Source organism: Lissotriton helveticus, chromosome 7, assembly GCF_964261635.1.
Source record: "Lissotriton helveticus chromosome 7, aLisHel1.1, whole genome shotgun sequence".
NCBI classification, from domain to species: domain Eukaryota; kingdom Metazoa; phylum Chordata; class Amphibia; order Caudata; family Salamandridae; genus Lissotriton; species Lissotriton helveticus.
In genome coordinates, this window is record NC_136068.1 from 1,676,491,694 (window position 1) to 1,676,780,051 (window position 288,358).

The following is a 288,358-nucleotide window of genomic DNA, read 5'->3' on the forward strand; positions in this document are numbered from 1 at the left end:
TTCTCTCCGGCGCCTAAGCATTTTCCAGGCAATCCTTGGGATATGCTTTGCCCAAATGAAAGATGTTATATCTCCCTGTAACTTAGAAATACCGACAGAATCAAAAAAAAGAGGAATGGCATTAAAAAGAAAAGATACCTTCGGTAAAATAGTCATTTAAACCAATTTAACCCGACCCAGTAGGGAGAGTGGAAGATGTGACCAGGACTGCATAAGCGAACGGCATTCCTTAGCAATGGCTGTGAAGTTGTTTGAGGCTAATTTATTTATATCTTTGATAATATTTAGACCCAAATGTCTCAGACTAGATGAAAGATGAAACCCCATCTCAGAACCTCCATCATTCCAGAATATTACCTCGGTCTTTGAGGCAATAACTTAGTAACCAGATATTTCGCCAAACTCTAAGGCCAGTTTAATGGCTGCTGGAAAAGCTGAACGAATATTTGTAGAGAATATCAAAATATCATCAGCATATAGTGCTACTTTCCTTTCCCACCCCTCAAAGCTAAATGGTTTAATAGATTCCTCTCCCCTCAACAGCTGGGCGAAAGGCTCTATATAGAGGTCAAACAAAAGGGGGGAAAGAGGGCAGCCCTGGCGTGTTCCCCTTGTGATGGGGAAGGGGGTCAGCTAGTTCACCATTCACTAACACCCTGGCTGATGGATTCGAGTAAAGCAGACTGATGGCTCGGCAAAAGCTATCCCCAATGTTAAACTTAGCCAAGACCCCCGACAGGTATACCCAATTTACCCTGTCGAAGACCTTGGTAGCGTCCAGCGTCAGAACTGCCAGTGGAATAAGCATGGGCGGATTTTGCGGATTGGCAATCCGCGAAATTGCGGATTTGCGAATTTGCGAATTGCGAAAATCCACAAAATCTGCGAATTCTCGCGGATTTTGCGGATTTTTTTTGGGGTGTGTGTTCGCACGGGTTTCTGCAAGTTCGCGAGGGTTTTGTACAATTTCGCAAATTGCGAACTTACTTGTCGGGTCGCCAGTTTTGCGAACTTGTTGTTTCTACGTGCCCAGCCTGTTTGCAAGGCTTTCTTCATCACTGCCACCCTCTGTCACCACTGGCACTCTCTTTGTTCACCCATGCCACCCTCTGGCTCACCCATGTCACCCTCTGTGTCATCACAGCACCCTCTGGTTCACCAGTGTACATTATTGGGGCAAAGCAAAGCACTGCCATCCTCTGTCAACACTGGCACTCTGGTTCACCCATGCCACCCTCTGGCTGGCACACCCATGCCACCCTCGGTGTCATCACAGCAACCTCTGATTGACCAGTGAGTGTACATTATTGTGGCAAAGCAAAGCACACCTGCTAAGTGCTTTAAGTTTTGCAAACAACAACACCTGCCCTGCCCCAACTGACATTAATGAAGGCTGGCACCTGCTTGTCTGCTCCCTTTCCTTTTTGTTGCAATGTAAATTTTTTTAACAGGATGCAATGGCATACTTCTAACTATTCTGTGACTGTCAGAGCAGGGTCACACAATAGTTGCAAGTAGGCAACCGGATTCTGGAGGGCCCCTTCAGGAAGCACTACAGGGAAATGGTTACAAATGATGAGCTCGAACTTTTGCACCTGCTCGTTGGTTTTGCTTTTGCAAAACTCGTTTTTCGGTAATTTCGCCCTATTCGCGAGGCGCGGCGTCGTGCGAAATCGACCGTGGAAGCCGCGAACTCGTGCGAGTTACCCCAAGGTTGAGTACGGGCGTCTCCATTTTGTTTGCGTGACGTATTTCCGTTTCCGCACGCTATGTGTAATCTCGCGGAATGAGCGCCTTGCGAATGCAAGTTCGCACGAGTTCACGAGAGAAATCGCGAGCGAACTTACTTACGCGCACGTGATCGGGCCGCCATCTTGTTTTTCATTCATTCCTATGTGTCTGGGCATGGTGTTTCTATCCTCTCTATATCTCTGCCATCCTTTGCTTGTTGTAATATTTTTTTGATCTATTTAACTTTTTTCTATCCCTCTAGTTTTCTAGGTCTATATTTTTGTGTTTTAGTCTACTTTTGTTTACTTTTCAACTACTTTTTTAAACTTTTATTTTCTTCTTCCCTAGTCTTATTATTTTTCATTTTGCCTCCTTGTTGCTAACACCTGCCCAGACCATGGTGAAGACAGCTGTGAAGCTGCCCAAGACGGGCCCCGCAGCCCGTGCCCGGCTCCCGTGTGGCCGTTTGAGGGCGGAAATGGTGGTGCCCAGGGAGATCTTCAGCCCTGAGGAGGTGGGCGCACTCGTTTTCTATGTACAGCGCCACCTCCCCAGGACCATCGCGGCAGGCGGCAGGATCGCTGGTGGCTACACCAACCGCCAGGAGCGACGGAAGCAATGGGAGCAGGTGTGCCGGGCCCTGTTTGACATCTCGGGGGTCCAGCGCACCTACAACCAGGTGACCCACCGCTGGACCGATATCCTGGACCGGGAGCGCGACCTGCTCGACCTGCTGGGAGTGGAGGTCCCCGGGCTTGGTGAGTAGTAGTAGCAATTTTTTCATCACTCACTACTCTGTTTTTTCTACTGCTCTGTGTGTTATATTGCAAATGTTTGCTTTAACTTTTTTACAAAGAGCAATAATGCTGCCGATTACATTGATAGGAGAGGTAAATTAATATTTCAAAATCTTCTGTGCATTTCAGGTGCACTGCTCTCCTTCTCTATGGCGGTGCCACTGCTTATTTGTTTTCTATTTTGTGTTCATTTAATTGGGCTGAGTAATGTATGAGTGTACTTTACAGAACTGCGTAATGCTAGAAACAAAGGGGCAGATTTACAAGCCCCTTGCGCCACGTTTACGCTGCCTTACCTGACGCACAGCGACGTAAATGTGGCGCATCCCTGCGAGTCATGTACAACGTGATGCATCTAGGGAGATGCGCCACGTTAAGGCCTGGGCCTGCGCCACAATGGGTGCGTTCCCACGCAGGGGGGGGGGGTGGCGGTCAGGCAGCTGTGCGCCTCGCAAAAGTGCCTGCGTGAAATCTACAAGATTTAACGCAGGCACTTCCGCGACGCTACTACGTCAATTCTTTATGCCTGCTTGCTTGAAGCAGGCGTAAGGACTGATGCGGTATGTTGAGTATTGGGCAGCCCTGAGCATTGCTAGAGTTGCATCGCGCCTGCGACGCGACTCTAGAGATGCGCCCCTCTTTCGTCACGAGATGCGTCACGCATCTGCCTACCCTTGCGCCAGGGTTTGCCGCATTGTAATTGCGGCGCATCTGCCGTGACGCAAGGTTAGTTTTGCGTTACGCATTTGTTCTGGTGCACCTCTGGAGGTGTGCAGCCCAGAACTCGTAAGTATGCCCCTAAGTGTCAGATTAGCAATTACCTGCGCATCCCTGCAAAGTGTGCGGCACGCCAGCACCACCCATGGTGCGCCGTATTTACAATGCGGCACACCATGGTCCCAAAACGTCACCGAAGCATTACGCATCGGTGCCGTAAAGGCGGCTCATTGATGGAGTTGCGTTGCAACGATGGCGCAGCTCCAGCAATGCTGCGTCAAGCCTTACGTCTGCTTCATGCAGGCGCAGGGTTTCAGTGATGCATCATTGTCCTAAATGTCTGATTGAAATTGTATATATTCCCCATAGCCACTTTTAGCATGCGTTCCTGTGCAGGAACGCCCTCCCTTGCGCTGGAACGCTCACTTATGGCGCAAGGCTTTAGAATGGGATGCATCTCCCATATGCGTCACGTTGTTAATATACGCCACACCATGGTGCCTCTCTTGTTGTGGCGCTGCGTCACAAAAGTGACGCAAGAACGGAGCAAAAGAGCTGCAAGGGGCTTGTAAATCTGCCCCTAGAGTAGAGGCTCAGGGGCAGTCCTTCCTTTGTAGCCCTCTTTTTGGCTGAAATAGTTGGTTCTTGTTCTTTCTAAATGTTTGATTTGGTTGACAAGGACATCGACAATCATCAATCATCAATGTTTTCTGTTCTTTCTTTCATGTTGTACGTCAGGTCCGCCCAGGGGCAAGCGGACGGAAAAGGAGGATGCTGTGGCTTCAAAGGAGGAGGATGCAGGCCAGGGCGGCGAATGCTCCTTTGCTGGCCCCAGTAAGTTTTCATTTAAATATAGAGGACCTATTGTTGTCCAAGCGTTCCTAATTTAATTTTTTCGAAATAGTGTTTAGATAGGAGCAAAATCCATAATACTACTGTTGCAGGGACAATTCTCCACAAACCGAACTATGGACACCAAAGACCAGAGTAATAATATTTCAGAGTGGCGTGTTTGGCACACTGTATAAACCTGGTAGTGTCAGCGGCACGGACTCCTCCTTGCAAAAATTGCAAAACCTTTCGCTCAGTCACTCTAGTCTGGAGGACCAAAAACCACAGAGTCTATTCAAGTTTAAAAGCTTTATTAAAAGTAAAAGTAAACACATATATTAAAATAAAGTTAGCTGGAAATGGAAAAGTGCTTGGTGCTGAGTTGATGAGTAATGGAACACATTTCTTGTGGTCGAGCCGAGCTTTCACCTGGTTTGAAGTTGATGTTGCTCTTGTCCTTAGAAGTCCAGCTTCTGTCTGTTCAGAGAAAAATGGTGTGTGTTAAAATTAAGCAAGCATTCATCAATTGTGACAAAAAAGTGCAGCAAGACAACAGCCTTCCCTGGAAGGAGGGACATTTTTACTTTAGACTAGAGTAGACAGTCAATTACTTTTTCTGTTGTTTTCACATTTCTTCATTCCTAGACCAAATATTAGTGAGTGGTGTAATCTAACATTCTTAAATCTACTTTGTAGGTGGAACATCTGGTGGCGGACCAGCTCGGATGTGGTGGTGGTGATCGACTCCGAGTCCGAGGACAACTCTGGGGAGGAGGCGGCGCAAGAGGCCCAAGAACAGACTGTGAGGAAGCAGACAGTGGTGGTGGCGGGTACAGGTAAGCTGGATCATGGTACTATCTGACTCTTAGATAGCATATGATGTGTATCTACAGAGAGTAGACGGTCACTGGATGAACTACGAAAATACTATGAAATGTTTCCAGGGAGGGGGTGCAACATCATCACCATCTCCTGAGTCCTACTCCTGACATGATTGAGCACAAGTATTAAATACATTTTTTTTAAATCTAACATGACATAGAGCTTAAATAAACAAAGAACCCCATCGGGGGAAGAGAAAAATCTTGTGCGGCACCACAGCAGACAACCTGGCAACTACATTAAAACAGAGGGAAAAACAAAAAATGCCAGAAAAAAACAATTCAATCTAAATCAGGAGGATGTCGTTATAGAGCATGGGTCCTCACAAACTTTCTCTCGGGGCCAAATTGACAGTGTGGTTTGTGGCCAAGGGCCGCACCGAAGGGGGCAGGGTCAGTGGGGGAGGGGGGTGGATCTAGAGCAACAAAAAAAACTATGACCATGAGGTTGAACTCATGCCCCTGCAGCGGATGCCTTCATCCACTGAGCCACCAGACCTGGCATACACAATACACACATCTTTCTTTCTCTCTCTCCCTCCCTCTCTCTCTGTCTCCCTCCCTCTCTCTTTGTCTCCCTCCCTCTCTCTGTTTCCCTCTCTCGTTCTCTCTCTGTCTCCCTCTTTCTGTCTCCCTGTGTCTCCCTCTACCTCGCTGTCTCTCTCTCTCTGTCTCCCTCCCTCACCCTCCCTCTGTCACCCTCTGGCTCCCTCCCTCTCTCTCTCTCCTTCTGTCTTCCTCTCTCTCTGTCTCTGCCTCTATCTGTCTGTCGGTCCCAGCCTGCTGTAATTACCATATTGTAATTTGTCACTGGGCCAGCACTGGATGGACCTGCGATCCAGGGGGGGGCAAGCGCCCCCCCTTGCCCCTCCCTGCGGACGCCCATGATACTGGCCTGAAAAGTTTTGTACTGCGCTGGCTAGTTGCTAGTTGTACTGTGACTCAACTTCCTGCTGAATCATTTTGTGTTAATCATAATCTTAAAGAGCATTGGTTACAGATTATGTCTTTCTTTCTTCATATAGTTGGTCATACTAAAACATCAAAACCAACAAGGAGTATGCAGGCTGTACTGGCCCGGCAACGGAGGCTGGATGCTACTGTTGCCCAATATCGGCGGCTGGTGGAACTGGAGGGGGACGACACGCAGTCCAGTACATCGAATGGGACATCTGCATCCTCCTCCGTGACCCCACGTTCTGCCGGTCAGCGCAGTGCTCCGGCGAAACGGAGCCGTGCTGGCAGATGCGACCGCCGAGCAGAAAAGGCTGCCCCTCACAGTACTCTAAAGACTCACTTGCGCCGTGCAATCCACAGAGTGTCCGACCTGGAGGCGGAGGTCCGGAAATTGAAAGAAAATCAAAATTTGTTGGAGGGCCTCCGCTTAGACCACGCCACCCTCCGGGAGCAGTACGATGCCCTGGCCCTAAGGCATGATGCCCTGGAGGCCAAAGTCAACACCATGCATCCCTAGAGTGTCCCTTGCCCCTTTTTTAGAGACTTTTTCGGGGTGGGAATTGGGAGTTGGGGTTTTTGGGGACTTTTGAAGGACTATTTATTTGTTGGGGTTAGGGAGGGTCTTGCGGGAGATTATTTTGTTAGGGATATAAAAATGTACTTTTTCAAACTTTATCTGAGCATACCTTTTTTTACTACTTTTGAGCCTGGTGGGTGGTGGTTTTGCAGTAAGTTCGTTTTACTGAACACTGTCATCGTGTTGGTTCACGTGTAATTGGCCAAATGTTTTCCAAAGTAAATGCCTGTCACAGAGTTTGTTAATTCAAGAGTCCTAGGACTTTACTACTAGTACCACTGTCACTCTCTCGCCTCTCCTAATACTCCATTATACTACCTCTCATCCAAACGCTTATCTTACCTGTAATTTGTGTTTGAGGGCTGGCTCCACCTGGAATTCACATTGTCCTAAAGCGTTCTGCAGCAGGGCCCCAACTGGAGTTTCCCGGCGTGGATTTTCTGCAAAACAAAAGCAATCAACATTAGAAATGTGGCAGCGGTGCTCACAGACCCCGAAAACCTAGAAGCCCCACAGACAGCACCCCTAAGACAGGCAAGCGAGCAATAATAACGCCTAAACGTTCACGTGTAATTGGCCAAATGTTTTCCAAAGTAAATGCCTAACCAATTTCATCCCTTAATAGACCTTGCCAGCAATGGCCCAGCCAAGACCCGTAAACCCAAGCGCAAACAAGTTTGACACCCCCCAAACAGCCAAAAAGCAACTTGTGGAAAAAAAGTCACACTTAGCAAAATGTATTTAAATGAGGACTCACTACTTCCAGTCCCTCTTTAGGGGACTCGTCAACGTAAGTTTCTTCATTGTGCAGAATCCAGGCATCAGCATTACGGGAAATGGATAGGGTGAGTCTGGAGGAGGAGGATAGACGACCAGGACTGAGTTCTTGTCAACTAACTGTTGTGAACCTGAGGAATGCTGCGGCATCAAAATCAAGACAGTTCTGCTGATGGGCTTGTTGTTTGATTGGGTGATTGCAGTTTTGTTGTGAATGTGATGAAGCACTTGCTAAACAAAGAAAGACAGACACACAGGAATAAAAGTGAATAAGGACGAAAAATAAAGTTAATGAATAATTGACTCATTTTCAGAATTCGCTGTCAGGGAAGCAGAGCTCGTCCTCAAACTCTGCAAATTGAGTCGGTAGTACTTCTGGTAACTGAGGAGAACTTTCCTCAGGTAGGTCGGTGTCCTCTTCTTCCTGCGTGCATTCTCGTACTTTGTAATCTGGTGGTATGAAGTGCTGGTTCATCTTTATCATGGTGAGCCGCTCCACATTTGCGGGCAAGAGGCGGGACCTTTTGCAAGTCACAATGCCACCAGCAGAACTAAAAACACGTTCTGAAGACACGCTTGCGAGTGGGCAAGACAAGTAATTGATAGCCAGGTTGGTGAGCTCTCGCCATATGTTTCTTTTCCCATGCCAATACGTCAATGGGTCCTCAGTAATATTGACCGCTGTTGAGTCATCCAGATACACCTGCACCATTGAAAGAATGTCCTCCCGGATTCCTGTACTTTGCACTTCTGTGTCCTTTCTGGGACAAGGAAACCCTAGCTCACTTAGCCAATCCGCTTCAGACATATCGCCTGGGCCTGGTGCAGATGATACGGTTGCTGGTGTGGTTAACGGCTCAGAGGAAAAGTCACTCACTTCTGCCACAGGCACAGATGCAGCAGTGGTTTTTTGGGACGCCTGATGGCCTGCTGATTCACTAGTAGTACTGTCTTCTCCTACAGTTTCCTTCCGCTCTCTTTCAAAACGAATGGCTGACTGAGCTAGCCAACCTTTGTACCCTGTAACATCTGATGTTTCAAAAGGAATTATTACTTTGCCAAACAATGGCTTTTTGTAACGTGGATCCAGAATAGTAGCACAAATGTAGTGCTGTTGTTTCTTGATATTTACAAGCCGTTTATTGCTAACTAGGCGTTGTAATAATCTCTGCGCCAACTAATATGCTTCATTCTTTCCAGCATCTTTTAATTCTGAAGACACCACTTTGACTTGGTGCTCGAGCTTCAGCAACAATGGGATAGCTTTGCTCAAAGAACAGTCCTCCCTGCTGACGTCACGCGTGAAGACCTCAAAAGGACGAAGCATGTCTGTCAGGCTTTTAACTAGCTGCCATTGCTCCACCGCTAGCATCATTTCTGTCGTATCACCACCCAGGTTGTAGAAATACTCATTGACTACTGGAAACAGCTCATGCAGACGCTCAAGCATGTAGAAGGTTGAGTTCCAACGTGTTGCCACCTCCTGGATAAGTGCTTTCACTGGCATTCTACGTACATTTTGCTGGTGCCTCAGCTCCTTCCGGGCCTTAAAAGAATGGTTGAAATGTGTGCATATTCTTCTGCAGATGGCCAGTATTTTGTCGACTGCAAGTTCTTTTTTCAAGAACTTTTGCACGACAAGGTTCATACAGCGCGCCAAACACGGCACTCTGAAATAGTAACCTTTCTCCATGGCCTTAACTACATTGCTGCCATTATCAGTAGAAACATAACCAACCTTGCAATTTCTTGGGGGCAGCCATTGCGAGACCTTTTTGTTAAAGTCATCCAAAATGTTGGCTGCAGTATGAGTTTTCTCCATGCCAAACATGGCTAATGTTGCATGTTTACGAGCACCCTTAAAAATCTCGACCAAGTCACCACCTGCATTTATCTGTTTTGCAACCCCTGAAAAAGAGACCCAGTGTGCAGTGATGCACATGTAATCAAGGGCTTGGCAACTGGTCCACATGTCTGTTGTCAGGTGTATAGTGTGAACAGCACTCTTCTGCAAAGCTGCCCCAACCAACTCAAGCACCTCTTTATGTAGTGCTGGAACAGCAACCCTGGCAAAATAGAACCGGCTAGGAACCTTCCATTTAGGGGCCAGTGTTGCCACGAGTTCAAGAAAACCCACACCTTCGACAAACGAAAAAGGGAGAAGGTCCACCGCTAGCATTTTAGCCAGCTTAGTGTTATACAGGCGTACAATTGGGTGGTTGTGTTGAAATTGCGCATCTGAGGAGAACATGTTTGTAATGGTGCGCTGGACAAATTTACTGGATAATGCTGATGCCTTCTTCGACCCACTTCTGCTCAGTGTTGACATTTTCCGCATTGGTGTGTCTCCTAGACTCTCAGTGTGCCTCCTATGTGTTCCGGAGGGTGTGGTGCTGCCAGGGGTACTGGGTGCAACCGGACAAATGTCTGACCCTTCTTCTACCTCCCCGTCATCTTCAGATGAAACACCTAGTATGGGTATATTTTGGCCACTTGCCCTTTGGGATTGCTTTCCCTTGATGTTTGCTAGGTGCGCAAACCATTCGACAGCGTGCCTTCTTTTAAGATGACCTATCTGGCCTCCGGTTCCATAGTTGGTACCAGTCTTACCACGGCTAACTCTAGTCTTACAAATGCAACAAACGGCTATGTTATCATACTTTGCATGGACACTAAAAAAATTCCAAACTGGGGACTGGAAACTTCTGGTTTTGCCGCACGAGATGATACTGCCAATGCCAGATGAAGCAGTGGTGGATGAGCCTTGCAGACATCTACTGGGTTGTGCAATTATTGAAGCAACCCTACTTGAGGGAGTCGAGCTGGATGGAGTCCTCCTCTGGGGAGAAAATATGGGAGCTGTAGGTTTTGTTGAACTTGTTGTACTACTTGACTGCGTTGGTGGTGCTACCAGTGCCACGTCGCCAGGGTCACGCTCAGCATGACGTCGGGATAGGGTATAAATGTCTGTCTGCTGCATGGCCGGTGTGGCTGGAATGACGTGTGTGATGACTAGGTCATTGCTGTCATCCTGTTCAACAACATCAGAATGCACCACTTCATCAAGTCTGACGTTCGGATCCATAAGTATGAGCTTTCCAGGGCCCTTCCTTTTAACATTTTATACCTTTCGCAGCTCATGGTGTGCCTCCCTCTCAGACGTCGGAGATGGTTGCCAATCTAGATCCAGATCATCTGATAGAGCGGGGCTTGAAGAGGAACTTCTACACACACTCCTTGATCTTTTCCTTGCTGGGGAGCTGGGAGAAAATGAATCATCAGGAGGAGTGCCTTCGTCTTCCTGACATGATACCCCGGCTCCAAAGTCAATTTCCTCCTGTGCCCCTACTTCTGGAAGAACAACCATTGTGGGCACTTGCACCGCTCCATGCGCCGCTACATGGGCCTCTTCACTGACCTCTACTTGCAACTCTCCATGGACCTCTCCTTCTCGGCCTTCTCCTTCTCGGCCTTCTCCTTCTCGGCCTTCTCCTTCTCGGCCAGCTCCTTCTCGACCAGCTCCTTCTCGACCAGCTCCTTCTCGGCCAGCTCCTTCTCGGCCAGCTCCTTCTCGGCCAGCTCCTTGCGCATGTACTTGTGCTCGTACTAGTAGCCCATGCAGTTGTTGTTGCGGCTTTGGTTGTTGAATAGTACTTGTGAGATGAGTTACAACCTGTGTTGATGGTGTGCTGCTACTTTCTTGCAATGAGCCAACATCACTGGTCGTTGGTGATTGAACCACTAAACAGGCTACCTGTGCAGCACTCATGGTGGGCCTTTGTTTTTTCCACACAAATTTAGTGGTCGAGCCACCAGTCTCCTTGGTAAGTGGTGCCACTTGCTTCTTCTTCTCCTTAGTAGAGACATCTTTCTTGCAGGAGGAGCTACGGGCACCTCTTTTTGGAGCCATCTTCTTCAGTTGTCGGAACAGCAGGCTGCAGCAGGACTTCTTCCTGGCACTGATGCTCAACGATGATGCGGAGTTATTGACTTTGTGCACCTAAAAGCAAACGAAGACAGAGGAACATCAGTAAATATATGTTGCATATGTAGCGCTTCAATAAATAGTTTGCAAGTAGGCATTTATGAATACACACGTGCATACCACACAATATGGAAATTTCAAAATTAAGAATTGCTAAATTTTTGGGAAACAGGAATTTAACATTGATCCAAGAGAGCACACACAGAGAGGGTTATAGTTTCATGTACCACTGACTCCCCCTGGGCACAATGGGTGAAAGCAAGGCAAAATGGGTGCAGGCCTATGGCACAAAGCTCACTGCCTGCCTTCAAAATGGCCGCTTGACCCCCATCCACATGGCCAGGACCATGCCTCAAAATGGCCCCCACCAACATAGCCAGCCCCCAACCCCTACTCCAAAAAGTCAAAAAACACAACACCAATCAAATCACCACAATCCAATGCCATCCATCAAGTTTCAGAAGGTTTATGCTGCCTGCTGGTGGTTTTCTGGTGCAGAATTGCAATTTTTGCAATTTCGCGAGTGCGAGATTGTTGCTTCACGACGCGAACGTGGCGAAAAACCAGCAAAATCCGCAAACAGACCGATTCTGGGCCCCCTGGGCATGATAAAATCACAGCACACTGGGTGCAGGCCTATGGCACAAAGCACACAAACTGGCTTAAAAATGGCCCCTAGACCCCCACCCACACGGGACCAGGCAATAAAATGGCCCCACCCACATAGCAAGCCCCCAACACCACCCCAAAAAGTCATAAAACACACAAAAATCACCACAATCCAATGCCAACCATGCCCTGAATCATGTTAAAATTAAAGAAAACAGTTGTATCATGCATGCACCCATAACTAAGCCTGGTAGTTTTCAATTCATGTGCAGAATTGTAATTTTTACAATTTCGTGAGAGCGAGATTGTTGCTGCGCGGGACGCGAGCAGTGCGAACACAGGCAAAAAATGTTTTTTTAAATCCGATTTTCGGGTAATCCGCGGGAGTTCTAGGCCCCCTGGGCATAATGAAGGAAATCAGAGCTTGACCCCATCCACATGGCCAGGACCTGCAGGACCATGCCTCAAAATGGCCTCCCACCAACATAGCCAGCCCCCAACCCCATCCCAAAAAGTCGAAAAACACACACAAAAATCACCACAAACAAACAACATCAACTTATCAACTTACTTGTGAAATCAAATTTCGAATCCAAAAGTAATCCAAAAGGCCTCAAAGCCAAATCTCCAGCAGCATCCACAAAAAGTAATCCTTCCCAGTCAAGATCGAATTCAAAGTGGCCAGGAAATGGACTAAGCAATGGGAGGAGCTTGCTGGACAGGAACAGGAAGTTGGAGACTGGGTCACTTCCTTCACCCCTCCCCAATTGTAATTTTTGTAATTTCGCGAATACGAGATTGTTGCTGCCCACGCTGCGGACCGCGAGCAGTGCGAACACAAGCAAAAAATCCGCAGCGCGCGGATTTGCGTATTTTCGCTACATCCGCGAGAGTTCGCGGATTGCGGATCTACCGAAAATCCGAAAAATCCGCGAGCGGAACGGATTTTACGCCCATGCTTACAGTGGAAGAGAATGTATTGTCGCTATATCTAAAGCTCCTACCAGGTCATAGGTCAGTTCATACAATTGCCGATCTTTCACAAAACCTTTCTGGTCACGATGCAAGATGTCTGGTGCCACTATACTCAGTCTCTTTGCTAGAACTGTAGCAAAAATCTTGTAATCCACATTCAAAATTGATACAGGCCTGTAAGACCCAAAGGAGGTTGCAGACTTCCCTGGTTTTAAAATTAGTGTAATGGAAGCACTATCCCACGACACAGGGGGGGATAATCCATCCTGCAATATCTGGTTAAATAACAATGTAAGAAAGGGGACGATTACTTGTTCCAGGGCCCTATGGATTTCACTTGGTAGACCATCTGGGCTAGCTGTTTTCCCCCTCTTGCCATGAAGAATGGCAGCTCTAACCTCCTCCTCTGTGATGGTTTTATCCAAGGAGGCCCGTTGCTCCTCAGATAGTTTTGGGAGAGGTATCTTACTTAACCAGCTCTCCATTTTTTCTTTGTCCAAGATTTTATCTTCCTGATAGATCGACTGGAAGAAATCTCTAAAGATTCTCCTAATGTCAGAATCTAATGTATAAGATACATTCTCATGAACCACTGAGTTTATGTTGTTGCGGACCAAGTCTGTCTTTGCCTTCCAAGCCAAGAGTTTTCCAGCTCCCTCCCCGAACTCGAAATGAGGCAACTTACTGGCTTCCCATTTCTCTTGCAGCCGTTGATTAAGCACTGATCCCATTTGACCTTTCAAAATTACAAGATTATTACTAAGAGCTTGAGTTGATGTACCAGGAGGGGCTTTGTCAATCTCGTTTTAGAATTTCAATATATCAGCCTCTATACTAGCTACTTCTTCTCTAAATTGCTTCCTACGACAGGATACTTTACTAGTGATAACTCCGCGTAAAAAGACCTTAAAGGAATCCCATACGATCGCCAAAGCTGCTGATCCCACGTTACGCTGCAGGAAATGCTGGGATTCCACATTTAGAAAAGATATATCCTCTGCTGCTGCTAAAAGCGAACGATCAAAGGTCCAAGTTCTAGAGGCCATTGGGAACCCCTCAAGATCCATAAATACTGCGGAGTGGTCTGATAGATGGGATGGAAAATAGCGAATATCTTTTACATATTCTACCAGCCTATGATTAACTAGAATAAAATCTATTATAGACTGGTGATGGTATTTGTGGTTTCATTACGAAACCCCTGGTGTCCTTCCGGCCCTATCCCTCCAAACATCGACTAAGCCGTATTGTTTCATAGTTCTAAGAAGAAACTCTTGGGTCTTAGAGAGGACTAAAGGTTGACTATTTGGGGATTTGTCTAGGACCGGATCCAAAACTATATTAAAGTCCCCCGCCAGGACTACTGGTTCTGGGAAGGACAAAAGATGTGAAAATATAGTTTTTAAGACAGAGGGATCGTCTATGTTGGGCCCATAGTACCCTAAGATCATGATTTGTAGTCCGGCAACTATTTCCGTTGCAATGACCCATCTGCCACTTGGGCCCACTTGTTTCGATATTAGTTTTACCTTAAGAGGTCTTTTAAACAAAATCGTTACGCCTCTGGTGTTAGTTGATTGCGTAGTTGAGATGGAGAGATCAATCCATCTATTCCTCTTCAACAATGATAGTATTCCAGCCTCCATTAAATGTGTCTCCTGGAGAATGATGACCTGTGCATCAGAGTCCCGTAAGTATTGCATGATCTTATCTGCCCTTGGTCTGGTGCAGAGGCCATTCACATTCCAAGACATGATCTTTACACTACTCATTAAAGATAGACCGAACCTCCCCCAACACAAATCCACCAGCCGGATGCTCCACTCTCAGACCCAGTAGTAAGACATCTTTGCTACCAATAGTAGATCTGGACCAAAAGTAACCATTTTGGTAGCGGAAAATGAGGTTTTTCTTGTTTCACCCCCCCTCACTCCTCCTTGTGCCCAACCCAACCACCCCCACGGGAAACCCTTGCCCTATCTATCCGGAACAAGTCCAGTAGATAGTGCTCCACCCCCACAGCTCCCCCCCAAAAAAAGTTTAAGCGAGGACAATTAATTTTTTTATTAAGTGAGGACAAATACAAAAGAAAAAAAGAGATTGTGTTTATTTCTTACTCATTTTTCAATTTCTCTATATTTTTTCCCCTTTTTTTCTCTTTTTTCCCCTTTTTTTCCCTTTCCCTTCTCCCTTCCCCTTTTTTTCTTTATGACCCCTTCTAATTTTATATATTTTTTTATTTTTTTCCCTCTCACGCTACTCCTAGTTCCACAAACTAGCTGTCATCCCTTTTTTTTCTCCTTTTATTCTTTATTCTTAGCCTGCCCTCTGTTTTTATCAAATTTGAATACCCCCTAGGAAAAAGGAATATTAGAACAGAGGAGAAAGAGAAAGGGGGAAGAAAAAAAACAAAAAAAAACAGGTAGGTCCTGAAGTGGCAAATATATTAGCATCAGCCCAGAGAACGTCTAGCTCCTCCCTTTGATCCTATGGTGAGTAAAAGCTCATCCGCCTCTTGTACGGACCTGATATTAAATATTTTGTTATTGTGCATAACTCTCAGTGTAGCAGGAAACTTAAGTTGGGCAGAGGCACCAGCATCTCTAAATGCCTCAAAACGCCTTCCAAGTTCCCGTTGCTTCTCAAGGGTAGCCCTTGATAAGGTCTGATCTTATTTGAAAGTTGAAACCTTTCCCTGACAAGGTTTTTTGTTTTAGGACTAGGTTGAGGATACTTTCTTTGAGAGAATAAGTATGAAAGTTCACCAATATTTTCCGGGGTTTTTCTCTCTGAGGATTTTTCCTAAAAGGGTCCCTATGAATGCGTTGGATGTCCTTGGACAGGTCTTCAGTAGACACCCCCAAACTTAATGATTACCTTAAGAGAGAAACAATACATTGTTTAATATCAGAACACTCGCGTCCCTCTGGGACATTCAGGATGCGAAGATTACTTTGCCTAGAATTGTTCTCTAATGTTTCCACACTCTCGGCCATTAAGAGGTCTTCTTTCTTCAACTTAGAGGTATCACATTTGGCCTGATCAAGATGTAAAGATAATCCTGCGACTGTCTCTTCAAGCGCTGATGTCCTGGCGTATAAACCGTCGATTTTATTGTCTAGAAACTCACAATAGTTCCGTATCTCTAGTTGGTTGGCTTTAGAGGCCTCAAACCCATTCTTTATATCCGCTGATAGAGCCAAAAACATAGACTGCAATGAGGGGGTCATAGGACCATCTGTTTCTTTCCGCAGGGAGAGTTCTTGCAAGGCGTCCAATACTTGTTGTGGCTCTAATGCCGCACCCTCCGATAAAGCACATGTGCCTTCTGATAACATAAGCTGCGGAGGAGAAGATTCAGCGGTATTAACAGACTCCATGGTAACCACTGTTTGAAAGGGCAGCCCACTCGTTACATCCGTGGAAAGAGCCTCAGCACCGACTTCAGTGGTAGAAGAAAAGGGTAACTCCCCTGCGCTATCTCCATTCGCCCCAGCCGCATCCAACTCCTGACACCCTTAAGCCTCGGATTGTGCCATGCCCCCCTCCTCAGAGAGGTGCAAAATGTGTGGTATAGCCTTGAAATAAGAGCGCAGAGATGAGGTTATTTTAGAGCTAGTACCAACCAATGAGGTATGACCCTTTGATGATTGGGTTTTGGCTCGCTTGGTTTTGATTTCAGCGCTCAGGTATGAGGAGGTCTTCTTTACTTTTGTTCCCCCAGTCTCCGGGCTGGTACATACGCTTGACTTTAGTGTAAGAGGATTAAAAAGTAAGCTGGGGAATGGTACAGGGCTTGTAATTAACTTACTAACGCAAATGTTATTCTCGGCGCTTTTAAGCTCTGTGCCCTTCTTTATACCTCTTTTACCTCTTTTTTTGCCAAAGCCGGTACTGGTGCACCTTTTAAGGGGTTTGTAATACTCACCGCACCTTCCACTTTCTCAAAGCCGGATTTAGTCACCGGGTCCCCACTCGACTCGTCTTGACTTTCCTGCTGCTTTTCCAGGCTCCCCCGGAGGTCAACACCGATCTCCGCTGTTTTCCCTAAGCCGAGGCTTCCAACAACACTGCCTGCTCCACAAGAAGCGTGCAGAAGGCTCCGGAGCCGCCGCCCCCTCCTAAGCTCCAGGGCGGCCCGGAACCAACTCAGCGATCCCGGCTGAATAAACGGCGAGCCTGCAACGACTCCGCAATCGACACCCGTAACCCAGCTGCCCTTCACGAGCCCAATGGGAGGAGGGGAGCACACTTCTCCACGCACATAGAGAGTGCAGGCAACGAAGGCACTGAAGACGCCGAGGCTCTGGAACGCCAAAACGCTGAAATGCCCAGACGTCCGCTACCACCTGGATGCCCTGGCCTCGGAAAAACGAATACCGCACTGAGACGGCAAGAAAGACAATTACCTGGCAAGACTGTTATTTCCCTCACTTTTCTCTGCTTGAGTCGAGATTAGAATGTCCTCAAAATCACTACAAATACATTAAGTCGGGAGCTCAGCTCGCTGCCACCATGTTTCCCACGCGACCGTCCCAGGCCTGTATTCCTATTGATCTTCCTTTGTTGATCATAATATTTCCTTCTGTGTCACGCACCACTCCCAGGCCCCTTTTTTTTATAAATTGATCGTCATATTTTTGAACAGTGTCACGTGCTTTGGAATCTGTTCTTTTTATTGTATGTGCATGATGAAATACTTTTCTGCGACACATGACCCTCAATGATTTTAAAGTGACCTTACATAATTGAAATGTTTCTTTATAAATCACGAGATGCTATACACCTCTAATTTTTATAAATTGTGCGTGCATACATTTTTGTGTCGTATTTCTGCACTATGCCATGTGCTTAGGCCTTTATTATTAATTGTGCGTGCATGATATTATATATTTCTGCGTCACAAGCCCGTCTCATGCCTCTACTCATATTCATCTTCCGGTCATGATCATAATATTTTTACTTCGGTGTCACGGAACACTCCCAAGTCTCTTTTTATATAAATTGAGCGTGCATGAATTTGTGTCCTGTTTTAGAAGTGTGTCACGTGCTTTCGGCACTGTTATAAATTTAACGTGCATCGTGGTATTTTTCATCTGCATAAAGTGGCCCTCCCACCCCTCAATGGTTTTAAATTGTGCATACATAATGGACATTTTTCTTTCAACGTCATGAAGTCCTCCAGGCCTCTTTTTTTTTTTATAAATTCAGCATACATGAATTTCTTTTTCGTATTTCTCTACTACGCCACGTGCTCAGGCCTCCATTATTAATTGTGCGTGCATGATAGCATTTTTTTTTTCTGCGTCATGAGGCCCTCCAAGGCCTGTATACTTATTGATCTTCGTTTGTTGATCCTAATATTTCTTCTGTGTAACGGAGCACTCCCAGGCCTCTTTTTTCATAAAGTGAGCGTGCATGAATTTCTGTGTCATATTTTTGAAGAATGTCACGTGCTATGGAATCTGTTCTTTTTATTGTAAGTACATGATGGTATAATGTTCTGCAACACGTGACCCTCCTATCCCCTCAATGGTTTTAAAGTGTGCTTACAAAATTGAAATCTTTCTTTATAAGTCACGAGGTCCTATATACCTCTAATTTTAATAAATTGTGCGTGCATACATTTCTGTGTCGTATTTCTGTTCTACACCATGTGCTTAGGCCTTTATTATTAATTGTGCATGCATGATATTATATATTTCTGCATCACGAGCCCCTCCCATACCTCTATTCATATTCATTTTCCAGTCATAATCGTAATATTTTTTTCTTCGGTGTCACAGAACACTCTCAAGCCTCTTTTTATATAAATTGAGTGTGCATGAATTTGTGTTGTATTTTTATAAGTGTGTCACGTGCTTTCGGCTCTGTTATAAATTAAACGTGCATCATGGTATTTTTTTCTGCATAACGTAGCCCTCCCACCCCTCAATGGTTTTAAATTGTGCATTCATAATGGAAATTTTTCTTTCTACGTCACAAAGTTCTCCAAGCCTCTTTTTTTATAAATTCAGCATGCATGAATTTCTTTTTCGTATTTCTCTACTACGCCACGTGCTCAGACCTCCATTAATAATTGGGCATGCATGATTGTATTTTTTTTCTGCATCACGAGGCCGTCCCAGGCCTGTATTCTTATTGATCTTCCTTTGTTCATCCTAATATTTCCTTCTGTGTCACGGAGCACTCCCAGGCCTCTTCTTTTTATAAAGTGAGCGTGCATGAATTTCTGTGTTGTATTTTTTAAGAGTGTCACGTGCTTTGGAATCTGTTCTTTTTATTGTATGTACATGATGGTATACATTTCTGCAACACGAGACCCTCCTACCCTTCAATGGTTTTAAATTGTATATACATAGTATGAATGTTTCTTTCTGCGTCACGAGGTCCTCCAGACCTCTAATTTAAAAAATTCTCCGTGCATACATTTCAGTTGCGTATTTTTAAACTGTCACGTGCTTTTGCCTATATTGATATAAATTGTGCGTTCATAATATATATTTTTTTAATCCATCACGTGACCCTCCCAGCTCTGTTTTGCTTTATTTTTGTGGAATATATACTTTCTGGTTCATCGTATTTGCCCCTCCTAATTCACCCATTAGTTTTAATATTTATTACTGCGTCACGTGACACTCCCAAACCTGTATTCTTTAAAATGATGCATACAGATAGGAGGCAGGCAGCGTTTCTGATCCTGCTAGATATGTCTGCCGCCTTTGATACGTTCAACCACAAGATCTTGTTGAATCGGTTATCTGAGGCGGGGGTGAGAGGTACTGCTTTGTTGTGGTTTCGATCATTTTTGCAGGATAGGCAGCAGGTGGTGTCTTTGCCCCCCTTTCAATCGGCCTTCACTCTGATATCTCATGGGGTCCCTCAGGGCTCAGCAATTAGTCCCATACTTTTTAATTTGTATCTCAGGCCTCTGATTTCACTCATTAAAACCTAAAACATTAGGATTGTAAATTATGCTGATGACACGCAGATGATCCTCTCCTTTGAGGGAGAGGATTCAACATCTGTGGAGGTTTTCCACAACTGTCTGCGTGACACGTCACGATGGCTAAAGGATAACTCCCTTCAGTTTAACGCTGGGAAGACGGAGGTGCTCTTTAGCGCCGGAAATAAGATCTCCCGTCCGTTTCCAGATAATTTTTGGCCTCCTGAAACATGGACCAAAGTACGGCCTGTGGACTCAGTCCGTAATTTAGGGGTTATGCTAGACCAAAGGCTCAGTATGGAGACTCTTGTAAAAAAGACGACCGCCTGTTGCTTTGCTATCCTACGCTCCCTTAGGAAAGTCTTACCACTTTTACCATCTCAAGCTCGTGCTCAAGTGGTAAGGTGTACAATCTTCAGTAGGCTGGACTATTGCAATGCCCTTTTGCTGGGGTCCCCTGAGTTTTTGTTGGACAGGCTCCAAAGGGTGCAATCAGCGGCTGCTAGGTTGGCTCTAGGGCTTCCTAGAAGAGCACATGGCCCGTCCACCCTTGGGAAGCTGCATTGGTTGCCGGTGAGGCAGAGGATACAATTTAAGGCCCTCTGCCTACTTTTTAGGGCTCTCCATGGAATCGGCCCTGCCCCCCTGCAATCGAAATTTGTTTGGTACACTCCAACTAGGCAGCTCCGATCTTCTGCGGCCAAGTTGGTGAAGGTACCTATATTCAGGAAGGTCAGAGCTGGGGGCAGATCCTTTGAGGTAGCAGCTGCCAAACTCTGGAATCTGCTCCCGCTTGAGATTAGGCAAATCACTGAACTTCTTCCGTTTAGGAGAAAGATCAAAACATGGTTGTTTCCCAAGGCAACTCCCTGAAAGGTCACGCTCCTTCTGTTACCGTCCGCTTCTTTGAACCAGTCAGCGCCAGGATGCCTGCAAGGTGACAGTGCGCTTAATAAGTGTCTTAAATAAATTAAATAAACATGGTTGTAATAGTTACTGCTACCTCATATGGCCCTCTCAGACCTCTATTTGAAATAATTTTTGAGAGTAGAATCGAGTAACGTTTGGAAGACTATGACAAATGTAAGATATTTTTTAAAGTCTTTCAATAAAACATTGTTCCTTTTGAAAATATATTCATTAATATTCACTTTGTCTAATACTTATAACTATAAACAAATGTAATTGGGTTGTAATGTAAACCTATTAATGATTGCACTTTAACTCTACAGGTACCTTTTCAGAAAATGGTCATTCTTCTTACTCCGACAAATACTGCCTGTCATTGGATACTTCTGGTAAGTGCAAGTTTTTCAACATTTGTTAGTCCGTTTTCAAAGTTATTCTTGCAAAATATAACTGGTTGTAATAGTTTAAACTATCTACATTTTTTTTATCAAATAATTTCAAGGGTAATCTTTTTAAATAATTTTGTAATGTATCTAATGTAAACATCTATGCCGTAAAATGTAAACTCTCCATACTAAAAATCATATTTCTACAATATTTTCTATACACTTCCAAACCTTTAACAAAGACAATGGGTCATGATTCACGGAGTAACAAAATTCAGACCTATCAAGAGTTTTCATTAAATTGAAGGTAACTTTTCCCCACAATAACATGTTCCTTACCTCTTTATTATTTATTAATTTATTATATTGCACAAATAAAAAATTGCCAATATAATTTCTCTTTATGAAATTAAAAAAAGCAAACTATTAAACATAACTATTTGTATCTCTTTAAAGGGTTTCCCTACAATAATTGAAGCGTCACGACTATCACCAATGGCAGTTACTCATCCTAATCGTTTACTTCTTTAAAATAATCGTAAATAGCAAAAAGGGTTTTCAAGAATAACATTTATGAACGTCTACCAAACGAATCTATAGTGCCCGTCGGAACCATATTGCTATTTGCATATCATTTTGTCTCACCACTTCTATGGTCCTAACACAGTTGCTATCAAACCTATGATTGGTTTTCAACCCCAATACGAATAATTATTGTTGTTTTGAATAGTTGCCACAGTCCCATTGCGTTGATTTCAAAACACTTGCAACATCTACAATAATTTGCAAATTAACTTTCCAATGGTTAGCATTGCTATTATGATGCGCTTATATACATCATTCACAGTCTGTTGAAAAGTCTTGTGCTATCTACAACCAAAAAGTTTGAGCAATTTCTACAGAAAACTTTATGGTAAGGATCTTTTCTAAGTTGCCTCCACTATGTTCGAAAGCTGGCTATGCACCGTCAGGGATGTGGAATTCCTATAGCCCGATGCACAGGACATATTGGTTGGGATCAACGTCAACAAGTTTTCATATGTATTATATCCTTGGAACAAGTAGGCCCAACTCCCAGCAGCACAAACCCTTTGCCTACCAGTTAGCAGTACCACATAATAGGTCAGGGAAGAGCACTGTCTGCAGTTAAGGTAATATGTTTGCCCATATGTTAATGCTTTTACAACCTGTATTTATGCTTCATTAATTGAATGCCTTTATTATTCAGCTGCAAACTCTAAGTAAATGTTGTAAGCTCTCACTGCACTACTGTCAGTGCCTACAGTATAGAAAAGCATACAGCTCTGAAACACGTCTGACCCACGTATACTTATCAGGAACTCTTGCACCTCTCAATGATCACCATGATATATTTATTGGGGCCAGGGCTATCAAAAAATCACATTTACTTTGTCCTTGGAACAAGTAGTCCCATCCCCTGCAGCTCAAATCCTTCAGCTGCCAATTTTCAATAAAACGTTCTGGAGCAGCAATGGGAACTGTCTGCTACCGAGGTAATATTTGTGTCCATATGCTAATGACCTTCGACCACATTAATCCAAACTCATTATTATTAGAGTGAGTGTTCAAAATAAATGTTGTAAGCTGAGACTACACTACTGACAGCTTTTCTAGTAAAAAAAAGTGTACACACATTTGCAAAGTTTGCTACTATGAGGCTATGTTTCCTGCTCCCAGAATGCTCTGCGATTTGATGCAAATAATTGCAGAAGCTTAAAAGCAAGATTGATGATTCTTTCCTTTCAAACTAAAATGCTCATAAAAAAGAGAAAGCAGGAAAAAAAAACATTTTGCTAAACTACTACAAAATTTCACTTACCATTTTTTTTGCAGAATCTTTTAGTTAAGTGTTGATCCGTACTATTTCTCAAAAATGTCGTTATGGAAAATCTCTGTAACTAGTTTCAAAAAGAGTATGGAAAACAAAATCAAACAAACATTAGCAAAGGTAGTAACTCTAAAATTGATGGTCAGCTTTTTAGTTTTGTTATAGCGTGACTTCTTTTGGCATCGTGTTACTAAAACGTTATTGCAGTGGAAGCTGCTGTGCCCTCACCATTAAAACAAACTTTGGCAAAACCCAAAAATATTTTTGGTTTTAAAAAGCACAAACTTCCACAGTAGTTACTGGCACTGAACAAAACTACTTTGTGTGCCTATATACAGATTATGATACCGCATATTATATGGAATATATGGAACTATGTTTACCATATAAATACTTATAAAGTTTTTATTTCAACAACCTATTCATCTTTAAACCATGCAATATTAATTACAACTTACTTTTCACTTTCATTTCAACAGGCCCAATGTTTCGAATGCAGCAGATGACCACCTTCAATCCATAAAAGGAAATGTAAATCATACTTACCTGTTACTACCTATATATGTAAAAAAAAAAAAATTGTTGAGTCTATACACACCTTTTGCATTAGGACTATTAAATAGTGGTGTAAAAATATCATTCATTCTGTTGTCAGATATCTACCTTGGTGACAGTGGAATTACCACTACTTTTTAGAGGAACATTTAAATGTATATTTCAACAGGTACACAAAATGATTGCTGAATTTCAAAAAGGAAAATTAAGTATCAATGTTACAGGAACTCTGCTCCAATGCACACATGTAGTGTAACCTATCAAACACTTTAAAATGCTATCCTCCCACTAGTTCTAAAGGCAGATGTAGAATGCAACAGTTCTTCACAAAATAAAATTCGACGTCACTAAGTACAAAGTGTTTCTGTAATATGAAAGCTTTAATGTGTCCCTTAAAGATTCCAGCAAAGTCCACACACATACTAACTGAAACACACCAACCATTAGTAACCTGTTAAATTTACCAAACAACTCTTTCAAGGTGTGATCGCTCCAAAAAATCCTCCTTTGGCACAGCAAATATAGTGCAACACTGAAACAACTTGCACCCCAACAACTTAGCTTCACTGCAACACAGAGATTGCAGAACTACCGACTTCCTGCTGCATTAAGCACATCAACTACTGCAGCAGCATCTTCAGCAAACAGTCCATACTCACATATTGATCTTCAATTTGGTAAACTTACATTTCTATGCATTTATTGCGAATAACTTTTGTGTTATGCAAAACAGTCTATCAACCTCATCAAAAACAACAAACAGAAGCGTCACTGTCCTTAACATTAGTTATTAGCCATTTAACAAACTTTTTTGTTATAAAAACGACCCCGTCCAAAGGCAGTGGAAAATTTGCACACTTGCTGACTTTCTTGGCTGGAGTTATGAATTATTCTAAAATTAATTCAAATTCAAAATGCAGACCCTTTATTCAGCCTTCATGCTAACTACAAACTGTAAATACCAGTGAGTAATTTGCACACTTGTGTCCTTTCTTCCGTCCTTTCTACTGCACAGTGACTGAACTTTCTGCACTTGCACTGTTTCCTTAGATGCAATACCCATTTCTCAGGGTCCCACTGCTGAATCTGTCTGGAATCCGTCCGAATCGACTGGAAAACCAAACACCCACTTCCTTTACAAAGCAGTGGGTAGTTTGCACGTCTGCTGCCTTTCTTAATTTTCACCTTATTCTGCATCCACTAGCACAAACACAACTACCTGCTGCCTTTCTTGACTATCTTTGCCAACTATTATTCTAATTCAAAGTAGAGACCCTGAATAGGGTTGGGTGTTCTTATTTTTAAACTCTATGGCCCACAGTGGGAACTTAGTACACTTTTTTGCTTCCTTAGATGTGGTAGTAATTTCTCAGCCTCCCACTGCGGAATACAACACCCTCTCTGTATAATAAAAAGGATATCGAAAGATCCACTTTCCTTACAAGGCAGAGAGTAGATTGCATATCTGCAGCCTATCTTATTTTTCACCTAATTCATCTTCTACTCGATCTAGACACCATCCACATGTACACACACTTACTTGCTGCCTTTTTTGGCTGGGCTTATCAATTACTCTTCAATTTCATATTCTAATTCAAACCCAAGGCCCTTTATCGAGCCTTTTTTTTACTTCCCCAACTAAACACACTAGGTAATTTGCACTTTTGCAGCCAATAACAATATTGGAAATTTTAATAAAAAATGTTGTAGCTGATCAAGTTTCAATATCAGGAAGAACTTTTGTAACTGTTGCAATTATTTTTCATAATGGACCTTCTACAACATCTGGACATTACACTGTTTAGTTAAAATCATGAAAGCTTGGATACATTGTAATGATAGGCAATTAGTTTATAAGCAACGTTTGCCTAAATAGTTACCAAAATCTTACCTAATATTTTTAAAGTCAAAATTTTAAGATCAAAATTTGGCCTTTTTAGAATTACTACTGTTATGGTAGATTATTCTGGTGTTGTAGAGTATTTTATAAGTGAGGGTGAGCAGCTTGAAGATGATCCTATTCATGGTATTAAGGCAGCGTAGGTGTATCAGGTGGTGAATGATGTGCCTGCAGCAGAGGACATTGATAATCACTCAGGTGGAGGTATTTTGGACTTGTTGTAACTGTTGTACATGTTTGACTGGAATTCCTATATACAGTGATTAGCCACTGTGTATTCTGCTGCTCATGAAGGACTGTGTCACTGTTTTTCTTTTGTTTACAATCCAATTGTAAATGTTGCAGAGCATGTGGAGGGTGTTATAGCAGTACGAGGAGACGGTGTAGACTTGCTTACACATACAAAGGGAGGAGTTGAGGATGAATCCTAGGTTGTGCACATGCTTGATAGGTGTTGGTACTGTCCAAAATGTACTCAGCTAGCGTAAGTCATCCAAGGCTGAGAGGGTGGGTCTGAGATGAGTACCTTCCTTTTGTGCGACTTCATGTTTAGAGAGCTGGTCTTTATGTACTTCGTGAGGTTGCAGTCCTTCTTATTTTTTACATTATTCATCTTCCACTCAATCAACACATTATCTACACGTACACACACACACACCTACTTTCTACCTTTCTTGCCTATGGTTAACAACCGTTTCTTACACGCCCACGGCAGAATCCGACTAACACTCTGTAATGTACTGGAAAACAAAACACCCATTTCCTTTACAAGACAGTAGGTTCTTTCCGCTTCTGCTACCTTTCTTTCTTTTCACCTTATTCTACATCCACTACCTCGAATACACCTACCTACTTCATTTCTTGCTGCCTTTGCCAAGTATTATTGTAATTCAAAATGGAGTACCTGAAATGGGCCCAGTGTTGTAATTTTTCAGCCCTACCGCCGCAGTGGTAACTTAGTACACTTACATTCCTTCATTTCATGTGGTAGTCATTTCTCAGACTCCACTACGAAATTCGACAATCTATCTGTATAATGCGGTGTGAAACCAAACATCCACTTCCCTGATAAGGCAGTGGGTACTTTGCACCTCTGCAGCCTTTCTAATTTTTCACCTTTTTTATCTTCTCAATCAACACATCATCTACACATAACACACACCAACTTGCTGCCTTTTTTTGGCTACACTTATCAATTATCCTTGAATTTTATATTCTGATTCAAACTCATGCCCTTTATCAAGCCTTTTTGTTCTAACCAAAGTGGAAGCAATACTATTTTGGAATGGGTAAGGTGAATAGACATATTCTACATTTTTAGTACTGCATTTTGCTATAACAGCCTGAGCCTTTTCCTAAAGTCATAAGGAATGACTGATTTCAAAATTTAAGAAAAAATAAGAACACAATATCCTTATAAGTAACAGCCTCATACTGAGGAGATTTTGGATATTACCTTGAGTGTAAATCAAGAACTAATCATATATATCACAGGCAATGAGAGTGAAGAGGGGAAATTAGTGCTCCAGACATGAGCTATGATTTCAAAGACGAAAGCTTTGATACACACTTTCTAGAAGCATTAAATTATGTTGAAACTTTAGAACAAATGAATTCCGACACTGGTAACAAGAAAATTGATGTGTATGAAATATCTTATGAACTGATTCAAAGTCAAGGCCCTTTATTGAGCCTTTCTGTTCTAGCTACTTCCGCGGCCGAAAGCAGCGGGAAATTTGCACACCTGCAGACTTTTTTCGCCGGGGTTATCAATTATTCTTGAAGTAATTCAAAGTTCAGGCCCTTTATTGAACCTTCTTCGTAACTACTACCCATGAATGGCAGTGGGTAATTTGTACACTTGCATCCTTTTTTGCCAACTTTCTACCGCCCAGTGTGTGCACTTTGTGCACTCGCTAAACTCCTTAGATGAGATACCCATTTCTCAGGCTCCCACTGCACAATCCGACGCACAGTCTGTGTAATGGACTTGAAAACCAAACACCCACTTTCTTTACAAAGCAATGGGTAGTTTGTGCGTCTGCTCTCTTTCTTATTTTTCACCTTTTTTATCTTCCACTTAATCAACACATCATGTACACGCACACACACCTACTTTCTACCTTTCTTTGCTATGGTTAAATAATATTCTGTTTCATATCCATATTCAAAATGCAGGCCGTTTATCGAACCTTTTCATTGTAGCTACTACCGCGGCCAATGACAGTGGGAAGTTTGCACACTTACTGCCATTCTCGCCTGGGAAAATCAATTATTCTTCAATTTCATATTCTGATTCAAAGTCCTTTTTCAAGTATTTTTGTTGTAGCTACTACCCCAGCCGAAAGCAGTGGGAAATTTTCACACTTGCTGCCTTTCTTTCCTAGGGTTATCAAATACTCTTGAATTTCATATTCTAATTCAAACTCATGTCCCTTTATCAAGCCTTTTTCATGTAGATATTGCACAGCCAGAAGGCAGTGGGAAATGTGTGCACTTGCTACCTTTCTTAAGTGGGCTTATCAATTATTCCTCTTAAAAGTCAAAGTGCAGGCCCTTTATTGAGCCTTTTTGGTAACTGTTACTCGTCAATGAGTAGGTAATTTATGCACTTCCTACCATTCATGTATAATAAAAAGCTTAACAAAAGTCTACCAATATTAAAAAAGAGCCACTATGGTCTATGTTTATCAAATCTACTGTTTCTTATCCTAATTCAAAGTACAGACCCTTTATTGACACTTCTTGGTAACTACTACTCATGAGTTGCAGTGGATAATTTCCACACTTGCAACCTTTCTTATTTTTTCACATTATTCATCTTCCACTCAATCAACACATCATCTACACATACATTCACCTACTTGCAGTCTCTCTTGGCTATGGTTATCAACTTTTCTTCTATTTCATATCCGTATTAAAAAAACAGACCCTTTATCGAACCTTATTGTTGTAGCTACTAACACAGGTGATGGCAGTGCAAAATTTGCACACTTCCTCCCTTTCTTGGCTGACATTATCAAATACTCTTCAATTTCATATTCTGATTCAAAATCATGTCCCTTTAACAAACCGTTTTCATGTAGATATTGCACGGCCGAAGGCAGTGAGAAATTTGCACATTTGCTGCCTTTCTTAGCTGGGCTTATCAATTGTTTTTCTTCAAATTAGAATTCAAAGTGCAGGCCCTTTATTGAGCCTTCTTTGTAACTATTACTCATCAATGGCAGTGGATAAGTTGCGCACTTCCTGTCGTTCATGTATAATAAAAACCTTAATAAAAGTCTACCAATATTAAAAAAAGAGCCAGTATGGTCTATGGTTATCAAATCTTCTATTTTTAATCCTAATTCAAAGTACAGACCCTTTATAGAGCCTTCTTAGTAACTGCTACTCGTGAATGGCAGTGGATAACGTCCACATTTGCGGCCTTTCTTTTTTTTTCACATTATTCATCTTCCACTCAATCAACACAACATCTACACATACACACAACTACTTGCTGCTTTTCTTACCTATGGTTCTCAACTGTTCTTCTATTTCATATTCCTATTCAAAATGCAAGCCCGTTATCAAGCCTTTTTATGGTAACAACTACCCCATCCGAAAACAATAAGAAATTTGCATACTTGCTGCCTTTCTTCTCTGGGCTTATCAATCATTCTTCAATGTCATATTCTGATTCAAAGTCAAGGTCCTTTTTCAAGCCTTTTGTTGTAGCTACTACCCCAGCCGAAGGCAGTGGGAAATTTGCACACTTGCTGCCTTTCTTGACTGCGGTTATCAATTATCCTTCTTGCAATACAAATTCAAAGTACAGTCACTTTATTTAGCCTTCTTGGTAACTACTATCTGTGAATGACAGTGGGTAATTTCCACACTTCCAACCTTTCTTGTTTTTTTACATTATGCATCTTCCACTCAATCAACACAACTTCTACACATACACACACACACCTACTTTCTACCTTTCTTGGCTATGGTTAGCAACTATTCTTCTTTTTCATATCCATATTAAAAATACAGGCCCTTTATCGAACCTTTTTAGGTCTCATCCTATTAATCACGCAAGCGATAATAGGACGAGAGTATAGAGGCTCATCCAAGCTCTGAAACCATCGCGGATTACGTCGAGTGCATGTGCACATGCACACGCTTTTTACCATTTGCTCCCCTAGCCGCCTGCCTCCGAGAGCTTCACATCAAAGGGATCCGCTCCCCCGCCCACTGCTTAACACTTTTCACGGCCACCAGGCCGTGTCTCATATTTCTCCTCCCCCCCTCCCCACAGCAATGCCAGTCTTCACCAACACCAGGCTTCTAAAAGACTCCCTCCAACTACCTGCTTGTTTTCTATTGCACTTCTCCGCCATCTGTCTTTTCTCGCGGTGTGATGCTGGCTTTAACAGCATGCCGAGCTGCTGCCTGCCTCCCTTCTACATTAACTGTCTCCTGTCTCTTCACCAACCACTTTGGCGATTGGCGTCCTGAAGAAGCAGGAAGAACAGTGTAAAACACCAATTATTACGGATAATTCGGCCCACACAGACCCTGAAGCACATGCAAGTGAAGCCACCACCCTTCCAAGAACACTCCCTGCCCCTGTGGGGTTTACTTAAGGATTTTTCCCATTTTCTGCGTGGTTGATGCTTTGCATTAACTGCAGGAGCGTGTAGTGCGCTGGCATCCTGCCTTACAGGCACCAATCATGCTGCCAGGAGATTGGGTACTTTATTAAGTAAAAATGCATCCATTTAAAGGGAGAGGCGGAAATGTGTTGTGGGAGGGGCTAGGGGCCCTCTTAGGCTGCACGGATTTCTTTTCTATGCATGAGCCCGAATGTAACATTTTGTTTCAGATTAGCGCGGTGCCTGCCTCACGGCCACCACGCTAATTTAAATCATGGCAGCTGTTTCCAGACCCTGCAAAATCGTCACTTTTACATGCCAACCCAGTCCACCTTGAAGAACAGAGACCCACTGGCTCCAGTCTGGGTACATTACCTCACCGTAACTTTTTTGTGGTGCTCCTCTGCTCAGGGAACTCCCTCTCTCGCATGTCTCGCCACAACACCTCACACCCTCTTCTCAGTCTAACTCTCTCTCACCTTAGGATCCCCCCACACTTCAGTTCAGATTATCACGCAACCTCTGGTGCTTGCCACCCCCTCCTCCCCATCTATGCAGACACCCCCATGCTGACCTCCCACCACAGACGTCTCCTCCCTCACAGTCCACACCACCTCCACTTCACACACCAACATTCAGAGCCTGGTTTCTTTTATTGGGTGGCAAAAATGCAGCTCGTCCCCTGCTGCTTTGACCATTGTCACACAGCTCTTCTCTCTTAGCACGGCGGCTCCTTAACTCAGCTCCTTGGCTGCTCCACTTTTACAGACACCCACCCTGCCTGCCATTGTACCTCTCGGCAAATGACGAGCGCTGTCAAAGGCAGTAGGGTCTTGCTTGTAAATAACCATGCCAGAAATATTAGCTCTACCAGTACTTATGTATCGTTCACATTAATCAAACGTTCACTTTTCTCCTACTCGCTGAAGTGTGACATCAGCAGCTTTTAGTTTTGATTAAAAAGTTAATGCTTCTGTCTGTTAGAACAGCGCCCTCCGTTTTAGAAGCGTACGCTGGTTAAACTGAAGGCGAGTAGAGTTGGTACCATTGTGTGAGCATGAAGACATGCGCACATCCTAATGGAGCAGTATATCTGCTTGAACTTGTGTTACTTCATGGCAGGACCAGCGTCTTGTGCAACGCCAGAGAGGCATCCGGCCTGTCTTTCAGAAACTCAGGAATCTGGACAAACCTGGTTAGAAAAAATAAAATAAAAACAGTTGCTACAAAAATGATTTTTTTGTTTGTTTAAAAAATATAAATAAAAGCATTTGCTACACCTTAGTTGCTTTTTGCTTGTCTGGTTTACTCCCTTGGTTGTTTCGTTCTACCTGATCAATGCATCACATACCAGCATTTCACTCCCTATAGTTTTCAATCCCTCAGCTTTTCCTAAGAACTGCTGTTGCCAGTTGGATTGTGCTCTCTCAGAAATGTAGAACAACTTAACCTACATTTCATTGTTTGACCTAGCAAAAAAGATTAACAGGTGTGCAAGTAAGGAAAGTAGAATGAGAGAAAGATTTTGTATGTGCATGCTTCACGTCTGTGTGCGCCTGTACTCTGGTTAAACACATTTTCTTAGCGATCACCTCAGCTGTTGACGAGACCACGGCAGTTTCCACACTTAAGAAGTTCTTAGCAATTTTAAATTAAAATGCAGACATTGACTGCATAGTGATATTGTAATGTTATTTTCTTCAGTGAGTTTCGGTGTCTGCAGCAATCTAGCATGTCTTAGCCAGTGATATGTTGTTTTCCAGTTTCTGACACCTACTTCTAACAAATAATTTATTAACCACTTTTATTCCTACTATAGAGGGTAAGAAGGGCTCACTATTCAAGTGAGCATACCACTGTGGCACGTGAGCCTGTAATGCGTGCATGAAAGCATCATTCTGTCTCTTGTTGTTTATCAAGCTCAATAGCAAACACAATCTTGTCTAAAAATAAATATGCAGCTATATAAAACCGATTATGTAGCTTCATAAGAAAAATATGTATTTATAGAACAGTCCAGTGTGCAATGCGAGGGATGGAAGGCCTTTCCTTCGCTCGTCAGAGAATAATATTATCCATATAGAGGACCGGGTGCAGTGTGAGCGTTTGCTCACCGGGGATTATTTGGTTGGCCCACAAAACGTGCTAAACGTTAATGAATATGAAGCTGAGAGTTTACACACAAACACACATGCAACACCACACACACAACACCACACACACAACCACACACAAACACACACACAACCACACATCAGTGCACGCTTTCACCGGGCACAAACACAACCAGCCGTCAGTGCACACTTTCACCAGGCAAACACACCACCAGCCATCAGTGCACGCTTTCAACGGGCACAAACAACACTAGCTGTCAGTGCACGCTTCCACCAGGCACACACCACCAGACATAAGTGCACACTTTCACCAGGCACACACACACCACCAGCCGTTAGTGCATGCTTTCACCAGGCACACACCACCAGCCGTCAGCGCACACTTACTCCAGGCACACACACCACCAGCCGCCAGTGCATGCTTCCATCAGGCACACACCACCAGCCGTCAGTGCACGCTTCCAACAGGCATACGCACCACCAGCCATCAGTGCACGCTTCCACCAGGCACACACACCACCAGCTGTCAGTGCACGCTTCCACCAGGCACACACACCACCAGCTGCCAGTGCACGCTTCCACCAGGCACACACACCACCAGCCATCAGTGCACGCTTCCGCCAGGCACACCCACCACCAGCCATCAGTGCACACTTTCTACAAGCACACACACCACCAGCCATCAGTGCACACATCAATTGTTAACGCATCCACAATTAACTATTGTAGCAATCGCAGTATGGCGCACTTTACTTAAACATATTCATCTAAAGCGCAGCATGCCTCCATTGCTACAAAAATAAATACACATTTTTTTGGCCTACAATTTATAGACTTTTGTTGCAATTGGTGTTGCAATATTTAGCAATGCCAATAACTCCAACTTAATTAATGGGAGACCTATTGCATTGAAAATGCTTGTTGTTAAAGCTACTAACCCAGCCGATGGCAGTGCGAAATTTGCACACGTCCTGCCTTTCTTGGCTGGGATTATCAAATACTCTTGAATTTTATATTCTGATTCAAACTCAAGTCCTTTTATCAAGCCTTTTTCATGTAGATACTGCACTGCCAGAAGGCAGTGTGAAATTTGCGCACTCCCTACCTTTCTTAGCTGGCCTTATCAATTATGTTTCTTAAAATTCAAAGTGCAGGCCCTTTATTGAGCCTTATTCGTAACTATTACTCATCAATGGCAGTGGGTAATTTGCGCACTTCCTGCCGTTCATGTATAATAAAAAGCTTAATAAAAGTCTACCAATATTAAAAAAGAGCCAGTATGGTCTACGGTTAACACATCATACGGTGTCCTTAGGTTCTTTTATCTGTGACTAAATAGCTTTCATCAATCTTTCTGTCATCAACTGCCTTCAATCTACACTGCAGACAGCTGGGTTCACAACTTGAAATCAGCTTTCCTTCTACATTAAGGACAACATTGTATTCAGCCTTGCTGTCCTTAAGGGAGAGAATTATACTGTGTCCCCAGGTTCTGTTATCTGTGACTAAATAGCATTCTTCAATCTTTCTGTCAACAACTGCCTTCAACCTACACTACAGACAGCTGGTTTCACAACTTGAATTCAACTTCCTTCTACATTAAGGACAGCATTGAATCTAGCCTTACTTTCCTTAAAGCAGAGACAATTATGGCATGACGTATTTGGAAAAAGAAATAGCCAACTTTATGGAGATATACTTCAACTTAACTTCTGTGAATGGACAACTAATATTTATTAGAAAACTTAATTTTAAAGACTTTGCTACCAACACATCCTGCTCCGATCATGGATAAACAACAAAATTTGCTTGCTTCACATGCCACTAACTCATTCCACCACTTATCAGTGCTGCATTCACACACACTAAATTAACAATATTGTGCAGCTGTCACACACACATGAAGTCTTGGTAACCGCTACCTCCTACCATTATCACATATCCATATTCATCCAGAATTTAACTGATTCTTCATTCAATCTACACCACGGACAGCAGTGTTCACAACTTCAATAAATCTTTCAATCTACATTTGTCTTCACTATCTGTGCCAAGAGCTGCCTCCAATATATACTGCGGTCACTAGAGTTCAAACCTTCATACCAGTAGTACCACTACTACAGAAAAAATTGAATCCAACCTTGTTTATTGAAGGTACAGACTAATGGATTCTATGTCTTCGATTTTGTAAAAGAATGTGACAAATAGCATTCATCTATAACTGTGCTCACTGGAGCCTTCAATCTACACTACGAACAGCAGGGTTCACAACTTCAATTCACCTTTCTATCTACACTAAGAACACCATTAAATCCAACTTTGTTTTTTTTATAACCGAGACAATTGTACTGTGTCCTCAGATTCACTTAACTGTAACGAAATACCATTCATCAATCTTTCTGTCAACAACTGCCTTCAATCTACACTGCGAACACCAGAGTTCACAACTTAAATTAAGCTTTGAATCCAAATTTATCTTTAGTATCTCTGCTAAGAACTTTTTTATGTAGATACTACCCCAACAGAAGACAGTTGAAAATGTTGCACTTGCTGCTTTTCTTCGCAGGGGTTATGAAATATCATTCTTATAATCCAAATTCAAAGTACAGACGCTTTATTCAGCCTTCTTCGTAACTACCCCCCCTTAAATAGCAGTGGTTAATTTCCACACTTTAATCCTTTCTTGCCACGCACAGTCTGTGTAATGAGCTGAATATCTCAAGAACAACTTCCCTGAAAAAACAGTGGGTACTTTGCACGTCTGCACCCTTTCTTATTTTCTACCTTATTCATCTTCCACTCAATCAACACATTATCCACACATACACACACCTACTTTTGCCTTTTTTCACTGGGATTATCAGTTATTCTTCAATGTCATATTCTGATTAAAAGTCTAGACCCTTTATCAAGCATATTTGTTGCAGCTACTACCCAGCCGAAGGCAGTTGGAAATTTGCACACTAGCTGCGTTTCTTAACCCCTTCGCTGCTAGGCCTTTTCCCCTCCTGTGCTAAGCCATTTTTTGGCGATTTGCATCAGTGTGCGCTTAGGCCCCTGTAACTTTTTGACCACATAACGTATCCACGCCAAATTTGCGTCCTTTTCTTCCAACATCATGGGGATTATAAAGATACCCAGGGTTTGTGGATTCCCTTGGAAGGTTCCCAGCAATTAAGCAAAATACAGTAAGATTTTAGTTTTTTTTCAGAAAAATGGGGAAAATGGGTTGCAAATGAAAGCCTCTGGGTTTTTCCCTGCAAATGTTATCAAAAAAGCGTTTCTGGGGCTGAAATCAGCATTTGCTCAGCTTTTAGGAAATGACAGTCTTTTGTCAGAGAACCAACATTTTTCACACAGTTTTGGCATTTTTCTGGGACATAGCCTATTGTTGCTATTTTTAGTGCTTTCAAACTCCTTCCAGTTAATGGTAGAAATTAGTTCAAAAGCAATAATGGATCCTGAAAAACTATACATTTTTGAAAAGTAGACAAAATTCGGAATTCAGAAAGGGGTCATTTGTCTAAAGTCAGTTCAGAGGCCGGCGTTGGAGTACCGACGGACAGAGCGGTGCTTCACTTCACTCCTGAGCCACTGCCAGGTGGGGTGAGGTCTTCACTTCTTACAAAGCTGTGAAAAACACACAAATTGTAAGAATAAGACAAGAAGTGACACCTAGGAACCTTCAGGTGATCTCTGTACCTGTCTTTTTATATATATTTCATATATATGTTTTTTCACCTTTTCATTTACTTTAGTTTTTGCAGTAGCAATATTTGTTGTTAGGTCCTGAAGAAAGCAAGGATAATTGTATCCACTATTGCTGAAACATGTCGACCTGGTACCACATCTAGACAGCTATTTTTTCCAACCTGTCTGGCAAATTTGTAAACATCGGTAGGGCAAGTTTCACCTGAATAAAATTGTTCATTACTCCCCAATCCAATTTTAATTGCACACTTTACTTTATTTATTCATATTTAGTTTCCTTTTCTTGCACTGCACACTGTCAGTCACTATTTGACTTGCTACTTACCTTTCTAAGGAGGTAAAGGACCATACTACCCTCTATTCCAGTCAAAGGAACTGTTTCACCATCTTGGTTACCTTTGTTCATGAGAATAGTACACCCACATATATGGTCTAATGAAGGAATCCCAAATGATGAAGGGCGGTTCCGAGTGGTGACTGATGGGTACCTTGGACCATCTACTATGGTGTCTTTGTTTACCATCTTTTCTTAATCAGTTGGTATTTTGATAAGCTTTCTGGTGACTTGCACGGTTGATTCACTGCACCTTTAGACCCATTGGAACCCTTTTTTTGTCATTTGTCTAAATACATGAAGGTTTCTTTATAGAAATTAACAGTTAAATATTGGAAACATTGAAAATTAGTTGAAAAAAACAGCCTTTTGTCTCAACGTTTTCACCTGTAACTTCTTGTAATTTTGTCAGCTATTTGAAAGCAATATATTGTTACATCCGATAGACCTTCCTGGTTGTGGGGATGTACAGGACTTGTAGTTTTGCCAAGAACCCGACGAACCCAGAGCCAAAAACTGAGCAGCAACTTGCAATGGTTTTTTATTATGTACCAGGTATAGAGCAAATATTCTGGGAAAATTGATACATGGAAAAATCGGTATGAAAGACACCTATGTATTTCTGAATTGGGTACAAATTATAGAGTTTAGAAACAGTATATATTTCCACATTTTTAAAATTGGGAATACTCATACTAGCATGATAATTATTGGTCATTTTTCAAAATGATTATTTTTTTACACAATGTCTTTCATTTTGAAGGGCGAAATGCATGAAAACTCAATAGGTAATAACAGTTGATTTATAAATCTGAACTACCCTACGTCTCCCGATAAAAACGGTACCTCACTTGTGTGGGTCGGCCTTGTGCCTGCAACAGGAAACGGGGCAAAACGCAACGTGGTCGCACCTCAATTTTGCAGTTAAAAATTGACCCTTTTTTGGCAAAATGCCTACCTGTAGTTTTTGCATCCTAGCTCTGCCAGCACCTGGGGAAACCTAGCAAACCTATACATTTTTGAAAAGTAGACACCCTGGGGAATCCATGATGGGGTGACTTGACTGCTTCCCACCAGGTTCTGCTACCCAGATTTCCTTGCAAACCTAAGAAAGGGTACAAAAAACCACATTTTCCCCACATTTCTGTGGTGGAAAGTTAAGGAATCTGCGTGGATCCACAAATTTCCTTCAATCCTGTATTCCCCAAAGTCTTCCAAGAAAAATGGTACCCCACTTGTGTGGGTCGGCCTAGTGCCTGCGTCAGGAAATGGCGCAAACCGCAACGTGGTCGCACCTCAATTTCGCAGGGACAAATGACCATGTTTTGGCAAAGTGACTAGCTGTAGTTTTTGAATCCTCGCTCTGCCGGCACCTAGGGAAACCTAGCAAACCTACACATCTTTGCAAACTAGACACCCAGGGGAATTCAGGATAGTGTGACTCCACTGCCTCCCACCAGGTTCTGTTACCCAGAATCCCTTGCAATCCTAAAGAATTGGAAACAAAACGCATATTCCTCATATTTTTGTGGTGGAAAGTTCTGGAATCTGCGTGGATCAACAAATTTCCACCCTCCCCGCATTTCCAAAAGTCTTTTGAGAAAAATGGTACCTCACTTGCCTGGGTCTGCCCAGTGCCTGCGACAGGAAATGGTGCAAAACGCAACATGGTCGCACCTCAATTTCGCAGTGAAAACTGGCCCTTTTTTTGGCAAAGTGCCTACCTGTAGTTTTTGAACCCTAGCTCTGCTGGCACCTAGGGAAACCTAGCAAACCTACACATTTTTGAAAACTAGACACCCAAAGAAATTCAGAATGGGGTGACTCCACTGCCTCCCACCAGGTTCTGTAACCCAGAATCCCTTGCAAACCTAAAAAAATAGAAAAAAAACACATTTTCCTCACATTTCTGTGGTGGAAAGTTCTGAAATCTGCATGGATCAACAAATTTCCACCCACCCCGCGTTCTCCAAAGTCTTATGAGAAAAATGGTACCTCACTTGCCTAGGTCTGCCTAGTGCCTGCAACAGGAAATGGTGCAAAACGCAACGTGGTCGCACCTCAATTTCGCTGGGAAAACTGGCCCTTTTTTGGCAAAGTGCCTACCTGTAGTTTTTGAACCCTAGCTCTGCCGGCACCTTGGGAAACCTAGCAAACCTATACATTTTTGAAAACAAGACACCCATGAAAACTCAGGATGGGGTGACTCCACTGCCTCCCACCAGGCTCTGTTATCCAGAATCAATTGCAAACCTAAAAAATTTGAAAAAAAAGCATTTTCCTCACATTTCTGTGGTGGAAAGTTCTGGAATCTGCGTGGATCAACAAATTTCCACCCACCCTGCGTTCCCCAAAGTCTTATGAGAAAAATGGTACCTCACTAGCCTGGGTCTGCCTAGTGCCTGTGACAGGAAATGGCGCAAAACGCAACGAGGTTGCACCTCAATTTCGCAGTGAAAACTGGCCCTTTTTTGGCAAAGTGCCTACCTGTAGCTTTTGAACCCTAGCTCTGCCGGCACCTAGGGAAACCTAGCAAACCTATACATTTTTTAAAACTAGACACCCAGGGGAATTTAGGATGGGGTGACTCCACTGCCTCCCACCAGGTTCTGTTACCCAGAATCCCTTGCAAACATAAAAACTTGGGGGAAAAAACGCATTTTCCTCACATTTCTGTGGTGGAAAGTACTGGAATCTGCGTGGATCAACAAATTTTCATGCACCCCACGTTCCCCAAAGTCTTATGAGAAAAATGGTACCTCACTTGCCTTGGTCTGCCTAGTGTCTGTGACAGGAAGCGGCGCAAAACGCAACGTGGTCGCACCTCAATTTCGCAGTGAAAACTGGCCCTTTTTTGGCAAAGTGCCTACCTGTAGCTTTTGAACCCTAGCTCTGCCGGCACCTAGGGAAAGCTAGCAAACCTATACATTTTTTAAAACTAGACACCCAGGGTAACTCAGGATGGGGTGACTGCACTGCCTCCCACCAGGTTCTGTTACCCAGAATCCGTTGCAAACCTAAAAAATTGGGAAACAAAATGCATTTTCCTCACATTTCTGTGGTGGAAAGTTCTGGAATCTGCGTTGATCCTCAAATTTCCTCTCACCCAGCGTTCCCCCAGGTCTCCCGATAAAAATGGTACCTCACTTGTGTGGGTAGGCATGGTGGCTGCAACAGGAAAAGTCCCAAATTGTACGGTGGAGACTTAAATATTACCTATAGCAAAACTACCTTATTTTGGGGGGGACCTGAGTTTTTTGCACCGTGCTCCGCGGCCATCTTTGGAAACTACCAAACCCAAACAGGTCTGAAAACTAGACACCCGGGGGAGTCCAGGGAAGTATGGCATGCGTGGGTCTCCCAACATTTTCCTACCCAGAATTACCTGCTAACCTTAAAATTAGGTTAAAAAAAACACCTTCCATACATTTTTGGGTGGGATCTCCGTGCCGGCACAAATGTCCTACCACCCAGCGTTCCCCTTGTTCTCCCGAGTAAAATGATACGTCACTTGTGTGGGTGGGCCAAAGCAGAATAGGGCAAAAATGTATTTAAAAAAATTGTAGAATTCCGTATTTACAAGAAAGCACCGAGAATTCTACTGTTTTGGGGTCATCCTAGTCACAGGCCTTTGGCCCACCCACACATGTGAGGTATCATTTTACTCAGGAGAACAAGGGGAACGCTGGGTGGTAGTACATTTGTGCCAGCACGGAGAACCCATGCAAAAATGTATGGAAAAGTGTTTTTTTAACCTAATTTTAAGGTTTGCAGTGAATTCTGGGTAGGAAAACGTTGGGTGACCCACGCATGACATACCTCGCTGGACTCCCCCGGGTGTCTAGTTTTCAGATCAGTTTGCGTTTGGTAGTTTCCCAAGTTGGCTGCCGAGGCCCGGGCCAAAAACTCAGGTGCCCCCCAAACATCAATGTAGTTTTGCTATAGGTTATTTTTAAGTCTCCACCGTACGATTTTGGCCTTTTCCTGTTGCAGCCACTATGCCTACCCACGCAAGTGAGGTACCATTTTTATTGGGAGACCTGGGGGAATGCTGAGTGGGAGGAAATTTGAGGATCTACACAGATTCCACAACTTTACCACACAAAAATGTGAGAAAAAAGCTTTTTTTTGCAAAATTTTAGCTTTGCAGTGGATTCTGAGTAGGAGAATGATGAGGGACCCACGCAAGCCATACCTCGCAGGAGTGCCCTGGGTGTCTAGTTTCCAGAAATGTATGGTTTAGGTCGGTTTCCCTACATGCCCGCCGAGCCCCGGGCCAAAAACTCATGGGAACCCCCTTGCAAAACCAGATTGCTTTGTGATAGGTAATTTTGATGTTGCCTCATTAGGTTTTGGGCCCTTGCCTGTTGCGGGTCCTTGAATAACCCACGCAAGTGAGGTACCATTTTTATCGGGAGACCTGTGGGAACGCTGGGTGGGTGTAAATTTGTGTGAGCCCAGTGATGCCACACTTTTACACACAAAAATGTTTGAAAAAACAAATTGTTTCAGCTACATTTAAAGTTTGCTAGGGATTCTGGGAAAAGGAACGTTGGAGGATCCACGCAAGCCATACCCCCTTGAAAGCCCCTGGGTGTCTACTTTCCAGAAATATGTGGGTTTGCTAGGTTTCCCTAGATGGCTGCCGAGGAAGGATTGAAAAATCCATGTGACACCCCTAGCTAAACCAATTAGTTTTGAAAAAATTAGTTGTATACTTGTGCAGCATTAAAATTTGGGCGCAATATTGCAAGGAAAATATGACAGACGTTGTGAGTTTTGCAGGATATTGTGGATGAAATTAATTGTTGGATTTCACCAGAGAGACATTGATCCAGCGGCCTATAGAAAATATATCATAAACAACGCTACCCAACTTCATAACCTATAAACTAAGTTCTACACTAACTTATGGACCCATTTATAAACATGACATATTTTGGGCCTACTGAATCAGGTGGTCAAATTAAATCTATATACACATTATCTACAAACTATATACAATTTTTATACATCTGCGGAAAGAATATTGTCATTAGAATAAATCCTAACCATTTAAACGACCACCATTGGCGATGGGATCTAGCTAATAGTAACCTGCACTTCTGAATAACCAAGACCAGCTTGTTTGTCAAAAGTAAGATTTCTTTACTAAATTATGGTATTTCAAAATGTAAATTTATAAATGCAATTTTATTAGCATCAAAGTAAGCATGTTTTAAAAGCTTCATGAGAAAAATACAGTTTAAGTAAGAAATTCAAAGTTTAAGTAAGATTTTAACAGTTTAGCATTTCTAAAGTCTAAGTCCCTAGCTAAGCTAAATAAATGAAATTAAAATAAAGTTCAATGAGGATTCTTACATGCTCCACGCAAAGTCCAGCAGCACTTCACCCTCATCGGAAAGTCAGAAAGCAGCAGCCAGCCCATCCCTAAGGGCATGACTTTTTATACCTTTCTATGCTAACTAAACTAAGCGAAGGAAAGTTTTCACAAATCCTCGAAGTCCCATTGGTTGAAAGTGACAAGTGACATGTCACCCACATTTCAAAAGTTCCATTAGGTCACGTTTCTTAAAGACCATTGTCTTTTCCGAATGCAACCAGGAGCTTCCTTGGTTTGCAACAATTGTAAATCAATGTTCTCAAAGTATTCATTTCATTTCCGCGGGTGCCAAGTTAGAGCTGACAAAATTGTCCTTTATCATATTTCCGACCTTGGCCACGTCCGACAGAATGATGACAGCACATCAGTTTTTTGCTTTGTGAATGCAGCTTTGACGAACACTTTTTTCAGAATGGGCTTCTCGTGTGGTTGTGCAGAATTAAATTTCAGCTTTAGCAAACTCGAGCAAACTAGGCCCAAAAATAGGCAACTTATGCTTTCTAGTAATAAACAAAAACAAGAAAAGTATTAATGTAAGAAGTAATGTTGATTCTGTATCCACCCTAGGTTTACTAATTAATTAACCCTCCCAATTAGTCTAATGTTACCTAGCAAATGCAAACAAATAAAGCAGCGTTTATATCTACCAGTCTTCATTAATCCATGAGACTTATGTGCACCTAGAATAGTAGAAATGACATCACATAGACAAGGAAAAGCAAAATAAGCACATGCTTCTTTTAGATTTGCAGCAGTTAGTAATGACAAAAACAAAAACGACAAATTATTTTATTATTTTGCACGAACAAAAAGATGCAACATTTATGCACGTTTATGAGCACACATGTTAGTCCCCCCATGTGTAAAGTTTAATCTAGGTTGTGTTAATACAATACATCACAAATCATTAATATTATTATTCATGTTATGGAAATGTGACTTTGCGAGTTTAAACAAAATTTTGTTTTCTATCTCGCTCCATCAACTCCCTCATCTGGTGATTAACAAATCACCACACCAACACCCAAAAATGTGTAATTTAAATTTCCAAGAAATTGATTCAAATTCATTTGTATCAGTAATCCTAAAAATCTGTTTCTGCATAATCTTTGGAATTAGCATAACGCTCTCTATGTAACTCCTGTAATTCAATCTCCCTTTCTTCTTCTTTTCTAAGTTTATAAATTCTTTTCTTTTCCTTCAACTGCTTCTTTCTCTTATGCAACAAACAACCTATTTTTGTCAAAATAAAAATGAATACTATTATAATCAACGGTGCCAAAATCTTGCCAAGAATTGAACTACCAATATCATGAAACCAATTTTTAATTGCTTGGAATCTTTTTGAAAGTTTCCCTGTAAAATCATCTTCTTCTAAAGGAATTATCTCTGAATGCATTTGTGTAATGTTTTTAATGTACATCTCTATATTCTTACTTTCATCAGGTATATATGTGCAACAATGTTGTACATGTAAAATGCCACAGACTCCTCCCTCTTTTGCTAGGATTATGTCTAAAGCAAGTCGATCTTGAATCACCATAGATCTGATTGCAACTACTTCAACATTCACTAATTGGAATCCATCAGCAGTGTCTGTTGACAATCTGTCAACAATTGTGGACAATTTTCTAATTCTCCCTGCATTTAGGGTTATACCAACAAAAGGTATCACTGCTTGAAAAATATCTCCCAGAACTTCTGTAAAAGTTTCTCTTTTGACTCTATTTACATAATTATGAATTTTGAACAATCCTTCTGAATCTCTATCAACATGAAACACTTTAGGAAAAACAATTCCCACATAACAAGTTCCATACCAATGGTCTGGAAGGTTGTAGTAGGCTTTGTCACCACAAACAAAATAAATCCCAGGGAAGATTGGATCTCTTCCACCTTTGAATCCCCAACCTCCCAAAATCTGATAAGTATCTTCACAGTTACTTGCACTTACAAAATAATTATCAAAAAGTGTATTATCTCTTCTAATGCAAAGCTTTCCACTAATTGGTTTATCTATGTGAATTGCAACATTTTCAAGCATTTTGCCATTTAATTTCTCATCCTCTTTTTGCCAGAATTTTGACTTAGTCTGCTTGACTAATTCATTTCTTTTGTAAATTGCTCTTCTCTCCTCAACCATATTCAAAAATTTCTTTCCTTCAGCACTCAATTTGCAGGTTAGATTATTCTTGTAAGCATACTCATAAGTGAGTTCGTTAGTAACAAGGAAAAATTCTCTCATTTGTTTTGCTTTCTTGTGCTTATTTAAAGCACCATCAATCTTTATATTCGCAAAAATCTCGTCAAAATCTGAATAGTAATATTCTAAGCGTCCAGTTTGATAAAATAAGCTAGTTAACACACTACATGTTACACCATATGTGAGAGGAAGCATATTGTATGTCACTCCCTCAGAAACAGAAGCAGGTAACTTGACGCAGACATAGCAGTCTTTTGCATCCATTACCTTGACATATTCACTCAAAAGCTTTGTGAATGTATTACTTGAAAAATCACTAATAGATTTATCTTGATGAAAGTTAGGTTGATGATCAATAACTTTAGCAGATGCACTATGTTTAGTTTGACTAACCAAAGCTTTGTTTGTCATGTTAACTTTGTGTAATTCTCTATTCATCTCTAATGGGATGATCACAGCTAAAACTAACCAGAGCAGTATTAAAATGAGCAGACACACCAGAGTCATCTTACAGCATCTTTTAAAAACAGAACACTTTGAAGTGCTCTCCTTAACATAAGGCATTTTTGGTTAGTTAGTTTTGCCACAAAATTAAAAACAAAATTAATTTTAAAATTTCTAAGACTTAAACTATTTATACCCCCCTTTTAAAATAATTTTATTTTTAAAACCCTAAACAAGTTTTCTTCGACCTTATGTCATACATAAGATTTCTTCAACTATACAGTTTTTTCTTCGACCTTATGTCAGCTAACAAAATTTCTTCAGCCTTTTGCCAAATTAAAATTTCTGTACTTCAATCATTGTCACTAATTTCTTCTATTTCGTTTTCTTCTTCACTACTACCATAAATGTCAATAACGGGTGGAATTACTAAATAAGTCCACTCAGGAGACTTGTATTTCTGGTTTGGTCTCACTATTCTTTTTCCTTTTCTCGACACCACTTCAATTTTCCTTCCAACTCCCACTTCCTTTCCAGGACTCTTTTGACTACTGATTTCTTCAACTTGCTCTTTAGGTTTCTTGATCAACCTGACTCTCAATCTTCCACCAGGCCAGTAGTCTGCTTTTCTCACGTATTTCTTCTTTGGTTCAGAAGCATTTGATTCTGACTTCCAAGCCCTTTTCTTTCTGTTTTCACTTGCACCATCCACGTCACTTTCTTCAGTTTCGTAGTCTGAAATTTCAATTGACTCAGGAACTTCTCTATTCGGCAGTTTTACTCCTTCAGGAACACTTCTCTGATTTCCAATACTGGTACTTGGTAATTCGTCTTCTTCTTCTTCTTCAATTACCTCCAACTTCCCAGATTTTGGATTTCTGTTCCTTACTTCAGAGCTTGTTTTCTGCTTTTCGATACTCTCCTGGTCTGAAACTTCTTTTTGTTTCGCTTCTCTGTCTTTAATAGAAACAACTGAATCCTCAGTTATCTTTCCTTTTAACAGATTCTCTTCACCTTCAGAATTGATTTCGATAATTTCCAAGTCTTTTCTTGTTGAATTTTCATTCACAGATACAGGTTCCAGATGTCGACCTTCTTGTCGATCTTCAGGATCTGGATTTATTTCACCTTCTGCTTCAGAATCATAATCATCTGTAGTATCACTTTCAACATCAGAACTTTCAGGAGTTGGTACTGGAATAGTATGACTAGGATGAATCCAACGTTTCAATCCTTTGCATTTTACAGCATTAGTAGTGATCAAAATTATTTGCCTAGGCTTCTGCCATCTAGGAGCCAGACAATTTCTTCTCCGATGTACTTTCGTTCTGACCCAGTCACCAGGTCTCAGGTCATGTGTCAAAACTTTCTCATTTGATTGTGCTTCAGTTCCCACCTGATTAGACACAGAAGTCACTATATCAGATAACCTTTTACAGTAATCCAAAATAGCACTGTCATTTATGCTCAACAGTTTACCTACAGGTACAAAAGCTTGCCTCATAAATCTTCCCATTAAAATTTCATGAGGACTCAAACCTGTCTTTTTATCTGGTGTACTTCTTAATGACATCAAAACAAGTGGAAGAGCATCTGTCCACTTTACACCTGTTTCAAGACACATTTTTCCAATTCTGTTTTTAATTGTTCCATTAATCTGTTCAACTACCCCAGATGCCTCTGGTCTGTATGCACAGTGTATTTTCTGCTCAATGCTCAAAGCTTCACAAATTAACTTCATCAGTTTGTTATCGAAATGGCTTCCTCCATCACTCTCAATAGTGACTGGAAAACCGTACCTTGGGATAATTTCTCTGAGCAGTAGTTTTGCTACTGTAATTGAATCACAATGTCTTGTAGGAAATGCTTCTACCCATCTTGAAAATAAACAAACGATTACAAGAACATATTTTAAGCAATTGTGTAAGGGCATTTCAATGAAATCCATCTGTAATCTGGTAAAAGGACCACCCTCTCGACCAATTATTCCTGTCCCCACCAATGATTTTCTATTTGGATTCATTTGTTGGCAAGACAAACACCTTTGACAAAAAGATTCTGCAATTGTTCTGAATTTAGTATTGAACCAAGTTTCTCTGAAAAGTCTAATCATAGAATCTCTTCCAAGATGTGCTGGACCATGATATAATCTGGCCATAACTGCAATTAAACAATTTGGTAAGACTATTCTGCCATCTTTGTAAACCCACACTCCATCTTCTTCACGTGGTCTACAATCTGATCTTAACCACAGATCTTTTTCCTCATCATCTGCTTCATTTTGTAATTCTTTAATTTCATTCCATGTTTCTACAACTGTTGTTAGCATTAATGAATTTGAATCAGTTTCTTTACTCCTTTCCCGATTGTATGAATAACCTTTTCTTGCACAGAATTTTGCCGTTTCATCTGCAAATGCATTGCCTTTTGAGATATAATCAACTCCTTTAGTGTGTGCTGCACACTTGACAATTGCGATTTCTTTCGGCAATTGTATTGCTTCAATTAATCTCCTAATGAAAATTGCATTTTTAATCGGAGATCCTGCTGATGTCATATAGCCTCTCTGAGACCAGAGTTGTCCGTAATCATGTACAACTCCATACCCGTACTGACTATCAGTAATGATGGTAACTCTTATATCCTTTGATACTTCACAAGCACGAATTAAAGCAATCAATTCAGCTACTTGTGCTGATCGAACTCCTTCAAGACATGATGCTTCTTCAACATCTGCAACTGTACAGACTGAATATGAGGCTTTCAAGACACCTCCTTCTGATCTCAAACAAGAGCCATCTACAAAGTAGACAAAATCTGATTCAGATAGAGGTCTATCTTTGATATCATGTCTTGGTTTCGTGCAGAATTCCATAACGTCTAAACATTCATGTTCTGTTTCGATGTTATCAATGATCTCAGAATCAGGCAGTAATGTAGAAGGATTCAGATTCAAACATCTTGAAATCGAAACATTATCTGCTCCTAGTATGATTTTCTCATACTTTGTCAATCTGCTGCTTGTCAGATGCTGAGTTTTACCTCTTGTCAGCAATATTTCAACTGAATGAGGCACAAAAACTTTCACAGGAAATCCCATAATGATTCCTTCACTCTGTTCAAGACTAACACTTGTAGCTGCAACTGCTTTCAAGCAACCTGGTAATGCTTTTGCAATGGGATCAAGTACTGCAGAGAAATATGCAATAGGTTTCTTTAGATTCCCATGTCTCTGGATCAACACAGATAATGCACATCCTTCTCTCTCACTACAGTATAGTTCAAAATCTTTCTCATAATTCGGCATACCTAAAGCAGGAGCTTGGCATAAGCTCTTTTTCAAATTCTCAAAAGATTCCATCTCAATTTCATTGAGAATAATTGGATCTTTTACATCGGACTTTGTCAGTCTTTGTAGTGGTTTTGCAATTACTGAAAATCCACTTATCCATTGTCGACAGTAACCAACCATTCCTAAGAACATTCTGACCTGTCTTTGTGTCCTTGGAGGTTGCATTGCTTGAATCATTTTAATTCTCTCAACTGTTACTTGCCTTTTTCCCTTTGCAATTCTGTGACCAAGGTATTTCACTTCTTGTTTGCAAAATTGTAATTTTGCTGGAGACACTTTATGTCCCTCTTCTGCAAGGCGATTTAACAGTATTATTGTGTCTGTCACACAATTTTCTCTTGTCTTTGCAGCTATCAACAAGTCATCAATATACTGCACTAACGTAGACCTACCTGGTAAGTCCAAGTTTTCCAAAGATCTTTTTAACAATTCGTTAAAGATTGAAGGACTTTCTGTATAGCCCTCAGGGATTCTAGACCATCCGAGGGTCTTACCTTGGAATCTGAAAGCAAAGATTTCATAACTGTCTGGATGTAAGGGAACAGTAAAGAATGCATTGCAAAGATCAATGACAGTGTACCATTCAGCATCATGTGGAATCTGGTACAGAATTACTGCTGGATTTGGAACCACAGGACAACATGGAACAACTATTTGATTAACCTTTCTCAAATCTTGTACGATTCTAAATGTTCCATTTGACTTTTTAACTCCCATAATTGGTGAATTACAAGGACTACTCTCCATTTCTTTTAATACACCTTGTTTGATTAATTTTTCAATTATAGGTGTAATACCTTCGATTGTTTCTGCTTTCATTTTATACTGTGGAATGTTAGGAAATTCTATTCCCTGTTTCAATGTAATTTTTACTGGATCTACGTTTTTCATCAGACCCATCTCGTTCCCAGTAAAATCCCATATATCAGATTTCACTGTTTCCTTGAGCTCTTCAGGCAAATCTTTCTCTTCAAATGCAGGAAACAATTTTGTTTCTTCTGCTTCCATCATCATCATTGTCATTCTGTATAAACCATCTTCCTCCATTGTTTGTAATTCAACTCCATCAGGAGAACAATATATCCTGCAATTCATTTTACACAGAATATCTCTGCCTAGTAAATTTACTGGACTACTATTACAAACCCCAAATCTGTGTTTATCTCTATAATTTCCAATTTCAACTGGAACTGGATCAGTTAAATCAGTTTTAATTTGTTGATTGCTTACTCCAACAACTTGGATGGTATCCCCAGAGAGAGGTAGGTTTTCAATTTCCACTGATCTAACAGTAGAACGGGTAGCACCAGTGTCCACTAGAAAAGTGATGTCTACATCGTTAACTTTCCCGTTTACAAATGGACCGGACTGGTCAACCTCAAGAGTGGCTCCAACAACACACTCTTCCTCCTCTCTCGGGCACCGTCAGCAATAATCATCAGAATCACTGTCTTGGCTTTCTGTTAACAAAAATTGTTGTGAAGCATTTTGCATTTGCACCCTTTGTTGCTTTTGCTGTTTTTGCGGTCTTATTACCTGTTCATTTCCCTGAAATCCCACGTTTGGATTATATTTTTGAACTCCCCCACAATTCGGAAATGGTGGTTGTGGCAATTGATCCTGACAGTTATTCACCTGTTGCTGTTGCTGTCGCTGAATGTTTAACTCGTTTAACCCCTGTTGTATTTGTAGCTGTTGCTGCAGGTCAACACCATTCTGCATCTGTGGATTTAATAAGGGATTCTTTAAGTTTCTAGGAGGTTTAGGACACTCGTCTCTCCAATGTCCAATTTCGCCACAATTAAAACAAGGTAATCTTTGTTTCATCTCCTCAATCTTTGGGCTAAATTTTCTTGGAAAAATATTACCTTTAAGCTTTCCTTGTATCTGGTTCGTATTTCCAGTTTGAACAAAATTTGTGTTCTTATTACCCATGCTGGCAATTTGTTGCTCAGCCACCTTTACCTGAGCCCACATGGCTTTCTCCTTGAGCTTCTTTTGTCTCACCTCTAATTCATCACTGCAATACTTAGCTTTTCTCAGAATATCGTCCACAGAAAGTGATTGCCATCCTACAATGCTATTCCTGATCATGTCTGCAATTTCAGGTTTTAGTCCATAAACGAATCTATAGATAAAATGACTCATGTCCTTTTCATCTAATTTTTCATAGCCACTGTATTGTTTAAAAATTAACAGTAACCTCTCATAAAAGGAATGAACTGATTCTTTTGTTTCCTGATTTGTCCTTTCTATTTTAACCCAATCAACTTCTTTGGGTGGAATTTTGTTTTTCATCCAAACGATTACTTTTTCGTAAAAATCCATTACAAGAGGATTTGGGGCACCTGTTTCTTTGATTCGTTCAGGTTCTGTTTTTGGCCAACTTATTGATATTTTACATTCTGTCCAAAGATCTGATGGTACGACAATGTCGAAAAATCCATCTAAATCAATCCACAGAACTTTTGACACTTTGATAAATCTATCCACTTGTCTATACCACTCTACCGGTTTCTCCCTCAATTTTGGAAAATCATTTGTGAATAGTAGTATGTCCTGTCTTGACCAAGGGACATGAACATATCCTCCACCTGCAATCTCTCTCATTGGAAATTGTTTTGACAATTTTTCCAATCTTTCATCTTCCTTCGTTTTCGTCCATTTTACTCTCCACTTATTGAGTTCTCCCAGCTTTTTGATGTAAACAATCAAATCTTTTATATGCACTATTCTTCCCATTGAGTTCAAACTCTCAATGTCACTTTCCGAAAAGTCTAATCTGTAATGTTTTGCAAAATTCTTTTGTTTACTCACATCGATTTCAAGTTCCGCTGCTAGATCTTCTAATTGATCATATTTATTTTTAGTTTTCCACTGTATACTTTTACAAATGAACAGTAGTTCATCATCTCGATAATAGTTTAAACTATCTGGACCAATTGTTCCAATTATTAATTCTTCGATATTTGCTTTTAATTTAGCCACATCAAGTTTTGGAGTAGTTACCCTAACTTCAGGACTCCCTACATCTGAAATAGCACCCATTGGTGTTTTTGGAGATAAATCCTCATTAAAGGTTAAATCTGGCATTCTCGATCTCGAAGAGTTTATTTCGGGTATGTCTGAGTAAAATTTTTCAGCAGCTTTTTGAATTTCTGCATTTAAAGGAATAGTTAACCCTGTTTTGTTTGATTCTCTTTGGTCAAATACAGGCTGAACAGGACCAATCGTTAGTGGAACTGTCACAGCTTCCATGCTTTTTGTCATTCGTTTAATTAATTCTTCTTTAGATTTAAAATATTCAGCAGAATCAACAGCCTCAACGTTTCTTGTTTCCCTTGCATAGTCTTTTGGACCTTCCCTTGCTCTTGGAGTCATTGCAAAATGTCTACCTTCATTTCGAACATTATCAAATTCTGGTCTTCTTGGAGTTTCAATAATTTCACAATTATTTGGATAAAGTTTTGGAGCTTCACTAATTGGAGGTGCACTCGGTGAAGTTTCAGTAGAAACCACCGGAGTAGACCATGATCTAGGAGGTCTTAAAGGTTGATTCTTTCTAGCTGTAGTGTATATTTCTTCCATAACTGCATCTTCAGATTCGCTTTCTATAGATTTCCCAGCAGGAGTACCCATGACCATTTCCTGAATTAAATACAATCCTTCACTCATGTTTCCCTGCCTCCACATTCGCAATCTGTCTTCATGAGTTTCTCTTCTCCAAGGTGGAGTTTTAGTAGGTCTTTTAATTCCACTAGCTTCTCTTTGTAATTGATACATCTCATCTTCCCACTCAACTAAAGCTTCAAATTGAGTTGGTCTCGGTTTTGGAGTAAGAGCATTCATTTTCTCTCGTAAATTTCTCAAGACTTTTACATTAAATGAACCATCATCAGGCCAAGTTAAAACACCGTCGTTCTTTGTATAGCGTTTCCAGCTATCAAACCATAAAACAGTATGATATCCATATTCACCTTCCATGTACGCTGCAGGTGTTTTATACTTATGAAGTAATTTACCACCTCGCGTTTCAATTTTCTTGTCGGGTGAAAATACATTTTTAAGTTTCTGAAATAATGTTGGCTTTTTCTCAACATGTTTAAAATGATAACTCATTTTTAAAAGTTAAATTTAATTCGTAAAATCGTTCGTAAAATATTTCCGGGATGTTCCGCAAAGCAACCAATCCGTGCGCGAAACACACCAACAAGCCAATGACAGTTGAGCTACGTCAGTTTCCTGCTCAACGAATTAAAATGGAGTTTTTCTGAAGGACCAATCAGCTTACAGGTCGTCAGAGACTCAAGAGCCAATCAGAGTATAGCTTGTGACGTAGGTCACCCAATCCCAGCGCGGCTCTGTGACGTACACAGCAGCTGCGGTTTCTCGCTTCTCACTCCTAGCGCTTACCCCTCCTTCACAAAATCTTTTCACAGCGCCATTTTAAGGACACTTTTCAGTGTAAATTAATTCTTAAACAATGACAATAAGGACTCATCTGTTCGTTTCACTATTTAGGATAGTTTACATACATTCAAGTATCCACACTTCGGAATAGTCGGCGCTATTCACACTAAGGATAATTTTCAATTGTCAGTAGAGTAACTCTTACCCCACCCTTCTAACACGTAAAATTATGAACTCGTTTTCCTCTGAACGCACCGCGAAGTGACAGTTCTAAGAGTTCCACTTGAACATAAATTACAAATCAAATTCGCACTTTCACGCGGAAAATTCCCTAATTTCGAACACACATGAAATCCGTACAGGACTCTCACCTGTTTATAGAAATCATGCACCATTAGCAAAATAACGACGTTATCCGTACAGGACTCTAACCTGTTTATAGATATAAAACATGTACCCCTACAGGACTCTAACCTGTTTATAGATAATCATGCACCGACGCTACTCTGCCCTTCATTCAAGCTCGGATATAACTAATACTTTTATCACAGTGAGTTTTATGGAAGGCGCTTTGTCCCTATTCTCATGCTGCTCTAATTTCTTAGAAAACCCTTACTTTACAAGATTCACACCTAGCCCTAACACTGTGCTGCACGGCGACAACACTATGGTACACGGCGATACCTCTTGTGATACTCGGCGATATCACTGCAAACAGAACAGATGACTTGCGTGACTAATTTCTCGCCACACAATCTATACCGGTATAGCTTACAGATAGCACGAAAAACAAACTCAACATGTGTTAAGACATCGATCCTATTTCCATACCATAACACTTTAGTAACCCTTAGTAACCAACATATTACCTTGGTTACCCTTAGCAACCATCAATTTCTGCTACCAGAGAATTGATCCAGCGGCCTATAGAAAATATATCATAAACAACGCTACCCAACTTCATAACCTATAAACTAAGTTCTACACTAACTTATGGACCCATTTATAAACATGACATATTTTGGGCCTACTGAATCAGGTGGTCAAATTAAATCTATATACACATTATCTACAAACTATATACAATTTTTATACATCTGCGGAAAGAATATTGTCATTAGAATAAATCCTAACCATTTAAACGACCACCATTGGCGATGGGATCTAGCTAATAGTAACCTGCACTTCTGAATAACCAAGACCAGCTTGTTTGTCAAAAGTAAGATTTATTTACTAAATTATGGTATTTCAAAATGTAAATTTATAAATGCAATTTTATTAGCATCAAAGTAAGCATGTTTTAAAAGCTTCATGAGAAAAATACAGTTTAAGTAAGAAATTCAAAGTTTAAGTAAGATTTTAACAGTTTAGCATTTCTAAAGTCTAAGTCCCTAGCTAAGCTAAATAAATGAAATTAAAATAAAGTTCAATGAGGATTCTTACATGCTCCACGCAAAGTCCAGCAGCACTTCACCCTCATCGGAAAGTCAGAAAGCAGCAGCCAGCCCATCCCTAAGGGCATGACTTTTTATACCTTTCTATGCTAACTAAACTAAGCGAAGGAAAGTTTTCACAAATCCTCGAAGTCCCATTGGTTGAAAGTGACAAGTGACATGTCACCCACATTTCAAAAGTTCCATTAGGTCACGTTTCTTAAAGACCATTGTCTTTTCCGAATGCAACCAGGAGCTTCCTTGGTTTGCAACAATTGTAAATCAATGTTCTCAAAGTATTCATTTCATTTCCGCGGGTGCCAAGTTAGAGCTGACAAAATTGTCCTTTATCATATTTCCGACCTTGGCCACGTCCGACAGAATGATGACAGCACATCAGTTTTTTGCTTTGTGAATGCAGCTTTGACGAACACTTTTTTCAGAATGGGCTTCTCGTGTGGTTGTGCAGAATTAAATTTCAGCTTTAGCAAACTCGAGCAAACTAGGCCCAAAAGCAGGCAACTTATGCTTTCTAGTAATAAACAAAAACAAGAAAAGTATTAATGTAAGAAGTAATGTTGATTCTGTATCCACCCTAGGTTTACTAATTAATTAACCCTCCCAATTAGTCTAATGTTACCTAGCAAATGCAAACAAATAAAGCAGCGTTTATATCTACCAGTCTTCATTAATCCATGAGACTTATGTGCACCTAGAATAGTAGAAATGACATCACATAGACAAGGAAAAGCAAAATAAGCACATGCTTCTTTTAGATTTGCAGCAGTTAGTAATGACAAAAACAAAAACGACAAATTATTTTATTATTTTGCACGAACAAAAAGATGCAACATTTATGCACGTTTATGAGCACACATGTTAGTCCCCCCATGTGTAAAGTTTAATCTAGGTTGTGTTAATACAATACATCACAAATCATTAATATTATTATTCATGTTATGGAAATGTGACTTTGCGAGTTTAAACAAAATTTTGTTTTCTATCTCGCTCCATCAACATCACCATGTAGTCCCATGGGTTTTTATCAATATCTACAATTGGTATGTTATTCGTAGGTGGAATGTACACCTTGACAGAGAGACTAAAAAAAACAAGATCCCTGCACAGCCATCTATTCCTCAAACACACACACATACTGGTTGGATTTGGCATGAGGGCGAGTGATGGTTCAGTATATATAATTTTATTACCAAGAGATTTCACAAAAATTAAATGCACTGTCAATTACATGGACAAAAAAACTGAACCAATGACTCGCAGCTCGTGAGCTGTAAAGCCACTTCAAGGTACCAACTGCTTTACAGGCCATTCACACACCTTTCATACCTGACACACAGAAGACCATTCACACCACCAGGCACAAAAGAAACACATCACAACATTTACAAAAAAGTGACAAGGTGCGTCCTGCTTCAAAAAAATAATAATAATAAAATAACTACACAGACATCAAGTTCTCAAACACTCACACATACTGGTTGGATTTGGCATGAGGGTGAGTGATGGTTCAGTATGTACCATTGTATTAGCGAGTGATTTCACAAAAAATGAAATACACTGTTAATAATGGAAAGGACGAGAAACTGAACCATTGACTCACAGCTCGTGAGCTGTAAAGCCACGACAAGGCACCAACCTCTTTACAGGCCACTCATACACCTTTTATACATGTGACACATACAAACCATTCACACCGCAGCCGCGGACCCATCACATTACTACACTTCCACCAGCAGACAACGCCAATCAAGGGCCAATCACTTTCACACGTCCACATTCCTGACACAGCAACTACACAAACTCATGGATTGAATGGAGTGGCGCTCAGCTAGCACTGTGTGTAGTAAGCAGCATTAAGTCACTTCCCACACACAGCCAGCCGAGCACCAGTCCACGCACACCACCAGCCAAGCACCAGACCACACACACCGCCAGTCAAGCACCAGACCACGCACACCGCCAGGCAAGCGCAAGACCACGCACATCGCCAACCAAACACCAGACCACGCACACCACCAGCCAAGCACCAGTCCACACACACCACCAGGCAAGCGCCACTCCACACACACCACCAGTCAAGCACCAGCCCAGGCAAACCACCAGCCAAGCACCAATCCCAACACACCACCAGGCAAGCGCAAGACCACGCACACCACCAACCAAGCACCAGTCCACACACACTGCCAGCCAAGCACCAGTCCACAGACACCGCCAGCCAGGCACCAGTCCACAGACACCGCCAGCCAAGCGCCAAACCATGCACACCGTCAGACAATCAACACTACACGCAAACCAACATCATACTTTAGTTTTTTTCAATATAATAAAAAAACAAAAACAAATTGCAAATTGATACAAATCTAGTAACACAATAACTAACAACTAAATACACTACACAAATGCCAACTTTGAAACTGAACAATAAGTTTTAAAGAATAGAGACCAGCCAGTTCACTTTACCACTCATGGATGCTCCCAAAAATTATTTTGCGTGTGGTACATTCTAAAACAAGCAGGTACACACAGCCCAGGGTTAGAAGGACAGTCAGGGCAGTACATACAAACCTCCTTCCGCAAACCTCTTCGCCAACAGACTCTACATCTCCGACTGGGAAAGTCTTTTGAGGTTGTAGGAGGAATTTGATGAGGAAAGTGGCGATCTTTCAATCTGGCAACATCCTCCACCACTCCAACTCTAGGAACACTTGCCTGTTCCACTAAAACAAGGCTGCCTATTACAGACTCCTGAAACTTTACAAAAGTCATCTTTGACTGAGAACAAGATTGCTGGAACACAACAAAAGCATTAAAGGTTGCCAAGTGGAAAAGATGGATAGCCAACTTCTTGTACCAAAAGTAAGCCTTACGAAGAGCAGCATACTGTTCCAACCTCTGATCTACTCTGTCAACACCACCCATGTGCCTATTATAGTCTCAAATGCACACACGTTTGCGCGCTTCTGCAACCTGACCCCAAACAGTCACCGGTTCAGTGCTTTCATCATGTATGGAAGTCAACATGTAGACATCTCTCCTGTCTGAAATCTTCCGAGCTAGAAGCTCCTCACAACGCAATGCACTGCCCTGTCCCCGAGCAAGCTTTTGACAAACAAGTTCTTTTGGGAAACCTTTACGGTTGGAGCGGATTGTGCCACAAGCAACAGTGTCCACTTTGGCCAATTCCCTGAACAACCGCACACCAGTGTAGAAGTTATCTACATATAAACGATGGCCTTTGTTAAAAAATCCTCTACCAAGTTCCCACACAATTTTCTCAGTCACTGAAAAAGTGGACGGACAACCAGGGTGGTTATTCCTGGATTCCTTACCGGTGTACACCCTGAAATTAGAGACATATCCAGTCCGACTGTCACACAGTATATAAAGTTTAATTCCATAGCGTGCCCTCTTGCTAGGAATGTATTGCCTAAATACCAAGCGGTGTTTGAACAACACCAAAGACTCATGCACTGCAATTTCTTTCCCAGGAGAAAAAGATCTCAGGAAATCGATCAACAAAGTGATCAATGACAGGCTGAATCTTGAAAAGACAGTCACTATCAGGGTGATCTCGTGGCAAAGCTAAACCATTATCAACAAAATGCATCATCCGAAGCAGAAGCAAATAGCTATCACGACTGATGACTGCCGGAAATATAGCTGTTGCCATCAAGGGACTAGCAGACCAATATGAAGCAATTGATGGTTTCCTAAGCAAGCCCATCAAAAAAGTTAAACCCAAAAATGTTTTCATCTCTTCCAAATTCCACCGGGTAGCTCTAGCGTGGGGCTTAAGGCTTGCACTGTTCTCCCTCAAAAACTGTTCTGCATACAAATTAGTCTGGTCAACAATCTCTGCCAGAAACACATCATCCATAAACAACTGAAAAAATGTAATCGGCAAAAAGTTTTCAGTGTTCACCCTACACCCTGGAACATCAGTAAAGTCTGGCAATGCTGGCTGCACCATGCCTGGGGCAACCCAGAGGTCAGAACTTTCAACTGGAAGACTTGCAACCCCCTGCTGCCGCCCAGCTGCCTCTTGCCTCACTATACCAACAGGAAGTCTTGCAGCCCCAGGCTGCCACCCAGCTGCCTCTTGTCTCACTAAACCAATGTGAAGTCTAGCAGCCCCAGGCTGCACCCCAGATGCCGCTTGCCGCACTATCGGCACAGCAATGTCCTCCTCTAACACAGGCACTTCATCCACACCAAAAGTAGCTTCATCAGCACTCAGAGTATCTTCATCATCAGACGATGCCATGTGGAGAGACAACTCACTATTAGAATCTTCACCTCGAGGAGGAGCTTCGCGAGCATCCAAGATGGTCGCGTGAGCACAGAGCTCCCGGGACCCTCGCCGCCCTTTCGCAATTATCCTGAAATATATCCTGATTTCGAAGATGGGCTTTTAAAGACGCGCTTTGGCTGATCTCAATACTTTTTTGAGAATTTCATTTAGACGTCGGGAGCCACTGCTACTTCGACTTCAACTTTTGCGGCCTGCCCCAGGACGTGGCCGGGGGCTCTATTAGCCAGCAAGCTGTGGAGTAGTTGAATAACATCGGCCGAAGGAGTTTCTCCCCCAGACGGCCTCATCTCAACATTCGGTTTCGCTTTCCTACTCCGGGCCTCGTTTGATTGGAGGACGGCTCAGATCTACCCTTGATTCGGCTTGGCTTCGCCCCTTTGCAACATGTTTCATCTGTGAGCATTTTGCCTTCCACTTTTCCTGCACTAGTTCCACTGTAGCTCACTTTTGCTGACTTTTGGCCTCGCCATACACGGCCATTTTCACCAGGTCTCGCGGGCCCCTTCGGGGCACCCTTTTCAATATGGCCACCCGACCCTGGGAAGCGCAAAACTAAGACGCCTCTCTGAGGGGGACAGATTCAAACCAATGTTATGGATCGTTACACCCATCCTAAGGGGTCCCCGGTGGTACCGGCCGTACTCCTGAAGATCCGAGCGCTGAATCTACCGCTTCTCCTGAACTTTCCCTACAGGATGTCATGAGTGCCATCGCCGGCATGAAGGCTTCGATGGGTCAGCAATACGAGGCCCTTGCCTCGAAGATAGATACGGTGGCCGTTGACGTCACTTTGATTAGAGCGGACCTGGCGAAAACTAATGAGAGGGTCAAGTCCTTAGATTTGAAGACCTCCAGCCTGACTACCGACGTCTCCGACATACAGAATGAAGTCGGCAACCTGCGTTCCTCGAACAACTTGATGGCACACCGGCTTGAGGATTTTGAAAATATGGCACGGCGTAATAACGTACGCATTTTTGGAGTCCCTGAGAACCATGAACATTCTTCGATCGATCTCCTGGTGGAAGATCTTGTTTTAAATCATCTTGCCCCCTCCGGGCTCAGCAAATTCTTCGCTGTTGAGCGAGCCCATCGAGTTCCGGGTGGAAAGCCAAAACTGGGTGCCCCCCCGAGACCTATCATTGCAAAACTTTTATACTTTCGTGATAGAGACGCTATCCTGCAGGCCTCGCGGGTGGGCGGCCCGGTGAAGTTTGAGAACACGTCAGTTAACTTCTACCCAGACTTTACTCAGTTGGTTCAAAGGCAGAGAATGGGTTTTCAGGGTGTGAAACGGAGGCTACGTGACTTGGGCCTTAAGTACGCCATGCTGTTCCCAACTAGACTTCGGATCGAATATGAGGATCGGACATTTTTCTTCGATTGCCCAGAGAGTGTCAGTGACTGGCTTGACTCTTTGCCTAAAAGGTATGATCGATCTGAGCACCCTGGTGGTGGCGAGGGTGGTCTGCCGGAGCAGGAGTGACACTGTGGTTCCCGATGTCTGAACTTTTCATTCGTATTTCAGCTGAGTCTAATATTTTGGTCCTCTTATGTCCTGTTCTATATTGGCCCGGGGTGGCGGGGGGGTAAATCGGGACTCTTTCCTCCTCCTGGGTTTCTTTGTTTAGATTAGTTTAATGACTGGGCGACAGGCACACTGCAAGTTGGGGTGGCTATTGAGTCTCACGCAGGGGTGCAGGGTGGGGGAAGTTGTAACGGGTTCAAGTTGGGGGGTTGTGGGGGGGTGTTTGTTTGTTTGTTCTTTTTTGCAAGGCATCGCATTGTATTCTTTATTGCTTCGATTGATGTGTTCTTTGTGGAGTGTGCTCTGCAGTCTCTTCGGGAATGGGGGGTAGTGAGTTGAGACTGCTGTCTTGGAATGTCAACGGGTTGGGGGACAGGATAAAACGAGGGGTTGTGCTGCAGTTTCTGAGACGTCATTCTCCTGATTTTGTCCTCCTACAAGAGACACACTTAATTGGTAACGCTTGTCGAGCCATGAATAGACGAGGCTATCGCTTGGTTGATCATTCCGGATTTACTTCTGGCTTTAGGGGGGTGGGTATTATGGTCCGGTCTTCCCTCCCCTTTGAGATTGATGATGTAATACTTGATGGTAGGGAGCGCTATGCCGCGCTCTTTGGTAGATGGGAGGGGAAGACGCTCTCCATACTCACGATCTATGTCCCTCCTGGCCTGCAGACTCCCACCTTTGCTGATATTGGATGGGTTGTTCTAGGGCTTCCTGAAGGTCTTTTAATCCTGGGTGGGGACTTTAACTCAGTTGTCTCTGGCACCTCGGATCGCTACCCTCCCAGGGATTTGACTGGAGCTCAGTTGTGGATGAGTGTGTTTTTGGGAACTTTCGGGCTGGTGGAAAGTTGGAGGTTGATGCATCCTTTGCAGTTACAATATACCTTCCATTCAGGTGCCCACGGGAGCCTCTCCAGGCTTGATTACCTCCTATTGCCAGCGGCTCAATCCTTCTCCATCAGGGAAATCCGACACCTTCCCAGGGGCATTTCGGATCATTCGCCCTTGTGGCTCTGTGTGGAAGCTGGGGTGTGCAGCGAGGGCAGGGTTGCTCCCATCAACCCCTGGTATCTCTGGAATCCTAAGATCCGCTCGGAGCTGATAAAATCTATTGATCATTACTTCCTCGATAATGTGGGATCTGTTTCTTCCCCTGTGTCATTGTGGGAGGCTTTCAAATATTTTATACGAGGACATTCTTTGTCGTTAATTACCGGTGCCAAGAAGGCCAAATGTGAGGAACTGGTCCGCATTGAAGCTGAAATAACTGTGATTGAGAGTGACCTTGAGGCGGGTGTCACCCGTGCTAAACTCCACTCCCTCAGCTTAAAACAATCTGATTATAAAGCCCTGGTGACCGACGCTGCTAAGGTAATGAACAGAGAGCAACAGGGTAGGCTGTATGATGTGGGTGACAAGGCTGGTAAATTGCTTGCGTGGCTTGATAAGAAGGAAAGAGCGAATCGTGTAGTTCCTGTGATTGAAAGGTCGGATGGAGTGTTTGTGACTGACCCGGCTGGGATCATTGACTGTTTTGTGAATCATTTCCGTACCGTGTATTCTTCAGTTTGTGCTAGGGACGAGACGGATTCTCAGTTGTTATTGCGGGACATTGCATTGCCCTGTCTCTCTGAAGCTGATAGAGATTTCATGGACGCACCGCTTACAAGAGATGAAATAGCATTTGCCATCCGCTCATTTCGTTCTGGTAAGGCCATGGGCCCCAATGGCTTGCCTATTGAATTGTACAAACTGCGGCCTGACAAAATGGCGCCCTATCTGAGGGAAATGTTCCTTGAGGCTCTGAAATCTGGTACCCTCCCCGCGGATCAACGGCTGGCCTCTATCGTGGTAATACACAAGGAGGGTAAGCCGCGCGACCGTTGTGCCTCTTATAGGCCCATCTCCCTTTTAAATGCCAAACCCAAAATCTTAACCAAATTGTTGGCTAACCGCTTGGTTAAGGTGATCTGTGATTTGATCCATCCGGATCAATCCTGCATCGCAATACTGCCCTTAATCTTCGGCAGCTTCATGGAGTTCTCGAGAGAGCCGAGACCCTCTCTGAGCCGGCCATTTTGGCTTCCTTGGATGCCACTATGGCCTTTGATACTGTCGAATGGCCTTATCTCTGGGCGGCTCTCGACACATTTGGTTTGGGCCCTATATTCATTGCATGGGTGAAACTTCTTTATGAGAAGCCTTTGGCGCAGGTTGTGGTTAATGGGAAGGTATCTGGCACTTTTACCCTTGGACGAGGCACTCGGCAGGGCTGCCCGTTGTCTCCCTTGCTTTTTACCCTTGCGCTCGAACCACTGGCCGCATGGCTCCGTTGGGAGCCCTCGATAAAGGGCATTAGGTGGACTCCTGACTTCGAGGATCGTATTTGGCTTTATGTGGATGATATCCTTTTGTACCTCACATCCCCCAGAAATCCCTGAATGTGCTTTTTGACGTTTTAACTTCATTTGGGAAGAACTCAGGTCTTGTTATTAATTGGACGAAATCCTGTGTCTATGTGTTAGCAGGAGGGCTTCCCACGCTGCCTCGCAGATTCCCGATCCAATTCACCGAGTCAGGGTTCAAGTATTTGGGGATTTATATCTCCCTGGATCCTGTCGTTCGCTACGAGCGCAACCTGTTTCCCCCGCTCCAGCGACTGAAACTCGATGTCTCGCGCTGGCGTCGGTTACCGCTGTCGCCGCTCGGGCGTGCTGCTCTTTTTAAGATGATGTCGCTGCCGAGATTTTTGTACGCACTCCAAAACTCCTTTGACCCTATTCCCTCCGGGTTTTTTCGTGAGGTGGAGAGCCTACAGCGTCGTTTGTTTTGGGACGGACGCGCGCACATTGCTCTCCCCAAACTTACGCTCCCTTGGTACGATGGGGGCATCGCTTTCCCAGACATCAAGCGTTATTATTGGGCCTCTCAATTGAGTGCGATTAACCATGCAACCTATGCACCGGCTTTCGAGATGGATAAATACCTTTTACCGGGCGGGAATTACAGTAGGGCGCTTTATTCCAAAGGGATTTGCAGAACGTTAACTGGGCCCACTAAACTTGCTGTGCGAGTTTGGTGAGATGCGAATGCGGCCTTGGGATGGGGTGATAGATTGACTCGTGCGGCTCCGTTGTATGCCTCTGAAAGATTGGGTTGCTTATGGAGAACGAAAGGTTTTGATAAATGGGACATGATTGGTATCAGTAGAGTGGGTGACCTCTGGACCAAGGGTACTGTTAAAACCTTTGAGGCGCTGAGGACGGAATATGAGCTCGGAGAAAAGGAGTTTTTCAGATACGTGCAGGTGCGCCATGCCTTGCTGTCGGTTTTCGCTGCAGGCACTGACATCCCCGAGTTCTCTCCTTTCGAGGACCGTATTCTGGACGGTTATGTCCCTGACAGCACGATTTCATTGATTTATAAAAAATTTATCAATAATCGGACTGATCTACTTGTGCGTCTCAGAGCGGTATGGACTGAGGATGGGTTGGAATTAGATGACGAAGACTGGCAATCCGCATTGTCGTCGCCCAAGGAGGTTGCCATTCCTGCCCATCTTCGCTTTGTCCAACTTAAGATCCTTCACCGTATACATGTTACTGGTCCGAATCTGGTGCGAATGGGCTATTCTCTGGATGGGTTGTGTAAACATGGTTGCGGCATGCCTGGAACCTTTCTTCACATTCTGTGGGAGTGTTCGGCGGTGGCGGGGTTTTGGGCCTGAGTGCATGCGGTGATGGGAAGAGTTACCGGAGTGTCGTTGTTGCCCGAGGCAAGGCGCTGCCTGTTGAACGTGTGGGAGCCGAATGATTACACTGCTGCTCAGATCCGTTGGGCGACCCTTGGTAACATGATAGCTAAGAGAGATATCGCACAGTTGTGGGGTTCGCAGAGGTCGCCCACGGTCTTGGCGTGGAAGGAGGGCATGGATTGGTGCAGGTTTAGGGAGAAAACGGTGTATCTGGCTTGGGGTAGACCTAGGAAATGGAACAGAGTCTGGTCTCAGTGGAATGCCTATCGTGGGAATATCTGTACTCCCCCGCAAGACTTATTACCTGATGTTCCCTTATCCCCCTAAATGACGTTCCATGTACTGGTTAATACTATGAGTGCTGCACTGTTTCCCCACTGCCCCCCCTCTCGACGGATTATAAGTGTATGATTTTTCCGGAATATTTGGAGTAACTCTCTATGTGGACACATGATCGCCTGTTCTGTATCTAATGCCTTGATTGTTGTTGTTATATTTAATTTTCAATAAAAGTAAAAAAAAAAAAAAAGAATCTTCACCTTCCACCTCTGCCTCAGAATCAGAGTCAGTCTCAGCACCATGGTCAGAGGAAGAATCAAAAAGAATTCCAACAACTTGCTGAGCGGTAATCCGGCGGCTAGCCATTATCCTCACTAAGGGGCCGATTATGATCGCGGACGGACTTGAGTCCGTCTGCGACCCTTGAGGAGGAGGGAACGTCCGCAAGGGCTGCGGCGTTCCCTCCGAGCAGATTAGGATGGGACCGCCAGGGTGGCGGTCACATCCTCTATCTTTAGCATTGCGTCGGGTGCAGCTTCAAGCTGCTCCTGCCGCAAGGTTTAAAATGCACGCATCGCATTTGCATGCACAAAGCGGCAGGCACCGCGCAGTGCCTGCTGCTTTGTGCACGCAAAGGCAGGGGGGTACCATGGGTACCCCCCATGTGCACCCCCCACCCCACTTCACCCAGGGGGCCCGCAACGGGCCCCCGAAGTGAAAGTCTGTATGCTTTTCCACGGCGGAAAAGCGGCTGCGGAAAAGCATGTCTTTCACACCATCCTATTATGGCTGGCGGTGTCTGATAGACACCGTTAGCCATGTTTGAGCTTTTCTGCCGCGGTCGGAAGACGACCACGGCGGAAAAGCTGCGGACGGAATTCCAGACCCACCAGTCATCCTAATATGGCGGTTGGTCTTTGGAGGCTCCGCAGCGGTTTTTCCGCATCCTCCAGGCCGGCGGTGGCTTCCCGCTGGCCCGGAGGATGCGGAAAAACCACAATCATAATCGGCCCCCTAAGAAAGGAGACTGCACAAACAACCCAACAACAAACACTGTGCAAAGTAGGTAAATGTAAGCCTTTATCACAAAGATCTATAAACTGAATAACTATACAATTCACTTACAAAATACAACCACACTCAACAGCACCTACTCTGCAAAGACACAGCAAATAGTCAACAATATCCCACTAGAAAGAAGAAAAAAAACTTTACATCTACAAAAAGCAAAATACACATCAAGCACAAATGCAAAACATGTTTCACAATCACAAAAAACAGAAACCAAACATACTCGTATTACTACACACTTTGCAAAACAAACATTTACATAAAAATTGTACAAAAAAAGGTCTCTTACCAAACACATGCAACTACACAAACAGCAGAACCAACAGTAATGAAACCGCACACTGCAAGTCTAAAGAGAAAAGAAAACATTACACATTACAACAGGCTATGTCACAGGTTATGTCACAAATGGGGTGTCTGTCCCTATGGGGGACAGAATATAAATATTTTTTAAATGTGGGCCCCCTGGAAGCAACCCTTGCCCAAGGGGTCGCTTCCATTTAAAAAAAAAGATTTTCCTGGTGTCTAGTAGGGTTTTCTGCTCCTTCCTGAGGGCAGAAAGGCAAAATGTTGGGGCAGACTATATTCAATAAAAACTATGGGCCAAGGAAGAGACCCTTGCCCAAGGGGGGGCAGAAAAATCTAAAATAATGATTTTGCCCCCAGAAAGCAACCCTTGCCCAAGGGGTCGCTTCTTTTTCAAGAAATAAACAATCCCTGGTGTCTAGTGGGCTTTTCTGCCCCCCCCCTGTGTCCAGATTCGGCGAATAAATGCCCGATCTGGCCCCAGGGGGGGGCAAAAAAGTCTGAAGAATAAAATTATCCCCCTGGAAGCGACCCTTGCCCAAGGGTCACTTCCTTTTTAAAAAAAAAACATCCCTAGTGTCTAGTGGGGGCATTCCTGGTGCAGGATCGCGACGCTGTGCGCGATCCTGCACCAGGAATGCCCTGCATTAGGACATCAGGGGAGAGGAAACAGTGTTTCCTCCCCCCGATGCCTAAAGGCACTGAGAAACGCCCCCCCCCCCCGCCCCACCGGAAAGCACAAACCTGCTTCTTCTCTCTGGACGGGCCATTTTCTCCATATTTAGATCAAATGACTTTGATTGTATATTAGACGACGGATACAATGCGACAGGATGCATAGTGTTTGCTTTGAAGTGATGCATGTCTAGAATGTATGTGTGAGTGTGTGTGGTTTTGGTTCTCTACCTGGTTTAGTAGAATGGGTTTTGTTTTTTAAAATATATGAACTTGTGTAATCAATGTATTATATGTATATTTATGGTCTGAATTTGAAAAGCTTTGTGTAATGCATATGAAATAATTTTTTGTATTTAGAAAAATGATATAAAGATATAAGAAAAAAAGATTTTCAAAAATATAATAAATGAGTAAATCCAACAAAAAGTGAAGATATGTTGTGTGTATGCCAGTGCTGTTAGAGGCATTTCCTGTGGTAAAAGTACATATAGGTCACGAGGGAGTTTCTTTTTTGCTATGGTTTATTTCTTCCCCTCTACTCCTTGACCTGAAGTGAATTTGATAGGGGGTACCTTATCTATCTTCTCTCCGGACGCGCCGGAAAGAAATGGCTTCCAGTGCGTCCAGCACTTCCTGATGACGTGAGCGCGCGCTGAGCGCGCTGACATCACCAGGAAGCGTGGGGGTGGCCCGGGGGTGGCAGCGGAAAGTCTTCCGCTGCCACCCCCGCTTAAAATACAAAGATCGATGCCCCGGGGGGAGCACCAGCCCTCCCCCCGAGGGCTGTGTCGATGACGGAGCAGTTCCATCATCAGCACAGCCCAACCGATGCTGATGACGGAACCGTTTCTCAGTGTTTGAGTAACCCCATATCCCTGAACTGTAGGTTGCCACACTGATGCATTTGGACTGATATATTTTTAGCATCTCTTCAGGCGATCTCTTGCCTAACTTTTGTGCAAAAGCCACCAGTGATATTGTGGTTCTTAAGAATGATGGCTTCCTACCTTGATCTGCCCTTACCCGGCTTGTCTTATTATCAATTAAGATCCCTAAATAGGGGTAAGAAGTAGTGGTCTCTAAATTGAGTTGTTAACAAATAATGCTTTGCTTTTAGTTGTGTTTCTTCCCTGACCAATGTGCATTGTAAATGTCTTTTTTATGTTAATGTTAAGATTCAGGGACTGCATACATTTGAAATATGTGTTTAGCGAGCGCTGTAGCTGTACAGGGGTTCTGGCCAGCGTGACAGCGTCGTCGGCATATAAAAGTGCCGGTATAGGACGGCGCCGTATTGATGGTAAATCTCGACTCTCTCTGGCCATCTCCTGCTCCAGCCCATTAGTATATAGTGTAAATAGAAAGGGGGCCAAAACACATCCCTGTTTGACCCCCCTCCCTATACTAAATGGCTTGGTCAACTCTCCATCTACCCCATATCTTACCCTTGCGGATGCATCTGAGTAAAGTTCTCTTAAGAAGTTCACCAACTGGGGATCTACCCCCATGTCTAAAATTATTGCCCACAGCTTTGAATGACTAAGACAGTCGAAGGCGGCGGTTAGGTCTACATAGACCATGTGCAGGGCTCCTCCCTTTGCTGAAACGTATTTCCCTATTAGTAAAGTTGGGTTCAACGCCTGGTCCACCGTGCCCAAAGCTTCTCGGAACCCGTACTGTAAATCTGATAGTATCTTGTGGTCGGAGGCCCAAATCTGAAGATGATCTAAAAGGATTCGTCCAACAGTTTTACCGAGGGAATCCAAAAGTGATATAGGCCGATAAAAGGCCGGGCTTTCACGATCCCCCTTTTTAAAAATTGGAACCAAAATGGACGTGGACCATGACTCAACCAATCCTATGCTAATTGCTGCCTCCAATACCCTTGTTAAAATGGGGGACCACAGGTCTAAATTATATTTAAAAAGATCTACCGGAACCCCGTCCGGACCTGGTGCCTTTCCGTTTTTTGATTTTTTAAGTGCGGTGATGACTTCTTTATGTGCGATTTTTAATTGTAGTGGATAGTTGACTTGATTCAATGACTCTTCTGAACCTAGTGGGTTGTCGTCATCATTTTTAAAGATGTTTGAAAAATGATCCACCCACTTGGCGGCGTCTATCGCCACTTCCAGCTTCGGGGAATCATAACCATCACAAAGAAAGGGAAATTTGTCTATCCTCCAAAAGGTGATGTTATCTTTCAAAAAGCAGCTCTCATGTAATTGTTTCCATAAGTTGTTCTTAATCTGTATTTTGCGTTTTTTTTGGGCTAGCTTGTATCTTTTCCTTGATTCCACTATTTCATTTCTGGACCTTGTATCTCTTGTTAGGGCTACCTTTAATTTTGTATAGGCTTTTGTACAGTCGGTATTAAACCAACCCTTCCTTTCGGACCCTTTTGATTTCTTTTTACATAGCAATTCATCTCCTATGATTTTAGTGATGGAATCATAGTTGGACAATACCAACTCAGGAGTAGTAGACAAATCTAAGCAAGCAAGGAGCATGGGCAGAGCTTTCTTTACTACATTGGTCGTTATTATGTTTTTATCAATCTTGCCCCATTTTAATGAGAAGCCATTTAGTTTGTCTAAATGGAGGGATTGCTGGTCTAGGATACTCCAATAAGCTTTCTCTGCAATGGCAGAGCAAATGCTCATTGAGAACGTATTTGGAAAGTGGTCACTAACTGCATTCACTGTTGTTTCAAACTTGCCTAATCTTGGCGTATTGATTTTTGATGTGAGTATAAAATCAATTATACTATTGGCGCCTCTTCCATTAAAGGTTCTAGAAAATGGCACCGGTGGATCAACTATTTCATTTGCAAAACCCAGATTTGTAGCTGCCATTATTTCATGCATGTGCTCTCCGACCCTCGTATGTGTAAAATGTGTCGGATTTTTTCCATCCTCTTCCTCAATACCACATTTTTTAGAGCCTCTATCTTTACACATCGTCAGATTGAAGTCACCACCCCATATTAATGTTACCGAGCTTTTAATGAGTTTCTGAATTTGATTCTGAATTAAGGATGAAATCTCATTTAAAACATCTGCTAAATCTAACATATTCAAATTATTGTAAAAATGTATAATGATAGAAAGAGGCCTATGTACTATCATTAAAGCCTGATAATTGGAGCCCAATTTTAGGACTTTGATTTTGTCAGCAACTAGGGTATTAGATACAAATATTATCAAACCCCCCTTTGCTCTTCCAGATAGTGACGGGATGGCTTTTGAAAAATAGGTTTTGTAGCCCAGCAGATGAACTGGGGTACATAGCCATGTTTCCTGCAGAGCAATGATATTATGTAGTGTTGCCTCTGTACTCCAGTTAATATTCGAAAGTTTATTCTGAAGTCTGGCGACGTTCCGAAAGATACTATCTAATGTTGGGCTCCCTTTATCAGGTTCTACTGACTTTTTAGAATTCATTGGGGAAGGTATTATCTTGGGTATACTGGCTGTGTACGTCTGTTCAGTCTCTCCCTCGCCTAATATGTCTCCCCTATCTCCAGTAATCTTTGAGCTTATTGATTCTAACAGACTTGATAAAGGTCCCTTGTGGATGTTTAGGGGAACCTTTGTATTTAATTGAGATATGGCCACGGGATGAGTGTCATTAAGTCAGTCAACCCCATCTAAGGTGGTAAGGGCAGCAAACCTATTAGAGGTCTGGATGTCAAAGACTGAACCCCCCAGGATGTTATAATTTTGGTTGATTGATCTTCGTTGGTGGGGGAGTAGTGACCTAGGATAAAAATAGCTCAGGTCATGTATCCTAATCCCTTCCCCTCCACCCTCATGGTACCAGTCATTGATGAACGATATAACCCTGTGATCTCTAAAATTAATGATTATCAGGTCACCTAGATACCAACACCGCCAGCACTACAGAAAAAATTCAATATAATCTTAATTTATTTAAAACATAGACAATTTCACAATGTCCTCACATTTCCTTACAGTTTGAAGAATAGGACATTCAGACTTCATTTATTTATTTTAGAGATGTTTCTACTGTATGTCTTCAGATTTTCTTTAAATAAGTGACAAATACCATTTGTCTATCTCTGTTAACAACTACCTTCAATATACACTGAACAGGGAACATACAAGCTCAACGCCAAACATACTACTTACTCAATGCACCATAAATCATCACAAAAAAGAGTGACAGTTTTATGTCACAGTGAGACATACTGTACCTTTTAAATGAAATTCATGCAGAATTCAATCATTACTTCAATTACTGTACCCCGCCCTATCATACATCATCACTGGGTACATTCAACCTCGGCGCCAAACATTACTAACTCAGTGCACCAAAAATCACCTCATCACCATATTGAATGAGATGACTTAATTAGAAAAAAAATATATCAAACTTTTCAGAGATATACTTCAACTTACTTCTGTAAATAAACAACCAATATTTATTAGAAAACTTGATTATAAAGACTTTGTTACCAATGCGTCCTGCTTCGACCACTCTTCATCGCAAACTTCACAGAACTTTGTTGCTTTAGATGCATACTTCCTGCCTTTCTTGCCTGGGATTATCAATGATTCAATCTACACTGCAGACAGCAGGGTTCACAACTTGCATTGACCGATCTTTCTGTCAACAACTACCTTCGATCTACACTGTGGACAGCCAAGTTCACAACTTCCTTCTACTTTAAGGACAGCATTACATTTAACCGTGCTTTCCTTAAGGCACACACAATTATACTGTATACTGAGATTCTATTATCAGTGACTAAATGGAATTCATCGGCCTTTGTTTCAACAACTGCCCTCAATATACACTACAGACAGCTCAGTTCACAACTTCAATTGAGCTTTCCTTCTACATTAAGGACAGCATTATATTCAGCCTTGCTTTCCTTAAGCCAGAGACAATTCTACTGTGACCTCAAATTCTATTATCTGCAACTAAAAAGCATTCTTCAATCTTTGTGTCAACAACTGCCTTCAATCTACATTGCAGACAGCTCAGTTAACAACTTCAATTCAGCTTTCCTTCAACATTAAGAACCGCATGACATTTAACATTGTTTTCCTTATCACAGATACAATTCTACTCAGTCCTAACATTTTGTTATCTGTAACTAAATAGCATTCTTCAATCTTTCTGTCAACAACTACCTTCAATCTACACTGCAGACAACTGGGTTCACAACTTGCATTGACCGATCTTTCTGTCAACAACTACGTTCAATCTACACTGCAGAGAGCAGGGTTCGCAACTTCACTTCACCTTTCCTTCTACATTAAGGACCGCTTTACATTCAACACTTTTCCTTATCACAGATACCATTCTACTCTGTCCTCAGATTCTGTTATATGTAACTAAATAGCAATCTTCAATCTTTGTCTCAACAACTGCCTTCAATCTACACTGCAGACAACAGTGTTCACAACTTCAATTGAGCTTTCCTTCTACATTAAGGACCGCATTACATTCAACACTGTTTTCCTTATCACAAATACAATTCTATGTCCTCAGATTCTGTTATCTGTAACTAAATAGCATTCTTCAATCTTTGTCTCAACTGCCTTCAAACTACACTGCAGACAGCAGAGTTCACAACTTCAATTGAGCTTTCCTTCTACATTAAGAACCGCATTACATTCAATACTGTTTTCCTTGTCACAAATACAATTCTATGTCCTCAGATTTTGTTATCTGTAACTAAATAGCATTCTTCAATCTTTGTCTCAACAACTGCCTTCAATCTACACTGCAGACAGCAGAGTTCACAACTTCAATTGAGCTTTCCTTCTACATTAAGTACCGCATTACATTCAAAACTGTTTTTCTTATCACAAATACAATTCAATGTACTCAGATTCTGCTATCTGTAACTAAATAGCATTCTTCAATCTTTCTGTCAACAACTACCTTTAATCTACACGCGGACACCTGAGTTGACAACTTGCATTGACCGATCTTTCTGTCAACAACTACCTTCGATCTACACTGCAGACAGCAGAGCTCACAACTTCAATTGAGCTTTCCTTCTACATTAAGGACCGCATTACATTCAACACTGTTTTCCTTATCACAGATACAATTCTATGTCCTCAGATTCTGTTATCTGTAACCAAATAGCATTCTTCAATCTTTGTCTCAACAACTGCATTCAATCTACAAAGCAGACAGCAGAGTTCACAACTTCAATTGAGCTGTCCTTCGACATTAAGAACCGAATTACAATCAACACTGTTTTTCTTCTCACAAAAACAATTGTATGTCCTCAGATTCTGTTATCTGTAACTAAATAGCATTCTTCAATCTTTGTCTCAACAACTGCCTTCAATCTACACTGCAGACAGCAGAGTTCACAATTACAATTGTTTACAACAAGGGGTGGTGATGGACAGAGTCTCTGAATTGAGCAGAGTACTCTCACCCAGTCAAGAGATCAGGGCTAGATCCAACACCGTTTTTTAGCTCATTGCACCATCCCAGTTTCAGAACCTGGCTGTATGCAAATTAGTCTGTCCCTGGCCCAGTGCATCATGGAAACAGGGCAGACCAGACTACAAAAGCCAATTCTTACACTGGGAAGGAAACAAGCTTCCGGGGACCGGTTTCTGCCATTTCAGGCGTCTTCGGCCCGGCTTGCTTGAATCCTGATGGTGCAATGAGCAAGGGACTCACATCTGAGTATACCCTTCCACGCTTAGGGTGGACAAAATTATTTACAACAAGGGGTGGTGATGGACAGAGTCTCTGAATTGAGCAGAGTACTCTCACCCAGTCAAGAGATCAGGGCTAGATCCAACACCGTTTTTTAGCTCATTGCACCATCCCAGTTTCAGAACCTGGCTGTATGCAAATTAGTCTGTCCCTGTGCAGTGAGCTAAAAAACGGTGATGGATCAAGCCCTGATCTGTTGACTGGGTAGGAGTGTTCTGATTTACTCAGATACTCTGTCCATCACCACCCCCTTTTTGAAATTATTTTGGCCACCACAAGTGTGGAAGGGTATGCTCAGACATGAGTCCCTTGCTCACTGCACCATCAGGATTCAAGCAAGCCGGGCCGAAGACGGCTGTAATGCCAGAAACCGGTCCCCGGAAGCTTGTTTCCTTTCCAGTGAAGAATTGGCTTGGTAGTTTGGTCTGCCCTGTTCCCATGATGCACTGGGCCAGGGACAGACTAATTTGCATATAGCCAGGTTCTGAACTGGGATGGTGCAGTGAGCTAAAAAACGGTGATGGATCAAGCCCTGATCTGTTGACTGGGTAGGAGTGTTCTGATTTACTCAGATACTCTGTCCATCACCACCCCCTTTTTGAAATTATTTTGGCCACCACAAGTGTGGAAGGGTATGCTCAGACATGAGTCCCTTGCTCACTGCACCATCAGGATTCAAGCAAGCCGGGCCGAAGACGGCTGTAATGCCAGAAACCGGTCCCCGGAAGCTTGTTTCCTTTCCAGTGAAGAATTGGCTTGGTAGTTTGGTCTGCCCTGTTCCCATGATGCACTGGGCCAGGGACAGACTAATTTGCATATAGCCAGGTTCTGAACTGGGATGGTGCAGTGAGCTAAAAAACGGTGATGGATCAAGCCCTGATCTGTTGACTGGGTAGGAGTGTTCTGATTTACTCAGATACTCTGTCCATCACCACCCCCTTTTTGAAATTATTTTGGCCACCACAAGTGTGGAAGGGTATGCTCAGACATGAGTCCCTTGCTCACTGCACCATCAGGATTCAAGCAAGCCGGGCCGAAGGCGGCTGTAATGCCAGAAACCGGTCCCCGGAAGCTTGTTTCCTTTCCAGTGAAGAATTGGCTTGGTAGTTTGGTCTGCCCTGTTCCCATGATGCACTGGGCCAGGGACAGACTAATTTGCATATAGCCAGGTTCTGAACTGGGATGGTGCAGTGAGCTAAAAAACGGTGATGGATCAAGCCCTGATCTGTTGACTGGGTAGGAGTGTTCTGATTTACTCAGATACTCTGTCCATCACCACCCCCTTTTTGAAATTATTTTGGCCACCACAAGTGTGGAAGGGTATGCTCAGACATGAGTCCCTTGCTCACTGCACCATCAGGATTCAAGCAAGCCGGGCCGAAGACGGCTGTAATGCCAGAAACCGGTCCCCGGAAGCTTGTTTCCTTTCCAGTGAAGAATTGGCTTGGTAGTTTGGTCTGCCCTGTTCCCATGATGCACTGGGCCAGGGACAGACTAATTTGCATATAGCCAGGTTCTGAACTGGGATGGTGCAGTGAGCTAAAAAACGGTGATGGATCAAGCCCTGATCTGTTGACTGGGTAGGAGTGTTCTGATTTACTCAGATACTCTGTCCATCACCACCCCCTTTTTGAAATTATTTTGGCCACCACAAGTGTGGAAGGGTATGCTCAGACATGAGTCCCTTGCTCACTGCACCATCAGGATTCAAGCAAGCCGGGCCGAAGACGGCTGTAATGCCAGAAACCGGTCCCCGGAAGCTTGTTTCCTTTCCAGTGAAGAATTGGCTTGGTAGTTTGGTCTGCCCTGTTCCCATGATGTACTGGGCCAGGGACAGACTAATTTGCATATAGCCAGGTTCTGAACTGGGATGGTGCAGTGAGCTAAAAAATGGTGATGGATCAAGCCCTGATCTGTTGACTGGGTAGGAGTGTTCTGATTTACTCAGATACTCTGTCCATCACCACCCCCTTTTTGACACAATTACAATTGAGCTTTCCTTCTACATTAAGGACCGCATTACATTCAACACTGTTTTCCTTATCATAAATACAATTCTATGTCCTCAGATTCTGTTATCTGTAACTAAATATCCTTCTTCAATCTTTCTGTCAACAACTACCTTTAATCTACACTGCAGACGACTGAGTTGACAACTTGCATTGACAGATCTTTCTGTCAACAACTACCTTCGATCTACACTGCAGACAGCAGAGTTCACAACTTCAATTGAGCTTTCCTTTACATTAAGGACTGCATTACATTCAACACTGTTTTCCTTATCACAAATACAATGTTATGTCCTCAGATTCTGTTATCTGTAACTAAAGAGCATTTTTCAATCTTTCTGTCAAAAACTACCTTCAATCTACACTGCAGACAACTGGGTTGACAACTTGCATTGACCGATCTTCCTGTCAACAACTACCTTCGATCTACACTGCAGACAGCAGAGTTCACAACTTCAATTGAGCTTTCCTTCTACATTAAGTCCCGCATTACATTCAAAACTGTTTTCCTTATCACAGATACAATTCTATGTCCTAAGATTCTGTTATCTGTAACCAAATAGCATTCTTCAATCTTTGTCTCAACAACTGCCTTCAAACTACACAACAGATAGCAGAGTTCACAACTTCAATTGAGCTTTCCTTCTACATTAAGAACCGCATTACATTCAACACTGTTTTCCTTGTCACAAATACAATTCTATGTCCTCAGATTCTGTTATCTGTAACCAAATAGCATTCTTTAATCTTTGTCTCAACAACTGCCTTCAATCTACACTGCAGACAGCAGAGTTCACAATTTCAATTGAGCTTTCCTTCTACATTAAGGACCGCATTACATTCACCACTGTTTTCCTTCTCACAAATTCAATTCTATGTCCTCAGATTCTGTTATCTGTAACTAAATAGCATTCTTCAATCTTTCTGTCAACAACTACCTTTAATCTACACTGCGGACGACTGAGTTGACAACTTGCATTGACCGATCTTCCTGTCAACAACTACCTTCGATCTACACTGCAGACAGCAGGGTTCACAACTTCAATTGAGCTTTCCTTCTACATTAAGGACCGCATTACATTCAACACTGTTTTCCTTATCACAGATACAATTCTACTCTCCTCAGATTCTGTTATCAGTAACTAAATAGCAATCTTCAATCTTTCTCTCAACAATTGCCTTCAATCTACACTGCAGACAGGAGAGTTCACAACTACAATTGAGCTTTCCTTCTACATTAAGGACCGCATTACATTCAACCTCAGCGCCAAAGATTTCTAACTCAGTGCACCACAAATCATCACCACATCACAATATTGAATGAGATGACCTAATTAGAAAAAAATATATCAAACTTTTCAGAGACATACTTCAACTTACTTCTGTAAATAAACAACCAATATTTATTAGAAAACTGGATTAAAAACACTTTGTTACCAATGCATCCTCCTTCGACCACTCCTCATCGCAAATTCCACAAAACTTTGTTGCTTTACATGCACACTTCCTGCCTTTCTTGCCTGGGATTATCAATTATTCAAAATACACTGCGGACAACTGGGTTCCCAACTTGCATTGACCAATCTTTCTGTCAACAATTACCTTTGATCTGTGGACAGCCGAGTTCACAACTTGAATTAAACTTTCCTTCTACATTAAGGACCGCATGACATTTAACATTGTTTTCCTTATCACAGACACAATTCTACTCTGTCCTCAGATTCTGTTATCTGTAACTAAATAGCATTCTTCAATCTTTTTCTCAACAACTAACTTCAATCTACACTGCAGATAGCAGAGTTTACATCTTCAATTGAGCTTTCCTTCTACATTAAGGACCGTATTACATTCAACACTGTTTTCCGTATCACAAATACAATTCTAAGTCCTCAGTTTCTGTTATCTGTAACTAAATAGCATTCTTCAATCTTTGTCTCAACAACTACCTTCAATCTACACTGCAGACAGCAGAGTTTACAACCTCAATTGAGCTTTCCTTCTACATTAAGAACCACATTACATTCAACACTGTTTTCCTTATCACAAATATAATTCTATGTCCTCAGATTCTGTTATCTGTAGCTAAATAGCATTCTTCAATCTTTTTCTCAACAACTGCCTTCAATCTACCTTGCAGACAGCAGAGTTCACAACTTCAATTGAGCTTTCCTTCTACATTAAGGACCGCATCACATTCAACACTATTTTCCTTATCACAAACACAATTCTATGTCCTCAGATTCTGTTATCTGTAACTAAATAGCATTCTTCAGTCTTTCTGTCAACATCTACCTTTAATCAACACTGCGGACAACTGAGTTGACAACTTGCATTGACCGATCATTCTGTCAACAACTACCTTCGATCTACACTGCAGACAGCAGAGTTCAAAACTTCAATTGAGCTTTCATTCTACATTAAGGACCGCATTACATTCAACACTGTTTTCCTTATCAGAGATACAATTCTACTCTGTCCTCAGATTCTGTTATCTGTTACTAAATAGCAATCTTCAATCTTTGTCTCAACAACTGCCTTCAATCTACACTGCAGACAACAGAGTTCACAACTTCAATTGACCTTTCCTTCTACATTAAGGACCACATTACATTCAACACTGTTTTCCTTATCACAAATACAATTCTATGTCCTCAGATTCTGTTATCTGTAACTAAATAGCATTCTTCAATCTTTCTGTGAACAACTACCTTCAATCTACACTGCGGACAACTGGGTTGACAACTTGCATTAACCGACATTTCTGTCAACAACTACCTTCGATCTTAGCCGTACGCTATATAAAAACTACATAACATAACATAACATAACATAACACTGCAGACTGCAGGGTTCACAACTTCAAATCAACTTTCCTTCTACATTAACAACGGCATTACATTCTACACTGTTTTCCTTATCACAGATACAATTCTACTCTGTCCTCAGATTCTGTTATCTGTAACTAAATAGCAATCTTCAATCTTTGTCTCAACAAATGCCTTCAATCTACACTGCAGACAGCAGAGTTCAGAACTTCAATTGAACTTTCCTTCTACATTAAGGACTGCATTACATTCAACCTCAGCGCCAAAGATTTCTAACTCAGTGCACCACAAATCATCACCACCTCACCATATTGAATGAGATGACCTAATTAGAAAAAAATATATCAAACTCTTCTGAGACATACTTCAACTTACTTCTGTAAATAAACAACCAATATTTATTAGAAAACTGGATTATAAACACTTTGTTACCAATGCATCCTACTTCGACCACTCCTCATCGCAAACTCCACAAAACTTTGTTGCTTTAGATGCACACTTCCTGCCTTTCTTGCCTGGGATTATCAATTATTCAAAATATACTGCGGACAACTGGGTTCCCAACTTGCATTGACCAATCTTTCTGTCAACAATTACCTTTGATCTACACTTTGGACAGCCGAGTTCACAACTTGAATTAAACTTTCCTTCTACATTAAGGACCGCATGACATTTAACATTGTTTTCCTTATCACAGACACAATTCTACTCTGTCCTCAGATTCTGTTATCTGTAACTAAATAGCATTCTTCAATCTTTTTCTCAACAACTAACTTCAATCTACTGCAGACAGCAGAGTTTACAACCTCAATTGAGTTTTCCTTCTACATTAAGAACCACATTACATTCAACACTGTTTTCCTCATCACAGATACAATTCTGCTCTGTCCTCAGATTCTGCTATCTGTAACTAAATAGCATTCTTCAATCTTTGTCTCAACAACTGCCTTCAATCTACACTACAGACAGCAGAGTTCACAACTTCAATTGAGCTTTCCTTCTACATTAAGGACCGCATTACATTTAAAACTATTTTCCTTATCACAAATACAATTCTATGTCCTCAGATTCTGTTATCTGTAACTAAATAGCATTCTTCAATCTTTGTCTCAACAACTACCTTCAATCTACACTGCATGCAGCATAATTCACAACTTCAATTGAGCTTTCCTTCTACATTAAGGACCGCATTACATTCAACACTATTTTCCTTATCACAAATACAATTCTATGTCCTCAGATTCTGTTATCTGTAACTAAATAGCATTCTTCAGTCTTTCTGTCAACATCTACCTTTAATCTACACTGCGGACAACTGAGTTGACAACTTGCATTGACCAATCTTTCTGTCAACAACTACCTTCGATCTACACTGCAGACAGCAGAGTTCAAAACTTCAATTGAGCTTTCATTCTACATTAAGGACCGCATTACATTCAACACTGTTTTCCTTATCAGAGATACAATTCTACTCTGTCCTCAGATTCTGTTATCTGTTACTAAATAGCAATCTTCAATCTTTGTCTCAACAACTGCCTTCAATCTACACTGCAGACAACAGATTTCACAACTTCAATTGACCTTTCCTTCTATATTAAGGACCGCATTACATTCAACACTATTTTCCTTATCACAAATACAATTCTATGTCCTCAGATTCTATTATCCTTAACTAAATATCATTCTTCAATCTTTCTGTCGACAACTACCTTTAATCTACACTGCGGACAACTGAGTTGACACCTTGCATTGACCGATCTTTCTGTCAACAACTACCTTCGATCTACACTGCAGACAGCAGAGTTCAAAACTTCAATTGAGCTTTCCTGCTACAATAAGGACCGCATTACATTCAACACTGTTTTCCTTATCAGAGATACAATTCTACTCTGTCCTCAGATTCTGTTATCTGTTACTAAATAGCAATCTTCAATCTTTGTCTCAACAACTGCCTTCAATCTACACTGCAGACAACAGAGTTCACAACTTCAATTGACCTTTCCTTCTATATTAAGGACCGCATTACATTCAACACTATTTTCCTTATCACAAATACAATTCTATGTCCTCAGATTCTATTATCTGTAACTAAATATCATTCTTCAATCTTTCTGTCGACAACTACCTTTAATCTACACTGCAGACAACTGAGTTGACAACTTGCATTGACCGATCTTTCTGCCAACAACTACCTTCGATCTACACTGCAGACAGCAGAGTTCAAAACTTCAATTGAGCTTTCCTTCTACAATAAGGACCGTATTACATTCAATACTGTTTTCCTTATCACATATACAATTCTACTCTGTCCTCAGATTCTGTTATCTGTAACTAAATAGCAATCTTCAATCTTTGTCTCAAAAACTGCCTTCAATCTACACTGCAGACAACAGAGTTCACAAATTCAATTGACCTTTCCTTCTACATTAAGGGCCGCATTACATTCAACACTGTTTTCCTTATCACAAATACAATTCTATGTCCTCAGAATCTGTTATCTGTCACTAAATAGCATTCTTCAATCTTTCTGTGAACAACTACCTTCAATCTACACTGCGGACAACTGGGTTGACAACTTGCATTAACCGACATTTCTGTCAACAACTACCTACGATCTACATTGCAGACAGCATGGTTGACAACTTCAAATCAACTTTCCTTCTACATTAACAACGGCATTACATTCAACACTGTTTTCCTTATCACAGATACAATTCTACTCTGTCCTCAGATTCTGTTATCTGTAACTAAATAGCAATCTTCAATCTTTGTCTCAACAAATGCCTTCAATCTACACTGCAGACAGCAGAGTTCACAACTTCAATTGAACTTTCCTTCTACATTGAGGACCGCATTACATTAAACCTCAGCGCCAAAGATTTCTAACTCAGTGCACCACAAATCATCACCACCTCACCATATTGAATGAGATGACCTAATTAGAAAAAAATATATATCAAACTCTTCTGAGACATACTTCAACTTACTTCTGTAAATAAAAATCCAATATTTATTAGAAAACTTGATAATAAACACTTTGTTACCAATGCGTCCTCCTTCGACCACGCTTCATTGCAAACTCCACAAATTTTGTTGCTTTAGATGCACACTTCCTGCCTTTCTTGCCTGGGATTATCAACTTTTTAATCTACACTGCGGACAACTGGGTTCCCAACTTGCATTGACCAGTCTTTCTGTCAACAACTACCTTCGATCTACACTGTGGACAGCCGAATTCACAACTTGAATTCAACTTTACTTCTACATTAAGGACCGCATGACATTTAACATTGTTTTCCTCATCACAGATACAATTCTGCTCTGTCCTCAGATTCTGTTATCTGTAACTAAATAGCATTCTTCAATCTTTGTCTCAACAACTGCCTTCAATATACACTGCAGACAGCAGAGTTCACAACTTCAATTGAGCTTTCCTTCTACATTAAGAACTGCATTACACTCAACACTGTTTTCCTTATCACAAATACAATTCTACTCTGTCCTCAGATTCTGTAACTAAATAGCAATCTTCAATTTTTGTCTCAACAACTGCCTTTGATCTACACTGCAGACAACAGTGTACCCAACTTCAATTGAGCTTTCCTTCTACATTAAGGACCGCATTACATTCAACACTATTTTCCGTATCACAAATACAATTCTATGTCCTCAGATTCTTTTATCTGCAACTAAATATCATTCTTCAATCTTCGTCTCAACAACTACCTTCAATCTACACTGCATGCAGCATAATTCACAACTTCAATTGAGCTTTCCTTCTACATTAAGGACCGCATTACATTCAACACTGTTTTCATTATCACAAATACAATTCTATGTCCTCAGATTCTGTTATCTGTAACTAAATAGCATTCTTCAATCTTTGTCTCAACAACTGCCTTCAATCTACACTGCAGACAGCAGAGTTCTCAACTTCAATTGAGCTTTCCTTCTACATTAAGGACCGCATTACATTTAAAACTATTTTCCTTATCACAAATACAATTCTATGTCCTCAGATTCTGTTATCTGTAACTAAATAGCATTCTTCAATCTTTGTCTCAACAACTGCCTTCAATATACACTGCAGACAGCAGAGTTCACAACTTCAATTGAGCTTTCCTTCTACATTAAGAACTGCATTACACTCAACACTGTTTTCCTTATCACAAATACAATTCTATGTCCTCAGATTCTGTTATCTGTAACTAAATAGCATTCTTCAATCTTTGTCTCAACAACTGCCTTCAATCTACACAGCAGACAGAAGAGTTCACAACTTCAATTGAGCTTTCCTTCTACATTAAGGACCGCATTACATTCAACACTGTTTTCCTTATCACAAATACAAGGCTATGTCCTCAGATTCTGTTATCTGTAACTAAATAGCATTCTTCAATCTTTTTGTCGACAACTACCTTTAATCTACACTGCGGACAAATGAGTTGACAACTTGCATTGACCGATAGTTCTGTCAACAACTACCTTCGATCTACACTGCAGACAGAAGAGTTCACAACTTCAATTGAGCTTTCCTTCTACATAAAGGACCGCATTACATTCAACACTATTGTCCTTATCACAAATACAATTCTATTTCCTCAGATTCTGTTATCTGTAACTAAATATCATTCTTCAATCTTTGTCTCAACAACTACCTTCAATCTACACTGCATGCAGCATAATTCACAACTTCAATTGAGCTTTCCTTCTACATTAAGGACCGCATTACATTCAACACTATTTTCCTGATCACAAATACAATTCTATGTCCTCAGATTCTGTTATCTGTAACTAAATAGCATTCTTCAATCTTTGTCTCAACAACTGCCTTCAATCTACACTGCGGAATGGAGAGTTCACAACTTCAATTGAGCTTTCCTTCTACATTAAGGACCGTATTACATTCAACACTGTTTTCCTTATCACAAACACAATTCTATGTCCTCAGATTCTGTTATCTGTAACTAAATGGCATTCTTCAATCTTTGTCTCAACAACTGCCTTCAATCTACCTTGCAGACAGCAGAGTTCACAACTTCAATTGAGCTTTCCTTCTACATTAAGGACCGCATTACATTCAACACTATTTTCCTTATCACAAATACAATGCTATGTCCTCAGATTCTGTTATCTGTAACTAAATAGCATTCTTCAATCTTTTTGTCGACAACTACCTTTAATCTACACTGCGGACAAATGAGTTGACAACTTGCATTGACCGATCTTTCTGTCAACAACTACCTTCGATCTACACTGCAGACAGCAGAGTTCAAAACTTCAATTGAGCTTTCATTCTACATTAAGGACCGCATTACATTCAACACTGTTTTCCTTATCACAGATACAATTCTACTCTGTCCTCAGATTCTGTTATCTGTTACGAAAAAGCAATCTTCAATCTTTGTCTCAACAACTGCCTTCAATCTACACTGCAGACAACAGAGTTCACAACTTCAATTGACCTTTCCTTCTACATTAAGGGCCGCATTACATTCAACACTGTTTTCTTTATCACAAATACAATTCTATGTCCTCAGATTTTGTTATCTGTAACTAAATAGCATTCTTCAATCTTTGTCTCAACAAATGCCTTCAATATACACTGCAGACAGCAGAGTTCACAACTTCAATTGAGCTTTCCTTCTACATTAAGAACTGCATTACACTCAACACTGTTTTCCTTATCACAAATACAATTCTATGTCCTCAGATTCTGATATCTGTAACTAAATAGCATTCTTCAATCTTTGTCTCAACAACTGCCTTCAATCTACACAGCAGACAAAAGAGTTCACAACTTCAATTGAGCTTTCCTTCTACATTAAGGACCGCATTACATTCAACACTATTGTCCTTATCACAAATACAATTCTACTCTGTCCTCAGATTCGGTTATCTGTAACTAAATAGCAATCTTCAATTTTTGTCTCAACAACTGCCTTCGATCTACACTGCAGACAACAGTGTCCCCAACTTCAATTGAGCTGTCCTTCTACATTAAGGACCGCATTACATTCAACACTATTTTCCGTATCACAAATACAATTCTATGTCCTCAGATTCTTTTATCTGTAACTAAATATCATTCTTCAATCTTTGTCTCAACAACTACCTTCAATCTACACTGCATGCAGCATAATTCACAACTTCAATTGAGCTTTCCTTCTACATTAAGAACCGCATTACATTCAACACTGTTTTCCTTATCACAAATACAATTCTATGTCCTCAGATTCTGTTATCTGTAACTAAATAGCATTCTTCAATCTTTGTCTCAACAAATGCCTTCAATCTACACTGCAGACAGCAGAGTTCACAACTTCAATTGAGCTTTCCTTCTACATTAAGGACCGCATTACATTCAACACTATTTTCCTGATCACAAATACAATTCTATGTCCTCAGATTCTGTTATCTGTAACTAAATAGCATTCTTCAATCTTTGTCTCAACAAATGCCTTCAATCTACACTGCAGACAGCAGAGTTCACAACTTCAATTGAGCTTTCCTTCTACATTAAGGACCGTATTACATTCAACACTGTTTTCCTTATCACAAACACAATTCTATGTCCTCAGATTCAGTTATCTGTAACTAAATAGCATTCTTTAATCTTTGTCTCAACAACTGCCTTCAATCTACCTTGCAGACAGCAGAGTTCACAACTTCAATTGAGCTTTCCTTCTACATTAAGGACCGTATTACATTCAACACTGTTTTCCTTATCACAAACACAATTCTATGTCCTCAGATTCTGTTATATATAACTAAATAGCATTCTTCAATCTTTGTCTCAACAACTGCCTTCAATCTACCTTGCAGACAGCAGAGTTCACAACTTCAATTGAGCTTTCCTTCTACATTAAGGACCGCATTACATTCAACACTATTTTCCTTATCACAAATACAATTCTATGTCCTCAGATTCTGTTATCTGTAACTAAATAGCATTCTTCAATCTTTTTGTCGACAACTACCTTTAATCTACACTGCGGACAAATGAGTTGACAACTTGCATTGACCGATCTTTCTGTCAACAACTATCTTCGATCTACACTGCAGACAGCAGAGTTCAAAACTTCAATTGAGCTTTCATTCTACATTAAGGACCGCATTACATTCAACACTGTTTTCCTTATCACAAATACAATTCTACTCTGTCCTCAGATTCTGTTATCTGTAACTAAATAGCAATCTTCAACTTTTTCTCAACAACTGCCTTCGATCTACACTGCAGACAACAGTGTTCAAAACGTCAATTGAGCTTTCCTTCTACATTAAGGACCGCATTACATTCAACACTATTTTCCGTATCACAAATACAATTCTATGTCCTCAGATTCTTTTATCTGTAGCTAAATAGCATTCTTCAATCTTTGTCTCAACAACTGCCTTCAATCTACACTGCAGACAGCAGAGTTCACAACTCCAAATCAGCTATCCTTGTACATTAAGGAACGCATTACATTCAACACTCTTTTCCTTATCACAGATACAATTCTACTCTGTCCTCACATTCTGTTATCTGTAACTAAATAGCATTCTTCAATCTTTCTGTCGACAACCACCTTTAATCTACACTGCGGACACCTGAGTTGACAACTTGCATTGACCGATCTTTCTGTCAACAACTACCTTCGATCTACACTGCAGACAGCAGAGTTCAAAACTTCAATTGAGCTTTCATTCTACATTAAGGACCGCATTATATTCAACACTGATTTCCTTATAACAGATACAATTCTACTCTGTCCTCAGATTCAGTAATCTGTAACTAAATAGCAATCTTCAATCGTTGTCTCAACAACTGCCTTCAATCTACACTGCAGACAACAGAGTTCATAACTTCAATTGACCTTTCCTTCTACATTAAGGGCTGCATTACATTCAACACTGTTTTCCTTATCACAAATATAATTCTATGTCCTCAGATTCTGTTATCTGTAACTAAATAGCATTCTTCAATCTTTCTGTCAACAACTACCTTCAATCTACACTGCGGACAACTGGGTTGACAACTTGCATTAACCGATATTTCTGTCAACAACTACCTTCGATCTATACTGCAGACAGCAGGGTTCACAACTTCAAATCAACTTTCCTTCTACATTAACAACCGCATTACATTCAACACTGTTTTCCTTATCACAGATACAATTCTACTCTGTCCTCAGATTCTGTTATCTGTAACTAAATAGCAATCTTCAATCTTTGTCTCAACAACTGCCTTCAATCTACACTGCAGACAGCAGAGTTCACAACTTCAATTGAACTTTCCTTCTACATTAAGGACCACATTACATTCAACACTATTTTCCTTATCACAAATACAATTCTATGTCCTCAGATTCTGTTATCTGTAACTAAATAGCATTCTTCAATCTTTGTCTCAACAACTGCCTTCAATCTACACTGCAGACAGCAGAGTTCACAACTTCAATTAAGCTTTCCTTCTACATTAAGGACCGCATTACATTCAACACTATTTTCCTTATCACAAATACAATTCTATGTCCTCAGATTCTGTTATCTGTAACTAAATAGCATTCTTCAATCTTTGTCTCAACAACTGCCTTTAATCTACACTGCAGACAGCAGAGTTCTCAACTTCTATTGAGCTTTCCTTCTACATTAAGGACCGCATTACATTCAACACTGTTTTCCTTATCACAAATACAATTCTACTCTGTCCTCAGATTCTGTTATCTGTAACTAAAAAGCAATCTTCAATTTTTGTCTCAACAACTGCCTTCGATCAACATTGCAGACAACAGTGTTCACAACTTCAATTGAGCTTTCCTTCTACATTAAGGACCGCATTACATTCAACACTATTTTCTGTATCACAAATACAATTCGATGTCCTCAGATTCTTTTATCTGTAACTAAATAGCATTCTTCAATCTTTGTCTCAACAACTACCTTCAATCTACACTGCAGACACCAGAGTTCACAACTTCAATTGAGCTTTCCTTCTACATTAAGAACCGCATTACATTCAACACCGTTTTCCTTATCACAAATACAATTCTATGTCCTCAGATTCTGCTACCTGTAACTAAATAGCATTCTTCAATCTTTGTCTCAACAACTGCCTTCAATCTACATTGCAGACAGGACAGTTCACATCTTCAATTGAGCTTTCCTTCTACATTAAGGACTGCATTACATTCAACACTATTTTCCTTATCACAAATAAAATTCTATGTCCTCAGATTCTGTTATCTGTAACTAAATAGCATTCTTCAATCTTTGTCTCAACAACTGCCTTCAATCTACACTGCAGACAGCAGAGTTCACAACTTCAATTCAGCTATCCTTGTACATTAAGGAACACATTACATTCAAAACTCTTTTCCTTATCACAGATACAATTCTACTCTGTCCTCACATTCTGTTATCTGTAACTATATAGCATTCTTCAATCTTTGTCTCAACAACTGCCTTCAATCTACACTGCAGACAGCAGGGTACACAACTTCAATTCAGCTTTCCTTCTACATTAAAGACAGCATTACATTCAACACTGTTTTCCTTCTCACAAATACAATTCTATGTCCTCAGATTCTGTTATCTGTAACTAAATATCATTCTTCAATCTTTCTATCAACAACTACCTTCAATCTACACTGCAGACAACTGGGTTCACAACTTGCATTGACCAATCTTTCTGTCAACAACTAACTTCGATCTACACTGTGGACAGCCCAGTTCACAACTTGAATTCAACTTTCCTTCTACATTAAGGACAGCAATGCATTTAGCCTTGCTTTCCTTAAGGCACACACAATTATACTGTATCCTGAGATTCTATTATCTGTGACTAAATGCTATTCGTCGACCTTTGTGTCAACAACTGCCTTCAATCTACACTACGGACAGCTCAGTTCATAACTTCAATTGAGCTTTCCTTCTACATTAAGGACAGCATTGTATTCAACCTTGCTTTCCTTGACTCAAACATAATTCTGCTGTGACCTCAAGTTCTGTTATCTGCAGCTAAATAGCATACTTCAATCTTTGTATCAACATCTGCCTTCAATCTAACCTGCAGACAGAAGGGTACACAACTTGCATTCAGCTTTCCTTCTACATTAAGGGCAACATTGTATTCAGCCTTACTTTCCTTAAGGCAGAGACAATTATACTATGTCCTCACATTCTGTTAACTGTACAAAATAGCATTCATCAATATTTGTATCGATTAGTACTGTACATTACGAACAGCAGAGTTCACAACTTCAATTCACTTTTGCATGTAAATTTCTCTTATGTCTACAAAGAAGAGCCTTCAATAAAGTCTGCGCTCACTAGAGTTGACAACTAGATACCAATACCGCCAGTAGTACAGAAAACATTCAATACAATCTTGATTTATTTAAAACAGACAATTTCACAATGTCATCACATTTCCTTACAGTTTGTACATTAGGAAATTCAGCCTTCATTTCTTAAAAATTATAGATGTTTCTACTGTATGTTTTCAGATTTTATATTAAAAAAGAGACAAAAAGCATTCCTCCATTTCTGTGTCAACTACTGCCTTCGACCTACACTACGGACAAGAGGATTAACAACTTCAATTCACCTTTCCATCTACACTAATGACAACATTGAATTTAGCTTTGCTTTATTTAAGACAGACAATTGTACTGTGTCCACACATTCTGTTAACTGTGACAAAATTGCATTCATCGATCCCTTTAATGAAGGCCAAAAGCAAATTGAAAAGAGAAACTAACGCATAATTTTCAGACATTTTTCTTAGAAGAATGGAACGATAGATCAAGTTCTAAACCTTTTTTTAATGACAAGTTATCTTTAGAGTAATGATTTGCATACAGATGACACTAGTATTAGTACCTATGAGGTTAGAAATGGTTGTGCTATTGTGAAACACAAAATTGTTCCTAGAAATGCAAAAGAAGTGTTACCAGAGGAACTTTTAGGGACACATTCTAAAACTCCAGTGAACACTTCCAATTGTAGTAGTATTTATACTGTAATTTAAAAATCTAATAATATTTTTAATGCACCTTTTTACCTAAGTATAATAACAAAAGTGTTAAATAAAAGATTAAGATGTGGCACGCACTAGACTCTTGCAGAGTGAGAGAAAATACTGCTTTGCAAAGTCATTCCCTGCTTTGTCTTTCTAAAAAAGTATGCCAAAGTGTTTTTCACCAATTCAGAATGTTACCAGTTCATCATACTCAAATCAGAAAATTAATCAAAACATTGTATTACACAAAAATTCCAGCACTAATGTTAAAAAAAATTTAACAGTACTCTTTTCCGTGCATCTGTATCAGATGTAACAAATGTCTCTGAAGAAATTCAGCTTAGTTACTTTGGTCCTCAGGAAAACCGTGCAGAAACTGAGATATTAATAGAAGAAAATGTGTAACAGAATGTACAATGTTGTACTGTAGATAATTGTGAGCAACATATTACAAAGTTGTAGGTGATTTCACTAACACCAAAACACCAAATTATTCTTCCATTTGTTTTTAACAAACTCGTTATAAAAATCAAACCAGTACTGTTCATCTGTATTTAAAAAGGAAAATAATAATGACGAAACATTTCGCAACTTATTTGTCACAGAATTGTTTTGAATTGTATTCTAATCAGCATATTTCTAAATATTCTTTTTTTTTGTCCTCATTTGCCACCTAGGTTTTAAATGTGCAATCTGTAGGTATACAAGCAACGTGCTGCCTCAGTTCTTTCAACTGGTGGGGATAGAAAAAGGAGCGTGGACCTCATCCCCCAGCAATAGTGCTTTAACCACCAAAGATCGCAAGAAAAAAACCTTACGGAGGTCTCAGGAGTACAGCCAAGATACTGGTGAGAGCATCTGAACACGGCTATGCCCAAAGATGGGAATGATGGCTTAATCATTGGACCTGGGGAAAAAAAAACAGTTCCTCAATGTTCCCACTTCAGGAGATGCCAGAAAGATCTTTTGTCAGGGTTCCCAGCTCTGGCCAAGTCCAACCTAGAGACCTGCAAAACCGAGGCATACCAGTCATTAATTGAAGGAGGTAGAGAGTCTTTCCATTTCCTGCATATCTCCCGCCTAGCAAGCAGGATAGAATACAAAATTAACTTCCTTGTCGACGTGGGAACCCCTTCTACAAGTCCAAAAATTACAGAGGAGAGGTCAAAAACAATATTGGATCCCACCGATATTGAAATAGTCTTACTTATGGCTTCCCAAAATAGGGATAAGTGAGGGCACTCGAAAAACATGTCAGTGTCAGAAGCGGCTAAGAGCCCACATCTCGCACATGCCACCCTATTTCCCTGAGTAAATTTAGAAAGTCGTAGGGGTGAGTAGTAAGCTCGGTGTATAGTGAAAAGATGGTTTCTACATAACCATGCCGGCTTGACGATATCCCACATCATTCTGCATGATGTTCTCTAAAGATCTTTTAAATTGCAGTTACTCACATGCGATGACCAAAGCTGATCTGGTAACAAAAATTCACCATCCACTTCTTCCAAAATTAGATTATACCAGGATGAAATCTCCTTCTTAGCAGGAGGTTTATCAACTAGAAGGGTTATAAGGTGACTATATGCACCCAAGGGAAATTTAGTTCCTCGAGAAGGTAGAGCAATGTATGAACTAGACCAGCTGGATATTTGCAGATATTTAAGTCTGGCAAAGTTTGGGCCAATTTTGTTACTTAAACACTCCCAAGATAACAGGGCGCAATCAACAAATAAGTCTCCCCACACCACAAGTCCAGCTTCTCTCATAGATAGAGCAAGTGTATCTCCCAACCAAGCTGGGCTGTTGGGAAGACCCCACAGAGGCGTCCTACTACCATAGTACCCTATTTTAATAGCTTTTGTTAGTTGGGCCCAAATTCTTGCCATACCCCGTAAGACTTTCAGTTTCATTTTTTTTTAAAACTTGGGATCCCCAAATTTACAGATGAAACCTGACTGGCTCACCCCCTCTGCCATCAGCAATATAGAATACATATAACCCACTCCATAGTCAGATGGATTCTTTAATAATATCCTAGCATGAGATAGCTGGAATGCCCAGGCATAGACCTGGAGGTCCGGGGCAGCAAGCCCCTTCTTTTCCCTACGTCTCCTGATTTTTTCCAAGAAATTCTTGGAAGGTTCCAAGAATAAAGGTGTTAATTTCGGCCTGTAATTTTTTAATAAGAGAAGGTTCAAAATATAAGGGGATAATGTTAAATAAAAAAGTAATCTTGGGCAAAATAGACATTTTAACAAGGTTGATCCTACCCAATAAGGATAAAGGGAGATGAGCCCAATTTTGGAGCAATTTACGACATTCTTTAGCCACCATCGAGAAATTATTGGTGGCGATCTAGTCAATATCCCCAACAACGTCAAGATCTAGATACCTCATCCCTTTTCCCGGCCGGATGCCAGAGCTAAAGGAGCTCTGATCGATGTTCCAGGTCATCATCTTAGTCTTTAACGTGTTAATCTCATAGCCGGACACCTCCCCAAATTCCGAAGCCAGCTTAAATATTGCAGGAAGGGCCGAATGAGGTGCAGACTTAAAGATGAGGATATCGTCTGCATAGAGGGCCATCTTTCTCTCCCAACTCCTATATACAAACTCCTTGATGTTAACACTATCCCTAAAACTCTGGGCAAATGGTTCAGCTTATAGATCAAACAGGAGTGCGGAGAGCGGGCAGCCCTGCCGTGTTCCCCTCGAGATGTTAAAGGGATCAGATAATACCCCATTGACCAGAACACAGGCACTAGGGTTCTGGTAAAGAAGACGAATTGCCCGATGAAATCTTTCTCCCACGTTGAACTTTGCCAAGGCCTCCGACAGGTACAACCAGTTGACCCTGTCGAAGGCCTTGGTGGCATACAACGTAAGAACCGCCAAAGGAAGGGATTCCAAAACAGCCAGATCTATAGCACCTATTAAATCAAAGGTTAATTCAAAAAGCTGTTGCCCCTTGACGAACCCCTTCTGATCTAGATGTAAAATTGTAGGGGCGACTAGAGCCAGTCTGTTTGCAAGAATAGAGGAAAATAGCTTGTAATCTCCATTTAGGATCGAAATTGGTCTGTACGAACCACATGCAGTTGATGGCTTCCCTGGTTTTAATATTACAGTAATGGAAGCATTGTCCCATGACACTGGCGGACACACACCATCCAATAGAATCTGATTAAACAAGATTGCCAAAAAAGGGAAAAGTTCCTGCTCCAAAGTTCTATAAATTTCCGCAGGTAGGCCATCTGGCCCTGATGCTTTCCCTTCTTGGCGTTTTGAATAGCTTTCCTCACCTCGTCTTCCGAGATTTCACTATCTAGCATCTTACTCTGGTTGACAGAAAGACATGGGAGGGTGACTTTACTGAGCCAATCTTTAATAATACCAGGGTCCAACTTTTTGTCCTCATGGTAAATAGCTTGAAAATATTCTCTAAAAGCTGATCTAATATCAACATCTATGGATAGAGGGACATCATTGACATTGATCAGGTCAATGTTGTTACGGACCTGATCCGTTTTGGCTTTCCATGCCAGTAACTTCCCGGCCCCCTTCCCATATTGAAAATATGCAATCTTGCTGGCCTCCCATCTTTCTTGTACCCTCTGATTAAGAATCAAGGCTAATTGCCCCTTTAAGGAAAGCAATCTTTCACGCAGAGATGTCAAGACGGCGTCCGTGGAGGCAGCATTAGCATCAATTTCAAGCTGGCCCTTAGCTATATTCGCCTCCACCGAGGCGACGGCCTCTCTATACTCTCTCCTTCTATAAGCCATTTTACCAGTGATAAGGCCTCTCAGAAAGGCCTTGAGAGAGTCCCAGACAACTCCTAGACCAGCAGAACCTACATTTACCTTTAAAAAAAAGGGCCACCTCAGTCTTTAGAAAAAGCACATCTTCAGGGTGGGAAAGTAACGAGCGATCAAAAGACCAAGTCCTTACCGGTGCTGCAAGAGGGGTCGTGAGTTCCAACAGTACTGCAGAATGATCTGATAAATGTAGCGGGAGGTATTTAATGACCTTGACAAGATCAACCAATCTTTGGTTAATTAATATGAAATCTATTCTGGATTGGTGATGGTACTTGTAGTTCCTGAAAGAACTGCCCTGCTGTTGGCCTGCCCTTAATCTCCAGATATCCACGTACCCATATTGCTTCATTGCATTCAAGAAAAAAGCTCTTGACTTTGACGGGACCCTGGATCGATTGTTATGAGATTTGTCCAAAAAGGGGTCTAAAACAATATTAAAGTCCCCAGCAAATATTACAGGCTCAGGGAAGGACAAGAGATGAGAAAAAATGATTTTCAGGGAAGATGAATCATCTTGATTGGGACCATAGTACCCAACCATAGTAAGTTGGGAACCCAAAATAGAGAGGGAAGCAATAACCCATCTACCATCCGGGTCCACTTTAGAATCTAAAAGCCTAACCTTAGGATGTTTCTTGAAAATCAGCGATACCCCTCTAGAAGTCAGAGACTGAGAGGTAGAAATTGCAAAGTCAATACATTTATTGACCCTAACTAACGCATCAAATTCAGCCTGGATCAAATGCGTCTCTTGGAGGATGATGACCTGTGCATCTGAGTCGCGGAGATATTGAAAAAGCGTTCTGGCCCTAGATTTAGTGCGCAAACCATTGATGTTCCATGACATTATCTTTAAACTAGTCATCACAACTGTCCCGGACTAGGCCAAACTCAATTTGAGACGAGAAACAACGTTAGGCTGCCCTGCCCCTATATAAACTGGCAACACAACGCAACGACATGTATAACCAACAGGATGAAATAAGGCACCAAATTGGCAAATGAGGAATTTTTTTGAAAATGTTTGCCCCCCCTAACCCCGTGCCCCCTCCACCCTCCACCCCCCCGTCCCGTGGAGAACCCGTGGTGTATCTAACCGGATCAAGTCCAGTAGATGGCACCCCTACCTCAGGTTACCGCTACCCCTCCCCAAACCCTGAACCAAGAAAAAAGATCCCTACCAAAATGAAAGCTTACTACATCAAAAAAAGAAAAGAAATGTGTGTATTTCATAATAGACTTTGTTTTTTGATAATTTAATATTTTGATATTTTTATACTTTTAAATTCATTTGTTTGTTGTACCTATTCGAGGTGACTATAAGTATCCATGATGACAATCAGATAATTGACCTAGGTCAATAAAAAATCCAAATCCTATTTACCCGACACCTTATTGCCCAGATCTAAAAGGAGCTCATCAGCGGCTTGGACTGGCCTGATGTTGACCATCTTATTATTATGCACCTTTAGTGAGGCCGGAAACATAAGCTGAGCAGTAGCACCCAGCTTCTTAAAGGCATCCAGCCGCCTACCAAACTCCCACTGCTTCTCCAGCATGACCTGATAAGGAAAGTAAACCCCTTGCCGGGTAGGGACTTCTGTTTTAGAGCTAGATTAAGAATCTAATCTTTAAGGGCATAAGTGTGAAAGTTAACCAAGATTTTACGCGGTTTCGACCTTTGCGGGTTCTGTCTAAATGGGTCCCTTTGGACCCTCTGGATGTCGGTGGCCAACACCTCCAAGGATTGATCCAAAGATAGTGATTCTTTCAATAAATGGACAACAAACTGCTTGACATCAGAACCTTCTGATCCCTCTGGAATGTTAAGAATGCGAATATTCCCCCTTCTAGCGTTGTTCTCCAACACCTCAATCCTGTCTAGAAGGGCCTGATCTTCTTTCTTAAGTTTACCAATGTCCTTTACAGCTTTATCCAAATGTATCCACATCGCACCCACAGTCTCTTCCAACACCCCTGTCCTTGATGCTAACCCGTCGATCTTGTTGTCAAGGGACTCACAGTAGTTCCGGATCTCCAGCTGAATAGTCGAAGACTCCTCAAATCCCCTTTTTATGTCCCGAGACAGGGTTGAAAACATTGCCAGCAAAGAGGCAGCCGTGATACCACCTTCCTCCAAGGATGGGGCGGAACCTGGAAGTTGCTGCTGGGCAAGATCAAAGGGTAAATCTGGTATTTCTACTTCAACTTCCATGCCGCTCCTACTTGCACACACGAGTTCCACTGGGGCTGGGGCAATGGGGCCGCCTGGCCTGTCTCCTACTGCCACTTGGCCATCACAGACATTGTCGATCACCACACTATCCCTAACTTCTATAGAGGTTAAAACTGCATCAATAGGAACGATTGTAGGTGAGGATAGACCTGATGATGCCAAAGTGATACAATCAGAGGAGCCGTCAAACCCACCAGAGGTTAGTGTAGAGACCTGGGCACCACCAGGAGGGGACAGGACAGCAGGGACCGGAACTAGGGTGTCGTGAACAGCCATCCCGACTCCGTAATTACAGGCATGCCCTAAGCCTCAGTGAGATGTAAAACCTGTGGGACTGCTTTGAAATACGAGCAAGAGATGGCGTAAATTTTGAACCTGCATCAAGCACGGTAGTAAGATTGCGTTTTGGCAAGACTTTTCCTCTAACTTTCACTCTATCACCTTTGGCTTTAACTTCGGTTGAGAGAAACGAAGAGGCTCCCTTACCTCCAGGGGATAATGCAATGTTGATCGCCATCATACACAAGAACACCATCCGCATCACAACCGACTCCAACGACACCTTCTCCGCCGCCGAGCACCTCCACTTCCAGATACACACCGACCCAAAGACGACCCTCAGAGGCACCCTCGTCTACAGACCCCCGGGACCACGCACACAATTCAGCAAAGACATCACGGACTTCATCAGCCCGCACGCTCTCCCCTCCGCTGACTACATCCTCCTAGGGGACCTCAACTTCCACCAGGAGAACAACAAGGACCGCAACACCGCCACCCTGCTGGACAACCTCGCAAACCTCGGACTCAAGCAACTGGTCAAAACCCCCACCCACTACACCGGCCACACGCTTGATCCCGTCTTCTCATCCAGCAAGCACATCACCTCCAGCCACTCCACCGGACTTCAGTGGACCGACCACAGCTGCGTCCACTTCAGCTTCAGAAGAACAACGACCCACCACCATCCGCAACAGGTTCCTCACAGGAGCTGGAGCAAGATCACCGCCGAGCAGCTCACCACCTCCCTTACCCAGAACCCGCCCGCCAGCACAACGGACCCCAACGAAGCAGCCCACAACTTTACACAGTGGCTGACCGCCTGCGTAGACGACCTCGCGCCACTGAAGAACCCTCCCAGCAGACCCAGAAGCAAGAAAGCCACCTGGTTCACCGACGAACTCAAGGACTCCAAGAAAAACTGCCGCACCCTCGAGAAAGCCTGGCTCCTCGACCAGACCACAGGCAACATGACCACCCTCAAACAAGCCACCCGCAAGCACCACCAGCTCATCCGCACCACCAAGAAGAAATCACTGAAGGAACGACTGGACAACAACGCCCACGACAACAAGGAACTCTTCAGCATCGTCAAGGAGTTCTCCAACCCCAGCACCGGCAACAACGACATCACTCCTTCACAAGACCTCTGCGACTCTCTCGCCTCGTTCTTCCACCGCAAGATCGCCGACATCCACAACAGCTTCGGCGCACCATCCACGCACCCAACCGCCGAACCAACACCCCCCACCGCCACCCTCCGCACATGGACCACGGTGACCACCGAAGACACAGCCCGCACGATGAACACCATCCACTCCAGATCTCCAACCGACCCCTGCCCCCACCACGTCTTCAACAAGGCCAACTCCATCATCGCACCCCAACTCCGGGACATCATCAACATCTCCTTCAACACTGCCACCTTCCCGGAGAGCTGGAAGCATGCCGAGCTCAGCGCCCTACTGAAGAAACCAACAGCGGACCCCACCGACCTCAAGAACTTCCGCCCCATCTCGCTCCTCCCTTTCCCTGAATCCTCATTTCGGTGAATTTAACATTCTATGCATTTATTTTGATGAAGTTTTGTCTTACGAGGAACAGTCTATCGACCTAATAAAATGCATGGATCAGGAGCATCACTATGCTCAACATTACTTTTTTGACATTATCTTCTAATTAGTATGAACTACCTCAGCTGAAAGCAGTGCTTAAATTGCACACTTTCTGCCTTTCTTGACTGGTATTATCAATTCTTCCACAAAATCAATATCTAACGCTTAATCTAGGAAATCACAGCTAATATCTCCAGCATTTATATATTCCTCTTCATTCTCGCTACTTGTAAAAAGTATGTTCATTACCTACTGGGTAATATATATATATATATATATGTTCTCTCAAAATGCCCCAGCTTTAGGATCGCACACTGCTGCTCTCGACCATCCGGCAATGAAATGCAGCCTCGTGATTACCTCCGTTTGTGTTACTTGCTGCCAACGCGTTTCAGGGCTTGACGCCCCTTCTTCCTGGGCTGAAAAAAGCACAATTGAGGCCAGCATGTCTTGTTAGTCAGCATTTATTTCAACAGACAACCTCCCCCAGAGGGCGTGTTTCCATCCAATCTCCACTAGTGCATTATGGGAGGTGGAGTGCTGCATGCGGCTTGAAATCTCCTTGTAGAAATCCACAACATTCTATTTGGAATAACTTTGGCACCGGTCCCGCTCTTTCCCTGAAAGTTTGGGGGTGATTTGTCAAGTGGGGGCCGAGAAAAAAGGGGGTCCCAAAACGTGTTTTCCCCATGCAATTTTCCATGAGGACCATTAGCCAGGGCTACAGCCCGAACGGCTGAACGGAATTACACCAAATTTGGCAGTGAGGTAGAGTTTGGTTCGCAGATTGTGCTTTTTGTTAAATGGTGTAAATCTGTTCAGTAGTTTCTGAGACAATTACAAGTAAAATCATAGCGATATCTAGAGACAGAGTTCTGCACGCGTACGGAAAACCGCAAAATTACGAGCACGAGCTGCATGCTGATTGGTTGTCAACTGTCTGTCAACACTTCAAACCAGGAAGTGTTGGCAGCCATCTTGTTCGTCGCTAGAACCGAGTCACAAGAAAACAGTAAAACAAAGTTGAGAAATAAGGAAAGGGGACAGGGTAGAAGCATCCTGACCCTCTACGCTTGCTCAGGGGTTCGGTTATGAATTTTTAGGCTATTTTTATTTTATTTTTTTAAATAGAAAAATTGCGGGGTACGAGTACGGAAATTCTTATAATTTCGAGCACGAGCTGCATGCTGATTGGCTGTCAACTGTCTGTCAACACTCCAAACCAGGAAGTGTTGGCAGCCGTGTTGTTGGTCGCTAGAACTGAGTCACAAGAAAACAGTAAAACAAAGTTGAGAAATAAGGAAAGGGGGCAGGGTAGAAACATCCTGATCCTCTAGGCTTGCTCAGGGGATCGTTCATGGTATTTTAGGCTATATATATACTTATTTTTTTAAAGAATGGAAAAATCGTGGCGTACGGAAATCCGTACAATCAGGAGCTGCATGCTGATTGTCTGTCAACGCTTCAAACTAGGAAGAGTTGGCAGTCATCTTTTATTTTGAAGTATGCTGGGGGCTCATGGCTCTCGTATAGGCGCCGGGGACCGCCACCTTCCTGGGGCAGTAATATTTAAAATAAGGGGGTCCGTGAAGGCACGGACCTCCCAGCCCCGGGGATTACCACTTTGCGGGGCTTTTTAATGTTGGGAGGGGGTCGGCGGCCTCCGTTCTGGAGGTCTTGATTGTTCTGGGGACCACCATGTCTCAGGGCAGACTCCTCCAGTGTCCCGGGGTGTCTACCCCAGGGACACTGCTGTTTGGTATGGTAGGGTGGGAGTGTCGCGGCTCCCACTTTAGCACAGCAAACCGGTTTCCGATTTGAGAGAGGGAGCAAGTTAAGCTGCTGTGTCTTTCAAATAGGAAAGCAGATTGCTTTTCGTTAGAGAGCAGCATATAAACTGCTCTCTCTGACAAAGCAATGCCGGCTCTCGAAGGACGCGGGGAGCCGGCTGGGACAGTGGGGGCATTGGTGTTCCCCACATGGTCCCTAATGATATTTTTTTAATCCCGGGGAATGGGTTCCTTTGCAGCTCCTTAAATATTCATACATATAATTTTTGCAAAATGCTTTAGTATTACTCCGGTGACTTTGTCATCCATTTATGTTTTTTTTTTTTTTTACTTGAATTCCGTTTTATTTACAGTATGTTTCTACCTCTCTTCAGAATGAGTTCCACACCGTAGCGTCCGTTGCAGTGTTGTTAGCTTTGTTGCTCTTTTGCCTATTTACCAGTTTGTTTTCAAGATTCAGTGTCCTATTTGTGTTGTTTTCCTTTGTGTATCTTTTGTGCAGCCTTCTTTTGTGTATGTTTTTTCAAATCTGACTTTGTTTATTCAGTGCTTCAGCCAGTGTCGTGAATATAGCAGTACATCTGTAGACATATATTTTACTACTTTTCTTTGCCTCCCTCCACCCTAATTGACAACTTAATAGGGTGAGTCAAACTAAGGCACTGCTGTCGTCACTGATTTAAGTTCGCAACACAGTAGGTAGTATAAATAAATAAAGCACTTGACACAATGCAGAGTGACACTATTTATTGTATTTAATTTTCCAATGTTTTTAAAATAGAATACACTCAAGTACAAAATATTGTATTATTTGAAAAAAAAAAATTTAATATAATTCATATGAATCACCACATATGCTGATGTTACAGTAAAGATAAAATGAAGTGTTCATGCACAAGGAGCTACAACATAAGAAATTCAGTATGGAAAATCAACAAAAAAATTTGGAAGACAGTTTCAAAATTAGTAACATTGTCAAAGAAGAGCTGAACATACTTTTTACAAGTAGCGAGAATGAATGAAGAGGAAGATATAAATGCTGCAGATATTAACTGTAAATTCCCAGACTTAAGCTTAGATGTTGATTTTCTGGAAGCATTAGATGAAATCGAGTATGATCATATGACATTTGAAATTGATAATGAGGCATATAAAATACTGAAATTATTTTAGAAGCTCTAGTAAGTTATGAGATATTATAAGAATACATTTGTTAAAATGGTTTGAGACATTCTTCTTTCAGAATTGAAATCATTCAGGTAGTATAGAAGTAGTCATGTTGCAAAGTGGGCCTTAGGGCATGGACTGCTTCAAACCCCTATAGACTATGTATGCACTCTTCCATGCACCGGCAAATTTGTCTTTTATACCTTTAATTGCCCAGTGTGTATCCTTAAAGTTCCAGGAAACACTAACACAGTTCTAAAAATGCAGCAATTGTGCACATTTCTTACTGCCTTCCACTGGGGTAGTTGTTACAACAAAAAGGATTGATAAAGGGCCTGCACTTTGAATATGAATATGAAATAGAATAGTTGATAACCATAGCCAAGAAAGGCAGCACGTAGGTGTGTGTACGTGTAGATGGTGTGCTGATTGAGTGGAAGAAGAATAATGTGAAAAATAAGAAAGGCTGCAAGTCTGTAAATTACCCACTGCTATTCACGGGTAGTAGTTACGTAGAAGGCTAAATAAAAGGTCTGTACTTTGAATTAGAATAACTAACAGAAGATTTGAAAACCATTGACTATATTGGCTCTTTTTTAATATTGGTAGACTTTTAATACGCTTTTTATTATACATGAATGGCAGGAAGTGTGCAAATTACCCACTGCCAATCATGAGTAAAAGTTACCAAGAAGGCTCAATAAAGGGCCTGTAGTTTGAATTTGTATTACAGGAAGAAGAATTGATAACCCCAGCCAAGAAAGGCAGCAAGTGTGCAATTTTTTACTGCCTTCAGCTGGGGTAGTTGTTACAACAAAAAGGCTCGATAAAGGGCCTGCACTTTGAATATTTAATAGAATAGTTCATAACCATAGCCAAGAAAGGCAGCAAGTAGGTGTGTGTATGTGTATATGATGTGTTGATTGAGTGGAAGATAAAAAAAATTGAAAAATAAGAAAGGCTGCAGATGCGCAAAGTACCCACTGCCTTGCCAGGGTAGTGGATGTTTGGATTTCCAGTCCATTTTGCTCATGTTCAGGAAAGGCCTGAAGACTTGGCTTTTTAATCTCTAGGAGCCCCTATTCTCTTTTTATTTTTTTGTTGTCTGCATCGGTGTTATGTTTTTTAGTTTGAGCTGCCTTGATAAAGCGCCGGGACACTCCCCTGGAGTAGCCGTGCGCTATAAAAATAAATATATAACATAACATAACATAACATTACACAGACTGTGTGTCGGATTCTGCAGTGGGAGGCTGAGTAATGGGTACCACATCTAAGCAAGCAATGGAAGTGCACAAAGTACAGACACTGTGAAGTAGAAAGGATGCAAGAAAGGACGCAAGTGTGCAAATTACCCACTGCTATTCATGCGTAGTACTTACCAAGAAGGCTCAATAAAGGGCCTGTAGTTTGAATTTGAATTACTTGAAGAATAATTGATAACCCCAGTGAAAAAGGCAGCAAGTAAGTGTGTGTATGTGTGGATGATGTGTTGATTGAGTGGAAGATGAAAAAGGTGTAAAATAAGAAAGCCAGCAGATGCGCAAACTATCCACTACTTTGTCAGGAAAGTGGATATTGGGATGTCTGGCTCATTACACAGACTGTGTGTCGGATTACGCAGTGGGAGGCTGAGATATGGGTATCACATCTAAGCAAAAAATGCAATCAGAATATGAAATTGAAGAATAATTGATAATCCCACGGAAGAAAGGCAGAAAGTGTGCAAATTAAGCACTGCTTTCGGCTGAGGTAGTTGATACTAATTACAAGATAATGTAAAAAAAAAGTAATGTTGAGCATAGGGGCAAGTTCTTGATATGTCACATCATAGTTGGTGTGCCAAAGGAGTATTTTCTGGATGGATGACTCCTTTAAAGAGTTGTTTAGCAAATTTTACAGGTTACTAACGGAGCATTAATCTTTTTTTGCCCTTCAGGGATAGTAAATAAGTTGCAAATTAGAGCTTTTTTCTTCTTCTTTCGAGGCTCATCTTCTACATTTTCTACACCAATTGTGTCAGTTGTTTAAAAAAAACTGCAGGCAAATATAGAACTCTTCCCTTTAATGGTGTTAGTAAATCAGAAGGAGGCAATTTTCCTGTCTTAGGCTCCATACGAACAATAGCCTGAAATGGATGCACACATGTAATAAGAATAGACTCATAGGTATTTAAATCCATCAGTTCAGAAGGAATAATTATGAACTCAAGATTATTATACAGTACAACATTGTACATTCTGTTCCACATTTTCTTCTATTAATATCTCAGTTTCTGCACTGTCTTCCTGAGGACCAAAGTAAGTAAGCTGAATTTCATCAGAGACATGTGTTACATCTGATACAGATGCTAGGAAAAGAGTACTGTTCAACATGTTTTAACATTAGTGCTGGAATTTTTGCATAATACAATGTTTCAACTATTTTCCTGTTTTGAGTATGATGAACTGGTAACATTCTGAATTGGTGAAAAACACTTTGCTATACTTTTTTTAGAAAGACAAGCCGGAGAATGACCTTGCAAAGCAGTATTTTCTCTCACTCTGCAAGAGTCTAGTCTTTGCCACATCTTAATCTTTTGTTTAACACTTTTCTTAATATAGTTATGTAAGAAATTGCATAAAAAAATTAATAGATTCTTGACTTACAGTATAAATACTACTACAATTGCAAGTGTTCACTGGAGTTTTAGGACGTCTCCCTAAAAGTTCCTCAGCTAACACTTCTTTCGCATTTCTAGGAACAATTTTGTCTTTCACAATAGCACAACCATTTCCAATTACATAGGCACGACTACTAGTGTCATCTTCATGCAACAAATCATTACTCTGAAGATAACTCTTATCATTAAAAAAAGGCTCAGAACTTGAACTATGGTTCCATTCACCCAAAAAAAACTGTGAAAAACTACTTCTGTTAATTTCTCTTTTCCACTTACTTTTGACCTTCATTAAAGGGATTAGTTTATCTAATGATCAAATTGTATTGATTACTAAAACAAATAAAAAAATATTGAATTCGAAAGCCTTCTCAAGTAGATTTTCTATAGTTTTCTTTTTCTTATAATATGCGGTTTAAAAAAAAATTTGAACAGATAGTAGAATTGTGTCTGCATTAAATAAACGAGGGCTCAATTTTCCAGTGTTCAAAGTTTAAGAAAATCTGAGGACATTGTGCAATTGTCTCTGTTTTAAGTAAATCAAGATTGTATTGAATGTTTTCTGTAGTGCTGGCAGTCTTGGTATCAAGTTGTGAACTATACTGAGTGCAGAATTGATTGAAGGCTCTTCTCAGCACACATAATGAAGTGAAATTTACATGCAAAACTGAATTGAAGTCTGGAACCCTGCTGTCCGTAATGTGCATCGAAGGTACTAATTGACACAAACATCGATGAATGCTATTTTGTACAGTTAACAGAATGTGAGGACACAGTATAATTGTCTCTGCCATAAGGAAAGCAAGGCTGAAAATGATACTGTCCTTAATGTAGAAGGAAAGCTGAATTCAAGTTGTGAACGGAGCTGTCCGCAGTGTAAATTGAAGGCAGTTGTTGACACAAAGATCGATGAATGCTATTTTGTGACAGTTAACAGAATCTGAGGACACAGTACAATTATCTCTGCCTTAAGGAATGCAAGGCTGAAAACAATACTGCCCTTAATGCAGAAGGAAAGCTGAATTCAAGTTGTGAACGGAGCTGTCCGCAGTGTAAATTGAAGGCAGTTGTTGACGCAAAGATTGATGAATACTATTAGTCACACATAACAGAATCTGAGGACACAGTATAATTGTCTCTGCCTTAACCTCTTCGATGCTGATGACGGCTCCCGGCCGTCATGAGTCACGGTGGGCATGTGCTGATGACAGCTGGGAGCCGTCATGACCACTCCCACGATTGGAATGCTCAGCATTGCGGCGGAATTCGCGCCGCAGTGATGAGGTTAACAAAAGCAAGGCTGAATACTATGCTGTCCTTAATGTAGAAGGAAAGCTAAATTGAGGTAGTGAACCGAGCTGTCCACAGTGTAGATTGAAAGCTCTAGTGAGCGGTTATAGATGAATACTATAACACAGTACAATTGTCTCTGCCTTAAGAAAAGCAAGGCTGAATACAATGCTGTCCATAATGTAGAAGGAAAGCTGAATTCAAGTTATGAACGCAGCTGTACGTAGTGTAGATTGAAGGCTCTAGTGAGCACAGGTATAGATGAATGCTATTTGTGACATTCTTTTACAAAATCGATGCTCCTGTTTCTTATTTTTGTTGAGGTTTACTATTTCCCGTAACACAAAAGTTCATCGCAATAAATGCATAGAAATTTAAGTTTACCCAAATCAAGATTAATATGTGAGTATGGACTGCTTGCCGAAGATGCTGTTGCAGCAGTTGATGTGCTTGGTGCAGCAGCAAGTGGGTTGCCCTTCAATCTTTGTGTTGCAGCTCAAGCAAAGTCGTTGGGGTGCAAATTCATGTTTCGCACTATATTTGCTGTGCTGAAGAAGTATTTTTTGTATGAATCAGCCTTTGAAAGAGTTGTTTGGCAAATTTTACATATTACTTTTGGAGTATTAACCTTCGGCTGGGGTATTAGCTATGACAAAAAGGTTCGATAAAGGGCCTTGACGTTCAATCAGAATATGAAATTGAAGAATAATTGATAATCGCAGCCAAGAAAGGCAGGAAGTGTGCATCTAAAGCGGTGGTACTCAAAGTACGGCCCGCGGGCCACTTGCGGCCCGCCAGACCTTTCCATGAGGCCCCAACAGCAGTCACGGACTCAGCCCCATTACTGCTGTTGTGGTGTCTCCTTGGGGGCCGCATTTGCCGAGAAAAGGTCATAGGGCATGTGCAGACAATTAGTGTCTCGATGCTCAACTGCGCATCCCCCTCATCTGCCCTCGTGACGTCACAGCACAACCTACTTCGGACTCACACCAACGGAAGCAGTGTGCCCAGCTGAAACCGAGCCGAGATTCACTGCAACCTGGCACCAATTGCCGCGTCTCCTCGCCTTTGAAAGCAGTAAGTGTATGCCAATGCCAGAATTGGTATTGCTGGGCATCCATACTTTGTGGTTTTCTGTTGCTAGACCTTGTTTATGCACCACACAAAAGTTAAAAATATCATTTGGAGTTTTCCAGGGCGATCACAATCTTGGGCAGAAGAGTTAAGTATGTTTTTCTTTTCAATTAAATACGAGTGGTTTTGCATATTAATTTAAGTGCATGCGACAGTAGATGGCGGTGTTGCCGTATTGTGTGACATATTGTGAGTTATTCATCGGCTGAAATGTACTTTTTATGCAAGTTTGTTCTCCCCGAGTTACCAGGCAGGGCTGTCGAGAGGTGTAACTATTGGGGCTCCATTTTTGCTTTCAGAGTGAAAAAAATATACATCAAGACGGCAGCAGAACTACTGCTCAAAAAGCCTTTGTCATTTCAAATCCACTGTTTTCATTCTTTCAGTCTCATCATTCCAGTCCTGAAGCATTATTATATACAACAAAGCCAAGGTTTTTGCTTATTTATCTTATGCAACTAACAACTACTGGCGTCTCCATTTTCGCCATTAGATAAATATTAACTCAACAGCAGCTCAAAGCCTTTGATGCAATTCCAAATAGGCCCGTTTTAATTCTTTCACAGTTTCATAATTTCAGAACTGAAGCATTTTCAATGTTATATATTATATACAACAAGCCCATAGTTGTGGATTATTTATCATATGCTACTAACAACTATTGGGGACTCCATTTTCGCCCTCAGGGTGAACCAACAATATCTCATCTCAATACCAGCTTCATAGCTCAAAGATTTTGATGTAATTCAAATAGTTCCTTCATAGACTCTTCTTTTCAGAACTGAAGCATTTTCAATATTATAATATATATACAACAAAGCCATGGTTGTTGCTTAATTATCTTATGCAACTAACAACCATTGGCAAAGCCAATAGTTCGGACTTGTTGCAGGTATAATGTCACTGGTTGTATCTGATATATCAGGATACAATGACAAACCACAAAATACCAGTAGGGTGGAAAACTATGCTAAGCACAGATTTTTTGTTTACATGAGATAGAGACTGACTGACGGAGAAAGAGAGATAGAGACTGGCTTACAGAGAGAGAGAGATAGAGAGAGAGAGACTGACAGAGAGAAAGATACTGACAGAGAGTTAAAGACTGACTGACAGAGAGAGAGCTGGACTGGGGGAGAGAAAGAGAGAGAGAGAGACTGTGATGGAATTGAGGTCAACATGTATTTGAAGCTATGCAATACCTCTTAAAATTGCTAATAAAAAAGTATTATCAAAATGTGCTCTTTGTAGTTACATATGCTTTCGAAATACAGCATTATCGCACTGTGTAATGTTTTGTAACAAGTTTGATTTTTTAAACTCTAACACCGCCCCCCCCACTGACCCCGCCCCCACTGACTCCTCCCCTACCGGTGCGGCCCTCGGCCACAAACCACACTGTAATTTTGGCCCCGACAAAAAGTTGGTGAGTACCCATGATCTAAAGCAGCAAAGTTCCGTGGAGTTTGTGATGATGTGTGGTCCAAGCAGGACGCATTGGTAGCAAAGTCTTTATAATCAAGTTTTCTAATGAATATTGGTTGTCCATTCACAGAAGTAAGTTGAAGTATATCTCCAAAAAGTATGATATATTTTTTTCTAAATAAGTCATCTCATTCAATACCGTCACGTGGTGATGATTTCTGGTGCACTGAGTTAGTAATCTTTGGTGCTGAGCTTGAACGTACCCAGTGATGAGGTGTGGTCGGGGGGGGGCAGGTACAGTAATTGAAGTAATGTCTTCTGTCGATTGAATTCTGCATCAATTACATGTAAAAGGGACAGTATGTCTCACTGTGAAATAAAACTGTTCACTCTTCTTTGTGATGATTTATGCACTGAGTAAGTAGTATCTTTGGCGCTGAGCTTGTACGTTCCCTGTGCAGTGTAGATTGAAGGCAGTTGTTAACAGACATAGACAAATGGTTGTTGTCACTTATTTAAACAAACTCTGAAGACATACAGTAGAAACATCTCTAAATTAAAGAAATGAAGGCTGCATTTCCTCCTGTTCAAACTTTAAGAAAATCTGAGGACATTGTGAAATTGTCTCTGTTTTAAATAAATCAAGATTGGATTGAATGTTTTCTGTAGTGCTGGCGCTGTTGGTATCTAGTTGTCAACCCTATTGAGAGCAGAATTGGTAACCTGAGCCAAGAAATGCAGCAAGTGTGCAAATTTTCCACTGCCTTCGGCCGGGGTAGTAGCTACAACAAAAAGGCTTGTTAAAGGGCCTTAACTTTGAATCAGATTGAAATTGAAGAATAATTGATAACCCCAGGCAAAAAAAGCAACAAGTAGGTGTGTGTATGTGTACATGATGTGTTGATTGAGTGGAAGATAAAAAAGGTGAAAAATAAGAAAGGCTGCAGACGTACTAAGTACCCACTGCCTTGTAAGGGAAGTGGGTGTTTGGTTTTCCTATTCATTATACAGACAGGGCGTCAGATTCCTCAGTGTGCACCTGAGAAACTGGTATCTCATCTAAGGAGTTAAGCAAGTGCACAAAGTACACAGAATGTGTGGTAGAAAGGACTCAAAAAGGATGCAAGTGTGTAAATTATCCACTGCCATTCAATGGGTAGTAGTTACCAAGAAGTTTCAATAAAGGGCTTGGACTTTGAAGTTGAATTACTTGAAGAATAATTGATAACTCCAGCTAAGCAAGGCTGCAAGTGTGCAACTTTCCCACTGCCTTCGGCCGGGGTAGTTGATAGAACAAAAAGGGCTTGATAAAGGGCCTGCATTTTGAATAGGAATATGAAATTGAACAATAGTTCATAACCCCGGCGAAGAAACACACTAAATGCGCAAATTTCCCACTGCCTTCTGGCAGTAAAGTACCTACATGAAAAAGGCTTGAAAAAGCGACATGAGTGAATTAGAATATGAAATTCAAGAGTAATTGATTATCATAGCGAAAAGGCAGGAAGTGTGCAAATTTACCATTGCCTTCGGCCGGGGTAGTTGCTACAACAAAAAGGCTCGATAAATGGTCTTGAGTTTGAATCAGGATATGAAATAGTTGTTATACTTAGTTTAGTTTCCACTGAGTTAGCGGTACGTGAAAGACCAAGGTTTTTGAAGCTTGCGAAGATGTGTGGTTTGGGTAGGATGTACTGATAGTAATTTTTTTTGTCTTGTGCATTCTGGCTTGGTAAGGGCAATTGGCGATTTTGTGTAGGTTTGATGGAGATTACTTTATTTGGCCCTGTACTTTATACGTAATGAATGAAGAATCAGTTAAATTGTGGGTGAATACGGACATGTGGTGAAGGTAGGAGGTAGCGGTTACCAAGAGATCATGTCTTGGTGGCATTAATTACAGCTGCACAATATTGGTAATTTAGTGTGTGTGAATGCAGTGATAAGTGGTGGAATGAGTAAGTGGCACCGGAAGGAACAAAGGGGCATATTACCAAGGGTGGCGATAGGCAATTATCACCGGTTTAGAGGCTGTTTTCGGCCGCTAAGCGGCGATAATTCTATCGCTTTATTAGCAAGCTGTCGCTAACTGATGTTAGCGACATCTTTTAGGCTGATCAATGACTAAATATCGTCGGACACAATATAGACTACCCAAAATATCGACGCCAAAATATCGACGGACAAAATATCGAATTCCTATCTACAAACAGGTAAGTACCAAAATATTGAGTCCAAAATAACGTTTATATATATATATATATACATTGTAAAAATATCGAATTTGTTAAAAATAATGTAAAATAAAAAATGTTGTAAAAATAAATAGCTAAAATATACTTAAAAATACTTAAATTACCTTAAAATTATTAAATAATTAATTTAACTTAAAAAAAGTACAATCATATCTGTTAAAACATATATATATATATATATAAACATAATATTAACAAAAATTGCACAATATTATTACCGTAGGATAGCGAAGGGGTAAAAATTACTATTCCCACTCCTGGAAGTGCAACAGTAGGGAAAGCGTGGGATAGCGTAGGGACAAAAATTACTATTCCAACTCCAGAGAGTGCAACAGTAGGGAAAGCGTTGGATAGCGTAGGGATAAAAATTACTATTCCAACTCCAGTGAGTGCAACAGTAGGGAAAGCGTTTGATAGCGTAGGGGTAAAAATTACTATTCCCACTCCAGCGAGTGCAACAGTAGGGAAAGCGTTGGATAGCGTAGGGGTAAAAATTACTATTCCCACTCCAGAGAGTGGAACAGTAGGGAAAGCGTTGGATAGCGTAGGGGTAAAAATGACTATTCCAACTCCAGTGAGTGCAACAGTAGGGAAAGCGTTGGATAGCGTAGGGGTAAAAATTACTATTCCCACTCCAGCGAGTGCAACGGCAGGGAAAGCGTTGGATAGCGTAGGGGTAAAAATTACTATTCCCACTCCAGAGAGTGCAACAGTAGGGAAAGCGTTGGATGGCGTAGGGGTAAAAATTACTATTTCAACTACAGTGAGTGCAACAGTAGGGAAAGCGTTGGATAGCGTAGGGGTAAAAATTACTATTCCCACTCCAGTGAGTGCAACAGTAGGGAAAACGTTGGATAGCGTAGGGGTAAAAATGACTATTCCCACTCCAGAGAGTGCAACAGCAGGGAAGGCGTTGGATAGCGTAGGGGTAAAAATTACTATTCCCACTCCAGTGAGTGCAACAGTAGGGAAAGCGTTGGATAGCGTAGGGGTAAAAATTACTATCCCCACTCCAGAGAGTGCAACAGTAGGGAAAGCGTTGGATAGCATAGGGGTAAATTTTAATATCCCCACTCTAGTGAAAATAAATTAATATAAATCACATAATTATAATTTAGTCAATTAATACATTTTAATTACCAATTAAGAATTAATGAATTACCAATTAAAAATTAATTGACAATGTATTCAAAATAAATACCAATTAATTAATTAACATGTTTAATTCATTATAATTAAATTACTTCCCACCCTATTCCCATATAAACCCACAACCCGCAACTAAAAATAAAATGATAATATTCACATAATTATAAAATAATCACTTAATAAAAAATAATTATCAATTAACAATTAATTAATTACCAATTAAAAATTAATTGACAATATATTCAAAATAAATACCAATTAATTAATTAATATATTTAATTAATTATAATTAAATTACTTCCCACCCTATTCCCCTATAAACCTACAACCCGCTACAGAAAATAAAATAATATTATTCACATAATTATCAATTAATCAATTAAAAAAATTCATCATTAATTAACAATTAATTAATTATCAATTAAAAAATAATTAACAATTTATTCAAAATAAATACCAATTAATTAATTAACATATTTAATTAATTATAATTAAATTACTTCCCACCCTAATCCCCTATAAACCCACAACCCGCTACAGAATTAAATTACGCAAAAGTTAAATAACATAAAATTAATTACTTACAATTAATTACAAATAAATATACACTTTTCACACATAAACTAACATATAAAACACTTAAAAAAATTAGATATTATTAAAAAGTCGATATTTTTAATCACCTATATTATGTACTTCGATATTTTGACTGTCTATATTTTTAAATTTGATATTACAGTACTTACCTTCAAAACGATATTTTGGATGCCTATATTCTGTCCAGTCGATATTTTGTCCATTCTATATTTTGGACTCGATATTTAGGTTACTCGATATTTTGGAATCGATATTTAGACCATTACCCTTTTAGGCGATAGCGAGCGGTTTGGGGCCCGCTTTGCATGTCAGCGATATTTATCGCTAATGACATGCAAAGTGGGCGTACCCAACCTGTTTGCGACTGAAAGCAGTCGCTAAAGTCGCTATCGCCTATTAGCAAGGCAGGCGTAGCAATGGAAATATTCCCGCTATCGCCAAAAACTAACGCCTGCTCAGACCAGCTCTTAATGATGAGTTGGTTGGATGGAGTTTCAAAGAAAGCAGTGCAACTAGGAGTGGAGCGTGGAATCTGCGCTCCCCATCTTTGTACGTTAAATGTAGTGCATTTGGGCATAGCACTTCCTAGTTTGCACGCAAAGCGGATAAAAGACAAATAATGGATTAACTTTGGATAAAGAAGGAGTGCATATCACCACCCCCTTGTATGATATAAATTTAAATGCCCTTTGCTGGTGTTGCACCAAAAATAAAGTGAATAAGGAGCAAGAGTCACAGAAGTTTCCACATTCTGAAGAGATCGAGGTTCTAGGCAGCAACACAAAACAAAGACATTTGAAAATGGGGAGTCCACTCAAAAAAGAATATGAAGAGCGTTTCAGGACATTGTATGATCATTTGTGAAAATATAAAGGGGTCAGATTTTGTGGACGAGTGAAGTGGCTGACTATACACTAGAGGATCATGGACATTGTAGTCCCTAGGGGCGCACAAGCAGGTGTTTTGAGTTAGTGAGGACACAGGGGGGTGGAGCTAACACATATTGATAGGGAGTCAGAATGTAGGTCACGGCGCAGGAGTAATCTTTTAGTTACCGATGGCAGACTCTGCTCAGTAAATCGTAAACAGAGCAAGGAGGTAAGCGCCATATTATGTAATTTTAGCGAAACGTCTGTGTGCAAACAGAAAGCAGGGTGTATAAAACAGCTAGGGAAGGTGGATTCTTTCCTCATTAGTGGAGAGTGGGATACATAGACGGGAGAAGTAGAGTAGAAAGAGGCAGTTAATCTTTATGCGCTTTGAACGGAACCTGAGAGAAATATCTATCAGCAATACAATGGAAAGAGGAAGAGAAAGTGATTGTGGGGCACAGCCGAGTGACATCCTGATAAAAGGAAGAACATGGGAAGTTTAAAGGGGAGGTTGTGTTTACTAAAATTGTAGTAGCTTCGAATTGGTTGTGAAAGATGGTATTTAGGGTGAACACGGGGATTTGGAATGTTAGTTTAAACATAGAAATGATTTACATAATGTATATAAAAAGTGTATACTCAGCGAAAATCATGCGAAATGAATACTGATGCTTTTTTCTGGAAACTGTTGACTTCACAGTGACCCCCGGCGAAGGGTTTAAAACCCGAAATGCATTGGGTCTAAAATAAAAGAGATGCTGCTCTGAACCACCTGTTGTTTTTGGATTATATTTTCGATGAAGTCCGGATGGGCATGCGCAAATATGAAAAGCTACCAAAATACAAGACGTTACTAATGTGGAGAAGTGGATACAAGGATTGGCATGATTCTTGAAGCGAATGGAATGAACTTTGATTAATGCTTAGTACTGATGAGTTGGTTGGATGGAGTTTCAAAGAAAGCAGTGCAACTAGGAGTGGAGCGGGGAATCTGCACTCCCCATCTTTGTACAGACCAGTTCTTAGCCATGTTATCCAATGGGAGGTGGATAACATGGCTAAGAGCATTTCGTCGCTAATGCGTGAATATCGCGGTATTCTCAGCGATATTTACGTATTTCGCCGCTATCGCTGGATATTTTAGCACAATGGAGAAAACCATTGCTAATAGCAAGTTTTCTCAGCTAACATATCCAGCGATAGGCAGCGATAAATAAATCGGCGCTGAGCCTATTTAGCGATAATTATCGCTACTTGTTGGTAATATGCCCCAAAGTTCTGTGGAGTCTGCGATTATGTGTGGTCCAAGCAGGACACATTGGTAGCAAAGTCTTTAAAATCAAGTTTTTTATTAAATATTGGTTGTCCATTCACAGAAGTTGAACTATATCTCCAAAAAGTAGGATATTATTTTTTTTAAATAAGTCATGTTATCCAATACGGTCATGCGGTGATGATTTGTGGTGCACTGAGTTAGTAATACCTTTGGCGCTGAGGTTGAACGTACCCTGTGATGATACATGATCGGGGGGGAGGAACAGTAATATGTCATACTCTGTTTTAAGAATTTGCTGCATTCTTAAATGCAGAAAGGCAAGCGTTAAGTTTGATACCGTGCTTAGGTCATCAATAATGAGAAGTTTCATTTTCGTCAAGAATCTTGAAACTTCACAACAAGCTTCTCCAGATAGTTTTTGTGGTATTCTAATTTGTTGTCATGCTCCACAGGTAGTATAAGTAAACGATGTAATCTAGGATTGGATATGTTAACATTTGGTCATATTTTGAATATAAGGAACTTATTAAAAATATGCAAGAAGCAAATGATGATAATTATTGAAATATTCTACAAGATATAAGAATTGGAGAAATGACTGAATATGGCAAAGAAGTTTTACAGAGACGATTACTTTGAAATTTGTTTCTAAATAAAAATTTTGTTTCAAAGGTTGTTGGTAATTTAAAAAAAATTGACAACCCCAGTGAAGAAAAGGAGCAAGTGTTAAAATATCCTACTGCCTTCGGCTGGGGTATTAGCTACAATAAATAGGCTCGCTAAAGGGCCTTGACTTTGAATCAGAAAATGAAATTGAACAATAATTGATAACCCCAGCCAAGAAAGGCAGAAAGTCTGCACATTTTTCACTGCCTTCGGCCAGGGTAGTAGGTACAACAAAAAGGCTCAATAAAGGGCCACAAGTTTGAATAAGAATATGAAATTCACAAATAATTGATAACCCCAGCCAAGAAATACAGTAAGTGTCCAAATTTCCCACTGCCTTCGGCCGAGGTAGTAGGTACAACACAAAAATAAAGGGCACAAGTTTGAATCAGAATATGAAATTTAAGGATCATTGATAACTCCAGCCAAAAAAAGGCAGCAAGTTGGTGTGTGTTATGTGTAGATGATGTGTTGATTGAGAAGAAGATAAAAAAGGTGAAAAATTAGAAAGGCTGCAGACATGCAAAGTACCCAGTGCCTTGTCAGGGAAGTGGATCTTTGGATTTCCACCTCATTATACAGATAGGGTGTCGAATTTCGTAGTGGGAGCCTGAGAAATGGCTACCACATCAAATGAAGAAATGTAAGTGCACTAAGTTACCACTGTGGTCGGTAGGGCTGAACAATTACTACACCGTGCCCATTTCAGGGACTCTACTTTGAATTAGAATAATACTTGGCAAAGGCAGCAAGAAAGGTAGCAGGTAGGTGTGTTTGAGGTAGTGGATGTAGAATAAAGGAAAAAGGAAGAAAGATAGCACATGCGGAAACAACCGACTGCCTTACAAAGCAAATGGGTCTTTGGTTTCCCAGTCCATTACAGACTGTTAGTCGGATTCCGCAGTGGGAGCCTGAGAAACGGGTATCTCATCTAAGGAGTTAAGCAAGTGCACAAAGTACACACACTGTGCGGTAGAAAGGACGCAAGAAAGTACGCAAGTGTGCAAATTACCCACTGCCATTCATGGGTAGTAGTTACCAAGAAGGTTCAATAAAGGGCCTGAACTTTGAATTACTTGAAGAATAATTGATAACCGCAGCCAAAAAAGGTTGCAAGTGTGCAAATTTGCCACTGCCTTGGCCGAGGTAGTAGCTAGAACAAAAAGGCTCCATAAAGGGACTTGACTTTGAATCACAATATGAAATTCAAGAATAATTGATAACCGCAGCCAAAAAAGGCAGCAAGTGTGCAAATTTCCCACTGCCTTCGGCCGGGTTAGTAGCTACAACAAAAAGGCATGATAAAGGGCCTCCTCTTTGAATACGAAATAGAAGAATAGTTGATAACAATAGCCAAGAAAGGCAGGAAGTAGGTGTGTGTATGTGTAGATGATGTGTTGATAGAGTGGAAGATGAATAATGTAAAAAATAAGAAAGGCTGCAAAGTGACCAACTACATAAAGAGCAGCTTTCTAAACATGAACTCGCACAAAATGAAGGTACTCATCCTCAGACCCACCCCCTTAGCCTCGGACGACTTCTGCTAGCTGACTACACTCTGGACAATACCAACACCTACCAACCATGTCCACAACCTAGGATTCATCCTCAACTCCTCCCTTTCCATGTGTAAGCAAGTCTACACCGTCTCCTCGAACTGCTATAACACCCTCCACATGCTCCGCAACATTTAGAAGTGGATTCTAATCAAAAAAAGAAGAACAGTGACACAGTCCCTCATCAGCAGCATACTACACTGTGGGAAACACTCTACACAGAAATTGCAGCCAAACACCTACAACAACTCCAAAAGACCTCCACCCGAGTGATTATCAATGTCCCCTGTTGCAGCCACATCACTCACCACCTGATACACCTACACTGCCTCAATATCAACAAGAGGATCACCTTCAAGCTCCTCACCCTCACTTACAAAATACTCTACAACACCAGACTAATCTACCTTAACAGCAGTAATCCTGAAAGGCCAAATGTTGATCTTATAATTTTGGCTTTAAAAATATTAGGTAAGAATTTTGTAACTCTTTAGGCAAACGTTGCTTAAAAACTAATTGACTATCATTACACTGTATCCAACCTTTCAGACATTTTAAATAAACTGTGTAATGTCCATATGTTGTAGAAGGTCCATCATGAAAAATAATTGCAACAGCTACAAAAGTTCTTCCTGATATTGAAACCTGACCAGCTACAAAAATTTTAATTAAAGTTTCCAATTTTTTTATTGGCTGCAAAAGTGTGCAAATTACCCATGCAAAAGAGCTGTGTTTAATGCAGGACTTTTTATGTAGTACAATCTTCCTACTAACTTCCGCATTTCTGAATGTTGTACTGCTAACATTCTTAAATGATGAAAAGTACTTCGACACCCTTTTCTAGAAAGACAAGACAGAGAACGACCCTGCAAGTTAGTATATTTTCTCACTTTCCAAGGATATAGTCCTTGAAACATCTTAATCTTCTGTTTAACAATTTTTTATCATAATCTCGTTAGAAAATCCCTAATATATCAATAGATTCCTATTGCATACTACAAATACTGCTACAATCCCACTTATACTTTGGTGCTTTTGTACGTCCCTCTTGAACTACTTCAGCTATAACTTCTTCCACATTTCTAGGACCCATTTTTCTTTTTCAATTGGACTGCATGAACTAATGTATTTTGTTGAAAATAGCTTTCCTCGTTAAAAAAAGATTCAGTACGAGAAGTGTGATTTTATTCACCCGAAATTCATTTTGCAAGTTTCTTCTATTAATCAGTCTATTTTTTGCTTTTCTACTTCATGAAGTGCATTGTTTTATTCAATGTTTTCATTCTCCTCAATACCAATATAAACTATTTTCTTTTCAATTCAAAAGCCATTTCAACTACAAATTCAGTCTGTTGTTTCTTCTTGTAAAATGCTGATCTTCTTTTATATTTTGTACAATCTTTCAATACATTTTGTAGTATTCTACTTTTATACATTCTCTTTCTAATGTCCTTATATTCTTTCATCCTTCTTCCAATATAGATTGTTTTCCCATAACCTGATTTTCCATTAGTTTGTCCTTTTTTCATTTCCTTCTGATTAGTTGCACAACTTTCCTTTCTCTTTTCCCCATTATGAAAATTCATTACGTTCTTTAAAACTCTTTTAACAAATTGTTTAGTTCTCTTACCAGAAGCTTTTTTCTTCAATGTCACATGTTGTATTTCATCTAATTTCTGATTTTCTGTCTTTTTGAATAGTACTGTTTTTTGTTGTCTTTTCTTTTCAACTTGTCTTGTCAAGCTGAATCTTTCTCAATACTAATGGAGAATACCTGAAAAAAAAGAAAAGTTTAAAAACTTTCTAAAAATTATTTAATATGATTAAAATAATTATATACAAATATTCTCATCTATTTCTAAAGTAATACCTTCAATTTGAAAGGTACAGACATATGCCATTATGGTTTTCGGAATATGGTGAGACTTACACCTGAGAAATGTCATAGATTTTTCCTTTACATTTGCCTAGGCCCAACACCCTGAGCATTACTAGAATGGTGAAGCAGCAGGACAAAAGTGACGTTTAAGGCATGTTAGGAGATGAATTTGTTATTACACTACTTTGTATAGGTCTGTGGAAGGGAACACTTCAAATATACTACATCATTTTCATTATCTTCTTCAAATATGACGTATAGGGATAGATGGAGGTAACTCTAATTTACCGACTCATAAATACCGAATTTTACCGATTCGGTATTTATGAATCGGTAAATTAGAGGGAGGGAGATGTAGGTAATTTTTTATTTTGAATTACCGAATCTGTAACATTCGGTATTTACCGAATCGGTAAATACCGATTCGGTATTGCCTATTGATTCCTATGGGCCTTGAAGCCCATAGGAATCAATGGGCAATACCGATTTGGTATTTACCGATTCGGTAAATACCGAATCCTGCAAGGGTGCAGGGGGTGTCACTTTGACACCCTCTAGCACCCCAAGTACAGGCATGAGTGACATGTGGCACACATACATGCCCTAAGGGCATGTCTGTGTGTCACATGGCACAGGTGTGCATGCACAGATGTGCATGCACACCTGAATTCGGTATTTTACCACCCAATAGGATTGGGTGGTAAAATACCGACTCTTAAGGGCCTGTGGCACTCTCAGGATTGTCAGCTACATATGGATTTACCGAATCGGTAAATATACCGATTCGGTATTTTACCGATTCTGTAAATTTTCCGATTCGGTAAATTTACAGAATCGGTAAAATATAGGCCCCCTACATCAGAAAACCCTAATACCGGTCGGTAACGGCCGAATTCCGCCGTTACCGACCGGTATTAGGGCTCCTACATCTGGCCCATAGTCTGTTAACTTTTAAGACCTACATGGTGTTGTGACTAAGGTATGTCTCTACTTCAACATGTATTCTGATACGTATTATGCATATGAACATGCAACACGTATAAAACAAAAGTATACATCTAATTGGATGTTTCTTTTATATATGATGTTCGTAGGAAAATGTACAGACTGAGATACATTTCTACTTTATATTTGGCTAGGCCCAACACCATAACGAGTCACAGAATGATAAAGCTCCAGCACAAAAGTGAGGTTGAACACATCTTAGGAAATGGAATAGTGATTAAGCTAATTTGTATGAGTGTGTGGAAAGGTACTCTTAAAATACATCGCATAAATGTAGTTGTATATTTAAAATGTGAAGTGCAGTCTCTCAGGATATAAGGTATCTATGGTATTCTAAATGAAGCACATCTCTGTTTACACATGTATTCTGATATGTGTTATGCATCTGAAGATGCAACATATGTAAAATACAGTTATACATCCATTTTTATACTACTTTTATATAAGAAATCACTAAAAAAGGAACAGATACATGCAAGCACAATTTCCGGAAGATGGTAAGACTTACAGCAGACACATGTGAAAGGTTGCTCCTTTTCCCTAAGCTAGGCTCAATATTTGAATAGCAGTACAATAGTAAAGCAGCAGCAGTAGAAAATTGATGTTTAAGATAAGTTTGGTGAGAAATAAGTAATTATGCTACCTTGTATGAATCTGTAGAAAAGTTCACTTGAAGTATGCCCCACAAATATAGGTGTGTGTTTGAAATGTAAAGTGAACTCTGTTAAGTTTTAAAACCTTTATACTCTTGTGATTGACGTATGTCTCTACTTGCATAGACATTTTGATAAATATCATGCATGTGAAGTTGATAGACATCAAACACAGGTATACATCTATTTGTATATTACTTTATATTCAAATTTGCTAGGAAAAGGAATAAACATATTTATACATTATTTCAGGAATGTGGTGACACCTACAGCTGGGACATTTGATAGTGTCTGGGTTATTGGAAGACTGCAAGGGTAGTGCCTTGGTTATTGTATGAGTGCATAGGTAGTTCCTGGGTGATTGAATGAGTGCAGGTGTGCTGATTGGGTGATTAGATTAGTGCATAGGTAGTGCCTGGGTGATTTTAAAAGGGCATGGGTACTGCCTAAGTGAATGAAAGAGTGCATGACTAATGCCTAGGGGATTGCATGAGTGCAGGGGTAATGTGTGGGAGACTAGAGGAGTGCATGAGTAATATATGGATGATTGCATGAGTGCAGGGAGAATGTCTTGTTGGTTGTATGAGTGTGGTGGTAGTGCCTGGATGATTGGAGGAGTGCATAGGTAGATGCCTGGCTAATAACTTATTTACATGGATACTGGTTGGGTGATTGGAAGATTACAGGCGTAGTGCCTGGGTGGTTTGAATAGTGCAAGGGTAGTACCCGGGTCATTACATAAGTGCATGGGTAGTGGCTGGATGATATAAGGAGTGTTTTGGTAATGCCTGTATGATTGCATGAGTGCAGGTACAATGCCTGTGTGATTGCTTGACTGCAGGGGTAGTGTCAGGGTTAATGCATGAGTACAGGGATAGTGCCTTTGCACTTGTATGAGAACAAGAGTAGTGCCTGGGTGATTGGAAGAGTACTAGGGTAGGGCCTGGGTGATTGCATACATGCATATATAGAGCCTGAGTGATGTTATAAGTGCATGGGCCCTGGCAGAGTGATTTGAGGAGTGCATAGATACTGACAGGATGATTGGAGGAGTGCAAGGGTAGTGCCTGGGTGATTGAACCAGTGTATTGCTAATGCATTGGTGATTGCATGAGTGCTGGGGTAATGTGTGGGGATTAGAGAAGTACATAGGTAATGTCTGGGTGGTTGCATGAGTGCAGGGGTAATGTCTGGGGATTACAGGAGTACATAGGAACTGCCTAGGTGATTTTATAAGTGCATAAGTACTGCCTGGGTGATTGCAGGACTACTGTTGTAGTGTCTGAGTGATTGCAGTAGTGAAAAGGATAGTCCTGGGTGATTTTTTAAGTGCATGGTTACTGATTGAGTGATTACGTAATGACAAGGATAGTGCATGTGTGATTGGAGGAGTGCAATGGTAGTGCCTGACTGATCATATAGGTGCATGGGTAGTGGCTTGGTGATTGAAGCAGTGTAACCGTAGTACCTGCGTGATTGCATAAGTGCTTAGGTAGTGCCTGAGTGACTTTATAAGTACATGGGTACTGGTTGAGTGATTGGAGGAGTACATAGATACTGACAGGGTGATTGGAGAAGTGCAACTGTAGTGCCTGGGTGATTGAACATGTGTATAGCTAATGAATTGGTGATTTTATGAGTACAAGGGTAATCTCTGGGGGACTTGCGGAGTACATAGATAATGCATGGGTGATTGGATGAGTGCAGGGGTAATATCTGGGGCATTACAGGAGTACATAGGAAGTGCCTGGGTGATATTAAAAGTGCATGGGTACTGCCTGGGTGATTGGGGGAGTACTGTTGTAGTGCCTGAGTGATTGAAGGAGTGCAACAGTAGTGCCTGGGTGTTTTCATAAGTGCATAGCTACTGGCTGAGTGATTACATAATTACAGGGATACTGCTTGCATGATTGGAGGAATGCAAGGGTAATGGCTGGGTGATTACATGAGTGCAGAGGTAGTGCCTGGGTTATTGGAGGAGTAATAGGGTAGTGCCTGGATGATTGCATAAGTGGATAGGTAGAGCCTGAGTGATTTCATGAGTGCATGGGTACTGTCTAAATATTTGGAGGAGTGCACAGATACTGACATAGTGATTGGAGGAGTACAAGGGTAGTGCCTGTGTGATTAAATCAGTGGATAGCTAATGCATTGGTGATTGCATGAGTGCAAGGGTAATGTCTCGGGGATTAGATGAGTACATAGGTAATGCCTGGGTGATTGTATGAGTGCAGAGGGAATTTCTGGGGGATTACAGAAGTACATAGGAAGTGCCTGTGTGATTTTATAAGTGCATGGGTACTGCCTGGTTGATAGGGGTAGTACAGTGGTAGTGCCTGGGTGATTGGAGGAGTGTAAAGGTAGTGCATGGGTGATTTTATAAGTGCCTGGGCACTGACTGAATGGTTACATAATACAGAGATAGTGCTTGCATGATTGGACGAGTTCAAGGGCAGTTCCTGGTTGATCACATGAGTGCAGAGGTAGTGCCTTGGTGTTTGCAGGAGTAGTACGGTAGTGTCTGGATGATTGAATAAGTGCATAGGTAGTGCCTGAGTGATTTTATGAGTGCCTGTGCACTGTCTAAGTGATTGCAGGATTGCATAGATACTGACGGGGTGATTGGAGGAGTGCATGGGTAAAGCCTGGGTGACTGAATCAGTGCATAGCTAATGCCTTGGTGATTGCATGAGTGCAAGGGTAGTGCCTGGGGGATTAGAGGAGTAAATAGGAAATGCCTGGATGATTGCATGAGTGCAGAAGTAATGTTAGAGGGGTTACAGAAGTACACAGGAAGAGCCTGGGTGATTTTATAAGTGCACGGGTACTGTCTGGTGATTGGAGTAGTACTGTGGTAGTGACTGCGTGATTGAAGGAGCATAAAGGTAGTGCCTGGGTGATTTTATAAGTAAATGGGCACTGGCTAAGTGGTTACATAATTACAGGAATAGTGCCTGCATGATTGGAAGAGTGCATGGGCAGTGCTTGAGTGATTACATAAGTGCATGGGCATTGCCTGGGTGATTGAAGGACTGCAGGGGTAGCTGTTGGGTGATTGAAGGAATGCAGGGGTAGTGGCCAGGTGATTGAAGGAACGCACGGGTGGTGCCTGGTGATTGCATGAGAACATGTGTTGTGCCTGGGTGATTGGGGGAGTAATAGGGGAGTGCCAAAAGTGCAATGGTAGTGCCTGAGTGACTTTATAAGTGCATGGGTACTGGCTGGGTGACTGGAGAAGTGCATAGATATTGACAGGGTGATTGGAGGAGTGCAACTGTGGTGCCTGGGTGATTTAACCAGTGTATAGCTAATGCATTGGTGATTGCATGCGTGCAGGGGTAATATCTGGGGGTTTACATTAGTACTTCGGAAATACCTGGGAGATATTATAAGTGCATGGAAACTGCCTGGGTGATTGGAGGAGTACAATTGGAGTGCCTGACTTACTGAAGGAGTGCAAAGGTAGTGCCTGGGTGACTTTATAAGTGCATAGCTACTGGCTGAGTGATTACATTATTGCACCGATAATGCTTGCGCGATTGGAGGAGAGCAGGGGTAGTGCTCGGGTGATTACATGGGTGTAGAGGTAGTGCCTTAGGTATTGTATGAGAACAAGGGTAGTGCCTGGGTGATTTGAGGAGTACTTGGGTAGTGCATGGATGATTGCATAAGTGCATAAGTAGTGCCTGACTGATTTTATGAGTGCATGGGCACTGACTAAGTGATTGGCGGAGTGCAAGGGTAGTGCCTGGGTGATTGTATGAGAATAAGGGTAGTGCCTGGGTGAGTGGAGGAGTACTAGGGTAGTGCCTGGGTGATTGCATACGTGCATAGGTAATGCCTTAGTGACTTCATAAGTGCATGGGTACTAGCTGAGTTATTTGAGGTGCGCATCGATACTGACAGGGTGATTGGAGGAGTGCAACATTAGTGCCTCTGGGATCATATAAGTGCATGGGTAGTGGCAGGGTGATTAAAGGTGTTCAGGGTTAGTGCCTAGGTGATTATATGAGTTGCAGGAGTAGTGCCTGAGTGGTTGCATAGGAACAAGTGTAGAGCCTTGGTGATTGGAAGAGTACTAGGGCATTGGCTGGGTGGTTTAAGGAGTGCACAGGTTGCCTGGGTGATTTTATAAGTGAACAGCTACTGGCTGAGTGATTACGTAATTACGGGGCAGTGCGTGCATGATTGGAGGAGTGCAAGGGTAGTGCCTGGGTGATTACATGAGTGCTGGGGTAGTGTCTAGATGATTGTATGAGAACAGGGGTAGTGCCTGGGTGAATGGAGGAATACTGGGGTAGTGCCTGGGTGATTGCATAAGTGCATAAGAAGTGCCCGAGCGATTTTATAAGTGCATGTGTACTGACTAGGTGATTAGAGGAGTGCATAGATACTGACAGGGTGATTGGAGGAGTGCAAGGGTAGTGCCTGAGTGATTGAATTGAATCAGTGTTAAGCTAATGCATTGGTGATTGAATGAGTGCAAGGGTAATGTCTGGGGGTTTGGAGGAGTACACAGGTGATGCCTGGGTGATTGCATGAGTGCAGAGGTAATATCTGGGGGACTACAGAAGTACATAGGAAGTTCCTGGGTGATTTTCTAATTGCATGGGTACTGCCTGGGTGATTGGATTAGTACTGTGGTAGTACCTGATTGGTTGTAGGAATGTAAATGTAGTGACTGGGTGATTTTAAAAGTGCATGGGGACTGGCTGAGTGGTTACATAATTAGAGGGATAGTGTCTGCGTGATTGGTAGAGTGCAAAGGTAGAACCTGAATGATTGTATAAGTGTATGAGTAGTGGCTGGGTGATTGAAGGAGTGCCTGTGTAATAACCTGGGGGATTGCTTGAGTGCATACATAGTGTCTAGGTATTGTTAAAAGCATGCATGCATTCATCTCTAGTTTTTCAAGTCATCATCATATCTAAAATAAATATACACATAGATGTATACCTGTATTTTATACATCTAGTATCTTTTTATGCCTAGCCAACATCAAAATATATGTGCAAGTACAGACATACAGCAATCATAAGACCATGCAGACCTCAAACTTGACAGACTGCAATTTACATTCCATAGAAAGACCTATATTTATGTGCTGTACTTCACATATACATTTTCCCAGACTCATAGATAGAAGCCTAATCACTAATCGGTCTCCCAACATATCTTAAAACTCACTTCTGTGCTGCAGCTTCACCATTCTACATATACTCTGAATGTTGTGCCTAGCCAAATATATCAGATATCTCTGCCTAAGTCTCACCATATTCCTAAAACCATGCATGCTTGTATCTGTACCTATTGCCAAAAGCATAACAATACATGTGGAAGTAGAGTCATGCCTCACTCACAAGACCATAAAGTCTTTAAAACTTGACACACTACACTTAAAATTTCAAACACATACCTAAAATTATGCAGCATATTTCATGTGAAGATTTACACAGACTCCAATAAATTATCACTAATTCCTCACCCACCATATCTTAAACATCACTTATCTACTACTGCTGCTTCACTGTTCTACTACTAATCAGGTATTGAGCATAGCTGAGAGCAAAGCAGGAACCCTTCACATATCTCTGTGGAAAGTCTCCTCATATTTCTAAAAGCATGCATGCCTGTGTGTGTATCTTTTCCTAGTGTCATTATATGTAAAAGAAATATACACATAGATGTATACCTGTAGTTTATAAATCTAACATGTTCAGACGTATAACAGGTACCATAATACATATACAATTACAAACATACCTTACTCACAACACCATTCACATCTTACAACTAAACAGACTCCACTTCAAATTTCAAACAGACACTGAAAATGATGTGGTATATTTCAACTATAGCTTTCCACAGACTCACAAAAATGTGTGCAATAACTAATTTCTCTACAAACATTTCTAAAACCTCACTTTTGTACTGCAGCTTTACCATTTTACAACTACTTAGAGTGTTACACCTAGCCAAAAATAAAGCAGAAACCCTGCACTTGTCTCAATTGTAAGTCTCACCATATTCCTGAAAGCATGCATGCATATGTCTGTACCTTTTGGTAACAGCATCATATATACAAGAAACATTCAAATACATACATACATGTGTTGTATATATGCACCATCTTTATATACATAACACACTTCACAATATATCTCCTAGTAAATACTTTTTTCAATCATAACACTGTTATAAACAATATATTATGCAGGACTGTGGGCTTTAACATTTCGGATGTCGCTCTAAGAGTGTCCAGCAGCAGAAGACCCTTTTTCCTCAGTTCCTTGCTAGTCACTGCCGTAATTTTAAGAGGATTTGAAAAATACTCTAAATGGCCAAGATCCTTAAAAAAAATATAAACGCATCTTTGCCAAGGAATCCTCATTACTCCTTCCAATTTCAAGATGCCTAAAATAATATCTATGTTCAGTTTAGTTTCTTCTTTCGTCCACAGCCTGTGCCACAATAGCACAGGCTCTAGTCAAATTAAGTCAGAGATAAACGAGAGACCTAGCTCTGCATGACAAATACATCCTGAAGTGCCACTTGGAACGGCTAAGATATATTTTAAAAAGGAGTTTTCTACTGTCTGAATAGGGCTAAGGTCAGCAAACCCCCAAAACTCACTCTCATAAACAGCAGCAGAGCCACACTCTGCCTTATATATTTTAATGAGTTCCTCGGGAGGGCTTTTACCCAATTTCCTGGCAAAGATAGTAAGGGCAGATGTGGTGCTTAAAAATGCCAGTTCTCTTTCTGCTGCAGCTGTTACCCAGGAATCATTTTAGGAAAAGAGGATACCCAAATAAGAGAATTTTTTAGTAGCCTCAATCTTTTGTCCTGCAATAAACATATCTCTGTTTTTCTTAAAACCCCTGCCACAGCACATAATAAAAGTTTTTGAAGAGTTTACGCTTAATCCCAGATCTTTCATAAAGAGGGAAAAACTATCCAGAGGTGTGGCGCCGCGGCCAGGGCGACTGACGCTGGAATCTGGGGACCACGGTTCGATCCCCGGCTCCGGCGGTAGGTTAGCCCAGCACCATGTGACTCTGGGCAATAGCTCGCTTAATCTTCCCGACGGCCCCCAGCGCCTAGAGACCCTTACGGGTGATTGTGCGCTTTACAAATGTGGACTTTACTTTACTTTATCCAAAACGCACTGAAGGCCCACCTGTGTGCGTGACATCAGCACGGCATCGTCCACATACAAGAGGGCTGGGATTAGGCGGACGGCTACTTGAGGAAAATCTTGATTATCTTTACACAAGGCTTCCTCAAGCCCATTTATATACAAATTAAAAAGGAATGGAGCCAGTACACAGCCCTGTCTGACTCCACTCCTGATCAGAAAAGCGCCCTTCAGACCGTAGCGCACAGTGCCTTAGCGTCACTATAAAAACGCTTAAGAAAATAAATAATATTCTCATCAACCCCAGATCTCCCCACAGCCACTTACAAAGCAACAACATCTCTTTGTTTTACATCATGCATCTTCATGCATCTTCAAATGTACAACACATATCAAAATATATATACAACTATAGACAAACTTCAAACTTCAGATACAACTCCATGCACACCTTAAAACTTGACAGACTGCACATCCAATTTGAAAGCGACAGAAAAAATGATGTGGGATAGTTCAATTCTAGATTTCCAAACACTAATACAAACTTCCATAATCACTAATGCATCTTCAAATATTGACATATTACTATACACAATCTATTTCAAACAACATTCATCTACAATGAAACAAACTACAATACACCTTTCAATATTTAATAAAATATTAAAAACAGCACAGTTTTTTTTATTATTTTTAAAGTTTGGAAATAAGACTAATGTATAATACAACTCACTAATATATTACTCACATTCCAAATAGTTTTGTAGAATATGCAATATCAGAAACTCATAAAAGATTTTCTTATGCACACAATCAATGTAATGCACCACTCTCAATAAAGTAAAACCAGTAATGGCAACGTTTTCCTCTCATTCTCCACTGAAATAAATGTAAGAAGCAAATCACATTGCGTCATACATTATTTCAAATTTTACATCACATTTCTATTAGTTATTCATATTAACCCATTACCAACCGACTCCTAAAAGTGCCCAAACTGATTCTGCAAGTGTTTTTGAGTCGCAACTCCACCGTGCACCATGGCGATGGATCCGCAAATCCACACGGGAGTTCAAAAATATATTACTAATAATAATAACACTACTTCTGAACACAATGCTGACTTGGAAAATCTTACTTTAATACCATATTACTTATATATAAAGTAGAATTCCATATATTAAAATCACAGTTAAGATACAACAGTTCCCCATACTGCTTAATCCCAGTTTCGATATTAACAGTGTTTGCAACATTCAACTACTAAGCAGGTTACACGTGTTTTAAGTATGTAGAACACCAACACACATTCACAGATGTAGATATTTGGCTTAAAGTTATTGAGGGTTGATCTGTAGAACTGGTGACAATGCATTATATGCAAACATTTAATTGGGCAGTGACACCATATTTTCAAGTTCAGCACACAAGGATACAAATGCAAACAGCAGATGTGGTTGACGTTTGCAAAATATTACGCTATCCTATATAGTGTACCTTTAAAAAATGTTCAAATAACCAATAGGAAACATGATTTTTAAAGAAAGTAACATGCATTCTGTTTTTTGAGTATACAACGTTCAAAAACAGCCAATGAATTCTCTACTTTTTAGATGAGGAGCATCTTGTCCACCATTTTAGATACCTCTCTTTCTACCACTGACTACCTCAGCTAAAGACATATTTTCATTACTTCCAGACATCCCTTCAAGATGCTTACAGTATGGATTGTTGGACACAGCTATGTTTTCTGGTGCAAAAGGTATGCTGAACACGGAGGTATTGACAAAGACTTACCTTTACAAAATGTGGATATTAAATGGATTGCACAGAGAGGATTAAAGTTCCACCAATTGATGCCTTTGGTTAAAACGTTTTTGCATCTCCAATCCCCTGACCTCATGATTGTTTACTGTGATGGCAATGACCTATAGGTTTGTAGAATATGCAATATCAGAAACTCATACAAGATTTTCTTATGCACACAATCAATGTATTGCACCACTCACAATAAAGTAAAACCAGTAATGGCAACGTTTTCCTCTCATTCTCCACTGAAATAAATGTAAGAAGCAAATCACATTGCGTCATACATTATTTCAAATTTTACATCACATTTCTATTAGTTAGACATATTAACCCATTACCAACCGACTCCTAAAAGTGCCCAAACTGTTTCTGCAAGTGTTTTAGAGTCGCAACTCCACCGTGCACCATGGTGATTGATCCGCAAATCCACACGGGAGTTCAAAAATATATTACTAATAATAATAACACTACTTCTGAAAACAATACTGACTTGGAAAATCTTACTTTAATAACATATTACTTATATATAAAGTAGAATTCCATATATTAAAACCACAGTTAAGATACAACAGTTCCCCATACTGCTTAATCCCAGTTTCCATATTAACAGTTTTTGCAACATTCAACTGATAAAGCAGGTTACACGTTCACCATATTAGTTCCGCACACAAGGATACAAATGCAAACAGCAGATGTGGTTGACGTTTGCAAAATATTACCCTGTCCTATATAGTGTACCTTTGAAAAATGTTCAAATAACCAATAAGAAACATGATTTTTAAAGAAAGTAACATGCATCCTGTTTTTTGAGTATACAACGTCAAAGTCAAAGTCAAAAAGTACTTTATTCGGTTAAAAGATACAATAACCATAAAAGCGACAAGATAAGAATTCATTTACAGTGAATATTACAGCAAATTTCATCTGAGGCGGAGGACGCACAATTTTTACTAAAAACATTTAAAAATCATCCAAACCTATCGATTTTCGCAATTTAAAAACGTGTTTAAAAAATTCTGATAATGATACAACAATAAAAACAGTGTCCATTCTTTGTAATTCTAAAAACGCTGAGCGGCATCTATTTAAATTCATATCTTTAAGTGCAGGGACAATGAATTTTCTACGAGGCAAAGTATAAAATTTACAAAAAAATAAAACATGGATATCCGATTGCAGAGACAATTCTTCACATGGGCACATACACAATTAATTTGACCAAGAGTTCATTTCTGGGAATGTCAATAACCTAAAAAGTATATTAAGTCTAAAACGTGTTAAAAGGAATCTATCATGGTTCGACATAGAGAGGCTTAAGTATGGCTGTAATTTATCTGCAGTTAAAATCAGCTGATGTGCACAGACCGTCTTTTTCTTTATTTCTTTTGACAGTCTTTTTTCCCTTAGGTATTCCATACACACTTTTTCAATGATTTTCTCGATATGTATACCATTGTCAGTGGATCCTCATAATATTGTAAACAGTCAATTTCTGTCAGGAAGGTCTTAACATAATTTAACCACTTAAAATCACTCACATGATCAAGTTTTAACACATCCTGAAGTATGGCACGGTTTACAACACACTCATTTACAGTCCATACCCTATGCCACAGGAGGATGGGCTGTGTTCTAATTATATCAGAGATATATGGCTGCCCCAACTCCACGTGGCAAATAATGGTTGCAATACTTTCGGGTATGGACAAAACATGCCGCATAAACTTGTTTTCCACGAACTGAATCGATTTCATGTTGGAAAACCCCCACAATCCTGATCCATACAAGGCCACAGATAGACACATTGCGTTATAAATACTTAAAATCTCTCTTATTGGTTTCTTTCCCAGTTTTTTGATAAAACTCTTTAAGGCCATTATTGTCTTTGAGAACAGAAGAGTTCTCGCTTTTATTGCACTTGCCCAGGAACCACTCTCATGAACCAGGATGCCTAAATAAGGAAAAGTGGACATATTTTCTAAGGGAGCATTATTTATAAACATCGTTTTCATTTGTTTCTTTGTTCGTGGTCCACAATTCATAGAGAAAGTTTTGCTGCAGTTAATAATTAAATCCAGGCTGAGCATAAAGTTGTTGAAGGAAGTTAACAGTTTTTGCAGGGCCATGGGGGTAAGGGCCATTAAAACAGCATCGTCTGCATACAAGAGCGCAGGGATAGATCTTCTACCCACCATGGGCATGTCCCTGCACTCTTGCAGGAGACGAGCCTCTAAACCATTTATGTAGATCAAGAATAAGAAAGGTGCCAGGACGCACCCCTGGCGTACATCACGCCCTATTCCAAATGATCTACTGCATTCCCCCCTTTTCCGTAGCGAACAGTAGCAGTTGCCCCTGAATACAACTCCCTCAAAAACCGAATAATTGGTTCTTCCACCCCCAGCCTTTGCAGCAAATCCCATAGTTTATTGTGGGATACACAATCAAAAGCCGATGTAAGGTCGACAAACGCAAAATATAGACGCTCCCTTTTTATCGTTATGTATTTCTGCTGAACGATAAATAAATTTAGGCCCTGCTCAATGGTTCCTATACCCTTTTGGAATCCAAATTGAAGATCACTTATTACCCCGTTGTCCTCTGCCCAATATTGTAATTTTTCTAAAATAACTCTACCAAGGATCTTTATCGATGAGTCAAGTAGGGATATTGGCCTATAACATGCACAGTTTTGTCTATCTCCCTTCTTGTAAATAGGGACAATGATCAATGAATACCATGACAGACTCAAACCCCTTGCCAAGGCTGCATTAAAAAGCTGTACCAGAATAGGACCCCAGATGTCACTGTTTGCTTTATACAGGTCCGCTGGGATCCCATCTAGACCTGCAGCCTTTCCACCCTTTGTGGCTTTTATACTCCTTAAAACTTCGGGGAGAGTTACCACCAAATTTTGTACATCATCCCCTTTCTCGTACACTCTATTTGATCCTATTTCGGGAGTTTCCTCTAAAGTCATATAAAGAGTGGAAAAATGTGCGACCTACTCATCTTCATTTATCGCAATTTCAATGCGAGCTTTAGTATTATCACAAAGTAGGGGGGCATTTACCACCCTCCAAAAAGCGGATATATCTTTAGATTCTGAGGCTGCACATAACTCTTCCCAGGCCATTTTCTTTATGGCATTCTTCCTATTGGTCAATGCCAAGTTATAGCATTTTCTTAAATCTCTTATTAGAGAGAGATCCCGGGGCACTCGATGTATCGCGTGTTTGAGCTCAGTCAGGGCCTTGGTACATTCCGTATTAAACCATCTTCTGTTATTCTGGCGTCCATTCCTTAACCTCACCCTTAGACTCTCCTTAATAGTAGAAGCTATGATGTAGAAATGTTCTATTATGTGTTCACTCATGGAATCTTCATCCAAGCAAACTCTAAAGCTATCTGTGCAGGCATTCACCAATTTAGCTAGAAATTCCTCCGGGACCACCTTACTCCACTTGAGTGTGTACCCATTTTGCCTACCCAGCATCACGTCCTGGGCTTCATGGGTAGGGGGCAGATCTTTTTACCATACCACAAATGGAGTATCCATCTCAAGGATTTGTGGGAGATGATCGCTCATTGGTGAATCCAAAATCTTATATCCACTTAATTTAAGGCCATAGCTATTTGAACAGATAGTAAAATCAATGGTGGTTGATGCTCCCCTACGAATAAAGGTCGGGGCAAATGGTGTTGGTTGATGGGCCACTTCATTTGCATATCCCAAATCATAATTAAATAATATCTCATTTAGCAGATCCCCAATCAGAGTATGATCAAAATGTGTGAGATTAATGTCTTGCTCTAACATTAAACCACAAATGCCTTTTTTGCCCTTTTTGCAGAGTGGACAATTAAAATCCTCCCCCCCCACAATATCATTACTTCCTTCCCCTTGCTATCTATTTCACACTGTAAATTATTACTTAACATTTTCAATATGTCCTGTATCGTACTACTTGGAATGTTATTGTAAAAATTTATGATAATTACACTAGCTCCCCTCCTAGTGTCAATTACCATTTTGTGATAAAAATTACATTTAGGGAAAAATCGTACCCTCTCATATGACAAACGATTTGAGAGGAACTTAATTAAGCCACCCTTAGGTCTCCCGTAAGCTCCCCCCACTGCCGGCGTACAATAAGTTCTTATAGCCGTTCATATGTATGGGATCAACGGTCCAAGTTTCCTGTAAGGCCACAACATCATGATTATCTATAATGGTTTCCCAAGAAGCATTAGTCATTTTCTGTCTTAGGCCTGCGACATTCCAAAACATCAGGCTACAGGTTTCTTTATTTTCATTTACTGCTACCAAATCAGTGACGGCGTATCCCATTTCCTTCCCATTTTCTTCTAGATTACTTTTACCATAGGCTTTTTTAAATAGAGGGAAATTGACCACCCTGACTCTTATGTCCTACTCCCTTTTTACATATATTAGTCTCCTTCTCCAGGTTTAAACTTCTTACAGTCATATCGGGCACATCCTGTCGGGGACTACTGTCAAAAGAGTTTGGGGAGTACATAAAAAAGGGATGCACTGGGGGACCATTTCACACTCTGGGCGTCAGTCGACAGCCTCTAAGTTACTGAAACGGTTGCAACAAGGGATCAAAGGGGAAACAAACTGTGGACCCATCCATTCTGCCCTATGCTGCTGTCCAGAATGAAGGGTTCTCCCAGCCCTTCGTTGCACTAAGGTCCATCCATCGTCTCCCCCCCCTCCCCAGCTATTCGGGTTGGAATTCCTATATATTTCATGCCCCCTCCCTCCCCATAGGTAGTTTGAGTCCCTAGTCCAGCTCCATCTATTATCTGTTTGCTCTACTGGGATATAGAAATAGGACAGGGGTCTGGCCACAATTGATGAATCATAATTTCTTAGTTCCCGTGAACAAATATAATCCACCGTATCAGGGTCTTCAAAGATTACAACCACACAGTCCCCATGAGATCTTTTTCTATTGTGCCCCACCCAGGGAACCCTCCGAACCATTAGGATGTTACTTCTTATTGCTGGTGGTAAAGGGTGGTTAGAATTTAACCAATGTGACACCTTATTTCTCAGTGCCCAGTAGGGTTCTGTAACTTGGGTAGCCAGTTCTGGAACCCCAGTCAGGACCACCACGTAGGGGCATGCTTCTGGTGGTAAATTGATGCTTCTACGTTTTTCGGCCCTGTCTGGCTGAGATTTATCGGAATTATGAACGGGTACAACAGGATCAACCGGTTTATCTGTGGTTGTTATGATTGCAGGAGTAGGTGTTGCACAAGCTATACTTGTTTCTGAAGAAATTGGTTTTAATAAGGGGGTTTTAGGTGCTGCTTTTTTCCCTCCCTCTTCACTTTTTTTGAATGTTTGCGGTTTATTAGCCGGCAAAATTGCTGGTGTTACTCTTTTTGCCTGACCAATAGACAGTGCTTTTATATCTTTCTGCAATTCATTAAGTTGGGTTTCTATCCCATGGAGACTTTCTTCTAGAGGAGTAAGTAAGGATTTAATTAGGGTCGTAAGGGTACATATTAATAAATCTTCCCTTTCTCCTGTTATACCTACACTATTAGGTGTGGAACTATTAGAAAATATATCAGATAGTGTATCGTCTAGGGTAGTATCCTCAATAATAGTCATGGCCGTGGTTTTACACCCAGCCTCTTCTTTCCCAGACACCTCCCCACTAGTTCTCATCGCTTTCTCTTTACTACAGGCCTCACTAGTCCCGTCTACATTTGGTACTTTTGCCTTCTTGGAAGTACGAATATTCTTATCAATGTGCTTATTTTTTGGGATTGCCCCCTCCCTTTTCCCTCTTATTTGAGTATTACTACTATCATCCTGGGTGTCTAATAGTGATGTGATCACAACATTCCCTGAGGGTGCCAAGGCCTGAGAATCTTGAGAGATTAAGTCTTGGAGAGCAGGCTGGGTACAGGCAATATCATGAACCTCCACACGTGTCTGGATGGCAGTAGATTTATTTGAGATATTTTCAGGGCTTCATGCTGAGGCAATGTGACCCATAGACGACCTCTTAGCAAATGCCAGATCTTGTGATACCCTTCTCTCCATAAGCACAATTCCTTGATCTATCAAGGTATTTGTGCGTACTATGAAGTCATCTAGTGTTCCCGTCAACTTTTTTCCTCGCGCCGCAGCCTTACTTCTTGTTTCACGTGTCATATTTAAAAGCTAGGGATATCAAGGTTTACAGTGTATGACAGAGCTATTCTGTTCAGTCACTATGATATATTCCCAATACAATTAATCAGAAAGGATCCTCAAAACGGACCCACAGATCAGACGTAGCAAGTAATTATTCAATCAGTATCAATGAGTCCCAATTATGGATAGACAGTAAAAGATAAAATACTAGCTTACAGTTTCATAATCCTCAAATATACTAACAGCTAGGGTATATGGCCCAGCCCAGTCTCCTCAGGCCTCTGAGGGCCACAGAGGGCCCGCCCTTTGCCCGGGCTTAGCCCGCGCGCGGTCCCGCGACGCGGGAGGAGCAGCTTTCTTTTAAGCGCCTCCGGGCGCGGAAGTGGCTGCTAATAGGCGTCGTCAAAATCCGGCAAGGGACGCTGGGTAATGTAGTTTACCGCTCTCCCCACTCGGCGGCCACGATGACGCCTGCGGCGGCGGGGGAGAACAGCGGTATCGGCCTTTGTGTCCGCGGGACCTCAGGACATAGGTAGAGGCTGCTGCTTGTCCCCAAAAGAGTTATTATGACAACGTTCAAAAACAGCCAATGAATTCTCTACTTCTTAGATGAGGAGCATCTTGTCCACTATTTTAGATACCTCTCTTTCTACCACTGACTACCTCAGCTAAAGACCTCTTTTCATTACTTCCAGATATCCCTTCAAGATGCTTACAGTATGGATTGTTGGACACAGCTATGTTTTCTGGTGCAAAAGGTATGCTGAACACGGAGGTATTGACAAAGACCTACCTTTACAAAATGTGGATATAAAATAGATTGCACCGAGCGGATTAAAGTTCCACCAATTGATGCCTTTGGTTAAAACGTTTTTGCATCTCCAATCCCCTGATCTCATGATTGTGTACTGTGAAAGCAATGACCTAGGCACATTGACTGAGGTTGGGCTGGAAATGCTAATCAATCAGGGTTTTTTTGAAGCACGATAACTCACCCGTAAGGGTCTCAAGGAGCTAGGGATAGGAGGTGCAGGTTACATTCCATCAAGGAGGGGCTCTGTCAAAGAGCCAGGTCTTGAGGTTTCTTGTGAAGATGGGGAGCAATGTTGTCTGTCTGAAGTGGAGCGGAAGGGCATTCCATGCCTTGGCCACGAGGAAGGAGAAGGAGCGGCCTCCCGATCTGGTCTTTCTGGTGCGGGGGACCACAGCATAGGAGAGCTGGGCTGATCGTAGGTTCCTTTGGGGTGTGTGGAATTTGAGGCACCTGTTCAGGTATGCTTGTCCGGTGCTGTGGAGGATCTTGTGTGCGTGGGTGAGTCTCTTGAAAGTAATTTTTGCCTCTAATGTGAAATGTGGTAGTGTTTTGGCTGGTTGAGGACTAGTCTTGCGGAAGCGTTCTGCATATTCTGTAACTTGCGGGTGAGATTTTTGCTTATTCTGACGTAGAGTGCATTGTGGTAGTCGAGTGTGCTAGTAACCAGGGCGTGATTGACGGTCTTTCGGTGTTTCGAGGGGGATCCATTTGAAAGGTCTTACAAAGGAGGCAGAGGGTGTGGAAGCAGGAAGACAAGGCAAAGGTTATTTGGCAGTCCATTTTGAGCTCAGATTCTAGGATAAATCCCAGGTTGTGAATGTGGTCTGCGGGGGTTGGCAGGTTTCTGAGGGCGGGGGCACCAGGTGTCACTACAGGCATCTGAGTTCGGGGCCATGATGAGTACTTTTGTTTTGTTTGTGTTTAGTTGTAGACAGCTGTTTGTTTTTTATCCATTTGGCGACAGCTTCCATGCCTTCTCGAACATTGTGTCTGGTGATGTTGGGCTCGTTTGATAGGTAGAGGATGAGTTGGGTGTCATCTGTATATGACACGATGTTGAGTCCATAGGTTCTGACGATGTGGGCGAGTGGAGCCATGTAGACTTTAAAAAGTGTTGGCCTGAGGGATGAGCCCTGGGAGACTCTGCATGTGGTAGGTGTAGGGTCCAAGAGGAAAGGGGGAGTCTGACCCCATGCATGCTTGTTGTAGAGGAAGGAGCGGATCTAGTTGAGGGCCTTGTCCCGGATTCCTGCATCGTAGAGTATGTGTATTAGGGTGTGGTAGGAGACTGTGTTGAATGCCGCTGAGAAGTTGAGGAGGATGAGGGCTATTGTCTCTCCTTTGTCCAGTAGGGTGCAGATGTCATCTGTTATGGTGAGGAGGGTGGTTTCCGTGCTCTGTTTTTTTCTGAAGCCAGACAGGGAGGAGTCGAGGATGTTGTGTTCTTCAATCAATGTGGCGAGTTGACTTTCGCTGGAAATGGGAGCCGGGAGATGAGTCTGTACTTTTTGAGGTTGGTGGGGTCCGCTGAGGGTTTCTTCAGGAGGGGGGTTGACCTCAGCTTGTTTCCAATCATTGGGGTACAAGGCAGTCGCCAGGGAGCGGTTGATGGTATGGCGAAGCAGGTATTGTTATTTTTCTTGAGGGGGGCTAGGGTGTTGGCGCAGTTCGAGATCCATCTATGCAGGGTTTGGGATGGTAGGGGTGGAATAGTTGAATGAGGAGGTGAGCTGGTTGTCAGTGATGTTAGTCCAGTTTCTTCTTGGGAGCAGGTGTTGGTGTCTGTGGATGGTGGGTGTTCTGAAGGTGAAGTGGATGCAGCGATGGTTGGTCCATGGGAGTTCGTGGTGTGGCTGAAGGTGATGAGTTTCCAGTAGTGCGGAGGAGGTCGAGGTTGTGTCCTGCTGAGTCTGTGGGCTCGGTCACGATCTGGTGCAGTCCAATGTTGTGGTTTTTGTCCAGGAGGGATGTGGTGTTAGGGTCCAGTTGGTTGTCGAGGTGGAGGTTGAGATCTCCCAGCACGATAGAATTGTTGGATGCAATGGCCTGTGGGAGATGATGTCCGTGATGGAGTTGGTGAAAGGTCCGTGGGGGGTCAACAGATGAGGGTTCCATAGAGGGTGGTGGTGGGGCTGGCCAGTAACTTGAAGTTAAGGTGTTCCATCATTTCTGTGGGCTCGTCGGGGAGTGTGCTCAGGCAGAGGCTAGATTTGTGGATGATGGTGATTCCTCTTCTCGGGCAAGTGGGGCGCTCCTTCCTGGAGATCTTGTATCATTGAGGGATGGTGATGGCGATGTCCAGTCCCGAGGTGGTGTTGGTCCAGGCTTTGGTGAAGAACGCTACGTCCAAGGTGGTGCTGTTGAGGAAGTCCCAGATTTTGGTGGCATGTTTGTGGAGGGATCCCACGTTGAGGAGGATGCATTGCAGGGTCTTCGGTTCTTGCGGGCAGGTGGCGCTGGGTCCTTGTTCTAGGCAGTGTTGCAGGAATGCCGGCAGTGGGGACATCTGAAGGGTGTGTGGGTGGCAGCTGGTGATACTAGCTTGCAGTTGATGTTTGGGGCCTGGGTTGAGTGCATGGAGTGCGGCTGGGTCATAGCGTTGGTGTGGCGGAGGTCCAGGGGTAACAGCGGTGAGGAAATAAGGGATAAAGGAGATACAGAAAAGGGGGAAAATAAGCAGAATTAAGGCTCAAAAGAGCAGAGATACAGAAAAGCGCAGAAAGGTGAAAAAAAGAGGGCAGAAAATGAGTGAAAGAGCAGAGCGAGAGAAAGGAGACAGAGGTCCACTGGACTATCAGGGATGAGGTGCAGAGAAACCTGCGGGTGGAGGAGGGCCTCAAACTCCAACACTCAAGAGTGCAGGGGCAGGCCACACTTAATGGTGGAGCTGTGAGGGTGGGAGAGCAATTTTACTAACAATGAGTCAGTGGTCTTGCTTGCCTGTCCCCGCAGCGGCCGCCATTAAGTAGAGGTCAGGGAGGGCTGGACAACTATGAGGTGGGAGTGGGGAGTTGAGCAGGATTGGGCCGGTCGTGCTGGGGGGAGGGGTCATGGGCAGCAGCAGTTGGAAAAAAGGGATAAAGGAGATAAAGGAAAGGGGGAAATAAGCTGAAAAAAAACAAAAAAGAGTAGAGATGCAGAAAAGTGCAGAAAGGTGAAAAATACAAGAGGGCAAAAAAACGAGTGAAAATGAGTGAAACTACAACTGTTAGACAGAATGCAAAGTATAATGCGTACAGCGAGAATAGTATTATAAATAAAACTGTAATAGCATTGTATGGTTTCTAAGCCATATAAAAATGCATACATAAACAACATAGACTAAAATACTCAACTGGTGCTTCTAAAATACGCCTACCCCAATGTACATAACCTAGGTCTAGTACGAGGGAAGAAGTAAGTATGGTCTTTAGCATAGGTTTAGTTTTTGCCAAGAATCTACCAATGGTTTCTCTAGGTTCTAATCAGCTGCATACCTTAAATGAAGGAGGTCTGGTATCTCTGTCTTGGGACTTGATTTCCCAACACCCCGCAAGGGGAGTCAGAAACACTGGAGCTGGAATTCTCAGCAGAGGAGGTCAGCTTCCTGATCAGTGTGTCAGCTGGAGAGTCGGCTTCCTTTGGCACTTGCTGTAGCGAGCTTGGTCGGGCAACTAGGTCGTCAAACTGCTCTAAACCACCGTGCTCTGCCACAGCAAGTGAAAGTATATTTATACCTTGAAGGTGTTTAGCAATGCCATGTTTGACATAAAGTCGGGCATATGAATGTCATGAATTAACTCCTGAGGAATAGTTGTTCATTGTAAAACTAACTGAGCTCTTGGAGAAATCAATATTCAAGCAAGGGGAAGTCCCTGCTGGCTTAAGCTGGTTTTCCAACAAATTGTTGTGAAGTTTGGTGAGTAGATGGAAGTAGCCATGCCTGTATTTGGTTAGCATGAGCTATGCCTAAATAAGGGCTTGATTTCTATTCCTATATAAGGGCAACGTGAATTGTACCGATATAAGGGCATAAATCGGGAAAATCCATTCGGAATCTAAAACGCAATACAACACCCACTCCACTTTCTTATGAATGGCATTACTATGTGCTTAACACGTTAAACATATCTAAACATGATGTGTTAAAGCCTACCCAAAACACATGAAAATGCAATGGTACTGGTTGTACACAAAAACGCATTGGTGCTGTACGCATTTAAAGCAATGTTTCATTCTAAGCATAAAGTTGACATTTGAAAATGCTGTCTGAATGAAATACGAAAATAGATTTATGAAATGGCTCGTAAATACAGAAGAAAAAAGTGCCGAAACCATGTCATGTTACAATACATAAAACTGTTTGTTATGTGGACATGGTCAAATATTGTCTCTGAAAGTTTTTTTCAAAGACTTCTAGTTCTCTATGAATAGTTCTACTTTAAGCAGGTTACTTTGTGCCAAATAAATTAAAAATACAAATTTGTAAATTTGGAAGACATGGCTTGGCAGTTCAGGTTGGGCTGTTCCCATGAGGCACAGGGTCAGACTGATTTGCATATGGCCACGTCTGATTTGGGGTGGTGGAGTGAGCTAAAGAATGGTGAATAAACTCAGATCAGTTGACTGGGGGTGAGTGTTTGATTTGCTCAAACGCTCCGTCCATCATCCCCTTTGGTATCGCTTTGTTCGCCCTAACTTGGCAGGGTATGCCCAGACGTGGGTCCCTTGCTCACTGTACCACTGGATTCAAGATAGCCTGGCTTATGAGGATTATGAATTCGAAACCGGTCCCAGGATGCTTGTTTCCAGTCCAGGGAAGACATGGCTTGGCAGTTCAGGCTGGACTCTTCCCGTGAGGCACAGGGTCGGACTGATTTGCATATGGCCATGTCTGCCCTGGGGTGGTGGAGTGAGCTAAAGAATGGTTATGGTTTAAAACCAGATCAGTTGACTGGGGTGAGTGTTGGATTTGCTCAAACGCTCCGTCCATAATCCCCTTTGGTATCACATTTCATATTAGCTAATATTATTGTTGACACCTGTTTGAAATCATTCAGTACTTTCACAGGTAGATTTAAAGAAGGCTCTGCCCCATATTCATTTTGAATTTGTTTCAGGACATCTGGTATTACCGCCAAAGACAGAACACCACGTGTTTTAGTGTAAATTGCAGCGAAGACTGTACCCCAAGTATCGCAGTCATCCAGAAGTGGTGCGATCCTCATTGGTAAACAGATTGTTAAAATTCTGTGTTTCTCATGAGGGGTAGTATTAGGAAATACTGCCCCGATTTGAGTAATTGTTTGAGCTATCCAGAATGGAATTTGTTCCCATTTTGTGGGTAATTTACCAATGACCGACTGTAAAGTCTGTGGTGTAATTTTATTTCTGTTCCCCTGATGGGGGGGATGCTGTAGAATCATTATTGCTGGTTGGACTGTAAGAGTATGCATGACATATTGAACCAATAGTCTATAGATTTTGATTAGCTCTTTGAGTTGAGCTCGTAGTTCCACATCAGTCATTTCATTAATTTCAGGATGTGGAGTATAGCTGTCTAAAACCGGCCATGTTGCTCCTGGTCTACCTAGTGGACCGAGCCTGATAATGTGATTTATATGTTTTAGGGTGCTTTTAAACCAGAGCGCATGCTCCTGGTAAGTTAGTGGAATTTCTACATCCACGAAAGGAATGTTTTCCACTAGTGGTCCATCTTCTTTGTAGAAGTGAAACACATGTGTTCTTGGATCTGCTTCAGGGAATAATATATCCTATAGATATGACGTAGGACTTAGGTCCGTAGGTCTCTATCAAATATACTAAACTTAATTGTGAGTGCCAGCTAGCTGAGAGGTCACTAGAAACGTTCGCGATTTCACAAGAAGGGATTAGTCTCTGACAACCGCATAAACATGACAACTTGTATGCTAATGTAATTGTGATTTTCCATAATTTGATGATGAAGATTTTCAAGAAAACATGACATTCACAATTACATTAGCATACAAGTTGATACCTGAACTATTTTCTAACTGGTATCCTACAATATCAAAAACAGTGTCCATTTTCATTTTCGTTGCAACCTCAACATTTTCTTGAATTGTTTTCTTCTTTCCAACCTCACTAGAGTGTTTCTCATATTTTCGTTTTCAACATATTACACGTTTTTCATATATATAGGATATTCACCTACGTTAGGAGCATACCCTCTTCTTAGCCGATTATACTCTCTCAAACAATCTGCATCAGCACTAACCTTTTTCTCATCAAATCAATCAAATACAGATAAAGATCATGGGCCCGATTCACAGAACTAATTTAAGACAAAATCCTAAACTTACTACCATTTTCGTATTCACAGAAGGCACTTACTCATTTTGGTATTCACAGAAGACACTTACTCTTTTCGGTATTCACAGAAGTTAGGAGTCCTAACTTTAGGACTCCTAAATGCCTTCTGTGAATACGGAAAGTCTTAAAATTAGGATTTTTCTCAGTTTAGTAGTAGTAAAGTTAGGACTCCTACCTTTCGAACTCCTAAATGCCTTCTGTGAATACCGAAAGTCTTAAAAATAGGATTTTTCTCAATTTAGTAGTAGTAAAGTTAGGACTCCTAACTTTCGGGCTCTTAAATGCCTTCTGTGAATACCGAAAGTCTTAAAATTAGGATTTTTCTCAGTTCTCGGTATTCACAGAAGGCATTTAGGAGTTCTAAAGTTAGGAGTCCTAACTTTACTACAACTAAACTGAGAAAAATCCTAATTTTAAGACTTTCGGTATTCACAGAAGGCATTTAAGAGTCGGAAAGTTAGTAGTCCTAACTTTACTAGTACTAAATTGAGAAAAATCCTATTTTTAAGACTTTCGGTATTCACAGAAGGCATTTAGGAGTTCTAAAGTTAGGAGTCCTAACTTTACTACAACTAAACTGAGAAAAATCCTAATTTTAAGACTTTCCGTATTCACAGAAGGCATTTAGGAGTCCCAAAGTTAGGACTCCTAACTTCTGTGAATACCGAAAAGAGTAAGTGTCTTCTGTGAATACCAAAATGAGTAAGTGCCTTCTGTGAATACGAAAATGGTAGTAAGTTTAGGATTTTGTCTTAAGTTAGTTCTGTGAATCGGGCCCAATCTTCTTACTCGAGACAATGCAACATACCCTCTTTAAAAACTGTACTTCCAATGTTTAGGAAAGCACTGTCTACACCTAAACCTTGAGATTTATAAACAGTGACTGCATATGTCTTTAACAAGGAAAAAACGAACAGTACAACATCCAATCAGTTTTACCTCTTCAATCTGATGAAATGTAATCTTCAAGAATTAAATTCCATCTCTGTTCGGATAATTAACAAAATCAACAACTTTTCCCATTGCTCCATTTACTAAACCTTACTAAACTCCTTAACTGCTTCAAATGATGTTATGTGATCCCCAACTAACAGATCCCCTATCCTGTATAAACCACTCTTTCCCCATATTGCCAGACATGGGAGGGGAGAGGCAGGGCAACCCTGTCTCCTTCCCCAGCCGATGTAAAGAGGAGCCATCTCTTCCTCCATAATTCGTAATGTTGCTACAGGGTAGACATACAAGACCTCTATTGGTTTTACAAATGAATTCCATTGGCCATGAGCTTTGATGGTCTGCCACAAGAAATGCCATGACAGCCTGTCAAAGGCCTTCTCCTGTCAAAGGCCTTCTCGGCGTCTAAAAAAGCTACCCCCATAGGTTTAGCAGCAAACTCGGTAGCATCAAACAGGGTAATTAATCTCCTAATGTGATCTACAGTCCCTGTTCCGTGTATAAAACTGTGATTCCATACTGAAACAATATGGTGCATCACGGAGTTCAAACGTGAGGCAAAGATCTTAGAATAAAGCTTTGCATCGCTGTTTAGCAGCGTTATAGGCCTATATGAGCCAAAATTAGTTGGATCTTTACCCTTTTTTAAAAATATGACAATATTTGCGATAACCCAAGAACCCATTGGTGTTGCATCTTCCTTGATCTCCTGAAATAAACTAAGCATAGGACAATAAATCTCACTAATAAAGACTTTATAGAACTCTATAGGGATGCAGTCAGCTCCCGATGCCTTGAAGGGCTTGAAGCGCACTAAACAGCTCCTCCTGTGTAATCTCTGCCCCTAGCCAGCTCTGTCACAACTTTGCCCTGCATATTTCTAATCCTATCTATGTATCCTGCGGCCACCTGCTGTCTGGTACTGATTGCCAGTAATCTGCCCACAGTCTAGCTATATTCATAGCAATCCTGCTTCTTACCTAAGTATTTTCCGGCAAGTCTCTCGGCGTTAAAATCATTCAGGCAGGCTTTAATAATGTTAATAGAGCTCAGGATTCTAACCACCTCCCCACCATTAGAAACAGTATTGATCAGTTCTGTTTCCAATCGGTCATCTTTTGATAAAACTGTTTAATCTGTTCTGCCTCTCTTTTTCGCTCACTCAGACGGTATTGCAGGATCTCACCTCTCTCTGTCTCGCTGCCGCTTAAAAGCATCCCACACCATACCGTGGGGGGGGGGCACTACCACTATTATTATCAAAGAATTCCCTGATCCACTCCTTCATATATTCAATTCAATTCAATACATTTTTGATCTGAAAGCAGCAGAGCCCTCGCAAAAGTCAATCTAGCATTCTCCTTTCGTATGCCTTTTTTCTGAAAACTAAAGGACTACTGGGTTATGGTCCGACATAACTCTGGGGAAGAGCTCTATTTGTGCCCCCTGCAGTATAGATGGCGAATTTAAAAAGTAGTCCAATCTAGCAAACGTGCCTTGTGGAGCTGAAAAAAAAATTGTGTGTCACTTGAATTTGTTATATTTTTAATATTACTCACTCGATTTCCTGGCATCTCTCAGGGCACTGCCCCTCAAACTCACCGCGCAGCGGACCTAGCGCTGCTGCGGACTTGGCAACTACAAACAATTCCTGCCGCCATTGACGGCGTGCTGCGAGGCCATGCCCACTTCGAGGCCACGCCCCCCACCCATTTCTCTCCCTTGATAACATGTGTATCCACCGGACGCGCAGAGGGCGGGCGCGGCGGGCGCAGCGGGCGCGCCTATCATCGCCAAGACATCGCCTCTCGCCAGTCCCCCTGGTCGGACTCCACAGGAACCCCATCAGTACGATAGAGAACACCTCATTGCCCTGAACCCTGGACGGAGTTGTGTCGACACCACAGGTATTCTTGGTCACACCCACCTCCTGCCACTTTATCACAGCTAGGCCCCGCCCTATCCGACAGAAACGAGACTCGTCTACACTTACCCCACTTACGATCCTCCAACTTAATGTCAGGTCTCTCAACAAACATCATCATGAGGTTAACACCCTCATACTCGATGAGAACCCTGATATCCTCTTCCTCTGTGAAACCTGGCTACGTGACGGCGCGTCGGCTATACCTAACCTCACGCTTCCAGACGACTACCTTATGTCGACCCTAAATAGAGATGCGAGAGGTGGAGGCATCACTGTAATCTACAAAAAGCAATTCTCTTGCTCATTCACCAAGGAAGAACTTCCCGGCTGTGAATGTGCCCGCTTCAAAATAACAACCAGCCCTCACTTTGCCCTGTCAGGCCTCTACATCTATCGTCCACCTGGACCCGCCCCTAAATTTATTGAAGCTCTTCTTGAGGTAGCAAACTCCTTAGTGACAAAATCTGCCAATTTCACCATACTAGGTGACCTCAATCTTCATTTCGATCTGCCCAATGACTCCACTATCAAAAATCTTCTTGCCGACTTCTCTGCCTTACAACTTAACTCCCTAATCCAAGCTCCAACGCACTCAGCTGGGCACACTCTTGATCCGGTTTTTACAAACAACCAGGAGGTTAAGACAGAGGTGCCCATCCCGATGGGATGGACAGACCACTATCTCATTAAACTGACTATACTAGTTAATGAAATAGCGCACAAAACCGAACCAACTCGCCGTCTAAAAAGACCATGGCACAAACTATCCACCAGTGACTTTCACGTCACCCTTGGTGAATTGCATCGCGAGGCCAACCAGGTTGAGGGGGTTGAGGGGGTGACCCGGCCTCTCACCAGGCCGGGTCACCCCCTTGCTCCTCCTGCCGCCTCCTGCTCCTGACAAGCCAGCCCTTTGCCACATTTTTCCGCCGCCGACGCCCCCCTGCCCCCCCGAGCGGCCCAGCCACAGCAGAGCCGCCTGCTCGTCAGTTTTTCCCGCCGCAGCTCCACACAGGCCCCGCCCACCTCCGGCCCATTGGCCGAACCGCGACCGACGCCCAGCTGTCCCGCCCTCCCGTCCCCCTTCTTAAGGGGACAGCAAGGAGTGCTCGGGAGTGACCGCTGCGCCTCTCACCAGGCCGGGTCACCCCTTTGCTCCTCCTGCCGCCTCCTGCTCCTGACAAGCCAGCCTTTTGCCGCATTTTTCCACCGCCGACGCCCCCCTGCCCCCCCGAGTGGCCCAGCCACAGCAGAGCCGCCCGCTCGCCAGTTTTTCCCGCTGCAGCTCAACACAGGCCCCGTCCACCTCCGGCCCATTGGCCGAACCGCGACCGACGCCCAGCTGACCCGCCCTCCCATCCCCCTTCTTATGACACCCCCAGAGCGACCGCGCCAAAGGTGCGCCAAAGGTAAGCCCGTCTGCGCCCGTCCGCGTCTGGACCGCGCCCAGCGCCAGGACCCCTGGTCCCCGCAGAAACCAGCCAACCCGCCGGACCTACGACGCCACCGAACTCTACGCACTCAACGCCGGCAGATTCCCGGGCTGCTACCGAGCCACCCCGAGACGCACCCACGGACCCTTCTGCTGCCACTCCTGCAAGTTCACCTGCATCCGGACCTGCACCTCTCCAGCACCGACCAAGACCAAGACGAGCAACAGCAGCAGCCACCTGAAATGCATCCTGCTCAACACCCTCTCCATCCACAGACACGCCGTCGAGCTCTGGAACCTGCTCGACACAACTTCACCAGACGTCGCCTTCCTCACGGAAACCTGGATGAACGCCTCTTCAGCGCCCGACATCGCCATCGTCATCCCAGACGGCTACAAGATCATCCGTAGGGACCGTATCAACCAGACCGGAGGAGGCATCGCCATCATTCACAAGAACACGATCCGCATCACGACCAACACCGACGACTCCCTCGCACCCGCCGAGCACCTGCACTTCCAGGTCCACCTCAACCCCAAGACCACCCTCAGAGGCACCCTCATCTACAGACCCCCGGGACCACGCACATAATTCAGCGAGGACATCGCCGACTTCATCAGCCCACACGCCCTCCTCTCTGCTGACTACATCCTCCTCGGGGACCTCAACTTCCACCTGGAGAACAACAACGACCGCAACACCACCACCCTGCTGGACAACCTCGCCAACCTGGGACTCAAGCAACTGGTGACCACCCCCACCCACTACGCCGGACACACACTCGACCCCGTCTTCTCATCCAACAAGGACATCACCTTCAGCCACGCCACCCGACTCCACTGGACGGACCACAGCTGCGTCCACTTCAGCTTCAGAAGGACCACGATCCACCACCACCAGCAACAGGTTACACGCAGAAACTGGAACAGGATCTCAGCCGACCAGCTCGCGACGTCCCTGAGCAAGAACCGACCCACCAGCGCAACGAACCCCAGCCAAGCGGCCAACAGCCTCACGCAGTGGATCAGCGACTGCGCAGACGACCGCGCCCCCCTGAGGACCCCGCCCAGCAGACCCGGCAGCAAGAAAGCCCCATGGTTCACCGACGAACTCAAGAGCTCCAAGAAGAACTGCCGAGACCTCGAGAGAACCTGGCGCAGAGACCCAACACCGGACAACATGACTGCCCTGAAGCTCGCCACCCGAAAACACCACCAACTCATCCGCGCCACCAAGAAAACTGCTTTCAAGGAACGACTGGACTACAACGCACACAGCAGCAAGGAACTCTTCAACATCGTTAAAGAGCTCTCCAACCCCAACGCCGGAAACAACGACATCACCCCTTCGCAAGACCTCTGCAACTCCCTCGCCTCCTACTACCACAACAAGATCGCGGACATACACAACAGCTTCAGCACTCAACTGACGCACGCCACGTCCGAACCACCGCCCCCCACCACCACCCTCTGCGCCTGGACCCCGATCAGCACCGAAGACACCGTCCGCACGATGAACTCCATCCACTCTGGATCTCCGACCGACCCCTGCCCCCACCACGTCTTCAACAAGGCCGACGCTGTCATCGCACCCCACCTGCGGGACATCATCAACACCTCCTTCGACACCGCTACCTTCCCGGTGAGCTGGAAGCACGCCGAACTCAGCGCTCTTCTCAAGAAGCCATCAGCTGACCCCACCGACCTCAAGAACTACCGCCCCATCTCGCTGCTCCCGTTCCCTGCAAAAGTCATCGAGAAGACCGTCAACAAGCAGCTGGCCGCCTTCCTCGAGACAAACGGATCCCTCGACCTCTCCCAGTCTGGATTCTGGGCCAACCACAGCACCGAGACCGCCCTGATCGCAGCCACCGATGACATCCGAGCACTGCTTGACAACGGAGAAACAGCAGCCCTCATCCTCCTAGACCTCTCCGCGGCCTTCGACACTGTCTGCCACCGTACACTAGTACAGCGTCTCAGCAACGTCGGAATCCAGGAGAAGGCACTGGAGTGGATCACCTCCTTCCTCGCCGGAAGGACAGAGAGTCCGCCTCCCCCCGTTCAGATCGGAAGCCACCGAAGTCATCTGCGGCGTTCCCCAAGGCTCCTCGCTCAGCCCAACCCTCTTCAACGTCTACATGAGCCCCCTCGCAGCCATCGCACGCCAGCACAACCTCAACATCATCTCCTACGCCGATGACACCCAGCTGATCCTCTCCCTCACCAACGACCCCGCCACCGCCAGAGACAACCTTCACGAAGGGATGAAAGAGGTAGCCGAATGGATGAAGAACATCCGCCTGAAACTGAACTCGGACAAGGCGGAAGTCCTTATCCTGGGATCCTCACCCTCCGCTTTGGACGACTCCTGGTGGCCCCCCACCCTAGGCAGCGCACCCAAACCAACAGACCACGCACGCAACCTGGGATTCATCCTGGACTCCTCCCTCTCCATGACCAGACAAGTCAACGCCGTCTCCTCGTCGTGCTTCAACATCCTGCGCATGCTGCGTAAGATCTTCCGGTGGATCCCCACCGAGACCAGGAAGACGGTCACCCAGGCCCTCGTCACCAGCCGCCTGGACTACGGCAACTCCCTCTATGCCGGAACCACCGCCAAACTCCAGAAGAGACTCCAGCGGATCCAGAACGCCTCAGCATGACTCATCCTGGACATCCCCCGTCGCAGCCACATCTCCGGACACCTGAGAGACCTGCACTGGCTCCCGGTCAACAAGAGAATCACCTTCCGTCTCCTCACCCAGGCACACAAAGCCCTACACAACCAAGGCCCAGGGTACCTCAACAGTCGCCTCAACTTCTACGCTCCCAAACGCCAGCTCCGATCGACCGGCCACGCCCTCGCCGCCGTCCCCCGCATCTGAAGAGCCACCACAGGGGGACGGTCCTTCTCCTACCTCGCGGCCAAGACATGGAACTCCCTCCCGACCCACCTCCGCCTGACCCAGGACCACCTTGCCTTCAGGAAGCAACTCAAGACCTGGCTGTCCGAGCAGTAGCGGACCCCCCTCCCCTAGCGCCTTGAGACCCTCTGGGTGAGTAGTGCGCTATATAAATGCTTTGATTGATTGATTGATTGATTGACATTAATATGACCTATGGCGCCTTCCACAATTGGATTACTGGAGGACTCGACGCTCTCATCCCAGCCAAATGGACCAAAGGGCGCAGCTCACCCTCTAATCCATGGTACAACGACACCCTTAAAACCTTGCGTAAAGACTGTAAAAAAGCCGAACGTCTCTGGAGAAGGGAATACAACAATGGAGATAAAATCATCTATCTATCCAAACAAAAACTTTATCATAAAGCCATCTGCGCCGCACGCGCCACCTTCTACGCAGACAAAATCATCTCGAGCCCTAACCCCGCCAAAACTGTCTTCAAACTGGTTCAAGAACTGCAGAGCAGCAGATCTCCTTCCCCCAGCGTTTCCTCCGCACAACAGTGTGAGGACCTCGCTACTTTTTTTGTAGAGAAAGTCCAAAGTATCTACAGATCCTTCCCTCAGTTCCCCCCCAATTCTATCAGTCCCACCGATTCCACCTCTAATTGTTCCATTTTTACTCACATACCAGAAATCTCTTATAACAATCTCACCAAACTTTGCAGGAAAGTTACATCTGGCTCCCCTGCAGACCCCATGAGTCCTACTCAGTTCTTGGACTCACTCAACTTTGTCCTGCCTTCCCTGGCCTCCATACTGAATCTCTCCTTTTCCTCAGCGTGTGTCCCGACAGCCTGGAAACAAGCATGGGTTTCACCTATCATCAAGAAACCCACCCTAGATCCATCGAAACCGGAAAATTTCCGACCCATCTCACTGCTTCCATGGCTGTCCAAACTTGCAGAGGCCCACGCTAATAACGTCCTATCCCAACACATGGAACAAAATAACATCCTGGACCCTTCTCAAAATGGGTTCAGAGCAGGTCATAGCACGGAGTCTGCTCTCCTGGCCACAACCGAACACCTTCGGACGATTTTAGATTCCGGTCAGAGTGCTGCGCTGATTCTTCTCGACCTCAGCGCAGCCTTTGATACGGTGTCCCACAACATCCTTCTCACTCGTCTCGAGACAGTAGGGGTCTCCGGCCATGCTCTAAAATGGTTTTGTTCCTTCCTCAACAACAGATCCTTCCGGGTGTCTGCCCCCCCATTCCTATCTAAACCCCATCCCATTGCACAGGGAGTTCCGCAGGGCTCTGCACTGAGCCCATCCCTTTTTAATCTGTACGTGCAGCCACTTGAAGCAGTGGCCAGAGAGTGGGACTTGACGCTGGTGTCGTATGCTGACGACACACAGCTGGCCATCACTCTCACGGAAGGCCCTTCCATCTCGGCCTCAAAATTCCGAGACGGTCTTGCTGCTGTTGCACAATGGATGACGGACAACTGCCTGCAGCTTAACGCGGGAAAAACGGAAGTGCTGCTCCTGTAGTGTAGCTCCTATTTTCCCAATAGGCTCTGCGCATTGGAATAGTGCCTACAGCAGTAAAGGCCTAGGCCAGACGTTAACTAGGTCTACTACTGTCGATACTAGACTTAATTTTTGGGTTTGCCAGCTAAGCTCAGAGTTCGCTAGAAACTTTCTCGAATGTTCAAGGAAGGATTAACTCCCCTGATTAGACAAGAAGGGATTTAGTTTCTGACAACCATAGAACATGACAACTTTGCTCTCCCCTAATCAAGAGTCAATCTCGAGAGTCGTGTGAGCACAAGGCAATTATTTTACTCAGTCAGTACGTGCATTCTTAGTCTCATCAGAATGTAGAGAAAAGGAAGAGACGGGCGTGTTCAATAAAAGATGTTATTTATTGATCAGTCTCTTTTCTCGTACAAGAGAAATGGATCGATATTATTGCAATACTTATAGTTAAGTAAAGTGCATACATTAGAAGTAATAGTATAAAATAATACTGTAAAAACATTGATATGGTTTCTGAGCCATATGATGTTTAAAATGATTAAAATATATTTACATACACATATACATTTGACTAAACGTACTCAACTGGTGTTTCTAAATACGCCTACCCCGTGTACCTGACCTAAGTCTAATGCGTGGGCGGGAATAGAAAGTTACAGTTTAGTTTAAGTTTGTTTTTGCCAAGTGAATAACTAAAGAATTCTCTAGGAGGGGTTATTCAGTTCTGTACCTGGAATTTAGGATGAATGAGGAATGGTATCTCTTTCTCTGCTCTCGATATTCCAGGCTGCCTGCGAGGGCTGCCCAGAAGCGCCGGTGCTGGGTCTCTCGGCTTGAGATAGCAGCGCGTCTCTCAGCGCGTCAGGAAGGCGGGGCTGCTGCCTGCGGGGTCTGCTTCTGCTCTCGGCTTCGGCAAGTATGGCTGCTCCGTCTTGTCACCACGCGTGTGTTTGCATAGGGCAAGGTCGGCAATATTTATACCTTAAAGGTGCCGAGATTGACGTAAGGATGGACATAGGTACGTCAATAAAGATGTCATACGACTTGCTCGTTAGCACATTCTTTACTAAAGTTCTCTGTGAAATCAAAACAATGGCCGCACGGATTATCCAGGTTGTCATAGGTTTGATTTGTTATGAGAACGTCGTATGCCTTATCAGGGGCTGGAGGAATGTCGCTTGTCTAATTAGATCTCAAGCGTTATGACCTAATCAGATAACACGTTCCTGTGCCGTAGTGTGACTGCGTCAGATAACGGTATCTGCATCATGGGGGATTTCTTGCCTCATGGGCTGACTGTTAGTTAACTAGCTAGTAAGTTTAACCAGAATAGGGTCAGGAATAGGGGGATCGAATCAGAACCTATAGAAATACACGACACCCACTCCACGCTAACTATGGTCATATCTACTAATCTATGCATAGTATAACATAGTACAACATACTATAGAGTATAGTGTATACCTTACCACCCCAAAATACATAAATGCATTTCGAAATTTTCAAATATACTGAAAAATTGCAGTCATATATATTGTATGCACTTAAGCTATGAATTAGATGCAAAAGTGAACACGCATTGTTATGCATTATTGATTGTTGGTATATGAGAAATACACATGAAATGGCTCTTAATATGGCTATACAGAAAAAAAGTCGAAACCATTTCATCACATAAAATCTATTGCGAACATACCAGCGGGCAGCTAAAGTCTATAAAGTCTATAAAGTATCTAAAATAGAAATCTTAGTTCTCTAGGAATAGTCTCTTACTTTAAGCAGAAAATCAGTGTCCCGGGAAAAAATATATAGAAAAATATTTTAGGGGCTTGCTGAAAAAAGTTGCTGTCCGTGAACTGGATTGTAATTGTTCATGTGACTTTATTTTTAAGTTGAAGGCCGAATTCAGGGAACGCCGTGTGCGAGTTTACTCAAAAGTCTCTATTTCTGTTCCGGAGAGAACATCATATCATTCAGGCTTTCGAAAAAACTGTCAACAGCTTCATGGGAAAGTTCCTCTAAGTCGGAAATAGGGGTAACCATGCATTCATGCGCATGATTGTCTCCATTGACATTCTGATTTGCATTGCTGACAGAAGGTCGTACCTGTTCGATGCTGCTTTCATCTTGAACTTCACTACTCTTCAATCGCAGTGGTGAAGATTCCAGGAATGCCGTCATCAGAATTGGCAGCCTTTGAGGGCAGCACAGTGCGTGAACCTTGGTAGGAACCAACAGTGTATCTGCATCCACCGGCGCATCCGATTGTAGCGTCAGACAGGTGTCTAACACGCATTCTTCTCCGCATAGCAGACACCTTAGTACAGGTAAAACACACCTTTGCCACATTGGTCGAAATGATAGAAACCAAGTCATGTTTAGGTCTCTAAGCCGGGATAGTCCCAGGATTTTTGATATCCGGTCCCGGTATCCAATGGCTAGGATCGTATCTTCCATTGTCGCGAGAGTTTGATCTGTGACATGGGTTGCCATAACGAAAAATAAGGACTAGGAATAGGATTCCTGCAATTAGTCCTAGGATCAGGGGAAGTCCGCCAAAAATCGAATGGACGAAGTCTGGAAAAATACCCAGTATGGCTTTGAATGGTGTTAATGCCATCGAAAATACTGTCTTAAATACCTTTGAGACCCCTGTGGTATCAGAAATATTTAAGATTTCGCTCAGGATTTCCGCGAAATGTACGGGGGAATTAGTTGATAATAATGTATGTATCTCTGCAGTCGTCCTTGCGACTTGTAGATCATACGTTTCTTTAGATGACGTGAGCCTTGTAGGCGTCTGAAGAAGCACTGTTTTCATTCTGCTTAAAGTGTCTATTCGAATAGAAGTAATTTTCAGACCGGGCCATGCCCTTGCCTCCCTGTCTGGAAAGGAGCTGGGAAACAAAGAACGTCCACAGCACTTGACCTTCGCCGTCGTAGTGACGAGATAAGGAGTCCCGGGCATAAGACTACAGCATCTGCGGTCTACAATAAGAATGTAACTCCCATTATAGAGTCTTTGAAAGAATGGTTCTATTTCAGTTGCAGGTGCGCCTTGCTGGTGACATGAAAGGTTGTATGAATTCCCTTCACAGGCTCCGTGCAAACTAATACCGTTACACAGAAGCGTGCCGCTTAGTGACATAGCACAATTGTTGCCACTAAGAAACACTTTCTGTCCTTTGTTACTGACACATGCATGTGAATAGGGCAGGTTCCATGTTGTTTTAAGGTACCCCTTTCCCAATTTCTCGTACATGCCAGCCTGTATATATTTTTGGCAGTATTGAAACCTGAAGGTTGAGATTGGAATATTTATGATTCCGTGGATTATCCATTCACTGACAGGTCGTTCTGACATTGTCATTGGTAATCTTTCTAGTTTTTCAATGCTCAAGATTGTATAATCAGCACCCTTCTGAGCCATACCGATTTGTCTATCAGTAAGGTTAAAGATTTGGAATAGTGACGTTGTGTTGATTAAACGCCAAGGCACATAGCCTGAACGCAGATTTTGTAACGTCCAGCCAAGCTGTACAATAGAACGCAATTGTGACTGACCATGTTGTAATAACAGTAAGTCTTGCGATAATATATCGATTGCTGAAGACACAATGCTGTCCAATGAAAAAATTCTGGAGGACAGAGTCATTAACCCATTGTCCACTACAGAAAGTGATTTTTCCAAATTAATACGGTCAATTTCCCGTATTCTTTCTGCTGTTTCAATTTGAGTAACCTTCCAGGCCTCATTGTATGCTGCATATACAGAGGCTGCTATGAAACGCTTTTGACGCTGTTTGCGTGGTCCCATTATGAAATCACGCAAGTCAGCACCATCAGTAAGTAAAGTTAGGTGTTGCTTAATTTCAGGCAGTGTGGAAGTTTGTAGCCATTGAAGGCATAATTTGCCCACACTGTAGGTTGTTATTATCCCTGGGTGATGTCTTTGGGGATATCTAGGGTCTGGCCTGGTCATTTTGAAACCCTGTGTTTTATTCAGGAATCTATCTTGACAGTTATTTGTATCTGTGGGCCAGATCAACCATTGTTTCCAATCAGGATGTGTTCTGTTTTGGTTAAGTATATGGTTTATGTCTATTTCTTCATCTGTATCAGAGTTATTGCTAAACATTGTTGGCTTTGGAATAGACAGGTTATTTAAATCTTTGATTTTGGCTAAGCCAAGACAGGTGGTTTGTTGAACGGTGTCATTTAAAAATATCATTTGTTCTGGGATCATGCAGGCTCTAAACAAAGCTTCTATACCCTGTACTTGCCATTCTTTTGTGCCCCAAACATTTTTCAAATCAACATGTTTGTCCCAATAATCAAATCCAAAAGTATTCATTTTTTCAAAGAAAGAATCTGAATATATCAATTTTGTGTTGGTTATCATGGTTTTCATCCCTGTCTTGTTTGACAATTTGTAATAAAATGTTTCAGCATTAGTTATGTTAAAACCTGAAAAATATGAATATTTGCCATACACGGTTCTAGAGCTCCCTTTTGGAGGTGTAGCACAATGTTCCCATTGATTAAAATTTAAAACATTTCTAGGTTGTGCAGATTTATGCAAGAAATGGTTACCATAATGGTTATAGCAGTACATGCTGTCATAATTTGTAGAACCCTGCAAATAATCATGTTTTGTAAATTTAGCAGACATTACTAAGTCAGACATCATATTGTTTATACTTTCAAAGTCCCAATCATCAGCAAATGAGTTTGGTTTTGCAAAGTCACTCAAGGAGATCTTGATTTGGTGTGGATATTTCAGGATCTCGACCGGACCATAAATTTCATAGTCAGTGTTGTCCCAGGCTACCCCACCAGATATTGGAATTGCTGTGAAGTTGGCTGAAGAAAGTTCTGAAGAAAGTTCTCTTTTCTCGACGTGTGAAGATGTGTGTGGTTTGAGGACCAAGTTGATGTTCTGACTTGCTGTGTCCATTTTAGCATATTTTCCCTCAATGAAGCGTCCCAAGGTAAATACCATGATGAGCCAAAGTATGAGGATAAATGCACCAAAACCCACCCAAAATTAAATCCATGGAGAAACTAGATATGTTTCTTTCAGTTGTTTCAAAAGTTCCTTAGCTTTGTCTTTAAAGGATTTTGATGATGGCTGTGTCTTTTGTTCGCTGAAGCCGTCAGAGGAATCATCGAAGTTGATGAAGTAACCGGATGCAGTTCTGTCAATTGTTCCAATTGGTTCAGGATTTTTGTTTCTCGCATTTTCACTTGGTACTTCTGTATAGATTGGTGTGTCTCTGCTAAATGTCTTTATTTGGGTTTTCAGAGGTCTAAGTTCTATTGCATTGTTGCATAGTCCTTGTTGTTCTTCCGTAGGCGTTTCGAATGTGATGAGCCTCTTTGATAGGACCTCTGTACTGGTAGCAAACCTTGGTGTTCTGCTACTTATTGGGAGTCCACTTGGCCTACTGTTTGTTATCGGCCACATGTTGTGGTTTTACCAGGTCGATGGATACAACTCGGTTCTCCTTTTTTCCAGCAAGTGGCGGTAGTACAACTGATCTTGTCCCGTTGACAGACAAGACAGGAACTGCTTTTCTGTAAGAAGGCCCAAATTCCTTCTTTACCGCGATCTTCTCCCTGACTAGATCCCCGACTTTTGGAATCCAGACAGGTCTTGCTGGGACAGGTGGTGATTCTTCAGTGGTCGTTGGCTGTTCTTTCAACTGTATGTTGCTCAGGTCTTTTCTTGTTTTGTTTAAGTCCTGCAAAATAGCCAAACGGTCTTTGACATCAAAGCTTTTTTCTGTTACCACTGAAGTCTGACTATCAAGGTCAGAGATCAACATCCTAGTTCCGAATAATAATTCGTACGGACTGAATCCCTTCAGAGAATTTCTTGGCAAGTTATTTAGACTACGTTGGACACTTATTAGATGTTTGACCCACCCAGCTCCCGAACCTAATATCCTTTCTATTATAGATTGCTTTCTGTCTTGGTTTTTTCTTTACACCATCCCATACCCTCAGGAAGGAAGTGAGAAGATTCCCGCTGGGCTGTGCTCATTTGGCCATTCTTTCCCCCCCCAGGCTGGATTGCCTGAGAAAAGGAAAAAAATTGGTCGAACGTAGCATGCTCTTAGCGTATATGCCATTTAGACTCGCAAATCTTGTATAACAGTCCGGACGTCAGCCGAGTGCTGTGGATCTACATTATAAGTGGGAACTAGCCTGTATATGTTAATCGCAAGCCATTCTTTTTAGTGGTGATGTTATCTGCCTTGATACGACGAGGTATTAAACTGCTTCTCTCCCCACTGCGATCTCTGTTGCAGTTTGGGCAGTTTTTTACAAACATGGTGTAGTGCAGGCTCATGCCTGGCCACCAGTACCGTGATTGTAATTCTTCCAGAGAATCTTTTAATTTAAGGTGTCTGAGACCCTCGCCCATGTGTGCGTCTGCGATTAACAAGTTTCTCCTGTCCATGTTTGGAATCACTCTATCCCCCACTCCAGGGATTCGAGCAAAAGGAATGGAGTTTGCATCTATGATGTATGTGTAATTGAGTGGATAGTTGATCGGTAACGCCGAGCAGTCGCCTTTTGATGACGTTTTTACTGCCAGCAATGTTTCGCCGTCAATGTATTTTAATGTACGCTTTTTTCGATCTACGGGAGCCGGTTTACTGGCTGCCGCTGCGGCTGTTTCAGCCAATGAATTCCCTACAACGTGAACGCCATCACGCTGGTGACTCAGTGAGTGTGTCACGTGAGTCTTTGGTAGTTCTTTTTTCAAAAGAGCTACCTGTTCCCAGAGCAGTCTCTGCTTTATTGGTGCATCCGTGTCATCTTTGTAATCGTTCTGAATCCAGGTCTGCAAATCCTTGTTATATGCTTTGACGCAGAAATATGAATCTGACACTATAAGTGTCGGGAATTCGCGATCCGCATTATCTAGCGCCATTTTCAAAGCTAATATTTCAGTTTGTAGTTCTGAATTAGTTTCTACTGAGTGTGATTTTGTTAATAGAGGTCTTAGTTTACCTCCGTGCCACACTTCTTTTGTAATCTCACATGTGGGATTGTATGCATGTTCTCCCCAAACGGAGGGTTGAGCATGTCCGTCTGTATAGATTACACAGGCGTAATGTCGTAGAGGCAGAATGTCGATTGGCAGAGGATACGTTTTTTCATATTTTAGATTTTTTAATTCTTCTAGTTCTTAAAAGACTGTTAACCAGGCAATACTTGATAATTCATATCCTCCGTACTGGATTTTCAGATGGGCAATTTTGGACTTTTTGAAGTTGAATTTGTAACCCTCTGCAGCGAAACCAAGTATTATGGTGTTCACTCTTTTCAAGTGAGTTTCCAAGTCATCATCTGTTAAGTAAATGTCATCGACATAAGATAATGCTTCATCATCATATAGTTGTAGTAATTCTGTTACTCTCGCTGAGAATACCCCCGGGCTGTTCTTGTACCCCTGGGCTAACCGACAGAATTGTTTTTGAGTGCCATTTACTGAGAATGCAGTTAAATATCTGCTCTCTGGTGCTATGTTTTGACAAAAGAATCCGTTGGAGATGTCCAGGGTTGTTTTGTATTTTTTGCGCACTATGTTATTCATTAGTGCAGCACTGTGTGAGTTTTGCACTGCAAAAGTTTTGCAACATGTGTTAAGGTGTCGGTAATCCAAAACTAGACGGTACGAATTGTCTGGTTTGGAGACCGGAAATAAAGGATTGTTCATTTGTGAGGTGCAAGTTTCAATCACCCCTTGGTATTCTAGCTGATCTAGTATTTCATTTACTTGTTTTTTAGCTTCTTGCTTAATTGGGTACTGCCTTTGTGCAGTAGGTTGTGATTTTAACTGGACTTTGTGAGGAGGAGAATCCTCATCCCATCCTACATGATTTTTATATAAAGCAGGTGCTAAGGCCACTGCCCACTTTCTAGCAAGTGTATATTTTTTATGAATCGGTATTTGATTCGAGAAGGCAGGCATAATTACTTCTTCGCCATGAGGGCACTCCCTGACAAACTCTGGTGGCCAGTCTTTTTCAGCTAGAAGGATGTCATAGCCCTTGGATAGGTTATCCCAAAATAGTCCCCTTATTTTCCTAGTCTTATCTCCCTCTATACGTAATGTTATCTCGTATATTTTGTGGGGCTTGCTAACTCTGGTATCTGCAGTTTCCACTTGAAGGTATTCATTCGTGTCCACTGTCTCCAGATGATTCATAAGGACTTTGCGAGCTATGCTCACCTCTGCTGCGCTGTCTAGCATTGTCTGAGCCCATTCTCCGTTTTTCAGTTGTGTCCTCAGTATTCTCGGCATTGTTAACTACCTTGATACTGGCTACCTTCTTTTTTGGAAATTGTGATTTCTTTTTCAGTTGAGCAGGTTCCTTGTCTTTGGACTTGGCGTGCTCTTCTGATCGTCCTCTTCTTTCCGATTTCTGCGAGGAATTCTGAAAAGATTGAGAGGGACGTGTATCAATGTCTTGATATCTATCAGGTTTTTTAATATTATCCCTATTTCTAAGGTTATATCTATTCCCAGAGGGTTCACTCTGAGGTGACCTTTGTCTCGGGTTCGGAGATTTCTCTCTTCGCCTAGGAGACCTTCCTCTGGACTGGAATTTCTTTTCTTTAGGATTGGATTGTTTATTTCCATCCCAGTTCTTTTTTGGTGAATTATTATTAAAAAATATTTTTTCTGGACTTGTAGTCAGTTGCGGTTTTACTGGTATTCCACCTAGACTATCTCTGCCTAGTTCTTCATAGGATTTTTCTATGATTCTGGCAATTTCAGCTGGTTGGTCTGCTATATCTGTCTCTTTTAACCTCTGGCGGATCGCCACGTTTGCTGCTTCACCCTTTATGTTGGCTAGTAATATAGCCGAGACCTGCTTGAAGTCTTTCAGTAATTTCATACCAAGAGTTAAAGCAGGTTCTGGACCGTATTCATCTTGAATTTGTTTTAGCACATCTGGTATCACCGAAATGGATGGAACACCGTGCGTTTTTGTATAGATGGAAGCAAAGACTGTACCCCAAGTGTCACAGTCCTCAATGTGTGGTGCGATTCCCATTGGGAGACATATAGTCAGAATCCTGTGTTTTTCTAATGGGGTGGTGTCAGGAAACACCGCCTCTATTTGGGTAATTTTCTGTGCCAACCAGAATGGTATTTGTTCCCGTTTAGCTGGAACTTTACCTAGGCAGGATTGGATGTTCTGTGGTGTGATTTTATTTGTGTTCCCCTGGTGAGGGGTCAGCTGTGGAATTTTAATCGCTGGCTGAATTGTTGAAGTCCGCATTACATACTGAACTAATTGTCTATGAATTTTTAGTAGTTGTTTTAGCTGTATTAATAGCTCTGCTGCAGGCATTCTTTCGATGTCTGGATGTGGTGTGTATCCGGCTAGGACCGGCCACGTTGCTCCTGGTCTTCCTAAAGGACCGAGCCTTGTAATGTGATTGTTATGTATTAGGGCGCCATCAAATAAGAGCAAATGCTCTTGGAATTTGAGTGGTACTTCCACCTCCTCGAAAGGAGTGTACGTTTCAGGAGGTTCCTCTACTTTGTAATAGTGGAAGTACTTTGTTACAGCATTTGCTGCTGGAAAATGTATCCATGTATAGTATACCTCTGTCTGCCGATATTCGTGTGCCTCAATTACGAATATGACTGTGCCACCTCTAGGTGTCAGTCCATTTTCTATAAGTTTTAAGGTTATAGATCTCCTTTTAATGACCGGAATAAGTATTATATCCGCGTCTGCTGCTTGCATGGTAGCATCAGCATCTGCTATTTCAGTAGCTAATCTAATTGCCTCTCTTTCTCCATCGCTGTCTCCCATTTTACTGACAGGATGGTATTATTTTTGTTTGCAGATCAGGTTTCTTTATGGAAACAGAGATTAGATGCACAATATTTTGGAACTGTTTTATCCTTCAACGTTGACTAGACCAAGAACCATACATAGGAGTTCCCTCCTGCGAGGTTTTGGAGGATATAATAACCTTTCACCCACTCCAGACGTCTTTGGAGTATTTGGGAAAAGGGGTCTGAGTGAGAAAGCACGACTGAGTTACTCTAAATGTCTTACGTTAGTTTTATCGCCCTTTCCAAACGCGTTGGGCGCCATGTAGTGTAGCTCCTATTTTCCCAATAGGCTCTGCGCATTGGAATAGTGCCTACAGCAGTAAAGGCCTAGGCCAGACGTTAACTAGGTCTACTACTGTCGATACTAGACTTAATTTTTGGGTTTGCCAGCTAAGCTCAGAGTTCGCTAGAAACTTTCTCGAATGTTCAAGGAAGGATTAACTCCCCTGATTAGACAAGAAGGGATTTAGTTTCTGACAACCATAGAACATGACAACTTTGCTCTCCCCTAATCAAGAGTCAATCTCGAGAGTCGTGTGAGCACAAGGCAATTATTTTACTCAGTCAGTACGTGCATTCTTAGTCTCATCAGAATGTAGAGAAAAGGAAGAGACGGGCGTGTTCAATAAAAGATGTTATTTATTGATCAGTCTCTTTTCTCGTACAAGAGAAATGGATCGATATTATTGCAATACTTATAGTTAAGTAAAGTGCATACATTAGAAGTAATAGTATAAAATAATACTGTAAAAACATTGATATGGTTTCTGAGCCATATGATGTTTAAAATGATTAAAATATATTTACATACACATATACATTTGACTAAACGTACTCAACTGGTGTTTCTAAATACGCCTACCCCGTGTACCTGACCTAAGTCTAATGCGTGGGCGGGAATAGAAAGTTACAGTTTAGTTTAAGTTTGTTTTTGCCAAGTGAATAACTAAAGAATTCTCTAGGAGGGGTTATTCAGTTCTGTACCTGGAATTTAGGATGAATGAGGAATGGTATCTCTTTCTCTGCTCTCGATATTCCAGGCTGCCTGCGAGGGCTGCCCAGAAGCGCCGGTGCTGGGTCTCTCGGCTTGAGATAGCAGCGCGTCTCTCAGCGCGTCAGGAAGGCGGGGCTGCTGCCTGCGGGGTCTGCTTCTGCTCTCGGCTTCGGCAAGTATGGCTGCTCCGTCTTGTCACCACGCGTGTGTTTGCATAGGGCAAGGTCGGCAATATTTATACCTTAAAGGTGCCGAGATTGACGTAAGGATGGACATAGGTACGTCAATAAAGATGTCATACGACTTGCTCGTTAGCACATTCTTTACTAAAGTTCTCTGTGAAATCAAAACAATGGCCGCACGGATTATCCAGGTTGTCATAGGTTTGATTTGTTATGAGAACGTCGTATGCCTTATCAGGGGCTGGAGGAATGTCGCTTGTCTAATTAGATCTCAAGCGTTATGACCTAATCAGATAACACGTTCCTGTGCCGTAGTGTGACTGCGTCAGATAACGGTATCTGCATCATGGGGGATTTCTTGCCTCATGGGCTGACTGTTAGTTAACTAGCTAGTAAGTTTAACCAGAATAGGGTCAGGAATAGGGGGATCGAATCAGAACCTATAGAAATACACGACACTCCTTGGTAAAAACACCAGCCACTGGAACGAGCACTGGTGGCCTGCGTCTCTAGGGACCATTCCACCTCCCAAATCCCTAGTCAAAAATCTAGGAGTCTAGATGGATGCCTCACTCAGCTATCAGACCCACACCAAAAAAGTGGCTGCCACCTGTGTTGGCTTGCTGAGGAGCCTTAGCCCCATACTTGGCTTTTTTGATGCTAAGGTCCGCCAAATCATTATCCAAGCGACAATCCTCTCTCGCTTGGACTACGCAAATGTTCTCCTCCTGGGCGCCAATAAAGGAGAGATAGCACGATTGCAACGCGTGCAAAACTCTGCGGCAAGAGCCGTAGTCGGCCTTCCCCGCAGATGCTCGGCCAGAGCTACTATTCGCAAATTGCAATGGCTATCCGTCGACTTCAGAATTCAGTTCAAAGCCCTCATTATGACCTTCAAAATCCTTAAACTCGGAAGCCGAACACTGTTACGACCTCTCCTCTTTCCTTATGTACCACGACATAACTTGCGATCCTCAAACCAACACCTACTGAGCGTTCCCCGAACAAAGCTCTGCCGCATTGGCGGTCGTTCCTTTAGGGTTCTGGGAGCCAAGCTTTGGAACGCCCTGCCACAAAATATCCGTTCCTTAGAAAGCCTACCCACCTTCCGAAAGGCCATTAAGACTCACCTGTTCCCCTCTCTCTAGGTCTCCTTTTCTCCCCTTTCTTCTTATTCTTAGGCTAGGGTCTGTGGTTTTGTTCTCCAGCGCCGGGACGCCTCTACGCTGGGGCAGCTGTTTTGCGCTTTACCAAAATCTATAACATAACATATAACATAACCGGGCAACAGAGCTCTAAGTTTAGGCCAAGCATCTACCAATCCAATATCAATTACAAGATTTTTAAGCGCCCTCACTGGAAGTACCTACTGTTCCCAGAGTATCTATGGACCCATTAAGATTCAGGTCCCCACACACCACAAATGGAGCTGGCCAATATGGTAATACATTGGCCAAGAAGGGGGCGTGGCCAACAGCCGAGCATGTAAGACGTGAGCCGACCTAGCTCCGTCCACAAACCCCAGTTTTTGCATTTAATCCTGACATCTTGGCACAAAATCACCCTCTCCCTAAGTGCACAGAGTGAGACCTAGCTACCGATCGAGAGAGAAAGAGATTCCATGCCCCGGGAGCTGCCTGACTTCGACCTAGATCCGGAGCGTCGGTGAGGCCTGCGAGCGGAGAGGCAGCCCCGACCCACAGTGAGGATTCGAGCGGACCGGAAGTGCCCTGGGGCCGGGAGGTGAGCGACCGCCCCCCCCCCCTTCCGCATAAAATCCAATGGCCACCACTGTTGTGTGACTGCGGGGGCTTTGGCGTCCCCCCCCCCGCGCTCCCATGGATACGCTGGCTTGAGGGTGCCGGGGGCAATACCACGTGGATTATCGGCGTGAGGCCGGCGGCGACCGGAAGGACGAGACCCGGCAGCGAGAGGGAATCGAGGCCTGCCCTCTTGCTCTCCCCCGTCCTCCTCCGCTCCGGACAGTCAAATATCGGGGGACTGGTCAACAGCACGACCAACGGGACCTGACAGCGCTGTGTAGAGGGAGCGAGAAATAGTGGCTGAGGCAGAGCGGAGGTGAGACGCCGCAAGGGGGCTCGCCCAGGATTGGAGACGGCGGCCATTGCACTGAGACGCTGTTACACACTGGCTAACTGCTGCTGCCCGTGAGCTGACGAGGTGACCCGGAAGGCGCCGTATGTTTGCAAAGTCCCCACACGTGATACCCTTGCTGGCTCAATTGATGCCCCCATGCACGAACTACTGGCATAAACGAAGCGCTGCTCACCTCTCCCTTCGCATTCTACGACAACAGATTTAACACGAGAGGCACTGCGTTGCTGCAAGCCCATTGAGGGTGTGGGGGACAATCATCTAAACACTGTTGTCCCTTGAGTGGTAAGCACATCAGAGTCGGCTGTGTGGTCCTGAGAGCGCCGGACGGAGCAGTGGCGGATCGACTGTAGAGAGTGGTGGGGCTGCCCTACCCTGAGCCTGGCGGGGAAGTGCGCTTGCCTGGGGCACTAACGGGGGATCTGTGGTTTCCACGTGGAGCGGAGTTCTTACATAGAGGTAGGGGACAAGCGACGCAATGGCGAGAAACGGATTCCGCCGGACCGACCCGGCGCCACGCACGATGGTATCCTCCTCTGGCTCAGAGGACCCCCTGGCGTCATCCAGTGAGGACATCGTTCCTCCAACGGATCTAGGAGCGCAAGAAGCTAAACTGGACCTTATCCTTACGGAAATCAGGGCATCCAGAGAAGCGCTTGAAACGAGAATGGACACAATGTCAACGGGACTCTCCCTACTAATAGATGACCACAAAAAACTGTCCGAAAAAGTGGCTGAACATAAACTCGCATTGGCTGACCTGATCCCCCAACAGACCGCGAACTCTGCGCGGCTTGAGGAACTGGAGAAGCAAATAAAGGGACTGCGTGAGAGGGCGGATGATGCGGAAGGGCCCTCCCGCCGTAACAATATACGCATTTTAGGGGTGCCGGAACGCAGCGAGGGAACTAATCCGACTAGATTTGTGGAAGACTGGCTGAAGACGATTATGAAACCCAAGAAGCTGACCCTGATGTACAGCGTGGAGAGAGCCCACAGAGTGCCACCTAGACCACCGAAACCAGGAGCCCCCCCACGCCCGTTGATAGCAAGACTACTACACTACGGAGACCGGGATGCAATACTGAAGACTGCGAGAGAAAAGAACCCGATAAAATATGAAAACAAAACAATTTCAATTTACCCGGATTTCACTCAAGCAGTGCAGAAAGCCTGGTCATCCTTCTGGGAAGTGAAACGGACACTGCGAGAACGTAACATGAAATATTCACTCTTCTTCCCGGCACGACTCAAGGTCATCCATGACCATAAGACCTTCTTCTTCGAGAATCCCTGAGGAAGCTTCAGAATGGATGGAGGTGTCACTCACACCGCCCCGCTCGCAGGGGGGCAGTCAGGAGGGGCGGAGTGGGCGAACACGGAGAGCCTCGGGACGACGCTCGGACCAACCACTGGAGGCGGAGATGGAGGATTCACACCCTCGCAACCGATAACAGGCGGACACGGAGGACTCTATACAGGTTGCGGTTCTGACGACCGATGCCCTGGCAGCTCATGATGCGAACAATGATGGGACCACGAACAGTCAGGCCAGCTCCCGCACGGCTGCATCGGAAATGGATACTAGTGTGCAGCTATTCCCACGCATCACGGCGCAGATGGCGGAGGACTTATGAACAGTGATACTGCTGGTGCAGATTGGTAACGTAGCCACGCCACAGCATGCATGTTAAAAGGGAGGAAGCAGGTGCCAAGTCACATATTGTTACTGGGGTAGCTAGGAAGAGAGACTTTGAGTAGATTCCTACTTACGGTTACCGGCTGGGCGCATCCCCCCAGGTGTAGGCACCATTGCTTTTAGTTTACACCCCAGTTGGGTACCATGGTTTGGTCCTTCACAGTTAGAAAGAGGGACCTCCTAGTTGGGAAGTTCAACACATATGAAGCACTTACACTATATTACACAATGTTAGCTATATGGAGAATCAGGGTAATGTCTGTGGTGAATGATGCTCTTTACTATGTCGACTCCTAATAATTATAAAATCTGCACCTGGAATGTGAGAGGGTTGGGCTCAATACACAAAAGACACAGAGTTCTAGCGCAACTGAATAGGCGTCAAGTGGCTATAGCATACCTGCAAGAAACACACTTAAATAGAGATGAGGGAGTTAAACTTTTGAGGAAGTGGAAAGGCCAATTAATCGCCACAGAATATTCACCATTCTCCCGAGGAGCGGCCATTTGGATTAGGAATAACACCCCCTTCAGAGTCCTAGAGCAAAAGGTAGACAAAGAAGGGAGATTTGTGTTCCTACGAGGAATACTGGACGGTAGATGCGTAGTTCTGGGTTGTATTTATGCACCTAACTCAGAGAAATCGAAGTTCTTTCAGGATCTCAGTGGAGTGTTGTCAGGCTGGGTGGCACAAGACTGGGTGGTAGGAGGAGACTGCAATGCAGTGTTGGATATCACACTCGACAGGCCGCAGCCCCCACTACATGCCACAGACAGTAGAAGACAAGCTGAGGCACTGGCATCCTGGGCAGACGGATGGGACCTTGTGGACACATGGAGGGTCATGAACAGGACTGAAAGAGAGTACACATTTTATTCCCCGCCTTACAAACTACACACTAGGATTGACCGTATTTTCTGCTCACGACCACTAACCGGGTCCATAACGACAGTGCTACACATGGGCAAGACGTTGTCAGACCACAACCCTGTAGAGCTAACATTGCGATGGGGGAGGATCCCTACCCCGATACCAACGTGGTGTTGACCGCCCAATCTGTTAGAGGACCTGGTCTTCCGCTCCGCGTTACTGGAGGCTACCACCAAATACTTTACCGAAAATGAGAACACGGCCAGCTCCAGACAGATCGAATGGGACGCGTTTAAGGTAACGCTACGAGGAGTGGCGATGGGCACGAAAGTGGGTGTCAAACGTATTATACTAGACAAACTAAAGACGGTAGAAGGCGGACTGGCACTGCTAGAGAACGAGGCTGTGGGCACAGATGGTAACCTCACGCAGCTCCAAGAGGCACATATCCAACATGTGGAACTGTTAGAGGAACTGCGGGTGATAGATTACAGGGAATATACATATAGACAGCACACACAGGCAGACAGGGCGGGCCCTCTGCTGGCACGCTCAACATGTAACGCTACAGAGAGCACCCCCATCATGGAAGTGACAGATAAGCATGGGAGGACAATACGGCCTCAAATAGATATAAATAACACGTTCAAGGCTTATTACGCGGAATTATACGGCCCACATGCCCCACTCGAAGACCAGAATTTAGATTGCTTCCTTTCAGACATACAAATCCCACAACTTACACCGGCACAACAAACTGAACTTTCAAAACCCATAACACTGACAGAAGTTAGGCAGGCCATTAAGGCAATGCCACGAAACAAAGCCCCTGGATCAGACGGTCTGCTGGCTGAATTTTATCTAACCTATATTGATATCCTGGCCCGAGACTTCACAAGTTATACGGGGAAGCCCTGGCAGATGGCACGTTACCAGATTCAACGCTATAGGCACTGATAGTCTCCTTGCCGAAGCCGGGCAGAGACGCTCTGCAACCGGAGAGCTACAGGCCACTATCCTTATTAAACACGGATTACAACATTCTCAGTAAACTACTAGCAATCAGACTATCTCACTGTGTTGAGGACATAATACACCCAGACCAATGTGGTTTTCTTCCAGGGAGGAGCACCGCACTGAATCTGCGGAGGCTGAGTCAGCTGATGACACCGAATGGTAGAGATGGAGGAAATGAGGGGTGTATCTCCTTAGACCTTAGACAGGCCTTTGACTCCCTGAGATGGGACTACATGTTCGCAGTGCTGGCCAATTTCTGCGTTCCTTCTGAATACATAGCATGGGTGAGATTGCTTTATCACGGCCCCACTGTGCGCGTCAGGACCAATGCTTGTTTTTCTGAACACTTTGAAATAGCGAAAGGTACTAGGCAGGGCTGCCCACTGTCGCCCCTGCTCTTCATCATCACCTTAGAGCCCCTCTTAATAAAGATACGGACTATGGCGGTTCATAGAGGAATAACCAGTCTTCATACCCATCATATCATCTCCGCTTATGCGGATGACATATTATTGTTTCTTAAGGATGTGACGGGCCCTCTAACGCCACTGCCAGAAATATTTAGAGATTTCCGGGACCTCTCAGGCCTTACGATCAATGAAAACAAATCATATGGCTAATACTTCCACAGGCCCTTAATGAATGCCCATTTACAGTTTATGCCGTACAGCTTCAAGGTTGCACCTGAGACTTTTAAATACCTGGGTATTCAGATTTATAGGCGACCGCAGGACCTACTAGAGGGTAATCTGGGGAAGGCCCTTAGTACCCTGAGGACACAAGTCCGCTTCTGGACCACGTTACCGCTCTCAGTGGCGGGTAGAGTTACGATCTCAAAAATGGTGGTACTGCCCAGGCTGATCTATTATTTCACAAATATACCGATATTGATACCCATGCCTTTCTTTAGGGCTCTAAACACGGTGTTGACGGAACTGGTGTGGGGCACGGGCCGGAGGCGAATCAGTCTAGCGAAATTACAACTGCCGACGGACTGGGGCGGGTTGGGAGTCCCAGACCTGATTGCGTATGGTTATGCATGTCAACTACAATGGCTGGCCTATTGGCTAGCGGGACGCAACCTACACGAACTTAATATGACTGATTCCGATAGAGCTTGAGGGACCATTCACCGGTTACTGCTCCCACGTGCCAAGATACCGAACACTGCCCCACCTCTACTCAGGCTAGCACTACAACACTGGAAGGCGGCGGTAAAATACTCTAATAAAACTTCCACGTACGCGCCCACGATACCACTGCTGTGAATACCTCTGGGGTCAGGACACTCACGGAACGCAGGCTAAAAGCATGGCACGATGCGGGAGTACTACAAGTCGGTGTTTTTTCTCGGACAGGACTCTACTGACATATGCAGACTTCACCAGCTTACACCACACCCCGAGAAAATTATTCCTCACACATGCACAGTTGGTACATTACATCACCACGCACTGGGCTAGAGAAGGACAGGAACCAGTCACAACCGCATTGCTCACAATGCAATACCTGATGGGGACGGGCAGTCACTTCACGAAATGGCTGAAAAACGGAATACGGGTGGGCAGAGCGGTGTCATTGCAGCTCCTCCGTTCCCGATGGGAAGTTGACGCAGGTAGAGCTCTCAGAGACAAAGAGTGGGAAAGGGTGCTACAATATCCAAAGGGAGTAGCGCGGAGCCCAAAGCTTAAGTACATTCAATTGATGATAGTCCATAGAGTATACTTAACCCCGCACACATTACACGCAATGTTCCCTGAGGCGGCAAATAACTGCCCTCGTGCGGTCTGGATGACGCAGGTCTTTTACATATGTTCTGGGACTGCCCCAAGCTTGGACATTACTGGTTAACTGTCCATGAGACTCTGACAGCGGTGGCACCGGGTAGACCATATACCTCCTTGTTATATGGAATTTTGGGTCTGGGAAACACCGAAACGAAGAGGAGTGTTGCCTCTAGGTTTGCGGACTTGGCACTGCTACTGGCGAAACGAGCAATAGTGATGAGGGCTTAGAAGGACACACATTTCCCTGGACTGGAACGCAATACTATTGGAGTTTGAAACTCACGCCTCAACATACATTGAGTGAGTATCCAAGATGCTTACTGATATTTGACTCCATACACATGAGCCTGCCGCCATAAGACGCTGTTGCAAGGGTAGCGCAGACTGCATTCCCGACCCGAGTACAAGACGGGTTGCAGAGACTATTAATATAAGACGTTCCATATGCAATGTAAGAGAAGAGGAGCTGACAGTCACACTAATAATGCTAATATGTAAACATGAGACATTACCTATAAGAACTGAGAAGGTGTACTCTGTAAGTGATAGGGGGGTGGGGGGCAAAGAGTTGTTCTAAGTGTTCGAAGGGTTTAGAAATGGAGATAAAATGAAAATTGCAGTATACTACTTATTATATACAGTATGTAATATCACATCGGGAAAGATATTGGCGTTTTGATTATGTGTATATCATTGAAGTGTTACTGCACCAATAAAAACATTTTCAAAAAAAATTTCATTGGCCAAGAAACAGAATAGCCCTGGGTCATCTAGAACAGGGGCACAGACTATACATAATGTGAAAGAACTGGTTGTGTGCCTACATTCCAATAATACCCATCTACCATTCCTATTGACAGCTTTCCTACCAGGATTGACAATACTGCCATATATAGGAATTGCAATGTAGTGTAGTTCCTATCTTCCCAATAGGCTCTGCGCATTGGAATAATACCTACAGCAGTAAAGGCCTAGGCCAGACGTTAACTAGGTCTACTACTGTCGATACTAGACTTAAGTTTTGGGTTTGCCAGCGTAGCTCAGAGTTCGCTAGAAACTTTCTCGAATGTTCAAGGAGGAATTAACTTCCCTGATTAGACAAGAAGGGATTTAGTTTCTGACAACCATAGAACATGACAACTTTGCTCTCCCCTAATCAAGAGTCAATCTCGAGAGTCGTGTGAACAAAAGGCAAATTATTTTACTCAGTCAGTACGTGCATTCTTAGTCTCATCAGATTGTAGAGAAAAGGAAGAGACGGGCGTGTTCAATAAAAAGGTGTTATTTATTGATCAGTCTCTTTTCTCATACAAGAGAAATGGATCGATATTATTGCAATACTTATAGCTAAGTAAAGTGCATACATTAAAAGCAATAGTATAAAGTAATACTGTAAAAACATTGATATGGTTTCTAAGCCATAAGATGTTTTAAAATGAATAAAATATATTACATACACATATACATTTGACTAAACGTACTCAACTGGTGTTTCTAGATACGCCTACCCCGTGTACCTGACCTAAGCCTAATACGTGGGCGGGAATAGAAAGTTACAGTTTAAGTTAAGTTTGTTTTTGCCAAGTGAATAACTAAAGAATTCTCTGTGAGGGGTTATTCAGTTCTGTACCTGGAAGTTTAGGATGAATGAGGAATGGTATCTCTTTCTCTGGTCTCGATATTCCAGGCTGCCTGCGAGGGCTGCCCAGAAACGCCGGGGCTAGATTCTCGGCAGGAGAAAGCAGCGCGTCTCTCAGCGCGCCAGGAAGGCGGGGCTGCTGCCAGCGGGGTCTGCTCTGCTCTGGGCTTCGGCAAGTATGGCTGCTCCGTCTCGTCACCACGCGTGTGTTTGCATATGGCAAGATCGGTAATATTTATACCTTTAAGGTGCCGAGATTGACGTAAGGATGGACATAGATACGTCAATAAAGATGTCATACGACTTGCTCGTTAGCACATTCTTTTACTAAAGTTCTCGGTGAAATCAAAACAATGGCCGCAGGGTTTTGCCCAGGTTGTCATAGGTTTGATTTGTTATGAGAACTCCGTATGCCTTATCAGGGACTGGAGGAATATCGCTTGTCTAATTAGATCGCAAGCGTTATGACCTAATCAGATAACACGTTCCTGTGCCGTAGTGTGACTGCGTCAGATAACGGTATCTGCATCATGGGGGTTTTCTGCCTCATGGGCTGACTGCTAGTTAACTTGTTGGTTTGTTTAACTAGAATAGGGTCAGGAATAGGGGGATCAATTCAGGACCTATAGGAATACATGACACCCACTCCACGCTAACTATGGACATATTTACTAATCTAGGCATAGTATAACATAGTACAACATACTATAGAGTAGTGTGTATACCTTACCACCCCAAAATACATAAATGCATTTCGAAATTTTTCAAATATACTGAAAAGTTGCAGACATATATATTGTATGCACTCAAGCTGTTGAATAATGCCAAAGTAATCGCTTTTGTATACATTATTGCTTATTTGGTATATGAGAATTACACATGAAATGGTTTCTGACAGAAAAAAGTTTCGAGACCATTCCATCACAGAATAAAATTTCTTTATGAACATGCCAGCGGGCAGCTAATGTCTATAAGCTATCTAAAATTTAGAAACCTTAGTTCTCTAAGAATAGTTCTTACTTTAAGCAGAAGATAGTGTCCCGGAAAATATGCAAAAATATTTGGGGGCTGCTGAAAAAACTGCTGTCCGTGAACTGGAGCGAAAATGTTCATGTGACTTTATTTTTAAAGTTGAAGGCCGAATTCAGGGAACGCCGTGTGCGAGCTTGCTCAAAAGTCTCTATTTCTGTTCGGGTGAGAAGATCATATCATTTAGGCTTTCGAAAAAACTGTCAACAGCTTCCTGGGAAAGTTCCACTAACTCGGAAATAGGTGTAATCATGCATTCTTGCGCATGATTGTCTCCATTGACATTCTGATTTGCATTACTGACAGAAGGTCGTACCTGTTCGATGCTGCTTTCATCTTGAACTTCACTACCCATCAATCGTAGTGGTGAAGCTTCCACGAATGCCGTCATCAGGATTGGTAGCCTTTGAGGGCAGCACAAAGCATGAACCTTGATCGGGCTCAACAATGTTTCTGCATCCATCGGCGCATCCGATTGTAGCGTCAGACAGGTGTCTAACACGCATTCTTCTCCGCATAGCAGACACCTCAACACAGGTAAAACACATCTTTGCCACATTGGTCGAAATGATAAAAACCAAGTCATGTTCAGGTCTCTAAGCCGGGAGAGTCCCAGGATTTTTGATATCCGGTCCCGGTATCCAATGGCTAGGATTGTTTCTTCCCTTGTCGCAAGAGTTTTGTCTGTGACATGGGTTGCCATAACGAAAAATAAGGACTAAGAATAGGATTCCTGCAATTAGTCCCAGGATCAGGGGAAGTCCGCCAAAAATAGAATGGACGAAGTCTGGAAAAATACCCAGTATGGCTTTGAATGGTGTTAATGCCATCAAAAATACTGTCTTAAATACCTTTGAGACCCCATTGGTATCAGAAATATTTAAGATTTCGTTCAGGATTTCCGCGAAATGTACGGGGGAATTAGTTGATAATAATGTATGTATCTCTGCAGTCGTCCTTGCGACTTGTAGATCATACGTTTCTTTTGATGACGAGAGCCTGGTAGGCGTCTGAAGAAGGACTGTTTTCATTCTGCTTAAAGTATCTATTCGAATAGAAGTAATTTTCAAATCGGGCCATGCCCTTGCCTCCCTGTCTGGGAAGGAGCTGGGGAACATTGAGCGTCCACAGCACTTGACCTTCGCAGTCGTAGTAACTAGATAAGGAGTCCGGGGCATAAGACTACAACATCTGCGGTCTACAATAAGAATGTAACTCCCATTATAGAGTCTTTGAAAGAATGGTTCTATTTCAGTTGCAGGTGCGCCTTGCTGGTGACATGAAAGGTTGTATGAATTCTCTTCACAGGCTCCATGCAAACTAATTCCGTTACACAGAAGCGTGCCGCTTAGTGACATCGCACAATTGTTGCCACTAAGAAACACTTTCTGGCCTTTATTACTGACACATGCATGTGAATAGGGCAGGTTCCATGTTGTTTTAAGGTACCCCTTTCCCAATTTCTCGTACATGCCAGCCTGTATATATTTTTGGCAGTATTGAAACCTGAAGGTTGAGATTGGAATATTTATGATTCCGTGTATTATCCATTCACTGACAGGTCGTTCTGACATTGTCATTGGTAATCTTTCTAGTTTTTCAATGCTCAAGATTGTATAATCAGCACCCTTTTGCGCCATACCGATTTGTCTATCAGTAAGGTTAAAGATTTGGAATAGTGACGTTGTGTTGATTAAACGCCAAGGCACATAGCCTGAACGCAGATTTTGTAACGTCCAGCCAAGCTGTACAATAGAACGCAATTGTGACTGACCATGTTGTAATAACAGTAAGTCTTGCGATAATATATCGATTGCTGAAGACACAATGCTGTTCAATGAAAAAATTCTGGAGGACAGAGTCATTAACCCATTGTCCACTACAGAAAGTGATTTTTCCAAATTGATACGGTCAATTTCCCGTATTCTCTCTGCTGTTTCAATTTGAGTAACCTTCCAGGCCTCATTGTATGCTGCATATACAGAGGCTGCTATGAAACGCTTTTGACGCTGTTTGCGTGGTCCCATTATGAAATCACGCAAGTCAGCACCATCAGTAAGTAAAGTTAGGTGTTGCTTAATTTCTGCCAGTGTGGAAGTTTGTAGCCATTGAAGGCTTAATTTGCCCACACTGTAGGTGGTTATTATCCCTGGGTGATGTCTTTGAGGATATCTAGGGTCTGGCCTGGTCATTTTGAACCCCTGTGTTTTGTTCAGGAATCTGTCTTGACAGTTATTAGTATCTGTGGGCCAGATCAACCACTGTTTCCAATCAGGATGTGTTCTGTTTTGGTTTAATATATGGTTTACGTCTATCTCTTCATCTGTATCAGAATTATTGCTAAACATTGTTGGCTTTGGAATAGACGGTTTATTTAAATCTTTGATTTTGGCTAGGCCAAGACAGGTGGTTTGTTGAACAGTGTCATTTAAAAATATCATTTGTTCTGGGATCATGCAGGCTCTAAACAAAGCTTCTATACCCTGTACTTGCCATTCTTTTGTACCCCAAACACTTTTCAATTCAACATTTTTGTCCCAATAATCAAATCCGAAAGTATTCATTTTTTCAAAGAATGAGTCTGAATATAACAATTTTGTGTTGGTTATCATGGTCTTGGTTCCTGTCTTGTTCGACAATTTAAAATAAAATGTTTCAGCATTATTTGTGTTAAAACCAGAAAAGTATGAATATTTGTCATAAACGGTTCTTGAGCTCCCTTTTGGAGGGGTTGCACAATGTTCCCATTGATTATAATTTAAAACATTTCTAGGTTGTGCAGATCTATGTATAAAATGGTTACCATAGTGGTTATAACAGTACATACTATCATAATTTGTAGAACCCTGCAAATAATCATGTTTGGTAAATTTAGCAGACATTACTAAGTCAGACATCATATTATTAATGCTTTCGAAGTCCCAATCATCAGTAAATGAGCTTGGTTTTGCAAAGTCACTCAATGAGATCTTAATTTGGTGTGGATATTTCAGGATCTCGACCGGACCATAAATTTCATAGTCAGTGTTGTCCCAGGCTACCCCACCAGGTATCGGATTGGCTGTGAAGTTGGCTGAAGAAAGTTCTCTTTTCTCGACGTGTGAAGATGTGTGTGGTTTGAGGATCAAGTTGATGTTCTGACTTGCTGGGTCCATTTTAGCATATTTTCCCTCAATGAAGCGTCCCAAAGTAAGTACCATGATGAGCCAAAGTATGAGGATAAATGCACCAAAACCCACCCAAAATTCAATCCATGGAGAAATCAGATATGTTTCTTTCAGTTGTTTCAAAAGTTCTTTAGCTTTTTCTTTAAAGGTTTTTGATGATGGCTGTGTCTTTGATTCACTGAGGTTTTCAGAGGAATCATCGAAGTTTATGAAGTAGCCAGATGCAGTTCTGTCAATTGTTCCAATTGGTTCAGGATTTTTGTTTCTTGCATTTTCACTTGGTACTTCAGTATAGATTGGTGTGTCTCTGCTAAATGTTTTTATTTGGGTTTTCAGAGGTCTGAGTTCTATTGCATTGTTGCATAGTCCTTGTTGTTCTTCTGTAGGCGTTTCGAATGTGATGAGCCTCTTCATTAGGACCTCTGTACTGGTAGCAAACCTTGGTGTTCTGCTACTTATTGGGAGTCCACTTGGCCTACTGTTTGTTATCGGCCACATGTTGTGGTTTTACCAGGTCGATGGATACAACTCGGTTCTCCTTTTTACCAGCAAGTGGCGGTAGTACAACTGATCTTGTCCCGTTGACAGACAAGACAGGAACTGCTTTTCTGTAAGAAGGCCCAAATTCCTTCTTTACCGCGATCTTTTCCCTGACTAGATCCCCGACTTTTGGAATCCAGACAGGTGTTGCTGGGACAGGTGGTGGTTCTTCAGTGGTTGTTGGCTGTTGTTTCAACTTTATGTTGCTCAGGTCTTCTCTTGTTTTGTTTAAGTCCTGCAAAATAGCCAAACGGTCTTTGATATCAAAGCTTTTTTCTTTCACCACTGAAGTCTGACTGTCAAGGTCAGAGATAATCATCCTAGTTCCGAATAATAATTCGTACGGACTGAATCCCTTCAGAGAATTTCTTGGCAAGTTATTTAGACTACGTTGGACACTTATTAGATGTTTGACCCACCCAGCTCCCGAACCTAATATCCTTTCCGTTATAGATTGCTTTCTGCCTTGGTTTTTTCTTTACACCATCCCGTACCCTCAGGAAGGAAGTGAGAAGATTCCCGCTGGGCTGTGCTCATTTGGTCATTTTTTCCCCTCAGGCTGGTGGGCTAGAGTGAAAAAAATGGTCAAACGTAGCATGCTCTTAGCGTATATGCCATTTAGACTCGCAAATCTTTGTATAACAGTCCGGACGTCAGCCGAGTGCTGGTGATCTACATTATAAGTGGTAACTAGCCTGTATATGTTAATCGCAAGCCTTGCTCTTTACTGGTGATATTATCTGCAGTCAGATTCCACCGTATTATATTTTTTCTCTCCCCACTGCGATTTCTGTTGCAGTTTGGGCAGTTTTTTACAAACATGGTGTGACGCAGGCTCATGCCTGGCCACCAGTACCGTGATTGTAATTCTTCCAGAGAATCTTTTAGTTTGAGGTGTCTGAGACCCTCGCCCATATGTGCGTCTGCGATTAACAAGTTTCTCCTGTCCATGTTTGGAATCACTCTATCCCCCACTCCAGGGATTCGAGCAAAAGGGACGGAGTTTGCATCGATTATGTATGTGTAATTGAGTGGATAGTTGATCGGTAATGCTGAGCAGTCGCCTTTTGATGACGTTTTCACCGCCAGCATTGTTTCACCGTCAATGTATTTTAATGTACGCTTTTTTCGAACTAAGGGAGCCGATTTAGTGGCTGCCGCTGCGGCTGTTTCAGCCAATGAATTCCCTGCAACGTGAACGCCATCACGCAGATGACTCAGTGAGTGTGTCACGTGAGTCTTTGGTAGTTCTTTTTTCAAAAGAGCTATTTGTTCCCAGAGCAGTTTCTGCTTTATTGGTGCATCTGTGTCATCTTTGTAACCGTTTTGAATCCATGTCTGCAAATCCTTGTTATATGATTTGACGCAGTAATATGAATCTGACACTATAAGTGTCGGGAATTCGCGATCCGCATTATCTAGCGCCATTTTCAATGCCATTATCTCAGTTTGTTGTTCCGAATTAGTTTCTACTGAGTGTGTTTTTGTTAATAGAGGTCTTAGTTTACCTCCGCGCCACACTTCTTTTGTAATCTCACATGTGGGGTTGTATGCTTGTTCTCCCCAAACGGAGGGTTGAGCATGTCCGTCTGTATAGATTACACAGGCGTAATGTCGTAAAGGCAGAATGTCGATTGGTAGAGGGTATGTTTTTTCATATTATAGATTTTTTAATTCTTCTAGCTCTGGATCAAAGTAGTAGTATACTTTGTCCGTTGTGATTGAATTCACCCATTGTAACCATTCCGGATTCAATGCTGTTGTTGGCAAATTACATGGTGTTGTTAATGCCTCAAAGGCTGGTTCAGCTGTTCTGACTGTGATGTGTCTACCGTCTGCTTGATCTTTTTCTCTAGCTATTGCGGTTTGAACTGCATGAACAATTTTTTCTTTGTTGCTGAATTTCTGTTCAGCTTCTGTGTACAAGTGTGATTTGAATGCAATTGGTACCTTTTCTCCCTCATTAGAGGTCAGGTATGTGAATCCGCATCTCCCTGGGATGACTCGAATCACAAGATTGCGTGTGTTATCACGTGTTTCTAATTTTGTTTTAATTAGCATGTCTGTTTGTAGGGATCTCAAAATTTCTGTGTGTATTTGAGTCCAATTGGATCTTTTAAAATCTGGTTTTATCAGATCATAAAGGGGTTGCGTAATTTGCAATGTATGTTCTTCCGAAATTTAGGAAGCCTAGAATTGACTGTAAGTTTTTTAGTGTTCTAGGTGCTTGGAGTACGGCACATTTCTCTAGGAAATTGTCAGCCAGGCTTTTGCCTTCACTTGATAATTCATATCCTAAGAACAGGACTGTCAGATGGGCAATTCTGGATTTTTTAAAGTTGAATTTGTAACCCTCTGCTGCGAACCCAAGAATTATGGTGTTCACTCTTTTCAAGTGAGTCTCCAAGTCATCATCTGTTAAGTAAATGTCATCGACATAAGATAATGCTTCATCATCATATATTTGTAGTAATTCTGTTACTCTTGCTGAGAATACCCCCGGGCTGTTCTTGTACCCCTGGGCTAACCGACAGAATTGTTTTTGAGTGCCATTTACTGAGAATGCAGTTAAATATCTGCTCTCTGGTGCTATGTTTTGACAAAAGAATCCATTAGAGATGTCTAAGGTTGTTTTGTATTTTTTGCGCACTATGTTATTCATTAGTGCAGCACTGTGTGAGTTTTGCACTGCAAAAGTTTTGCAACATGTGTTAAGGTGTCGGTAATCCAAAACTAGACGATATGAGTTGTCTGGTTTGGAGACCGGAAACAAAGGGTTGTTCATTTGTGAGGTGCAAGTTTCAATCACCCCCTGGTATTCTAGCTGATCTAGTATCTCATTTACCTGTTTTTTAGCTTCTTGCTTAATTGGGTACTGCCTTTGTGCAGTAGGTTGTGATTTTAACTGGATTTTGTGAGGAGGAGAGTCCTCATCCCATCCCACGTAATTTTTATATAAGGCAGGAGCTAGAGCCACTGCCCACTTTCTAGCAAGTATGTATTTTTTATGAATTGGAATTTGATTTGAGAAGGCAGGCATAATTACTTCTTCGCCATGAGGGCACTCCCTGACAAACTCTCTTGGCCAGTCTTTTTCAGCTAGAAGGATATCATAGCCCTTGGAGAGATTATCCCAAAATAGTCCCCTTATTTTTCTAGTCTTATCTCCCTCTATACGTAATGTTATTTCGTATATTTTGTGGGGTTTGCTAACCCTGGTGTCTGCAGTTTCCACTTGAAGATATTCATTCGTGTCCACTGTCTCCAGATGATTCATAAGGACTTTGCGAGCTATGCTCACTTCTGCTGCGCTGTCTAGCATTGTCTGAGCCCACTCTCCGTTTTTCAGTTGTGTCCTCAGTATTCTCGGCATTGTTAACTACCTTGATACTGGCTACCTTCTTTTTTGGAAATTGTAATTTCTTTTTTAGCTGAGCAGGTTCCTTGTCTTTGGACTTGGCGTGCTCTTCTCTTTGTTCTGATCGTCCTCTTCTTTCCGATTTCTGCGAGGAAGTCTGAAAAGATTGAGAGGGACATGTATCAATGTCTTGATATCTATCAGGTTTTTTTATATTATCCCTATTTCTAAGGTTATATCTATTCCCAGAGGGGTCACTCTGGGGTGACCTGTGTCTCTGGTTCGGAGATTTCTCCCTTCGCCTAGGAGACCTTCCTCGGGACTGGAATTTCTTTTCTTTTGGATTGGATTGTTTGTTTCCATCCCAGTTCTTTTTTGGTGATGTATTATTAAAAAATATTTTTTCTGGACTTTCAGTCAGTTGCGGTTTTACTGGTATTCCACCTAAACTATCTCTACCTAGTTCCTCATAGGATTTTTCTATGATTCTGGCAATTTCAGCTGGTTGGTCTGCTATATCTGTCTCCTTTAACCTCTGGCGGATCGCCACGTTCGCTGCTTCACCTTTTATGTTGGCTAATAGTATAGCCGAGACCTGCTTGAAGTCTTTTAGTAATTTCATACCAAGAGTTAAAGCAGGTTCTGGACCGTATTCGTCTTGAATTTGTTTTAGCACATCTGGTATCACCGAAATGGATGGAACACCGTGCGTTTTTGTGTAGATGGAAGCAAAGACTGTACCCCAAGTGTCACAGTCCTCAATGTGTGGTGCGATTCCCATTGGAAGACAGATAGTCAGAATCCTGTGTTTTTCTAATGGGGTGGTGTCAGGAAACACCGCCTCTATTTGGGTAATTTTCTGTGCCAACCAGAATGGTATTTGTTCCCGTTTAGCCGGTACTTTACCTAGGCAAGACTGGATGTTCTGTGGTGTAATTTTATTTGTGTTCCCCTGGTGAGGGGTCAACTGTGGAAGTTTAATCGCTGGCTGAATTGTTGAAGTCCGCATCACATACTGGACTAATTGTCTATGAATTTTTATTAATTGTTTTAGTTGTACTAAAAGATCTGCTGCAGGCATTCTTTCGAAGTCTGGATGTGGTGTGTATCCGGCTAGTACCGGCCACGTTGCTCCTGGTCTACCTAAAGGACCGAGCCTGGTGATGTGATTATTATGTTTTAGGGCGCCATCAAATAAGAGCAAATGCTCTTGGAATTTGAGTGGTACTTCCACCTCCTCGAAAGGAGTGTATATTTCAGGAGGTTCCTCTATTTTGTAATAGTGGAAGTACTTTGTTACAGCATTTGCTGCTGGAAAATGTATCCATGAATAGTATACCTCTGTCTGCCGATATTCGTGTGCCTCAATTACGAATATGACTGTGCCACCTCTAGGTGTCAGTCCATTTTCTATAAGTTTTAGAGTTATAGATCTCCTTTTGATGACCGGAATGAGTATTATATCCGCGTCTGCTGCTTGCATGGTAGCATCAGCATCTGCGAGTTCAGTTGCTAATCTAACTGCCTCTCTTTCATCATCACTGTCTCCCATTTTACCGACAGGATGGTATTATGTTTGTTTGCAGATCAGGTTTCTTATGGAACAAAGATTAGATGCACAATATTTTGGAACTGTTTATCCTTCAACGTTGACTTAACCAAGAACCATACATAGGAGTTCCCTCCTGCGAGGTTTTGGAGGATATAACCTTTCACCCACTCCAGACGTCTTTGGAGTATTGTGGAAAAAGGGGTCTGAGTGAGAAAGCACGACTGAGTTACTCTAAATGTCTTACGTTAGTTTTATCGCCCTTTCCAAACGCGTTGGGCGCCATGTAGTGTAGTTCCTATCTTCCCAATAGGCTCTGCGCATTGGAATAATACCTACAGCAGTAAAGGCCTAGGCCAGACGTTAACTAGGTCTACTACTGTCGATACTAGACTTAAGTTTTGGGTTTGCCAGCGTAGCTCAGAGTTCGCTAGAAACTTTCTCGAATGTTCAAGGAGGAATTAACTTCCCTGATTAGACAAGAAGGGATTTAGTTTCTGACAACCATAGAACATGACAACTTTGCTCTCCCCTAATCAAGAGTCAATCTCGAGAGTCGTGTGAACAAAAGGCAAATTATTTTACTCAGTCAGTATGTGCATTCTTAGTCTCATCAGATTGTAGAGAAAAGGAAGAGACGGGCGTGTTCAATAAAAAGGTGTTATTTATTGATCAGTCTCTTTTCTCATACAAGAGAAATGGATCGATATTATTGCAATACTTATAGCTAAGTAAAGTGCATACATTAAAAGCAATAGTATAAAGTAATACTGTAAAAACATTGATATGGTTTCTAAGCCATAAGATGTTTTAAAATGAATAAAATATATTACATACACATATACATTTGACTAAACGTACTCAACTGGTGTTTCTAGATACGCCTACCCCGTGTACCTGACCTAAGCCTAATACGTGGGCGGGAATAGAAAGTTACAGTTTAAGTTAAGTTTGTTTTTGCCAAGTGAATAACTAAAGAATTCTCTGTGAGGGGTTATTCAGTTCTGTACCTGGAAGTTTAGGATGAATGAGGAATGGTATCTCTTTCTCTGGTCTCGATATTCCAGGCTGCCTGCGAGGGCTGCCCAGAAACGCCGGGGCTGGATTCTCGGCAGGAGAAAGCAGCGCGTCTCTCAGCGTGTCAGGAAGGCGGGGCTGCTGCCAGCGGGGTCTGCTCTGCTCTGGGCTTCGGCAAGTATGGCTGCTCCGTCTCGTCACCACGCGTGTGTTTGCATATGGCAAGATCGGTAATATTTATACCTTTAAGGTGCCGAGATTGACGTAAGGATGGACATAGATACGTCAATAAAGATGTCATACGACTTGCTCGTTAGCACATTCTTTTACTAAAGTTCTCGGTGAAATCAAAACAATGGCCGCAGGGTTTTGCCCAGGTTGTCATAGGTTTGATTTGTTATGAGAACTCCGTATGCCTTATCAGGGACTGGAGGAATATCGCTTGTCTAATTAGATCGCAAGCGTTATGACCTAATCAGATAACACGTTCCTGTGCCGTAGTGTGACTGCGTCAGATAACGGTATCTGCATCATGGGGGTTTTCTGCCTCATGGGCTGACTGCTAGTTAACTTGTTGGTTTGTTTAACTAGAATAGGGTCAGGAATAGGGGGATCGATTCAGGACCTATAGGAATACATGACAGCAACTCCCTTATTCTTCAAATCTTGTCTAGTATAAGCTGCTACCTTCAGCCCCAGGGAATTAAGTAGGCTGCTATCATTCCTATCAATGTGGGTCTTCTGTAGATATTGCCTTTAATACCTTAAGATCTTCCTGGATCCTCCTCCTCTTAGCCAAATCATTGAGCCCACATATATTAATAGACGCAATACGAACTTTAGCCATAATTCCCCAAAAAATATTATTTCCAGTTGTTTTACCATATCTGAGTTAATACAAATACTGTACTAACCATGCAGACCCATTGCGTACAGTCTTCCTTCCTAACTGCTCTCTAACCATTAGTGACCACATAAAATAACACCCATAATAAGCTTCATGCGTATGCTGCAATTTACACTTCACATTACCGCTGTGCCCCTGCCCCATCCCCCCGCCACCCTTGCTCCAGCCCCCCTCCCTCCCCTACCCTTAGAAGCAGCCAGACCAAGGAAGGTCTGAGTGATGGAGACAGGAAAGAACCTCACAACACCCCTCCCCCAAGACTCCCTCCGCGATTTATCAAGCCAAAGCATCATATAGAAATAAAGAAAGAAAAAAGGGGAGAGAAAAGCAACACATAATAGGAGAAACCCCACTGCACATATGCATATATGACCTTTGACTTATGACCAAAAAATCTTATTTAAATTAACCCCACAGATACATTGATAGCTCAGACATTTCTTTTATCCGACTGGGTTTGATCTAGATACTCTCTAGCCTGGATTTCTGAGGTGAAAAACGTGATCGCCCCTCTTGTAATCATCTTCAGCCTGGCAGGGGCAAGTAAAAAGGCCTCAAACCCAGCATCCTGAAAGTGCTTGATCAGTTGTCGAAGTCGCCATCTATGCTCTACAGTAACATGACAAAAATCTGGGCGTACAAAAAAAGTCTCTTTGGTCCCGTCTGGCCGCTAGTTGGGCTTTTTCAAAAATAGCTTGCCTAAGCATGTAATTACCAAAGAAGACTAAAATGGCCATTATTTGGTTTAAGTCTCTACCAGATTTTATATTTTTAGTGTATATTTTAGTGAAAAAATGTCCTCCCCTTCCAAGCCTTCTTTTATTCCTAAGAAGCGGAGGTTATTCCTCCTCATATGGTTCTCCCTGTCCTCAAGGTTCCACATAGCATCAGTGCGCTGAGCATCATAGGTTTTAGTATCTTCTTTAACATCAGACAGATCCTTTTCAACCACTGTTGTTCTTTCTTCCAGAGAATTCATCCGTTCCCCGATCTCTGCACAGGTTTTGTCAAGTTTTTTAGAAGCCTGCCTTTTCTTCTTACCATCTGCCCAAGTCTCAGCATGATGTTCATTAATGGTATCCAATATCATACTCAATGCAGAGTTCATATCTGTTATTCCCTTTGCCTTAGGTGCACCAGGGGGAGATACCGTCTTTTCGGTTGTCGATACCATTGGGCTAATTATCCTTGTATGTGAATAGTCTTACTTCAAACCGGGGCCACCTGAGCGCCTTCCTTTATTTTTCTGAATCTCGCTATGGCCTTTGGCCTCCTTAGGATTCGTCTGAGATTTCTGTTGCTTCAGTGCTGTCTCCGGTGCTTCCAGACTGTTGGAGCCTGACAAAGACATGCTATCATCAAGCTCACTGTGGTCTGAATTAGATACATCTGATAGTGACTCCTCAGTAAGTGAGTAAAACTTATCTGTTCCATCAGAGATAATATCTCCTACTACCAGAGGCAGTTCTGCAGGACATATGACATCTCCCACCTCCCCGGAAGCCCCGTCAATTATTGGCCCACTGGTTTGAAGTTCAAACATAGTTCCCTTTTCATCCTCCCTGTTATCACCAAGTTCTGTTTCTTTTTCTGTTTCTTTTTCAGTTTCTTTTTCAGTTTCTTTTTCTTTCCAGACAACTTTACTATTCCTGGCAGTCTCATCCTGAGCTTCCGTATTTACAAGATTTTCCCCCATAACATCCACCGGATCTGTGCTCAGGTTATGAACAACCATCTCTGGATCTGGATTGCCAAGGGGTTCTGTTACATGTTCCAGAGTACCATCTCCAGTCTTTTTAAAAAATTCAGTTATAGTAGGTTAAGGTGGTATAGAGAGTGTGTTTGACTTATTCCCTGCAGAGGCAGCCCCCACTTCTTCCAAAGCTTTTATATTCATCCCTTTCTGCCCGGCGGGTGAGCTCAGTTTGAATCCTCCGTCTCCCTACTCCTCCACTCCCTGCTTGCTTTTTAACGTTGCAAGGCTCATTGGGTTTACCTGCCAAAGCACTGATACTAAAGGGAAAGTCCACACTGTTGCCTTGAAACAGATGTGTTTGTGGTGAATTTCTATTTACTTCTTTCATTTGCTTTTTCAATTTGGGTGGCATCCTCCCAAACACCAGATTGTAGCTTGTTGTAATGTGGATATTCTGTAAAGACAACCTATGTCCCACTTTAGCTGCAATTCTCACCAACAACCACCAGTTGGAGCACAATGATCTCGCTGCTCTCACCAGCGCATCTACCGGCTTCCCACCGCCGCCCTTGCAGCTTCTCTGTACGGAAAAGTCTGATGTCTCAGCCAGCGTTATGATCTCAGATCGCCTGCTCAGACCCAGCCAGGTCATCCACGTACATTTTGGGCGTCGAGGGGGCAGACCCAAACGAAACACTGGGCGAAATCTGTGAGTCTGCGAGCCACAGGTGAGTGTACTCCGTTATGCTCACCGAAACGCGAAGCACAGAACGGGGGTGAGGAGCTGCTGTAGTGATCACACTGCTGCCATCTTTCTTCCCACACAAAAGTTCTTCATTGAATGGAGAACAATCTTACAGTGTTGGCATTAGGCAAATTATAGACTTCTTTTCTGCAATGTATTTGTACATCATTTCAGAAACAATATTTTCATTTGGAAACAAGTTTGTAAGTAGTCAACTTTGTAAAGCTTCTTTACCATGTTTTATCAAACACAAATTCTTATATCTTGGAGAATGTTTCCATAATGTTTATCGCTTGCTTATCGCATATTCTTAATAAGTTCTTTATATTCAAAATGAGACCAAATGTTGACATTTCCAATACTTCCCAAAGATTTCCTAGTGTCTTCATGGACCAGTGTTTTAATAAATGGTTGCCCTTTTACAGGAGTAAGTTGTAGTAGGTCACCGAATACAATTACATGTTTTTCTCCAAATAAAACATCATAATCTGTTTTTAAAATCAGCTGCACTTTTAAATGTACAAAGGCAAGCATTAAGCTTGAGACCATGCTAACCTGATCAATTCTCTGAAGTTTTATTTTCTTTGGTACTCATTTTCATGTTCAACTGGTAGCATCAGTAAACAATGTAATGTAATCCCTTTAATGTTGTGTACTGCTAACCCAGTTCAAGCGGTTACAACACAAGATAAATGTGATTTGTGGTTATCCGTAGATAACTGGTCAAAACTTTAATTAAGAAACGTTTTCATGTAGCAGCTTGACCACTGATATACATTCAAATAGGCTTAAATAATGTGCAGTTGCATTCTTTTTTTTCATGTAGTAAACCATACTCTATCTGTTGTATAACTTTCTAATATATTTTTTTCTGTTTAAAATTTAGTTGTTCTTCCAAGGTTCCTAACTCTATAATATCCTGTTGTGCTTGTTGCATTGCCAATTCCACTTCACTCATGGCTATTAATGCTTCATTTTCAATAATAGGTTGTCCTATTGGATCTTGACTTAGTGGGGCAGAACTTTGACTATCTTGACAACTGTCTCTAATTATTTCAGCTGCACTCGTAGTTTCTTGTTCAATCTCTTCATTTAACCTTCATAGATAATTTGGAAAAGCTGTGCCTTCAATGCTATCTTTACATGCATTAAAAGAATCTTCATAGCAGTCAAAATCCCCCCAAAAAATCAATTTCAGTACACCACGGCTTGAGGAGTTGCAGAAGTGCTAAATAGAAAAATTCCATTTAATCTGCAGTATCACAACTGAGTTCCATGTGATTAATAAGACTTCCTGTGGCATGTTTTACTCAACATCCATCACATCCAATTACTGCGTATTTTTCTTTAATTATATTTACTATAACATTTCTCTTAATGCTGTAATATTGCAGTACTTCGTAGAGACATATGTTTTCCAGATGTGGACTTCTATTAGGATAGTACATATCCAACATCTTTGTTTGAACAATATCTGTACTTTCCGGATCATTTAATGCTAATTATTCAATTTCTTGTACAGATTTCAATACTCGATTTCGTGTTGCTGCAAGACCTAGACTTACCCAAATGATTCCTCTTGATTTTGAATATAAACTTGCAGATGTCAACTGATCCGAACATTCGTAAGATCCAATCTCTCAATGGGAAAGCATCTTCAAAATAAAGCTGTACAGTTTGTTACTAAGAGTCTTCTCTTGTGAAATTTCTTCCCACATTTCTTTCAACTCTGTTTATTCAGATTTTGTTATGTATGATGTAACATAGCGAGCAACAGCAATTTAATTATCTGCAACATACTGGATATATATATTTGCATTCCACATTGTCAAAATCACTGGATTGTAATCATTAATATTCTTTGAATCTTCACTTCTTTTTATATTGTAAGTATTCTTTGGAGATTTTCGAGTAATAGTATGCCTTACTGCGGACATGAAACTGTTGACTCTTCCTTTGGAAAATACTGGACGTGGGAATCCAAAATTACATTTTGTATAAAAATTTTAGAACTTGCACGTCCATCTGAGCACTTAGCAGTCAATTAATCAAAGTACATGTAAAGAAATATCCGTCTCCAGTTGTAGGTTCGTTCCACACAGATTCCAGGATTTATTAGTTCCAATATTTGAAAGAAAATTCAGTTCCACATCCAATGAAATATTAGTTCCAATTCAAAAGCAATAAGCAAAGCCAACACGTGTTTCATCTTGCCAGTACAAGGCAGTAGACTTCTTCAGGGCTTGTCAATGTTTTGTCACATTATAGGTTCAAATCAGTCGATCATGCATGTCCAAATCAAACAAAATCTCTAATATAAATTTTCCAGCAGTAATCCGATAGATCAGAGTAATTCTTTCGTAATCCGCAAAATAACCATCAGTCGTCCACTCTACACTGTATTTAATCCTCTCGATCGGCACCAGGCTACTCGCAATTTCATGTGTACGTGATCTCAGCTATGTAGTAGCATCCCATTATTAAATCAGGACACCGGATGTGCCGAAGGAACCTACAACTGGAGACGGACATTTCTTTATAGGTACTTTGATGAATTGACTGCTGAGTGCTCGGAAGGACGTACAAATTCTATTTTGTTATTCCTATTGGGTGGATAAGTTTGGAGTTGTGGTAACCAACCCCTAATCTTTCTGGAGCACCACCCATGATCATTGCATTTTATTACTTTCCCTTAATTGCTGTGCACCCGTTTTTTGCTTAACTGGTTACCAGTCTTTTTATATTGTATAAAAATGTTCCTTTGATTTGTATTTCCGTCAACAATTATTTCCACATCGAGGACTTTGAAACTGTAAAACATGCTGTCTTTAGGTATTTTCGCCTCCTGATTTTGAAATAGCACAGGTGACATAGTCTTCAATGAAAGATAAAAAAGTCTCATCAGAATAGGTTCCAAATTTAGGCGCATCCTTGAACCATAATGGCATATGTATATGAGGAGCACCTCTGGCTTTGTTACTCCTTTCTCCAAAAGAAAACGATAACTTCTCCAAGAGGAGGGTTATTTTTATTGCAGATAAAAGACATCATAGCTTCAAACCTATGATTAAAATATCTGCACACATTTATAGGATCCAATGAACACAGTTCTCCAGCTGTCATGAATTCAAGGTTTTTAATATTGGAATATGCTTCTCATAGAAATTCAAGTAAATCGTGCCATACGTATTTAGCACAGCTTAGCGTAACAAACCACATAGGGGTTCCTAAGTTCTCAGTGATGACGATACCAATACTCATTAGTACCATCTTGACACACCATCAAATTAATGAACTGAGATTCTAGAAGATCGTCACTTTGTTGTACTTTGTCCATGAATTTATTTGCAGAAACATGTGTTAGATAAACTCCTGTTTTTAATATGTATATGAAAGTCCAGACAAGTCACTTCCAAACAGAAGATGAAATATATATGGAATACATTTTTTAAATGTTCTGAGTACAGTCTAGCTGTACAATATTCTGAACCTGGAATCTGCACAGGTCATTCATCATATTGTCCACCTTTTCCAGTGGGAAAGAGCTGTAGAAAAAACGGGCTTCTAAACTTCTTTCTCAAACACTCATAGGAGTGCCCTTCACTTTCTTCAATTGGAATAATTCAATAGTATTTCCAATCACTTCTTTTGAATGTAGAAGATGTATACAATAATGTTCATAAATGTGTTCACTCCCGGAGATGTCCACTTTTTCAATTTGGCCGGTTGAAATGTATCTATCATCTCCTACAAAAAGTTCTTGTTCTTCCAGATATACTATCATTTATAACAAATATTGTTTTCCATGAAATATAACGTAGACTTTTGAACTTTGGTGACATCTACTAACTCTAGCCATATTTTCTGACTCTTTGTTGGAACACCATTAAGTAGAATAACACAGGTTCAGTTTCCTCTCTCTCTACACCAATAGTTTTAATATGTTTAATTAAATCTAATGGTAAATACACAACTCTTCCTTTTAATCCTCATTATAAATCTGAGGGAGGCAACTTACCTGTTTTAGGCCCCACAGGAACTATAGCCAGAAATGGGTGTACAGATTGAATAAGAATATACTCATATGTATTTAAATCCACCAGTTCCGATGAAATGGCTACCAACTCTAGGTTATTATGTACAGCTCTAGCTGGCATGTTGTTCTCTACTAATTTGCTCTAACAATATTTACAAATACGTTGATCAGTACCTAAATCAAAACAACCTTCCACCAACAAATATGCACCAAATTCCTCCCACTTATCATTGGTTTCCTTTTCACTTTTTAAATATACATCAACATTCCTAGTTTGATTTCTATAGTGAGTAAGTTGACAACAAATACAGACATAGTTTGGTTTTTCAGAACAAATTACCTTAAACTTTGTAATTTCTTCTACAAAATTCTCAGTAGTACTATTGTCCACCTCTTCTTCAACACCTACACTTATCAAACTCTCACTTTCGCTACACTCTTCTTCAGTACTAAAGAAAGAAAACTCTATATCATCACAAACTTTTTTTACATCCGAAACTGTACCATGCAAAAGAGCAGTGTTCATTTCAATTAAAAATAATGCAGCACTTTTTATATAGTACATTTTTCTTACTAACTTTCGCAGTACAGTGTGATGTACTGCTAACATTCGCAAATGATGAAAAGTACTTTGACATACTTTTCTAGAAAGACAAGCCAGAGAATGACCCTGCAAGCTAGTATTTGTCCTTACTTTACAAGGATCTCTACTCCTTGCAACATCTTAATCTTTTATTGAATACTTTTTTTAGTATGCTGTCGTAAGAAATGTCATAAAGTATAAAGAGATTCCTATCATATGCTACAAATACTACTACAAACCCACGTATACACTTCTTCCACATTTTTAGGAACCATCTTTTGTTTTTCAATTGCACAACCATTCTTAACCTCATAAGCACGACAACTGGTATCAACTGCATGAACTGTCTTGTTTTGAAAATAGCTCTCTTAATTAAAAAAAGGTTCTGAACTAGAAGTGTGCTTTCTTTCACCCAATTCTTTTTTAACAAAAGTTAGTTCTATTAACCTGTCTTTTCCTTTTATTTTTGTCCTTCATAGAATGTATTGGTTTTTCCAATGTTAACATTCTTTCGAAATTGCTATAAACAATCTTCTTGTAAAATGCAGATTTTGTTTTATATTTTTTGCAAACTTTCAATAAATATTGTAGTACTCTACTTTTATACATTTGTTTTTTAATATTGTGACATGGTGTCATCCTTCTTTCAATATAGAATATTATCTCTGAATCTGATTTTCCAATAATTTTTCCATTTTTGTATTTCATTCTTCTTTGTTCTACAACTATTGTTTCTTTTTTCTGCATTTTCACATTTTCATAATTCTTTCCAGTTCTTAAAGGTCTTTTTACAAATTCTTTAGTTTTCTTACCAGAATACTTTTTCTTCAATGTCACATGTTGTACTTCATCTAATTTCTGCTTTCTTTCTCCTTTAAATAGTACTGTTTTTTCTTTCTTTACTTTTTACATTTTCTTGCCATAGTAAATATTTCTTAATAATAATGGAGACTATCTAAAAAACAAAAATAAAGTAATATAATATTAAAATAATTATATACACATATTCTTATCTATTACTAAATAAACACCTTCTATTTAAAAGGTACAAACAAATGCATAAATGCTTTTCGAAATATGGTCAGACTTACATCTGAGACATGTTATAGACTTTTTTATATTTGCCTAGGACCAACACTTTTAGCTTTACTTGAATAGTAAAGGAGAAGGACAAAAGTGACGTTTAAGTCATATTAGATAGTGGACTTCAACAGAGGTGCAAAAAAAAGCAAGAACACTGCAGTAAGAAACAACAGAGGTACAGAAGAAGGGAAGAGATATGTAGAAAGAGGCAACAGAAGTACAGAAAGAACCAATACATGTGTAGGAAAATGGAAAAAGGATGGAGAAAGAGGCAAAAGGGATACAGTACACAGAAAAGGAATTGCAGAAAGAAGAAACAGAGGTTATGAAAGAGGTACAAAGTATGCAGGAAGAGGTTATAGAAATGCAGGAAAAAGCAACAGAGGTGTAGAAAGAAGCAAGAGAAGTGCAGTAAGAGACACGTTAGCTACTGAAAGAAGACAGAGCAGTGCAGAAAGAACCACCAGAGGTGCAAAAAGAGGCACAAGGGGTGCATAAAAAGGTAGGAGGGGTGCACAACTCTCTTACATGAGATCTGTGTTGGTGAGGGGTGGGGGATTGGTCCCTTCTATTCAAGCCTGGAGCTGAAAGTGGACACATACCTCCCGGTGGTGTGCAAGGGTAGTTCCTCTGCGAGTTAGAGTGTGGGGAGTTTGCAATCTGGGGGTTGAAATGGTGGCTTCTCTCTGACGTAGAGAATGGGTAAGCAGCTCCCTGGGGTGTGAGAGGGTGGTTCCCCTGTGACTTAGAGTGTGGGTATGCAGGCCTCTTAGGTGTTAGAGGGTGGTTCCTCCATGACTTAGTGTGAGGGTAGGTTACTCCATGGATGTGAGAGGGTGGTTCATCTGTGTATTAAAGTGTGGGTAAGCAGCACTTTTGGGTGTACGAAGTCAGTTTCTCATGACAGAGTGTGAGTAAGTAGCTCCTAGGGGTGTATAAGGGTGTTCCTCTATGATTTAGTGTATGGGTAGGCAGCTCCCTCAGGTGTGGGAGGGTGGCTCCCCTGTGACATAAATTGTGGGTAGGGTGCTTCCTGAGCTGCAAGATTATGGGTCCCCCGTAACTCAAGGTGTGGGTTCCTCTGTGACAGAAAGTGTGGGTAGACAGCTCCTAATGGTGTCAGAGAGTGACTAGGTGATTTTATAAGTCCATGGGTACTTTTTAAGAGATTGCAAGACTACCAAGGTAGTGCCTGAGTGATTACAGGAGTGCAAAGGTAGTGCCTGCCTAATTCCTTCACAGTATGACTACTGGCTTAGTGATTATATAATTACAAGGGTAGTAGCTCCATGATTGAAATAGTGCAATGGTAGTAGGTGGGTGATTATATAACTGCATGAGTAGTGGTTACATGGTTGTAAGAGTGTATGGGTAATATCTTGGCGATTGCATGAGTGCATAGGTAGTGCCTAGATGATTGCATGAGTGCAGCAGTAATGCCTAACTGATTACAGCAGTGCATATGTAGTACCTGCATCATTGGACGACTGCATGGGTAGTCCTTGGATATTTTTATAACTGCATGAGTGTTGTGCCTAGCCAAATCTAAAGCAGCACACTATTACATGATTCACCCTTAAGTCTTGTTATTGTTAAAAGTGTGCACCCATATATCTCTACTTTTTAAAATCGTCATAAAATCTAAAAGAAATATGTACACAATATTTATGGAATTTTGAGACACCTAGAAACTGACATATGTAATAACTCTGCGTCAGTGATTACACAACTCCATGGGTAGCGCTTAGCTTATTCTATAAGTGCAAGGGAAGTCACTGAGTAACTTTACAAGAAGAGGGATAGTGACTAGCTCATTACATGAGTGCACACATAAACATTAGGTGTATGGATAAGTCTAAAAATAACACCTGAAGGCACAGATGAGTCAAGGAATAGTGCCTACGTGAATAGATGATTGCAACAGTAAGACATGAATGATTCAATGTCTGCAAGGGTAGAGTGTGGGTTATTACATGACTACATAGGTACAGACTACATCATTGCATGACTGTAGGGGTAGTACATAACTAGTGCCTGGATGATTGCTTGATTGCAAGTGTAACTGGAATACATAAATAGTGATTGCGAGACTTTGAAAGTGCAAGAGCACTGACTGGGTGATTACAGGACTACTGAGGTACAACCTGAGTGGATAAAAGAGAGCAAAAGTAGTGCCTCTTTGATTTCATAACCCATTGACTACAGGCTGAGTGATTACATAAGTACAAGGGTAGTGCCTCTGTGATTAAAGGACTGCAACAATAGTGCCTGGGTGATTATATAAGTGCATGCGTAGTAGCTACATGATTGAAAGAGTGCATGGGTAATACCTTGCTGATTGCTTGACTCCATAGATAAGACCTAGATGATTGCAGCACTGATGCCTGAGTGCTGCATCAAGTCTATTCCTCTACCTCTAGTGTAAGGAGTGTGTCCCTCCCAACCCTGAGCATATACCCCCATAAAGCACTGCCCCAGACCTCCTCTAGGATCTAGTACACTAGTGCACTATTTGAGCCACTTCACAGGCTGAAAACCATTTGCTTACATCATCCCCCACCACATAACTGGGCACCAAATGCTTTGGGATCCTGACTCCAGACTCACCAGCGGACATTGCAGGTATGCTGCCTCCATTGCGGGAAACATCCTTTACAACGCAGCTTTTACCACGCAGTGCCTTTACGACGCAACTTTTACAACGCAAACCATTACAAAGCATTGCGCTGGGGGGCGCTCTAGGATAGGGAATAGGTTTAATTTACTATCCAACACCTTCCCAACTATCGACGGGGACTGGAGTTGGAATAGTAAATTGAACTATTCACTATCCAGCGCCCCAAAGCACTATGCGTTGTAAAGGCATGCGTTGTAAAAACGGGCGTTGTAAAGGCATGCGATGTAAAAGCACGCGTTGTAATGTCATACATCCCACCATTGCTGTTGCTGGACCCCACCGGACCCTACTTGTAGGGCTTTTATTTCCAGCTCTTGGGCTGAGTCAATGGGTCACTTTTCTCTCTTCCATTGCCAGTCTCCTTCGTTCTTGAGCTTACTCCAACTAAGCAAGCTCCAAATTTAATTTCCTTCCTACCTCATGTCTGCCAGCTCCACTGGGAGAGGTTCGTGAAGGAAACACTGCTCCCTGCTCTGCGAACCACTCCTCGTTCTGGAAGTTGTTGGCCCCTTCTACAGGCAGTCACAAACCCACATTGGAATCCAGAATTAGGTCATCCTCCTCAGCAGGAATTTCCTGTCCCTTTTCCTCTGGATGGTCATCCCCTGCTTACTGGGTCTCTGCCTAGGATCTCAAAGTCTTCTGTCACTCCACCTTCCTGGTGAAACCCCTGGGTGACACTTGAAAGTCCTTACAGAAATGTTCTTTTGGAGCATGGTGTAAGATTCTAACCTGGCCAGTTCAGCAGGAGCAGCTGCTGCTTTTCTAGAGTGAGACATGATTTTAACAGAAAAATCAAAAAGCCAATCAGGAAGAATAGAAAACGGCTTGAATTGGTCTTGTAGTGAACAATGAATTACGCCCTGTCCAAGTAGGGACCACAATCCTGCTCAGGGTATCCTAGATACACACTAAAAGATAACATGTGTGCACCCTCGGGTAGCTTGGCACAGAGCAGTCAGGTTTATCTAAAGAGGTAATGTGTAAAGTATTTTTTCAAGTCACACACCTAGTAACACAATAAAAACACCACAAAGATACTCTAGACAGATTAAGAATTATAGGGATGATGCAGAACCGGAGTTAATAATATTTAAAGACTAAACCAAAAATACTGCTTGGAAGTCAGTGGCTTTAGGGGTTACTTGAAGTCACGCTAGACCAGGAAAAACCTAAAGTTTAGGCCGACTGCATTGAAGGGCAGACTGGATACAGGATTCACACAGCTACTGCTGAGAAAGTACCTTGGAAGGAGCAAACCGTGAACCCTTATATGCTCTATTCCTATCATGGGCAGTAAGCTCAGGCACACAAGTGGGGCAGAGTTTTTATGGGACTAGTAGGGGAATACTGGGTGGTACGAAGTTTGTGGATTCTTAAACATTCCTGTCATTTATGTCACAGAAATTCGAGGACAATTGGTGTTTTCATTCAAAGCTAGACAGCTGCAGGGTATTCTGGGTAACAACCCATTAGGGGATCCATACATGAGACACCTCACTGGACTCCCCTTGATATCTCATTTACAGGAATGTCTGGGTTTGAGAGGTTTCCTACATGATTGCTGGCCCCAGGGCTAACTAGTACACCCACCATAGCTATTGAGGTAGCATTTTATCAGGTGACCTGGGGGAATACTAGGGGTGGCCTGAAATTGCATAGTTGCATTATGCAAAGTCCCACGAAACAGTAAAAATTCTCAGCGAGCCACACAAAAATCCGCGAGCACAGTGAATAGCTTGTTCTGCCCATTTGCTATGCTTTTTTCCTGTTCGGGACGCTGATTACGTGCTCCGGGAGAAATATCTTGCGAACTTGGCCTTGAGGTCACTATTTGATGCGGTCATCTTGTTTCACTTGTCCCGCCCACCAGTGATGCGTGTTTCCTGTTTGCGAACATTTATGAATGTATGATGTGTTTGCGATCGCACTCTCTTGCTGGATCGCTGCCAGCTACCAAAATCTTGTGGCGCACGCAAACGGATAGGAAAACTCATCGGCGAATACAGGGATCCTGGTAAGTCACTCCCGCGTGCGCAAACACGCATTTTGAAAGTGTGAACAAGAAAACAATTCTGCGATGTCGTGGATCACGGAATTTTTGGCAATCCCGCGTTCTCCGCAGAACACAGAATTGCCAAAGTTCCGCGAATTCCTTGAGCGGAGCGGAGTGGAATTTACCACGCAGGCCTAGGGAATACTGGGTGGTAGGAAATGTGTATTTGCCCGGTGATCCCACAACCTTCCCACAGACATTGGAGAAACATTTGACTTTTTAACTAAATGTGAGGTTTGCAGGGGGTTCTGGGTAAGAAGACATTGGCGAATTCATGCAAGCTACATCTCCTTGGACTCCCCTTGGTGTCTAGTTTTCAGAAATATCTAGGTTGGTAGGCTTCTCCAGATGGTTTTATGATAGATAGTTTTAGTGTTTCCCCAGTATGTTTTGGACCCTTCCCTGTTGTGAACACATAGCCCACCCACACAAGTGAGGTAGCAGACCAGGGGTACACTGGGAGGTGGGATATTTGAACTGGCCAGGTCACAGAAATGTGAGGAAAATGTGACGTTTTAATTAAATTTGAGGTTTGCAGGGGAATCTGGGTATGATGATATTGAGGGATCCATGCAAGCCACATGGGACTCCCCTGGGACTCAGGTTTTCAGAAATGTCTGAGTTTGGTAGGTTTCCCCATATGTCTGCTGAGCCTGGGACCAAAAAAGGCGGTGTTTTGTGATAGATAAAAAACTAGGTTGTTTTGTGATAGATACTTTTTATGTCTTCACAATGCATTTTAGTCCCTTCCTGTCGCAGGCACTTGGCAAGCCTTCACAAGTGTGTCACCGTATTTCTCAGGAGACTTGGGGGGAATGCTGAGTGGTAGGAAATGTGTAGTTGTCTGCCTATTTCAGGACTTTTACTCACAGAAATTAAATGAATTTTTTTTTTTTGTTTTTTTTTTGGCAGTTTCAATTTGGAGGGGATTCTAGTTAAAACAACCTGTTGAGAGTCATGCAAGTCACCTCACCCGGAACTCCTTCAGGTGTCTGGTTTTCCTAAATGTGCTGGTTTGGTAGGTTTCTCTAGGCGGCGGCTAAACTGGGCTCAAAATCCACAGCTACCCACAATGCAAAAAAAGACATTGATTTCACTGGAAAAATGTGTTGAGTCTATAATGCATTTGGTGCCCTTTGATGTTGCAGCCACTTAACCTACCCACACAAGTGAGGCGCCGTTTTTCTTGGAAGGCTTGCAGGAACGCAGGGTGGTAGGAAATTTGTGGTTGCATGAAGATTGCTTTACTTTTTCTCACAGAAATGCAAGGTAAAATATGATTTGCCAAACAAAGCAAAGTTTTAGTTTTGCAAGGGATTCTGGTAGAAAAACACGTGGTGAGAGCTATGCAAGTCACCACACCCTGGCCTACAATGTAACAGATCCCACATTTGTGAGATTTAGAGCTATTGTTTTTCCAAAAGACAATGTGTTTTTATTTGCAGTGGAGTGGAAGCATTTAAAAAAACAAACCATGGAAGTGACCTAGCCCAGGAAGGTTTGCAGAGCGGGGCTGGTGGACTGGAGAGTGAAACAAGCAAAGCAATCTTCTGAGGGAGGAATAAAACCAAGATATATTTTTATGCAGGTGCCTTGTTGAAACATGAAGTATGGAGCCCGTGCACATAAAAGTTATGCGCACTGCCGGCACTGAGATGATAAAATAAATGGCGCACAGCACTAGAAACAGGCCAACACAGTGTTTCAGGAGCAGGAAATAAAGTCCCAAAGGAACACAAACACCTACAGTGTAAGGAAGCTGTAGTTGGCTCTTGCGCCTGAGTGAAAAACAGAAGTGATTTATCGAGAGCGCCAACCAATTATGCGATGGCAAAGAAGAACAACGCAAGAGTGAACCAGTGCCACCTGCAGGCTGGATTACACTTCATATAGTGACTACAGCAGGGCGTCTAGACAACGTATGAACTCTGCCTAGGCTTGACCTAAAAATTGAACCTCTAGTGCAAAATTAAACACACCAAAAATCTGTTCGATATTTGTTGCAAAAACATATTAGAATCTGGTCAATACAACTCAGTTTTTTTAAAGGTGCAGTAGCTTGTAATGTTTAGAACATACAGAAAGAGTCTAACATATATAATTATCTAAGTAGGGCAAAAAATAAATATGTTAATAATGCCTATCACTATCCAGCTCGAAAAACGGATCAACAGAAAGAAAAGCAACTTTTTGTTTTTGTTGCTTTAAACAGATGGTAATTATGCTGTGAGACCCGAACTGTCTTTACCTTCAGGTACTGGCTCAGACAACAGGCACGTTACTGTCAGAACACAGCTGAAATTGTAATTGACTTCTGAAGTAATTTCCTTATATTATGTGACTAGGCGCATTATAAGTAGCTGATTATAAAGAAATTAGCTGTTTATTTAAGAATTGCAGAATCCCATCTATTGTGAAGCACATTACTCATTTGAAAGGGATGTTGCAGGTACCCTATTATATTGGAGGGGTAGGCAAGTGTCACCTCATTTAGAGTCACTGCGATTTACGACACAGTCTGCCAGACAGTAATATGCTGACCAAAATGATGTCAACAATGAAAGAAGAAGGTATCTGTGAGATTTATTTAGCAGTTAGCTGAAGATACAATTTTAATGGGAAAAGCACAGCCGCCTCCTTAATTTCAAATCAAAAGTTGTAGAAAAGATTTGCTCAATGCACATATAAATTAATAAAAATGCAGGCCTAGAGAACGGTACCTCTTTTCCGATGGAACTTGACCTGGTACCTTGCACTTGACAACTTTCATAAACCCATGTAAAGGAGAAAACCATGTATGAGTTTCAAGCAACAACTACAAAAGGTGCTCCAAACACTATTGTGCAAGACTCAAACTGACAATCTTCAATTTAGAAGTTTTCCAGCACATCAAGTCCCTAGAGAAACCCATATAACAAATAGTATGTGCACCAAGAACATAAACTTAAAATATTGCTGGTTACTTGCGTTAAGCGAAAATTGAGAATGCATTGGAGGGCCCACCACACAGATAAACAGTGTTCATACAACCTATGCCTGTAGGAGAGTATCAATTTATAGAATACTACAAACATCAGCTGTCTACTCTTCTGATAATGACAATCCTACAATTGGTTCACGTCACACACCTATTTAATGCGACTGACAGATAATATAATGTAAACCGATTAAACAAGGGTCTGACGCCAACAATTAGCTACTAATCTTGCTAAACATGTGGAGAGCACGGCAAAAACAACCACTGAGAAGAGGTACCATTGAAACAAGATAACTCTACTGATTTATTTTTGTGTTCGACAATACAAGCCTTCAATGCCACCAAAAAATAGCAAGCAAGCCTTCAATGACACAAAAAAATAGCAAGCACAAATGAGATTTGCACGGCCCAATGTGAAGTGGTTAACCCGGCCCAAGCAGTCAACAAAATCACTGGTCAATTGGGGAGGTTTACCGATTGTACTCTGTAAAAACATGTATAATCAGCGGTGTGAAAGGAGTGCATTTTTAGTAGCTTGTTTTTTCAGCGAGGTGGTGGTGGGCAGTTTTGCAAGTATTTGCTGTATGTGTGTGTGCTTTGCAGTGATGCAAATTCCTTGTTCCATCTAGCACAGGATGTTTATACTCGTTTTGTATTAACCGGATACATCTGCTACATCGCGGTCTTCACACCGCAATACGGTTACAATGCAGGTGTTACAACGCAAGTCGTAACAATGACTTGCGCATGATGGCACTATACACTAAGGAATTTACTATTCCAACACCTGCCCTACTGTTAAGTAGGCTGGAGTTGGAATAGTCAATCATACTATTAGTAAGTCAAGCGCCCTCCAGTGCACGTTGTTGTAATGACTTGCGTTGTAATGCCTGCATTGTAAACGTATCACAGTTATGAAGACTGTGATGTAATATATTCTTATTAACCACATTAACATTTTGTGTGTACTACATGTTCAATTTGAGTGCATTATAATGGTTTAACATCGCCTCTGCCACTTGTAGGAGGATATGAATTGCAGCCGCTGGGTGTGACATTTTGTAATTCTCTTCACTTCTCTGAGTGGAGTCATCTAATGTGTAGAAAACTGTATCTGCCATAATCCGTTGTGAAGCTGTGTAAGCCAGTGTAACACCATGTGAAAAACTAATATCCCTATTTTTTAAATTTCATTTGGTGTTTGGGCCATTTACATCGTGTCATTTTTTGTGATAATGCCAAGTTCCACATGCTTGGTCAAAGATTTTGAGACCACGCATGTTCATGGACCACAACAACGCAAATGCATACTTAACAAAGCAAAGCTATTGCAGGATCGATTGCAAGGCTAACTGTCCAAACCCACAGTGAAACAGTCCTGTGCTGGTTACCACCCATTGCCTAGAAAAGCAGGCAGAGTTTCAAGGACTCAGGGACGATAATTATGTGTGCGATAGCACACAGGTAAAATAGAAAGTCTAGGAACTTCATCCAAATCAAACAAGTGTTACCCTTTCTAAACACTCGAGGTTCAAACGAAAGCCCATTAGAAGACCATGTCATGTCATACTACAGGTCTCCGGCAGTAGTGCAGGTTATTGCTTATGAAAGGGTGTGCATAGTTATATTGTGGCCCATGAAGCACCTTGATAAAATAAACGTCTTACTGTACCAGAAACATGCACACACAGAGTAACACTATCAGTAAATAAAAAAAGTATTCCATTAAGTAATAGACAGCAGAATCAAGTAGAAGTAGAATAGCTGTTTATTATCTCCAGTCCTCAAGCACCAGCTGTGAACTCCCTGTCACCAACATTCCAGGGTGAGCTTCACACACAACATTCTATGCGGGGGAAACCATGACATTGGAGAAAGGTGGGATACCAACTATGTGTAATATTACATATGAAAATCTGAGATTACAACATATTCCCCAAACTAACACATACACACTCAAAGCGTAAGGAAATTGGTGTTGGCTGGTGCTCCTGAGCAAGAAACAGAAGTGATGTATCAGGAGTGCCAATCAATAAGGAGCCAGCAATGAAGAGCGATGCAAAAATAAACCAATGGCAAGCTGCATGCAGCATTACACTCCCTATAGGTATTACAGCAGTTCTATACAGCGCATGTGCACTGCCTAGGCTCGACCTAAAACATACAATCTTCTGGGTGAAATATGATGGCTCTATGGTCATGTTTTGGAGTGTTTTGTGTCAAAGGCGCAAGGACCAGCTACACAAGTGGTGTACCAATATTATTGTATGATATTTTGAAATACAAAATAATAGGCAATATGGTATTACCAATTGAATATCTCCAAGTTTTTGGCATTCAAATGAAAACATTGTGTAAGACAGAAGACATTTTACTAAATGACCAGTGAAACACATTCATGCATGGGCACCCATAAATTCAGAGAAGTACAAACAATCACTGCTCCTACATGCAGTATCTGGTGTACATTTCAGAAATATATACCCTTTTTCCCATTCTTTATGTTTTCCCATATGAATTGCTGCATAGTCAGTACACTATGAAACAGCATTTTATGGTGCAGATGTATTTTAGGCTCTGGGTACCTTGTGTTCCTAGGGGACATACAAGCCATATATATATACCCACAACCTGAAGGGTCCAGCAAATGTAACAATATATTGCTTTTGAAAATCTGTCATAGTAAGAAGAATTTACAGATGGAAATTAAGAAAAAAAATGTACGTTTTTTTCAAATCAATGTCAATTACGTTTTTTAATGAAAAACGTGAAGGATCTACACGAAATACCCCTTGCTGAATTTAGAATTGTGTGTAGTTTTCAGAAATGTATATTTTTCTGCAATCCAACATGGGTTTCAAAACTGTTTCTACAATTAAATAGTAGGAGGTTGCAAGCTAAAAATAGGAAAAGCAGGCTATCTCTCTGTAAAACTCCAAAACTGTGTTTAAAAATGTGCTTTTCTGAATGTTCCAGAAAGCTAGAAATTTGATCGTTTTAGCACCACAAACCCTTTGCTGATGCCAGCTGCCCTAAAAAAGAGATGCTTTCTTCTGTAGCAAATTTTCTTCCAATTTGTGGCTATATTTTGGCTAATTTCTCAGTTTCCTCAGGAGTAATCCACAAATCGTGGGTATGTTTAGACTCCTCAGGATGCTGGAACAAAAGGACACAAAATGGGTGAGGATAATCCTAAGAGCAAAATTACCCCAGATAGCCAAAAAAGGCTTAGCACTCAGAGGTGGGCAGGGCAAGCCCCGGACGGGTTAAACCTTGTTACATGGTGAACCCATTTTATGCACACTTTTCCTCCTGTACACAAGTGTTCATAGACAGCCCAATTACTCCATCTCCAGGCATAAAAGCCGGAATAAGAGGCCAAGCTTGTTGAAAATGCGTACAGTCATTAGCAGTAGATGAAACTTAGAAAATTTCGTTCAATCAAGAGGCCTCCTCCTTGCTATGATCATTAGCCTCCCTCTTCTTGCCTAGAATACCTCTCAGATCACCCTCTGCTCACTTGCTAAAGGTCTCTAGGACTCAGAGATCGTGATGGGGTTTTCGCTCCATAACTTTCTTGCCATCCAAACTGTGGAATTCCTAGGCTCTCGCACTATGGGGCATATTACCAAGCAATAGCGATAATTATCGCTATTGCTTGGTTAGAGACAAAAATTTACCGCTGAGCTGCGGAGATTTTTATCGCAAATAAACCTTGGTATTACCAAGGTTTATCGCAAATGCGATAAAAATCGGCCGCAATGCAGGAATATCGCTGAAAAGTCAGCGATATTCATGCATTACCGAGCTAATGCTCTTAGCCATGTTATCCACCTCCCATTGGATAACATGGCTAAGAACTCCTCAGGGCAGGTGTTAGCTTTTGGAGATATTCGCGCTTTGCGCGAATATCTCCATAAGTTGGTAATAGGAGATAGCGATGTTAGCGACTGTTTCCAGTCGCTAACATCTTGGCACGCCCACTTTACATGTCATTAGTGATAAATATCACTGACATGCAAAGTGGGGCCCAAGATGGTCACTATCTCCTACTAACTGGTGTTAGCGACAGCTAGGTAATAGGGAGATAATTTTATCTCTGCTTTCTTGGCTTTTAAAGCCAAAAAAGCGGAGATAAACCCCCTTGATAATATGCCCCTATGTCTTTAGGAGCAAAAACTCCCCTATCCCAAAGCCTGGTAGACCTTGCTGTTAAGGAAATCATTTTATTCCCTGATGTTTTGCAGTATGTACATTAGAATAAAATAGAATGTGATAAACATATAGCAAACGGTCACACTTACTGAATGATGTGACTACAGACATCTCAAATTACATATTTGATGACACAACTGACGATGTCAGAAAATAAGTGTGGCAGTTTACTATACGCTTCCTACACTGAAAGAAATTCCATGAGGTACATCTAGATGACATATAGCTGCTGCAGTGCTAATGAGTGTAAGTTTTCGCTCAGTAATTCACCTCCTAAGTTAGCCTGAATGTGTGAAGGGTGAGTGCTTTCTGTGAAGAGTTGTCCACTGGACAAAGACTGTGAGAAGCAGATCATTCACCACTTTAAAGTGTTTGTGAGTGTATAGAGAGTGGTTCTTAGTGAAGTGTTATAGACGGGCTGACAGATGTGCATTCTAGGAACGTATTGTACATGGATGCGTGCAGAGCTCTGCTCAGGGTGAAGGCTATGCGTAGTAGGAGTTTGACTATCTAATGCATCTAGGGTGTCCGGGGGAAGTGTGCTGTCTATAAAGAGTTTTGCACAGGAAGAAGACGCTGTAATAGAGGCTTGCACCCCTAACAGGACTTGGTTGTCCAGAGGTAGTAGAACCTCTGTGCAAATGTGTGCACATTATGAAGGATGGGCTTAGCTACAGTCAAATTCTTTTATATTAGTGCATAAGTTCATTTAATTATAATTCATTAATATTGTTCATTTATTTTATGTAAATGTGTGCCATTTAGTACTTTGATTGCATCTTTCAAAGACTGTACTGGTTTGTAGAGTGAAGGGAACATCGGTATGGTTTATGATGTCATCAATGTCATTTGTAATGTCATCCAAGATAAGCAGTTCATTTCAGGGTCGCAACTTTGAGATAGCTCTGTAAATTATAAGTGTTGAATATTAATGTTTTTGAGGTTAAAGTGGCATTTTATAACTGACATTTTTACCTAACCATATCTTCAATTTAACCTTTGTTTTTTTCAGTGAATTTCTAAGTTTAAAAAAAAATAAAGTAGGACATTTTACCACCTCTATCAACAACGTCACTTTAACCTTTTTTTCCCCCGGAATTTCATGTTTTTTTAAGAACATAAAGTAAAAAATCACTAACATACCAAACCGTATATAGCTGGAACCTAGCTACATAAGGAGACTTGAGTATATAGAGTGAGATCTCCTTGAAGAGCTACTCAGAGTATGTGGCCTCTGCGTAGTCATGGCTCACATATAGGGCATGGATGTCTGGAAGGGATGTGCCTCCATGAAGAGCAGCGCAAAGAGTGCAGGCTGTGCATAGTAGCAACTCAATCACCTATTGGGGGTTGCGTGTATGGAGAGAGAGCATTGACTTCAGAAATGTTGCACTGAATGCAGAATTTGCGTAGTAGTGGACTAGCCAGCTAATAAAGTTTGGGTCTCTAAAGAGAGGGGGTTCTACACACAGTCTGCACTGAGCACAGGCTGTGCATAGTAGGAGCATGTCCATGTCTGTGTAGTAAGAAAATGCACCAAACCTTTTATTTGTTTCCAAAAAGGTCTAGGGTATCAAGGTATCCATACCATAACCCCTTTAATGTTTTTGTTTAATTTTAGACATCCCAGGACCAAGTCCGAATTAAAAAATGGCTGTGAAACACCTCTTTTGATTTTCATGGCAGCTAATTTGATCTCATCTTATGATTTGCCTGTCCCACAGGAGTCGTCTGGAAACAAATATTTGTAAACTCGAACCCTATTTCCTCAAAAAACTACTGGAATGATCACACAATGTTAAGGTTAAAAAAGACATGTTTATGTCTCAATGGTTGGATGTGAGGAACTCTCACAGGAGACTGGTGAGAACAACTTAAAAAAATATAGGGCTCTGATTGGCGAAGGGAACTTTTCTTCCCTTGGGTCACCTCACTCATTTATTTGGGACGAAAGATGAGCAGGGGAGGAGTGGTTTGCACATGACTGTTTGGCCGACCCTCTCGGGTTTCACTTCTACTGCATGCAGGCTGCTTTACAGCCTGCATGGAGAATATGCCCAGGCCCCCATTTCACAGCACTCAGATCAATCCCCACACTGCATTGCAGCATTGTGATTGCAGATTGGTAGGCTGAGAGCCAAGTGCTTTTGGCTGCTTCCAGCATTGTGCTGCAGGACCTGAGTCAGGAAGAAGAGGACGGAGGGGAGAGGGTAGCCGGCCAGCCATCACATATGTTCTTTTTAAGCTTTTTTTGTAAAAAAAAACTGTAATGTGAATTAGAGCAGAAAGATGAGGAACAAAAAAAAATAAGAAGGGAAGGATTGGGTGCCTACCCCCCTTCCAGGCTTGTTTTAGCTCATGTTAAAGTTTGGCGATAGCCGGGCTTGTGATTATAGGAGTATCCCCAATGTTGTTCGGATCTACTGGTCAGGGGTTTTAAAAGACCCTAATAAGTCTGCTGCAAAATATATAAAATGTTTAAAAAGATTATTTGATAATAATTAAGGGAGAGAAAACCAAAATATTTCCTCTCCCCTTGCCTTCTTTGAGATTGTAAAAGGTTTATGGCAAGTAAATTGTGTATATGAAAAACAGAGGGAAAAGGAGGTAATCAAAAGCAGGCCGTCCTCCTCGAGCAACGTATGAAAAATGAGCCCAGTGTCTGGGTTCTTGGACCTGTCTTGTTTTTGACCGGATACAAAATAATATTTGGTGTAGTCAGTAAAGAAAGAAAAAATGTCTTTCTTGAGTCCCCTCACTCACCGGAGTTTCCTCACGGTGACATGCTTCATCATTGGGGCCATCCCAGTTCTCTACGAAAAGGGGCGTGCTGCGACTTGCGAGTTACGTAGGAGCACTGTAAATGTGAAGGACTATGTGTGGTGCAAAAAAAGTGTTGTGGGGTGGAGTGGGTGAGTAAGTGAATTAAAAATACCGTGCTAGTGGGCCTTAATGTTTTATTCTGCTCCTAGACTGGTATGTTAAAAATGGGGTGATACTGTGGACCGACCATTTATGGAGGAGGGTTCAGTATGTGGTCAACATGTTTCACGCTACCCCGAGCGTTTCGTCAGGACCATACAGGGACCAGCCCTGTATTTTCCACTCCTAAAAACCTAAAATGAGGTTAAGGATGATTAACAGATAAAGGTGGTGTTAATCGCTGTTCACTAGGAAAACATGCGAGGTTCAAATAACATTCATACGTGGTAGACTTACTGACGTATTAGTTGTTCACTGAAGAACATCTCAGGGTGCTAATTGGCACTTCATGGTCTCAGAGAGGGCGGCACGGCGTTGCTGATCAGGAACATTGCTTCCACCGAAGCGACGTGAAACATGTTGATCACATACTGAACCCTCCTCCATAAATGGTCGGTTAAATATTGTATGTGAAACAGCTGTTTTATTCATATGTATTGTTTTAAAAATGGATAAAGGGTAGTTTTCAGGAAGTATGCAGTACCTAAAAACACAGAAATATAAAAGTTGTATATGAACTTAGGGCATTGCACCTAAAATAAAATTGTTCTTGAAAGAGCCTTTATTTGTTTTAGCAAGCTAACCAATATGAATATGGCTTTGCCGCCAACTTTTTAGATTTTTTGGAACAGATGGTTTCCATAAGTAGTAAAATGGTCTCTATCAGGATGATACATTGATGCTTTTAATTATTTGATAAACAAATTCATTATTGAAGACATCCCATCATCCCTAAGATTTGCTGAAACTGTCATGTTCACATGTATTTGAGTCTGTTCTCATTTTAGAGCATTACCACTCAAATTCTTCCACTTTTGACTCTGGCAAAGAAGACAAAATGTAAGTTTGAAAGAGAGTCAGTAAGATGGAAAATGTCTCCTTTCTGTGAATTTCTAGTCTTACTCCATTTAAGTGACATATATTACTGCCATCACAGTGGATAACCATGAAGTGGGTATGGTCACATGCGCTAAGAGACGAAAGTAGGGTGAGTATCTGGTGCTATTTAAAACCTCTTTTTTTAGTCTTTGCTAAGTCTACTCGTTCCAAGCATAAAACAGCTTTAAAATATTTTTTCTTGATATGATCTGTGGTCCTAAACATGAAACGGTGCCCAACAGGCCAAACACAATCCATCTTGCACTTATGCTTACTGTACAAGATTGAGACAAAAAGAGCCAGTTAAATATACACAGATGGAAGATTGCCTAATAGAAAACTACATATGAGATCAATTATTGGATTTAATACAATTTGCTCTATTAATGTAGCACAATACTAACAACAACAGCCACATGCAGGAAAAAAATAAACTGGATGGCAACAATGCTTTTCCTAAAGTATTACAATTAAATGTGGAAATACCATTCATGGTCAGTATTGATGTGAATCAATAGATACAATTTTTTATAAATACATTTCCTTGGTTAATAGCACTAAATTGGCTATAAACACCGCCCAGTATTACTAGCAACACAATTATTAATGCCAGAATATAAAAAAATAGAAAACTGTATAACACACACAATTGAAAAGTTAATCATGATATCATTCCATCATAGGTGAAAATGGGCAATAATAACATCACAATTGTATTAAAAACCACCAATAATCACTGACACGCTGATGACTGTTCTAAATCAATTAAGCTACATTTCTTCTTTACCACATGTTAGAGCAATTAAAAAAAAACATTCACATGCATCTATACATTTGTATACAAACTACAGGTATAGTTATTTGTGGAAAAAATGAAGAAAAAAAGAAAAATTTCAGATTAAAACAATCGCTACTCTAATCATTTCTTTCCTATCTCATTCCTACAAGAGATCCCCCAGATTAAAAAAGTGCCTACAAAACAATACCCAGAAAAGAAAAAAAAACAAATACTAGAGAGAGGAGAAACACATTGATTGAGCAAACTTAAAGAGGAGAGAAACAGAAAACTAACACTGCTGGTAAGACTACTTACAATGTTTCTAATGTTTGTACACTCTGTAACCTTAGTTCCTAAAACGTTCATAGGAAAAGATTGACTAAAAGATGTGTATTAACAGTTATCAACAACAAAAAACAAGACATTCATGATTATGCAAACAATGTATCTACTTTTACAGGAAAGACAAGGTTAGGAATATTACTGCAAAATATTATAAGATGTGTGTCCTCTCCATACACCTATTTTCATAAATAAAAGAGAGACAAACTCATAATGAAACAATATGTAGTTAAAACAGCATTTAATGCAAAAACAAAACTGTTCATTTTAATTTCTGAATTATTTAATCAGATGTGTATATGTTGCTGAAGAACACATTGTGAGAAGCAAGTAAAAAGATTGATTTGGTTGAGAAACCTGCACATAAGGGTGAAATGCAATGAATACATCTGAAACAATTCCTACTTGCAGGGGAAAAATATGATCTTGTGGAATACCATTGTCATCTGCAATTCTTGGGTTGGAAAACTCAACCATGACATTATGCCTTCGTGTGCACTTCGTAACAATTTTAAAATTCATTCAATTCCATCAGAACTATAGCAACTGAATGTATATGAAAGCTTTCTAATTCAAACTGCTCATTATTTTCAAACCATTATTAGATAGAAACCAATATCAGTAAAAGTTCTGCTACATGAATTAGTAAATCTAAAAGGAAAACCTGTTTCCCAGCCATTAGATTTTTAGAAAACCATATCCGCTATTGGAATTAAATGCAAAATAAAGGAACCTTCAGTGGTTTGTTTAATGTAGCACCTAAGGATTGACAAAGTTCAGAGAAAAATACATTACCTTCAGGAAAACGCCATGTGTTACTAAAATTTTGGACATGGCTAACTTCATTTCCTTTACATAATCTTCATTTGAAAAAGAACATCCAACTGGACGATTTCAAAGGATTACTGAGGAAGTAGCTGAACAAATATATGAACATTACAGTATACAACCACTACTCTCCAGAGACATGATGGGTGATGTTATAGAATGCTAGAGAACATTCTACAAACTGTTTGCAGAACACATTTGTATGCTTTCCAACCTCTACTCTTTTTTTTATACACAAGTACTTATTTGTATTTAATTTTTAACATTTCAAGCTATGTTCATTAGTAAACACAGCCTCTTCATAGTAAACTGCCACTAAGTGGCAGACAAGCCTTTTTTTCTTCAAATTCAGTGAAGTTATCTGTGGAGAAATAAAGTTGCATCTAGTGTCCCAGACTGTTGCACTCCCGAGCGGGGAGCAGTCTCCTTAGCTTAAAACAAAGGGAGGACTGCCCTGGCCCGGGCTCAGACGGCACCCCGGCAGTGCATTGAAAGAACCTGAAGCCAAATGTGTGGCTACGCTTTCATGAAAGAAGTTGCCAAGTGACGCAACCATTACCTGGACAATGTGGGGAGATTTCGATCGGCTTTTCCAGATCTATTTTACCCTTCTTTTTGGCAGGGATTATATATCAAAAAAATTCAAAGTAATGTTAGGTCATGATGTTAGTGCTCATTGCTAGTCAATGGTGTATTGTTTGCGATAAGCTGGGCTTGTGTGAATTACAATAATATTGTTAAATGACCTTCGCTACTTTAAACCAATAAACAAAAGTCTTTAATTATGGAAACATTAACCCTTACCTGACCCAACAGTAAATTGGATGGGTATATATATATATATATATATATAAAACCTTTAAAACAATTGGTGTTACAAGCTTTTGTCTCTAATAATACAAATAATATTCCATAGTAGACATCTGTAATAATAAAATAATTAAGTAAATTTATTAGATAAAAAAGTAACCGGGAACTATTTACTTATCTTGTTGAGGGGCAGCTAATTAAAGAGGAGGATGTCCTTGTGCAATGGTCCTTCATGAACATTCAAATGTTATGTATTAATGTTCTTTGAAGGTCTGCAAGTAGGGGCCTCTGGTCTTGCAATGAAATCAATTAGTGTGTGGGGTAAAATACTGGAAGCAAGATGTTATTCCCCACTGGGAAAGGTGGATGATATGAACATCATATAGTCAACATTTCTGAATCAGAGAACAGAGCAACAAGATTATGTTCAGAAGATCCAAGCTTTCATCAAGCCATTCCTGACATTTTCACACTTTCTTATACTGTTGAACATGGGATGTGAACTGGAACTGACTTTACTAATACAATAGCATAGGATTTTCTTGGAAAGGTTCACAACAACAATGAGAATTTGTATTATAACTTGATTGCATGCCAGTGAGTGAAAAAGGAATATTAGTTTGGAAGACATAGAGAATTGAAATGGAAGATCAGACATTTTAGACTACCTACTTTGTTACAATAAGCTATGCTGAGCATCCATGGAATGCCATATCATTTTCTGGTTGACATGAATGTCAGTATTGCTGTCATTTACTGCCTCTGAATTATGTTTTTTGGATCCAACCAATATTTGCTGATATTTTAGCCAATAATCTCAAATGATGCTTTATCACTTAACCAACAAAAAGAAAAATCCAATTGGAGAGGTACTTGAATTCTTTTTTTTGGAGAAAAGAATATCAAGCAAGAGTGTGCTTTTATGGATCGAGTATACTCCTACATTTGGAAACAATTCTGATGAATCCATTCTAAATTTGATTGATTGATACATAACTTGAGAGATCCCCAAAAAACAACAAAATATAAACTTGGGTAACCCAGTTTTACGCTATCAAATATATAGGTGTGGCAAATACTGTTTAGGAAAATATCAGAACAAATCTATACATCACTCAAAATGTCGCTTTGGACTTCCAAGACCAACTCTACACCTCTTTCATCTGTAAGACATGTGGTTACTGGCAAATCATAAAGAGCAGACCCATGCACCAGCTTCTTCTCACTGCTCTACAGCTCAGTTACCTTTTCTGGCTTTCTCACTGTGTTCTTTCTATCCCTTCCTCTCTGTTGCAAACTTATTCCATTGTCACCATTTCATTTGCTCAGTTGCCTACCTATTGTCCTGCGTTCTCGAATCTTGTGCCAATGAGTTTTTGAAATTTGTGTCTTACATTTTGTCCTCTTTAATCTATAAAGTGTGCAATTCATTAGTCCTTATTATTCTTTAAATGTATCATTACATTTTCCATGTTTTTCTGAAATTGTGCCTTTCTTTTTTCTGTCCTGCTTGTGCCGCCCACTTCCCACTGCTCCTATTCCTGCTACCCTCATCCCACCTCCCACTTCCTGCCTCCCAGCGACCGTGTCAGGACCTACTTGAAGGAGGATGCAGTGCAGCTGTGACAAAATGAGGGGCTTCATTTTGCCATAGCAATTATGATTAGTGCTGCTGGAAGAAAAATTAGGGCACATTTTGACTTCTCAAATCCTATTTCATTAAAAAATTCTAACATGCGACATTTGTCGCAGGGGAAGGAAGATGGCGTCCGACTGACACTCCCTGGCGGAGCTCCGCCGAGCTTTTCCCCGAAAAATGGCATTTTCTTAAGTAAAGGCATGTAAAAATCATTGGAGGCACAAGAGAGAAAGAGCAGATTCTAAAAGCAGATAAAGTCTGGGAGAAGACGGTATGCCTGACATTCAGCGGAAGAAACCATTATCTTTTACACTAACCTGCACCTGCACACGCTGGTCAAGCTGTCGGGGTTATTCTCTGCAAGCGTTCGTCGGAGAGCTCTTTCTCGCTCTGGCATCCTGGATCGCGCTTGACCTGGACAAGCCCTCGGAGCAGCCGAGCACCGGATCACTACACAGACACACATTGAAGGCGGCCACGAGGGGAGCACTGCACAGCCACCACGTGAAGAGTGAGCCGAGCAGGGTGAAGAGGAGCTCCACGCGAATTGCCGTCTACACTGCAGGAAAGGAGGAAAACATGTCGGGTAAGGGGGCCCGCGTCTTTAAACCTAAGGGCAATAATAATACAAACATTAGCGCGCAGCAGGGCTCTGTCTTGCCCTCGGCATCCACCCGACAGAAGGCGCCCAGACCTGAAGTTGTACAGACAACTAAAAACAAAGCTACTGAAAAAGCAATGGGGAGAAAAGACGGATTATCAAGAACTATAACAGACTCTAACACTGGGAATAGTTATAGTGGCAAAAGAGGCCCTGGCCTGGGCCGTACTGAAAAGGAAGCTGATAGAAAAAAAGACACAGATGTATGTCAGCCTTTGATAACAGCCAGTTTTGGGGCACTGACTGATCCGCTGAAAACTAATAATGCAGGTCAGATGGCATTTACTGAGGAGGAGGAGGGGGCTTTACCCGAAGTATCAGCAAATGCGCAGGATCTGCCACCCCTTTTCGATCCCGAAGGTCCCGAAAGTAATATCTCTGGTCCCTCTCGTCCATCATCACCAGACCGCTTGCCGAGCACTGCTGAGATAGATCCTATACAAGGGCTGCCGACTAAAGGACCGCCGGAGGGCATACCTTACACCCCAGACAATACAGATCTGTATTACTCTCTCACAGATGAATCAGTAATTTCCAATGTTAGCATTTCTCTGTCTAACGAAGAAGGAGGGAGGCAATTGGTATAATAGCTCCAACCCTGACTCACAGAAACAACTACCTCTTTCCAAAAAACTGCGGAAAAGGAAAAACAGAGATCTTCACAGAAACGAGCATGTATCATCTGATAAAGAGAGCATCCCTGAGTTAAAATGGGATTATCATGGGACACCCCCACTTTTGTTTCGCTCCGACTCAACAAATGCATCTGGGGGAAATCAAACTATCGTAAGTGCGGATGTTGAGACCAAAGAGCCACCTGAGGAAAGAGCTAAGGAGCCCAATCTGGTTGACATCCTACAATCTATCAAAAACTTTCAAGCAGAGGCCAAATCCGATAGCCGCAGATCCCGCCTGGCTGCCAAAAAACTTGAAGGGGCAGTCAGGAAAGTTGGTAAGACCTGTGTGGAGATCGCTGACAGAATGACAGCAGTTGAGGACAGAACAGAACAGCTGGAGAAAGATGTGACTGCTCTTCAAACTAAAACTGAGGAACATGAAGCCATAACTAAGGACATCATGTGGAAGCTAGAGGAGCAGGAAAATCGTCAGCGACGAAACAATCTTCGCTTCCTAGGAATACCAGAGGGCATCGAGAAGGAGGACCCGAGGAAATTCATGATCACTTTCCTGCAAAAAGCTTTCCCCGAACTATAAGCCTGGGATCTGGACAGAGAAATCCAAAGAGCCCATCAATTTCCTCTGATGATTAAAAATCGTAATGTAGCTGCTCAACAACATCCAAGAGCAATGCTAATTTTTTTGGGGAATTTCCTGCTCCGACAGGCTTTCTATGACCTGGCCAGACGTACCAGCAAAAGGACCGTGGATGGAATATCAGTTTTCACCAGGCCTGACTTCGCACACGCAACCGTAGAGCGGAGATGGCGCCCCCGACAACTTTTCGATCCGTTCCAAAAGCTGGGCGCAACAGTTTACCTTCAAAACCCTGCAAGATTGAAAACCGTAAACAGAGGACATACCCGTAGCTTTGTGTCTGAGATACAGGCTAAAACTTACTTAGATGAAATCTCTGGACAAAATTAATAGCAACTCAGAGGCTTAGAGACTCTTCTATAGATCTCTACTCTTCAATATGTAAAACATATTTAAACTTTACAGAAACACACAGTCACTGGATGATGTCATCAGTGATGTCATCAGTGATGTCATTTGAGATGTCATCAGTGATGTCATCAGTGATGTCACTGACCATGTCATGAATGATGTAATATGTGACATCATCAGCAGTGGATTGCGGGTGCGCGATATATAGTTAGTGCAACTAACTATATATGGAATTTCAATGGTTTTGTGTGAGTAAAATAAGGTTTTTTAAATGCTAATTCCTAACTATATATGGTCTATAACCTATGGTTTTTTCAGTGAATTTTCAAGGTTTTGTAAATGCTAATTCCTAACTATATATGGTCTATAACCTATGGTTTTTTCAGTGAATTGTATTGGTTTTTTAAAAGCTAATATCTGTAGCTGTAAAATGTATTCTTCTTTAAATCCAAAAATATATTTTATATGTTTATTAATAATTTTTTTTTTTATATATTTTTTTGTTCGCTCCCGGTTCGCGAACCGGGAAGCTTCCCGCTAGCTCAATTTGATGCCGCGACCCAGTCCGCAAACCGGTAAACGTTCCGTTTGCGCAACTGCCGCGGTAGAAATCAACATCGTGACGCGTCGCGGAAGCGCGACGTATCACGTTGCCGCGTAATGCGTCTTATGACGCGCCGCGTTAGCGCACCCGGAAGTGCTCCGGAGCGCGAACCGAGGCGTGAAGCGCTGCGACCCGGAAGCGATCCGGGGCGCGTTCCGCAGCGCGTAACATAAGCGTAACAGGTCATGTGACTTGTTAATAAAACTTTTCATTGGTTCATTTCACTTTTGGTTTCCTAATGATGTAAGGCTAGGTCAGGTGACCTAAAAATAACACTTTTCATTGGTTTAGAACTATTGTTTTTCCCAAATGATGAAAACCCCTCCTTCTTTCCTCACTCTGACTTTCATCTTTGTGAGAGGAAGACCTTTTTTGATATTTGAGCAATGGCTTCATTGGTAGCTTCAGCTGGTGGACCCCCACCACCACCACCACCTCCTCATGGGTAGAGAGGACCACCTCCACAGTTCATCAGCAACACAGAGGAGGAAGAGGATGAACAAGAGGAAGAGGAGACAGAAGGACCACAATTTTTACAAGAGGAGCCCCGGGTTTCTCATCGTAAAACCAGTTTTATTTGGCAGTTTTTTTCAATCCCTGAAGGGCAGAAGAAAGTTAATGCTAGATATGTGACGTGCCTCATATGTAAAGAGGAGTTATCTAGAGGCACCTTAAAAAAGTATAGCTTCGGTAACTACACCATGCATCGTCACATGAGCAGGTGGCATCCATTGAACTACAGCCGGGCAGAGATCCGTGACCTGCAGGACAATCCTCCAACTCCTGTGGCCAGGTCATCAACACAGGTATCTTTGTCACGGCCAGAGGCACGGGAAAACGTGCCAAACATTCAGGACAACTTTGTCCATATGAAGATTACCTTTTTGTATTGCGGTGCATTACTGTCATGTGCCAATATGAGCATTAACCTAATCAACAGAGCATTTGAAAACCACAATTGCCCTAAACGCCCCAGAGAGTAAATTTTTTTTTTGCTCCTGTTGAGCCCTTTCCAATGCCTGCTTTTTGTTGCTTCCCCTCCAAAAAAACAAAAAAAACATAAAACTGTTCAAAAAATACAAAAAAACAAAAAATGTTCGGAAAAATAAAAAAAAATATAAAACAACAAAAACATTAAAAAAAAAGTTCTTTTCAGAACTACCTCCCCTTTCAAAAAAAATTGCTAGAATGTTTAGCACTCTGGCAAGCTGTATTTCTTTTGGTTCGCTTCCTGTTTAGCTCACCGGTACGCGAACCGGGAGCGAACCAAAAAATTGTTTTTTAAAAAAAAGAAGAGTAAGTATAAGGGAAGTAAACAGAGAGTAATGTTAAAACAAAGACAGCTATAGGGTCTAAACCAGAGATACTGTTTAATAGATTTATTTACCGAAGAAAAGAGGGAAGAGGATATAATTGTGAAAAACAAAATAGATAAGGAAGTGAAAGAAAAAAAGGACAGTAGAAGAATAACAAAGAAGAGTTTCTTAGAGAATATGAGTGAATGTTCAAAATAATATTAAAACATGTGGAATAACAGAGAGAAAAAACAGAAAGCAGAAAAGAAGAAGTAACAGAAAAAGAATAATTGAAACAGCAAAGAAATGTAAATAACATAGGGCCATATTATCAACATAGGCAATAAAAGTTTTGCAGCTTTTATCGGCAGAAATGTGTCGCTTAAGCCGCTTTTGCGGCAGAAAACTGCAGCTAAAACCACTTTTGCAGCAGTTTTCTGCCGATAAAAACAGCATTAATTTTATTGGCTGTGTTCATAATATGCCCCTTAGTGTGCTTCAACTACACAGAAAAAAGCATAATGAACAAGCAGTGAAAGAGTGATCAGTCAAAGACACTAAGAGTAATAGAGACGGAGTGAGTGAACAAGAGTGAGGAACTATGAGAAGAGAGGGACTGAGAAAAGGAGTGGAAGGAGTAGAGTAAGTAGGTAATAGAGAAAGGAATGAGGGAAGTAGCAAAGGCAGGAAACTGAGGGTTAAAGAAATGAAGCTGTGGAACTAATAGTAGGTGAATGTGATAGAAATGTAACGAAAAGACTACAAAACATTTACCTTATAATTGTCGTTAAATTACTCACTTTTTATTTTTATACTTTCAATCTGTGAAAGAGAGAACAAACATTTGAGAAATATTAAAACATGTATTTAAAAATTAGAAAAGACAAGGGAAAAGATTGAAGGAGAAACAGTTTTTCAACAACTTTGACACTTACAGAAGCTTCTGCTTCTCCAGGCCCCCTACGCAGTCCTAAAGATATACATTTTAAACTAACAGTATTTTGATGCAGATGAAGTGAGGCCTATCTTAAAACATGGTGCATTTTTTGCACTGCTGTTGTCTCACAAAAGTGTCGCAAGACACTAACATTTTAAATGATTGTTTAAAGATGCCAATAAGATGTGTCCTATCCAGAGGTTTGTTTGAGGTGAGGCCTACTCAGGGTTCCAAATGAAATTTCGAGTTGTTGAAGAGAACAGAGGACATAATACATGTGAAGGTCTACCAATGAAGTAAATCATGTCCACTTCACTCTTGAACAAACGCCAGACCTCTTCTGTGTCCGTGGACAGACCTAAAGTTCATCTGCACAATGTCATTCGTAAACTTAGGAAACACAGGTGATGTAATTGAAAATTGTGGAGTTTCTTTTCCTCATTTCACAATCACATCACCTGTGTTTCCTTTGCTTAGGTATCTCATAGTGCAGATGGAGTCTAGCATATCAAAGAGTACACAAAAGTTGAGCAGTGTATACAACAATTTTGACATTTACAGAAGACTCAGCTTCTTATCTTGTTGGAGATGAAGTGAGGCCTGTCTTGCAAGATGCTGCATCTTTTGCATCACTGCTGCATCGGTTTCATGTGGCACAGGTTTTTACAGCATGACACATCTGCCTAGATGCATCAATTTGTAATTTTGTCGCCTCATAGCAAATCTTTTCCACCGCCAATGCGTCACAAAAGTGACGCACAGTGGCGCAAAAGAGGCATACACCTATCATAAATCTGTCCCTAACATTTTAAATGATTAATTCAGGATGACGATAAGGTGTGGCCTCTCCAGAGGTTTGTTTAAGGTGAGGCCTACTCAGGGTTGCAGATCAAATTTACGCTTGTTGAAGAATACAAAGGAGATAATACATGTGAAAGCCTACCAATGAAGTAAGTCATGTCCACTTCACTCTTGAACAAAGGCCAGACCTCTTCTGTGTCCGTGGACAGACCTAAACTTCATCTGCACAATGTCATTCGTAAACTTAGGAAACACAGGTGATGTAATTGAAAAACGTGCAATTTCTTTTGCTCATTTCACAATCACATCACTTGTGTTTCCTTTGCTTAGGTATCTCATTGTGCAGATGTAGTCCAGCATATGAAACAGTACCTAGAAGTGCAGCACTGCATGCAACAACTTTGACACTTACAAAAGCTTCAGCTTCTGCATGCCCCCTACACAGTGCTAATTATATACATTTTAAACTGATGGTATCTTGCTGGAGATGAACTGAAACCTATCTTGCAACATGGTGCATCTTTTACACAAAAGTGACCCACAGCGGCGCAAAAGAGGCGCACAGCCATCATAAATCTGACCCTAACATTTTAAATGATTGTTTCAAGATGCCGATAAGGTGTAACCTATCCACAGATTTGTTTCAGGTAAGTCCTACTCAGGGTTGCAGATGAAATTTAGGTTTGTTGAAGAATACAGTGGAGATAATACATGTGCAGGCCTACCAACGAAGTGAGTCATGCCCACTTTTTTATTTTTTTTTATTTTAAAGGTTTTGTAAAGCGCGTAGTAACTCGAGGAGCATCCCAGCGCTGACCTGTTCTCCAAGGGGTTCAGCCGTCTGATGAAATTATGTCTGCGGGAAGAGGAGGGTCTTTAGGGTTTTTCTAAACTGGAGGTAGTTTGGTTCTGACCTGAGTTTACGTGGCAGATGGTTCCACTGTTTTGCCGTGTGAACCGAGAAGCGACGGCCACCGGTCTTGGCTTTTCTGACTCTCGGGACTGCGATAAGATTTTCTGCATCGGACCGGAGGTCTCTTTTCGCTTTGTATGGGACTAGGAGTTCTTTGAGAAGGGGGGGGCCGTTATTGTTGAGGGTTTTATGGGCCAGGCACAGGGCCTTAAAAGCGACCCTTTCTCTGACTGGAAGCCAGTGGAGAGATCTAAGAGCCGGCCTGGCGGAGGATCTTCCTGGTGTGCCCGTGAGTAGGCGGGCGGCGGCGTTTTGAACTTTTTGCAATGAGTTCAGGGTGGCTTCAGGGGCTCCTAGGTAGATGGCGTTACAGTAATCTAATCTTGCCAAGATTAGACCCTGAATGAGGAGCCTCCTTGCGGTCTCAGGGAGTAAGGGGAAGATCTTCCTGCAGGCTCTGAGTAGCCCAAAACATGTCCCTGCCGTTCTTTTAGCCTGGGTTTTAAAGCTCATGTCCCTCTCAATCCACACACCCAGGCTCTTGACCTCTTCCTTGGGTGTGGGAGGGTCACCTAGGCAACTAGGCCAAAGGTGAGATGGTAAAGAGAGCCCCTTGTGGCCCATCAGGAGGATCTCAGTCTTGGACCAATTCAGTTTGAGTGAGGAGAGGTTCATCCATCGGTGGACTTCGGAGAGGCAGCCGTGGAGATCCGATGGGGCGTGGTGGGGATGTGAGAGGGTTACGACCAGCTGAGTGTCGTCGGCGTAGTTGATAATTGACACGCCAAACGAGCTGACCCTCTTCTCCAGTGGGGCCATGTACACGTTAAACAACGAGGGGCTCAGGGATGAGCCCTGTGGCACTCCACACCGGAGGGGGAAGGTGGAAGAGCAACTGTCATTTTCCCGTACCTGAATGGTGCGTCCTGATAAGAAGGACTCTAGCCATTTCAGGGCCATACCCTTTAGTCCGATCTCTCCCAGACGATGGATTAGGGTTGGGTGGTCTACAGTGTCGAAGGCCGCACTGAGATCCAGGAGGATCACTGCCACTGAACCTCCTGTGTCCAGAATGCTTCTGGCCTTCTCTACTGCTGCCAGGAGGGCGATGTCCGTGCCCTGGCCTGGACGGAACCCTGTCTGGGAGACCGCTAAGAGGTTGTTGCTTTCTAGGTAAGACGATAGTTGTTTGTTTACCAACTTCTCTGCGATCTTGCTGTTTCCAGGAAGAAGGGATATGGGCCTGTAGTTGGTGAGGTCCTGTGGGTCTAGGGAGGGTTTTTTTAGTAGACCTTTGACAGCTGCCGCTTTCCAGCTGGGGGGGACTATGCCCTCCGCGAAAGAGGAGTTGATCAGAGCCGTGAGGGGAGGGATGATGGTGCTCGACACTTTTTTTAGGAGGCGGAGGGGTGCGGGGTCGAGGGGGGAGCCACTTTTAATTGAGGCAAGCGTTGCTCCTACTTCTTCCGTAGTTACGGGTCCGAAAGCATCCAGGGAGGGTTGGGGGTGAACTTGCAACGGGGGGGTGGGTGGAGGTGAAGGTGGGATCCTGCTCCGTGTCGGCCTGATCGGGGGGAGGTATGTTGAGAAGAATCTTTTGAATCTTCTAGTCAAAGAAGGTGGCTAAGTTGTTACACTTAGTTTCAGCTTCTTTGGGGTCGAGGGGTTTGAGAGGGGGGTCAGGGGCGTGGAGGAGTTCTTTAAGAACTGAATAGGTTTCATGGGCCGAGCAGGCAGCGTTTTTAATTCTGTTCTCGTAGAAGCTAGTTTTGGTGTTACGGAGCTCTTTTTTGTAAGTTTTAAGAGAGATACGGAATGATTCTTTTTGTTCCAAGGTTTTTTCCTTCCTCCAGATACGCTCGTTCTTTTTGCAAATCTTGCGAAGAAGGTTGAGTTCCGGGGTGTACCAGGGTAAGGGGTTAACTCTCTTGATGTGTTTCAGAGAGTGGGTTTTTGGCAGAATGGCGTCGAGCGATTGAGTAATCCAGGAACTCAGTTCTTTGTCCCCTGCTAGGGTGTCGTGGGGGGGAGGCGGGGCGTTTTCCCTGAGTTTGGCTGTCCACACGTCTGGGTTCGGTTTCTGCCAACGTCTGCTATACGTTCTAGTTTTGGAAGATGGGGGGGGTGGAGTGATGATATCCCATACTAGGGAGACCAAAAAGTGGTCCGTCCAGGGAAGGGGGATATGGTCGATGGTTCTTAGATTGGTGATATTAGAGAGGATAGGGTCAAGCAGTTGTCCTCTGTCATGGGTGGCCCGTGGGTTTTTGAGATCAAGGCCCATTGAGGTGAAATCCTGGAGTAGTTCACTGGCCTGCTTGTCATCTGGGTCCAATAAATGTACATTCAGGTCTCCTAGTAGTAGGTAATTAGTGGTGGAGGTACATTTGATGGACGTCTGATCAATAATTTTGTTTGAGAAGTCTCCTAGATTGCCTGGTGGGCGGTATATCAGTGTCCCTGACAGCGAGGTAACTGGGGATATTTGTATTGTGTAGTGGCAGCTTTCGTATCCCTTGATGTTGCCATCAGATGTTCTACAGGTGAGGGTGTCCTTAAGAATTATCGCCAGTCCACCTCCCCTCCCTTTCGGTCTGTTCTGTGAGCACATAACGTACCCGGGGGGGAGAGCCAGGACGATATCTGGGCCGCTGCTGGGGGTAAGCCAGGTTTCTGTTAGAAACAGAATGTCTAGGGCGTTATTTGTGATTAAAAGGTTCACCTCGTGTGAGTGTTTAACGAGCGACCTGCAGTTAAGTAGGCCTAGGTGTAAACCCTTAGGTGCCGAGTGTTGGTTGGCAGGGTCGCAGATGTCACAGCCAGAAAAATAGGTTTCTCCATTCAGGATGCGCGCGCAGGCGGGCTGTTTGTTGGGTTTTAAGGACAATAAATCCGCGCGAGTGTAGGTCCGGTCGTTGCGGGCCGATAGGGACAGAGTAACTGGGCCTAGGGCCGGCTGGGCCCGGACGGGCCCAGACGGGCTTGCCTTTGGCGCGCCTTCGGCGCGCTGACGGCGCGCCCGCTGCGCCCGTCCGCTGCGCGTACGGTGAAGGCACATCTTATCGAGGGAACGTACGGGGGGGGCGTGGCCTCTAGTGGGCGTGGCCTCTCGTCTCGCGGCTGATGGCGGTGCGAGTAGTGAGGGCAAATGGTTTTGACCGACAGCGCTTCAATCGGCTGTGCGGTGAGTATCAATCTCAGCAAGGTGCTAGTGCCAGGGCGGCGTGCTTTAAAAGGTACAAGAGAATTTAGTGACACAATATTTTAAAAACACTGAGAAAAACAACTCCCGGCTGCTTTGCCTCAGGAGGATCAGGTACTGCCTCGAAGCGCTCGTGATCAGCGCTTTAAGTACGGGGGGGGCGTGGCCTCTAGTGGGCGTGGCATCTCGTCTCGCGGCTGATGGCGGCGCGAGTAGTGAGGGCAAATGGTTTTGACCGACAGCGCTTCAATCGGCTGTGCGGTGAGTATCAATCTCAGCAAGGTGCTAGTGCCAGGGCGGGGTGCTTTAAAAGGTACAAGAGAATTTAGTGACACAATATTTTAAAAACACAGAGAAAAACAACTCCCGGCTGCTTTGCCTCAGGAGGATCAGGTACTGCCTCGAAGCGCTCATGATCAGCGCTTTAAGTACGGGGGGGGCGTGGCCTCTAGTGGGCGTGGCCTCTCGTCTCGCGGCTGATGGCGGCGCGAGTAGTGAGGGCAAATGGTTTTGACCGACAGCGCTTCAATCGGCTGTGCGGTGAGTATCAATCTCAGCAAGGTGCTAGTGCCAGGGCGGCGTGCTTTAAAAGGTACAAGAGAATTTAGTGACACAATATTTTAAAAACACAGAGAAAAACAACTCCCGGCTGCTTTGCCTCAGGAGGATCAGGTACTGCCTCGAAGCTCTCGTGATCAGCGCTTTAAGTACGGGGGGCGTGGCCTCAAGTGGGCGTGGCCTCTCGTCTCGCGGCTGATGGCGGCGCGAGTAGTGAGGGCAAATGGTTTTGACCGACAGCGCTTCAATCGGCTGTGCGGTGAGTATCAATCTCAGCAAGGTGCTAGTGCCAGGGCGGCGTGCTTTAAAAGGTACAAGAGAATTTAGTGACACAATATTTTAAAAACACAGAGAAAAACAACTCCCGGCTGCTTTGCCTCAGGAGGATCAGGTACTGCCTCGAAGCGCTCGTGATCAGCGCTTTAAGTACGGGGGGGGGCGTGGCCTCTAGTGGGCGTGGCCTCTTGTCTCGCGGCTGACTGCACACTAGAACAAATGTCAGACCTCCTCTGTCTCCGGGAACAGGCCTAAACCTCATCTACACAATGTGATGTGTAATGTTAGGAAACACAGGTAATATAATAGGAAAACGTGCAATTTTTTTTGCTCATTCCACAATCATATCACCTGTGTTTCCTTTACTTAGGTATCTCATTGTGGAAATGTAGTCTATCATATGAAAGACTACGTAGAAGGTGAGCACTGTATGCAACAACTTTGACACTTACAGAAGCCTCTCCTTCTCCATGCCTCCTACACAGTTCTAAATGTACATCATAAATGCAAACAGTACAGAATTAATTATACATGTTAAATGGTTTATTTTTGCTGTTCTCAAAATGTATCAAATTTCACTAAAAACAGTGACTTGAAGGTATTCATCATATAACAGCGGCGAAAAAAAAAACACAATCAAAATGATTGTGTTTAAAAAACCCATACAACATAACAAATCAGAATTCAGAACTCCTTAAAATTAACTTACTTTCCATGACGTCGAAGGATGTCCTATGAACAGCTTACACTCTGTTGTGCTATTATTACTTTCAGCCCGCCAAGTTCTGAAAGAAAACCTCCATCGTTTTGAAAAATATGTTACATACAATAAATGACTTCTCGCTCTCTACCACACGTTTCCACAAGGCCAAATCATGTAAGAGCCATTTATAACTCTTGGAATTCTTGTAAGCCAATCCCGTCATTTTGTATTTCCGCAACTTTCAAAATTAAAATGTTGAAGATCATTTTCACAATCCTGGACTAGTAATATCTTACCCTTCTTGCTCACTCATGTTCTACATTTCCTATGACACTGATACTGCTTACTATGAAGCAGACTTACACTACCTCTATGACTACTACAATTATTTAATTCTCTACATCACTTTTAATCACAAAGCAATATCAAACAGTAGACAGCATTGCAGACTTACATTCCCTCTACTCCATGTTTTGATTGGCTGCTTCAATTAGCTTATAAAAAGAAACAGTTTTTCTGAACTCATTCAAAGTGCATTTATTTTTCCATGACGTCAAGTGTTATGGTAAGAAGTTATGTCTCTGTACTACACTTATCCTCAAGGCCAAATCGTGTAGGAGCCATTAGAACCTCTTGAAATTCCTCAGAGCACATCCCGAGATTCTTTCCCTAAAATTTTGGTTTTAAAAAAACCAGGTAAGAATTTTTAAGGTCATACGGCAATTTTTTTTTTTAATTAAAACAGAATCGTTGCAGAATGACCAGCCATTTCTAGACTTTAAATAAGCTGTGTAATGTCCTGATGTTATTGAAGGACCGTCATGATATATAATTGCTGCAGTTACAAAAGTCCTTCCTGATATTGACAACTGTGAAGCCACAAATTTTTTAATTAAAGTTGTCAATTTTGTTTCATCAGGCCTACATCGTTGGAACATTAAAATGACATACTGGCCATATGTTCGTATAAACAATGTTGACATCATTTCAGATTTACATTGGCTACACTCCATGTTGTGATCAGCTGCTTTTACTAGCTTATTAAAAGAGACTGATTTACTGTCTGGCAAAGTTAAATATATAAATCTTTCTGAGTCTACACTAGTAGTACTTGATACCCTACAGTTCTCGCAGTCATGCTGCCATTGATAAGAAAGCCCAAACAGGTGATCTACATCTACACCTTCAGCATGCAATACATCAAGCATATACATTAAAAACTCCTGACAATCTTGCTGAATATTTTGAGAGAATTGTGTTTGACCTGAACATCTGTCTAACAGATTTCGAATTTCAGACACACTTTCTATTTTTGTTCTATTAGTGCTACATTTCTCTAACACAGAATTTAACAAACTGCAAAATCTTTGATCAGAATTGACCACAATCTCTTCTTTTACATTTTCTAGAGAAAACAAAACATTAACCACTACATTAGCATAGCAGTTGACACCAGAACTGTTTTCAAATTGAAAACCAACAACATCTTCAACAGAATCCTTTTTGTTTCTGCTTATAATTTCAGGTTCATCGACTTTTCGTCTTTTTGCTACAACCTCCCTAGTATTGGTCACATTTCTTCGTTTCCGGCCTACCACACGTTTCTCAAACAAAGGATATTGAGGCAAATGTGGCGCATACTCTCTTCTTAACCTATTGTATTCCTTAACACAATCTAGATCCGCACAAATGTTTGTGACATCACACTCAATCAAGTACAATCCCGATAAAGTTCTAACTCGTGACACTGCCACATATGCCATACCCTCCTTGAACACAGAACTGCCAATATTCACCAATGCACTGTCTACACTTAAACCTTGCGATTTATGGATTGTCACCGCATATGCCAAGCAAACAGGAAACTGCTTACGGCGAACATATAAGTCTTTTACAAGCAAAAATCTAGCAGAACAACGACCAATTAGCTGTACTTCCTCAATGCCATCAAATTTAATTTTTAAAAATTCAATTCCATCTCTATTTCTGTATTTCACAAAATCAACAACATTACCCATTGATCCATTTACCAGACCTCTTTCAACATGTAAATTCCATCTTAAAATTATACGGCAGTTTAAGCACACATTCAGAGTCTTTTCAAAACCTGCAGTTTTAGATATAGTCTTCTCTAATGAATCCAATTTTGTTTTCAAATTCTCAGACAAAATAATTGTTGATCCCATATGCTCTACTCTGTCAATAGCTTCCAGTTTCACAATCTCTTGGTTTTCTAAATGCAACATTTTGTTGTTGAAGATGGCACATTCTGCAAGAGTTGGCATCAAACATATTCCAGATTTCTTCTCAGTAATTTTCTGAAAAATATTCTCAGGCACAACATCTTGTTCTGGATATAAATTTGACAGTAATCGTGCATGTAAAGCTTCTTTCCCATGCTCGGTCACTTTTCCAATTCTAACATCTTGTAGAATATTCTTGTAAACTTCATCCTTCGCCTGACGCATATTTTCATGCAGTTCAGCATAATTGAAGTTTAACCATATATTGACGTTGCCAATGCTCCCTAGGCACTTCCTGGTATCTTCATGCGTGAGCATTTTGAACACAGGTTGTCCTTTCACTGGTGTCAGCTGCAGAAGATCTCCGAAAACAAAGATGTGTTTGCCACCAAATAACACATCATACTCTGTTTTGAGAACTTCTTGCATTCTCAAATGCACAAAGGCAAGCATGACATTGGAAACCATGCTTACTTCGTCAATGATAAGAAGTTTCATTTTCCTCAAGATTCTTGAAACTTCACAACAAGCATCTCCAGATAGCTTGTGATATTGTAATTTGTTGTCATGCTCCACTGGCAGCATCAGTAAACGATGTAAAGTAATCCCTTTAATGTTATGTGCTGCCAGTCCAGTTGGAGCGGTGACAACACAAGACAGCGATGACTCAGTCCTTTCCTGCAGATAACATGAAATTGCTTTAATGAGGAAACTTTTTCCAGTTCCCGCTTCTCCACTCACGTACAGTCGGACAGGCTTCAACGACGTACATGAGCACTCTTTCTTCTCATGACTTAATACATGATCAATTTGCTTGGTAACTTCGTCATATATTTTCCTCTGCTCAAAGTTGAGTTGTCTTTCGAAGTCTTCTAAGTTAACTGCATCCTCCTGAGCATGTGCCATGGCTCTTTCCACTTCATTCATGGCAGTGGCAGCTTCATTTTCGATAACAGGTCCTCCTAGTGGATCCTGACTCAATGAAGCGGAACTCTGACTGTCCTGAGAACTGTCTCTGGCAATCTCGGCTGCAATCGTTGCTTCCTGCTCGATTTCCGCATTCAACATTTCTACATATTTAGGAAAAGCAGGACATTCTATGGTCTCCTTGGCGGCAGTGAAAGAGTCTTCGTAACAGAGGAAATCTCCAAGCAGTTCCTCTTCTGCACGCCAAGGCTTGAAAAGTTGCAAAAGTGCTAAATAGAAAAACTCATTTTTTTCAGGAGATTCGCCACTCAATTTTCGATGGTTTACCAAGTGGCATTTTCTTTGCTTGACCAGACATCCCTCACTTCCAATTACAGCATACACTCCTTTCTCAGTATCTTCTTTAATGTTCCTCTTGAATATGTAATTTTGTAGAACCTCATACAGACAAACATTCTCGAGGTGACTGCTTCGATTTGGATAATATGTATCCAACATGTTGGTCTTCAAAATGTCGGTACTGTTTGGCTCCTTTTCCGCCAAATACTCAATTTCCCGCACTGGTTTCAGAACTTGATTACGCGTTGCAGCAAGAATAAGACTCGCCCAAACGATACTCCTAGATTTGGCATAGAGACTTGCTGAAGACAACCGGTCAGAACATTCGTAAGCTCCGATTTCTCGATGCGACAACATCTTCAGACTGAAACTGTACAACTTCTTACTGAGGCTCTTTTCATGGGAAATGTCCTCCCACATATCCTTCAATTCTGTCTTTTCTTATTTGGAGATGTAAGATGTCACATACCGAGCCACAGCCATACAGTTATCAGCCACAAACTGTATATCCATGTTAGCATTCCACATGGACAAAATCACTGGGTTGTAGTCGTTGATGTACTTGGACTCTTCGTTCCTCTTCAAATTGTATGTGTTTTTCGGTGATTTCTTCATCACATTATGTCGCAGCGAAGACATCAAACTGTTTACTCTTCCTTTAGAAATCACCGGTCGTGGAAAGCCGAAACGACATTTGGTGTAGAACTTGTCCTTGTTTCGGAATTTACGACGACAGTACTTTCCACAACGATGGCTTTGGAAACGTAGAACTTTTTCTCTTAGGCTTTTCTTCTCCTTTGCGTTTGGAACAGCACACGTAGAATACTGTTGTATGAAACTCATCACTGAGTCTTCTGGATCCGTTCCAAATTTAGGTGCATCCTTGATCCACAGCAGCATATGTATATGAGGATCACCTCTTGCTTGGTACTCCTTTCTCCAGAAGAAATCCAACACCTCTCCAAGAGGTGGATTCTTCTTATTCATGATGAAAGACATCATAGCTTCAAATCTATGATTGAAGTACCTGCATACATTGACTGGATCCAAAGAGCACAGTTCTCCGGGTGTCTTGAATTCGATGTTTTCAATGTTTCCATTTGCCTCTCGTAGAAATTCAAGTAAGTCTTCCCAGCCATACTCGGCACAGCTCAGAGTGAGGAACCATGTGGGAGTTCCTAAGTTCCTCAGCATACATTTTAAATCTCCATGACGACGGTACCAGTACTCATTAGTACCACGCTGACACGCCATGAGATTAATAAGGTGACAATCCAAAATACTGTCTTGGACATTGACTTTATCCATAAAGTCACTTGCCGAGATGTTTTGCATGTGTATACCACTTTTCAAGATGTGGTTCACTGCATATGACAGTCCAGACAGATCGCTTTCAAACAGGAGATGAAACAAATAGGGAATACATTGTCGAAACCTAGCATCTCCTGCATACAATCGCAAAGTCCGGTATTCAGAAGCAGGAATTTGATGAGGTCGCTCATCATATCTTCCTCCCTGACCTGTTGGAAAAAGCTGTGGGAAACACCGAGCTTCCAAACTTTCCTCCCAAACACTAATGGGACTCCCTTTGGCTTGTTTTATTTGAAACAACTCAATAGCATTCCCCATGACTTCCTTGGAATGCTAAGGATGAACACTATAATGTTCATATATTTCTTCACTAGTAGAGGGTTCTACTTTCTCAATTTGACCAGCACACAAATCGCTATCCTCTTCCTCACTTACTTCCTCTTCTGCAACATATACATTCTTATAGTACTTATTATTTTTTTTCAAATACAATGTTGCCTTTTTGACTTTCCTAACATCCACTAAATCTTGCAATATTTTCTTATTCTTTGTCGGAACCCCATTAACTAAGATAACCAGAGGTTCCTCTTCCACTTTCTCTACTCCAATTGTGTTAATGTTTTTCTTCAAATCTAGAGGCAAATAAACAACTCTTCCCTTTAATCCTCTCTGTAAATCTGATGGAGGCAATTTCCCTGTCTTTGGCTCCATTCTTACAATACCCTGAAAGGGATGGATACTTTGAATCAAAATAGATTCATAAGTATTTAAATCCTTCAATTCAGAAGGAATCTCAACCAATTCCAGATTATTATGAACTGCTCTAGCAGGCATCTGGTTTTGATTTAATTTGGTACAACAATAAGTACACACACGTTGATCCGATCCCAAATCAAAACAATTTTCTACCATCAAGTATGTTGTGAAATCCTTCCATTCACTATTATTTTCCCTTTCACTTTTTGCATATAAATCCACTAACTTAGTCTGATTCTTATAATAAGTGCGTCGACAACACACTCAAGTGAAATTAGGCCTCTCACTTGATTTCACCTGAAACGTCGCAATTTCCCTCTGAAAATTATCTGTACTGGAAACCTGTACACTATCTTCCACATTACCCTCTTCTTCTTGGTCAATTTCAACATTCTCCTCTTTACTTCCAAAGTAACAATACTCAATTTCTTCACAAATATTCTTCACATCTATTTCAGAACCATGCAAAAGAGCAGCGCATAATTGTTTAAGCATAATTGCTGGACTCTTAGCATAATACAACATTCTAACTAATTTCCTCACTTTATTATGATGCACTGCTAGCATCCTGAAATGATGAAAAACACTCTGGCATACTCTCCTGGAAAGACAAGCCAGTGAATGTCCATGCAAACCTGTCACTTCTCTCACTCTGCAAGGATCTAATTCTTGCAACAACTTCATTTTCTGCTTCAAACTTTTCTTATTAAATGTCCGTACAAAATCACAAACCAAATTGATGGAATCCTGTCGCACACTGCAAATACTACTACACTTCCAGGTGTACACAGGACCCTTAGGACATCTTCCTAAAACCTCATTACCTAACTCCTCTTCTGTCTCTGTTGTCACAAGTTTTTCTTTTTCAACTGGACAACCATCTTTCACTTCATAAGCTCGACCACTGGTGTCAACTGCATGCACCAAATCATTATCCTGGAAATAACTCTCCTCATTAAAAAATGCCTCACAACTTGAACTATGCATCCATTCTCCGGAAAAAACTTCACAAAAATTACTACGTTTAACTATTATCTTCCATCTACTATTTCTTTTGAAATCATAAATTGCCTTGTTTAGCTTCCTAATTCTAATGATTATCAAAATAAATAACTTACGTTTAATTTCAAATGCCTGATCAATAACTTTCTCAACTTTTTTTTTCTCTTATAAAAAACCACTTTCTGTTGACCTTTCTTAATATTTTTTAACAAATTGCCAATTATCCCGTTGCGGAACATTCGTTTACGAATGTCCCTAAACTGTTGTTTCCTTCTACTATCATGCACAGAGTTATCTCTTGCTCTAGCAGTAACATTTTTGATTGGCCTTTCCTTTCCGTTTAAATTGCTTCTCTTTTTCTGGACTGAAACATTTTCTGTAGTAATACATTTTTTTACTACAAATATTTCTTATGAATGTTTTCGTGGTCTTACCCGGTGCTTTCTTGGTGACTTGACAAGTTTTTTTGGTAGAGGACTGCTGCATTATTTCATGGACCTGCTGTCTTTGACGTTTTGCAGCCTTTCTAAGTCTATCCTTGGTTGGCATGCTGAAATCTTGAAATGATCTGCAGTTGAATCTGTGGTAAAATATAATAAAAAATGTTATTAACCACTATTACCAAACAGTAAATCAATAACAGTCATCAAAAACTTAACACACTACTTGACATTTTTACATAGAATATTTTTTAGTGCTTGGCAAATTTAGAATACAGAAATAGCAGAAAAGAAATGGAATTCATATTCATTTTACTTGTGCTGTTTTATATGTGAATCTGATCTAATTTTATGAGCATATTTTAATATTTTATTGAAGACACTACACATAACCTGTTTTTGAAGGTGTCTTTATTTTTAAATGAAACGGTTTACATTTTTACTTTTCATTTATTATACATTTTTAAAAATAAATGTTTATAGTTCCATAGGCTCAAGCACGTCAGCTTCCCACCCTATGTCATACAATTCTGACAAATCTGCATCCTAATCATGTTCTTCTTCATCCTCAGGATTTAAATCATCCAAGGGATCTACTTCCACTGATGTTTCAATTACGAGTTCAATGATGAGGTCGAAATCAACTGATTGCTGATTGTCGCTCATGTTGATGTTGTCGTCATCTTTAAAGAAAGATAACAACAATGAGATGTTGCAGAGTAAGAGACAAATCTCAGAGATTATAATAGTAAAATTGTTTAACAAGAGTAACATTTTGCAGCTATTATTTAGCCATGTCCAGCGATGCTGAGGAGGTGAAGCCTATGTCCAAGTTTTCAGTCAACAGGACTCATCTCTTCTTAACCTTGGATAAGCCTCACCGACTCTGTATCCTCTGCTCATACTTAAATGTACAGGGGCAGATTTATGGTAAATGGCGCATCCCCACGGATGCACCAGTTAATGTGCACCGCTGCTCTGCCAGCCATAGTGTGCCGAATTTACAATGTGGAGCACCATTGAGCAAAAACAGCACAGATGCGTCACACATCTGTGCCACAAAAGCAGCACATTGCAGGAATCACGTCATAAGCGCAACATGTCTACTGCAATGCACAGGAGGAACCCTCACATTGCATGGTGCATCACTTCTTATGCCTGTTTCAAACAGGCATAAGGATTTGATTCAGCAATGCTATAAAGCTGACTCAGTGAAATCTTCTAAATTTCACTGTGTTAGTTTTACAGGGCTTTCTTGCAAATTAATGCATACCTTGCAACAAAACACCTATATGAAAACTGACGCAGGTTTCATGTGGCACAGGACTTTACAGCATGACACATCTGCCTAGATGCATCAATTTTTAAATATGTAGCCACATAGCAAATCTTTTGCACCACCGCTGCGTCACAAAAGTGACGCACAGCAGCGCAAAAGAGGCACACGGCTATCATAAATATGTCCCTAACATGTTAAATGATTGATTCAGGATGACGATAAGGTGTGGCCTATCCAGAGGTTTGTTTAAGGTGAGGCCTACTCAGGGTTGCAGATCAAATTTACGCTTGTTGAAGAATACAGAGGAGATAATACATGTGAAGGCCTACTAATGAAGTAAGTCATGTGCACTTCACTCTTGAACAAAGGCCAGACCTCTTTTGTGTCCGTGGACAGACCTTAACTTCATCTGCACAATGTCATTCGTAAACTTAAGAAACACAGGTGATGTAATTGAAAAATGTGGAGTTTCTTTTCCTCATTTTACAATTACATCACCTGTGTTTCCTTTGCTTAGGTACCTCATAGTGCAGATGGAGTCTAGCATATCAAAGAGTACACAGAAGTTGAGCAGTGTATACAACAATTTTCACATTTACAGAAGACTCAGCTTCTTATCTTGTTGGAGATGAAGTGAGGCCTGTCTTGCAACATGGTGCATCTTTTGCATCACTGCTCCATCGGTTTCATGTGGCACAGGTTTTTTACAGCATGACACATCTGCCTAGATGCATCAATTTGTAATTTTGTCGCCACATAGCAAATCTTTTGCACCGCCACTGCGTCACAAAAGTGACGCACAGTGGCGCAAAAGAGGCATACACCTATCATAAATCTGTCCCTAGCATTTTAAATGATTAATTCAGGATGACGATAAGGTGTAGCCTATCCAGAGGTTTGTTTAAGGTGCATGAAGCTCTAGCAGTGCATATCCAGAAATGTAATTGATTTCAAAAAACGTTTTTAAACACAACATATAAATCAATTGCATACCTACATTCACGGAGAAATGACTTAAAATGAAATTAAAATCGTTTGTGAGGAAAAGGAATGCTTTTAAAATTTATGACAAGGAAATAATGGTGTCTGCTTCTTCATTTCATTTCTCTTAAGCATTTTTGGGTCACTTTTAACATGGCTATGTAACTCAGAGAATCAAAATCTAAATTTGCTAAGCACAGGTGCGAGCATATTTACAAGGAATTTGCACCACGGGGAAAGGTCTTAAATGAAAATGGGAAAAATAACATCAGAGACACTCAAATGCCTTATAAAGAAGCAGACACCATTATTTCCTTGCCATACATTTTAAAAGCATTCCTTTTCTTCAAAAACGATTTTCAAGTCATAATTTGAAAACACTGCACATGGGGAAATGACTTAAAATGTCCTTAAGACACATGAAAGCGTTTTTTGATTGCCTTTGCAGCATTTTTGGGTCACTTTTAACATGGCTATGTAACTCAAAGACTCAAAATTTAAATTTGCCAAGCACAGGTGCGAGCATATTTACAAGGAATTTGCACCACGGGGAAAGGTCTTAAATTAAAATGGGAAAAATAACATCAGAGACACTCAAATGCCCTATAAAGAAGCAGACACCATTATTTCCTTGTCATAAATTTTAAAAGCATTCCTTTTCCTCAAAAACGATTTTCAAGTCATAATTTGAAACCACTGCACATGGGGAAATGACTTAAAATGTCCTAAAGACACATGAAAGCGTTTTTTGATTGCCTTTGCAGCATTTTTGGGTCACTTTTAACATGGCTATGTAACTCAAAGACTCAAAATCTAAATTTGCCAAGCACAGGTGCGAGCATATTTACAAGGAATTTGCACCACGGGGAAAGGTCTTAAATTAAAATGGGCAAAATAACATCACAGACACTCAAATGCCTTATAAAGAAGCAGACACCATTATTTCCTTGTCATAAATTTTAAAAGCATTCCTTTTCCTCAAAAACGATTTTCAAGTCATAATTTGAAAACACTGCACATGGGGAAATGACTTAAAATGTTCTTAAGACACATGAAAGCGTTTTTTGATTGCCTTTGCAGCATTTTTGGGTCACTTTTAACATGGCTATGTAACTCAAAGACTCAAAATCTAAATTTGCCAAGCACAGGTGGGAGCATATTTCCAAGGAACTTGCCCCACGGAGAAAGGTCTTAAATTAAAATGGGAAAAATAACATCAGAGACACTCAAATGCCTTATAAAGAAGCAGCCACCATTATTTCCTTGTCATAAATTTTAAAAGCATTCCTTTTCCTTAAAAACGATTTTCAAGTCATAATTTGAAAACACTGCACATGGGGAAATGACTGAAAATGTCCTTAAGACACATGAAAGCATTTTTTGATTGCCTTTGCAGCATTTTTGGGTCACTTTTAACATGGCTATGTAACTCAAAGACTCAAAATCTAAATTTGCCAAGCACAGGTGCGAGCATATTTACAAGGAATTTGCACCACGGGGAAAGGTCTTAAATTAAAATGGGAAAAATAACATCAGAGACACTCAAATGCCTTATAAAGAAGCAGACACCATTATTTCCTTGTCATAAATTTTAAAAGCATTCCTTTTCCTTAAAAATGATTTTCAAGTCATAATTTGAAAACACTGCACAGCTCCTATGCACAAAAACACCCTGTCAGTACTAATACTTCACATTTTCTCCAATTACAATTTCTCAAAGAAACATAATCTATTTGTAAAACACTTGAGACAAAGCAACATTTTAAAAACACAACTTTCTTCATAATTTTCTCCTTAAAACACACTATTCTCTATCTAAATTAAATAAATCTTTTCTCACCTTAGCAAATACTTTATGAGTTTCAAAACAGTCTCAGAAATACACCAATTTGTCTTCAGCAGAACAAAGGGTATGCACTCCAGAGGCTGCAGCTATAGAAAGCACAGAAATGCTGTAATTCATCACACATATCTCTCATGTCACCCAATCAAAACTCTTTCCTCACTTTTTTCAAATCAAAACCCTTCCCCCCTCTGCCCTCTCTGCCTTTTTTGCATAGCAACCACCTCCTGGAAGACCTCTGGTGTTTGCAAGTTCACACAACAATGTTTCAATTGAACTCTGAACTCTCAGTGCACCTGCATATCCAGTGCAATCTTTCATTTAATGATTTTTTATTGCCATTCAAAATACATCTTTCAAAGAACTTATCCATGCACCCTAACTTTCTGTTTTCAGCAATCGAAATCCACCAATCACTGTTACTGCTTCATTAACACAGGAACTCCACAGTTTTTTTCATTTTAAACTCTTATTTTTTCAACTGCCATTTCATTGCCACACTTCATCTGACTGCAGCAGAACCTTCTCTCACCATGTTTTCTGTCTGGATTGTTGGACATAGTTACATCTATTGGGCTCAGAGGTATGCTGAGAACAGAACTGTACCTAACCTCAATTTACAAGATGTGGAAATTAAGTGGTTTGGCCACAGAGGATTGAAATGTCACCAATTGATACCATTGGTGAAAACCTTTATGCATTTGCCAAAACCTGACCTGTTAATTGTGCACTGTGGAGGTAATGATTTGGGCACTTTGACTGGGGTAGGTCTGGAAATGCTTTTAAAGGACACCTTTGAACAATTAATGGCACTTTTTCCTCAAACTGCCTTGGTATATTCAAATATATGCCACAGACAGAAATGGAGGTGGTCGAACCAATTTTGTCCACAAATTGAGAAGTCGAGGAAGCATGTAAACAAATCTGTTTCAGCTTACATGAGAGACCATGGAATGGGCTCCGTGTACAACAATAACTTGCGTTACTACATGCAAGATATCTACAGAGGAGATGGAGTTCACTTCTCAGATGAGGGCAACAGAATTTTCATTTTGAATTTAAGACTGTGCATTGGTACATACGTATAAGTACCTAAATGTACCATAAACCCAAAAGCTCTTCTCAGAGCTACCCTACATCTGATCACTCACAATTATTTTTTTACTCTAACTTTTTTCACTAATTTTCAACAAAGTACGCTCCCTGGAGCGCTACCCGGTACGCGAACCGGAAGCTAACCGCGTGAAATATTTAAAAAAAAAATGTTTTTTTCCCGCACATATGGGCCTCCTCAACCACCCTCAGAAAACCTAGGGGGTCAAGTTACGTCTACCGTACCCCCTTCTACCCATTCTGAACATTATTTGCCCTCCATCTTGCATCTTAATTCGACCGAAACACAAAATGGTGGACTCCCGTAACGCTTCAGGTTCGCGTACCGGGGCGCTCGCCAGTTCGCGTACTGGGGCGCTCCCCGGGAAGCGCTCCATCAAAAAAGGTGGGAAAGTAATTTACAGAAAAACGACTGGAGACACTTTCACCAAATATACATTAGCTCATACTACATAACAATCCCTACCATTTTCACAAATTTGATTTAAATTCCATTTAGCCATTTAGCCTGTAGACCTTTCTAAATACCGTGAGGTAAATTACTTCACAGAACACATCTGAAGTGTTGGAATTGACAACCAATGAAAATGTTACTTTCATTTTCTACTTTTTTTACCTGACATTTGATTCGTTATATACCTGAATATATTTAAAGGAAGAGAAGGGAACACAGCCATTTTGACTACTACTTCCTGGTGTACATTTCAATTGGATTTTCACTAATCACTTCAACTTCTTTGTAAAGGTAAGTTGTTATTTTAAAAACTGAAGTATATTGTGCACCATAAGTTAATATGGTAAACTTGTTCTGATAGTTATATACTATCCCTCTGTAGTAGTTATAGATTTAGATAGACTTCTCTGTTATAGTTATGGATGGAGTTAGGTTTCTCTTGTATAATTATGAATTTACTTACGTTAAATCACATACACTTTTTTATATTCCTACTTCCACTCTAATACTATACACTGCCCAAAGATAAATTCACTGATAAAAACTGCCTAACTAAAATTAATCCCAACAGTGCCCTATCTGTACTAATATATTTTTTTTATCCAAATTTCAGGCAAAATGGAAGGCGAACAGAAAGTTTCATTTCAAATTGTCCTGCAAGAGAGCAACCAAGAAATAATTGATCCAAATTATATAGAATTTATGGATGAAACTTGGGACCAAGAACTACTGCAATGTGTGCAAGCAGTAGATGTCCTCCTTGAAAATGAGGACATTTTACACACTCAAACATTACAAGCTATGTTCAATGAAAATAACGACATTTCAGACAGTGAAATGTTAGACATTTTATTACATTTTGAAACACAATCACAATAATAAATAATTGCTTAAAAAATAAAGAAATTAAAAAATAATCAACAAAACAAACAATCAATTAACATACAATATTAGAAAAGTCTATCATTCTTTTTTCCTTTTAGTACGCTTCCCAGAACGCTTCCCGGTTCGCGGACCGGGCGCTCCCCACGCGGGGCCCTTTTAAAGCCTCTACATCAAACCTAGGGGGTCAGGGAGGATCTACTATGCCCCCTTATGGTCATTTGCCCCTTCGCTTTGGCCTCCTCTTGTCTCTCGATCCTACCGAGAGACAAGATGGCGGCCGCTCCGGACTGTTTAGAATGTTGACAGACACCGGAGAGCCAATCAGCTTCGCTACGCAAAGTTCCGTTACGCGTCAGGTACGCGAACCGGAGCGCTGCCCAGAGCGCGCTTACAGATATATATCTTTTTTTGAACGTTAATTTCTCAAAATCCACTGGATCACATATATTGAGACCTAGCAAAGGCACATCGGGCTACCAGTCCCTACAATTTTGCCAAGTTTCGTGCAAATCCATTCAGCCGTTTGGGCTAAAAGTGAGGCCAACCGCCCTATGGAAATTAACATGGGAAAAACATGTTTTGGGACCCCCCTTTTTTCTCAGCCCCCCCTTGACAAACCCCCCCCAAATTTTCAGTATCTGCTCAGAAACAAAATGTTCCATTTTCCTGAAAATTTCAGCCAATTCCGTCCACAAACGCTAAAGTTATTAGACATAGAATTTTCAAAAATCCCATAGAGAAAAAATCCTAACTATATATACCTACTGGCGACCGCCAGTAGGTAATATATATACACACATACATACATATAAATACATATATATGCAAATACATTTGTGCATATGTGTGCATGTAGAGATAGGCAGAGAGAGGTAGAAAGGCTAGAGGTGTAGAGGTAGAGGTGTAGATGTAGAGAGGTAGAGGTGTAGATGTAGAGAGGTAGAGGTAGAGAGGTAGAGAGTAATAGAGAGAGAGACAGAGATAGGTAGAGAGGTAGAGAGTAGAGAGTGAGTAATAGAGAGTAGAGAGTAGAGAGTGTGTGGTAGAGAGTAGTAGAGAGAGTAGTAGAGAGTGAGTAGCAGAGAGTAGTAGAGAGTGAGTAGTAGAGAGTAGTAGAGAGTGAGTAGTAGAGAGTAGTAGACAGTGAGTAGTAGAGTGAGTAATAGAGAGTAGTAGAGCGTGAGTAGTAGAGAGTGATTAGTAGAGAGTAGTAGAGAATGAGTAGTAGAGAGTGAGTAGCAGAGAGAGAGTAGTAGAGAGAGTAGTAGAGAGTGAGTAGTAGAGAGTAGTATAGAGTGAGTAGTAGAGAGTAAATAGTAAAGAGAGTATTAGAATGAGTAGTAGAGAGTGAGTAGTAGAGAGTAGTAGAGAATGTGTAGTAGAGAGTGAGTAGCAGTGAGAGAGTAGTGGAGAGTGAGTAATAGAAAGAGTAGTAGAGAGTGAGTAGTAGAGAGTAGTAGAGAGTGAGTAGTAGAGAGTGAATAGTAGAGTGAGTATTAGAGTGAGTAGTAGAGAGTGAGTAGTAGAGAGTAGTAGAGAGAGAGTAGTAGAGAGTGAGTAGTAGAGAGTGAGTAGTAACGTGTGAGTAGTAGAGAGAGAGAGTAGTAGAGTGAGTAGTAGAGAGTTGCAGAGTGTGAGTAGTAGAGCAAGTAGTAGAGAGTGTGTAGTAGAGAGTGAGTAGTAGAGAGTAGTAGAGAGGGAGTGGTAGAGAGAGTAGTAGAGAGTGAATAGTAGAGAGAGTAGCGGAGAATAGTAGGGTAGTAGAGAGTGAGTAGTAGAGTGAGTAGTAGAGAGAGAGTAGTAATGTGAGTAGTGGAGAGTGAGTAGTAGATAGAGAGAGTAGTAGAAAGTGAGTCATAGAGAGTAGTACAGGGTGAGTAGTAGAGAGAGAGTAGTAGAGGGTGAATAGTAGAGAGTAGTAGAGTGAGTAGTAGAGAGTGAGCAGTCAGTGTCAGTCAATCAGTGTCAGTCAGTGTCAATCAGTCAGTGTCAGTCAGTGTCAGTCAGTCAGTGTCAGTTAGAGTACCTCTGCTGACCTGGTTCTCTGGCTCTAAAGCAGCACTGCTGACCTGGTTCTCTCCCTCTAAAGCAGCTCTGCTCATCTGGTTCTCGGCCTCTAGAGCATCTCCGCAGCTCTGCTGACCTGGGTCTCTGGCTCTAGAGCAGCTCTGCAGCTCTGCTGACCTGGGTCTCTGGTTCTAGAGCAGCACTGCTGACCTGCTTATTAGGCTCTAGAGCAACTCTGCTGCCCTGGTTCCTCTGGCTTTACAGCAGCTCCCATGACCAGGTTCTATGGCTCTAAAGCTGCTCTGCTGACCAGGTTCTCTGGCTCTAGAGCAGCTCTGCTGACCAGGGTCTCTGGCTCTACAACAGCCCTGCTGACCTTGTTCTCTGTCTCTAAAGCAGCTCTGCTGACCTGTCATATGGCTCTAAAGCAGCTCTGTCCACTCCTCCAATCATCCTAACAGAAGCATGTCCTTATATAATCACTCTGCTGAAACATTAGTGCTTATAAACGTATCCTCCTGTCAACTACTAGCACTCTAGGAACCCAGTCACTGTCTATGCACTTGCAGAATGTCTCAGGCATTTAGACAAGCAGTGGTACAGTCAAATGTGCACAATATATGCGGTCCATTTACCCCTTGCAGACCACTGAGTCAGTCCTGCAAAAGCCCAGGTAATAGTCGTATGTGTTTGGAATCATACTGTGAGTCTGTGTCCACTCCTACAATCATCTTGACAGAAGTATGTCCATACCTAATCCCTCTGCTTAAACACAAGCCCTTATAAACTTATCCTGCTGTCACTAATAGCACTCTAGGAACCTATTCACTGCCTACGTACTTGCAGAATGACTCAGGCATTGATAGAAATAGTGTTACAGTCAGATGTGCACAATGTATGTGTCCCTTAGCCCCTTGCAGACTACTGAGTCAGTCCTGCAAAAGTCCAGGTAATAGACATGCTTGTCTGGAATCACACTGTGAGCCTGTGTCCACTCCTCCAATCATCCTGACAGAAGCATGTCCTTATCTAATCACTCTTCTGAAACATAAGCGCTTATAAACTTATCCTGCTGTCAACTGCTAGCACTCTAGGAACTCAGTCACTATCTATGCACTTGCAGAATGACTCATGCATTGAGACAAGCAGTGGTACAGTCAAAAGTGCACAATGTATGCAGTCTGTTAACGCCTTGCAGACTAGTGAGTAAGTCCTGCAAAAGTTCAGGTAATAGTCATGCATGTCTGGAATCACACTGTGAGTCTGTGTCCACTCCTACAATCATCCTGACAGAAGCATATCCTCATCTAATCACTGCTGAAACATAAGGGCTTATAAACTTATCCTGCTGTCAACTACTTTCACTCTAGGTACCCATTCACTGTCTATGCACTTGCAGAATGACTCACGCATTGAGACAAGCAGTGGTACAGTCAAATGTGAACAATGTATGCGCCCCCTTAACCCCTTGCAGACTACTGAGTCAGTCCTGCAAAAGTCAAGGTAATAGTCATGGTTGTCTGGAATCACACTGTGAGTCTGTGTCCACTCCTACAATCATCCCGACAGAAGCATGTTCTTATCTGATCACTCTGCTGAAACATAAGCACTTATAAACTTATCATGCTTTAAACTACTAGCACTCTAGGAACCCAGTCACTGTCTATGCACTTGCAGAATGACTCAGGCATTGAGACAAGCGCGGTACAGTGAAATGTGCACGATGTATGCGGTACCTTAACCCCTTGCAGACTACTGAGTCAGTCCTGCAAAAGTCCGCGTATTAGTCATGCTTGTCTGGAATCACACTGTGAGTCCGTGTCCAGTCCTGCAACCATCCTGACAGAAGCATGTTCTTATCTAATCACTTTGCTAAAACATATTCGCTTATAACCTTATTGTGCTGTGAACTACAAGCTCTCTAGGAACCCAGTCACTGTCTATGCACTTGTAGATTGACTCAGGCATTGAGACAAGCAGTGGTACAGTGAATTGTGCACAATGTATGCAGTCCCTTAACCCGTTGCAGACTACTGAGTCAGTCCTGCAAAAGTCCAGGTAATAGTCATGCTTGTCTGGAATCACACTTTGAGTCTGTGTCCACTCCTACAATCATCCTGACTGAAGCATGCCCTTATCTAATCTCTCTGTTGAAACATAAGTGCTTATAATCTTATCTTGCTGTCAACTAATAGCACTCTAGGAACCTAGCCACAGCCTATGCAGTTGCAGAATGACTAAGGCATTGAGACAATCAGTGGTACAGTCAAATGTGCACAATGTATGAGGTCCCTTAACGCATTGCAGGCTACTGAGTCAGTTCTGCAAAAATCCAGGTGATAGTCATGCTTGTCTGGAATCACACCGTGAGTCTATGTCCACTCCTACAATCATCCTGAAAGAAGCATGTCCTTATCTAATCACTCTGCTGAAACATAAGCTCATATAAACGTATCCTACTGTCACCTACTAGCACTCTAGGAACATAGTCACTGTCTATGCACTTGCAGAATGAATCAGGCATTAAGACAAGCAGTGGTGCAGTCAAATGTGCACAATATATGCGGTCCCTTAATTACTTGCAGACTACTGAGTCAGTCCTGCAAAAGTCCAGGTAATAGTCATGCTTGTCTGGAATCACACTGTAAGTCTGTGTCCACTCCTACAATCATCCTGACAGAAGTATGTCCTTATCTAATCACTCTGCTGAAACATAGGTGCTTATAAACGTATCCTGCTGTCAATTACTAGCACTATAGGAACCCAGTCACTGTCTATGCACTTGCAGAATGACTCAGGCATTGAGACAAGCAGTGGTACAGTCAAATGTGCATAATATATGCGGTGCCTTAATCCCTTGCAGACTACTGAGTCAGTCCTGCAAGAGTCCAGGTAATAGACATGATAGTCTGGAATCACACTGTGAGTCTATGTCCACTCCTACAGTCATCCCGACAGAAGCATGTCCTTATCTAATCACTCTGCTGAAACATAAGTGCTTATAAACTTATCGTGCTGTCAACTACTAGCACTCTAGGAATCCAGTCACTATCTATGCACTTGCAGAATGACTCAGACATTGAGACAATACCTAAGCACTTATAAATTAACTGAGTACTCTGTTTGCAGTACTGTCATCATTCATCCTGACTGAAGCATGCCCGTATCTAATCTCTCTGTTGAAACGTAAGTGCTTATAATCTTATCTTGCTGTCAACTACTAGCACTCTAGGAACCTAGCCACAGCCTATGCAGTTGCAGAATGACTAAGGCATTGAGACAAGCAGTGGTACAGTCAAGTGTGCATAATATATACAGTCCCTTAATTCCTTGCAGACTACTGAGTCAGTCCTGCAAAAGTCCAGGTAATAGTCATGCTTGTCTGGAATCACACTGTAAGTCTGTGTCCACTCCTGCAATCATCTTGACAGAAGCATGTCCTTATCTAATCACTCTGCTGAAACATAAGTGCTTATTATAAACTTATCATGCGGTCAACTACTAGCACTCTAGGAACCTAGTCACTGTCAATGCACTTGCAGAATGAATCAGGCAATGAGACAAGCAGTGTAACAGTCAAATATGCACAATGTATGCCGTCCCTTAAACCCTTGCAAACTACCGAGTTAGTCCTGCACAAGTTCAGGTAATAGTCATGCTTATCTGGAATCACACTGTGAGTCTGTGTCTACTCCTACAATCATCCCAACAGAAGCATGTCCTTATCTAATCAATCTGCTGAAACATAAGTGCTTATAAACTTATCGTGCTGTCAACTACTAGCACTCTGGGAATCCAGTCACTGTCTATGCACTTGCAGAATGACTCAGACATTGAGACAATACCTAAGCACTTATAAATTAACTGAGCACTCTGTTTGCAGTACTGTCATCATTCTAGTTACTAGTGATGTTTTTATAGAAGGACCTAGGCACCAACAAAAGTACACGTACAGTATTCTGTCCTCAATCACTACAAACCTCTAAGCAGATACATACTATTGGGAAACATCCTTTACCACGCAACTTTTACCACGCAGTGCTTTTACAACGCAGGTTTTACAACGAAAACTATTACAATGCATTGCACTGGGGGCGCTCTAGGATAGGGAATAGTTTTAATTTACTATCCAACACCTTCCCTATTATCCACAGGGACTGGAGTTGGAATAGTAAATGAAACTATTCACTATCCAGCACCCCAAAGCGATATGCTTTGTAACAGCATGCGTTGTAAAAACTGCGTTGTAACAGCATGTGTGGTAAAAGCATGCGTTGTAATGTCATACATCCCATACTATTGGTACACTCCACTAAATACTGAAGTAGTATTCATGCAGTCTAGGATACCTCCTGTCAGTCCCATGCAGTTTGTCAATTAGCCATCCAGCACTAGGATGTCGATTACGATGTAGGACGGAAACGGGTCCGACCGCCATGGTCGCGGATAATAAACTCCCGACCGCACCACGGATAAACTGCGGGTGCGATTAGGATATTTCTGCCATCACACACCGACCGCGGCGGACGGATCACATCAAAGACCGCCGCACGTGGACAGAAACACCGTCCGCCGCGGATGCAATGACCGTGAAAACAGGCCCAACTGCCGCCAGACCTGTGGAGGGTCCGTGTGCACGATTAGGATAACCCTGCCGTCCCAACGGAACTCACCACCGTCCTTGACCGCCGGGGAAAAAAAGCATCGACAAACGGAGCGTGACTGCGGAAGGACCAAACAAACATCACCCCTGCCATCAAACCGATTCAAAAATGGCGGACGGAAGTAAATAGAAAACCAAAAAAACTGGACACACACCCACCTGGAACACCCACCCCCAACAACTACATTCCCCAATGACACCCCCCCAGCACAAACAAGAGCACCCAAGTCACCACACCCACAAAACACCTGACTGCTAAACACCATTGGGACACAAGCACCACCCAGAGTATAAAAGGAATCCCTCCCATAACCACAATCCTTTGCAACATAGCACAGCTGGAAGAAAGAGGCAGAACATCACACACAACAGACACACACAAACACACATTCAACCTGCACACCTACGCACACACCACACAAACCCCCACAACACCATTCCTACATACCACACACCTGCACACCCACACCCCACACCACCATCACCTTGCACATCACACACCATGGCACCCAAGAAAAACCCCAAGTTCACAGAGAGTGAGTTGAAGGTCATGGTGGATGAAATCATCCGTGTCGAACCACATTTGTTTGGTACCCTAGTGCATCAGACCACCTTGGCAACTAAAACCACTATGTGGGACAGGATAGTGACCAGAGTCAATGCGTCAGGGACCGTGCCACACACCAAACACGACATCCAGAGGCGGTGGCACGACCTCAAGGCAAGGGTGAAAGACATCAGGTCCAAGAACCACCTGCGGGCACACGACAGTGGCGGTGGCGGTCCCGCGGAGCAAATACCATACGCCGAATGGGAGGAGAAGGTGCTAGGCATACTGCACCCTGAGAGTCTGGAAGGAATAGAAGAGGGAGTTGAGGCTGGTAAGTACAAACCAATGACCACTATCAAACTGTAATGTTCTGCCTTGCACACCTGCTAAGACACATCTCCCGGGCTCCAATCCATGCATGTGGACCACACAATCACCCAAATGTGAAGGCTAGGGCTCAAATTCACCCACCATGATCAACCACAAATGTAGCCACCTACGTTTCCAGGCTTGCATGTGGCCAAGCAGCTAACACTACAACTCCCTACAGGTCCCCATGTTTACAGGGAGGGTGAGTGTGGGTCCAGCACTACAACTCCCAACAGGCCCCCATGTCTACAGGGAGGGTGAGGGCGGGACCAGCACTACAACTCCCGACAGGCCCCCATGTCTGGAGGGTGAGGGTGGGTGGGGGTGTGGGTCCAGCACTACAACTCCCAACAGGCCCCCATGTCTACAGGGAGGGTGTGGGTGGGTGGGGATGTGGGTCCAGCACTACAACTCCCAACAGGCCCCCATGTCTACAGGGAGGGTGAGGGTGGGTCCAGCACTACAACTCCCAACAGGCCCCCATGTCTACAGGGAGGGTGTGGGTGGGTGGGGAGGTGGGTCCAGCACTACAACTCCCAACAGGCCCCCATGTCTACAGGGAGGGTGAGGGTGGGTCCAGCACTACAACTCCCAACAGGCCCCCATGTCTACAGGGAGGGTGTGTGTGGGGGTGTGGGTTCATCACTACAACTCCCAACAGGCCCCCATGTCTACAGGGAGGGTGAGGGTGGGACCAGCACTACAACTCCCAACAGGCCCCCATGTCTACAGGGAAGGTGAGGGTGGGTGAGGGTGTGGGTCCAGCACTACAACTCCCAACAGGCCCCCATGTCCCATCCCAGAGCAAGATGGACTCTGCCTACCATGTGCTGACCACTGCATCTCACTCTTCAGACTTACATGTAGGTAGCCATCTTCACAGGGGCACCATCCAATAGCAGGACAGGACCACACATATCCAAGTAATGTCTCCCCACCTCCACACCACCATAATGCCCAGTACTGTGTACGACACCAATTTGATGACACCAACAACCATGTCCTGATTCCCTAGAAAATTGAAATGTAACAACAACAAACCTGTTATGTCCACAGCATTCATTCTTAAATTCTTGTCCCTCAGGTGATTTGACAGGAGAAGACACCAACCGCCAGCACTTGTCCGCCCCCTCACAGCCTCGACTCTCCGGTGATGATTCCCTGGACAACTCTGGTGCGGAGGACGATGCCGGTCCAACTACACTCCCAGGGCCATCAGGCTCCCCTGACATCCCTGCCTCCACCCGTGACGGGGGGTGACCGACCGCTCCCGGCGGTCTGCGGTGAGTGCTGCAATGTGACTGAAAGGAGGGTAAAAACTGCCATTTACAGTTGCACATTCAAATGTATGTGTTAGCCTGCCCCGCCCACGCGGAATGCGTGCTCCGCCATAGCTATGCCAGTGAGTGATGAATTTCAAATGATGCACCATCGCGGCAGCGTGCACATGCGGTTGGCGGTGTGTGACCGTGATGGTCCTTGCACATGTAGACAATAGGTAACGCGGGACGCGTAAGCGATTTCAAAAATAGCGGAAGCCGTGCACAGCCACAGCAGGTCCAGCCATTGGTTCCTTTTGAATGAGGCAGCCCGGGAACACCAATTGCTGCAGATGTGTGCCACTGATATCAGCTCAGGGCACTATAAATGTGTGGATTTGAGCAGCACACATCCACTGCTTCTAGCCACTGCTGCCTGCACCCATCACCTCTACCTGCTGCTGCTGAGGACTCCACCAACTGCTGCCTGCACCCATCACCTCTACCTGCTGCTGCTGAGGACTCCACCAACTGCTGCCTGCACCCATCACCTCTACCTGCTGCTGCTGCCCACTCCACCAACTGCTGCTGTTGTGCCACAGTCCTGGACCTTGCCATGCCGAGAGTTGGAGAGGTCCGGTCTCGTCCCTTCACCGCAGCGGAGCTGGAGGCCCTTGTGGACGGTGTGCTCCACCACTATAAACGGATCTACGGTGCCCCTGGACAGGTGGTAAGTACAGTGGGGGACATGTTGGTGTGCATGAGGTGGTCACTGACTCCTGGCCCCTGCAATCTTGGTGTTGTGCTGTGGGACCTTCACATATGTCGTACTGTGCATGGCTGCAGAAAGATACGTGTAGCTCCTATCTGTGTGAATGGCCAACTGTCCACTGACTTGCACCCTCTTGTCTCCCATCATGGTAGGTCAAGCTGCACCTTCGCAAGGCCGTGTGGAGGACCATAGCACGTGATGTACGGGCAGTGAGGGTGTGCAATAGGCGACACACATACTGCCACAAGCGGTTGGACGACATCTCCAGGCTCAGCAAGAATGTGGCGGAGATGACACTCAGGCTGATTCCAAGATCATCCCGGCTTGCACGATGTACCATGACCCCTCTAATGCTCCGTATCATAGCTGTGACACATCCTGACCTGTCTGCCCGGCTGAGAGGGGATCAGCAGTAAACTAGCGGTAAGCACACTGAATGGGTTTGTGACTTGAGAGTGCATGCATGTATTGCTGCTCGGACACAGTAGTGAAATCCGTGGTGTATCTGTTGTGCTGCAATTGCATGTGGGTGCCATTAGCGGAGTGAGCATTGGCATCCATGTCAGCCAGGTGGACATACCAGTTGCATTGTAGTGCAGGGTCCACGGACATGCCATTGATGTCTGCGGTCCCATGGCATCACATGTGTGGTGGTGTGCATGCACTTGCCCTCTTTGTATGATGTACATGTTTCACAGGCACCCCCGGCTCTTTGACATGAGGATGTTCGTGTGCAGGATGGGTGCTACATGTTGGTCAGCAGTCAAGGAAGTTTTGATTTTTAATTAGCAGTACGTGAGTGTGGCACTTAGGTATACCTCTTTTCTCTCTTTTACAGCTTTGGACGAGGGCACAGACCCACAAACGACGGAGCATAGTGGTGGCAATGCATCCGGATCAGAGATCACACACTCGCAGACTGAGACTGAAGAGAGCAGCCCCGGAGAGGGCAACAGAACTGTCCCTGAGGACTCACATGTGGAGAACCCATCGTCCTCATCTTCAGACAGTGGTGGTGAGTCTGCACTGTTGGTGGAGACAGGGAGTGTACAGTCTACACCTTCAGTAGGTACACATCACACTGGGCCCACACTGCCACCAACTGCAACAAGTACTGCTCGTGCTCGCCAGAGTAGGGGGAGCAGAGAGGCCTTCGGTGCAGGCACCGCTGTCTTGCCCCTGTGACACAAAATGCCCTTAGTGCTGAGGCGGTTGATCTGCTGCGACAGCTTTGTGTAGGGCAGGCAAACATGAATAATTCATTCCTGGACCATGATAGGAAGTTGGGGCAGGTGGTGGCATTCATGGAGGGGATGCATGGTGATGTTGCAGGTCTCCACAGAACAGTACAGTCATTAACCAACACAGTATCTGCAGCCATTCAACAGTCGCATAGACACGGTTCTACTTCAGTTCCCCCATCCACACCACTTGATTTCCCTAAGGGAGAGTGACATTTCAGAACAGGACTCATTTTCTGGGTATTGCACTGGATGCAGGCACAGGCAGCAAGCCAGGGCACAAAGGCCACATACACCATCCCATGGAACAGGGAAATATTTCACAGAACAGGACACCAGCTACCCTGGAGTTGACACACAGGATCCTCAAGAGGTGTTGGGGGACAGGGATTCATGTGGCACACAGGCATCCCCCTCAAAAGGTACTCCCAAGGCAAGGGCACCTCCCAAGGCAAGGGCACCTCCCAAGGACAGGGACACCCCCAAGGACAGGGTACCTCCCAAGGACAGGGACACTCCCAAGGACAGGGCACCTCCCAAGGACAGGGACACACCCAAGGACAGGGCACCTCCCAAGGACAGGGACACACCCAAGGACAGGGCACCTCCCAAGGACAGGGACACACCCAAGAACAGGGCACCTCCCAAGGACAGGGACACTCCCAAAGACAGGGCACCTCCCAAGGACAGGGACACACCCAAGGACAGGGCACCTCCCAAGGACAGGGACACTCCCAAGGACAGGGCACCTCCCAAGGACAGGGACACACCCAAGGACAGGGCACCTCCCAAGGACAGGGACACACCCAAGGACAGGGCACCTCCCAAGGACAGGGACACACCCAAGGACAGTGCACCTCCCAAGGACAGGGACACTCCCAAGGACAGGGCACCTCCCAAGGACAGGGCACCTCCCAAGGACAGGGACACTCCCAAGGACAGGGCACCTCCCCAGGACAGGGCACCTCCCAAGGACAGGGACACTAGAATGGACAGGGACACTACAAAGGACAAGCCAACTCCCAGGGACAGAGCACCGCCCATGGATAAGGCACATTCCAGAGACAGGACACCTCCTACGGCCAAGGCGTCTCCCACGGCCAAGGCACCTCCCAGGGAGCAGGCACGTCCCATGGCCAAGGGTTCTCCCATGGACACAAGCTCCAACAAGGTCAGGCATACATCACCCCTGCGTCCCCTGAAGCTGGTGTTGGTGAAGGAACGTAAAGCACATGTGTCAGCGGTGGAGTCCCCCCATACCTCTACTCCCATCCACACCCCACTGAAGCAGAGGAAGGAGTACACTGTTGTAGCATCCCCCATTACACATATTGCAGAGGGCAGAAGGCAGGGCCACAGCAAACGTCAAGCAGGGTCCAGCAAGTCCCCAGAGAGCAGACCCCCACCAGCACATGACCCACCTTTGATGGGTGATGTTTCTGATGATCCCGCACCACTTACCAGTCCAGTCATGTCCAGGGTGCCCTTACATATCCCTAAGAAACATAAACACACACCGGTGACACCTGACCACCCCTATGTCGCTCCAGTACAGCTGTCCCCAGCTCCCAAGTGCCACCCTGCCTCCTGGACCACACAGCCCTGTGGCTCACCATTTCAGTGGTCCTAGTGGGTCAGCTGCAGTTCACTCTCATGGGCCAGATATTGGGACTGTGTCAGTTGTGCCCTCTCCTGTTGCGGGTACTGCCAGTGTGTGTGTCCGCCACTCTCATGTCTCAGATGCTGGCATGGTTTTTGTTGGTCACTTTACAGGGACATGTCCTGGCAGTGTGTCTGGGTATATGGCTCATGTGTCAGTCACTAGATCTGTGGCTGTGTCTCACACTCCTGTATCTGGTGCTGCCAATGTGTCTGGGTCTATGGCTCATGTGTCAGTCACTAGAGCTGTGGCTGTGTCTCACACTCCTGTATCTGGTGCTGCCAATGTGTCTGGTCTATGGCTCATGTGTCAGTCACTAGAGCTGTGACTGTGTCTCACACTCCTGTATCTGGTCCTGCCAATGTGTCTGGGTCTATGGCTCATGTGTCAGTCACTAGATCTGTGGCTGTGTCTCACACTCCTGTATCTGGTGCTGCCAATGTGTCTGGGTCTATGGCTCATGTGTCAGTCACTAGAGCTGTGGCTGTGTCTCACACTCCTGTATCTGGTGCTGCCAATGTGTCTGGTCTATGGCTCATGTGTCAGTCACTAGAGCTGTGGCTGTGTCTCACACTCCTGTATCTGGTGCTGCCAATGTGTCTGGGTCTATGGCTCATGTGTCAGTCACTAGAGCTGTGGCTGTGTCTCACACTCCCGTATATGGTGCTGCCAATGTGTCTGGGTCTATGGCTCATTTGTCAGTCACTAGTACTGGGCCTGTATCTCCCATTCCTGTATCTGATCCTGCGACTGTGTCCGAAGCTACAGGCTCACACAGTCCACCTAATTCTGTGCTGTAAGGTGCAGTTCACATCACTGAAATGTGATTCTAATTGATGTCCGGAATGTCCATTGTTACCACCCTTGCATTATTATTGTCCATGTGACGGTGTGCATGACACACGTCCATGTGCTGCCTCTGATGTACCTGCTCTGTGCCATTGACTGTTGATGCTCTTAGCCCCTCTCATGTGCTGCCTCAGATGTACCTGCTCTGTGCCATGGACTGTTGATGCACTTAGCCCCTCTCATGTGCTGCCTCAGATGTACCTGCTCTGTGCCATGGAGTGTTGATGCACTTAGCCCCTCTCATGTGCTGCCTCAGATGTACCTGCTCTGTGCCATGGAGTGTTGATGCACTTAACCCCTCTCACGTGCTGCCTCAGATGTACCTGCTCTGTGCCATGAACTGTTGATGCACTTAGCCCCTCTCATGTGCTGCCTCAGATGTACCTGCTCTGTTCCATGGACTGTTGATGCACTTAGCCCCTCTCGTGTGCTGCCTCAGATGTACCTGCTCTGTGCCATGGGCTGTTGATGCACTTAGCCCCTCTCACATGCTGCCTCAGATGTACCTGTTATTTTATCAACACTTCCCTGTTGCTGTTATGATACTGCATTGTGCCCTCTCATATGCTGCCTCAGATGTACCTGCTCTGTTCTATCCAGTGGCCATGCTCTTGGCTACTCTTGGAGTCAACCTCTATTATGTGAAATAAAGCAAGTAACTCCTGTATAGTGGTTTCTCTGTGTCATTCCTGGTTGTCTCCTTGCATTGTTGATATATTGTTGCTGTCGTACATGCTGTGTCTGCCACTTTCACATTACCATTGCCCAGCACTGTTTCAGTTACTTTGGCTTGGGGGATAGACATTGCAATGTGGCTGTGGACTGTGTAAGGGTGGAGGAGGCACTCAGAGTCTCATTTGGGGACACACGACAACAGTGGCTTACCATGCACTGCAGGTTATGCGGATGTTTTTCATTTGGTGCATGTGTCACACTCATGATTTGTGGGTACACAGAAGGTTGTTCAGTGTCGACTTTGTCAGTGTACATGTCAGGGCTCATCGTGTGTGTGTTGGTTGTTTATGTGTGTGCAGCAGTGTTGTTTTTTGTAGTGTGTGGTGTATGGGCCTTTGTCTGTTGGTGGGGTAGGTGTGGGGTTTGCCTGAGGGTGGGCCAACATGTCTCCTTATGTGTGGTATGCCTTGTGAGTTGGTGTGTGTATGTGGGACTGTGAGATGTGTGGCCTAGCCATTCCTGCCTGCCTGCCTAGTTGATTGTGGGCATGGTTTCCGTCGTCTGCTCTGCTCCGTAGCGTTGTCCGTAGTGTGGGTGATTGTTAGCGGTGCATGTGTGTTCTGGGTGTGTGGGGTCTGTTGTGCCCAGGTGATTTTCCTGGTGGTGCATGATTGTATTTTCATCTCCAGAGCTGGTGTTCTGTTGAAGGCAGGGGCTCTGACACGTGCGTAGTGTGTGTGTTTCAACCGTGGTCGGCAGGGGAGTACCTGCCGGGGTGGTAACGTGGGGAGGGGGAGGGGCATTGGGGGTTTGTGATGTATGGATGATGGATGTTTGCAGGGAAGTGAACATATGTGTTGCTCATTAGATTATCTTGGTGTGCACTGCATACCCAAATGCGATGCAGGGGACGCTAAGTTATTCGTACAATTCATTTCTATGCTTACTTACCTGCATACATCCGTTTGCCTTACATTATTGTCCCCCAACATGCCACTCCCCCTCCCCACGTCACAGCCCTGGCAGGTACTCCCCTTCCGACAGTGGTTGGTGTGTTTACGTACATTCGTCGTCGTCGGTCCATGACTTGCTGGTGGTGGAGCACGAAGAGTATCGTAAATGCGTGTAGAGCTGGGTCCATGGCGACGGCCTGCCTGCGGTGGGTATCTCTGCAATGTTTTGCCTCTCCGCTGTGGTAAATCTGCCGTGTTCAGGCTGGTTATTTTTCCGCAGCGATTTGCTGTGTCTTTTCCGCCACCGTGATTTCTAGGACGGTCGAGACGTCATTCCTTACGGCGGTGTCTCTGCATTAGTTAAATAAGTCGTGGGTTCGGGTGTATTTCCGCAGCGGTGCATGTTCTTCTGCGGGGTATGGAAAATTTACAGTGCTTTCCATCCTAATATGGCGGACGGACTAGCCGGGGCTGGCGGACTGGAAAAAGCATTTTCCGCATACTCCAGGCCGGAGGTCGTCCTTCCGTCCGCTATCGACCCCTAGGTTCTTATTGTATCACTCTGCTAATACCTAAGCACTTATGGGGCAGATTTACAAGCCCTCTGCGCCACCAGTATGTCACTTTTTGTAACATAGTGATGGTGCTTGGGACTTCTCCTTATTTACAAGTCGAGGAAAAGTCACCCAGCGTAGCTTTTCCTCTCCTTGAAAATACGACCCATTCAAACGCAGCACTTTGCTTTGAAGGGGCATACCAAGGGTTTTGTTGTGTCTGTTCCCACACAACACCCATGGAATAAAACATCTCAAGACTTACGAGAAAGTGTAAATCTGTAGATATGTGTGAATTGTGTGCTACCCTAGAGGTGGTGTAGCAAGGCACAACAAGGAGAAATGTTTTCATTTCTCCTCGTTTTTTCCTCTTTCATTGCATGCTGCATTCCACAGCACTCATTGAAGGAGAAAAATGCCTTTAGTGATTGTGTCTGCGCAGGAAGTATTCCCTTCCTGCACAAAACAATCTGCCCACAACACAGATATCCTTGCACCATGGTGCAAGGGTGCCTGCGTCACTGCATGGCTGCAGTTTGTGTGGTAGTGCAGAGGGAGCTCAGAATTCCGACATATTCATTTGAATATGTCACATCCCTGTGCTTCAGAAGTGCTGCAGCGTGGTGCAGCTAAAGGGCTTGCAGTGTCACGCTGCAGCACTTCCTCATAGATCTGCCCCTATAAATTCACCATACACTAGTGATGCATTCTTTCAGTCAATCATGCTCTGCACATACATTCAACCAAACTTTCAAACATTACCATGCAATTATAGTTCTTTTTTAAACCAGATAAGGTAGTTCTGAACCTGTTTTTTCTTCTGTTTTTTTGTTTTCTATGTTTTTTGTAGTTTTAAACAATTTTGTACTTTTTTGGTGTATTTTAAAAATTGAACAAAAAAGGAACTAAGCAAACAGTTAGCGCTTGGATTTCAACATCATTCCAAAAAAAAAAAAGAATTTGCATTTGTGGTTCCGTTGAGCTGCACAAATAGCGTCCACTTACTGTTCACCATAACAGATGATGGTTTTGCAGTTAGTGCAGTGCTGCTGCAGAAAAGCAAATTCTGGGCGAATGTCTACTGGTGGTGCTGAAGTGGACGCTCCAGAGGTGCTAGCAATGCCTGGTGGTGGATTTTTTGCTGCACGCCCCATATCTTCTCATGCCAGATTCTTTGGGTGAATGGTCAGCAGAAGTTTATACATACTCGCTGTTCCACAGGACTCTGTCACACAGCAAGCATGTGACTTTTCTTACGTTAACCTTTTTTTCTCCGGCAGGAAAGGTGAAAAATTTCCATACCACTGATTCAGGCCTCTGCTTGGGTGGATCTTCCTCCACGATATCTTCATCTGAAGGATGATGAGGAGCTTGCGAACCAGATGCCATTACTCCAATGCAATTTTTTTAAAACACCCAAAAAATTCCCAAAACAGCTCTGGAAGAATAAGAGATGTCTCTCATCAACTTCTCCAAACAAAATAATTAAAATGGGTGGGGTCCTTCAATAGTTACAGTGGGAAATGTTATGGACCAATCCAATCTTTTTTTTTGAAGTCACATGGGATCCGTGCGCCGTGTGCTCACGAAGCGCGCACCCAACGCGAATTCGCAAAAATATATTTAAAAATAATATACGTTTATTACAAAAAAATATTATTTTTATAAATACCTTAGATAATCTTTTGCCCTAATATGTACATTAAAGACACATACAGATTATTTTAGAACATAAAAAAGTTCACGGGACTCGCGCACCCAGTGCACCCCAGCACGTATATGATGTCACGTGGGGTCCGCCACCGCGCAAGCATCGCTTGCCGTAATACACATGTGTTTCAAATACGTGGGATCAGAAGTCACGGACCGGTCGCATACCGGTGGCGCACACCACGTAACATTGTACGTATTTGACGTAACTTGAAAAAACACGTACTTGTCGCTCACCATACGCAGGTCCTTCATGACTTTTCCAAAATGGCAGCTGGAATACATGGACCCGCTGTAGTAGGTACGCCTTGGGTGTTCAACTCCCCAAAAAATTTTGATTTAAAAAAATAAGATTATATAAATATATCAAAGTACAAAATAAACCAACATTTTTTTTTGCAATTTTCAGAAAAATATATATAATGTTGATAAATAAACAGTTAAAAAACTGTGGAAATCCAGTACAAAAAATAGGTATAACTACTATTGCACTTAACAATTAATATTTGAAAAACCTTTGAAATTCACAAAAAAAAACATAGGTATCAGAGATGTTTTAGTTAGAAATGAGCATTTACAAAACCTTTGAACTTCACTGAAAAAACTACAGGTTTCATGAGTGTTATAGTTAGCTGGACATTTCACTTTTACAAAACCATAGAAATTCCTCCGATATAGTTAGTTGTGCTAACTATAACTTGCGCGCCCGTAATGCACTGCTGATGATGTCACGTATTATATCATTCATGACATGGTCAGTGACATCACTGATGACATCACTGATAATGTCTCAAATGACATCACTGATTACCTCATCCACATGACAATCTGATACACCTCATCACACAATAGTATAACCTTTGATCACTCACTGTAAAATACAGAGTACCATATTTGAAAGCATTGACACACACATACCAGTTACTACATATGCACTCACTGATTCCTAAGTCTACACACAAAACTGTCCATTCACCCACAGAATCACTTATACATGCAGTCACGGATCAATGGTAACACTATCAAATGTACTCATACACCTATATAGACATTGACACATCAGCAGTCATCATAGCCGGTTATGCAGTGATGCTACTCACTCATGAAAGTAATCATTCACACTAACATTTACTCACCTACACAGTTATACACCCAGCACCTGATTTATACATACACATAGTAAATCATAGTTACTATGTTAAAAAATCACTACTACAATTATACACTCATTCATACAGTTACTCTCATAATCCCTGACTCTTACGTATACATAATTATATACACCAACTCTCATAAACAATGCCTTTTATTTTTCTACTTTATTGGAGATGTACCACTGACACATATATTCACTTACCAACACACAAATAAACACACTCAGACAACCAAACAACTGTTTCCATAAACACTCCTAAACCCATATGCCTAGACAATCAACCACTCACACATCTATGCATAGAGTTACAACTCTCCCACCCAACCACAGATACAATCAGTCTCCCTTACAAATACTCAGCAAACTAATCTATAACTAATATAGAAACTCACACACATAGTGGTCGATTAGGATGGCGGACGGACTTGCGTCCGTCCGCCACCCCCAAGGTGGAGGGACCGTCCGCAAAGGCAGCGGCGTTCCCTCCATGCCAATTAGGATGTGACCGCCACCCTGGCGGTCACATCCTGTATCTTTAACATTGTGGCGGGTGCTGCTTCAAGCAGCACCCGCTGCAATGTTAAAAATGCATGCATTTGCATGCACAAAGCGGCAAGCACCGCGCGGTGCCTGCCGCTTTGTGCATGCAAATGCAGGGGGGTACGATAGGTACCCCCCATGCACACCCTCACCCCCCCTTCACCCTGGGGGCCCGCAAGGGCCCCCCAGAAGCAAAGGTCCACATGCTTTTCCACGGCGGAAAAACCGCAGCGGAAAAGCATGTTTACACACGCTTCCTAATTTGGCTGGCGGTGTCTTGCAAACACCGCCACTAAATAGCGGTCTACACCCCGCGGACCAGCGGCTGGTCCGTCGCTGATCCCACCACCATCCTAATCTGGTGGGTGGTGCTGTCAGGGACCGCGGCAGTGAATCTGCATCCTCCGGCCGGCGGTGGCTTCCACCGGCCCGGAGGATGCGGATTCACCGTCATCCTAATCGACCCCACAGTTTGGTTACTAACCCATATATTTAGTGAGACACATTTAATTACTCACTTTAACAAACAGTCAGACAGCTACTTAATCCTCCATCCAGACAGTTATATATCCACTCAATCTTCAATACAGATTGGTATATATATGTAATAGATATTTAAATTTAAAACAAAACCACATTCACTCTATGATGTCATCAGTGATGTCATCAGTGATTTCACTGAATATGTCATGAATGATGTAATATGTGACATCATCAGCAGTGCATTGCGGGCACGCAAGTTATATTTAGCACAACTAACTATAATAGAGTAATTTCTATGGTTTTGTACAAGTGAAATGTCCAGCTAACTATGACACTCATGAAACCTGTGGTTTTTTCAGTGAAGTTCAAAGGTTTTTTAAATGCTAATTCCTAACTATAAAGTCTCTGAAACGTATGCTTTTTTCATTTTTTTCAGTGAATATATATATATATATATATATATATATATATATATATATATATATATATATATATATATATATATATATTCACTGAAAAAACCATAGGTTTCAGACCTGTTATAGTTAGGAATTAGCATTTAAAAAACCTATTAAATTCACTGAAAAAACCATAGGTTTTACACCAGTTATAGTTAGCTGGAAGTTTTACTCGCATAAAACCATTGAAATTCCTACGTTATAGTTAGTTGGACTCACTATAACTTGCGCGTGCAATGCACTGCTGATGACGTCACATATTACATCACTCATGACATGGTCAGTGACATCACTCATGACATCACTGATGACACAATCCAGTGAATGTGTGTATTTAAAAAAAAAATATGTGTTATATACGTATATGTAAAAGTTGATGGAAGAATAAATGTTTAAATAAGTGTTTACATGGATGTTTTTAAAAATAATTGATTGGTTAACTGGCTTATTAAGTGTATCTTAGTGAATACATATATTAGTGAGTAATGTTTAAATATTTAAATATATGGATTAGTGTTTCACTTTGTGTATAAATGGCTGCATGGGTTTGTGAGTAGCTACATGTGTAGGTATATGGGTTATTAGATTTTTTTTTAATATCAGTATGAGTGTCTATATGTTTGGTGGGGGTATTACTTAGAACATAGATGCATGAGTGACTGACTCTCTGTATGTGTTTTGAAAACAGCATATGTGCAGGACTGTATGGGTGGATGAGTGTGTATATGTGTGTGTTAGTGAGTGAATGACTGCCTCACTAGTGTGATTATCAGTAACTACATATGTTTTAATCTAGTATATGTGAATAGTAATGTACATAAGTGAGTATATGTGAGAGTAAGAGATTGTAAGAGTTCCTGTTTAAATAAGTATGTGTTTCTATAAGTGATTGTTTAAGAGAGTACGTATGTGTAACTTTCCTTAGAAGTAAGGTGGTAGTGTGTGTATAGCTGTATATGCAAATAAATGGATGTTCAATAGTTTATTTGGATGTGTGAGTATGTGTGTGAGTAACTTTTGGATGACTGTCGGTGTGTAACAGGATGTATAGGTGTATCACTACATATGATGAGTGAGTATATGTATGAGTGACTATATAAAACTGTTGGCGAATGAGTGGATGTGTATATAGATGGTGGAATTACTGAATTGGTTGTTGTAACTGGTATGGGTATCTCCATTTTTTTGAACATTTTAGTTTCTATTTTTGAATATGTGTTTCAAGGGTTACATTACAGTGAAAGGAGGTCTGTCACTATGTCACAAGGATGGTGTCATCATTGATGTCATGAGTGATGTCACTGACCATGTCATGAGTGATGTAATATGTGACGTCATCAGCAGTGCATTGAACGCGCAAGTTATAGTGAGTCCAACTAACTATAACGTGGGAATTTCAATGGTTTTATGCGAGTAAAACGTCCAGCTAACTATAACTGCTGTAAAACCTATGGTTTTTTCCGTGAATTTAATAGGTTTTTTAAATGCTAATTCCTAACTATAACTGGTGTGAAACCTATGTTTTTTCAGTGAATTTCAATGTTTTTTTTAATAGCAAATCTTTATAGGTATAAAAAATAATACATTTTAAAACGAATTTTATATTGTATAATTATGTCAAAATTTTTTTAATTTTTTTTATTTTTAACTTGGGGCGCGCCCTGGGGCGCGTACCGGGGAGCGTCCCATTAGCGCTATTCTCGCGAACAAAAACAACATCGTGACGTATCGCGTAGACGCGTGATGCGTCATATGATGCACAGTGTAAGCGCACCCGGAAGCACGCGTGCGCATACGATCGCGGCGCGCCCTGGGGCCCGTACCGGGGAGCGTCCCGTTAGCGCTATTCTCGCGAACGAAAACAACATCGTGAAGTATCGCGTAGACGCGTGATGCGTCATATGACGCACAGCGTAAGCGCACCCGGAAGCACGCGTGCGCTTACGATCGCGCAACGTCTCGACGCGCTTACGCCCTGGAGCGCGACTACGGGCAGAAAGAGGTAGAAAGGCACAGAAAGAAGCAAGAAAAGGGCAGGAAGAGGCAAGAGAGGTACAGAAAGAGGAAGAAAGGCGCAGAAAGTGGAAGAAAGGTGCAAACAGAAGCCTTATAAATGCAGAAAGAGGCAACAGAAGTCCAGAAAGAGGAAGAAATGTGCAGAGGAATCTAGAGATGTGCAGAAAGAACCAACAGAGGTGCAGAAACAGGTCTAATTTGACAACACATTACAACAGACTCATACAAAGTACCCTAATCACTAATCCTTCTCTGAAGATGTCTTAACCCTCACTTTTCTCTTGAAGGTTCACTATTAATCGACTATTTATCGACTGCTCAGAATGTTAGGCCTACCAAATATAAAATAGCAATCCTAAGCATATCACTGTTGTAAGTCTGACCAACTTTGTGAAGGTATGCATGCATGTCTATGATTTTACTTAGTATTGAAAAAATTCCCACAAGACCTATATACTTTTCATTATAAACATAGTTTACATAAAGGTACTTTGTTCATGCACAACAGCAACAAAAAGAAGAACGGATGAGTTTCATTTTAGTTTTTTATTTTATCATTCATTTATTTTTCTTGTAAATTCATCACTCTTTGTTTATTCATTTTCATTTCTTAAAAGTATTTGTTATCTTTTTTTAAGTGTATATCATTTCATAAAAAAATACATATTATATCAAATATCAACATGATAATTACAAAAAGAGAACACAAGAGAAAAACCCTGGGTTATGCAACCACAATAAATACAACACCATTCATACACTCACATACATCCCAATCCTATTACTATACACACATTCAATACACAATGCAGTATCTGAACAAATCTAAACATAAATAGGCAGATTTGGAGATATTTCTGCCTAAAATTATGACCATAAGGTGTGAAATATGGATTCCACGCAAGGTCGATGCGCGATTCGGTGGGTTCTATACCACCTTCCTCAGGACCTATGCAGATACAAACATTCCTTACACAACAGAAACCGGGCGCGTCGAGTCCTGTGACCTGAAAATAACACGTTTTATTGGTGCAGAACAGTTTTGGTTCCAAATGAGTAAAGCCCGGGTCATGTGACCTGAAAATAACACTTCTCATTGGTTCAGGACAGTTTTGTTTTTCCAAATGATGAAAGACACCACCTTTTTTCCTTATTCTGACTTTTTCCTTTGACTGAGGAAGACCTGTTTGGATATCTTTGTGTTATATTTTGTACTTTGAAATGGCTACTGTAGCTGCAACAGCTGGAGCATCTGCACCACCACCACCATCACCACCACCAAGAGGACCACCACAACAGTACATTGGTGGTCAAGAAGAGGAGGAGGAGGAAGAGGAAGAGGAGGAGGGGAGAAGATGGCTGCCTGAACAAAATACCCCATACAAGCCCAAGTCACACATTGTATGGGAGTTTTTTTTCAATCCCAGAGGGCAAGAAAAAAGTGAATGCGGCCAAGGTAACTTGCCTAATCTGTGGTGAAGAACTCTGAAGGAGCAACCCAAACAAAAAATATTCATTTGGTAATAATACCATGATTCGACATATGACCCGGAAGCATCCCAACAACTATTCTCGTGCAGAGCTCAGGGAACTGGCCAGTAACCTCCCCCAGTCTTCAAGGACCACCTCCAAAAGAAAGCAAACCACTCCATCGGGACCAGAAACAACGGAGACGATGCCTTGCATTCAACAAAGATTTGAGGATTTCCGAATCACATGTATTCATTGTGGCAAGCTCATCTCTTATGGTGAAAAGAGCGTAAAGCTCGTCGTCCTTGCTGGTGACAATCACAAATGCCCCAAATAACCCTGATTTTTTCCGTTTTTTGTTTTTTGCTCCTGTTGATACATTTACAATTCCCTGTTTTTTGTTTCTCCCCATAAAAAATACAAACAAAATATAAAACTGTTTTGAAAAGCCAAAAAAAGTACAAAATATTCAAAAAAACATTAAAAAAATATAAAACAACAAAAAGAAGAAAAAAAACAGTTCTTTTCAAAACTACCTTTCATTTATAAAAATTAACCTATATTTTTAATGAATCTCTGTCAATTTTTTTTTCTTAGGGTACGCGTACCGGGGCGCGCCACCCCCAAAACATAGAAAAAAAATTAATGAAGGAGTTAGCATGAGAGAAGAACACAAACAGAGTAATGTTAAGAGAAAAAGAGCTACAGGATGAACACAGAGGAATTGTTTATTGCATAGTAAAAAACAGAGAAGGTGTAATAGGGTGAAAGTGAGAAAAGTAAAATGACTAAAGGAGCAAAAGAAGGGAAGAGAGAGGTAGAAGACTAAAGTAGAGATAGTGGGAGAATGTGAGTGGGTGGTGAAAGAAAAAGAAAGGACAGTAAAAAATTGAGAATGAAGGGTAGTGGCGTAACCGGGATAAATGAAGAACGGTGAGTGAGCGTAAGAAAAGACCAGTTAGTGTAAGTAAAGAGGGGTGAAAGAGGGTGAAAAATTGAAATAGGATAAGACATGGGGAGTGACAAAGAGAAAGGACAAAGAGAGTAAAGGAAACAGTACCTGAATGGGTTTGAGTGAAACAGCAAAGAAAGATAAGAAATGCAGTGTGTGTGACTTATAGGGAGTCAGTGGGTGTAGGTCGGGGTGTGGGTGTGTAAGGTGTGTCTGTGGGTGTGGCTGAGTGGGGTGCTTTGGTGTGGGTGGAGGTGAGGGTGTGTGAAGTATGTGTGAGGAGTGTATGGGTGTGGGGTGTATATGTGTGCGATATATGTGTGTGTATTGAATGTGTGTGTATATGTGAAGAGTGTGTGTGGGGGGATTTTTTGTGTGTATGAGGTGTGTGTGTGGTGTGTGTGTGTGGTGTATGTTAGAGGTGTGTGTATGTGTTGAGAGGGGGATGAGGTGTGTGTGTAGGAGTAAGATAAATAATTAAGAAAAACAAAATGAGTGAAGAAGCAAAGGAAGGGAACAGAGGGTAAGTGAAGTAAAGAATAGGGATTGAAAGAAGTTGAATATGAGAGGGGAAATAGGGAAATTGGAGTAAACATGGAGAATAAGAATAAGTGTGGGAAGCAGAATAAAGACACAGGAGTGAGGTTAGTTGAGAAAATATTAGTAAGCTTAAAGCAAAGGGTGATGACAAAGTACTTTTTTTTGTCATACTTACCATATAATAAATGTAACTTTAATTATTTTTTTTACTGCACTTTGTATCTGTGAAAGAGAGAAGAACAAATAAGTTATAATTAGTAAAATGTGTATTTTAAATTAAAATATAGAAATGAAGAGGTTAAAACTCATAACAGTGTATCTAGAAATAAAGTAAGAGTGAAGGACACAGAAAGGGAAATAAAGTAAGGTAGAAGGATAAAAAGAGAAAAAAGAAATAGAATGAGAGCAAATTACTAAGAGTAAGGCATATAGATTCACTGACAGAGAGGAAGAGAAGAACAGAGAAATGAACTGAAGGTAAGAAAGATACTAAAACAATGTGAGTTAGCAAAACTAAATCAAGAAACAGTAGTAAGTAAAAAGATAATGACTGAGACGGAAAAGATAAACACAAGTGAACATAACACAAGGAGAGTGAGGCACAGAGGACATAGAAGTAGTGAACGAAAAATAGAGAGAAAGGTCAAAAGTAAGGAGCAAACAAAGATAAGCGAGGGAGTGTGGGTGATTTATAGTGATAGAGTGCGATAATACTGCTGAGTGAGTAAACAGGAATTACTAAAAGAGCAAAGGAGGAAAATACGGAAAAGGGAAGTAAAGCAGAGAGACTGAAAGCTGAAAAGTTATGCAAGGGAGAGAGGGGATGCAGACAGTTGAAATGAGAATGAGGGCTTGTCAAAGAAGTGGAGTAAAGGAACGGGGGTTACAGAGAGTGAGAGAAAGACATTATAAGTGAGTAAAAAGAGATGACAGAGGAAGGAAAAAGGAAAGTGAGTGTCAGAGAATGGGAATACAATTTAATTTACACAATCCAAAGTATAAAATAACTTGTACAACATGTTACATAGTTTATTTTTGCTGTTCTCAGAATATATTGAATTTCACTTAAAACAGTGAGTTAAAATTACTCATCATATGACAGCGGGAAAAAAAAACACAATCTAAAAGATTGTGTTTTAAAAAAAACCTTAGATACTGACAAATGACAAATGTACACTAATCTTTGATTGACTTACTTTTCCTTGAGGCCAAATAGTATATCATGGAGGTCCTTTTCTCGTTGCAAAGTACTTTGCTGTTCAGTAAAAAATCCATTTCATCGACTTTCTAGAAGAAAAGCTCCAAGAACATCTGAAATATTTTCATTATTTTCATATACTCCTTTTTTCAGTCATGACTCTTTACTCATTCCTGTACCTTTCCTTTTGGCCAAATAGTGTCAGATGTATGAGTATATTTTCAAATTAATTCAAAGAAACTCTGAAATGACCTTTTTTCCGACGTTCTAAAAGAAAGACTCTACAACATTTTCACAATATTTAAGTATTTGTAAAACTATCTCTGACTCACTCATGTTCATCATTTTGTATAATACTAATATCACTTACTATGAGATCCACTTACAGTACCTATATGACAAGTCAATTTTTTATATTACCTGGATCACTTTTACTCAGAATATATTTTTAAACAGCAAAATAACCTTTATTAACTGCTCCCGTCTTCATAGGCCAATTACCTTTACCTAAATTTTGGTTGTAAAAACACTAGGTATGAATTTTTTAAGCCAAAAGGCAAACGTTGTTTGAAAGTCAAATGAGTGTCGTTACATTGGGTCCAACCTTTACAACTTTTTAAATAGCATGTGTAATGCCCTGATGTTGTAGAAGGACCATCATGAAAAATAATAGCTGCAGTTGCAAAGGTTCTTCCTGATATCGATAACTGTGAAGCCATGAAATTTTTATTAGAAGTTGTCAATTTAGTTCCATCAGGTCTACATCATTGGAACATTAAAATGACATACTGACCATCATTTTGTAAAAATAATGTGGACAGCATTGTAGACTTACATTGGGGACACACCATATTGTGATCCGCTGCTTTAACTAGATTATTAAAAGGCACTGATTTGCAGTCTGGTAAAGTCAAATATATAAATATTTCAGTGTCTATTCTAGTAGTACTTGATAAAGTACAGTTGTCGCAGTCATGCTGCCATTGATAAGAAATGCTAAAAAGATTTTTTATATTTACAACTTCATCTTCCAATACATCAAACATATACATTAAAAATTCCTTACAATCCTGCTGAATATTCTGTGAAAATTGATTTTGACCAGTACATATGTCTAGAAGATTTCGAATTTCTGAAACACTTTCTATTTTTGCTCTATCACTGGTACATTTCTCAAACACGGAATTCAACAAACAACAGAATCTTTGATCCCGATTTTCAACAATCTGTTCTTGTATATTTTGAAGAAAAAAAACAACATTAACCACTACATTAGCATAGCAGTTGACACCAGAACTGTTTTCAAACTGAAATCCAACAACATCTTCAACAGAATCCTTTTTCCTTCTGCTTACAATTACAGTTTCTACTTTTTGTCTTTTTGCTACTAACTCACTGCAATTACTCTCATTTCTTCTTTTGCGGCCTACCACACGTTTTTCAATCAGAGTATATTGAGGCAAATGTGTAGCATACTCTCTTCTTAACCTATTGTATTCTTTAACACAATGTAGATCTGCACAAATCTTTGTGTCATCACACTCAATCAAGTACAATCCTGATAAAGTTCTGACTCGTGATAATGCCACATATGCCATACCTTCTTTAAGCACAGAACTTCCAATGTTCACCAAAGCGCTATCTACACTTAAACCTTGAGACTTATGAATTGTCACCGCATATGCCAAACAAATAGGAAACTGTTTTCGGCGAACATATAAGTCTTTCACGAGCAAAAATCTAGAACGACAAATTTGTTCTATTTCATCAATGCCTCCAAATTTAATTTTTAAAATTTCAATTCCATCTCTATTTTTGTAATTCACAAAACCAACAACATGACCCATTGCTCCATTTACCAGACCTCTTTCAACATTTAAATTCCTACTCAAAATGATACGACAATTTAAACACACATTCAGAGTCTTTTCAAAACCAGCAGTTTTAGATATAGTCTTCTCTAATGAATCCAATTTTGATTTCAAATTTTCAGACAAAATAATTGTTGCTCCCATATGCTCTATTTTATCCTTAGCTTCCAGTTTCACTATCTCTTCATTTTCTAACTTTAACATTTTGTTGTTGAACATGGAACATTCTTTCAGAGTTGGCATCAAACATATGCCAGATTTCTTCTCGTTAATTTTCTTAAAAATATTCTCTGGAAGAATGTTTTCATTTGGGTACAAATGTGAAATTAATCGTCCATGTAAAGCTTCTTTCCCTTGCTGACTTACTTTTCCGATTCTTACATCTTGTAAAATATTTTTATAATCTTCATCCTTTGCCTGCCGCATATTTTGAAGCAGTTCTGCAGATTTGAAGTTTAACCATATATTAACGTTTCCAATGCTTCCTAGGCACTTCCTGGTATCTTCATGCGTGAGCATTTTGAACACAGGTTGTCCTTTCACTGGAGTCAACTGCAGTAGATCTCCAAAAACAATAATGTGTTTTCCTCCAAATAAGACATCATAGTCTGTTCTAAGAATTTCTTGCATTCTCAAATGCACAAAAGCAAGCATTATATTTGACACCATGCTTACTTCATCAATGATAAGAAGTTTCATTTTCTTCAGGACTCTCGAAACTTCGGAACACGCATCTCCAGATAGCTTGTGATATTGCAATTTGTTATCATGCTCCACTGGCAGCATCAGTAAACGATGTAAAGTAATCCCTTTAATGTTATGTGCAGCCAGCCCAGTTGGAGCGGTAACAACACAAGACACCGGTGATTCAGTCCTTTTCTGCAGATAAGTTGCAATGGCTTTAATCAGAAAACTTTTTCCAGTTCCCGCTTCTCCACTCACGTACAGTTGGACTGGTTTAAAAGATGTACATGAGCACTCTTTTTTCTCATGAGTGAATCCATGTTCAACCTGATCTGTGACTTCGTCATATATCTGTTTCTGCTCAAGGTTTAGTTGTTTCACCAAATCTTCTAAGTTAACTACATCATCTTGAGCTTGTTCCATAGCTCTTTCCACCTGATCCATGGCAGTGGCAACTTCATTTTGTATAATTGGACCTCCAAGTGGATCCTGACTCAATGAAGCAGAACTCTGACTGTCTTGAGAACTGTCTCTAGCAATCTCTGCAGCAATTGTGGCTTTTTGCTCTATTTCTTTGTTCAACATTTGCAGATAATTTGGAAAAACAGGGCATTCTATGGTATCCTTGATTGCATTAAAAGAATCTTCGTAACACAGAAAATCTCCAAGTAGTTCCTCTTCTGTACGCCATGGCTTAAAGAGTTGCAAAAGAGCTAAATAGTAAAATTTCCTTTTCTCTGGATTTTCGCAACTCAATTTTCGATGATTAATCAAATGGCCTTTTTTCTGTCTCACTAGACATCCTTCACACCCAATGATAGCATATATTCCATTGTTAATATCTTCTCTGATGGTTCTCTTATAAATATAGTTTTGCGGAACTTCATACAAACAACTGTTCTCAAGATGACTACTTCTATTTGGATAGTATGTATCCAACATGTTTGTCTTCAAAATATCTGTACTTTCTGGTTCTTTCTCCGCCAAATACTCTATTTCTTGTACAGATTTCAAAACTCGGTTTCGTGTTGCAGCAAGACCTAGACTCACCCAAATGATGGTTCTATATTTGGCATAGAGACTTGCTGACGACAATCGATCAGAACATTCATATGCTCCAATTTCTCGATGCGACAACATCTTCAGACTGTAACTGTATAATTTCTTGCTTAGACTCTTTTCATGTGAAATGTCCTCCCACATTTCCTTCAGTTCTGTCTTTTCTTTTTTTGTGATGTAAGACGTCACATATCGAGCCACAGCAATAGAGTTGTCAGCAACAAATTGAATATCCATGTTAGCTTTCCACATGGACAAAATCACTGGGTTGTAGTCGTTGATGTACTTGGACTCTTCGTTTCTTTTTAAATTGTATGTATTTTTTGGTTATTTCCTCGTCACAGTATGTCGCAGAGAAGACATCAAAATATTTACTCTTCCTTTAGAAATCACTGGTCGTGGAAAGCCGAAACGACATTTTGTGTAGAACTTGTCCTTGTTTCTGAATTTTCGACGACAGTACTTTCCACAACAATGGGATTGGAAGCGTAAAACTTGTTGCCTTAAACTGTTTTCTTCGGTAGTTTTCGGATCAGCACATGTTGAATACTCTTCAATGAAGCTCATCACTGTCTCATCCGAATCTGTTCCAAATTTGGGTGCATCTTTAATCCACAACAACATATGTATGTGAGGAGCACCTCTCGCTTGATACTCCTTTCTCCAAAAGAAATCCAAAACCTCTCCAAGGGGAGGATTTTTTTTGTTGGTAATAAAACACATCATAGCTTCAAATCGATGATTGAAATATCTGCACACATTCACAGGATCCAAAGAACACAGTTCTCCAGGTGTTTTGAATTCTATATTTTGTATATTTGCATTTTCCTCTCGTAGAAATTGAAGTAAGTCGTCCCATGCATACTCGGCACAGCTAAGAGTGAGGAACCATGTAGGAATTCCTAAGTTTCTTAGCATACATTTCAATTCCCCATGACGACGGTACCAATACTCATTTGTACCACGCTGACATGCCATGAGATTGATTAGATGAGATTCTAAATTATTATCTTGCAGATTCACTTTCTCCATAAAGTCCCTCGCCGAAACATTTTGCAGATGTGCTCCACTTTTCAGTATATGGTTTACTGCATAAGAAAGCCCAGACAAGTCACTTTCATACAGTAGATGAAACAAATAGGGAATGCATTGACGAAACCTTGGATCTTCAGCATATAATCTTACAGTTCGATATTCAGATGCAGGAATTTGAAGTGGACGATCGTCATATCGTCCACCTCGACCTGTTGGAAATAGCTGTGGAAAACAACGAGCTTCCAAACTTTCTTCCCATACACTTATGGGACTTCCTTTTGCTGCTTTCATTTGAAACAATTCAATTGCATTCCGCATTACTTCTTTGGAATGCAAAGGATGAACAGTATAATGTTCATATATTTCTTCACTTCTAGACACATCAACTTTTTCAATTTGGCTGCCTGAACAATCACTGTCTTCATCTGCAGCTGTTTCCTCTGCTGCAACACATACATCTTTGTAATACTCATTGTTTTTGACTAAATACAACGTTGCCTTTTTGACTTTCCTAACATCCACTAAACCTTGCCAGATTTTCTTACTCTTTGTCGGAACCCCATTAACTAGAATAACTAAAGGTTCCTCTTCTACTTTTTCTATACCAATTGTATCAATATTTTTTTTGAAATCAAGAGGCAAATAAACAACTCTTCCCTGTAATCCTCTCTGAAAATCTGTAGGAGGCAATTTCCCTATCTTAGGCTCCATGCGAACAATTGCCTGAAAGAGGTGGACACATTGAATCAAAATAGACTCATATGTATTTAAATCCATCAATTCATGGGGAATGTCTACCAACTCAAGATTATTATGAACAGCTCTAGGAGGCATTCTGTTTTGATTTAATTTATCATAACAAAATTTACAAATACGCTGATCAGAACTCAAATCAAAACAATTCTCCACCCACAAATAAGTTGCAAAATCCTTCCACTCATAATTATTCATCCTTTCACTTTTACGTATAAATCAACTAATCTAGTTTGATGCTTATAATGACTTCATCGACAACACACACAAGTAAAATTCGGCCTTTCACTTGATTTCACCCTAAACCTGGTAATTTCCTGCTCAAACTTTTCTGTACTTCAAATCTGTACATTGTCTTCCACATTACCTTGAATTGCTGTGTCAATTTCTATACTATCCTCTTTTTCACCAAAATAACAAATCTCAATTTCTTCACAAATCTTCTTCACATCTAATTCAGTTCCATGCAAAAGAGCACTGTTTAATTGTTTAAGCTTAAGTGCTGGACTTTTTGCATAATACAACACTCTCACTAATTTCCTCAGTTTGGTATGATGCACTGCTAACATCCTAAAATGATGAAAAACACTCTGACAGACTTTTCTAGAAAGACAAGCCAGTGAATGCCCTTGCAAACCTGTGTTTTCTCTCACTCTGCAAGGATCTAAGTCTTGCAACAACTTCACTTTCTGCTTTAGACTTTTCTTACTATATGTACGTAAGAAATTACAAAACAAATCAATTGATTCCTGTCGCACACTACAAATACGACTACACTTCCAAGTATACACTGGACCCTTAGTACGTCTCCCTAAAACTTCATCAGTTAACACCTCTTCTGGTTCTCTAGGCACAAGTTTCTCTTTTTCAATCGGACAACCGTCTTTCACTTCATACGCTGGACCACTGGTGTCAACTGCATGCACTAAATCATTCTCCTGGAACTAACTCTGCTCATTAAAAAATGGCTCACAACTTGAACTGTGCATCCATTCTCCTGAAAAAACTTTTCAAAAATTAGTCCGATTAAATACTCTTTCCATCTACTGTTTGATTTGAAAACATCAATTGTCTCGTTAAGTGTCCTAATTCTATTGATTATTAAAAAAAAAAAAATTCTTAACTTCAACAGCCTGATCAACAATCTTCTCTACACTTTTCTTTTTCTTATAAAAAGCAGCTTTCTGTTTACCTTTCCTAATGTTTTTTTAACAAATTTAAAACCACCCTATTGCGAAACATTCGTTTACGAATGTCTCTAAACTGATTCTGCCTTCTATTCCTATACATATTATTCTCTCCTGCTCCAGTTGTAGGATTCTTTGAGGTTCTCTCCTTCCTTTTCAAATTTACTCTCTCATTCTCTTTTTCTACATGCTGTCCAACATTTTTTTTTGATGTACATATGTTCCGTATGAAAGACTTAGTTGTCTTACCAGGAGCTTGATTCCTGTTTTTTGACGTATTTGTTGTGGAAGAGTGCTGTAATTCCGTTGCTGTTTTTTGTTTTTTGGTGGTTATGTTGTTTTCTTCTCCTTTCCCTTGAGGGCATGTTTGCTTACTCTTGAAATCTTGATTTCAATCTGTGTTAAAGAAAAAAATAGCACATTATAGACCACTATTACCAATCAACAAAGCAAACGATCTATTCAGGGTTACAAATCAGGTGAGGATTCTCCAGGCGTGCACAAAAGGTGAGGCATGTATTGAAGAGTATAGTGGAAGACAGCTCTGTCCACAGGTACAAAGAAGATGAGACCTGTGTCTAAGAGTCCAGTAGGGGATAGACTTCATGAAGTCTAGTCCACTGCACTCTTATACACAGGCTTCACCAACTATGCTTCCCAGGAAAGGCCTCTCTCCCACTACAGTCTTGAACATAGACCTCACCTCCTCTGTCCCTTTGGACATGTCTCACCTCATCTGCACAATCTACTTCCTAATCTCAGGTAACACAGGTGACATAATTGTGAAAAGGTCAAATTTTTTTATGTAATCATGCACACACAATTTATTCTTTCTCAAAAATGTAAAATACATTAATTTGCAGCAAAAATATTTTAGTAGTCTAATGAAAAGCTTATACATATGACCTTTTCATTGTTTTTCAAATGTTATTCTAAAAAAAAATTATAAGGCCTAAGCAGGAACACTCATGTTATGAAGCCTGTCCAGGGGAGCACAAAACGTGAGGCTTGTGTGCAAGAGTGCAGTGGACAGGACTAAACTGGAGTAGTGTGCAAAAAAAAGATGAGCCTCATTTATAAAGCCCTGCGTCAGTTTTGCGCTACTGATGCGTCACTTTTTGTGACGCATTGACAGCATAAAACATGTGCCTTGTTGCGCCATATTTAAAAAGTAATGCATGTAGGTAGATGCATCACTTTTTAAACCTCTACACCACATTATACCTCTGTCAGGTGTAATGTACACAGAGGGGTCATTTCTACACCAAAAGCCTCTTAATAGTGACGCAGTGAAATCTATGAGATTTCACTGCATCACTTTTAGGACACTGTTACGTTAAAATCTTGCGCCTGCCTCACAGCAGGCGTAAGACTGAGGCAATTGCTTTCAGATGCAGCTTTCCCCATGTGAAAGGATGCATTGCTGGAGTACAAGCATTCCATTTCATTACTGAAAACTCACTATTTTACAAAATACATTTCCTCTCTCTTACAAACAATGCTACCAATCATTACCAAAACAATAACACAAACCAACAGCCAAGAAGCTCAGTATGCTTCCTAATCTGAGATAACACAGGTGACATGATTGTGAAAGCTTCAAATTATTTTATTTAATCATGCACACACTTTTTATTCTTTCTCAAAAATGTAAAAGCTATTAATTTGCACCAAAATCGATTTTTCAATAACATTTTAGAAACACAGTGCAGGTCCTATGTACAATCAATCAATCTCAGTCTTGAAAAGTCACTATTTTACAAAATACATTTCCTATCTCTTGCAAACATTCCTACCAAGCATTACCCAAAAAATGAAACAAACCAACAGCAAAGAAACTCAGTCTGCTTCCCAATCTGAAGTAAAACACGTAACATGTTTGTAAAAGATTCAAATATTTTTATATAATTATGCACACACTATTTATTCCTTCTTAAAAATGTTAAAGTCATTGATTTGCACTAAAATCGTTTTCCAATTACCATTTTATGAACAGAACACAGGTCCTATGTACAAGCATTCATTTTCACTACTGAAAGCCATTAATTTACCCTAAAATCGTTTTTTATTTAATATTTTATGAACAGAGCACAGATCCTATTTACAAGCATTCATTTTCACTACTAAAACACATTGTTTTGCACTAAAATCGTTTTTCAATTAACATTTTAGAAACACTGCACAGATCCTATATACAAGCATTCATTTTCACTACTGAAACCCATTGATTTGCACTAAAATCGTTTTTCAATTACCATTTTAGGAACACAACACAGGTCCTATGTGCTTCTTAATCTGAACTCTCTATCTAAATGAATCATAACTCAGCTTTACAAATGCTTTAGGAGATTAAAAACAGTGTCAGATACACACACCAATATTTCTTTAGCAGACCAAAAGGTATGTTCTCCAGGCACTGCAACCATTAATGGCACAGAAAACCTCTAATTCTACACACATATTGCTCATGGTAACCAATCAAAACTCTTCCCTCTGTATTTTTAAACCAACATCCTTCCCCCCCTCAGCCCTTTCTACCTGTTACCATAGCAACTCCCTCCTCACTGAGCTCTCAGGTTTAAAAGTTTATTCTACAATGTTGCAAATCACCTCAGCAAGGATGTTTGACCTGCGAATACACCAGCTTATCTGGTGTAATGTTTCTTTAAATGACTTTTTTTAACCATTCAAATTACTTCTTACACAGAACACAACCATGCACCCTAACTTACAGTTTTCAACTATCTCAATCTACCAATCATTGCTTGTGATTCAAGAGCACTGAAACTCTACAGTTTTTTTTTGCAAACTCCTACGGTTCCAACTGCCATTTTATTCCTACACTTCATCTGACTGCACCAGAACCTCCTCTCAACATGTATTCTGTCTGGATTAAAACATGTTCCTTGTTGCGCCATATTTAAAAAGTGACGCATGTAGGTAGATTCGTCATTTTTTAAACCTCTGCACCACATTATACCTCTGTCAAGTGTAATGTACACAGAGGGGTCATTTCTCCGCAAAAAGCCTCGTAATAATGACGCAGTGAAATCTATGAGATTTCACTGCGTCACTTTTAGGACACTGTTACATCAAAATCTTGCACCTGCCTCACAGCAGGAATAAGACTGAGGCAAACGCTTTCACATGGGGCTTTCCCCATGTGATAGGATTCTGACACCTAAGCTGGAGTGCAGATGAGATGAAAACTGTCCAGGGGATCACAAAAGGTGAGGCTTGTGTCCAAGAGTGCAGTGGACAGGACTAAACTGGAGTAGTGTGCAAAAAAAGATGAACCTCATTTATGAGGCCCTGCGTCAGTTTTGCACTGCTGATGCGTCACTTTTTGTGACGCATCGGCGGAATAAAACATGTACCTTTTTGCGCCATATTTAAATAGTGACGCATGTAGGTAGATGCATCATTTTTTAAACCTCTGTGCCACATTATACGTCTGTCAGGTGTAATGTACACCTGACAGACGTATAATGCTATATCCACTGGGCTCAAAGGTATGCAGCTACCAGAAATTTTCACAACATTGATTTACCAAATGTGAACATTAAATGGATTGGCCAGAGAGGATTGAGATGTCACCAATTGATACCATGGGTGAAAACCTTTTTGCATTTGCCACACCCTAACCTCATAATTCTGCACTGTGGTGGAAATGACTTAGGCACTTTGACTGGGGTAGGTCTGGAAATGCTTTTAAAGGACACCTTTGAACAATTGATGGCACTTTTTCCTCAAACTGCTTTGGTATTTTCCAATATATGCCAAAGACAGAAATGGAACGGGTCCAACCAATTTTGTCCACAATTTGAGAAAGCACGGAAACATGTGAATAAATCTGTTTCTGCTTACATGAGAGACTATGGAATGGGTTCAATATACAACAACAACTTGCGTTACAACATGCAAGATATCTACAGAGGAGATGGTGTGCACTTCTCAGATGAGGGGAATAGAATATTCCTCCTGAATTTAAGACTGTGCATTGGTACCTACTTGTAGGTACCTAAATCAGCCACAGAACCCAAAAGCTCTTTTCAGGGCTACCCTACCTCTGATCACTCCAAATGATTATCTTTTTCTAATTTTTTTCACTATTTTTCACCAAAGTACGCTACCCGGTACGCTTCCCGGTGCGCGTACCGGGCGCTCCCCCCGCGAAAATTTTTTTTTTTTTTTTTTTCGCCTATATGGGCCTCCTCAGACCCCCTCATAAAACCTAGAGGGTCAGTGAGTGCCTACCATGCCCCCTTATACCCATTCCCAACGTTGTTTCTCCTCCATTTTCTGTCTCAAATCTACCGAAACACAAAATGGAGGACTCCCGTAGCGCTGCCGGTACGCGTACCGGGGCGCGCACCGGGAAGCGCTCCCAAAAATGTTAAAGGTTAATTTACATAAAAACCACTGGAGACACTTTCACCAAATATAGAATAGGCCATACTACATACCAGTCCCTACCATTTTCCCAAATTTGGTGGAATTCCATTGAGCCATTTGAGCTGTAGCACTGCCTAAATATCCTGAGGTAAATTACATGACAAAAACACATCTGAAGTGTTAGAATTTACAACCAATTAAAATGTTACTTTCATTTTCTACTTTTTTTTCCTGACATTTGATTGGTTATGTACATGAATATAAATGAAAAATGAGAGGGAAACACGGCCATTTTGACTACAACTACCTGAGGTACATCTTGAAAGGATTTTCGCATTTTTTCTTCTTCACCTCTCTGTAAAGTAAGTTGATAATTTGTAAGGGGCACTTTAAGTTAATTTGTAAAAACGTTTTCTGATAATTATTTACTGTCCCTCTGCTATAGTTATAGATAGAGATAGGCTCCTCTGTTATATTTATGGATTGACTTAGGCTTCTCTGCTATAATTATGAATTTACTTACGCTTCGTCACAGGCACTTTTTTATATTCCTACTTCCTGCCTGTTACCATACACTGCCCAAAGTTAACTTCACTGTTAAAAAATCAGAACTACCTGTCTGAACTTAAACCCAACAGTGCCCTAACTCTACTGATATAGTTATTTTGTATGCAATTTACAGCAAAAAAATGGAAGGGGAGCAAGAAAATATCAATGTTTCCTTCGAAATTACATATGAGGAGATTCTAAATGAAGATTTTATTGAAGAAGATTTTATGGATCAGTCTTTGGATCAACATTTTATTGAATGTTTACAAGATATAGAAACATGCATTTTAGAGGAGATTCCAGATGATGTAATGCTGGAAGTTTTATTGAACTATGAAAATTCTAACCAATAAATGTTTATGTAATAATTAAAAATAGTTTGAGATATTATTCATTTTTATATCTAATTCATGAAGTACTACCAAAATAATTATGTTTATATTATAGTATAAAGTGAAACTTACAGTATACTGTGCAATTTTAAAACATCATAAGGGAGCAGGGTAGACTACCCATGATCCCCTAGGTCTTCTCAGGGAGTACTTAAAGGATCTGTTTCTGCTTTCCTGACAGACTATGGTATGGATTCCATATACCACAATAACTTCTGTAACAACATGCAAATTATCTACAGAGGAGACGGTGTACATTGAATTTAAGACTCTGTATTGGTACCTACATGTTGGTACTTAAATCACCCACACAACACAACAATTCTATTCATAGCTACCCTACCTCTAAGCACTTTAAATTATCATTTTACTGTTTCACTGAGTTTTCCCCATGTGTGGGGGGGGAGGTGTGTGTGGGGGATGGTGGGATGTGTCTGTGAGGTGTGTGTGTGTATGTGTCTGGGGGGGTGAGGTGTATAGGTGTATGTAGGTGTATGGGGTATGTGGGTGTGGGTGGGGGTGTGGGTGTGTAAGGTGTGTGTGTGGGTGTAGGTGTGTCGGGTGTTTGAGTGTAGGTGGAGGTGTGGGTGTGTGTGGGTGAGGGGGATATGTGTGTAGGATATGTGTGTATATGTGGGATGTGTGGGTGTGTCTGTGAGGTGTGGGTGTGTGTGTGTGTGTGGGGGGAAGATGTGTCTGTGGGATGTGTGGGGTGTGTCTGTGAGGTATCTGTGTGTGCGTGTGTGTGTGTGTGTTGGGGGGGTGGTGAGGTGTGTGTATGAGTGTGGGTGTGTGGGATGTGTGGGTGTGGATGTGTAAGGTGTCGGTGTGGGGGTGTGGGGTGTTTGGGTGTGGGTGGAGGTGTGCGTGTATGAGGTGTGTGTGGGGAGTGTGTGGGTGTGGGGGTGTGGGGTTGTGTGCGTGTGGGTGTGTGTGGGACGTACTTGTAGGTACCTAAAACAGCCACAGAACCCAAAAGCTCTTTTCAGAGCTACCCTACCTGTAATCACTCAAAATGATTATTTTACACTATAATTTTAACTATTTTTCACCAAAGTACTGTGGAAAAGTAAATTTTGCCATGTTCTGTGTCCCTACGTGTTCCCCATCTTATGTTATGTGTGTATGATTAATATGCATATGTATTCCCCATGTTCGATTAAAGACGCAATTACAGTTGTGTCCATCCCTAGTATGCTAGTTCCCAGTTCTCGTGAAAGCTACGAGTATTAGGCCTATGTAAAGTTACGTTGCCACGTCTCTCAGTGTGCACGGTATTTCATTGTAAAGTCCCCGTTTCTAGGCCTCAAAAGGGCCCGGACACCAGATTCAGCTCCTGTCTCCTGAGCCCTCGCTGAGGAGCGATACAGCCCCCACCTGTATTCCTGACCCTTCACTTACTTTCTGCCTCACAGTGCCCGGCTCAGCCTGGCTCTGCCTGCTAGTCTGCCAAAAGTATGTTATGATTCTAGTTATCAGTCCAGCCCTCCTTCTCTGCATTCCTAAGCTACTGAATCGCATCAATAGTTTCAGTCATCGTCTAGCCTTTACGTCTCCATGTAAGAGAAATACTGTATTTATGGTCATTTAATATTCTTCATCACGCACTACATGTAGAATAATGCATGCACCAGTCTTAGAGTCTGTTAGCCTTTACCCCGATACCTTTTAGTTTATATCAACATGTTCTCTAAACATCAGATACTAGATATTGTTTAGGTACATGTCGCCCTGACTCTCCAGACTTCAGTCTCTGCTCCTAGCGCAGAAGTCATAGCCCCCAGCTTCTCCTAGTAACACGTCATTGTCAGTTTACGCGCACCATTAGGTTAGAGGTCCCGGCTCTTCAGGTAGCCCCCTCCATGTTTCCGCCCCATTTATGACATATTCTGTTACGTTTACATCACATGTCTATGTAAACGCCTCCTGTTACACCCACTTTCACCCTTATCTTTCGCGACTGCTATTGACCACACCCACTGCTCCGCCTACTGTATTCACTGTAATGCAATTGTTTTAGTATATATATGTTGTATTTTGTTATTAAAGTTAGCGCGCTCATCCCAGATCCAGCCCCGGCAGCTGCCGGGCTCTACCATCCTATTCCTGTGCAGGTTGTCCTGTTCCTGTCCTTATGCTGTATTAAACCTGCAAACTCCTACTACCTCGAATCTTGACTCTTATTTATTGAGCTATCTGTTATTGCTATGTCCAGTCAAACCTAGATCCGGTATTATTTATTTATATACCACATAATGGCGCCCGAATAGGGACTTGCCCTTTCCCCACGCGCCGGCGAAGCCACGTATGCCCCCTGACCCTCTGCAGCCGTGACGGAACCATACCGTGCACGTGCAGATATTTCTGCTTCAAGTATCCCTCAGGCCTACGGAGGAGACGGAGGTTGCGGTCCAGCATCCAGACGAGGCGGTGGAGGAACGCGGCGAGTCCCGACCAGAGCCCAAGCCGAGAGTCCAAGGTCCGAGGTATCCGGAGGCCCACCCGTAACAGAAGTCCGAAGTTCATCCGTCCGGCGTCGAAGCAGTCCCGTCCAGTCCGAGGCCTTCCGTTCTTGCTGCCTGGTGAGTACCGTTGCTGGGGTAGTATCTAGACAGGGTCAATCTAATTGTCTCTGGTCCGTGGGGTTTGGTGGTACACAGATCCCAAAACGAAGTGTCCACTTCGGTGGATGCGGGCGGGTCCTGACGTGTCTTTATGAGACCGGTAAGTTTCGTACTGTTTCAGCAGTGCATCTAGTCTCTGTTCTAGTCAGTTCTGTTCTCGAGAAATTCATGTATTCTGTTTTCAGTATTCCAGGTAGTATTCTGTCCGAACTGTTATTTTAAATGTTCTTCATGTATTTTAATGTCGTGGTATGAAAGTGGTGTAATTATCGTGTTCATTGTGTATTGTATTGTGTCCAGATTACAGTTCAGTCATGCCGTTATTTTCCAGACTACGTCAGTTAAGAACTAGAAAAGGTCTGTTAGAAGAAGCAGTTCCTGTCCCGCCTAGGGACAGTCCAGGTCATTTTATGTATCAGAAGCATGGCATAAGTGCCATATTGTATCTAGATTTATGGGTAGAGTATACCAAACAGTTAGAAGAAAAGTATAGATGGCCCGTATCGGGTACATGGGATGCCGAGTGCATCATGCAAGTAGAAGAAGCATTATGGAAAAAGAAAGCCAGACAGTCACAAAAAGATGCCATCGAGTTATGGCGCAAAGAATCTCATAAAAGAACCGAAAAAGAAATCAGAAAATCAGAATTAAGTAGAGAATCCTTAGAACGAGCCCAAGAAAGGGAATTAATCGAGATAGGTGAACGAGTTAAAACCGAACAGTCAGACAGACAGAGAAATGCCCTCATTAAGGGTATGTATCCTCTTCTTGCCGAGGGCTTGCCAAAAGCGACCCCGGAGGCATCCAGTAATTTTCCGCCACCATTAGTTCCGACCAAGCTACGTCACAAACCGACCGCAGCTGATATTTTCATCTCGTCCTACTTGGACGACACGGTTCCAGAATATGCAAATCCTGTTCCGCCAGCTCCTGTAAATAATGCCATTCCTGCTCCTCCAGACACCGGAGTACCTGCTACGGTACCCCCAGTCCAGCCTACATTACAATTTCCCACTCTGCCAGCACGAAGAGTATCAGTCGACGATTCCAGTTTAGGGGCCGCAGGAGGAGGTCCTCCTGGTACCCCGCCACCACACCAACGAGTAACGTTAGTCGAGTTACATGAATGTGCGTTACAGCGTACGCCCAAATATAAGTCCGTTGCAGATATCCGACGAGCTCTTACTGAATGCCGCTATGATCCAGTTGCAGGTGATGATAGTACAGTTATATATTCCATCCGTGTAAGACGGGTGACCGGGTATTTGGACACCCTACCAGATAAGAAAGAAGATCTAGACAGAATATATCGTTTCATCCGTACAGGGGATGATCCAGAAAGTATTGGCGAAGCCATGTCCCAAAGGAAAGCTGAGATCCAGCTCATGCTATTAAAGTTTCTGATTAATTGTTTAATAAGAGAACAAGATTACCCGACCAAAGATCCGGCCGAAATGAGAATCCTGACAAGGTGGAGTGATAATATAGCCGAGGGTAAACACAGAACTATCAGTAGTATAGAGAGTATGTACAAGAGAATTCGTAAGGAAATAATAAAGTTACACGAACAACGTAAAGCAGCACAAGTAAGCAAGAAAGAGAATGACTCTTCTACTGAAGAGGTAGACGATGAGAATCCCGCCAGAATAGCGTATGTAGGAAAATCTAGATTTCCAGACCGCCATTTACGCCTAGAACACAAGTCAGTTTTTCATCACCCAGCACCAGAACAAGGTTCTCTAGAACAAGTATTTCAAGCTACCGATCATATTCTGAAATCACGAATCGGTTATAGTAAGTTAAGTACTATGCATGAACAAGAACTAGCCCGATCAGCAGTCCGATGGATTACTGATTCTACCACTTTTCCAGACGAAATAGTGGCACAAATGTTTCTGAAACTGCCCCCAGCCGAGCAACGACTGGTGGGTATGTATATGATCCAACACCTCATTACTCTGTATGAGGGTCAACATTCTGATCCAGGTCCGTTACATGATGTCCTGAACGAGTTACTCCAGTATAGATGGAAAGGTTTAGGTACCGATTTAATTAGTGTCATTCTAGAACAGCGCCACAAATATAGAACGTTCCTGAACCCGCATTTTGTTCATGTCTCACCTCCAGAAAGTAAACCGTTTTACATAGATAGACAGAACCCGCTACGAGAAGTACACCCAGTCAGGACAGCAGGTGGTGAAATGCAAAGAGTATTTGTTTACACCCCGATTACAAAGATGGAACTCTTAGAGATGAAGAAATTAATTCCCTGTCACGACAAAGATCCAGCAGGGTTCCACCGAGAATTAAAAGACATGCTCCGTATGGGAGAATACACTTATCCAGATATTATTAAAATGCTAAAAGTCCTATTGCCCGCAGGGGTATACGAGAAACTCAAGGAAAAAGAATGGGAGGTGGGAGAGAAAAAGATCGATTGGGCAGTTCTAGAAGCTGAAGATAAGATACGAGTACCAGGTACCGGTCTTGGAGAGAAATGTAAAGAATTACCAGAACTGTTAATACAAGTTTTGCCCAGATTATTAGCAACTAAAAAGGAAGACTGGGATGCAATCTCAGCCTGTAAACAGAAACAAGACGAAGATACTAGTGATTTTTATTCTAGATTTGAGAAATGTTTTATTATCAACAGTGGCTTGAAGACGAGTAGTGAGTCATACCCTCATCTTGTTGTTACTAAATTAGTCGAGAATTCAAATCCACAAGTTAAGAATCGAGTTTTGAAAGTCGAAAGTACATGGCAAGCTAGTACCCCGTCCCAGATGTTACAGATGCTCCAGTATCATCAGAATAGAATCAGAGAAGAGCAAGAACACGAAAGGAAACGTATGAAAGACACGAAAATGAAAGTACTAGTTGCACAATCTATTCCTCAAGACAGTCAGAAGAGGGGTACGAATCAAGCCAGTCATCCTGCAGCTCCCGTTAAAGGGACATGCAATTATTGTAAACAGCCAGGTCATTTCATAAACGAGTGTGCAGTTCTGAAACACAATATAGCTACTGGTAAGACTAAAGAAAGACCACGTCCGCCTAGACAAGAACAAGTTTCACAGACTTCTCAGCCACAGAATGCACAACAGACAGTTCCAGCACCGCAGCCTATTGCTGCAACACAGCATGTTACACAGCAGATGTACCAGTATGCACAGTCTGAGTATCCAGAGTATCAGCCATATTCATGAAACAGCCTAGAGAGGGAGGTAGGCTTGCCTCTCATCGAGATACCTGTAGATCAAGAAGGTCCCTATGTTCATAGTCAAGTACTAGGGAAAGACAGAAAGTTTTTGATTGATACAGGGGCAAGTAGGACCACCATTAGTCACGACGAAGTTCCAGGGGCTCCGCTCTCAGGCTCTAGAAATGTTTCCCTTGGATTTTCAGGAAAGCCTATTGTAAACAAGATATCTAAGCCAGTTACTCTAGAAGTAGGTCCATTGTCCCGCACTACTGATCTGTTACTTACGAAGTCATGTCCAGAAAATCTGTTAGGCATTAAGACACTGAAAGAATTAGGTGCAGTTATTTGCTGTTCCCCAGAGGGAATATGACTGTTTCTACGTGACTTCAAGGGTCACTATGTATTACGAGATTTTGATCCAAGATTGTCTAATGTTCCGCAGCATCTATGGGCGCAAGGTCCAACTGATGTAGGTCTTATGCAAATCACACCCCATCGTGTGACTCTCAAACCAGGTGTAGTGTTACCACGAATCAGACAGTACAGATTGCCACCTGAGGCTGTAACAGCCTTATCCAAAATTATTGACGAGCTCATGGCTCAAGGAGTAGTTGTAGAAACTGACTCCAATGTATGTAATTCTCCGATCATTCCAGTCATGAAACGTACTGATCCAAATGCACCCCCAGTATATCGATTAGTGATTGACCTTCGAGAACTCAATAAATGTATAATTCCCCAGTATCCGGTTGTTCCAGACATCTCTTCCCTATTGACAGCCATTGATTCCGAAGCAACATTTTTCACAGTCATAGACCTCAAGAACGCGTTTTTCAGTGTCCCCATTCATCCAGACAGCCAGTTTCTTTTCGGATTTTGTTTAAATGGGAGGAGCTATATGTTCACACGAGCTCCTCAAGGTTTCACGGAAAGTCCTAGCATTTACAGTCAAGCACTTAAGAGACAACTAGACAATATTCACATGCCAACTGACACTGCCCTGCTCCAGTATGTCGATGATCTACTGATCACAGCCCGTTCTGAACGTGCTTGCGAGCGAGCATCACTTACAGTCTTGTATTTCCTTGCCGAGATGGGGCACAAGGTGTCCCCTTCGAAGCTTCAATTCTGTGTCCAGCAAGTGATCTACTTAGGCCACTTACTGTCCAAGTGGGGTAGGCAGTTGACACCAGACCGTATCCAGTTAATAGCGAGTCTTCCTCAACCCAAGACACAGAAGGAGGTACGTGCTTTTATCGGCCTTACTTCTTATTGCAGACAATGGATTCCTCAGTATGCATTTTTGGCCAAACCACTGATACAGTTAACGACACAGGAGGCAGCCGTATCGACTGTCCTCCCTTGGACATCTGAACATACACTTAGTTTCAATGAGTTAAAGAAAGCTTTATGCCAAGCTCCTGTTCTAGCTACACCGAACTACAGTAAGCCTTTTACACTTTTCGTCACAGAACGCGAAGGTACAGCATTATCTGTTCTTACACAAGATCAAGCAGGACAATACAAGCCCTGTGCTTATTTTTCGAGCACATTAGATCCTGTAGCCCAGGCTCTGCCTGCGTGCCTCAAGTCAGTTGCAGCCACAGCACTAGCTATCAGACAAAGTAATTCCATAGTATTAGGACATTCCTTGACAGTACAAGTTCCACACTCTGTGGAAGTTCTTTTAAACCGAACCCAGACTCAGCACTTGACAATTGCACGTTTAACAGGTTATGAACTGACACTGTTCCAGCCACACATAGAAATCAGACGCTGCAACGTTCTAAATCCTGCTACACTATTACCGTCAGTTATTTCAAATCTTGCCACACACGACTGTGTGGAAGTAGTTAACACTATGACAAAGCCTAAGACAAGATCTGACAGATATTCCATTACCAGATCCCGACCTGACACTTTATGTGGATGGTTCATGTATGAGAACAAGTACAGGAGAACTAGTAGCCGCGTATGCAGTGACTACTGACACTGAAGTTATAGAAACACACCGTATTGACACCCTGTCTGCTCAAGCAGCAGAGCTAGTTGCTCTGACCCAAGCCTGCATACACGCCAAGAACCTGAAAGTTAATATTTACACAGATTCACGCTACGCATTCGGAGTCGTACACGACTTTGGAGTGCTCTGGCAGGAGAGAGGTTTCATGACTTCTCATGGAACCAAGATTCAGCATGGTCTCCTTATTCAAGCTCTGTTAGATGCCATACATTTACCGACATCTATTGCTATCATGAAATGCAAAGCACATACGAAAGTTACTGACATTATTTCTCAAGGTAATGATCTAGCAGATCGCACAGCCAAGCTTACAGCACAGACTCCAGACATTTCAGTTAATCCGACACAGACACATACTCCAGCTCCGACTACCTGTATGACAGTTAAGGACCCTACTCAAGATGTCATAGATATCCAGTTACATGCTACTCCCGATGAAATCAAGAAATGGTCCGAACAAGGAGGGGTCCAGACAGATCAGGGATGGGTAACGAAGGGTAGAGCCACATGGTTTCTCCCCGACTCTATGGTTCAAGTCATTATCAATACCGCACATAGTCCAGCACATTTAGGAGAAAAAGCCATGTTAGACAGTATCCAGAACATTTGGTTTAACAAGCATTTACGAGCTGCAGCCAAGCAGAAAGTCCGTACTTGTATGATATGTTGCCAGTTTAATCCAGGTAAAAGTGTCCCGGTGGAACAAGGTGGATTCCAGCCCCCTGATCACCCTTTTGAAGTCCTCCAGATGGATTATATTCAGATGGAGCGATGTCGAGGTTTCAAGTATGTCCTTGTAGTTGTATGCGCTTTGTCCAGGTGGACAGAAGCATATCCAGTCCCAGATTACACAGCCACGACCACTGCCAAGCAGTTGGTTCGTGAATTCTTCCCCCGCTACGGACTCCCTAGGGTCGTATATTCTGATAACGGCCAGCCATTCTCATCTGAGCTCATGAAACACATCTCCCTTTTGTTAGGGTACCGGTGGAAGTTCCATTGTGTACGCCATCCTGAAGCAGCCGGTCTAGTAGAGAGACATAACCAGACCCTGAAAATCCGCATTGCCAAAATATGTAAAGAGAAAGGTGTAGACTGGCTAGTAGCTCTGCCAGTCGCTTTGTTTTATATGCGCATGGTCGCACATTCCAGATCAGGTCTGTCCCCGTACGAGGTCGTATTCGGCCGCCCCCCTAACATGTGGGGTACACCTAGACCTCGAAGTATTACCGATGTTTCAAGTAACATGCTGACAGATTACCTAGCTTCCTTGATGTCTGCCCTACACTCTTGTCGTTCACAGGTTGCCGCCGCATTTCCAGACAATACCGAGGTGGCACCGCATGAGATCGTTCCCGGAAATCTGGTTCTTGTGAGGAACTTTGATCGTGCAAGTCCGCTGGAGCCTCGCTGGAAGGAGCCAAAACAGGTCCTCCTGGCCACCCGTACTGCCGTCAAGCTGGAAGGCAGGAACACCTGGGTCCACCTGTCTCACGTGAAAAAGTTTTATGGATTTAAGACTGTTTCCAAGAACATTTCCGAGGATTTTAAGGATTGCCAAAGTACTATTCTTAAGGACTGTCCCGCAAAAGACAATGATACTAAACCCTCCCTGTTAGAGAAAACTCCGCAACAGGAGTATAAGAAGAAATTAAGGTCTAGTAAAATAAGTCAGCCAGTTTGATTGTCTAAGTCCTCCCCTAGGTGAAACGGTTAGACCGGTTTCTGACATGTATAAAATAGACCCCCATAGTGAGAGAGTTAGTCAAAACTCAATCCGATGTATCGTTTTTCTAAGTTTCATATTGTTTTTCAGCCTCATGATTACCTTCACAGGTTATGCATTTTATTTGTGTTTTCCAGTTTCTCATGTAAATAAGTCTTCTATTGCTACAGTAGAGCACACGTTTAGTGATCTGCCTTCTCATGAACTATCTTATCGTCTTGCTATGCGTAATAATTCCTTTATCCGCATGTTACATTATTCACACCAGACCAGCAATGCCACTAATTGTTGGGTGTGTGGTCGACTCCCCCCTTTCCAGACACCGAAGGGAGTTCTGCCACTCTTTCCTTATCCATTTTCACATAATGGTTCATGTGGAGCATGGTCCACGTTAACGTCATCCTCAACAGATATGTCTTTTCTTAACAGTACATGTTTTCCAGACAAGCAAGGTCTTCCCCACAGAACAGGGTTAGATCTAGAAAATGAAGTTTATAATTTAGGTAATTATTCTTCGAATTTCATGGTCCTGAATGTTCAGTCTGATACTACTCCAGACTTACCTGCTATGTCAGTACTACCAGTTAAAGGCGAATTATGTGTCCGAAAGAATGGTTCCGTACATGTAGGACATAGTGATTGTACTACTATTGTCAAGTATAGTGACAGTGGGAAATCTATTTTCAAAGCTTCACGTCATTCTTATTTTGTTTGTGGTCAGACCGCATATGTTCGTCTGCCCCTCGATTGGGAGGGAACCTGTTACATTGCCTTCCTACTGCCACCAGTTTTTCTAGCCCCACCTGACTACCATAGGAATTCCCACCTAGTACATATCAGACACAAGAGAGACCTCCCGATTGTCGATTATACTGAAACTGCTCTAGAACAATATATAGATATCAATAAAGGTGTCTTCCCTTATTTAGGTACTGTTGTGAATAGTAAACTGATACGTAGATTAACCAGAACACTCGAAGCAGTAGTGATTGAGACTACTTCTGCTCTAGGTAATTTAACCGAGGAGCAATCCTTTATGAGAATTGTCGTGCTCCAGAATCGTCTCGTCCTTGACGTCATACTGGCCGATAGGGGCGGGGCTTGTAGAGTCATCGGATCTAGTTGCTGCATTTTCATTCCAAATAACGCGCCGTCTGTTTATTCAGCTATAACCAGACTCCATAAAATTGCCCATATGTTACACCAAGATCCAGGCACCTGGACATGGTCCGGTTGGTTCTGGAATATAATTTCCGCCTGGGGATGGAAAGTATTGTCCTTTCTAGGTATTGCAGTAGCGATCATATTCAGTTGCTGCCTATGTATACAATGTGGCCCTGCGATTTGTGGCATCTGTGCTACCTCTTGTATTCCTAGTCCCAAGTCCCATTCTAAATCCCGTTCCAAGAAAATCCGAGACGAGCAAATGATACTGTATGAAATGATAGATGGTATCATGAATATTGATGTTTCCTGATGGAAACGTAGTGACAAGGAGGGAATGTGGAAAAAATTTTTTTGCCATGTTCTGTGTCCCTACGTGTTCCCCATCTTATGTTATGTGTGTATGATTAATATGCATATGTATTCCCCATGTTCGATTAAAGACGCAATTACAGTTGTGTCCATCCCTAGTATGCTAGTTCCCAGTTCTCGTGAAAGCTACGAGTATTAGGCCTATGTAAAGTTACGTTGCCACGTCTCTCAGTGTGCACGTTATTTCATTGTAAAGTCCCCGTTTCTAGGCCTCAAAAGGGCCCGGACACCAGATTCAGCTCCTGTCTCCTGAGCCCTCGCTGAGGAGCGATACAGCCCCCACCTGTATTCCTGACCCTTCACTTACTTTCTGCCTCACAGTGCCCGGCTCAGCCTGGCTCTGCCTGCTAGTCTGCCAAAAGTATGTTATGATTCTAGTTATCAGTCCAGCCCTCCTTCTCTGCATTCCTAAGCTACTGAATCGCATCAATAGTTTCAGTCATCGTCTAGCCTTTACGTCTCCATGTAAGAGAAATACTGTATTTATGGTCATTTAATATTCTTCATCACGCACTACATGTAGAATAATGCATGCACCAGTCTTAGAGTCTGTTAGCCTTTACCCCGATACCTTTTAGTTTATATCAACATGTTCTCTAAACATCAGATACTAGATATTGTTTAGGTACATGTCGCCCTGACTCTCCAGACTTCAGTCTCTGCTCCTAGCGCAGAAGTCATAGCCCCCAGCTTCTCCTAGTAACACGTCATTGTCAGTTTACGCGCACCATTAGGTTAGAGGTCCCGGCTCTTCAGGTAGCCCCCTCCATGTTTCCGCCCCATTTATGACATATTCTGTTACGTTTACATCACATGTCTATGTAAACGCCTCCTGTTACACCCACTTTCACCCTTATCTTTCGCGACTGCTATTGACCACACCCACTGCTCCGCCTACTGTATTCACTGTAATGCAATTGTTTTAGTATATATATGTTGTATTTTGTTATTAAAGTTAGCGCGCTCATCCCAGATCCAGCCCCGGCAGCTGCCGGGCTCTGCCATCCTATTCCTGTGCAGGTTGTCCTGTTCCTGTCCTTATGCTGTATTAAACCTGCAAACTCCTACTACCTCGAATCTTGACTCTTATTTATTGAGCTATCTGTTATTGCTATGTCCAGTCAAACCTAGATCCGGTATTATTTATTTATATACCACAGTACGCTCCCCGGTACGCTCCCTGGTGCGCGTACCGGGCGCTCCCCCCGCAAAAACCGAGGGACCCTTTTATTGCCCCCACATCAAACCTAGGGGGTCAGGGGGGTCTACCCTGCCCCCTTTTGGTTATTTCCCCCTTTGTTTTTACCACCTCTTGTGTCTCGATCCTACTGAGACACAAGATGGCAGCCGCTCCGGACTGTTTCGAATGTTTACAGACACCCAAGAGCCAATCAGCTTTCCGTGCGCAAGTCGCGTGGCGTGCCCGGAGCGCTCCCCGGTGCGCGTACCGGGGCGCGGCTATAGATATATACATTTTTGGGAACCTAAATTACTCAAAATCCTCTAGAGCACATATCTTGAGACATAGCAAAGGCACATCGGGCTATCAGTCCCTACAATTTTGCCAAGTTTGGTGAAAATCCATTCAGCCGTTCGAGCTAAAAGTGAGACCGACCACCCTATGGAAATGAACATGGGGAAAACACGTTTTGGGACCCCCCTTTTATCTCGGCCCCCGCTTGACGAATCCCCCCCAAACTTTAAGGGAAGGACCGGAGCGCCGCGAGGCAAAGTTGAGGAAAATTTCAGGCAGATTCCTCAACCGGCGCCAAAGTTATTCCCAATAGAATGTTGCGATTTCCCTATGGAAATCAATCCTAACTATAACTACCTACTGGCGACCAACAGTAGGTAATATATATATATATATATATTCACTGAAAAAAACATAGGTTATAGACCATATATAGTTAGGAATTTGCATTTACAAAACCTTGAAAATTCAATGAAAAAACCATAGGTTATAGACCATATATAGTTAGGAATTAACATTTAAAAAACCTTATTTTACTCACACAAAACCATTGAAATTCCATATATAGTTAGTTGTACTAACTATATATCGCGCACCCGCAATCCACTGCTGATCATGTCACATATTACATCATTCATGACATGGTCAGTGACATCACTGATGACATCACTGATGACATCTCAAATGACATCACTGATGACATCACTGATGACTACATCCAGTGACTGTATTTTTCTGTAAAGTTAAAATATGTCTTACATATTGAAGAATGAGTGGATGTATAAGTGTCTGGATGAAGGATTTAGAAGGTGCATGACTGACTGTATGAGTGAGTGATTAAATGTGTCTCACTGAGTGCATGGGTTAGTGACTAAACTGTCTTAATTTGTGCATCATTATGTCTGTTGTTCTGTAAACTGCTGCATGTGTTCATTCAAGGTTTTGTAAATGCAAATTCCTAACTATATATGGTCTATAACCTATGGTTTTTTCAGTGAATTTCATTGGTTTTTTAAAAACTAATATCTGTAGCTGTAAAATGTATTCTTCTTTAAATCCAAAAATATATTTTATATGTTTATTAATAATTTTTATTTTTTTATTTTTTTTTCTTCGCTCCCGGTTCGCGAACCGGGAAGCTTCCCGTTAGCTCACCTTGATGCCGCGACCCAGTCCGCGAACCGGTAAATGTCCCGTTTGCGGAACTGCCGCATTAGAAATGAACATCGTGACGCGTCACGGAAGCGCGACATATCACGTTGTCGCGTAATGCGTCTTATGACGCGCCGCGTTAGCGCACCCGGAAGTGCTCCGGTACGCGAACTGAGACGTGAAGCGCAGCTCCCCGGAAGCGATCCGGGGCGCGTCGCGAAAGCGCGACGTATCGCGTTGCCGCGTAATGCGTCTTATGACGCGCCCGCGTTAGCGCACCCGGAAGTGCTCCGGAGCGCGAACCAAGGCGCGAAGCGCAGCGACCCGGAAGCGATCCGGGGCGCGTTCCGCAGCGCGTAACATAAGCGTAAGAGGTCATGTGACTTGTTAATAAAACTTTTCATTGGTTCATTTCACTTTTGGTTTCATAATGATGTAAGGTTAGGTCAGGTGACCTAAAAATAACACTTTTCATTGGTTTAGAACTATTGTTTTTCCCAAATGATGAAAACCCCTCCTTCTTTCCTCACTCTGACTTTCATCTTTGTGAGAGGAAGACCTTATTTCATACTTGAGCAATGGCTTCAGTAGTTGCTTCAGCTGGTGCACCCCCACCACCACCTCCACCTCCTCATGGGAAGAGAGGACCACCTCCCCAGGTCATCACCAACACATAGGAGGAAGAGGAAGAACTAGAGGAAGAGGAGAGAGAAGGACCACAGTTCTTGGAAGAGGTGCCCCCGGGTTTCCCCTAGGAAAGCCAGTTTCATTTGGCAGTTTTTTTCACTCCCTCCAGGGCAGAAGAAAGTAAATGCGAGGTATGTCACCTGCCTCATTTGCAAAGAGAAGTTATCAAGAGGGACTGATAAAAAGTATAGCTATGGGAACTATACTATGCATCGGCACATGAACAGGTGGCATCCATTGAATTACAGCCGGGCAGAGATACGTGACCTGCAGGAGAACCCAACAACAACTCCTGTGGCCAGGTCAACTTCTCAAATATCGTTGTCAGGAGCAGAGGCACGGGAAACCGTGCCAAACATTCAAGAGAACTTTGCACACATCAAGTTCACCTGTTTGCATTGCGGTGCATTGCTTTCCTGTGGAAACATGAGCATAACGTTAATCAACGTAGCTTATGAAGATCATAATTGCCCTAACCGCCCCAGACAGTAATTTTTTTTTTGCTCCTGTTGAGCCCTTTTCAATGCTTGTTTTTTGTTGTTTCCCCCCCAAAAAAACCAAAAAATATATAAAATTGTTCAAAAAATACAAAAAAAACAAAAAATGTTCAGAAAAAAAAAATATATATATAAAACAACAAAAACATTAAAAAAAAAGTTCTTTTCAGAACTACCTTCCCTTTCAAAAAAAATTGCTAGAATGTTTAGCACTCTGGCAAGCTCTATTTCTTTTGGTTCGCTTCCCCGTTCGCTTCCCGGTTCGCGAACCGGGAGCGAACCAAAAATTTTTTTTTTTTTAAAAAAGAAGAGTAAGTATAAGGAAAGTAAACAGAGAGTGATGTTAAAAGAAAGACAGCTATAGGGAGTCAACCAGAGATACTGTTTAATAGATCTATTTACCGAAGAAAAGACGGAAGAGGGTATAATTGTGAAAAACAAAATAGATAAGGAACTGAAAGAAAAAAAAGAGAGTAGGACAATAACAAAGAAGAGTTTCTTGGAGAATGTGAGTGAATGTTCAAAATAAGATTAAAACATGGGGAATAACAGAGAGAAAAAAAAGAAAACAGAAAACAAAAAATAACAGAAACAGATTAATTGAAACAGCAAAGAAATGTAAATAACATAGAGCCATATCATCAACATAGGCAATAAAAGTTTTGCAGCTTTTATCAGCAGAAATATGTCACCAAAGCCGCTTTTACGGCAGAAAACTGCCGCTAAAACCACTTTTGCACCATTTTCTGCCAATAAAAACAGCAATAATTTTATTGGCTGTGTTCATAATATGCCCCTTAGTGTGCTTCAACTACACAGAGAAAGCATTATGAACAAGTAGTGAAAGAGTGATCAGTCAAAGACACTAAGAGTAATAGAGACGGAGTGAGTGAACAAGAGTGAGGAACTATGAGAAGAGAGGGACTGAGAAAAAGAGTGGAAGGAGTTGAGTAAGAAGGTAATAGAGAAAGGAATGAGGAAAGTAGCAAAGGCAGGAAATTGAGGGTTAAAGAAATGAAGCTGTCGAACTACTAGTAGGTGAATGTGATAGAAATGTAACGAAAAGACTACAAAACATTTACCTTATAATTGTCGTTAAATTACTCACTTTTAGTTTTTATACTTACAATCTGTGAAAGAGAGAACAATCATTTGAAAAATATTAAAACATGTATTTAAAAATTAGAACAGACAAGGGAAAAGATTGACGGACAAACAGTTTTTCAACAACTTTGACACTGACAGAAGCTTCTGCTTCTCCAGGCCCCCTACACAGTCCTAAAGATATACATTTTAAACTAACAGTATCTTGTTGCAGATGAAGTGAGGCCTATCTTAAAACATGGTGCATCTTTTGCACTGCTGTTGTCTCACAAAAGTGTCGCAAGACACTAACATTTTAAATGATTGCTTCAGGATGCCAATAAGATGTGTCCTATCCAGAGGTTTGTTTGAGGTGAGACCTACTCAGGGTTCCAAAGGAAATATCGAGTTGTTGAAGAGAACAGAGGACGTAATACATGTGAAGTCCTACCAATGAAGTAAGTCATGTCCACTTCACTCTTGAACAAAGGCCAGACCTCTTCTGTGTCCGTGGACAGACCTAAACTTCATCTGCACAATGTCATTCATAAACTTAGGAAACACAGGTGATGTAATTGAAAAATGTGGAGTTTCTTTTCCTCATTTCACAATCACATCACCTGTGTTGCCTTTGCTTAGGTATCTCATAGTGCAGATGTAGTCCAGCATATTAAACAGCACCTAGAAGTGCAGCACTGCATGCAACAACTTTGACACTTATAAAAGCTTTTGCTTCTGCATGCCCCCTATACAATGCTAATTATATACATTTTAAACTGATGGTATCTTGCTGGAGATGAACTGAAACCTATCTTGCAACATGGTGCATCTTTTACACAAAAGTGAACCACAATGGAGCAAAAG